Source organism: Helianthus annuus, chromosome 13 (assembly GCF_002127325.2).
Source record: "Helianthus annuus cultivar XRQ/B chromosome 13, HanXRQr2.0-SUNRISE, whole genome shotgun sequence".
Taxonomy (NCBI): domain Eukaryota; kingdom Viridiplantae; phylum Streptophyta; class Magnoliopsida; order Asterales; family Asteraceae; genus Helianthus; species Helianthus annuus.
Genome location: NC_035445.2, coordinates 11,838,561 through 12,126,918, shown reverse-complemented (window position 1 = coordinate 12,126,918; position 288,358 = coordinate 11,838,561). Strand labels below are relative to the sequence as shown.

Sequence of the window (288,358 nt, the reverse complement as noted above, 5' to 3'; positions counted from 1 at the left end):
AATACCTCAGGATAGTCGCGTACAACGGGAAAATCTTCTAACTTCTTCTCCTTTTCTGTGGTATCAGTAACTAAAGCCAAAATCGCAGCGTGGCCCTTTCGTAAGCATTTCTGAGCCTTAAGAAGAGAGATAATGTTCTCAACAGCACTTCTCTTGTCGCCACGAATCATGAGAGGTTCACTACCTAGACCAGGAATACGAACGATCTTCTCGTTGCAAAGAATCTCTGCTCGGTGTTGGGATAACCAATCCATCCCAATGACAACGACGAAACTACCCAAGACAATAGGAATAAGATCAATAGAGAAGGTCTGGTTATCGAGAATAAGCTGGCAACCCTTGACTACGTGTGAGGCTTCCAAACTCTTACCATTAGCTAGCTCTACAGTGTGCTTGTCGCTCAGGGGTGTAGGAATACGCTTAAGCATCTTACTAACTTCTAGTGACACATAGCTAGTATCGGCACCCGAATCAAATAAGACTGTAACATAAAAGTCGTCGAGAAGGAACTTACCCGTCACCACGTTGGGATCATTCCTCGCTTCACCTTGACCAATCACGAACACACGTCCCCTAGCACCATTGTTGTTGTTGTTCCCATTGTTACCATTCCCCTGATTGTTGTTGTTGTTCTGGTTCAGTTGGGGACAATCTTTCTTGAAGTGGCCCTCAGCTCCACACTGAAAGCATCCTTTGTTGTTACCCTGCTGCTGTCGCTGGTTCTGCTGAGGTTGCTGACGATTCTGATTGACGGGGTATGCGCTTCTGCAATCCTTTGCAACATGACCAGGCTTGTTGCATCGATGACAGTTGCCCCTGGTGCATGGCCCACTGTGGTGTAGGCTACAACGATTGCACTTGGGGTGATTTCCTTTGTATCCACCATGACTTTGACCACCAGACGACTGCTGACTGGGGCTCTTGTGATCATCTGTCTTTCTCTGCTGAGACTGAGTTTGCACTGAAGTTGAACCCCTGCTTGAAGTTCCATCCCATTTCCGTTTATCCCCACTAGAAGCACCAGAAGTAGTTGCAGCACCTATGCGCTTCGGTAACTTGTTCTGCTCCACCGCTTGGTCAGTGAGACGGTGAGCCAACTGTACAACCTGCTGGATAGTAGTCAAGTTCGCTGAAGTCACATGGCTTTGGATCTCTGGCACCAAGCCCTTGAGATAGAGTTCAATTCGCTTGTAGGGAGGATCCACCATAGTAGGACACAACAAGGCTAGCTCATGCGATCTCTTAGTGTATGCCTCAATCTCCGACCCCGACATCTTGAGATTGTAGAACTCATCTTCCAGTTTGTGAATGTCGTCACGACTGCAGTATTCTTCCCTGATCATTTCCTTGAAAGTTTCCCATGGGGTGGCGTTGGCAGCAACCAACCCTAACATCTGCACTTGAGCATTCCACCACGTGAGAGCCAAACCCTCGAGAGTACCAGTAGCATACTTCACCCTGCGCGCTTCAGGGCATTCGCACATTTCGAACACAGACTCCAGTTTCTCAAACCAGTGTAGGAGACCTACTGCTCCTTCAGTGCCGCTAAAAGTCGTGGGTCGACAGTCCATAAAGGTCTTAAAAGTGCACACCGGTGCCTGAGCATACTGACCTAAGGTAGGTGGAAGAAAAGACAGAGTTTAACACAAAGGTTGGTTCACGAGAGTAGGATCCAAACGATCCTAGAACAATTTCGGACTGCAGGATATACCTCCTGCGCGTGCAGCTGCGAGCGCTGCGTCAATTCGCTCGTTGATCAAAGCCGTCAACTGGGCTTGTGTCATGTTAACGCGTCCAGACATGGTTCTTCATAATAAGAGTAATACGTGTGAGAGAGGTTCGCGAAAGCACGATAGTAGGACAGAGTAAGCACACACGTGTTCAAACAACAGTAGTTATACTAATCAAGCATACCATGAGCAATGTACTACGCAACTAACAAGTAGGCAATATACGCACATCATATTACCTAGAACGTTGAGCCTTGCATGAGGAGCGAAGTGTCGTTGTGGACCGTTGAGCACTAAACCGGTTATAGTCTGGTTTTAACAAAAACGTTTCTCCTTTATTAAAACCAAGTTCACTATAACCAATGGCTCTGATACCAATCTGTCACACCCCCAAAATCCCACCTGCGGAGTACTACCGCATGGAGGCGTGACTGACCAGGATCCAGCCACCAATCATACTGAACAAGCATATAAGTAGTTATAAAAGTTTAACCATCACGATTGGTGTTCCAAAACAAATAAGTTTAAGTTGCAAGCGGAAGCATAAGTTTAAAGTTATAACATAAGTTCCCAAAAGTCTCAAGTTTGACATAGTCTTGTAGCAATCCCTGTCCCACAACGATCCTCCTCCATGCAAGCTCCCACTGAGTACCTATGGTCCTGCAAAGCATGTAGTAACGAGTCAACAACTAGTTGAGTGAGTTCACGGGTGGGCGTTCGTTTTAGTTGTTTCGAAAACAGTTTACTTTATCTGGCATCCTGCCGTGGGGGTTACCCCATAGTTTTAAAAACGTGACCAGTTCGTTCCCAGTTACTCCGGCACTCCGGCCGTGGGGGCTACCCCATGTAGTTATCAGGCATTTCGGCCGTGGGGGCTACCCCATGTACATCATCTGGCTCTCCAGCCGTGGGGGCTACCCCATGTGTATACTAGACTCGTTACCGTATCGATTGCTGACTGTAGTCATGTTTATGTGCCCTGAAAACATCAATGTCTATCATCATTGACGTGCCCCAGATCCATTAGTTCACGCCCGTCCTCTGCGGCACGGTGTGAGGCTTGTCAGACCTAAATAGCGCTATCTAACTAATGACCCGCTCGCCATTGGCCCGGCGATTAGTCGATACAAAAAGGAGGGACTTCGTGATAGAGTTTTAGTCTAGTACGTTTATCCGTCCATCCGGACGAGGAATCACATTCCTGAACCACTGACGTCCTACCCAATGGTAGACGAGGAACCCATGTTCCTGAATCCCATTCCCAACCCAGGGAATCCCATGCTTTGTAAAGGGTGTGAACTCACCTCGGTTTGCTCGGCAGTTAATCACAGAAAGTCAATCAAGTCGCAAGTAGTCAATAACGTCCTATCACGGTTATCACGTATAATCAGATTCGAACCAAGTAGTGCACAAATGTTCAACACGTATGGCAGACACGTTTAATCAGTAGCAGTTCATAGGTAACAGTTAATCACATGTTCAAAGTCCAAACAGTTGGGCTCGTGATAACAGGCCCAAATAACTCATCAACAGTAGCACAGAAGTTCATAAGTCCGGCCCACTAACTAAGGCCCAAAGTGTGGTCTCGAGTCGCAACCGGACTCGCAAGCATGGTCTCGAGTCATGCTGTGTGTTGATCATGGATGGTTGCGAGTCGCAACCGGTGTCGCAACCGTAGTCTCGGTTCATCATGCTAAGGTCTCGAGTCGCAACCGGACTCGTAACCTGTGGTTTCGGCTTGTCCTGATATGGTTGCGAGTCGCAACCGCGTGGTCTCGAGTCATCACGCTGTGGTTGCGAGTCGCAACTGGGTGATTGCGAGTCGGTAAGCTGTCATTTTCATGTTCACGTGTTGATGCAGATGTAGTCAGCCAAATTGTACAATATAATCAGGCCCTAAATCAGGAAATAACCAATAGAAATCCACTAACATTTTTCCTAATCAGGCCATTAGTCAAAGATGGATCAAAATCACAAGGGTTTTCAATCTTCAACTATCATTCAAAGTGTTCTTCATATGTTCAAACATATTCATCACATATTCAATCCTTTGTTCAAGCAAACTTATGAACCAAAATGAAACATACTTTAACATACTCATCAAAACATCTCAAAAATCATATCTACACCTATCCGATTAGCATGATACAATACATAAACAAACCGGTTTTTCATAATCATCAATAATCAAGGGTTTTGTGTATTGTTCATAAGATATCATGAGTTCTTTTAGCAACACATTCAACATTAAGGCTTTTTAACACACATAAACATCATCAAACATATCTTACACTAGTTGAATCATATTACCCATATTATCATGTAATCTCTAACCATAAACATCATCTCATTCATGCATCACAAAACACAACCAAAAATCAACCATAAACATAACAAGTACTAACCGGTTGGTGATGTGTGTGTGTGTGTCGATCCAAAGTCCAAATCCGAGAGTTCTTGTGCCAACCGAGTGGATCCGAGAGTCTTGGAGGTGTGTTTGTGTTCTTAAGGCTTAGAGAGAGGAGTAGGAGAGTGTGTGTGTGAAATGTTCAACAAATGGCAAAAACTAACTAAGGGTAGTTTATATAGGCTAGTTCAAGTTCCAAATGGTGCACCCTTATGGGTTTCGAGTGGGGGTTTACGGCCCAAAGGCCCAACCGGCCACAAGGTTCTCGGCCCAAAGGCCTATTCGGTCACTATTCACTCGAGACCTCTTGGTCTCGAGTCGGGTCCGTTGTTTCGTGTCGGGTTCTCGGTTCACATAAAACACGTACACATATATATACAAAAGCACTCACAACAAAGCACTTATCACATAAAAGGGTTCACGTTATCATTTTAACTAGTCACATAACGTACAAGCAAGTTACAACGAAAGGTTCTAGGTTTCGGGTTGTCACATCATCCCCAAGTTGAAAGAAATTTCGTCCCGAAATTTGACGGCACTCACTGAGGAAGCTAGTCAAGTTGTAAGGTTTTCCCGGTTTTCCTGGGGTGTCACAGCACACTTCCCGAGGTAATAAATCTATTGCCCCGGGTGCCCATAAGGTTGATGAAAGCGCTTCTTTACAAGCCCAAATCGAGGCCCTTTCTTCAAAAATCAAAAATCTAGAAATGGCAAAAACAGCCTCGGTCATGGCTTGTGAAGGGTGTGGTGGGCCACACGAAAATTGGAGTTGTATGAAAGAGTTAGATGATCAAACAGAGTCGGTAAACTACATTGATATTAGACCTAGGCCGTCGGGTCCTCCAACGGGTACCTACAACCAAGGATGGCGTAACCACCCTAACCTTGGTTGGAGAGAGCCCGGCAATGGTAGTAACCAACAAAATCTAAACCAATGAAGAAACTTTCAACAACCAAGAAACGAGTCACAAAATTTCTCTCAACAACAAGGTGGACGGGAAAGGCGTGAAGATACTGTATCTCGCCTCATCTCCGACACCGAAAAGAAAAACTCGGATCGATTTCAACAATTGGAATCAAATTTTAGAAATCAACAAGCTAGTATACAAAATATTGAAAAACAATTAAATCAAATAGCTCATAATTTATCCGAGAGACCACAAGGCGTGTTACCAAGTAATACCGAAACCAACTCGAAGGCACAAGTACATCTCATAACGTTGAGAAACTGTACCGTGGGTCCCGAAGAGGTGCCATTACCACCATCTGAAAGAAGCCAGACCAAAACTCCACCCATGCCCCAACAAGAGAAGGCTTCTCCATCAATTCAAGAGCCTACTAAGACTCCTCCGGTTCCATACCCCGGTCGGTTAATTCGTCAAAAGACCGATGAGCAATTCGCAAAGTTCGAAAATTTACTAAAACAATTGCATGTTAATATTCCATTTATCGAAGTCCTAACTCAAATGCCTAAATATTCAAAATTTATGAGGGACTTCCTCACTCATAAAAGGAAAATTGAATCATTGCAATTAGTTAATTTAGACGAAGAATGCTCCACCTTACTACTCAACAAACTCCCGCAAACGAAGCTTGACCCCGGAAGCTTCACAATTCCTTGCTCGATTGGGGAATCCCCCGTTCATAATGCACTAGCCCATCTCGGGGCAAGCATCAAACTCATGCCCTCATCAATGTTCAACCGTCTCGGCTTAGGGAAAACAAGCCCTACAAAAATAAGCATACAACTCGCCGATAGATCTGTCAAATATCCACAAGGTGTCGCTAAAAATCTACTTGTCAAAGTTGGCGAATTTGTCTTTCCGGCTGACTTTGTCATACTAGATATGGAGGAAGATGCAGAAGTACCACTCATCCTAGGGAGGCCATTCCTAGCTACGGCCCAAGCAGTGGTAGATATGAATGATGGAACACTAACATTGAGGATTGGGACGTGGAAATGAAGTTTGGAGTTGGAAAAAGAGTAGAACACGACGACCTGGTCAACTACATGAAGGTCATTGACTCAAGTTTGGATGATGCTCTCCGACGGTGTAGCATGGGATGCAAAACATCCCACTTGGGTTACATATGACCAGGCTTTGGGTCTAGCCAAGGACCCTTATAAACGTGGCGCACCACGAAGGCATTCCGCGGAACTATCCTTAGTTTAGCTTAGATTAATTTTTATGTTTTCTAGTTTTAATTTTCAGGAATAAAACACACTCGGGATGGTGAAGGATAACAAGGGAAAATTGCACCAGCACTCCATGCACGAAAACAGAGCCGTCCGACAAAATTTTCTTCATTACAGCAAGTTCAGCACGGGCCGTGCCCGCCCAACACGGCCCCGTGCTGCACAATCTGCAGAAAATGCCTAGTTCAGGTAACTGGAAACGGGGCGTGCTCACTAAACACGTCCCCGTGCCCAGGCTTCTGTGTAGGATCGTTTACTGACCCAAACCAGTCGTTCAGAGGTTGTCTCTTGCGTTTCAGATGCGGAATAATAAGAAACGTAAGTAGAAATAGCTTGTTCTTCCTCCTAACTGCTTGTTTTATTGATTTGAAACGTTTTACAGCTCGATCTTCAGACCGGCAGAGCTTCGGCGTGGAATACAGAATGAACGTTATGAGGTCCGCTCAAACAACCCCTATATATAGATGTTTAGGTCCGCTTATGTGTCACTATGCCATAAGAGCGGACCACAAAGTCCACATAAGCGGACCATGCTGACAAATGAGCGAACCTAGGATCTCATGACCCTATGAGCGGACCTAACTCATAAAACCTATACAGACTCCTGTTTTCTCGTATTTCGTGCCCTATGCTATACAATACGATGTAAGACCTGATCCTAGACACTCTAGACGAAATCAACAGATGTAGTGCACCAACAGACTCCCACTCAGATGTTGATGGAGTCGCCAATACACCCTGACTGCAAAACCGTGTCTTCACATCTTCAATCTAGATCAGTCTCTGGGCTTTCTCTTCTTTCAATCTTCAGACTCCCCCTCTTGATTTACTAGCATTCTTTTGTTCTTTAGTAACATCTTCAGGATTGTTGTCTGATCTTCACAGGCTTTCAGAATCGATCAACCTGGCTCTAACAGAGATCTTCAGGAATCGAAACTTGGCTACCTGCACAATCTTCTCCCAGAAATAAATTTTCTAATTTTATCACATATCAAATACCTGTGCACCAACACATGACTCCCTCTCATAAGCACCAATTAACATATAACTGTGCACCAACACAAACTTTCTCTCAACTATCTATGATGAACCACTTGAAGTAGGTTAGATTAACGAAAACAATTAGATTTACACAAACACTCCCCCTCAAATTCTGCTCATCATGTTTAGCACTCGGAATTTTGAAAATTAGTTTTCCAACGCCAGTTGTCGAAAAACTTTTTGACTTTTTCAAAATTTAACTAAAACACACAAAAAACTTTTTGGATTTTCTGAGAGATGTTACCTGCCATCACATGTAAACAGAAACATACCTAAACATAATATTTACAAACCATATTTTTGTGAGTTCGTGCGAGAGGATCATATTAGATTCTGAGACCAATCACTAACACCATTAAGCTTGATTACATTTTAAGTTAAAAACAATTTACCTAGATTGTCAGTATGTTTGTCCACTTAAATTCTCACACAGACTTCAATCGATTCGAGATACGATATTAATGTTTTTAAAGACTTAAACTCGATTGTGTATCATTCCACTTGAATATACTCCCGTATTCAGATCCCAAATATTCAGTCTTACAGGTGAGTATACCACAGCTGATATCTGTAAAGGGGTTAGGTGCGAAACCGTGAGAGCTCAGGTCAGAACTTCCGTTCAGCAGAGAGATGACGGCTTCGACTTTAGGTGGGTCCCCTTTGGAGGATCTTTTGAAATTCAACAGCAGCGGCTATCAATTTTATTGTTTCATCAGCATGCTGAGGGCGAAGCTTATGTTTCAAAGCTTTAGCAGAAAGCATTATCCGGGGACTAGGTCAGAACTTCCATTCAGCAGAAGTCCCGGGATAATACCCCAGATATCACTGAGCATAAAGACCTAGTATCTCAGAATACGAGACCTTTCAAACAAGATTTCGGGGGTTACCCATATATTCAAGACTAGTTACCCACGAACCAAGCAAGTTTGAATTTAGGTTTATATCTCGTTTCAATTTACTAAATGTGTGAAAATCTACTGACACATCCATAGTAAGATTGTTTATCACATTTTAACTTTACATTTCTTTAGCGTGCCGTGATAGTCCACTGATGTACTATCATTTCCTCTTTTTCACAACGAAACTCATTTTTGATTTTTATCATGTTTTTGGCTTTTTCAAATTTTCAAATGTTTTTGGATTTTCTAAAATTTCCCTACTCCCCTTAAAATGCAAACACATTTCAAAGAAAATTTGAAAACTTCTAGACTCTTGACCCACTAGAAACATGAAAAGTAAAACAAACTGTACAGAAACTTGACAACTGACATCGAATCACATCAAATCGCCATTCACTAGGCATAAACAATCAGAACTCCCCCTATCACAAACCATTTTCTCATTTAGATCTCAAAACACTTAAGTTTGTTTTAATCGAAATGATTTTTCCAGAAAATGAGTTTGTGTTTACCACTTTTAAGTTTACCAATTATGAAGCATGGGGATATGGTTCATCATCTTGTTTATCAATCTCATATGAATAATAAATCAAGTACAATTTAATGTCCCTGATTTATCATTTGCAGTTCAGAATCACTGTACCACTTGTAAATGTAAATTCTTCAAGGTATAACCACAAATACCACTTGTAGGTTTTACTGTAGGAATGAAACATCTACAGAAACCTCTTTACCACTTGTCAAATTATTCAGAAAGATGCCGATTCCTGCTTCTCAATTACCAACCAGGAAGCTCCGACGTAGTCCTTCAACCTGCAAAGATTCAAACATTATTCAAAAACTTTCAATCACATTTTCAAAGATAAGAAAAATGCCGATTCCTGATCCACGATATAAACTTGGGATCTCCGGCATAGTCCTTCGACTATCATGGAAAACAAACTTCCATCCAAGTCTTTTCAGACTTGATGGATTTCAACTCTTGCGCAGTGGGGTTGTATGTTGCCTTTTTAGTTGCGTAAAAGTCTTTAACCCCCTTCGCTTTCCCACTTAACATTTTCCCAAAAATCTTTTTAACATTCCCGTTGAATGTTTTCTCGACATCAAAATCTTTTTTCTCATTGTAAAACTGATTTGAAATCTCAGTTTTTCCAACTTTCTTTTTAACTTCCTCAAATTTCAGTGATGGAAACTCCTCATCATTCACTAAAATCTTCTTCTCAACTTGTGGCTCTTCTGGCTTTGTGGAACCAGATTCATCGCCGACATTCACCTCATCTTTCTTTGCAACCCACACCTGGTTGTCTTTTCCTTTCTTCTCATACCTATTCTTTGAACACTCACCAACCTCAAATTTTGAATTCTCAAAAACTCTAAGTTTTTTAGTTGGTGGTTCAACATCAACAACTTTCTCTTTCATTTTCTGAGAAACTCCCTGTTTTGTTTTGGCATTCCTTATACAATTCCATGCAATGTGACCGACTTCATTGCATCTGTAACAGGTTCGAGTCTCTCTTTGATAACACACATCAGCTCCATTTCTCCTCCTCTCAGCAAGAAACTCCTGAGTTGACTGTCTCCAGAACGGTTTCTTCTGTTCCTCCTCAGCACTTCCTCCTGACACAAATCCAATTTTTGTTTTAGAATTTTTCATATTTTTATCATTTTCTGGTAGAATGAAACCAAGACCTTTCTTTTTGTAGCTACGATTCTGGTTAGGTTTCTTTTGAAAATCAGGACCAGAATTGTTGCCCTTTTTCTTATTTAAACGTTGTTGAACTCTAGAAGTATATTTTTTAGGTTTTTCAAAACTTTTCAAAACTTTTAATTCTGGAATATTAATTTCTGTTAGTTTGAAAGTTTTGTTTATTAGTTCCGTTTTAATACTCATTATTGGAAACTCTTTATTGTAATATAATTTGTCAGAACCATTCAAAGTGTAAACGACTTCGAATGTTTCATCATTCAAATCTGCCTTTGATAATAAAAATTCTTTACTATAAAACCGTTTGACCGACGAATTTTCCCTGTTGACTGACTTTGACTTTCCAGACCCAGATTTCGACTCAGACTCCTCATCAGTATCCAACACCTGATCGACCACCTTTTTGATTAATTCAGACTCATGATCAGTATCGGACGAGGCATATGTGACATCAATGTTATCGGGTAAAACGTCAGTTGTGTCGGTTTTAAGCTTAATATTGACTGCTTTTTCCAATTGCTCCTCATTTGGTCTCCTAGGAGAATAACCATCCCAAATCGGAGGCGGACATTTGTTATAACTAACAGTCGATTTCTTACCACAGTCTTTCTTTTCTTTCAGCTTCTCATCTTTAAAAGCTTCCATACCTGCAACAGTTGGGTAAATACGGTCAATGAGATAATCAGAACTAGAATAACTTTGCAGTAAACGTCTAATTCTCTCATTTTCTATCTTTTCTGTCTCCAACTCTTGCTTCCACTTAGCACTCTCTTCGATGTAGAAATTTATTGCCTTCTGCTTTGTCATCATGACAGCATTCATCATCGTCAGTGCTTGTTCTCTCTCTGAGTTTGTCTTTTGGAGACCAGTTACTGTTTTGTTCAAAACATCGTAAGATTCTTTCACATAGTTGAGATTGAACAGTAACTGCTCCTTCTTCTTCTCATACTCAGCAATAATGTCGTCTTTTGCAGCACATTCTTTGCATGCTTCTAAACACTTATCGCAAGGCTTGACGACTTCAACAATCTTCTCAACTTCAATTGTTTTAACAACCTCAATCACCTTTTCTTCTTCTTTCTCAACCTCGGTAATCTTCTCAACAACACTTTCAGCATTCTGAACATCACCATCAGATTTAGTTTGTTGTTCTTTAGCAGCTCTTTTCTCCTTTAGTTTCTCTACTCGATCTGCAAAATAGAAATGAAAACTTTCAGGAGAAAGATGAAATTTAGCAACATTTATATGTTTCTCTTCCTCATCATCACTGCTACTATGATCTGGTGATTGATCAAATTTTACAGATTTATCAGAATCATCATCTGATTCACTAGAATCAGACGGTGTTTTATCAAAAACAACTGCTTTTTCTGAAACACTCTCATTCTTTACATCATCATTTGAACTCTGTAAACTTTCATCTGAACCTTCTGAAATTTCTCCAGATCTCTCTGAAAGTTTATCAGTACTATTTGAACCTTCATCAGATGACACAGACTTGTCATCTTCACTCTTCACTATCTCTCCAATAGATTTCATCCAAGTAGCAAACAAATCTGGCTCTCGGACGATCTTAGCAATGAAGGCTTTGAATTCTCCCTTCTCATCAACAAACATATCCTAGCTGAAACCTTCTGGTAGTTTCTCATCATCTTGATCGATAATGCGTGCTGCTGTGGCTTCAGATGATATGTAATTACTCCAGCTGAAATCTACCAAACATGCTCTCTTGGGATCTTCAATCTTTCTCCCGTGAGCTGTCTGTGGTTCTTGGGATTGACCGACTTGCTGATAGATAGCTTTGCAGTAGTAGTCATCTTTTTCGAATGGATTCTGTGCTCCGCTAGCTTCTCTTCCTTTGCACTCCCGTTTGAAATGGCCTTTCTCCCTGCATCGAAAACAAGTAACTTTAGATTTATCAAAACCTAAAGTTGATACATGAGCATCTAGAAAGTCATTTCTCCCGGTAATGGTTTTGAATTTCTCAGCTCGTCGAAGAACACTTGCAAGACACCATTTAATATCCATGAGTTCCATCTCTTCGGCGTCTATCTGATCGTAATCCTCTTTGGTAAGCATAGGATTTCCGATCCGACCAGCAACAAGACCTTCATAGGATAACAGAACAGAACCCAATAGTGCTATATGATCTTTCGCAGTGTCTTCAGAGAAGCTTTGACCTTCTGGAAGGTTGAGAGCTATGTTGCATTGAATCACATATCCATTTCCAGTCTTTGTACCCTGAGACTGAAAGCTTGTGTTTGTCTCTTTTGGATTCACACTCGAAAACGATGAAAGCCCGCTGCTACTCTTGTTTGAACCCTGATCAGCTTTTTCAGATGAATCACCAGCACTGAATGCAGTTTGAATCTTCGGACTTCTTTCAGACTCAGTGACTGGAACACTACCCCGGTAGTACATCTTTACATCCTGTTGACCACTCGGACTATTCATTCTTGCGATCTTCTGCTGCTCAAGATCCTGACTTTCAATTTTCTCAATGAACTGTGAAATAGTCAGCCCGTCATACACACCAGTATTCTTTAAAATCATCAAATACGTTCCCCACTCTTTCTGAGGTAACGCATCCGCCAACTTATCTACCCACTCTTCACGACCTTTCTCAACTCCCAGCATTGATAGCGATCGCACCAAGTGACAGTATCTCTCGATTAGTTTCTTAGTATCCTCTCCCGGCAAACTACTAAACAAATCAAATTCTTTCTTTAACAATGCTTTCTTGCTTTTGATCATATTTTCGCTTCCCTCGAATTTTACCCTAAGAGCATCCCATATCGACTTGGCAGTTTTGTCGTGCTGTAGCAGAATGAATATATCTTCTTTAATTGCCTGCTGTAACAAACTGATCATCATTTTCTCAGCTCTATACATCGCTCGTTCTTGATCAGTAAATTCAGATATCTCTTTGATGACTTGCAAATCTGTTCGAGGCAATGTGTACTTCTTCAATATGCATTCCCACGATATGAGATGATTTGCCTGAACCCAGTTTTCAAACCGATCCTTCCATCCATAATACTCCTCAATGCTCATCAATCTAGGGGGCTTTTGAGTCGTTCCCGTCTCGTTTTCTAAATTCATTGCTTGAGCAATTGCGCCTGGAGTAGTCGATGATGCAAACGCGTTGTATAACTCGGAATCCATGTAGACTTAGCACGTTTTCCAAGGTATATGACAGAAAAGCGAACCAGGAAGATCCAAATAAGCGAATTAGATGTTCACAAAGGCGAACTGTATTTTTGAGCGAACCAGACTTGGTCTTTGGAGCGGACCAACACACAAGTGAACCAGAAAATTACTTTGGAGCGGACCAAAAAATTTCCTTGGAGCGAACCAGTGTTGACAGATAAGCGGATCTGTCTTGATTTTGGAGCGGACCTGTTTTTTGAGCGAACCAGAAACAAAATTGTACAATCGAGCGAACCAAACCACTAATCTGGAGCGAACCAGACTCAAAATTGTATCAATAAGCGAACCAACCACGACCAGAAAAGCGGACCTATTCAACGTATGTACGAGCGGATCACTTTTCGAACCTGATTTGACCCATCATAAAGCTGTATTTCGACCTGAAACTTTCAAGGGTTTGTCTTTGAACAATTTTGCACAATCTGTGAGCTTTTGAACGAAATTTGACCGTGAAATCTTTCCGAAATAAGAAAAGAAGGTGTAGAAGTGAGAAGAAACAATGAAAAACAGCTACAATCTGCAGAAAACCTCATCCCAAGCTCTGATACCACTTGTAGGATCGTTTACTGACCCGAACGAGTCGTTTAGAGGTTGTCTCTTGCGTTTCAGATGCGGAATAATAAGAAACGTAAGTAGAAATAGCTTGTTCTTCCTCCTAACTGCTTGTTTTATTGATTTGAAACGTTTTACAGCTCGATCTTCACACCGGCAGAGCTTCGGCGTGGAATATAGAATGAACGTTATGAGGTCCGCTCAAACAACCCCTATATATAGATGTTTAGGTCCGCTTATGTGTCACTATGCCATAAGAGCGGACCACAAAGTCCACATAAGCGGACCATGCTGACAAATGAGCGAACCTAGGATCTCATGACCCTATGAGCGGACCTAACTCATAAAACCTATACAGACTCCTGTTTTCTTGTATTTCGTGCCCTATGCTATACAATACGATGTAAGACCTGATCCTAGACACTCTAGACGAAATCAACAGATGTAGTGCACCAACATTCTGTTTCTTTTACAAACTTTTGTTACTGGCGATCTGAACACGGGGTCGTGCCCGGACACCACGGGGCCGTGTCCAGACGCCCAATAACAGAAAATTTTGCTTTTTCACACCTTTTTACATATTCAATCAACCTAAAAACTTATTTTTGGGACACACTGAGGACAATGTGTAATTTAAGTGTGGGGGGATGCTAAAACCTTGAATCTTGCAAGTCCTAAATACAAGCCTTAAACAAAACTCTATTGGAACCGCTAATCACCCCAAATTTTTTCAAATTTTTTTTTTCATTTTTTTACTTGTCTAGGTTTAAGTTGGGAAATTCAAGCTCTAAAAAAATTATATTTTTACAAATTTACAACCGATAGTGTCACACCCCGACCACGTAAAACTACAAAACGTGGCGGAAATGTCGGGGAGTGTTGTAACAGAATCATTGTTTCACAACCATGGATTAAACAAATTTCGTTTTATTGAATTAAATGAGTTACAATGTCTTAACAATAAAGAAACATAACAAAAATTAACTAGTCTTGCATCTTTTAATGTCACTAAGGCCTCGTCCAATCTTATGTGAGCATGCATCAATATCATCATCAAACATCATCAACTATTATACCTGAAACACATGTGAAAATACATCAGCATAAAAATGCCGGCGAGTACATAGGTTTTATGAAAAATATGATTCATGACTTAGGTTTAAGAAAATGTTTAACCAAAAATTTGCCATGAATCCAGTTTAAGTGTTTGCTTTTATAAAATGTTTGAAAATCGAGGATAGATAGGTATAGTTAAAAAGAATGATGTAAGGTTAAGTGAATAACCAAGTAAAAAGGAGTTTGTATAAATCAAACTGTTTTGTAAAACAATGTCTTGTGAAAAATATGTTATTTGTGTAAAAATGTATAAATCCAAATGAATGATTTAAATAACGCTACGCCATGTAATATAATACAAGCACTTATATATAGGAAGTACCAGCGGCGTATCCACCATGCTTGTATCACATTACACACGTCTCGTTACCCAAATCACTTACCCACATAAACCACCAATGTAAGTTGCCCATGTCTAAACCGTTGTCGAATGTCAATCAAGTAACGTGTAAACAAAATGTCATGTATGGCAAGTGAAATATGTAATAACCAATCCATAGGTAAGAATGCACAAACAATGTACTAAGTATGCGACAGATGGACATACATAGCATGATACAAAGTATAAGATGTCTTGTAAAACGATGTACTAAGTATGCACACAATGGGCATACATAGCATGTGATGTGAAATGTACTAAGCATGATGAACATACTTAGCATGTGATGTCAAAATGTACTAAGTATGATGAACATACATAGCATGAAATGTTATGTAAAACGATGTACTAAGTATGCACACAATGGGCATACATAGCAAAAACATAATGAAATCATGTACTAATAGTGTACTAATGAACATAGCAAGTATATGATATAAAAGCATGAATTCATGAAAGTAACAAGTAGGCACATGTGTTTCACCCCAAAATTTTTAGAAAACAGTAAAAGAGGGGTCTATGTACTCACTTGAGGGTGCTTAGAAGTCTTGAACAACAACCAAGCAAAGCTAGAGGGATCACGGAAATCAAACGGCACCTATATAGGTATCTACATTAATAAGCGGACCTATCGGAGGATCAGGTAGTACGAGGGTTCGTAAACCAAATAAGTATGGGAACTTATGTAATATGGTTTAACAAAGCCTACGTACTAAAACTAAACCTATCCTAAGTGCTTTTGACCCATTACGACCCGTTTAGGTAGCTTACGCTAGTTTAACGCGTCGCACGCGTAAAACGCGTTCGGAAAGCCTAACTAGTCCTATGACAAGTATTATATGCCTTAACATGTCTAATATTGTTGCTAAATCAGTTTAGATGTCAAAAATTAAGTTACATATGCTTAAAATGAATTTATGCGTAAAAAGGGCATTTTGGTAATTTACCTAAGGCATATAAACTACCTATCATACCACTACTTAAACGACGTGACCATAAGGTATAACCTCGGAAGGTTATTCCCTATACAACTATGGTCATCTAAAGTGGTTGGTCGGATCCTAATGATCGACCAAATGGGTCGGGTTCGAAAGTATAAGCGATTGATTAGATCGCTTACCTTTACGACCCTAAACAAGCACAATTCTAAAAGCGACGAGCTAAACATGCTAGAACATGTTTAGTAAAGTTAGAAAACAGGTTTGGTATCAAAACAAACGGTTTTGATACACTAGAGTAGTTTGGTTACAAAATACGCGAGGAAACGCATTTTGGCCGAAACTACGACTCGTCACTGAGCCTAGATAACGTGGTAATCAGTGGGTATAGTCACTAGGGACAATAACCATCGTGATTACGCTCACGTTATGAAGTTCAAACGAACTTCGCGTTGACCACAAACTGGTCAATGCAGAAAGTCAAACGCAGTTTGACTTTAACGCTAAAACGAATGAAAAACGTGAAAGAGTACTTATAGAAGGTCCCTGCAAGCTCTTGATCCGATGTACTCTCAGGTATGAAGCATAAACTTCAACTTAGAGAGCCAAAATCAGATCAAGTGTAAGTTGGAGGAATGAATGAGGGTGGGTATTTATAGGAATTCAAGAGCCGTTAAGATCGTTTATCGAAGATTGAGCTTCGATCTAAGCCGTACAAGTGGGCACATGGTATTTGGATACCATGGGCACTTAAAAACCATCAAAAATAGCCCATAGATTGATGAAAAACCATTAGCAAAGGTGTGGAACAGCTGGAACAAGCTGGAAACCAATTCTTCTAATCTGAGACATGCTTACAAACCGTAAGCAAAGGTCCATATGAACCGTAAGGACCTTGCAGGTCAGCAACTTTCAAAATTGGCAGTTTTGGTCCCTGCAACCCCAAAACTTGGTATTTGACGCATTTTTGACACGTTTAAGCCCCGTTAACCCCATTTCAAAGCTCTAAAATGAAGTTAAAGTATAGGGAACTTAAAATGTGCTCAAAAATATCTTGGATGTCGGTTCGTTTGGTCGTACGGTTGCGTTGTTCGGTTAATTACGACGGAATGCGCATAAACGCGAAAAACGATCCAAATTGCGCGACGAATGGATTTTTCTTATGCCAAACACTAAAATAAAATATTTTAATGCTTAGATAAATGTTTGGAAGTCCGGAAGTATTCAGAATGTAAAATATGCGCGAAAATGCAAACTTATGCACTTTTTGACGCTTTTACTCCCTGAATGAGTATAAAGTTTATTTTTGCGCACCAAACACCTCAAAGCCTATTTCTAAGCTATTTAGAGGATATTTAGGGCATAATTAACTTATGATCAAGTTCCGGAAGGTCTGTTACAGTACAAATTGACATACTTTCGCAGTTTGTCGAATTTAGTCCCTGTAAGCGAATAAACTTGATTTTGGCATACCAGACCATCCAAAACTTATTTCTAAGTTATGTAAGGGTTATTTAAGGTATGTTAAGCCTATTTCACTATTCCGAAGTGTTTGTTGCATTGAACTGGTTATATTTACGCATCAGATCGCGTATAACCTTCCAGAAAGCGATTTAAGGCCCGAAATCGAACAAGAATCAATGTGCAAACGATACACATATTTTTTACAAATCCCAAGTATGAAATACAATATTTCATTGGTTTGGTATTTGTTTGACGGTTGAAGTGACACAGGTGTCATTGTCTCCCCTACTTCAGGAAATTTCGTCCCGAAATTTATTTAGAGGAAACTTGTGAGGGCTTGAAACATGAAGTTGAAAAGATCAAAACAATAATCCTGTGGTGATTTAACTAGACTTCAATAGAGTCTCTTTAACTAGGTCACCAAAGGATCTTTTTAACTAGATTAACAAACAATCTCTTGAACTAGACCACCCGAGGGCCTCTTTAACCATATCAACACATGATATCTTTAACTAGATTGCCGAACCAATCTCTTTAACTAGATCAACGAATGATCTCTTTAACTAGACCACCAGAGGGCCTCTTTAACTATATCAACGCATGATATCTTTAACTAGATTGCCGAACCAATCTCTTTAACTAGATCAACGAATGATCTCTTTAACTAGACCACCAAAGGGCCTCTTTAACTATATCAACGCATGATATCTTTAACTAGATTGCCGAATCAATCTCTTTAACTAGATCAAAAATGATCTCTTTAACTAAACTACCCAAGAGGAATCTTTAATGACATCAACAGAGGATGTCTTTAACTTTGGAATAGTACTTTACAATCCAAGGGTTTTAACTATAACGTTGAAGCCCATTAAGGATTTAAGGTAGTACGTTTTGATATCCTACTATGAATCCCTTATACGAAGATATGGAAGATTCTACGAGGATTTGGATAACAAAAAATTTGGATCACAAAAACACAAAAAGGGAGCACATAAGCACAAAATCACATAATTGTTTAATTTTGACTTTTAAGTTGTTATCTTTGGACGCGGATATTTAAAGTACACCAGGAATCCAATCCGTGGATTTCATTTGGCACTTTAATCATTATCAAGAATCTATCTATAAAGATAGAATGATCTACCAAAAATTCGATTTCGTTTTCAAGCAAACGCAATATTCGAATTAAGGTATATTAATATACGGAAATACCCTTGGGTACCCTATTAAGAATTTATAGTGGTATTTTGGGTATCCGTACAGAGTTGTAACTTGCGCCTTGTACTTCATTTTTTTGGGTGAAACGAGTACTTAGGGTTTTCGTGGGAAAACGCAAGAGATTATAAAATAGAAAGATTTTGGGGGTAGTATGTTCTTCAAGGAATACGGCTCCTTGATTGTCGGTATTTGAAGGGGATACGTTGTTTATACATGCCATCACATTTGTACATTGCAATGTAAAATAAAAAGATTTTATTTATAAACAACAACAATTGTTTCATGGACCTTGACAATAAAAGAAAATAATACATAATGCTTGATTATTTCTATACAATATTGTCTCCTAGTCGGTCTGATGCTCATCCTTGCGCTGGATTCGCATTAGCAATCTTTGGGCAATTTCTTCGGAAATGGCCCATTTCACCACAGTTGAAGCAAGAACCTGGGGGAAAACGAGCTTGAGAAGGATTTACTTGAGGTTGGTTTGGACCACATTGTCTTGGGGTAAATCGACAAGCATTTGCCAGGTGACCGAGTCGCCCACTTGATGCACACAAACGACACTGTAGGTGAGCTAAGTGGTGTGCATTACATTTGTTGCATATCGGTGCAGTACCGGCATAAGGTTTCCTTGCAGGAGGTGGAGCTGGTTGGTTAAGGGTATTTGGGTTGGGTTGTGCAGCAATTACATAATTTTGCGAAGCCTTATGCTTCTTAGAGGGTTCGGTTTTGCTTTCCTTGGTTTCCTCCTGAACATTAGCTGTTTGTTTCTTGTCACCTTTCCGGAAAAGTTTGCGCTTTCTGATCTGAGATTCGGTTAGGGTAGCAGATAATTCAATGGCCTGTCTAACTGTGGTAGGATTACTACCAGTAACAATGTCCTGAACTGAGTCAGGGAGACCATCAATGTATTTCTCGATTGCCTTATCCAAAGGCGTAACCATGGAAGGACACAACAAGCTCAGCTCCTCATATCGATCAGTGTAGGCTCGATGCTCACCGCTATCTTGCTTAAGATCGTCGAATTCCCTTTCCAGGGCCCTGATCTCATGATGAGGACAGAATTCCTTCATCATCAGAGCTCGATGCCCTTCCAATGTTTGAGCTAGTGCCACATCGGCACCCCTATCTCTCATTACACCATTCCACCATGTCAAAGCCCGCTTTTCGAAGACACTAGATGCGAAATCTACCTTTCGCTCGTTTGGGCATTGAACATGTCTGAAGGTGCTCTCTAGACTCTCGAACCATTGCAGAAGTGCAGTCGCTCCTTGAGACCCAGAAAACTTTGATGGCTTAGCTGAGTTGAACGTCTTGAAGTTGCAAGGGGCATTATTGTTGTTGAGAGCTTGATTGCATTGAGCAACGATGTTCGGGATTGCAGCAGTCATTTGCTGCGTAATGATAGCTGCCAGTTCTTCATTAGGTATCTGATTGTCGCGTCGTTAAGGCATTCTAAAAGGGAAACAAGAGATAGAAACAAGTGAAACGGCATTGGGTAAGAATAGGAAATTACCGACCAAAAGCATGGACGATGGTCATTTGTTTGAACCACGAAGCAAACAAACGACACACAAAGGTTGAATCAAAGTAAATAGGTCCTCATGATGTATCGCGAAGACATGCTCGCCTATAAGTGGACACTCACCCCAAGAGTTCCCAGGTAAGAGTGACTGGTCCGATACTGCGGATTTGTACGAACACTCTAGCCTTAGACAGAAAACTCAGGGTACAGGCACCCACTCTTCCAGTTTGCACGTGTTCACATTATTTAGACCCAAACTTTGACGGGATTTTGAAAACTTCGAGGGTTCGAAACCTTATAATAAATCATCCTAGAACAGATGATTAGTTTTCAAAGCAGATCAAATTTATGTTCTTGTTGTGGTTGTCACTTAAGGATAAGTGACGGTATTGTTTTATGACTAAACGCAAGTAAACTTGCGTTAGGGTCCTAGGAAGGTTATAGTCTAGGTTAAAGCATTACTAATAACCTAATTCTCTATAGCCATTGGCTCTGATACCAACTTTTCTGTCACACCCCGACCACGTAAAACAACAAAACGTGGCGGAAACGTCGGGGAGTGTTGTAACAGAATCATTGTTTCACAACCATGGATTAAACAAATTTTGTTTTATTGAATTAAATGAGTTACAATGTCTTAACAATAAAGAAACATAACAAAAATTAACTAGTCTTGCATCTTTTAATGTCACTAAGGCCTCGTCCAATCCTCTGTGAGCATGCATCAATATCATCATCAAACATCATCAACTATTATACCTGAAACACATGTGAAAATACATCAGCATAAAAATGCTGGCGAGTACATAGGTTTTACGAAAAATATGATTCATGACTTAGGTTTAAGAAAATGTTTAACCAAAAATTTGTCATGAATCCAGTTTAAGTGTTTGCTTTTATAAAATGTTTGAAAATCGAGGATAGATAGGTATAGTTAAAAAGAATGATGTAAGGTTAAGTGAATAACCAATTAAAAAGAAGTTTGTATAAAACAAACTGTTTTGTAAAACAATGTCTTGTGAAAAATATGTTATTTGTGTAAAAATGTATAAATACAAATGAATGATTTAAATAACGCTACGCCATGTAATATAATACAAGCACTTATATATAGGAAGTACCAGCGGCGTATCCACCATGCTTGTATCACATTACACACGTCTCGTTACCCAAATCACTTACCCACATAAACCACCAATGTAAGTTTCCCATGTCTAAACCGTTGTCGAATGTCAATCAAGTAATGTGTAAACAAAATGTCATGTATGGCAAGTGAAATATGTAATAACCAATCCATAGGTAAGAATGCACAAACAATGTACTAAGTATGCGACGGATGGACATACATAGCATGATACAAAGTATAAGATGTCTTGTAAAACGATGTACTAAGTATGCACAAAATGGGCATACATAGCATGTGATGTGAAATGTACTAAGCATGATGAACATACTTAGCATGTGATGTCAAAATGTACTAAGTATGATGAACATACATAGCATGAAATGTTATGTAAAACGATGTACTAAGTATGCACACAATGGGCATACATAGCAAAAACATAATGAAATCATGTACTAATAGTGTACTAATGAACATAGCAAGTATATGATATAAAAGCATGAAATCATGAAAGTAACAAGTAGGCACATGTGTTTCACCCCAAAATTTTTAGAAAATAGTAAAAGAGGGGTCTATGTACTCACTTGAGGGTGCTTAGAAGTCTTGAACAACAACCAAGCAAAGCTAGAGGGATCACGGACATCAAACGGCACCTATATATGTATCTACATTAATAAACGGACCTATCGGAGGATCGGGTAGTACGAGGGTTCGTAAACCAAATAAGTATGGGAACTTATGTAATATGGTTTAACAAAGCCTACGTACTAAAACGAAACCAATCCTAAGTGCTTTTGACCAATTACGACCCGTTTAGGTAGCTTACGCTACTTTAACGCGTCGCACGCGTAAAACGCGTTCGGAAAGCCTAACTAGTCCTATGACAAGTATTATATGCCTTAACATGTCTAATATTGTTGCTAAATCAGTTTAGATGTCAAAAATTAAGTTACATATGCTTAAAATGAATTTATGCGTAAAAAGGGCATTTTGGTAATTTACCTAAGGCATATAAACTACCTATCATACCACTACTTAAATGACGTGACCATAAGGTATAACCTCGGAAGGTTATTCCCTATACAACTATGGTCATCTAAAGTGGTTGGTCGGATCCTAATGATCGACCAAATGGGTCGGGTTCGAAAGTATAAGCGATTGATTAGATCGCTTACCTTTACGACCATAAACAAGCACAATTCTAAAAGCGACGAGCTAAACATGCTAGAACATGTTTAGTAAAGTTAAAAAACAGGTTTGGTATCAAAACAAATGGTTTTGATACCCTAGAGTAGTTTGGTTACAAAATACGCGAGGAAACGCATTTTGGCCGAAACTACGACTCGTCACTGAGCCTAGATAACGTGGTAATCAGTGGGTATAGTCACTAGGGACAATAACCATCGTGATTACGCTCACGTTATGAAGTTCAAACGAACTTCGCGTTGACCACAAACTGGTCAATGCAGAAAGTCAAACGCAATTTGACTTTAACACTAAAACGAATGAAAAATGCAAAAGAATACTTACAGAAGGTCCCCGCAAGATCTTGATCCGATTTACTCTCAGGTATGAAGCATAAACTTCAACTTAGAGAGCCAAAATCAGATCAAGTGTGAGTTGGAGGAATGAATGAGGGTGGGTATTTATAGGAATTCAAGAGCCGTTAAGATCGTTTCTCGAAGATTGAGCTTCGATCTAAACCGTACAACTGGGCACATGGTATTTGGATACCATGGGCACTTAAAAACCATCAAAAATAGCCCATAGATTGATGAAAAACCATTAGCAAAGGTGTGGAACAGCTGGAACAAGCTGGAAACCAATTCTGCTGATCTGGGACATGCTTACGGACCGTAAGCAAAGGTCCATACGGACCGTAAGGACCTTGCAGGTCAGCAACTTTCAAAATTGGCAGTTTTGGTCCCTGCAGCCCCAAAACTTGGTATTTGATGCATTTTTGACACGTTTAAGCCCCGTTAACCCCATTTCAAAGCTCTAAAATGAAGTTAAAGTATAGGGAACTTAAAATGTGCTCAAAAATATATTGGATGTCGGTTCGTTTGGTCGTACGATTGCGTTGTTCGGTTAATTACGACGGAATGCGCATAAACGCGAAAAACGATCCAAATTGCGCGACGAATGGATTTTTCTTATGCCAAACACTAAAATAAAATATTTTAATGCTTAGATAAATGTTTGGAAGTCCGGAAGTATTCAGAATGTAAAATATGCGCGAAAATGCAAACTTATGCACTTTTTGACGCTTTTAGTCCCTGAATGAGTATAAAGATTATTTTTGCGCACCAAACACCTCAAAGCCTATTTCTAAGCTATGTAGAGGATATTTAGGGCATATTTAATTTATGATCAAGTTCCGGAAGGTCTGTTACAGTACAAATTGACATACTTTCACAGTTTGTCGAATTTAGTCCCTGTAAGCGAATAAACTTGATTTCGGCATACCAAACCATCCAAAACTTATTTCTAAGTTATGTAAGGGTTATTTAAGGTATGTTAAGCCTATTTCACTATTCCGAAGTGTTTGTTGCATTGAACTGGTTATATTTACGCATCAGATCGCGTATAACCTTCTAGAAAGCGATTTAAGGCCCGAAATCGAACAAGAATCAATATGTGCAAACGATACACATATTTATACAAATACCAAGTATGAAATACAATATTTCATTGGTTTGGTATTTGTTTGACGGTTGAAGTGACACAGGTGTCACAGATAGCGTCGTGATAAAAAGAACAAACATAAGAAAATTATGAAACGGCATGACAAGCTTAGTTAAAATTTGATTATATATACTTGATCACATAAAAACCCATTCCCACAAAAAGTGAGTTTTGAGCCTTTATTGAGCATACAAATACATATCTCTAAACTAAATGCTCGTTTTTCGTTTCTTTGTGAATAGCCGCTTGGTTCTTACGACTCTAGAACTTGCCACGACGATACATTCCCGGTCCTTACCAACTTAAACCCGAGTAAGTAAATGATGGAGGCATTAGGACTAACCCTTTTTATTTCTACACCATTATTTTTCTTTTTTTACCACCTACCCAAAATCCCCCTAGTTAACCCCTTTGAGTCTAAACCTTTTCATTTCTTAACCCAAAACAAACACCCTTTTACCCACCAAAACCCTTTTTCATTTTAAACCCTTTATTTTAGTAATAAGGCTCAGTTTTCCTTATGACTTGTTTAAAAAAAATGAGGATGAAGCCAAAGGAAATAAACAAACAAGTTTTTAAAAAAGAACTTTGTTTGAAAGAAATGCTTCATCAAAATAAAAAGTTACTAACCACTAACCCAACCACCCACCTTTAGCCCAAGCCTAACCCTTCACCCAAAAGTCCTCTTGATATTTACGAAGGTATATAGTTAAAAAGGAGGAGGATTGATTGCTTGGTAAGCTTACGGTAGGAGTAAGTTCCATGCCGCTCTCGAGAGATTCACAAAAAATACCTCTTCGGCCAAGTGTTGAGTGATCCCCTGTGAGGTATGTGAACTTGTATATAAATGGAATTTTAAAAAGGCATGTTATGCCCTAATAAGTAATTTATCTTATGTAATGTTTTTAATAAATCATGATGAATAGGATTGTAAATAAATAAAAATAAAACTTAATAAAGAATCTTGGAAATCCCGACACTCTATGACAAGCCCAAAAACCTTCTCTTCTACCCATTCCATTTGGGAGTGTAAAGCCACATTATAAAGATTTTTGCTTGAGGACAATCAAAGATTCAAGTGTGGGGGTATTTGATGTGCATAAAATGCAACAAATAAACTACATCAATTGTGGCATAAAACTAACCCTTTTTTAGTACTATTGTTGGAAAAAGTGTGTTTTTGTCTTCCTTTTGTATTTTCAGGATTAAATGAGCTCAAATGAACTAAAGAAGCAAAAAGGCAGCTAAATCTAACATAAATACAAGAAAAGGAACAAACGTGGCATGCCCAACCTCCCCGATCGCATCTTCCCAAGCAAAACAAGAGAACAGAAGGCTGAACACGCCCCGTGCTCAATGAGCATGGGGGCGTGCCCAAGTGTCTACAGAAAAGACAAAGTTGTAGAAGCTTCTATCGCCCACCACGGGTCGTGCTCAGCGGACACGGGGCCGTGGTCAACTCTAAGATTCACAGAATCTAGGGAAATCTTGATAGTACAGATACGCTTCTACACACGGGGTCGTGCTTAGCGGCCACGGGAGCGTGGTCAACTAATGCAGACAAACTGCAATTAATGAAGAAAGAGAAGGAGGATGGACACGGGGCCGTGCCCATTGGACACAGGGCCGTGCCCGAGCTTCTGTTCAGCCTATAAATAGGAGTGCTTGGATCACTTGCAACTCATCCTTTGGCACACCACCTCTCTCACACTTCACCCACCACCATCACAACACCATCATCCACCACCATCATCCATTGTCCATCATAGAGTGTGTGAGTCGTCTCGGGATCCAAGATTGATCATAAGCGTTCTTGACAATCAAAGGCCATGTTTGCCTAAGACTCTTACATCACTTGGTGAAGACAAGTTTTTAGTGTAATACTTTTTGTTTTTAATCTATTTGCACTTTTTATTTGGTTATGTATTAATGACTTTAATAACTAGTTTCTTATGTTGAAGGTGATTCTTCCTTATCGCTTGTCCGTGGTGTCTTGCCATTATTTTACTCGCTATATTAAATAAAAGATTTTCGCCATTCATATCTCCACGGTCTATATGGAGATATGTTGGCCACCTGGTCAGGGGTTAAGGGAACAGTTTGGTAAGAGTCTTGCCATTGTTCAGTGTATAGATCCTGCAAAGGACCTGGGTCAAATTTAGTAGGACCTCCTTCAATACCCACTCGTATTGGATGGCGGGGGTCCAAACTCCTTGATCCCCTCATAAGTAAGCTACTATTAAAACTTTAACCCGACTACTTAGGACTGTATCCCTGCTGAATCAGACTACTTAGCCGAGGGTAACGTCACCTTCAAAAGAGGGGCCTACCACATTATGCATTAATAACTTAATTAATTATCTTTCAATAATCCGACCCTTTAGGATTGTATCCTTGCTGACTCAAACTACTGGGTTGAGGGTAACGACACCTTCAAAAGAGGGGCCTACTACAATAACTAGGATAATCTCTTGAAAAGTGCAAAAGTGTGGAAATGATCAAAGGTTACACTACACACGAGTCGGATCCAAGTGATTCATCTTGTCTATCTGTTTTTACTTCTATTTTATTTTTCAGTATTTTAGTTAGTTTTATATTTCTAGTTTAAAAACATTTTTCTAACTTTTGATTTGATTAGACGTTGAGGATAAACCGGTACTAAAAGCTCTTGTGTCCTTGGACGACCTCGGTATCTTACCAACACTATACTACGTCCACGATGGGTGCCCATATGTGTGTTTAGTGTTAGTAAATATCATGATTTATAAATTTAAAACTTGACTAAAAAGTGTAAAAGGAAATAAAATATATATAAAAACCTATAACACACGACACACATCACAACCCCAGACATCAAAAGTCTGCCTATGAAACTCTGTCCAAGATCAAACCATTGATCTCATACTTCGAAATCTTTGGTTGCCCATGCTTCATTTTAAATCTAAAAGATTCTATTTCAAAATTTGCAGTCAAAGGGGATTGTGATTATTTTCGAGGATACTTAACCAACAAATCCTGCCAAGGCCTATAAAGTGTTTAACACAAGGACTAGGTGTGTGGAAGAGACACTGAATGTAAAGTTCAATGAACTTTCTTCATTAAAAATCCCAACAAATCCTGCTGAACTGTTTAAACTTGATAAATTAACATTTAAAGATGTGTCTGTCAAGATTAACCCTGCAGGTACACCACAATCTTTCCTACAAGATCAAGGAATTGACATTGTGATTCCACAATACAAAGTCACTTCCACCACCACAGAAGTAGATGTTCAAAACAGCTGTCAAAACTCTGCCACTGCTACATTAACAGTTGTTGATCAAACCTCTGCCATTTCATCATGTCCAACCTCTGTTAACAAAAGTCCATCATCTGTGGATAAAACTCAAAACAGTTTCACCCCCATTCGTCCTATTCATCCACATCCATCTCCAACAGATGTTGGCTCTTCAAAATTTCTAACATATGTTAGCTCAGATGATTCACATCTGCAGCCTTCACCTCTCAATGTCATTGTTCCATACTAGGGGGATCTAATCTTCCTTAAATCTCATCCACCAGATCAAGTTGTTGGCAACATTAGTGAAGGGGTTCTCATAAGAAGTCAATCCCAAAACATCTGTCTTTTTGCTGGCTTTCTATCTCTCATTCAACCTGACAAGTACCAAGAGGCACTAAAAGACAGCAGTTGGGTAGAAGCTATGCAAGAAGAGCTCCAATAGATCAAAAGACAACAAGTATAGGAACTTGTACCATGACAAAGTATGTATATCCAATTTGCACAAAGTGGGTCTTCAAAAACAAAGCTGATGAAAGGGGCATTGTTGGTAAAAACAAAGTCGAGCTTGCGGTTCAAGGTTTTAGACAAGAAGAAGGCATAGATTATGATGAAACATTTGTTCCTGTAGCAAGACTTGAACCCATCAGATTGTTCTTAGCCTTTGCTTTCAACTACAACATCAAGGTGTACCAAGTGGATATCAAATGTGCATTCCTATATGGTAGGACTCAGGAAGAGGTATATGTGTGCCAACCTTTTGGTTTTGAAGATGCCATTTATCCTAATCATGTCTACAAGCTCAACAAAGCTTTGTATGGCTTAAAACAAGCACCTAGAGCCTGGTATGAAACTCTTTCCACTTTTCTTATTTCCATAGGTTTTACAAGAGGTAAAACTGATAAAACACTGCTTTTAAAATGGAAAGGAAAAGATTTGATGATTATCCAAATTTATGTTGATGACATCATCTTTGAATCTACAAGTACCTCCATGAGTAAGGAGTTTAGAAAACTCATGACAACTGAGTTTGAGATGACTGCCATGGGTGAACTTCAATGCTTTCTTCGTCTCTAAGTTAAGAAGTTGCAAAATGGAACATTCATTCATCAAAGAAAATATGTAAAAGAATTTAACAAAATTTGAGATGAATGATTGTAAACCATGTAGTACACCCATGGCAACCACAAAGCTTGTCACTATCGATGAAAAAGATGACTTGGTTGATCAAACATTGTATAGAAGCATGATTGGGTATTTATTGTACCTAACTGCATCTAGGCCAGACTTCATGTTTGCAACATGTGTTTGTGCAAGATCACCGTCAGCACCTAGGAAGTCTAATCTCATTGCTGTAAAAAGAATATTCAGATACATAAAAGATGCCCCCACACTTGGTATCTGGTATCCTGTTAATGGGAATATTAAGCGTTCAAGTTTTTCAGATAGTGATTTTGTTGGTTGTAACAACATAAGGAAGTCCACATCAGGAGGGTGTCAATTTCTAAGCAATTTCTTAGTATCTTGGCAAAGCAAAAACTTGTGACAACCGGTAATTAACGTCTTTTAATTACGCGATTAACAAACGTTTAAGGCGATAATAAATAGTTTTTAAGGCACAAATTAGCTTAATTAGGCTTTTGGAAGGCCTAGGAACGCCTATCTGACATTATGGTGCGCGTATGGTGATTTTCGGGAAATTTGCTGAGCATTAAGCGAATACGAACTGACACAGTACAAAATATTGACAACGTCGGCAAATACAGTACATATATTTTATATATATGAATTTGGTTTTGCGAATATGTTGTATTTTCAAATGACACAAGACGCAAACGTGAACGAAAAACACGATAGCAATATTGCACCGACAACGAAATGGAAACACCAGACACGCGTATTACCTACAAAATTGAAATTTTGTGATATATTTAGCTTCGTTTTCAAATTTTTTTATCCATAGTTGAAAACAGATCGCAAAACGGACATGAAACGACGAACGACACGTTTTACGCGTTATGACGCAATCTACGAAATACGTGTCAAAATATCGATTTTCGATGTGATTTTGAGTGCTTTGACTTAACATTATAATTTACGACGTTTTACAAAGTTTGGGTTCGAGAAATGGGCTTCGGAATTTTTATCGGGCCGCTTAAAACACGGTAACAGGCCCTGGGCCCAAGCCTACTTAAAACCTAGGTATAAATAGAATGTAAAACCCTAATACCCTCATACCTTAAACACGCACACTAGACCTCTACTACCACTTTCTCTCTCGCTCTCTTCCTAGATAAGTCCGGTCAGCGGAATTCCGGTTTCCGACGCTGATTAACGGCGGGTTTTTCTCCTCCGACGACATCAACCACGTCACCAACACCCTCCTTTCACTATAACACCCCTGCCCCATCTGTTTATACTCGAGCAAACGGCAGGACACACCAACCGGTGGTGGCGTACGGTGGCACAAACGCAGAAGAAAGAGACAGAGCAGAGAAGATGAGAAGGGAGAGAGAAATCAGAGGAAGGGGGCGGCAGCGGCGGTGACGGAACCGGTGACAGTGGTTCTTGATGGTAGCAGACCAGTGGCTCCGGTAAGCACCTAAAACTCATCTTCTTCATCTCCTTCTTTTGAATTTGTTTATTTCTCGGTCAAACCTGATGTTTCAGGTGCGAGTGTAGTAGTTCCGACAGAGGAACGACTGTTGGTAGTTGATGATGATAATGTTTTGCCAGGGATGTTATGATGATTAAGATGGCAGTCGGCCGACGGTTTCAGTCTAACCGGCAAGTGGAGACAGTGGTGGTGATTATACCGTTCAACTTTTGATGTCAGGTTCCTGGTTCGAACCCGGGCAGCCATAACAACTTTTGAACCCTTTGGTTATCAGTTGGACAGTGGTTACATTATTAAGATTCCCTTGAAGGCAATCACCGTTGAGGCTACAATTGTAACCTCTACTCCATTGGGAAGTCCCCAGAACCAAGAAAAAGGGTTATTTGTTTATGATGATTTAGAGTCTTCTCCTATTATTAAAACAAATACAACTACCACAGGTAGGAATTCAGATGTTCCTATTAAATTAGGTGGTGAATTAAGATATAAAGAATTGACGGATAGAATGACTTCAATGGAAATATCTGTTGCTGACATGAAAGAAATGATGAAGAGAGATGATGGAGCTTTCTAAAAGTCAACCTAGCACTCAGCAAATTGTCAATGAGCTGTAGAATTCTGTGCAACCCATCCTCCAAGCTCAAAGGAATTTGGCTGAAATCAACCACAACACTCATATGGAACTTATAAGGAATATGGTTGATGCTAGGTACAAGGATACACAAGCAGACATTAAGGCCATTAAGGAACATTTGGTCAAAATTACTGGCTCTGCCCCTACAACAGTCATTTATGATGATGAAGAGGATGATGCCAAAAATGGGGAGAAAGATTCGCTGAGAAAGTTGCAGCCTGATTCAAAAGCAAAACCAAAACCAAAACCAAAGGTGCAACAAAAGCCAGAGTCTATTCAACCAAAAACTTCTTTTAAAGCTTTAAAGGCTGGAAAAGAAAAAGGGATATATGATACCATTAACAAGAAAGCTGAAGAGATAGCTTTGGAAAAAGAGAAGAAACAAGATACAAAGGAAAGTAAAGCTTCCAGTTTTATTAAGTTAGAACAGGCAGAGCAAAGGAAAAAGGAAGATATTGGTACTTCAAAAAGAAGAAACTCTACTAGAAAAGTCAGACCACTAATTGCCACCCCTCCTAAAACCACTGCTACTCCTATAAAGACTGTATCCTCTGCTAAACCTAAAACCACTGATCCTAAAGCTAAACCTTCAACACAAAAACCCTCACCACAACAACCACCACAGAAGAAGTAAAAGAAAGCTTCACCACTATCATCACCAATTCACCTAACAGATGCTGATACAACAAATGTATCAATAGATGTTAGCCAAACAGTTGCTGAGACACCAGTTGTTTCAGCAGATGTTAGTCAAACCTCTGCCATAATCATTCTCACTACACCACCAACAACTCAACCACCTCCAACACCACAAAGATTTCCTACACATCCACCTTCACCACCAAAACGTCTTCCATCACCAAAAATCAAGTCCACACTCAAGAGAAAAACTCATGTTGTGTTAGAAGATAATGAGGAAATTAAATCACCAATCCCCTTATCATCTACCCCCATTCATACCATACCACCCTCATCATGTCCACCCAAAAAACCCACTTCATCCCTTCCATTTGCTACACAACCATTAATCATTCCCCTGACAGCTCAGTATCCTCTGGAGTTGCTCACTATTAAAGGTGAAATTGAATCATTCTTCACAACAGAGGATCCATTACAAAGATCCTTCCCATCTCTTTGTGGCTATAGGCAGCCTAAAAACTTAGATGACTATCTGAAATTAAAAGCAAGATAAGCTGAGCTTATAGAAAAAGAGAATAGCAAAGGGATGGATGATAGGAAGTATCAGGGCCTCTTATCACATGAGCTTAGAAAAGTTAGAAAACTTAAAGACTTTGCTAAGGACCTGAGCAAATCCATGTCTGAGAAGCCAATTAATGCTTAGCTTGACAAGGAATTAATGGATGACTATGTTGAACACAATATGAAGCACAAACCATACAAGGCAACCAGAGCTCAATTCAAAGACTGGTCATCAGATGCTCTCAGGAAAGAAATTGAAAGAATAAAAAAAATGCTCAATGATCTTTTGGTAAAACCAACTCAACCTAATTCAAAGAAAGGAAAACAAGTGGATCCATATAAGGCATTGAAGCTTAAAAGAATAAGAGCAGAGCTTGTGGCTGCTAGATCCATTGCCAGATGGTCTGAATCCAACACAGCTGAGACCTACAAAAATCTGGAACAACTCTGAGCTAAAGATCCCAAAGTTCCTCAAAGGCCAGTTTATCCTACAACAGCTGCCATCCCTCAACAGACCTATACTCCCAAAAAGCTTCTCTCAGCATCTGCTTTATCCGCAAATGCCTTAAGATAAATAAAAAGGCAAAAGCAGACTGATAAGGAAGATGAGCAGAAGTATGAAGAAATTCGAACAGAGGGAATAAGGTGTCAGCTTGATTACCACATTAACCCTGCTGCTGACTTACTTGCTGCTCAACTCAGAGAAACACTTGCAAAGTTAGTCAGCACACCACAATCACCAAACTCATCTTTAATAAGTCTTGTCCCAAGAAAACCAACTGATCCAAAAATACTAAAGTGGAAGTCATCCTCTGACACCTACAAATTGACTTTGCTCAGATCAGATGGTAGTGTTGAGAAGCTTAATATGGAGAGTGCATATGGTCTGGATGCATGGATCTCCTAGATCTTTTGAACCTCGACTTAGAAAGGGATATTAATGACATGATCTCCTTGGACTTTGAACTTCAATTCAAAGGGCAAATCATGGAGATGTTAATTAGAAATAAAGATCACTAATAAAGAAGGGTTTTGGCATCTTCTGTTCAAGGGGGAGATTGTTGGCTCATGTGGACCCCGCCAAAAGAACAGATGATTGAAAGCCAAAATAGTCTACAATCAATTGATCCATAATAACAGTGCTTGAAGTCATTCTCCTCCCAATGGCAAAGGCATCAAACAACTACTACAACCAAAGGTATGCTACAGCTAAAGTCTGCTGAAGAACAAAGTCTGCTAATACACAAAGTTGGCCAAAGTAAACCTCTGATGAAGACTAAAGTCTACTGAAAACAAAGGTCTTATCACCCTCTGATTGAAGAACACAAAGTCTGATGAAGAAGGTCTGTTGAGGCTCAACAAAGGATAGGGCTCATCAGATGTTGAATCAATAGATGATGTATATCGGTGTTTTCAATGTAATAGTGTATTAGTTATAGCAGATGTTAGAAGTTGTTACATGTTGTTAGATGTCACTGTCTAGGTGACGTCAGCCTAGATTCCTCAGAGGTTTGATTTGTATGATAAATAGAATAGTGCATGTACTATTCTATTCATCATTTCATGTAACACCCGTTTTACTTTATCAAGAATATTAATAAACTATGGATTTTCCATGAAAATGCGACCTTTCAAAATTTTCCATAAGTTATCATTCGTACATGACTAACCATTTAAAAGTTAGTAATAATTGTTACATAAGTTGTTTGAAATAATAACAAAACGACATCATTGCGGAAGCTTCAAAAGATGAGTGTTCGGTTCTTGACAATTGGCTTGATCATCATCCGGGTGCAACCTATGATCACCTAAATTCAAAACCAACATGAAAGTTAGTTTTGATAAGTTAAAAACATGTTAAATCAAGTTCCATGAGTTAAATAAACAAAATTCAAACATTTTGCAGCTGTCAGGGCCCTCGCGGGCCGCGACCAATGTTACTCAAATCTGTCACGGGCTGCGACCATGGTCGCGCTACGCCACGGTGAACCTGAGTTGGTGTCGCGCGACGCGAAACCTTGTCTACGACAGTAGCTTGGCTGGGTTGTTGCTGCATGTTCCCAACTCCTATTTTTTTTTACCAAATTCAACTTAATTCATTCATAACTTTCATTCTACAAGTCCAATTTTCGTGATTCTTTTTCCTACGTATCCGAAGTTTAATTTCGGACCCGTTTATTATCATTACTTGCAATAAAATCTTGTTTAAAGGCTGATCGCCTAAAAATCCCTTTTTATTTATTTGACCCATTTGATTATGTGTCAAACCTTACATAATTACTTCTTAACGGTTTCTAAACACAATCACTCATTCCCCGGGCTTGTCAACATTGGCATTTCACTACCATTCTCAATATTTGCGCACACGATATGTCGTGCTTGCTAAGAACGATTTCACTTATGATTATTGTTACTAAATCAACAATTGTGTTTCATGTCTTTTGACCCTTATCATGGGTTCTTTCTAAGAGAAACTAAGCTTTTGGCGAGTCCGTCCAACGGACTATGCTTCCATTATTCACCATCAATGAGTGACTATCAAAGTCACTTCAAACACTACTAATTTACCCATTATTTGACCCGTTTGGCTGTCTAATGGAAACCACCATTTTACGACATACCAAACTTATTTCAACCAATTATTTGACTCGTTTGTATATCTAGTTAACTTCGTCACTTCAACTAAATACCAAGTTTACATAATATGCTAATACAAAGTCGACCAACAAAATACATGATCAAGCATAATGTAACGAATCGTAGTTACGTACCTTTAATGCACTCCTTTCAAACGCGTATCCCCTCCGGCTTGTCCACTTGACGATCCGGATTCCTTGCCTATAGAGTTCAACCAAGTATTGTTTAGAACTCTTTTCACCATATATCACGCATAATTTGCCGTATCGTACAAACATGCGTTTTTATCTCAAATTCACTATGTTAGCTTTCTTTTAAGCATTTTAACAAACACTTTAAGAGCATGGTTTTTAAATAACCATTACCAAGTTCATGTCTCAACTATTTAGCCGAATGTTTATACTTTTTGCAAGTTCTTTGCTTCTAGCATGTATATCAACATCAAATTCGCTTCATGCAAACCGTTTAACATCAATTTCCTGATTACTTATTTGGTTTCCTTTTTATTCACAAAACCTAATTAACATTTAGATAGGTAAACATGAATATGCATAGTTTGGACATCAATTTCACAAATTATTGGCTAGGGTTTTACATCTAGACATGTTTCCAACCCTAATTTCATCTAAACATCAATATATCAAGCTCAAATTTTGATTTCACACCTTATCAAGAATCTGAGATGGGACTAAAATGATGGAATTTAGCATACCTTATGATCACTTTGCTGAGATGATCACTAATCTATGCTTGGAATTTGATTTGGAACACTTTAGAGCCTTCAATTTGATCAAAAAGTTGAAACTAGGGTTTGACGGTGAGCTTGGTCACCCCGTGCGTTCTTGATCGTTCCAGACACACTCAAATGTGTGTTTGGATTTTATTTTTATTTGTTTTATAAAAACCAAGTTTTCAACTTAACACTTTTGGCCCTCCAACTAATATCAAGTTAGATTTTCCATGTTTCCAACCAAGTTTCCTGTTATAGCTAGACTTATGACTAACTAGGTTATTTTGTGACAACCCTCAACAAATCAGGTATTCGTACGAATTAATTAATATTTAATTAATGCTTAATTACTGTGTTTTACTTACAATTGTGGTTAAACTGCTATATGATTTTGGATACATACTTATACACGCATCATACTTTATTAACTGTCACTACATTATCTACACAAAACTTTAGTGACAAACTTGATGCACAAAAGCACAGTAGCACAATGAACGGATAACCCATTAAACATGCTGATATAGCCAGCATCAGACAGACACTGTCTCTAAGGCCAGTATGAGCCGGGAATAGTTTACTACACTAGTAGGAAGTGTAGGGAAGTGAGGATTGTAGAACTGCGTCACTAGGTGATAGTTATAGTGACCGGATGTGCCAAAAATATGATTTAAACACAAAATTCTGCACTTTATTCACAAAATTCAGCATTGTATTTAACTAGTAAAGTACACAAACATGGGAAAATAACACATGACACTTTCCAAAGTGTCGGTAATTCTTTGTGTCACTAAAAATAATATAAAAGACACTTTAAATGCTTATTAAGCACTTTAACGGATCAGTATCCAACCGAACAACCGGACCTTACAAGGAACATAAAAATAATGACAATAACATTGTTTTTCTTTTTCTGAGCCAGTTAGGGTCCCCGAATACCCTAACACCCGTTATAAATTACTACACACTAATAATTAAATTAATCACCTAACTAGTTACCAACTAAATTCTAACTAACTAGTTAAACCCAAACCAAATACGCACCCCCATTACAACCGATCGGTTCCCCCAAGGGGACACCACCATACAATTGTTGAATATTTTATTTTGGGTTGGCAAAAATCTTGATGACATATGATCTAGTGGATAATAAGGTTAAATGTTTTATAAAGAGGACCAAGAGATTGCACCCTTCATTCCCACCAACACTTAAACAAAAATTTTCTCATCTCTCCCTCCCTTGATACCTACGGCCGAGAATTCCCACACAACCACACCCATTTTCCAATTTTGATCAAGGCATTTTACATACAACCAAAGGTGAAGGATCACATACGAGGAGACCCGGTGCTTACGGAATCACAAGGACCTCTCTACAACGCTATTATCCACCTATTTTTCGCCTAGATTCTTCCCTAGCCTTAAGCTAGTTGTAAGTGATTCTAAACACCCTCTCGATCTTGTTTGAAGTGGTTAATAAGAGATTTAACGGGTTAAAATTATAAACACTAAAGATCAAAGCTTAAAGTCTTGTTAGAATGATGAATATGGTGGATAAAAAGAAACTAATGGTGTAAAACTCATGAATCTTGTTTTGTTATGGTTTTTTATCTTGTTTGATTCTAGTAGTAGAGCGGATCGTCATCTAACCAGGCTAGGTCTTGTTCATGAAACATGAACTAGTGTTATGTAAAGTGTGAAAATGGTAAGATGATGAACTCTACAACATAAACATGAACTTGTGTAAAAATAGTTTTTCTTGTAAAATGGAGTTCTAAACTAGTAGATCTAAGGATCTACCATTGGTATTTTCGAAGAACCAAGCGTAAAATGAAACCATGTTTAAAAGTTGGATCTTTCTTGCAACAAAGACATTTTTATGAACAAACAAGTGTGTAGACAATTGTGTGACAAAAAGTTTTAACAAAGAAATATTTTCGTAATCCTTGGACTAGAAGTTGTGAACTTGCATTTTCTTAAAAAATGAGATGTCCGAGAAACCGATTTCATTCTTAAAGGTAAAAAGATCTACTAAAAATACTCGAAAGATTACTACATACTTTTACATAACCTACAAGTTCATGTGGTTGCGATTTATGTATATTTTTTACTAGTTTAATGTTTGAATATTGTTTGTTGATGTTGGGGAAAGTTGTTGATTGAATTTTGGAAAGAAAATGATTCGCTAGAAAGCGTGGCCACCTCCAGTTACAGAGGAAACTCTGGCGAAATTTTTCCAAAAAATAACACTTAGAACTATTTTCATGACAAGTGCTTAAAAATATCTTTTTAACTTGTTTTTCCAAATAAATTTCGTCATGATTTTTATTACAAAATAACCAAGTGTCGGAGGTGGGATTGTCATAAATAAGACTTGTTAAATATATATTTAGCATATATTTTTCATAGTAACACTTGTGTGAATTTCATGATCATTTTCTGAACTACGTAAATATTATTTTTAGAGTAAAAATAATATTACTGGAACATACTGAATAATAATGACTTCAAAATAATACTAACGCCTTCACAATAAATATTTAAGTTACACCGGTAATATTATTACCACCCGAACTTCAAATGTAACTTACGTATTTTCAGAAAAATACTCTTACATGCATATTTTGACAAAAGTATTATTTTGGGTAAAAAAATATGGAATAAAATATAATATTTTTGGGAAAAATATTTATATTTTGGAGATAGAATTGAAATATATTTTAAGTGTGACTTAATAATACATTTTTGGAATTACAAGAAAACGCACATGTATTAAAGCCCCCCTCCTTGGGAAGGAATATAATTAATACATAATTACGAATTGTAAACACGAAATAGTTGTCTAACTATTTCCCAAAAACTTAAACCTTAAGCTAAGGCACGGCCATCCGTCTAATAGAAGTTAGTACGTGTAGGTCGTCGCACAGCAGGTTGACTGGGAGATTACTAGTTAGAGACGCACTACGGTGAGTTCATGTCCCCTTTTTCTCTTAACTATTTTCAGTTTTTTAAACTGTGGGCGTGAAATACATGTTACTGTGATTACGAATACTTTACACATGGTATGATTAGCATAAGGAGGGTTACTACTTAGATCATGTGAGTGAGTAGGTGGGAACTGAAGGCCATTAATCCTCAGTGTAGGACCGAGGGACAATAGCGGTAGATCTATCTCGGTGTAGCGAGCCCAGGCCCAGGCCCAACAGTACGGACCTCAGGGTGACTTGGTGCCCGACGCAAAAATCTACTAGGTTTGAGTCTTCCTACAGCACTTCACATGTATTTCAGGGTATTAAGGATCTGGCACGGTATGCTACGTTTTCACGTTGCGTATGAGTTATGAGGTCATCCAAGTTTAGGGGATGAGACTTTTACCTGGACGAGTCACAGTCCTTAAACTGCGTTTATTTCATGTTGGTGTTTGTGTCTTATGAACAATGTTTTTATTTTGTAGTGTTGTAATTTCCGTTGGTTGTGTCAACGCTTTAAGACAATGTTGTGGTACTTTTATTTTAAAACTTAAATCAATGGATGATCTGCATGGTTTTACTTTCATATAGCTTGTTGTGATTAAGTTTTGGTATTAAGAAGTTACACCAAATTAACCCACGCTTCCGCAAAGCCAGGGTGTGACAGCTTGGTATCAGAGCTCTGATCATAGCAAACTAGGATTCTTTCTCGAGTCTAGACTATGATCACTAGGGCTCTCACGAAAACATTTTTACATTGCATACCACTTAAGTCCAGATCCAGGCCACAAAACGTTTTTACAAACAAAAGTTGAGCACATTTTATTTGTTAGTTGTGGCTCAGTCTGGGAGGCTGAGGGAGAGGTCTAGTAGGACTAGGGAGTCAGTCTGGGAGGCTGGGAGAATTGTCTAGTGGGACTAGGGAGTCAGTCTGGGAGGCTGGGAAAGTTGACTAGTGGGACTAGGGAGTCAGTCTGGGAGGCTGGGAGGCTAGTGGGACTAGGAGGACTATTTGATTGCTTATTGTTGATTAACGTGCTTATATGACTATATGATTGATTATTTGTGCATATGTGTGTTTGTATTACAGACGACATGCCTTCATCTGGCACTGGAGAGTCAGACACCACAGACCCCATGCCCATAGTATCAGACGACATAGTCTCATCAGAGCACGAGGTGTATACCTCAGATACTACCAGCACGGACGATGATGATTTCCAGCCATTTACGCTGCCCGATGTTGTTGCTGAGCCCGCTGATGGCCCTATCGCTGGGGATTTGCCGCTCGCGGTGATCCCTGCCCCTGTACCCCTTGCCGCTTACCCTATTGTCGATATGCCCCTCGACGTAGTCGCTGACGACGATGTCGACTTGTTTGACGAGGACCCACTCGAGGATGATTTTGAGGGCGAGGCCCACATTGCTGCTTGTGATCTCCTACTTCTTGCTGATGCTCCTGCTGAGGAGGCACCCGTTCATTCACCAGTCCCAGACTCCTTTGAGTCTGTGGCATCTGCACCTTCACATGCGCAGGGAGTGCAGCACCATTCGCATGACACAGACCCTGATATGGCATCATCCGCTGCACCTGCACCTACCCCTAGCTTTGAGTTTGGTCATGACATTGATGACAATTCGGATCCTGTTTTCCCACCGGGCTTTGATCCCCATCATGACATTGAGTTTATTTATTTAGATCAGCCCATGGAGGATCCCGTAGCCCCTGTTGACCCTATGTTTGCTGATCCCGCTGATTTCAAGATGGAGTTTGATGATCTGGAGCCTGCTGTGGCCCCTGAGCTAGTTGATGCTCCTGTCCTCGCATTAGAGCATGACCTTGATCATGCCGATGCACCAGCTGTTGCTCCCTTGGTTGATGACGTACCTGTTGATGATCATCCTGTTGTTGTTCCACAGTTGGTGGATGATCATGTTGCTATTGATGCTCATGTTGATGCTCCTCATGTTGCTGATATTCCTGCTGATCCTGTTGTTGCCCCTCTTCCTGATCTCGTGCCTGTGCAGCCCGATCATGCACCTTTCACGACCCATGTTGATCCTCGGTATGCGCACACTCGAAATGGGTGGATAGACGATGATGATGACTACCCGCCTTTTGTGGTACCAGTTACACCTGTTTCAGCACCTGCTTCAGTTCCCATTGATGCACCTTTGCTTCCTGCACACGTCACTGATGCGCATCGCACAGACCTTCGTGTCACATTTCTCCAGGCATCCCTCCGCCACGTCCTGGAGAGGGTTCATCCCGTCAGCCTTTTGGTCATATACCTTTCATGACAGGAGGAGATCAGTTCGTACCTCCGATTTCTCATCATACTTTTGTTACCCCTGTTGCATCAGCTGCTATACCATCCTTTGCTCCATCTAGTGAGCCGTTTCTCTGGACTTCGCCACCCATTATGCCACCATCTGATCCTTATCATCCTTATCACATGGGTTATTCTACAGAGGATGTTCTCAGATCATTCATGATACAGCAGGAGGCGCTGACCCGTCGCGTGCACGAGCTTAAGAGAGCTCAGCGACCGCCGTGCCAGTGCCAGTGCCCTACCCACCCTGCGATATCACACCCTCCTCGTCCGTTATCTCCTGATTCTGCTGCTCGTTTTTGGACTCCGGAGCAGCAGATCACATATCTGTTGCGTTCTCATCGCACTATGGAGGAGGATTGGCTTCGTATGCGTCGTTTGCTCTTTTCTCATTTTCCCCCTCCTCCACCGCCATCAGCGTAGGGCCATTTTGTATGACACGGGTAGACTTTTGTTGAGAAGACGGCGATTGCACAGATTGCATAGCTTTTGGGAGACTGCATTTTGATTATGACTTTTGTTGCTATGTATATTGGATGTATTGACACTGATTTAATAGTTTTGGACTAGGGCGATGTGGCCCTTAGTCATGGATGTTCTATGATACAGTTATGTACTTGTAAACCTTACATTGTGGTCTCGATTTATGACAGTGCAATCGCAGTATTCTCATCATATGTGATGTTTAATTTATTGTTTATGTTCTATAACATGAGATGTTATGTGTTTGATTTGTTTATAACAGGAGATGTTATGTGTTTGATTTGTTTATAACATGAGATGTTATGTGTGATATTGTTGCTATATACGTATGATCCTTCTATTTATTACAACCTGACCAACGTAAACACATCTTTTAGAAGATGCCACCAAGACGCCAGACACGCATGCCTACCAACGAGGCAGAACTCCAACAAGTCATTACTGCCGCCATTGCGCAATATGCTGCTTCGCAGGCGGAAACCAATGGGAATATCTCCCAAAACAACGGCAATAACAATCTGCCTCATGGAAATGTTAAGTCATTGAGAGATATAACGATACATTTGGATATCTTTAGCACGATTGCTAATGCCATTTGTATATTATAACGTATGTGCAGGGTGCACTTACAAGCAGTTCCTAGACTGCAAACCTATAAACTTTGACGGCACCGGAGGTGCTGTTGCTTTTGTCCGATGGGCCAAAAAGACAAAGTCTGTTCTCCGGATGAGCAAGTGCGCTCCAGACCAACAAGTTACTTACATTTCTGGGATATTCTTGGACGGAGCCCTGTCCTGGTGGAATTTACAAGTACAAACTCTTGGTGAAACCGCAACTTACGCGATGACTTGGAATGAGCTGAAAGATCTCATGTGAAGGAAGTATTGTTCACGCACTGAAATTCAAAAGTTGGAAACTGAGTTTTGGCATCTGAAGATGGAAGGTCCGAAAATCGCGGAATATGTTCAGAGGTTTCACGACTTGTCTCATGTGGTACCTTATATGGTTACATCGGAATTCAAGCGAATCAAGCGCTTCATTTGGGGTTTAGCTCCTCAAATCATGAGTATGGTGACCTCTTCAAAGCCGGCAACAATCACCGAGGAAATGGATCTGAGCGTAGCTCTTACTGAGGAAGCCGTCCGCTTAAACAAGTTTTCTGATGTTGAACAAAAGAAGAAGGAGACTCACGTAGAGTCGTCCGGGGGTAATAAAAGGAATTTCTCGAATTTCAAACAAGGAACAAGCGGGGTTGTTAAGAAAGGAGAGTCAAGCACGTCGGTTCAAGCTACAACCAGTGCTTGGAAGAAAGGAAAAGGTTATATGGGTACACACCCCAAGTGTAACACTTGCCAGCGTTACCATTCTGGCCGGTGTGGGTCAAGAGTATGCGAAGCTTGTGGAAAAACTGGACACTTGAAAGATAACTGCTGGGCTAATGCTGGCCGGGGTGGCCAAGGTGGTTTTGGAAATAGAAACAATAATCGTGGAGGTAATGGAAATCGTCCACAAGGAAATAATGGAGGAAATGGAAACCGAGGCAACGACGCGAATCAAGTTGGTAATGCGAACCGAAACAACAATGCACAAGCTAGGAATGGAGCAGGAAATGGTCAAAGAATGGGTTGTTTTAACTGTGGTGACATTGGGCATTTTAAGAAGAACTGCCCGGAATTGAACCAAGCACGGGGAAGGGTCTTTAATATCGAAGCGAGGGAAGCGCGCCAGGATCCCAATGTTGTTACTGGTACGTTCCCTATAAACCAACGCTTTGCATCCGTTTTATTTAATACTGGTGCCAATTATAGCTTCGTGTCGTTAGAGTTTAAGAATATGCTTGGTTAGCCGCTAGTAAATTAGATATCCCGTACTAGATTGAATTGGCTAATGGAAAGCTGGTTGAAGCTAATGAAGTTGTCAGAGGTTGTGTAATCGAGTTGGGAGAGCGTGAGTTTGCTTTGGATCTACTACCAGTCAAGTTTGGATCGACGTGGTAGTAGGGATGGATTGGTTATCGAGAAACAAGGCAGAGATTGTCTGTCACGAAAAGGTCGTATGCATCCCAACCGAGGATGGTGAAATGATTGTGGTTCATGGGGAGAAACTTGATACACCTTTGAGAATCATCAGCTGCCTGTAAGCCCGTAAGTGTCTATGAAAGGGATGTGCTGCCTTCCTAGCACACATCGTGGATAAGAAAGATGCTGAGCCGAAAATCGAAGACATCCGTGTCGTAAGGGAGTATCTTGAAGTCTTTCCAGAGGACTTGCCAGGATTGCCACCCCAGAGGCAAGTGGAGTTCCGCATCGACTTAGTTCCAAGCGCCGCGCCTGGCTAAGGCACCTTATCGACTTGCCCCGTCAGAGATGCAGGAATTATCGACACAACTTCAAGAGTTGTTAGACAAGGGATTCATCAGACCAAGCTTCTCACCTTGGGGAGCTCCGGTCCTGTTTGTCAAGAATAAGGACGGTAGTTTTCGAATGTGTATCGACTACCGGGAGCTGAATAAGTTGACGATCAAGAATAGGTATCCTCTGCCAAGGATTGATGATCTATTTGACAAGCTGCAAGGTTCAAGTTTTTACTCGAAGATCGACTTGCGATCTGGTTACCATCAGCTAAGGATACAAGAGGAAAGTATCCCGAAGACAGCCTTCAGGACTCGTTATGGACATTACGAGTTCCTAGTTATGCCGTTTGGGTTGACAAACGCACCTGTTGTTTTTATGGACCTAATGAACAGAGTTTGTAAGCCGTACTTGGATAAGTTCGTGATTGTGTTTATCAACGACATTTTGATTTATTCAAAGACGAAGGTTGAACACGAACAACACTTAAGAGCCATTCTAGAGTTGCTGAAAAAGGAACAGTTGTATGCCAAATTCACAAAGTGTGAATTTTGGTTGCGTGAAGTCCAATTCCTTGGACATGTGGTAAATGGGGATGGAATTCATGTGGACCCCACAAAGATTGAAGCGATAAAGAATTGGGAGACCCCAAAGACGCCAACCGAGATTCGATAATTCTTAGGTTTGGCTGGGTACTATCGAAGATTTATTGAGGATTTTTCAAAGATCGCTCAACCACTGACACTCCTCACGCAGAAAGATAAGAAGTTTGATTGGGGAATCAAACAGGAAGAAGCATTTCAGCTGTTAAAAGACAAGCTCTGCAATGCGCCAATCTTAGCACTACCAAAGGGTACAGAAGATTTCGTGGTATATTGTGACGCTTCACGCCAAGGATTGGGTTGCGTGTTGATGCAACGCCAGAAAGTTATAGCTTACGCGTCCCGCCAATTGAAAGTACATAAAAAGAACTATACCACGCATGACTTGGAATTAGGCGCAGTGATATTTGCATTGAAGATCTGGAGACACTATCTATATGGTACGAAATGTACAATCTTAACAGATCATAAGAGCCTACAACACATATTCGACCAGAAGGAGCTGAACATGAGACAAAGGCGTTGGGTCGAGTTGCTGAACGATTAAGAATGCGAGATAAAGTACCATCCAGGGAAGGCGAATGTGGTCGCCGATGCCCTAAGTCGAAAGGAGAGAATCAAGCCCGTAAGGGTTAGGGCTTTGGAGATGATTATTCAAACAGATCTCTCTCTGCGCATTCGTACCGCGCAGAAAGAGGCGTTGAAAGAGGGAAACATTGAAGCAGAATATCTCTGTGGGATGGAGAAGCAGTTAATACCAAACGAGAAAGGAACGTTATGTTTTATGAAAAGGATTTGGGTTCCTCTGTTTGGTGGTTTGAGAAAGGTTATCTTTGATGAGGCACACAAATCACGGTACTCTATCCATCCAGGAGCGGATAAGATGTACCAGGATCTTAAAGATTACTATTGGTGGCCTTGGATGAAAGGTGACGTTGCTGTATATGTGAGCAAGTGTTTGACGTGTGCTAAGGTGAAAGCGGAATACAAGAAGCCTTCGGTACTTCTGCAACAACCTGAGATTCCCTAGTGGAAATGGGAACAGATTTCCTTGGATTTTATAACAAAGTTGCCAAGAACGCCAAGAGGTCATGACACTATTTGGGTAACAGTGGACCGGTTAACGAAGTCTGCGCACTTCTTACCTATCAGGGAGAAAGATAACACGAGCAAATTAGATGAAATTTACATGAGAGAAATCGTTGCACGTCATGGAGTGCCACGCTCGATCATCTCTGATAGAGACGGAAGGTTTATGTCAAGGATTTGGCAGTCCTTCCAAGAAGCTTTTGGCTCACAATTGAATCTGAGCACTGCATTTCACCCACAGACCGATGGACAAAGCGAGCGAACGATTCAAACATTGGAGGATATGTTGAGAGCATGTGTTATGGATTTGGGCGGTAGCTGGGATAAACATTTGCCATTGGTCGAATTTTCATACAACAACAGCTACCACACCAGTATTGGTGCCATGCCATTTGAAGCCCTATATGGCCACAAATGCAGATCACTGCTTTGTTGGTCTGATGCAGGTGATAAACAATTGGTTGGTCCTGATGTGGTCCAGGAAACTACAGATAAGATTGCACAGATCCGAGATCACATCAAGGCGGCCCGCGATCGTCAGAAATGTTATGCAGACCGAAGAAGGAAACCTCTAGAGTTTGAGGTAGGTGATATGGTTTTGTTGAAAGTATCACCCTGGAAGGGTGTGGCACGCTTCGGAAAGCGTGGAAAGTTGAATCCACGGTATATTGGTCCATTCAGAATTCTAGAAAGGATTGGGTTAGTAGGGTACAAACTGGACTTACCTGCCGAACTGAATGGTGTCCACGATACATTTCATGTATCAAACCTGAAAAAGAGTCCAACGCAAGATACTGTTATCATTCCTGCAGACGAGATTCATATTGACGACACGCTCCATTTTGTCGAAGAACCAGTTGAGTTTACAGATTGGAAGGTAAACAAAACCCGCCGGAGCAGTGTCAAGCTCGTCAAGGTTCGATGGAATGCAAGGCATGGTCCTGAATACACCTGGAAGCGTGAGGACCGAATGAAAGAAAAAAACCCCGCCTTATTTCCCAAGACCCCTGCATCTAGAGGCATAACCTAAAATTTCGGGACGAAAATTTTCTAATGGGGGGAGAATGTGACAACCCTCACTAAATCAGGTATCCGTACGAATTAATTAATATTTAATTAATGCTTAATTACTGTGCTTACTTACAATTGTGGTTAAACTGCTACATGATTTCAGATACATACTTATACACGCATCATACTTTATTAACTGTCACTACATTATCTACACAAAACTTTAGTGACAAACTTGATGCACAAAAGCACAGTAGCACAATAAACGGATAACCCATTAAACATGCTGATATATCCAGCATCAGGCAGACATTGTCTTTAAGGCCAGTATGAGTCGGGAATAGTTTACTACATTAGTAGGAAGTGTAGGGAAGTGAGGATTGTAGAACTGCGTCACTAGGTGATAGTTATAGTGACCGGATGTGCCAAAAATATGATTTAAACACAAAATTCTGCACTTTATTCACAAAATTCAGCATTTAATTTAACTATTAAAGTGCACAAACATGGGAAAATAACACTAGACACTTTCCAAAGTGTCGGGAATTCTTTGTGTCACTAAAAATAATATTAAAGACACTTTAAATGCTTATTAAGCACTTTAACAGATCAGTATCCAACCGAACAACCGGACCTTACCCGGAACATAAAAATAATGACAATAACATTGTTTTTCTTTTTCTGAGCCGGTTAGGGTCCCCGAATACCCTAACACCCGTTATAAATTACTACACACTAATAATTAAATTAATCACCTAACTAGTTACCATCTAAACTCTAACTAACTAGTTAAACCCAAACCAAATACCCCCCCATTACAATCGATCGGTTCCCCCAAGGGGACACCACCATACAATTGTTGAATATTTTATTTTGGGTTGTCAAAAATCTTGATGACATATGATCTAGTGGATAATAAGGTTAAATGTTTTATAAAGAGGACCAAGAGATTGCACCCTTCATTCCCACCAACACTTAAACAAAAAATTTCTCATCTCTCCCTCCCTTGATACCTACGGCCGAGAATTCCCACACAACCACACCCATTTTCCAATTTGGATCAAGGAATTTTACATACAACCAAAGGTGAAGGATCGCATACGAAGAGACCCAGTGCTTACGGAATCACAAGGACCTCTCTACAACGCTATTATCCACCTATTTTTCGCCTAGATTCTTCCCTAGCCTTGAGCTAGTTGTAAGTGATTCTAAACACCCTCTCGATCTTGTTTGAAGTGGTTAATAAGAGATTTAATGGGTAAAAATTATAAACACTAAAGATCAAAGCTTAAAGTCTTGCTAGAATGATGAATATGGTGGATAAAAAGAAACTAATGGTGTAAAACTCATGAATCTTGTTTTGTTATGGTTATTTTATGTTGTTTGATGCTAGTAGTAGAGCGGATCGTCATCTAACCAGGCTAGGTCATGTTCATGAAACATGAACTAATGTTATGTAAAGTGTGAAAATGGTAAGATGATGAACTCTACAACATAAACATGAACTTGTGTAAAAATAGTTTTTCTTGTAAAAGGGAGTTCTAAACTAGTAGATCTAAGGATCTACAAGTGGTATTTTCGAAGAACCAAGCGTAAAATGACCATGTTTAAAAGTTGGATCTTTCTTGCAACAAAGACATTTTAATGAACAAACAAGTGTGTAGACACTTGTGTGACAAACAGTTTTAACAAAGAAATATTTTTGTAATCCTTGGACTAGAAGTTGTAAACTTGCATTTTCTTTAAAAATGAGATGTCCGAGAAACCGATTTCATTCTTAACGGAAAAAAGATCTACTAAAAATATTGGAAAGATTACTACACACTTTTACATAACCTACAAGTTCATGTGGTTGCGATTTATGTATATTTTTGACTAGTTTAATGTTTGAATATTGTTTGTTGATGTTGGGGAAAGTTGTTGATTGAATTTTGAAAAGAAAATGATACGCTAGAAAGCGTGGCCACCTCCAGTTACAGAGTAAACTCTGGCGAAATTTTTCCAGAAAATAACACTTAGAACTATTTTCATGACAAGTGCTTAAAAATATCTTTTTAACTTGTTTTTCCAAATAAATTTCGTCATGATTTTTATTACAAAATAACCAAGTGTCGGAGGTGGGATTTTCATAAATAAGACTTGTTAAATATATATTTAGTATATATTTTTCATAGTAACACTTGTGTGAATTTCATGATTATTTTCTAAACTACGTAAATATTATTTTTAGAGTAAAAATAATATTATTGGAACATACTGAATAATAATGACTTCAAAATAATACTAACGCCTTCACAATAAATATTTAAGTTACACCGGTATTATTATTATCACCCGAACTTCAAATGAAACTTACGTATTTTCAGAAAAATACTCTTACATGCATATTTTGACAAAAGTATTATTTTGGGTAAAATTATATAGAATAAAATATAATATTTTTGGGAAAATATTTATATTTTGGAGATAGAATTAAAATATATTTTAAGTGTGACTTAATAATACATTTTTGGAATTACAAGAAAACACACATGTATTAAAGCCCCATCCTTGGGAAAGAATATAATTAATACATAATTACGAAGTGTAAAAACGAAATAGTTGTCTAACTATTTCCCAAAAACTTAAACCTTAAGCTAAGGCACGGCCGTCCGTCTAATAGAAGTTAATACGTGTAGGTCGTCGCACAGCAGGTTGACTGAGAGATTACTAGTTAGAGACGCACTACGGTGAGTTCATGTCCCCCTTTTTTCTTAACTGTTTTCAGTTTTTAAACTATGGGGGTGAAATACATGTTACTGTGATTACGAATACTTTACACATGGTATGATTAGCGTAAGGAGGGTTTTTTTTTGGGTAAAGGGTTACCCCGGTAAATTTTATAAAAAACCAATAAGAACAAAGCATGTGCCTGACATAGCACACGCAACTAGACTTGGCATACCAAGACTAGGACAGCAAGAAAAACAAGACCAGCAACAAACGTTCAACCAACAAGACACAAAGCCCAAACACTACCAAAACAAACAATTACTACAAACGATAAACACTAAGCATCTTCCTTAGCCTGGGTCTTCATCCGATGCCCTACATAGGATCTGCCACTTTGTAAGAGTCCGTCGATAATCCACATCACCCCTATGTTCGAAGCCCATTAGCCGAAGTCGGACAATGCTTTTGATTTTCTCGGTCACCTGTTTAGCCGTACACTCCGTAGACGTGAAAAGCCGATTATTCCGCTCTTGCCATATGTAGTAAGATGACGCCGCTATCACTAGTTTACACATGATGTGCTTCAAACTTTTGGATTCCGAGTTGTGTTCCATCTAATCCGCAATAGAGATCCACGAGTCGTTAACGTTATCCATATCTACCAGCATCTTTATGTTTGACCAGACTTGTGAAGCAAAACTACACACGAAAAATAAATGATCTCTAGAATCCGTACCATGCTTACAAAGGGGACAACACATGAGTCTTCGGTTTGTTTCGCTGCCCGCTTCCCAAACCGCCAACCGATCTTGTGTCTTGAGCTTGTTTTTTATCACCAACCATAGATGGAATGAGTGTCTCGGGATACATTGACTAAACCAAATCATGCTAGCCCACTTAACTGGAATGTCACGTGTCCGTAAGGTGTGCCACACTTCCAATGAGCTAAAGTGCTGATCATGACCCTCCAAGTCCTTCCAAACCATTCGATCCGCTAACTGGGAGTTCTGTTGGTTAACAGTTAACCCAATCAGAATCGGGTAAATATCATACCATGCTTGGGGCCATTTCCATTGCCCATTCTCATCAAGTAACTTTGCCACTGTAGATTGAAGATTAAAACCCGCGTTCGCAATATGTCTTGGTGTTATAAAAGACCTAAGAGGACTCAAATGACACCAATTATCACTCCACGCATTTGTTTGCATACCACTCCGAATAATGCTCCAAAAGAACGGCCGAACCACATTCCGAATAGATAAAATCTTCCTCCAACCCCACATCATACTACCTTTACACTGGACTTCCCAAAAATTCTGATTCTTCAGTTTATGAGTATAGATCCACTGCACCCATAGAGAGTTTCTTTTCGAGAGAATACTCCAAATATGCTTAGTAATTAGGGCCCTATTGACATCCGTAATTCGTCTAATACCCAATCCACCTTCCGCTTTTGGCAGGCATATATCGTTCCACGCCACCTTCGCTTTAACTCTCCCATTATTACCCGCATTCCAAAGAAAACGACGCATACGCTTTTCTAACTCATTGGTTACACGGGCCGGAATCATCAAAACCGACGCCCAATATAAATGCATGGCTGAAAGAACAGAGTTTACGAGTTGCAACCTGCCCGCAAAAGAAAGAGTCTTTGTCATCCAGTTATCGATTTTCTTCTCCATTCTATCCACCAACAACTTATAATCCTTGGCCGCTAACCTCGTGGTAATCAGCGGCACACCAAGATACCGAACAGGCAAGATGCCTTCCTGAAATGGCATAATGTTGAGAATGTGCTGCCTTACCTGCTGACTAACATTACAGAAAAAAACCGTACTCTTTGCAGGGCTCAGAACCAGTCCTGAAACATTAGTGCACAACTCTAACGCCTCCTTTATTTTGCTTACTGAAGAGACACTCCCATGAACAAAAATAAACAAATCATCAGCGAAAGAGACGTTAATAATTTTCTGCTTCACACAATTTGCATGATACTTAAAAGATGTGCTTGAGCGAGCATTATGTTGAAGTAGTAAGGTGAGCACCTCCATGACAAGAGTGAACAAATAAGGAGACATCGGATCTCCTTGACGAAGCCCCCTTCTCCCCTTAAAAAAACCATGAAGATTACCGTTTATACTCAATGAATAGGTAGCCGTGGTAACACACGCCATAATCCAGTTCACCATCTTTCTATGCAATCCAAACTAACAAAGAATCTTTTCCAGAAACGACCAACTAACAGTGTCATACGCCTTTTGAATGTCAATTTTGAAAGCACACCTTGGCGGGCCTTTATTCAAATGATAATTATGCATCAGTTCTTGTGTTAAGAGGATATTATCCGAAATCCTCCTACCAGGCACAAACGCAGATTGATTAATGCTAACCAGAGTCTCCAAACACCCCTTTAATCTCTCCGTTATAATTTTACTTATACACTTGTAGAGAACATTGCAACAAGAGATTGGACGGTAGTCCAAGACCGAATCCGGGGTCTCAACTTTGGGAATCAGAGCCAAAATTGTATGATTTAACTGTTTCAGAATTTTACCGTTATCAAAGAAATCCAGAATCCATTTTGTAACCTCGGTCCCCACAATATCCCATGCATGCTTGAAAAAGGCAGATGTGTATCCATCCGGACCAGGAGCTTTGTTCTCACCAATGCTGAACATAGCTTTTTTAATTTCTTCAGGAGTAACTTGTCTGACCATATTACTCGCCACTTGTGGACTAAGAGTATTAATACATATGTCCGTCAAGTCCATGCTAGAGACTTGATCCTCCGTGCCTAGAAAACCCGCGTAGTGATTAACTAACGCGTCCGTAGCCTCATCCCCTTCATATCGGGTTCCAGCCAAATCCCGAATACAATGAATTTTGTTTCTAGCGTTTCTGCATTTCAGGCTATTATGTAAAAATGCCGTATTCGAATCCCCAGCACAAAGCCACTCAACCTTTGATTTTTGTTTCAAGAAACACTCCTCATCATACGCCGCAATCTGGAACTCCTTTAGGCAATCAGACTCGTTATTACGAAGCACCACATCAAGAGGGTTCTTGTCTAGCAATCTAAGGAGGGTTACTGCTTAGATCATGTGAGTGAGTAGGCGGGAACTGAAGGCCATTAATCCTTAGTGTAGGACTGAGGGACAATAGCAGTAGATCTATCTGGGTGTAGCGAGCCCAGCCCCAGGCGCAACAGTACGGACCTCGGGGTGACTTGGTGCCCGACGCAAAAATCTGCTAGGTTTGAGTCTTCCTACTACACTTCACACATATCAATGGCCTTGCAAACCATTGGTGATCTCTTTATTTCCTTATTTGCTACATACCAGGGTTTTTATACTTACAAAGGTTTTACATACTCACTACACATGAACTCGCTCAATATTTTTGCTGATTTTTCCAACTTACATGTATTTCAGGGAATTAAGGATCTGGCACGGTATGCTACGTTTTCACGCTGCGTAAGAGTTATGAGGTCTTCCAAGTTCAGGGGATGTGACTTTTACCTGGACGAGTCACAGTCCTTAAACTGCGTTTATTTCATGTTGGTGTTTGTGTCTTATGAACAATGTTTTTATTTTGTAGTGTTGTAATTTCCATTGCATGTGTCAACGCTTTAAGACAATGTTGTGGTACTTTTATTTTAAAACTTAAATCAATGGATGATCTGCATGGTTTTACTTTCATATAGCTTGTTGTGATTAAGCTATGGTATTAAGAAGTCACACCAACTTAACCCACGCTTTCGCGAAGCCAGGGTGTGACATATTTATTCCTAGTTAGTTTATTTTTTGTTTATTTATACTTTATAATTTCAATATAAAGTTTTATATTTTCGGGGTGTTACATTTCACCTGGCCCGCTCGTCTTTCCACTTCTAAGGAGTAACCTTTGGTACCATTTTGGATCTAATTAAATAGTTGTGAATTTACTCACAATGCAAATCTTGAAATTTGATGAGCTTGTAAGCTCATTGGGATCATCAAACCGGATCATATTCCCTTTACCCACTAGCTTTGATGGATCCACATATACCAACTTTGGCTAGTTAGTCGGAATAAATTGGTACTTTTTTACTCGATAGTTTCTGCAGTTCTTGAAAATTGAGATTATAAGAATAGACTCACCCGCCTCCAAAAATTGTTGCCTGTTGAGAAGTTAAAAACTCTGGTCGCCAGTCAAACAGAACAACATTTATTGTCCAAACCACAAAATTTCTCATTCTTGCAAAGTTTATTTTATATTTTTTCTTGCAACATAAAATACGAGTGTGATGGTATAAAACATCAACCAACAGAAACAATGGAATATATATAAAGAACTATATATAGATTTTTAGGAATCTAAAGTTTTAACAAACTTATTTACCATTTCGAATCGAAGGAATCCATTGAAGCAAGTTTAGTTATATGGCCTACATCGGAGGAAGAAGTGACATTAGAAATGCTATTTCTTGTCCCAGTGACATCGCCAATATGTGTCGGATTCCAGGATGAATCTGAAGTGTTATCACCTCCACTTGAGCGACTATTGGTGGGACCCTGTAGAAAGTTGGACGATAATATGTATTATGCATCAAGGTACAATTACTTCTTTGGCCATTAGAAATACCTTCTCCATACTAGCCTAGGCTGACACTTTGACCTTATATCATGCCAATCAACTCGTTAAAAGAACAAAGATTCTTTAGCGACTCATAACCATCAGGTCCTGCACCCGGTGTTTAAGTAGGATCTGTTGGTGCATACATCTGTCGACTTCGTCTTGTATCGAGTCTTGTTTGTAGATAGACAAATCAGGGCACGTAGTTCGAGGTTTAAGGTAATATCGCATGAAATGCTAATTCCGCATGAAATGTATTTGATGTAATTCCGCACGGAATTAAGTTCCGCATGGAACTTAATTTCATTTGGAACATGTTCATACGGAATTAGTTGCCTATATAAAGGCTTGTTCCATGCGAAATTAGATATAGAATTCCGGTCAGTGTAACGAAGTGCTGCCGAAGTACCGACTCGCTGTTTTCTGTTATTATATCAATCAGAAAGGCAGTTGATTAGTGTATCTTGCTGAATTGACCTTGTTTCGTCTGTTTCCGCCTTTCGTTACAAGGATAAGCTCTCCTGATCGACTCGTTCGGGTCTGAAAACGATCCTACAACTGGTATCAGAGCTCAGGAGGAAGAGTTCATACCAATTCAGCTGCAAATTCTGATTTCTACACCTTCTTTTCTTCATTAAACAAGTTTCTACGATTAAAATGATCTGAATTTCACATATCATATGCAAGACAGTGTTTTAGCAAGGCCTTGAGAAATTGAACCCTAATTCAATCAAAATCAGATAAAATTTGTAATTTCGTATGAAAATGTGTTCGAACAAAATGACATCAGCATGATTTCGCTTGAAAGTGTTCTTTAATTCCGCACGAAATTACAGAGTTTTGCTAATCTCGTTTGAAAGGAAGCTAATTCCACACGGAATTAGTGATTCCGCTCAAAGGTGTTATTTCCGTTTGAAATACAAACTAATTCCACACGGAATTAGTAATTCCGTTTGAAACCAATTTCAGTTCAAACAAAATTAGTTAGTTTCGCTTGAAAATCTAATATCGTTTGAAATTTAATCTCATATGAAGTTTGTGTACAGGTAATTTCGTTTGAACTTGGTAATTCCGCACCAAGTGATTTCGTTTGAAGTAATTTCGTTTGAAAAGAACAGATTTGTGAATTTTGAAAATTCGAAACATGGAAGAGGATTTTTATAATGCCTTTGCTACGCCGATCATAGTTGCTCAGCAGACAATGTTGGAAAACGAAATGGGCACTATGCAGATGTGACAACTCAACCTTTTGACTCGTATTTAATGCACGTTGACTTTGACCATTGACCTTGACTGTTTGACTTGCTTGACTTGTAATATGGATAATGTGCACTTGATGTAATATGAATGGTATTGGTATGAACTTGTTTAGAAAACCTAGACTTAAACTGTTAGAACCCATTAAGGATCCATATGTGTTTTGCCGTACAACACCCCGACGAATCAGATTATGATTCGCCAAGAACCATTCGACGAAACAGGTAACCTGTTTCGCCAATCCTGTTTCGCCGGCCCAATCAGTTTCGCCAGGGCCCAGTTTGGCCCAGTAGGGTGAAACACGTATATACACACGCACAGACCTATGTTCGATACTTTTTGGCAAAACAGAAACCCTAGAACTCCTGTGCGCAGACGGCAATTGTGTGTGTGTTCCCGAAACCCGCTAGCGATTTACTCATCGTTCCCGCTACTCGGTTAGTTATCTATGTGTTCATGATTCCTTGATTCATGTTACATCTATGCTTGATTTCCTGGATTTCTCTATACATATTGTGTATGCTTGATTTACAATCGGATGTGAGTACATGTACTAGATAATCTTGCTTCGTATGCATGACTAGTCGGTTACGTATTTCTATGCGAATTATGATGTTGATTTAGGAATACTATTAACTGATCGGATTGATATGATTACGTGATGGGTAGATCTAGAACTAACGATGTTCATGCCGGTTTAATGTCGTTAAACTTTGTTGATTATGATTTCTGGGTTACGATAATTGTACGTTTATCTGATGATAGTATGATGATTGCTCTTGAAGGTGTTCTAGGTGGCTGCTAGAATGATTAGGGTTTCCATGATTGATTGCATGATTTTCTGTAACTGACATGTTGACGTAATTACTGCTTAACGAATCTGAATGTTTGACGAATCTGAATGTTTGACGAATCTGAATGTTTGACGAATCTGAATGTTGGCGAATTAGGATGTTGACGTAACTGGCATATTGACGAATGTGATTTGTTTGACGAATTGGAAGTCTTGGCGAAACGGAATTAGTTTCGCCAAAGATGATTGACGAATTTGAAAATGTGTTTCGCCAAAGGAGGTTTGACGAAACAGAATATGTTTCGCCAAACCTGTGTTTCGCCAATTGATGTGTTTCGCCGAACTGGATAATCTGCACAGTAATCTGATGTAATTCTGATGTAATTCTGTTAAGTGTTAACTGAGTTAACTAACTGATGTTAAACGCTATGCATGACTGGTGTAATGTTGAATAGTGATGTGTACTACTCGATGATCATTGTTGATGCTTATACGTGAACCATGTGAAATCAAACTGATTTGAATACGTGCATACTCTAGGACGTGATTGACTTTCTTTGAGCACATACTTAGCATACCGAGCAAATCCAAGGTGAGTTCACACAGCCAAGGCATGGGTTCCCGGGTGGGGAATGGGATTTGATAGATTGTTATGCACACTCAGATGGTAGAACTTAACGAATACGAACCTACTAGACTAGTAACACTCATTGAACTGATCTTCGCACACCTGCCACGGGTTGGCCGCGATACTATGACATCTTCGCACACCTGCCTTTGGAAGGCCGCGAACTAAACTTACTAACCTTCGCACACCTGCCTGGGAGGCCGCGATACAAATAAATCTAGTCTAGAATACTTGGGAAGAACATCCCCTAATATCTTCGCACACCTGCCTGGGAGGCTGCGATGGAAATATGAAACATGATATAAACAAACGAACTTACTATTATTCATACCATATTATTACTGAACTGTTAACTGTGAACTCGCTCAACTAGTTGTTGACTCTCTGCTGCATGCCTTGCAGGACCTTAGGTACTTATGGAGCTTGCACTGGGGAAGCGGGTCGTTGTGGGCAAGGATCGTGGTTTCTACGTTGAACTATTATGACATTTAAAACTATTAACTAGTGTTGGATTATTTACTATGCTTCCGCTACACTTTGAAACTATGGTTATGTTTTGAACACCTATCGTATTGGATGTATGGTTTACATTTATTTTACTTGATATTAATTACATGTTCAATATGATTGGTGGCTTGATCCTGGTCAGTCACGCTCCCAAGCGGTGGTACTCCGCGTGTGGATTTTGGGGGTGTGACAGATTGGTATCAGAGCCATTGGTTATAGAGAACTTGGTTTTAATATGGGAAAACGTTTTTATTAAAACCAGACTATAACCAGAACAGTGCTCTCAACGATCCACAACGACGGTTCGCTCCACGTGCAAGACTCGACATCCTAGGTAATAAGGTTTATGTTTATTACCTGCTTGCTAGAACTGCTTAGAACTTTGCTCGTAGTATGCTTACCCTACTATTGCTCGCTATCTGTTACTGCTTGAGAACACTTATGTGCTTACACTCTTCTGTCATCGCACTATTCGCGAACCTTTCTCACTTATGTTGCCTTTGATGTGAAGATCAATGGCCGCACGAATTAACATGACTCAAGCCCAGCTAGAGGCTCTCGTTGCTGCGGCAGTTGCAGCCGCTCAAGCAGGTAGTATACCCTGCAGTATAGACTCATACTAGGGTCTTTAGATCCTACATTAACTCCCGTATTTAACTTCGTCCTATTCGTACAATAGGTCAACACGCGCAGCAGCCTGTCTGCACATTCAAGAACTTCATGGACTGTTGTCCAAATTCTTTCAGTGGCACCGAGGGGGCAGTGGGACTCCTCCATTGGTTTGAAAAGCTAGAGTCAGTATTCGAAATGTGCGAGTGCCCTGAGGCTCGCAAGGTCAAGTATGCAACTGGCACCTTGGAGGGAATAGCGCTAACCTGGTGGAACGCGCAGGTGCAAATTCTGGGGTTGGCAGCTGCTAACGCCACACCCTGGAACGATTTTAAGGAACTTATCAAGAGAGAGTATTACACGCGTGAAGATATTCACAAACTGGAAGACGAGCTGTATAACCTGAAAATGGTTGGATCAGAGATTGAAGCGTATACTAAACGGTCAAATGAGCTTGCCGTGCTGTGCCCAACTATGGTAGACCCTCCATACAAGCGTATTGAGTTGTATCTCAAAGGTTTGGCGCCAGAGATCCAGAGCCACGTAACATCGGCTAATCTCGACAACATCCAGGCTATTCAACGCCTCGCTCATCGCATCACCGACCAGGTAGTGGACCAGAATAAACTGCCTAAGCGTGTCAACGCTACTGCTACAGTTACTACTTCAGCCACTCCAGCTGCTACTACTTCTGCCACAACCAGCGAGAACAAAAGAAAGTGGGATGGGGATTCCAGCAAGGGATCAGTTTCGGTTCAGTCCCAAACTCAGCAACGTCGCACCAACGATTACCAGAGTCCGAGTCAGCAATCATCGGGCAACCAGGGGCAGAGTGGTTATAGGGGAACTCACCCATGGTGTAACAGGTGCAACAAACACCACAGTGGAAGATGTCGCAGGGAACGTTGTCAAAGATGCCACAAGCCGGGCCATGTGGCTAAAGATTGTAGAAGCTCGCGACCAGCAAACCAAAACCAGCAACTCCCACCGCCAGCTCCACAGAACCAGCAGCAGCAGCCACAGCGTGGAAACCGGGGATGTTTCCAGTGTGGGGCTGAAGGCCACTACAAACGCGATTGCCCACAGTTGAACCAGAATCGCAACAACAACAACAACCAGGGCAACGGGAATAACAACAATAACAACAACGGGGGAAACAACAACAACAATGGCAACGAAGCTCGGGGTCGTGCTTTTGTGCTAGGTCGGGGTGACGCAGTGAATGATCCCAACGTGGTTATGGGTAAGTTTCTTCTCGACGATATTTACGTTACTGTCTTATTTGATTCGGGTGCTGATACAAGTTATATGTCATTGAAAATGAGTAAATTGTTAAAACGTACAACAACACCCCTAAACACTAAACACGTCGTAGAACTGGAAAATGGTAAAAGTGTAGAAGCGGCACATGTAATCAAGGGCTGTAACATCGTTCTAGCTGGTCAGACTTTCTCGATTGATCTTATACCCATAGTTTTGGGTAGTTTCGACGTCGTCATCGATATGGATTGGTTATCCCAACATCGCGCAGAGATTTTATGCAAGGAGAAGGTTATTCGTATTCCTCGCTCTAGTCAGGAACCTCTCGAAGTTCAAGGTGACAAGAGTGGTGCTGTGGTTGGCATCATCTCTTTCTTAAAGGCGCAGAAATGTTTACGAAAGGGACACACTGCCATTCTGGCACTTGTCACTGACGCATCAGCAAGGGAAAAGAAGCTGGAGGATATCCCAGTTGTATGTGACTTTCCTCATGTGTTTCCTGAAGATTTACCTGGTTTACCTCCTCATCGCCAAGTCGAGTTTCAGATTGAGTTAGCTCCTGGAGCAGCACCCATAGCTCGCGCACCGTATCATCTAGCTCCATCAGAGTTGGAAGAACTGTCGAAACAGCTGCAAGAGCTCTTAGAAAAGGGTTTTATTCGTCCAAGCTCATCGCCTTGGGGAGCTCCAGTGTTATTTGTGAAGAAGAAAGACGGTACGTTCAGGATGTGCATCGACTACCGTGAACTCAACAAGGTGACGGTGAAGAACCGTTATCCTCTCCCGCGTATAGACGACTTATTCGACCAGTTGCAGGGGTCGAGTTACTACTCCAAGATAGACTTGAGGTCGGGGTATCATCAGCTGAGAGTCCGGGATGAGGACGTCTCCAAAACCGCATTCAGAACTCGCTACGGTCACTACGAGTTTCTTGTCATGCCATTCGGGTTAACGAACGCGCCTGCCGTATTTATGGATCTGATGAACAGGGTGTGCAAGCCGTACTTAGACAAGTTCGTCATTGTTTTCATCGACGACATTCTGATCTACTCCAAGAGTCAGGAGGAGCACGAGCAGCACTTACGTCTTATTTTGGAACTCCTTCGAAAGGAGCAATTGTACGCCAAGTTTTCCAAATGCGACTTCTGGCTTCGTGAAGTCCACTTTTTAGGCCATGTGGTGAACAGGGATGGGATTCATGTCGATCCATCCAAAGTAGATTCGATCAGGAACTGGCCTGCACCGCGTACACCAACGGAAATACGCCAATTCTTGGGTTTGGCGGGTTACTACAGACGGTTTATCAAAGACTTTTCAAAGATCGCTCAACCGCTTACACTGCTGACACAGAAGGGTGTCACCTATCGCTGGGGAGAGTCCAGGAAACCGCTTTTCAATACTTAAAGGATAGGCTTTGCAGTGCGCCTATTCTCTCGTTGCCAGAGGGCACGGAAGATTTCGTGGTTTACTGTGACGCATCAATACAGGGTCTTGGTTGCGTATTGATGCAGCGGGATAAAGTGATTGCCTACGCCTCTCGTCAACTCAAGATTCACGAACGGAACTACACGACGCACGATTTAGAGCTGGGAGCTGTTGTTTTCGCGCTTAAGATATGGCGACACTACCTGTACGGTACCAGGTGCACGATTTACACCGATCACAGGAGTCTCGAGCATATCCTTAAGCAAAAGGACTTGAACATGCGTCAACGAAGATGGGTCGAACTACTGAACGATTACGAATGCGCTATCAAGTACCATCCAGGCAAGGCCAATGTTGTGGCTGACGCCCTCAGTCGGAAAGACACCCTACCTAGACGCGTACGAGCCTTGCAGCTCACTATTCAGTCCAGTCTTCCTGCACAGATACGAACTGCTCAGATAGAAGCTCTAAAGCCCGAAAACGTCAAGGCTGAAGCCTTACGTGGCTCAAGGCAACGAATGGAACTAGAGGAAGACGGCGCCTACTATGTAACGGGGCGTATTTGGGTCCCACTTTTTGGCGGATTACGCGAGCTGGTAATGGATGAAGCTCACAAGTCCCGCTACTCGGTACACCCAGGGTCGGATAAAATGTACCACGACATCAGAACTACATACTGGTGGCCTAGTATGAAGGCCCACATCGCTACTTACGTCGGCAAGTGTTTGACATGCGCAAGGGTCAAGGTTGAATATCAGAAACCCGCAGGTCTACTACAACAGCCCAGGATACCACAGTGGAAATGGGAAGAAATTTCCATGGATTTCGTTACGGGCTTACCTAGATCCCAGCGTGGGAACGATACGATATGGGTGATCGTGGATCGACTCACCAAGTCTGCGCACTTCCTAGCGATAAAGGAAACGGATAAGTTCTCCACTCTCGCAGACATCTACCTTAAAGAAGTCGTTTCGAGGCACGGGGTGCCCATCTCCATCATTTCGGATCGCGATGCACGATTCACGTCAGAGCTATGGCAAGCGATGCACAGATCTTTCGGCTCAAAGTTAGATATGAGCACGGCATATCACCCTCAGACGGACGGGCAGTCTGAGCGAACGATCCAAACTCTTGAAGACATGCTCCGGGCATGTGTTATCGATTTCGGCAACGGCTGGGAAAAGCACCTCCCTTTGGTGGAGTTCTCATACAATAACAGTTATCACACCAGCATTCAAGCCGCTCCATTCGAGGCATTGTACGGGCGTAAGTGCCGGTCACCTCTCTGTTGGGCAGAGGTGGGGGATAGTCAGATTACGGGTCCAGAGATTGTAGTGGACGCCACAGAAAAGATTGCACAGATACGACAACGCATGGCGGCAGCACGCGACCGTCAGAAAGCCTACGCGGACAAGCGTAGGAAGCCATTGGAATTTCAGGTCGGGGACCGGGTTTTACTTAAAGTTTCACCCTGGAAGGGTGTGGTTCGTTTTGGCAAACGGGGCAAACTAAACCCGCGGTACGTTGGACCGTTCGAAATCATAGAAAAGATTGGCAAAGTAGCCTACAAGTTGAACCTACCAGCTGAACTCGGTGCAGTTCACAATGTCTTTCACGTGTCGAATCTGAAGAAGTGCCTGTCAGATGAGACCCTCATAGTTCCTTTTAAGGAACTCCCTATTGACGAGCGGTTGCAGTTCGTCGAGGAACCCGTTGAAATCACGGACCGGGATGTTAAGGTCCTTAAAAACAAGAGAATCCCTCTTGTTCGAGTTCGCTGGAACTCCCGTCGTGGCCCAGAGTACACCTGGGAACGCGAAGACCAGATGACAGAAAAGTATCCCCAGTTATTCGGAACCAATACAACTACTGCTGAGGCTGAAGCTACTACCACGGAATTTCGGGGCGAAATTCCAGATTAACGGGGGGAGGATGTGACACCCCAGGAAAACCAGTGAACGATGCAACCTATCTAGCTTCCTCAGTAGGTACGTACCAAATTTCGGGACGAAATTTCTTTCAAGTTGGGGATAATGTGACAACTCAACCTTTTGACTCGTATTTAATGCACGTTGACTTTGACCATTGACCTTGACTGTTTGACTTGCTTGACTTGTAATATGGATAATGTGCACTTGATGTAATATGAATGGTATTGGTATGAACTTGTTTAGAAAACCTAGACTTAAACTGTTAGAACCCATTAAGGATCCATATGTGTTTTGCCGTACAACACCCCGACGAATCAGATTATGATTCGCCAAGAACCATTCGACGAAACAGGTAACCTGTTTCGCCAATCCTGTTTCGCCGGCCCAATCAGTTTCGCCAGGGCCCAGTTCGGCCCAGTAGGGTGAAACACGTATATACACATGCACAGACCTATGTTCGATACTTTTTGGCAAAACAGAAACCCTAGAACTCCTGTGCGCAGACGGCAATTGTGTGTGTGTTCCCGAAACCCGCTAGCGATTTACTCATCGTTCCCGCTACTCGGTTAGTTATCTATGTGTTCATGATTCCTTGATTCATGTTACATCTATGCTTGATTTCCTGGATTTCTCTATACATATTGTGTATGCTTGATTTACAATCGGATGTGAGTACATGTACTAGATAATCTTGCTTCGTATGCATGACTAGTCGGTTACGTATTTCTATGCGAATTATGATGTTGATTTAGGAATACTATTAACTGATCGGATTGATATGATTACGTGATGGGTAGATCTAGAACTAACGATGTTCATGCCGGTTTAATGTCGTTAAACTTTGTTGATTATGATTTCTGGGTTACGATAATTGTACGTTTATCTGATGATAGTATGATGATTGCTCTTGAAGGCGTTCTAGGTGGCTGCTAGAATGATTAGGGTTTCCATGATTGATTGCATGATTTTCTGTAACTGACATGTTGACGTAATTACTGCTTAACGAATCTGAATGTTTGACGAATCTGAATGTTTGACGAATCTGAATGTTTGACGAATCTGAATGTTGGCGAATTAGGATGTTGACGTAACTGGCATATTGACGAATGTGATTTGTTTGACGAATTGGAAGTCTTGGCGAAACAGAATTAGTTTCGCCAAAGATGATTGACGAATTTGAAAATGTGTTTCGCCAAAGGAGGTTTGACGAAACAGAATATGTTTCGCCAAACCTATGTTTCGCCAATTGATGTGTTTCGCCGAACTGGATAATCTGCACAGTAATCTGATGTAATTCTGATGTAATTCTGTTAAGTGTTAACTGAGTTAACTAACTGATGTTAAACGATATGCATGACTGGTGTAATGTTAAATAGTGATGTGTACTACTCGATGATCATTGTTGATGCTTATACGTGAACCATGTGAAATCAAACTGATTTGAATACGTGCATACTCTAGGACGTGATTGACTTTCTTTGAGCACATACTTAGCATACCGAGCAAACCCAAGGTGAGTTCACACAGCCAAGGCATGGGTTCCCGGGTGGGGAATGGGATTTGATAGATTGTTATGCACACTCAGATGGTAGAACTTAACGAATACGAACCTACTAGACTAGTAACACTCATTGAACTGATCTTCGCACACCTGCCACGGGTTGGCCGCGATACTATGACATCTTCGCACACCTGCCTTTGGAAGGCCGCGAACTAAACTTACTAACCTTCGCACACCTGCCTGGGAGGCCGCGATATAAATAAATCTAGTCTAGAATACTTGGGAAGAACATCCCCTAATATCTTCGCACACCTGCCTGGGAGGCCGCGATGGAAATATGAAACATGATATAAACAAACGAACTTACTATTATTCATACCATATTATTACTGAACTGTTAACTGTGAACTCGCTCAACTAGTTGTTGACTCTCTGCTGCATGCCTTGCAGGACCTTAGGTACTTATGGAGCTTGCACTGGGGAAGCGGGTCGTTGTGGGCAAGGATCGTGGTTTCTACGTTGAACCATTATGACATTTAAAACTATTAACTAGTGTTGGATTATTTACTATGCTTCCGCTACACTTTGAAACTATGGTTATGTTTTGAACACCTATCGTATTGGATGTATGGTTTACATTTATTTTACTTGATATTAATTACATGTTCAATATGATTGGTGGCTTGATCCTGGTCAGTAACGCTCCCAAGCGGTGGTACTCCGCGTGTGGATTTTGGGGGTGTGACAGCAGAAACCGCCCAAACTCATGAACATCAAGGAGTATAAGGGTTGGGAAGAACGTTTTGAGAACAGGGTGCAAGCTAATTACTTGGATGCTTGGGAATGCATTGAGACGAAATACGTTAGACCAGCGAATGATGACGAAGAGGTGATTGCTATCAAAGATCTTAGTGCCGAGGAGAAAAAGAAATACAAAAACAAAAAGATGATGATCAGTCTATTGCAACAGGCAGTCAAAGAGGATATCTTGGTCTTACTACAACACACTGGGAGTGCATATTCGATTTGAAAAGCATTATGATCTAAGTTTGTTGGAAGCCAAGAGATGATCAAGAACAAGAAATCACTTCTGAAAAAAGAGTTTGAGTTATTCTGTGGTTTGAAAAATGAAAGCACAAAGCAGATAATTGAAAGATACTGCAATCTGCTGGTAAACATAAAAAGAGTGAGTATCAACAAAGACAATGAGGAGTTGATTGAGAAATTAGCAGATGCATTGCCACACGAGACTTGGGGTACATACTTGATGATGCTGAGAAACAAGAAAGCTTTCAACAATCTAACACTGAGCAAGTTTATTGAGAAGCTTGAAGCACAGGAAATGGAACAAATTAAGATTTCAAGAATGAAAGTGTTTGATGGTGAACAAGACATCAGTCTGTATTACAAAGCTGGGTTGAATGAAAAGACAAACGTGTCACTGAAAGTTGAAACTGCTTTTAATGCAAAGAATTCATCAGGTGGTTCATCCAAAGGATCAAGCAGCAAAACGATTTTTTCGTCATATCCATCATTTGATCTGAATTTATCAACAACAAAGAATGGCAGGAAATTACAGTGTAATATTGTTTTGAATCTTGACGATGATCAAGATTATACAGAAGAAGTTGCAAAAAGCCACATGTCTTTGTTGGGAACTGTTTTAGAATCATATGGTAGTTTTGTTGCAGGTCGGATCGGGAATCAAATGCTGACTAAGGAGGATTACGATCAGATCGATGCTGAAGAGATGGAACTAATGGATATAAAGTGGTGTTTGGCTAGTGTGTTGAGGAGAGCTGAGAAATTCAAGCAGATCACAGGAAGAGATGATCTCCGTGAGGCTAATGTTTCTACTTTAGGTTTTGATAAATCTAAAGCTACTTGTTTTCGTTGCAGGGAAAAAGAACACTTCAAGAGAGAGTGCACTAATCGTGAAGCAAGTGGAGCTCAAAACCCATTCAACAACAATGATTACTATCAGAAGGCCATTTACCATCAAGTTGCTCAACAACCAAATCAACAACAGGCACAAACGACACATGGAAGGAATGTAATTGAAGAATCTTCAAAGAGAGCTTGTATGGTGAATCAAGATGAGGAGAAACCATCAACAACATTCAACTGGGATAAATATATACCAACTGATGGTAAAGCTTGTGTGATAGACCAAGACGATGAAAAGTTACCTGAAGGGTTTAACTGGGAAAATTTCAGTTGGGATGATTATGATCCTAACAAAACTCAAGTTCACACAGTCTTTGTTGCTCAAATTGAAGAAGATAGTGATGATGATACTGAGTATTATGCAAAAAGAATGAGTGATCATTTGAAAATGATGGCAGAAAGTGATAGTGAAGATGAAAAAGCTAAACAGAAAAAGAAAAAAGTAAAAACACCGGTCAGTAGTGATGATGAAGATGTTCCGGTGGTCAGAAGGAAAGTTAAAGAAATTCCAAAGTTCAAAATTGATGAAGAAGCTGATGCATGAAAGATTCCAGCAAATTGTGAAACCTGTGAGATTTTGAAGAAGAAAAACAGTGAACTGATTAATAACATGAACAGGTTGAAGGAATCTTATGATGTGCTGAACAAAGCCATGAACATGTACAATGACACAAGTGAAAAACAGGCAACAGCAATGAAGACACTTCAAGGAGCGTTCATGATAAAGCAAAAAGTTGTGAACAATTATATTGAGAAGTGTGCTGTTTTAGAACAGAAACTGGAAGCTCAAAGGATTGAAACTGAAAGAGTTAATCATTTGTTGAAAAGTTACTCATGTACTTCTTATGTCATTGACAGGATTTATCCAACTGTTGAAGGCATGAAGGCATTTGAGGATGATGAAGTAACTGAAGAACAAAAAGTTTCTGAAGAAAAGACTCCTGAAAAGATTGCGGAAAAGAAGAGGGACACAAAGAAAAAGACTGACAAGAAGACTTCTGGTAAGAAACAAGGTGTCAGTTATAACAAGTGTCCACCCCCGCTGGAAAATGGATATTTGCCCAGAAATCCAAATTCTGAAAGAGTCCAAAAGGCAACAAACTTACAGTGGGAGTCAGAGTCATCAATCAATTTACCAGAAAACATTGATGTCACATTTACATCGTCTGACACTGATCAACAATCTCAATTAATGAAGAAAGTGGTGGATCATGTGTTAGATAACGATGAAACAGAGGAGTCAAAGTCGGAGTCTATGTCGGAGTCAAAGTCTAAGTCAGACATTCCAAGTCAAACAGAAAAACAGGGCAAAAAAGTTTATGATAAAGAATTCCTGTTATCAAAATCTAATTTGGATGACGAAATGTTTAAAGTTGCATATACTTTAAATGATTCTGACAAATTATATTCTGATGAGGAATTTCCAATAAGAGGTGTCAAACCTGAAATGATCAAAAAGGTTTTCAAATTAACAGAAATTAATATTTCTAAAATAAAAGATGTAAATCTTACTGATAAACCTAAGAAATACACCTCAAGAGCACAACAAAGGTTAAACAAGAAAAAAGGTTACTATTCTGGTTCTAGTTATCGAAAGAAACCAAACCATAATGGTAATTTCAAAAAGAAAGGTCTTGGATTTATTCCACCAGAAAATCAGAAAAATGAAAAATATGTTCGAGATTTTAAATAAAAAATGGCGTTTGTTTCAGGTACATCTTCTGAGGAAGAGAAAGAAAAGTTGTTCATAAAGCAATCGAACAGAGAATTCCTTGCAAAGAAGCAAGAAGAGATGCAGACTGTGTATCAGAAGAAGGAAACTCGAACATTTTTCAAGTGTGGAAAAAGTGGTCATATTGCCATAAAGTGTTCACAGGCAATTCAAAACAAATAGGGAGTTTCTAAAATGAAAGGGAAAGTGATTGAGTTTGAACCACCAATTGATAGAACCAAACTTTTCAAAAATTCAACATTTGAAATTGGTGAATGTTCAAACAGGTTTTACAAGAAAAGAGCTAAATCTGACAAACAGAAATGGGTTGTTAAGAAATCTGGTGATAGTTCTAGCAATGATTCTGATTCTGCAAAATCAGAGGAGCTATCTTCTGGCGATGAATCTGATTCCACAAAATCAGATGAGCCACAAGTTGAAGAAAAAGGTGAAAAATCAGTTCTGACTGTGGATGATGTGAATTTTCCATCACTTAAGGCTGAAAATTTAAAGAAGAAAATTGGTAAAATTGAGATTTCAAATCAATTTTATTCTGATAAAAAGGTTTTTGATGTTGAAAAGGCCTTTAACCCCAAAGTAAAACATATTTTTGGTAAAATGATTGACAGAAAAGTCAAAGGGGTTAAAGAGTTCTATGAAAAGAAGTTGGAAGGTAAGAAACCGAGTATTGGTAACTCGGTAACACCCAAGGCTGGTCAGGCTTGGGTGGATATATTCTTTGACTAAATACCTGACTTGTCGGAGTTCCCAGGTTGGTAAGAGTGGAACATAAATCGGCATCATTCTTTGTATTTAGTTGATAAATTTCAAGTGGTACAGAGGTTTGATTTGACAATGTGATTAATCGAGGTCATTAATTCGAACTTGATGTAATCTATATTCAAGTGGTTGAATAGCAATGTGATGAAATGAACCCCATTCCTTACAAGTGGTAAAATCAACTAAACCTATTTTCCGGAAAAACATTGTGATTAAAACAAACTTAAGTGTTTTGAAATCATAATGTGAAAATAGTTTGTTGAGAGGGGGAGTTCTGATTGTTTGTGCCAAGTGGATGGCGAATTGAAGCTATTCACAATAGTTGTCAATTTACTTGTACAGTTTGTTTTCAAATTTCTTTAAATGTGTTTGCATTTTAGGGGGAGTAAAAATTTTAGAAAACCCAAAAACATTAGAAAATTTGAAAAAGCCAAAAACATGATAAAATTCAAAAATGAGTTTTATTGAGAAAAGAGGAAATGATAGTATATCAGCGGACTATCACAACACGCTAAAGAAATGGAAAGTCAAAATGTGATAAATAATCTCACTATGGATGTGCCAGTAGGTTTTTACACATTCAGTAGATTGTATTCGAGATATAAACCTAAATTTCAAACTTGCTTAAATCGTGGGTAACATTTATTGGATATATGGGTAACCCCCGAAATCTTGTTTGAAGGGTCCCTCTTTCTGAGATACTAGGTCTTTATACTCAGTGATATCTGGGGTATTATCCCGGGACTTCTGATTTTGCGGAAGCGATGGCCTAGTCCCCGTATAATACTTTGCAAATTGCTTGAAATATAGCGCAACCCTTAGTAAAAAAATGATGAAACATTGAAAAATGCTAATCATGTGCTTTTGAAGAAAAGATTCTCTAAAGGGAACACACCAAAAGTCGAGCCGTCATCTCTCTGCTGAACGGAAGTTCTAATCTGAGCTCTCACGGTTTCGCATTTAACCCTTTACAGATATCATCTAGGTATACTCACCTGTAAGACTGAATATTGGGATCTGGATATGGGAGTATATTCAAGTGGTGGGACACGCGAATAAGTTTAAGTTCTTAAGACATTAATCTCGTATCTCGAAGCAGTTGAACTTTGTGTGAAAATTTAAGTGGATGAGTATACACTGACAATCTAGGTGAATTGTTTAGAACTTAAAATGTTTAAAGCTTAATGGTGTTGGTGATTTGTCTCAAAAGCTGATATGATCCTCTTACACAAACTCACAAAAAGATTGTATGTAAATATTTCTTTATTGCATTTCATATCTTTCAAAAATTCAAAAAGATTTTCAGTATGTTTTAGCATAATTTTTTTTTTTTGAAAAATCTAAAAAGATTTTCAACAACTGTTGTTGGAAAGCTGATTTTCAAAATTCCAAGTGTTAAACATGATGAATATTATTTTGAGTGGAAGATTGTGAGTAAATGGTTTTAAAATCTCTCTTGCAAGTAGTTCATCAGAGATCTGCAAATGGTGTATATGATTGCAAAGTTCTTATGGTATAAAACTTACGTTTGTGGTAGAGGATGTACAGGTTTGAGTTAGAGTTGGGTTAATCGATCCTGAGAAGCTTGTGATTAGAGAGCCAGGTTTCGATTCTGAGCAGCGTGTGAGCCAGGCAACGATCTTGAACCTGTGAAAGTCAGACTGCAATCCCAGCTTATCGAAAGGAGGAGTCTAAAAATGCTAAGAGCCAGAGCCAGTGTTGATCCGGGATCTGTGGTCATGTAAGAAAGAATAGATTCAACATCAAGGGAAGTTTATATGATCAAGGGAGTCTGATGGTGCTGATAGAGAAGAGAGGAAAGAGAATTGAGGATGCTTTACAGTGTAAGATATTTCAAAGAGAAGCCCGAAGACTGATAAAGACTGAAGATGCGAAGACTCGACACTGAAGACTCGTCAACATCTAGGGGGAGTCTGTTGGTGCATACATCTGTCGACTTCGTCTTGTATCGAGTCTTGTTTGTAGATAGACAGATCAGGGTACGTAGTTCGAGGTTTAAGGTAATATCGCATGAAATGCTAATTTCGCATGAAATGTATTTGATGTAATTCCGCACGGAATTAAGTTCCGCATGGAACTTATTTTCGTTTGGAACATGTTCATACATAATTAGTTGCCTATATAAAGGCCTGTTCCATGCGAAATTAGATATAAAATTATGGTCAGTGTAACGAAGTGCTGCCGAAGTGCCGACTCGCTGTTTTCTGTTATTATATCAATCAAAAAGGCAGTTGATTAGTGTATCTTGCTGAATTGACCTTGTTTCGTCTGTTTCCGCCTTTCGTTACAAGGATAAACTCTTCTGATCGACTCGTTCGGGTCTGAAAACGATCCTACAAGATCAATATTCTACATCATAATTTTTCACAATTTAAGTTAGTCTGAACTTAGCTAAAAGGAGAATGGGTCAAATTTATCAAACAGATTGCAAGTCGCCCAATGTCTATACTTACTGCGTGAACCTCTCCTAAATTATTTTATTCAAATACTTGTATTAACATTGTTATAATCTTGTTTTTTAATCATAAATAACCCACTCATTATTTATAAAGAAACTGAACATGGGTAGAAAAATGTTACTGGGTAACTCCATCCTGGGCCGTAAAACCTATACTAAAATTTGTCATGTTTCAAACCCAAACTGCCAATCTGACCACCTCATAAAACAATCAAATTTAGTGTCAACTACATAAGATAGATAGAAGAAAGAAATGGAACTCACGTGCTCAAAAGGATATAACGTAGGCTATAAATCTGCTTACCAATATTTTTTCAATAAGTTCTCTAAAACCATTGGAAAAGTAATCAGGAATAAATCTAATTCTACACAATGTACAATGAAAGTTTTACAATCACGAATAAATCTAATTTTACAACAAAAGTTGGTCATCTTCATTTAAGTATGGTATAAGTAGAATACTTTGATGGCAGCTTCTTAGAATAAAACTAATTTTACATTAATAGAGTTAAAAAGGCTACACAACAAAGTCGTCTTTTTCAAAAGTAAGGACATAATAAAAGATAATGGGAACACAATAAAGAAGCGTGCCAATGAGATTATACGTGTAACAATATAAGGATGAAAAAAAGGTTATGAAACAATAACATTGATATGGTAGTAAATAACAAAGAAGACCATTTAATCAATGGAACCAAACAAATGAGTCCTTGTACTAACATTTGGTCATATAAAGATAAGAAATACGTTATATAATATTTGGTATAATGATAATGGTTGTACCTGAAACAAATGAGTCCTTGTACTAACATTTGTTAATGACCTCCTCATGTGCTTACACTTATGGATTGAGGAGTGTTCTATTTTGCTAGGTTAGCCAGTGAGCACATTTTTCCAATTACAAATTCATAAAGACACAAAAATATTAAAACCAATGGAAGGACCTTCTACAATCGCTTTTCCATGTCATAACATATGCAGTTGTTGCTAAAAACCTTGTCTGAACCAATATAAGAATCATTATAGCCATCGACAATCACCAAAGAATATATAAAATTCAAATGAGCAGTTTTCCCACTATTGTTGGAACTAAAATACAATATCCAGACATTAATCCAAGGGAATTCACATGATTAAATATGTAACCTAATCTCTACATGAACTTACAAAGCATCAGAACCGATAAAAAAGTAGAATCTCTATATAAACCCTGATTTACTGAAACAAAAAAATAACTTCCCTAGAATGTACCTTGATTTGTTGTTAACCTCATGTCTTATTTTTGATTCATTTATTAGTATCTTCCTCCTCACAAAAGACCACTTCCTAGAAGGTGTGAATCATCAGAACCATATTTAATCGTTTGTTACTAGTATGTTAAGTTAATCGACAAAAACATGGATAATCAAAAAGAGGTTTACGCAACTTTATAGTCAACAATCATCTACAATAAAACATTATCCAATGGAATAAAAAGTTAGGGATAAAAATATCAAATGGAATGAAAAACATTGGGAAATAGTATTTTTTGATGATAAAATATTAGATAGAATGAAAAGTCAGGATAAACTCAAATTCGATTGAACACATGGTTAATCAAATCGGGATAAACTCAAATCCGATTGAACACATGGTAAATCAAATAAGGATAAACTCAAAGGGTTGAACACATGGTTAATCAAAATGGCTACCCAAATCTTAAGCACGTCTTCAATGATCTGGGTTTTTTTTTTCTTAAATCTGGTTTTTTGAAAAACCCTAATTGATAAAGAAAGTAATGTTAAATAAAAAAAATATGCAACTAAAAACACGAATCATGAAAGAAAGCATACAATTTAGAGATGGAAAATCACGAATAGAAAAGGGTAGATCTGACCTTCTTGTTTGCGATGAAGAATAAGTTGAAATAATGAAATGCAAGAGAAAAATCCAGTCCATTATTTTGTTGATTGTAGATGATGACGCATAACATTTAGGGTTTTTTAATAGAAATACGTTTGAGAAAGGAAACGATTGCATAACTTTGGCAATAATCAGTTGATTAAAGAGAGAGTTATGTTTTGAGAAGGTGTGTGAATAAACGAAGGAGATATGTGTTAGGGATAGAATTTTGTAGCATGTGGATCACGGATCCTGAAGTGTAGCCTGGATCATGGATCTTCAGTTTAGTATGGATCGAGGATCCTCAAGAGATGATACCGGACGGCTACGGATCCAGGATCCTCTTTATTATTCTGAAGTAACAATTGTTTCCATCATCTTTGCACTTGTTTTGCAGGTGTATTCGAATGAGACTTAGTCCTACTGAGATTCCAGGGGAATATGCTTGACATTTGTGCACGTGCAATAGCTCCATGACCGTTGTGGTGATCCTGGGAGAGCTAGCACCAAATTCAGATAGTTTGTTACTTAAATATTTTCTAATTTTAAAGGGGATAGCAAGCTTTATTTAGCAAGTTAGTTACACACATACACATATCTCGAACTCTCTTCAAACTCTTAACTATTACACACACTAACACTCTAGCAATCATTGTATCAAGCTTGTTATCATCCAAAGTTGTAAACTTTATTTGTTCAATATAGTTGATAGTGATAGTTTTCACTATCCGAGGTTTTTTATGCCGGAGATCATTCATTGATCAAGGGCTTTTTCCTCGTATAAATCCTTGTGTTCATCATTCATTTCATTCATTTGTTGTTAATACATTTGTTCAATTAACCAAGCATCTAACCTCACAAAAATCAGATTTGGTTACATTATCCTTGTGTGATTTTTGACCAAAATAGTTTGGCGCCCACCGTGGGGCAATCGGTGCTTCATTCTTGAAAATCTTGTTCATTTCACTCATTTTTATTCATTACCTTCAACCACATGGCTTCTCAAGGGAGGAACACTTCAAGCTCCATGCCGCCGATCACTTCTTCACAGGGCATTCCCCCTTTGCCTCCTGTTCCTTCTGGATCCCAGAAGAATGCTGAGAATGCTGCGAAGAAGACAACCCCCGTTTTCACAAAAGCAACTAGTGTTGTTTCTTCTGGTCCTACTAACAATGATCTTTATTCTTTGATTTTGCAGATGAAGGATTACATGCAACAGCAGGACAAAACTAATGATAGGATCCTTCACGAGATTGATGAAATCAAGAAATTAAAGAGATTAATGGAGGATCACTCTCCATTGGTGCCTAGATCACTAGATTTCGGTACTCCAGCAACAACTGCCCAACATTCCACGGCATCAGGTGACCAGTACCATGGAGGATCATCAAGTATACACTTTGGATCATCGGCAATGACACAGGCTCAAGGACCCTACTTCCAGCCTTCAGGATCCTCTCTGCAGCCTCAAGGATCCTCCTTCCAGCATCAAGGATTGGGAGGATACATGGGGACTCTATCGGCTCAAAGATCCTACCCTCAGCATCCAGGATCCTCATCACAGGTTCAAGGATCCTCTTCGTAAGTTCACGGATCCACGGAGTATCCTCCAAGACCTTCGGCTCTGATGTATACTGGATCCAATATCTTTCAGGATCAATTATCCTTAAGGAGTCAACAACCCAGAAGTTCAGAGATTCACGTAGGAGACTTCATCCCCATGTAGCATATTGCTTCATCTGGTCCCCCAATCGTTCTAGAGTCACATTAGTTTGGATTCACATCAGGAATCCCGGCCTCGAATCAATCAGGAGGTAACACTTTAAATACAACTTATAATAGTAACCATGGCTTTGTGTAGGAACCAGGGATCAACCAAGCTATGGCAAGAGAGTTGCAAAAGCTCAAGGATATGATATCCAGTGTCCCGGGAATGATTAAGCCCATTCCTGAGATTCCAGATGGCACTCACAGAGTGTCACGCTTTGCACCACCTATATGTGATGCAAAGATACCAAAGAGGTATCAAACACCAAACATGAAGCTCTATGATGGTACAACTGATCCAGAAGAGCATGTAGCTCAATACAGGGAAAGAATGGAGATTAGCCCCATTCTTGAAAGGTTAAAAGAAGCATGTCTTTGCAAGGGTTTCGGATCCACACTGACAAGATCAGCTCTTAAATGTGCATGCTGTGGAGCAAGAGGAAGATGATGAAGATTATCCTCCTATTTCTGAATATTGATTTGCGGTTGATAATAGTGAACTAATCTTGGCTATGCAGAATCTAGGTGATAAAGCTTGATGGCCTAGAAAGAATGACAAGCCAGCTGCTAGAAAAGACAAATCGAAATGGTGTGCCTATCATGAAGATTTTGGTCATCTCACCGATGAATGTATAGCACTCAGGAAAGAGATCGGTTACCTCTTAAGCAAACGATACTTGAAGGATCTATTTGGAAGAAAGAAATCAAGGATCCAGGATCCTGAAAAAAATTCCAGAAAGGGCTCCTACTCCTCCAGCTGATGCCTCGATTATCAACTTTATCTCTGGTGGATCAGATATATGTGGCACTTCCTTTTCAGTAGCTAAGAGGCATGCGAAAGAGACAAAGACGGAGAATGGGGATAGGCCTATTCGAACTTCTATCTTTACAGAGGAAAAAGTCATATCCGTTGATGAGGATGACCGTGTGGATATTCAGGATCCTCATCATGATGATCTTGTTATTACATTGTTTATTTCTAACCGTTTTGTTCGCAGGATTCTCATAGATGGGGGAAGCTCAGTGAACATTATCCAACTAGATGTCCTCAAGAGAATGAATATCCCTGAATCAGAAATTATCCCAAGATCATCAGTTCTTGTGGGATTCAGTGGGGAAACCAAGAACACATTGGGGGACATTAAACTTCCTATTTACATAGAGGGAGTAAAATCTATTCAAAAATTTTGTGTCATAGATTGCTTATCTTGTTGTAATGTTATCCTTGGCGACCATGGATACATGATAGGAAAGCAGTCCCATCTACGTATCATTAGTGTGTGAAACTCCCAACTCCATGGGGCGTGGTAAAGATAGAAAGTGATCAGCAAGAAGCCAAGAATTGTTACGCTTCATCAATGAAGCCAGACTCAAGACCTAGGGAGGCATAGCAATTAAAGTATCCTCCAAGGGATGTCCTAGAGGCAAGAGAACAAGAGGTCAAAGACATTCTGATGGACCTTGAGGATCCTGAATCCAAGGTCTTTATAGGATCCGGGATCCTTGACAACATTGAACATGATTTAGTATCCGTAGGATCGTGTTCTCGACCTAATGAGTCGTTCAGAGGTGTTCTTCTCGGTTTCAGGTGTGGAATAACAAGAAACAGAGATAGAAATAGCTTGTTCTTCACTTAATCTACTGTTTGTATTGAATTATCAACGTTTACAGCTCAATCTTCACACCGGCAGCACTTCGGTATGGAATACAAGATCACTAACTAAGTTTCGCTTGAAGGGCAGCCTATTTATAGTTACATGGTTTCGCTTATGTGTACATGACACATACGCGGAACCTTTCACTTTGACATTCAAGCGGAACCTTCACTTGACATTCAAACAGAACCTTCCTAATGTCCCTTTAAGCGAAACCTTTTTCTAACACACATACACTCGCCTATTTTCTCGTATATTGAGCCTTAATCTATACAATGCAAAGTAAGACTTGATCTAAGACGAAATCAACAGATGTAGTGCACCAACAGTATCCTTCTTAAAAAGGAGAAAATCTACCTTTGTTTAAACATGAAGAAATGACAGGTATTTCTAAAGATATTATTACTCATAAACTTGGCATTGATAGGTCCTTCAAACCCATACATCAGAAAAGGAGAAAGTTTGCACCTGAAAGAAATGCCATCATCCAAGAGGAGGTAGATAAACTGCTCAGGGCAGGTATGATTAGAGAGGTAAAGTATCCAAGTTGGTTAGCCAATGTGGTTGTTGTTCAAAAAAATAATGGAAAATGGAGAGTATGTGTCGAATTTACTGATTTAAATAAGGCATGTCCCAAGGATCCTTTCCCATTACCCCACATTGACTCCATGGTGGATGCTACAGCGGGTCATGAGTTGTTAACTTTTATGGATGCTTCATCTGGATTCCAACAAATTCAGATGGAACCATCTGATCAAGAGGATACGGCCTTTATGACCCCTACTTGTATATATTGTTATATTGCTATGTCCTTTGGACTAAGAAATGCAGGTGCTACATACCAAAGGCTAGTAAATATGATGTTTAAAGAACAAATTGGACACACAATTGAAGTCTATATTGATGACATGGTGGTTAAGTCCAAGAAAGCTGAGGATCACCTTAGAGATTTGGAGGATGTATTTGATCACAACATGAAATTGAATCCTTCCAAATGCCACTTTGGAGTAAAAGCTGGCAAATTCTTAGGTTACATGGTGACAAAAAGAGGGATAGAGGCAAGTACAGAGCAAATCAAGGCTATTGAGAACATCAAGTCTCCTGCCAATGCCAAGGATGTGCAAAGATTGACAGGAAGGATCGCAGCATTGAACAGATTCATCTCAAAGTTATCCGAGAAATGCAAAGAATTCTATGACATCTTGAGAAAGAATAAAATATTTGAGTGGACTGAAAAGCATGAGAATGCCCTCAAGGCCCTTAAGGATTACCTATCCTCAGCTCCAGCTTTAATGAAACCAGAAAATGGGGAGATATTGTCCTTATATCTAGCAGTTTCTACTAAGGCAGTAAGTGCGGTCCTTGTTAAGGATCATGAAGGTACTCAACATCTAGTATACTATGTAAGTAAAAGTCTACTTGATGCTGAGTCCAGGTATTCTAATTTAGAGAAACTTATTCTTGCTCTAATCGAGGCATCTACTAAATTACATCATTAGTTTGAGACTCATCCTATTATTGTTAAGACTAACTTTCCTATCAAGAATGTTCTCAGGAAACCTGAAATGTCAGGAAGGATGGCAAAGTGGGCAGTCAAGCTTAGTGCATATGATATCAAATATGAACCAAGAACTGCCATTAAATCTCAAGCCTTGGCTAACTTTGAGGCTGATTTCAGTAGTGATCTACAAAGGAAAACTGAATTGGAAGTTCAACAACTTGAAGAGACTAAGGATCCTTGGATACTCTTCATAGATGGGGCTTCAAATGTCAAAGGAACTGTGTTGGTGCACAAATGTCTGTTAACTTCGTCTTTATCGAGTCGTGTGTCTAGATAGGTTAAAACCAGAGCTCAGTATACGGAAAAGTAGGATTTGTATGTGAAGAGGTCATTTCGCACGAAATAGCTTAAGCCATTTAATACGAAATGGGAAAGAACCATTTCGCACGAAATGAGTAATGCTTGTTTCGTACGAAATGAACACTCTATAAATAGCTGAGCATGGTTGTCATTCGTAACGATCCGGATTTCAGAGCCGAGGTGCTGCCGATTTGTCAAACGATCTGTAAAGCTTTGAAATCAATAAAATCAAGTGAATTAAGGAGAATCAAGCTGTAATCAAGTTTATATCATTGATTCCGCCTTTGATATGGACTAAAAACTCTTCTGATCGACTCATTCGGGTCACACATCGATCCAACAAGTGGTATCAGAGCTCAGGAAGAAGAGTTCATACCGATTCAGCTTGTTTTCATCAAAATCTCTGTCTTCTACTCATTCTTTTCAAAATTAATTAAGATTTAACGGTCAAAATGGATTGAATTTTGTTGGACCGTATCCGACCCTAAACAGTCAGTTAAGGCAGTTCATCTTCGTGTACAAAGGCGGAATCAATGTAAACAAAGTCACAACAGCTTTTCCTTTCAATTTCCTTCTCTATTAATGCTTTCTGAGTAAATTTTGACAGCGTTTCGACACTTAGCACATGACCTGATTTCGCTCCAAAAGTTACAAATGAGATCACATCAAAGGTATTTATACTAAGTCTGATTTCGCTCCAAATGACAGGAGCGAAACCCCATGTGATCACCAGAAGCGAAATCACCAGCATAACTTGGAGCGAAATCACCTAGTTTACTCTAGGAGCGAAATCAACTAAAACACTTAAGAGCGAAATTACATGACATTCTGATTTCGCTTCAAATGACATGAGTGTCATTAGGAGCGAAATCTCTCATTAAAACCCTAACTTGATTTCCGTGCTCCATTCTAACCTATCTAGATCTAAGACTCGATACAGACGCAGTTAACAGACATTCAGTGCACCAACAGACTCCCCCTTGGATGTTGACGAAGTCTTCGGCGTTGAGTCTTCAGCCTTGGCCTTTTCTCCAACTTTGTCTTCACAGGTTCAAGAACTCATTCTAGCTCCATCTAGACTCCCCCTTTCACAGACTCCCCCTCTCGGTATGCTGGGATTTAAGGTCTTTGATCTGGTTCAAGCTCTGACTTTTTGATCCTCGGAGATGATAGACTCTATAACCTGATACTCAACCAATAACATTACAAACTATTGATTTTAACAATAAATCACAATATCTATCAGCTTAGAAATCCACTCAAGTATTCAGGTCCAAGTTAATGACCCTGATTACTCAATTAATCTACCAAGTCCAACTTAATGACCTTGGTTGATTTCAGACAAAACAAACTGATTTAGATCATTATTTTCAAACATTTTTTTGAAAATAACAAGCATCAAGTTAATGAACTTGTTTTTGACTTTTCAAAACTTTAAACTTCATCAAGATAAGCTCTCCTCATTCTCCAGTCCAGAACTTCTCCTGCATCTGCTTCAACTTTCGAGAATCCAACGATCAACTCTCCACTTTGATTTCTCGGAAAATAAATCAGAAAAGTAAAATCTTTTTGGATTTTATAAAGTTTCTAAACTAGGAAATGAAATACAGAAACTTAAATTGTAGAAAGTAACCTATTTACAAACATATTTTTGGTGAGCGTGTCAGGGAATCATATCAGCTATCAGACAAGTTACAAGTACCGTTAAGCTTAAATTCATACTCAGAATTAAACAATTCACGTAGATTGTCGATATACTGATCCATTTTAAATTTTCACACAAATTTCAATTAATTCAGGATACGATTTAGATGTATTAGGAACTTAACTCTTTCATGTGTCCCACCTCTTGAATATACTCCCGTATCCAGAATCCCAAATATTCAGTCTTACAGGTTGTGACAACTCGAGTTTCTGACTTTTGCTTTCGCATTAAATGCGCGTTGACTTTGACTGTTTAGTAGTTGACTTGTTGGACTTGTAATTGTACGCGTTGTGTTTTAATGAAACGTGTTGTCATTGTGCATACATGTAACTACTTGTGGTTGTAAAAGATAATATTAGAATTATTATTTAATACACTTAGTCTAGATCACGAAACATGGCATACAGTTCGAAGGATTCGAAGGACCACGAAACATATCCTTCGATTCGAAGGATCGACTTTCGGTCCGAAGGATCTCGAAACATATCCTTCGACCAAGGACCTTATCCTTCGACATCTTTCGGCCCAGCCTTTCTAATGGGCTTGGCCCATTTCTGTGATACGTTTAAATACGTGAGTGCATGTAGTCGGCAGTCACTTTCAACCCTAGAGCCTTTCTGTGAGTGACGGCAATTTGGAATTCTCGAAGCTTGCTTTAGTTTTCGATTCACCTCGGTTAGTATCCAAGCTTTGCATGATTATTTAATTGTTATCCTTGTTAACTGTTAACCGAATACATGATTCATTAATATATATATATAATGCCTGATCTCATGTTTGAATCCTTGCTTATTGATGATGTTGGTTATGGTAAACGAAAACGAAACAAGTGAACACGGTTTGGTTAGTTTAAACACAAAGATCAAAACCTGCTATCGATTAGGGTTTTTGGTATTCTGTTTGGATTGTTAATCAATATTATAGATCGATTGTAGTGAGGAATCGTGCTCGTATGATACTCGTTATGTAGATGTACTGTTAAGTTTTGGTACCTGTTGTGATTTGTTTGGACATGCATGATCGATGATGATTGTTAATGATGATGACGGCTGTAGATGATTAGGGTTTCTGTTTCTGTAATTGACTGCGTGATATCCGTAACTGATTGTGATCAAACGTAACTGATATGTATCGAAAGATACTTGCTACTCGAAACATAGTTGTTGTCGAAAGATGCTTGTTAGTCGAACCATAGTATTGTTGACCGAAGGATAGTTTTGACCGAACCATAGTAGCATTGACCGAAGGATAGCATTGACCGAAACATAATTAGGTTGACCGAAAGATGACAGTTGGTCGAAAGATGGCATTGGTTCGGAACATAACATTCGGTCCGAAGGATAACTGTGATAACTGTTTGACGAAAGATCATTAATATACCGAAAGATAAGGGTGGACCGAAAGATATATAATTATGAACATATTTGGAATGTTGGAATGTATGTTTGATTTATTTGGCATGCCATGCTTAGTGATGAATGTTAACATTTGTATTCGTGCGCACTAGCTGATGATTTAATGTGAAATAATACGTGTTGTGCCGATATGCAAACTGACTGTTATGTGAACATTAAATTGCATGCGTATCACTGTGAACATGAACTGATTTGTTATACGTGCATACAATAGGACTTGATTAATTACTTGTGAGTGCATAACCTAGCATACCGAGCAAACCAAGGTGAGTTCACACGAGCCAAGGCATGGGTTCCCAGGGTGGGAATGGGTTGGATGATTACTTGTGCATACTTTGATATTATAACGAACGATTAAACTGTTGATGCTTACGAACTGCCTTCGCACACACCCTGGTCGGTAAAGACTATGGTCGCGAACAAACTACTCAACTGCCTTCGCACACACCCTGGTCGGTAAAGACTATGGTCGCGAATTGATTAACCGCCTTCGCACACACCCTGGTCGGTAAAGACTATGGTCGCGAACTATTCGAACCTAATCTTCGCACACCTGCCTGGGAGGCCGCGATGGAACTAATCATATGGAACGTAACGATTAAACCATTACTCACACTATACGATATTGAACTTTAAACTGTGAACTCGCTCAACTAGTTTGTTGATTATCTGCTGCATGCCTTGCAGGACCTTAGGTACTTATGGAGCTTGCACTGGAGGAGCGGGACGTTGTGGGCAGTGGATTATGAACGCTATGTTTAAACATTTCGAATAATTGAACTTATGGTTTACTTGGGTTATTTACCTATGCTTCCGCTACTGATACTATGCTTGTTTTGAAACATCAATTGTATTGAATGAGGTTTTACGAACTACTTTATTTATGTTATGCTATGTTCAATATGATTGATGGCTTGATCCTGGTCAGTCACGCTCCCAAGCGGCGGTGTTCCGCGTGGTGAATTTTGGGGGTGTGACAGATTGGTATCAGAGCCATTGGTTATAGAGAACTTGGTTTTAATATGGAAAAACGTTTTTATTAAAACCAGACTATAACCAGAACAGTGCTCTCAACGATCCACAACGACGCTTCGCTCCACGTGCAAGACTCAACTTCCTAGGTAATAAGGTTTATGTTTATTGCCTACATGCTAGAATTTGCATAGAACTTTGCTCGTAGTATGCTTACATTACCTTGCTCACAACTTGACATTGCATGAGAATACTTATGTGCTTACACTCTTCTGTCATCGCACTATTTGCGAACCTTTCTCACTTATGTTGCCTTTGATGTGAAGATCAATGGCCGCACGAATTACCATGACTCAAGCCCAGCTAGAGGCTCTCGTTGCTGCGGCAGTTGCAGCCGCCCAAGCAGGTAGTATACCCTGCAGTATAGACACTAGGACCTTTAGATCCTACATTAATTCTCGTACTTAACTTTGCCCTATTCGTACACAATAGGTCAACCCGCTCAGCAACAACCTGGGTGCACCTTCAAGAATTTCATGGATTGTCGTCCTAGTTCGTTCAGTGGCACGGAGGGAGCAGTTGGACTCCTCCACTGGTTTGAAAAGCTCGAGTCGGTTTTCGAAATGTGTGAATGCCCTGAGGCTCGCAGGGTGAGGTTCGCCACTGGCACACTTGAAGGGATTGCGCTCACTTGGTGGAACGCACAAGTGCAGATCTTAGGGTTGGCAGCTGCTAACGCCACACCCTGGAATGATTTCAAAGAACTGATCAAGAGGGAATACTGCACTAGAGAAGACATTCACAAGTTGGAGGACGAGTTGTATAACTTAAAAATGGTGGGTTCGGAAATCGAAGCTTACACCAAGAGATCGAATGAGTTGGCTGTGTTATGTCCAACTATGGTGGACCCTCCATACAAGCGTATTGAGTTGTATCTCAAAGGGTTGGCGCCAGAAATACAGAGCCACGTTACCTCGGCTAACCTCAACAATATCCAGGAAATACAGCGTCTCGCTCATCGCATCACCGATCAGGCAGTGGATCAGAATAAACTGCCAAAGCGTGTCGGCGCTACTGCTACAGCTGCTACTTCAGTCACTCCAACTGCTGCTACTTCTGCCACACCCAGCGAGAATAAAAGAAAGTGGGACGGGGATTCCAGCAGGGGATCAGCGTCTGTTCAGTCCCAAACTCAGCAACGTCGCACCAACGATTACCAGAGTCCGAGTCAGCAATCATCGGGCAGTCAGGGACATAGTGGTTATAAGGGAAATCACCCGTGGTGTAACAGGTGCAACAAACACCACAGTGGAAGATGTCGCAGGAGTCAATGTCAAAGATGTCACAAGCCGGGTCATGAGGCTAAAGATTGTAGAAGCTCGCGTCCAGCAAACCAGCACCAGCAACTTCCACCGCCAGCTCCACAGAATCAGCAGCAGCAGCCACAGCGTGGAAACCGGGGGTGTTTCCAGTGTGGGGCTGAAGGTCACTACAAACACGATTGCCCTCAGTTGAACCAGAATCGCAATAACAACAACAACCAGGGCAACGGGAATAACAACAATAATCAGAACAACGGGGGAAACAACAACAACAACGGCAATGAAGCTCGTGGTCGTGCTTTTGTGTTGGGTCGAGGAGACGCAGTGAATGATCCCAATGTGGTTATGGGTAAGTTTCTTCTCGACGATATTTATGTTACTGTCTTATTTGATTCGGGTGCTGATACAAGTTATATGTCCTTGAAAATGGGTAAATTATTAAAACGTACACCAACACCCCTAGACACCAAACACGTCGTAGAACTAGCCAATGGTAAAAGTGTAGAAGCCACACAGGTAGTCAAGGGTTGTAGTATTGTTCTAGCGGGTCAGACTTTCTCGATTGATCTCATACCCATAGTTTTGGGTAGTTTCGACGTCGTCATCGGTATGGATTGGTTATCCCAATATCATGCGGAGATCTTATGCAAAGAAAAAGTTATTCGTATTCCTCGCTCCAGTCAAGAACCTCTCGAAGTACAAGGTGACAAGAGTGGTGCTGTGGTTGGCATCATCTCTTACTTAAAGGCGCAGAAATGTTTACGAAAGGGACATACTGCCATTCTGGCACTTGTCACTGACGCATCAACAAAGGAAAAGAAGCTGGAGGATATACCAGTTGTGCGTGATTTTCCTCAAGTGTTTCCTGAAGATTTACCTGGTTTACCTCCTCATCGTCAAGTCGAGTTTCAGATTGAATTAGCTCCAGGAGCAGCACCAATAGCCCGCGCACCGTATCGTTTAGCTCCAACCGAACTGGAAGAACTGTCGAAGCAGCTACAAGAGCTCTTGGAAAAGGGCTTTATTCGTCCAAGCTCTTCGCCTTGGGGAGCTCCAGTGTTATTTGTGAAGAAGAAAGACGGTACGTTCAGAATGTGTATAGACTACCGGGAACTCAACAAGGTGACGGTGAAGAACCGTTATCCTCTTCCGCGCATCGACGACTTATTCGACCAGTTGCAAGGGTCGTGTTACTATTCCAAGATTGATTTAAGGTCAGGTTATCATCAGCTGAGAGTCCGGGATGAGGACGTCTCCAAAACCGCTTTCAGAACTCGCTACGGTCATTACGAGTTTCTTGTCATGCCATTCGGGCTTACAAACGCGCCTGCAGTCTTCATGGATCTTATGAACAGGGTGTGCAAACCCTATCTCGACAAGTTTGTTATCGTTTTCATCGACGACATCCTGATTTACTCCAAGAGTCAGGAGGAGCACGAGCAGCACTTACGCCTTATCTTGGAACTTCTTCGAAAGGAGCAACTGTACGCAAAGTTTTCAAAATGCGACTTCTGGCTTCGTGAAGTCCACTTCTTAGGCCATGTGGTGAACAAGGATGGGATTCATGTCGATCCATCCAAGGTTGATTCGATCAGAAACTGGCCAGCACCACGTACACCGACAGAAATACGCCAATTCTTGGGTTTGGCGGGTTACTACAGGCGATTTATTAAAGACTTCTCAAAGATCGCGCAACCACTTACTATGCTAACACAGAAAGGTGTCGTTTACAGATGGGGTAATACGCAAGAGACCGCTTTTCAGTACTTAAAAGATAGGCTTTGCAGCGCACCTATTCTCTCATTGCCAGAGGGCACGGATGACTTCGTGGTTTATTGTGACGCATCGATACAGGGGCTTGGATGTGTATTGATGCAACGTGATAAAGTGATAGCCTACGCTTCTCGGCAACTCAAGGTTCATGAACGGAACTACACGACGCACGATTTAGAGCTGGGAGCTGTTGTTTTCGCGCTTAAGATATGGCGACACTACCTGTACGGTACCAGGTGCACGATTTACACCGATCACAGGAGTCTCGAGCATATTCTTAAGCAAAAGGATTTGAATATGCGTCAACGGAGATGGGTTGAACTTCTAAACGACTATGAATGCGCCATCAAGTATCATCCAGGCAAGGCCAATGTTGTGGCTGATGCCCTCAGTCGGAAAGACACTCTACCTAAGCGCGTGCGAGCGCTACAGCTTACTATTCAGTCCAGTCTTCCTGCACAGATACGAGCTGCTCAGATAGAGGCACTAAAACCCGAAAACGTCAAGGCTGAAGCCTTGCGCGGTTCAAGGTAACAAATGGAACAAAAGGAAGACGGCGCCTACTATGTAACGGGGCGTATTTGGGTCCCACTTTATGGCGGCTTACGCGAACTTGTGATGGATGAAGCGCACAAGTCTCGCTACTCGGTACATCCAGGGTCGGATAAGATGTACCACGATATCAGAACAACTTATTGGTGGCCAAACATGAAAGCTCTTATCGCAACTTACGTCGGCAAGTGTTTAACTTGTGCAAGGGTTAAAATCGAGTACCAGAGACCATCAGGCCTACTTCAGCAACCAGAAATACCACAATGGAAATGGGAGCAAATTTCCATGGATTTTGTTACTGGCCTACCTAGATCCCAGCGTGGGAATGACACTATTTGGGTAATCGTTGATCGACTCACAAAGTATGCTCACTTCTTGGCTATCAAAGAAACGGATAAGTTTTCTACCCTAGCAGACATCTACTTAAAAGAAGTTGTTTCGAGGCACGGAGTGCCCACCTCTATTATTTCGGATCGCGATGCACGATTCACGTCAGAGCTTTGGCAAGCGATGCACAAATCTTTCGGCTCACGTTTAGACATGAGCACTGCATATCATCCTCAGACGGATGGGCAGTCTGAGCGAACTATCCAAACTCTAGAAGACATGCTTCGAGCGTGCGTTATCGATTTCGGCAACGGCTGGGAAAAGCACCTCCCCTTAGTGGAGTTTTCGTACAATAACAGTTACCATACCAGCATTCAAGCCGCTCCATTCGAGGCATTGTACGGACGTAAATGCCGGTCACCTCTCTGTTGGGCAGAGGTGGGGGATAGTCAAATTACGGGTCCAGAGATTGTAGTGGACGCCACAGAAAAGATAGCACAGATACGACAACGCATGGCGGCAGCACGCGACCGTCAGAAAGCCTACGCGGACAAGCGTAGAAAGCCATTGGAATTTGAGGTCGGGGACCGGGTTTTATTGAAAGTTTCACCCTGGAAGGGTGTGGTTCGATTTGGTAAACGAGGCAAACTAAATCCGCGGTACGTCGGACCATTCGAAATCTTGGAAAAGATTGGCAAAGTAGCCTACAGATTAAAACTACCAGCTGAACTCGGTGCAGTTCACAATGTATTTCACGTGTCGAATCTGAAGAAATGCCTATCAGATGAGACCCTTATAGTTCCTTTTAAGGAACTCACTATCGACGAGCGGTTGCAGTTCGTCGAGGAACCTGTTGAAATCACGGACCGGGATGTTAAGGTCCTCAAACACAAGAGAATCCCTCTTGTTCGAGTTCGTTGGAACTCCCAGCGTGGTCCAGAGTATACCTGGGAACGCGAAGATCAGATGAAAGAAAAGTATCCCCAGTTATTCGAAACCAATGCATCCACTTCTGAGGCTGAAGCTACTACTACTGAATTTCGGGACGAAATTCCAAATCAACGGGGGGATGATGTGACACCCCAGGAAAACCAGTGAACGATGTAACTTACCTAGCTCCCTCAGTGAGTGCGTACCAAATTTCGGGACGAAATTTCTTTTAAGTTGGGGATAATGTGACAACTCGAGTTTCTGACTTTTGCTTTCGCATTAAATGCGCGTTGACTTTGACTGTTTAGTAGTTGACTTATTGGACTTGTAATTGTACGCGTTGTGTTTTAATGAAACGTGTTGTCATTGTGCATACATGTAACTACTTGTGGTTGTAAAAGATAATATTAGAATTATTATTTAATACACTTAGTCTAGATCACGAAACATGGCATACAGTTCGAAGGATTCGAAGGACCACGAAACATATCCTTCGATTCGAAGGATCGACTTTCGGTCCGAAGGATCTCGAAACATATCCTTCGACCAAGGACCTTATCCTTCGACATCTTTCGGCCCAGCCTTTCTAATGGGCTTGGCCCATTTCTGTGATACGTTTAAATACGTGAGTGCATGTAGTCGGCAGTCACTTTCAACCCTAGAGCCTTTCTGTGAGTGACGGCAATTTGGAATTCTCGAAGCTTGCTTTAGTTTTCGATTCACCTCGGTTAGTATCCAAGCTTTGCATGATTATTTAATTGTTATCCTTGTTAACTGTTAACCGAATACATGATTCATTAATATATATATATAATGCCTGATCTCATGTTTGAATCCTTGCTTATTGATGATGTTGGTTATGGTAAACGAAAACGAAACAAGTGAACACGGTTTGGTTAGTTTAAACACAAAGATCAAAACCTGCTATCGATTAGGGTTTTTGGTATTCTGTTTGGATTGTTAATCAATATTATAGATCGATTGTAGTGAGGAATCGTGCTCGTATGATACTCGTTATGTAGATGTACTGTTAAGTTTTGGTACCTGTTGTGATTTGTTTGGACATGCATGATCGATGATGATTGTTAATGATGATGACGGCTGTAGATGATTAGGGTTTCTGTTTCTGTAATTGACTGCGTGATATCCGTAACTGATTGTGATCAAACGTAACTGATATGTATCGAAAGATACTTGCTACTCGAAACATAGTTGTTGTCGAAAGATGCTTGTTAGTCGAACCATAGTATTGTTGACCGAAGGATAGTTTTGACCGAACCATAGTAGCATTGACCGAAGGATAGCATTGACCGAAACATAATTAGGTTGACCGAAAGATGACAGTTGGTCGAAAGATGGCATTGGTTCGGAACATAACATTCGGTCCGAAGGATAACTGTGATAACTGTTTGACGAAAGATCATTAATATACCGAAAGATAAGGGTGGACCGAAAGATATATAATTATGAACATATTTGGAATGTTGGAATGTATGTTTGATTTATTTGGCATGCCATGCTTAGTGATGAATGTTAACATTTGTATTCGTGCGCACTAGCTGATGATTTAATGTGAAATAATACGTGTTGTGCCGATATGCAAACTGACTGTTATGTGAACATTAAATTGCATGCGTATCACTGTGAACATGAACTGATTTGTTATACGTGCATACAATAGGACTTGATTAATTACTTGTGAGTGCATAACCTAGCATACCGAGCAAACCAAGGTGAGTTCACACGAGCCAAGGCATGGGTTCCCAGGGTGGGAATGGGTTGGATGATTACTTGTGCATACTTTGATATTATAACGAACGATTAAACTGTTGATGCTTACGAACTGCCTTCGCACACACCCTGGTCGGTAAAGACTATGGTCGCGAACAAACTACTCAACTGCCTTCGCACACACCCTGGTCGGTAAAGACTATGGTCGCGAATTGATTAACCGCCTTCGCACACACCCTGGTCGGTAAAGACTATGGTCGCGAACTATTCGAACCTAATCTTCGCACACCTGCCTGGGAGGCCGCGATGGAACTAATCATATGGAACGTAACGATTAAACCATTACTCACACTATACGATATTGAACTTTAAACTGTGAACTCGCTCAACTAGTTTGTTGATTATCTGCTGCATGCCTTGCAGGACCTTAGGTACTTATGGAGCTTGCACTGGAGGAGCGGGACGTTGTGGGCAGTGGATTATGAACGCTATGTTTAAACATTTCGAATAATTGAACTTATGGTTTACTTGGGTTATTTACCTATGCTTCCGCTACTGATACTATGCTTGTTTTGAAACATCAATTGTATTGAATGAGGTTTTACGAACTACTTTATTTATGTTATGCTATGTTCAATATGATTGATGGCTTGATCCTGGTCAGTCACGCTCCCAAGCGGCGGTGTTCCGCGTGGTGAATTTTGGGGGTGTGACACAGGTGAGTATACCACAGCTAATATTTGTAAGGGGTTAAATGCAAGGGCCGTGAGAGCTCAGGTCGATACTTCCGTATACGCAGAGAGATGACGGCTTCGACTTTTCGGTATGTCCCCTTTTAGAGGATCTTTTGTTTCAACAGCATTGATTATCAATTTTATTGTTTAATCAAGTTGCTGAGGGCGATGCTATGTTTCAAGCATTTGCGAAAAGTATTATTCGGGGACTAGGTCAGAACTTCCATTCAGCAGAAGTCCCGAAATAATACCCCAGATATCACCACTGAGTATAAAGACCTAGTATCTCAGAATAAGGGACCTTTCAAACGAGATTTCAGGGGTTACCTATATATCCAAGTAGTGTTCCCCACGAATTTCGCAAGTTTGAAATTTTAGGTTTATATCCCGAATAAATCTACTAAATGTGCGAAAACCTATCGACACATCATCAGTGAGACTGTTTAACGCATTTAATTCTTTACAAATCTTTAGCGTATAGTAACTGTCAAACTAATGTACTATCATTTTCCCTTTTTACACAAGCTCTTTTTCAGATTTTATATTGTTTTGGATTTTGAAATTTTATCATGTTTTTGTCTTTTTGAATTTTTACTGTTTTTGTATTTATCTGAAAATCTATCTACATCTACTCCCCCTAAATACCAAAACAGGTAAAAAATCGACAAACCATTGCAGATTGTTTCTCATCTTCATCCGCAACAGTATCCTCATCAACGCCAATAATGCCATCCGACACCGAAAGAAGCTTCATACCATTCAGTTTTAAAAGATATTTAAAACGTGTTCTATCAAAAGCTTTGGTATGTAAATCAGCAATCGCGAATAAAGTGATGACGAATTTCTATATGTTTAGTTTTAGCGTGATGTACTGTATTCTTTGTTATATTTATTGTGGCCTCATTATCAACAAAAAGAGGTGTGTTAAGAAACTGCAAACCGTAGTCGCGCATCTGTTGCTGTATCCATAGGATCTGAGAGCAGCAACTGCTAGCAGATACATACTCCGCTTCACATGTAGATAGCGCTACAGATGTTTGTTTCTTACACTGCCAGGTAACCAAGCGAGGTCCAAAGAACTGGCATCCTGCAGTTGTTGATTTTGAGTTGACTTTGCAGCATCCGAAATCCGAGTTGGAATACCCTTCGAGCGTAAAGTCGCCTTTTCTAGTATACCACAACCCCAATGAAGGAGTTCCTTTCAGGTAGCGTAATATCCTCTTCACAATAATCATGTGCGAAGCTCTCGGGTTAGATTGATATCTTGCTACGAGGCACATTGGGTACATGATATCAGGACGTGAAGCAGTTAAGTACATCAATGAACCTATCATGGAACGATAGAACGTCTCATCAGCCCTGTCTCCGGTGAGATCTGGGTGAATCCCATGATTTGTTGCAAGTGGGGTAGCAGCTGGAGTAGAACTTGACATCCCCAATTTCTCTAGAATATCATGTACGTACTTCGTCTGGTGAATGAAGATTCCCGCAGGTAGTTGTTCAACTTGTAGACCCAAAAAGAATTTCATCTCCCCCATTGATGACATTTCGAATTTCTGCTTCATCACTGATTCAAAATCTTTGCATAGATTCTCATTTGTTGACCCAAAAATCATATCATCCACATAAATTTGTACTATCAGAAGATGTCCGTCGACCTCTTTATTGAAGAGAGTGGCATCCACTTTTCCACGAATGAAGCTGTTGGCTAGTAGGTGTTGAGACAAAGTCTCATACCAAGCTCTTGGGGCCTGGTGTAAACCATACAACGCTTTGTCCAATAAGTAGACCTTGTTTTTGTGGATTGGGTCGGTGAAGCCCGGCGGCTGTCCGACATAAACCTCCTCTTTAACCTTCCCATAAAGAAACGCCAATTTTACATCTAGCTGATATACTTTGAAGTTCTTCCAAGATGCAAATGCCAGGAAAATTCTGATTGCTTCTAGTCGTGCCACAAGAGCGTATACTTCTGTAAAATCAATCCCCTCCTATTGACTAAAGCCCTAGACTATGAGTCGAGCCTTGTTTTGTACAACAACTCCTCTGTCGTCTCTCTTACATATAAATACCCATTTTGTATTGATTTTCCTGTGACCATATGGCAAATCCACTAGCTTCCACACTCCCAATATTTCAAACTGACTTAACTCTTCTTGCATCACAATGACCCAAGAGTCTTCAGTAAGCGCCTCTTTGTAAGTTCGTTGTTCGATCTGCAAAATAAAACAACTCAATGAAAATTCATTTTTTAAAGGTGCTACTATAGAGTAAAAACATGTAAGGCCCTGGTCAATTTGACGTCTCGTGCGAACGCCCGTTTGTTACTCTTCAATTATCAACTCCACTGGATGATATGAAAGAGTTCTTGGCATTGCTTCGCTTGGAACATCTACATTGCCTTCCAGATTAGTAACATTCTGATATTCATCTTGTTCACCAATTTGGTTTGTTTGACTTGAAATCTGGATCTGCTCCCCCTCAGAATCTGAATCTGAATCACCATGATCAAATACTGGCATGTTCTCAGCTTCTTGATCATCATTCTCAACCAACTGATTACCAGGAGCAACTTCATCTTGTTGGACATCATCATGTTCACCAGCATTACTAGGACCTGCTTCATCATCATTTGAAGTTTCCTGAGGTCTTCTAGAATACTCAGCTGGAACCTGTGCTGCGACTCGTACTCTCGCAAAATATCCAGCTCATCAAAGAAATCTTCTTCTTCCTCCGATTCTTCTCTCATGTCAAACGAATCCCACAACTTGTCATAATGATAACACCATGAATCTCCAGGATTCTGTGGCGGCATTGTATAACCTTGACATTCAACATTTGCAGCTTCAATAATTCGCTTCTCACTTGGAACGAAGACACGTCGCATAGGACTTCCATAACCAACAAATATACCCTCAATGCACTTCGGACCAAACTTTCCATGAGGCTCTATAACAGTACAGGGTGACCCGAACGGTTCTAGATACTTCAAATTCGGTTTGCGGTTATTGATTAGCTCAAAACATGTTTTGTTGAACTTTTTGACAGTGAGAACTCTGTTGAGCGTATAGCATGCGGTGGAAACAGTTTCAGCCCAAAAATTTATCGGTAACTTTGAATCTGCGAGCATTGTTCTAGCCGACTCCATTCTGCTGCGGAGTATACGTAGCACTAAACTCATGCAATATACCTCTTTCATCACAAAATTCTTCCATCTTGCTATTCTTGAATTCAGTACCATTATCACTACGAATTCTTTTGATACGCCTTTGGTACAAATTCTCAATCTTCTTGAACAACGCTCAAACTATCAAATGTTTCATCTTTCGTCTTCAAGAAAGAAACCCACGAAAATCTGGAATAATCATTAGTAACGACTAAACAGTAGTAATCTCCTGTAATACTTTTGACATTCACAGGACCAAACAAATCCATGTGAAGTCTTTCCAGAGGTCTTGAAACTGAATTGACTTGCTTTGTAGGGTGTGACTTTTTCTTCTGCTTGCCTTTAACACAACTAATGCACTCCCCTTCCAGATGAAAACCTTTGACGTGAACTCCGGTAACCAAATCGTTGTGCACCAAGTGATTCATTTTTATTAGATGAATATGCCCCATCTTACGGTGCCACAATCTCGATTCTTTCTCAGTTGCTCTAGACACAAAACAATGAGCCTGACCCGTGGTTGTAGTAGCTACGCTCATGTCCAACACGTACAGATCATTAACTCTTGGTGCGCTAATGATAGTCCATTCCTCAGGGATTACAAATCCTAGCTTCAAGATCAAACATTCTTTATCAGTGAAGTGAGTAGTATACATCCTGTCACAGATCTGGGAGATACTCAGCAGATTATTCTCCAGCTCAACAATGTAATTAACTCTTTCAAACGTCACAATCCCATTGGATAATGTTCCTTCACCTACAATCATACCACCTTGATTACCCACGAATCCTACGTAACCTCCATTCATATTCCTCACATCATACAACAATGCAGTTTTCCCTGTCATATGTCTGGAAGCTCCACTATCCATGATCCATCTCGAAATGAGTTTTGGAAGATCCTGCATACAACATAAATTGACTTCAAAACTTCAATAAAGATGCCGATTCATGCTTCGCGATCAAGGAAGCTCCGGCAATTACTGCTTAGTCAAACATTGTGTCCACCCAAGCCTCATCAGTCTTGGGTGTAACCTTGGTACTTTTGACTTTCGCAATTTGAATTTTAAAGTTTTCAGCCTTAAGAGGTGGAAAATTTGCATCATACACAATCGGAATTGAATCCTCAACCCTTTTCTCCTCAGAAGTTGAAATTTTTGTCTTTGTTTTAGGATTCCAAACTTGTTGAGATAATGCTACCCGTTTGTAAAACTTGTCATTTTTAGTTACCACTTTCTTTACGGGTTCATTTTTTACTTTGGTGTTGTCATTTTTCAAACTCTTTTTCTCAACAACCAATGGGCTTTACCCTTAGAATCAACTTTCCTTTTCTGAAACTTCACAACTTCAGTCTTAGGCTTCAAGTTGGTACACTTTCGTGCAATATGCCCAATTTGATTGCATCTGAAGCATGTTCGGGTGTCAGTGACCCGACTGGTGCCTTCAGACTGAGGTTGTGAAGCTTTTTTCTCGAAAAATTCTTCATTTGATTTTGAAAAAATCTTTTTCTCTTAATCAGACAATGAACTCGAACTGTTCACAAACATTTTCTTTTCAACAAACTTCTTGTTTTGAACATTCTTCTTCTGATAAGACTTACCCCCGTGATATCCACCCGACCAATTGTTTCGTTTGTTATTATAAAAACGCGGTGGAACAACAGGTTTCTTGTAATAAGCTTTATCTTTCTCAAAATTCATTTGTCTCTTTGTTTGACTCAAACTGTTCACTTCTGACAATTCAACTTCAACCAATTTGACCACATTTGTTAACTTGGAAACATTAACATTCTCAATGGGAAACTCCGAATCCGAAAACAACTTATCAGATCCCGACATCTTGTACATGACAAGAGTAGGTTCGTCATTTAAGTTGCTTTTGGACTATTGTTTCGGAATGTAATTGTCCAAGAAACATCCATCATCTTCAGCTGAATCAGACAACAACACACTTTCAGCTGTGCTTTTAACAATCTCTGTCAGAACACTATCATCAGATGATGAAGAAGAAAATGTAACATCAATTGAATCAGGAAGTTTCACTTCTTTTTCTTCTTCAATTTCAACCAACCCAGATTGTTTTTTCGAATAATTGTCCAAAATTGGTGGTGGAACTTGATGAAAACCCACCCCGGTTCCATCAGAGTAAACATCCTCGCCTGCTTTGTTTTTCCCTATGGGTTTGGGAACAATATGTTGCAAAACAAAGCTTGCGGAGTTGTAGCTCTTAAGCTTCAACTGGATTCGCTCATTTTCAATTTCAGCTTCTTGAACTTCAAGCTTTAATTTTGCGATTTCATCCAGTTGTTGGTTGATTGATTCTTCTTTTAACCTAAGCACTGTTTTTAGTTGAACATTTTCTTTATAAGTTTTACCATTTCTGTCATCATTATCTTTCATTGTGCTTTTAATTTTTTCAAACTTTTCAGTGATCTGACGATTTTCAAGAACGAACTTTTCATTTTCTTGCCTAATCCTTTCATGATCAATTTTATCATTTTCAATTTTGTTAGTTAATTCTTTTAACCGTTCAGTTGAAGCTTTAACCCTTTTATCACGATCAAGGATTTGATCCTCAACGATTCTGACTCTCGCAGTCAAATCTTCAACCTTCTTACCGTTGCGATAAGTGACGGTGTTACAAACTTTGCATTCCTTGATGCAATTTTTGTAAACAACATCACCGTTGACTTTTTTACCTGACTCGGTCGTTGACAAGTTTGAACTGACCTGGCCTTTAGACTCAGAGACGGATTTAGAATCTACCTCAAGCGCCTTAGCTGCCAGCACCTTGTCAGCCATTTTTCCAAGATTTTCAGCATTCAACTCCTGCGTCGTGTCAATGATCCTAGTGTCAATCTTCTTTGACTTCTCTACTTCTATCTCTTTCTTCTCTTTCTCCTTCTCTTCTTTCTCTATCTCATCTCCGCTTCCGCACCATTTTTTCTGCCAATACTCATCTTCGTCTTTAAACTCTTTGATTATAGTTTCCACATCAAGAGTTTTATGGTCAACAGCAATGTTTCCATATGGGTCAAGATAACATTCCCTATCTGGATCCCATCTCTTAGCTCTTACTGCTTCATAAAAATACCAGCTAATCTAATCAATTTGTTTGAAGCCAACGACCTTCTGTAAATGTACTTTTGTTCTTCAGTTCTGTTGTCTTTCCAAGGAATAGGTTCTGTTTTTGCCATGAATGCATATCCAACCGCATCTTCCTCAGGTAACAACTCACTCCAGTCGTAGCCTTCAACGTCGTGAATTACTGCAAGAGCTCTAGACTTCTCTTTGTTCTCCTCAACCTGCTTCAATCTTGGCGGCTCAGATTTATTCTGATGATAAATCGCCTTCTTGTAGTAATCTTCTCTGAACGGGTTCTCAGATTCATCAACATACGCGTTTCTGCATTCACGTTTAAAATGACCTTTCTACATGCACTTGAAGCACGTCACCTTGCTTTTGTCAAAACCCAACTTGGTAGATGGTCCACCAATTGACTTCCTCCCCGTGATCTCCATGAAACGCTGTGCCCGACGAACAGCACTGGCCATACACCACCGTATGTCGATTAGTTCCATTTCTTCAGGATCTATTTGGTCATAATCTTCTTTCGTCAGGTTGGTGTTGCCAATCTTCCCTGCTACAAGACCTTCATAAGATTCTAACACCGACGCCAAGAAAACCATCTGTTGTTTAGCAGACTCCTCGCTGAAATTCTGAGCATTCTTTAAGTCTATAGCGATGTTGCATTGAAATAAGTTCTTTGCATCAGACTGGTTTGAATTTGATGAAGATCCACTGTGATAACCACTATGATATCCACTGCTTTGACTTTCTTTGTTTGTTGTGGAGACATTCTCAGCAGAAAAAGCAGTCTTGGGAGATGTGTTCTTTAGCATCATGTTCTTTGGATAATACAAATCCAATTTCTGCTGATACGATGAGTGATTGACTTTGTGTGTCTTCTTTAGCTCCAGCTCGTGACTTTCAAGTCTCTCAATCAACAGATCAACAGTAAGGTCTGCAGGCTTAATCGTATTCTTCAGCATCAACGCATAATACTGCCAATCCATCTCATCTGGCAACGAATCAAACAGCTTGTCGACTAGCTCTTCTTGAGAATAGAAAATTCCATTTCTCACTAGTTCCAGCTTTAGATGTCCAAACCTCTCAATCATTTTACAAACAGACTCATTCTTTAAACACCCAAACAAATCAAACTCTTTTCTAAGTAGTTTCTTTTTGTTTTTCATAATTTCTGTACTTCCTAAACATTTTGTTTTCAACTTATCCCAGAGATCTTTAGCAGTAGAGTACTCGATCAAAGATATTATATCTTCTCGAACGAATTGAAACAGCAACGCAATACACTTCTGCTCAGCAACAAACGATTCTATCTCCTCAGGTGAAGTTAAACTTTCCCCACTTTTGCCTCCATCCTGGTATCCATTTTTTAGATTCTTCCAGCTGGGAAAGGCAAAGGCTTTCAACCAATTTTCGAACTTCTTGGCCCACCGGCTATATTCCTCGATAGCCATCAACTTCAGTGGTTTGTTGTAAGTTCCGAAAGCACTTTCAACTTCCAAAGCATCCGATTGCTTTTTCTTTGTATTCGGAGGATTCTCATTCGTGTTGTTTGAAGAAGTATCGTCTCTAGAATTTCCAGCAAACGCATACATATCGCTAAACGGGTTCATGAAAAGATCATCCATCTTGAAAGTACCTGAAAAATCAGCAAACACTTAGAAAATTTTCAAAGTTTTGAAAAGTAGCAATTTCGAGCGAAAACAACTTTCGAGCGAAATCAACAGAATGTGTTCGAGTGAAATCAGAAAGTAATCTGATTTCGAGCGGAATCAGATAGTATGTTTCGAGCGAAATCAAAAGAATTCGATTTCGAGCGAAATCAGAATTGTCTCAAGAGCGAAAACAGAAACTTATGTTCCTACGAGCGAAATCAGAACTTCTCTTCGAGCGAAATCAGGTTTCGCTTCAAATGACCAGGTGAATTTCGAGCGAAATTAGCCTTTTTAGCGACGAACTGTTTCGAGCGAAATCAGGTTTTTAAGCCATTTTAATCATTTTTACTTTGAATTTTAACCTGATTCTTTCTAGGGTTTGTTAATTCTATGTTTTATACAATATACTCGAAATTCAGGCCATTTCAACCGTTGGAACTAGTCCAAATCAGAAAAATATAAGAAAAAGTGAGTAGAAGTGAGAGAATCTGGTAGAATAAAGCTGTAATGGTATGAACTCCTCGTCCTGAGCTCTGATACCACTTGTTGGACCGTGTCCGACCCTAAACAGTCAGTTAAGGCAGTTCATCTTCGTGTACAAAGGCGGAATCAATGTAAACAAAGTCACAACAGCTTTTCCTTTCAATTTCCTTCTCTATTAATGCTTTCTGAGTAAATTTTGACAGCGTTTCGACACTTAGCACATGACCTGATTTCGCTCCAAAAGTTACAAATGAGATCACATCAAAGGTATTTATACTAAGTCTGATTTCGCTCCAAATGACAGGAGCGAAACCCCATGTGATCACCAGAAACGAAATCACCAGCATAACTTGGAGTGAAATCACCTAGTTTACTCTAGGAGCGAAATCAACTAAAACACTTAAGAGCGAAATTACATGACATTCTGATTTCGCTTCAAATGATATGAGTGTCATTAGGAGCGAAGTCTCTCATTAAAACCCTAACTTGATTTCCGTGCTCCATTCTAACCTATCTAGACCTAAGACTCGATACAGACGCAGTTAACAGACTTTCAGTGCACCAACAAATTTCACATATATCACGTAAAATACAGTTTTAACGAATCCTTGAAAGAATTGGACCTAAAATCGAACTAAAAACAGATCAATTTGACAAAATTGTCACACCCCCAAAATCCACCTGCGGAGTATCACCGCTTGGGAGCGTGACATGACCAGGATCAAACCACCAATCATATTGAACATGAAATTAAATAGTAAAAGTTATCCATCGATACGAAAGGTGTTTATCAAAACCAACATAAGTAAATGTAGCGGAAGCATTAATGTAAAAACCCAATCATAAGTATTAATGTATGAAATGACATGAGTAATCACGATCCATTTGCCCACAACGACCTGCTCCTCCTTGTGCAAGCTCCGTTAGTACCTAAGGTCCTACAAGGCATGCAGCAGAGAGTCAACAACTAGTTGAGCGAGTTCACAGAAAGTAAATGCGTAACAGTAAGTTCATGAGTATCAAGTGGCTCTACTGGGCCAATATAGGTTTCTATTGGTGGGGGCTTCCCATGTTATTAATCCACTAGACTATGCGTAACCATAAGTGTTCTTCACAACCGAGAACAGTAATACGTACAAGTTTACGCAGGATTTACGTAGGTATCCTTCACAACCGAGGATAGGGTACGTGGGGGTTTACGTAGGTTTTACGTTAGTGCCTGACACAACCGAGGCAGTAGTAAGTATCTGTTCACGCAGGCTTTACGTGAGTATCCTTCACAACCGAGGATAGCGAGTAACTTAGTTATACGTAGGTTTTACGTATGTGTCCTGCACAACCGAGGACGATGATTTGGTAGTCTAGTAACAGTGTCCGTATGAATCTATTCAACCTTATCCTTATCAATCCCATTCCCAACACCCCGGGAATCCCATGCCTTGGTAAGAGTGTGAACTCACCTTGGTTTGCTCGGCAGATACACCAAGAAGAGGGTTCTTGAACTAACAGTGGTCAACCACGTCCTAACAGGGTTACTACACAAGTCAGGTTTTGACTTCACGTAATGCACGTATAAAACATACAAGTTAACACGTTACTAACACGTATTGATCATGGCAACATCTTGGCAGTCAAGTAATATCAAGAAGCCCAATAATATTTGGCCCAACATGTTGTGCGATCCACAACATGTTGTGCGATCCAATACCCCGGCCCATACACATGAGCATTCCACTAACATACTCGGCCCAAAACAATTAAACAACATAACAGTCGTGTGCGATCCAAGCTGATTTGTGCGATCAGCGTGGGTTGTGTGATGTATTAACTACCCGGCCCACAGCTTAGAAGCCCAACAGAACAATATATAGCCCAAATAACAACAATCCGGAGTGGTCCAGTTCGTCTTGTGCGACCGGACAACTCTTGTGCGATCAGTGTGGGCTTGTACGGCCCAGTCGCCTTGTGCGATCCGTACCAGCCCAGTCCAACATGCACGTCCGGCCCAACATATATCAGCTTGTGCGACTGAGGACTGTTTGTACGCTCGGGTCCTCTTGTGCGAAGAGGCCCCTTGTGCAACCAAGGGCCTTGTGTGATTCGTTTAACAATTTCCGGAAATTATGCATATTAGTTACATTTATCCAAGTTTCCAAGTTTACCAACTAATTAACAAAATCAATCAACATCATTCTAACAAATCTGATAGTCACAAAATCGATCAAATATGCATAATTCCAATGTTTTCTCAAGAACCCTAACCGAATCAAACATGAACACAACTTGTAAACATGTAATCGAGTTAAACCTGATCACCTATCCGAGTTCTATTATATCACAGCCAATTTCCATGTGTTCGGTTCTAATACTAGATCATGTATTCCAAACCGTATAAACACTATCGAACATGCAAATCAAGTGTACACGGGATCCGATTATCAAGAACACTATCATTCAACCCAAACAATCATATTAAATCAGAAATCCTAGATCATCATGCAAAGCTATTATAACAAAACATCAAAACATCAAGCACAAATAATTAATCATACTAACCGAATGGGGAAGGAACAAGAATTGATCCGAACAAGATGATGATTCGATGGGATGGATGCTTTGGGTGCCTTCGGTTCGTGAGAGAGAGAGAGGAGAGCTAGGGTTGTGTTGTGTTAAGTGTTTTTGTAAAAAGTGAGAGATAGTTGCCCTCACCCTAAGTGTGTACGTGTAGAGGATGGGCCGAACTCAACCATGGGCCGCCCTATAGTCTGATTACAAGCAATGCGGCCCAAAAGGGCTTGTGCGATCGAGTAGGTGTGTGTGTTGTGCGATCGGATCAAGTTGTGCGTTTAATACAAACATGCAATACATACACACAATACATATTGCACACGACATACATACACGTAACACATAAGGCACATAACATTACAAGACAAGTCTAAAGTACGAGTTGTCACAAAAATGGTGGCTGATATGATGATGTCAGCATCATTTCGCACGAAAGAGTCATCATCATTTCGCACAAAATCAACCTGTTGAAGTTCATTTCGCACAAAATCAACTTTCTGGAACTTCATTTCGCACGGAATCAACCTTGGAACATCATTTCGTACGAAATAGATATCCATTTCGTACCAAAGTTGCTATTTCACACCAAAATTGCTATTTCGTGTGAAAGACCATTCCGCGTGAAATTCATTTCGTGTGAAGATCATTTCGTTTGAGGATTCTGAGTCCATTTCGCTTGAAGTCATTTCGTTTGAATACTATTCATTTCGCTTGAGATTCATTTCGCTTGAATCCATTTCGTTTGAAATTGTTTTAAAATCCAAAAATTTTTCTAAGTGTTTGTTGATTGTTTCAGGTACGTGAAGATGGATGATTTTCTAAATCCGTTCAGTGACGCTTTTGCTTTCACGGGAAGCACAGGAGATGATACATTAAGTAACACAAATGAAAATGCTCCAAATCCGAGTGCGAAGAAAACCATTGCTGATTCTTTGAGTGTTGATAGTGCATATGGCACCTACAACAAACCGCCCAAGCTAATGGCAATAGAGGAATACAATAGATGGGCTAGTAGGGTTGAAGAATGGCTGAAAGCTTTTGCATATCTGAGTTGGAAGAGCATGAATAATGGTTTTGATATGGGAAGAACGGATTATGAAAATATAGAAGAGAATGAAGTAGAAAGATTCGTCGCAGAACAGAAATGCATTGCCTTACTTCATCAGTATGTGAGAGATGACATTATATCATTGATCGAATACAAAAATTCCAGAGATCTATTGGAGAAACTGAAAATAAAATGTGTGGGTAGTGCCGAAATTGTTAAAAACAAAAAGAAATTGTTAAGAAAAGAATTCGATTTGTTTGGGTGTTTGAAAAATGAATCTGTGACAAAGATGATTGAAAGATTCGGTCATTTAAAGATGGAAGTTGCAAGACACGGAATTGTGTATACTAAGGAAGAGTTGGTTGACAAACTGTTTGACTCACTGCCTAATGAGAAAGAATGGCAGTATTTTTCTTTGATGCTGAAGAACACAGTAAAGCCGGATGATCTGATAGTTGATCTGTTAATAGAAAGATTGGAGAGTCATGAATTGGAGATCAGGAAAATGAACAAAGTCAACAATTCCTCGTATCAGCAGAATGTAGAGTTATATTATCGAGGAAGTATGATCCCGAAAACAGTGTCTCCAAAGACAGCTTTCTCTGCAGGAAGTTCAAACATGTCAAATCAAGAAAGTCCGAGCAACTGTTATCATGGAGGATCATCATCAACTGCTCCAAGTCAACAACAACAGTCAACTTCAAAGAACTTGTTTCAGTGCAATATAGCAGTAGACCTCAAAAATGCTCAAAATTTCAATGAAGAATCCGCCAAGCAGCAAATGGTGTTTTTGGCGTCTGTTTTAGAATCTTATGAAAGCCTTGTTGCAGGAAAAATCGAAAACACCAATCTAACCAAGGAGGATTATGATCAAATCGACCCAGAAGAAATGGAGTTGATAGATATCAGGTGGTGTATGGCGAGTGCGGTCAGAAGGGCTCAAAGATTCATGAAGATAACAGGCAGACACTCCATTGGTAGACCTTCAACAAAGCTTGGTTTCGATAAATCGAAGGTCACATGCTTTAAATGTAAATTAAAGGGACATTTTAAACGTGAATGTCAAAACGCATCTGCTGATGATACGGTAAATCCATTCAGAGAGGATTATTATAAAAGAGCAATTTACCATCAGAACGAATCAGAACCCCCCAGAATGAAGCAATTAGAAGATGCTCCCAAAGAAAAGTCGAGAGCACTTGCTGTTATCCATGATGATGAGGGATTTGATTAGAGTGAGTTGTTACCAGAAGAAGACGCAGTGGGTTATGCGTTTATGACAAAAATTGTTCCTTTCAAAGATACCAGAACAGAAGAAGTGAAATACATCAACAGAAAGGTGTCAGCTCAATTTATGAAAAGTAGAATCTATCAAACATGGAAAGAAGCAAAAAAGGAAAATAGATGGGATGCTGATCGAGAATGCTATCTAGATCCTAAAGGAAACATAGCAGTTGATCCAAATTCTGTTAGTGTTGAAACTCTCACCAAGCAAATTGCAGAAGAAGAAGAAGAAGCAAGACAGAGAATATGGTGGGGAGGAGGAGAAGCTGAAGAAAAAGAAAAGGAGAAAGAGTCGCAGCCAAAGAAAGTTGACGACGGAATAATTGACACGTCAAAAGAATTCACTGCAGAAAATTTGAAGAAAATGGCTAACAAAGTGCTTGTAGCGAAAGAGTTAGAGGTAGTTTCTGAGTCTGGAACTGAGTCTAAAAGCAAGGTCAGTCCAAATGATTCAACCAAAGAGTCAGGTAAGAAAGCCAAAATTGAGAGCGACTGCAAAAATTGCATGAAAGACTGCAAGGTTTGTAGTACACTTGCTTACCTCAGCGGTAAAAAGACTGAAGAACTGACAGAAAGAGTCAGAAATGTTGAAAATCACATCTTGAGTCGTGACAAAATGTTGAAAGCTTCAAATGATCGACTAAAAGATCTAACTAAGAAAATTGAAAATGATAAAATTGACGTAGAACGAATCAGGAAAGAAAACGAAAAGTTAATTCATGAAAACCGTCAAATTTTAGAAAATTGTGAGAAGTTAAAAGGAACGGTAAAAGATTCTGATGAAAGAAATGGTAAAACAAGCAAAGAAAACTTGCAATTGACCGGAGTTCTTAGGACAAAAGAAGAGCAAATCAACCAACAGTTGGATGAGATTGCTAAGTTGAAGCTTCAGTTTCAGGAAGTTAAGATTGAAAATGAACACATCAATCTGAAACTCAACAGTTACAACTCCGCAAGTTTTGTTCTTCAACATATCGTTCCTAAACCAATTGGGAAGAACAAAGCAGGCGAAGATGTATACTCGGATGGAACTGGGGTTGGGTATCATCAGGTTCCACCGCCAGTTCTGAATAATTTTTCCAAGAAAAAGTCCGGGTTGGTTAATGATGAAGAAATAAATGAAATAAAACTTCCAGAAACAATTGATGTCACATTCACTTCATCAACGATAAAGACAGTGTCCAGTCCGAAATTGTTAAAAGCATGGCTGAAAATGTTTTGAAATCTGAAAGTGACACAACTGAGGATGAAGAATGTTTTTTTGACAAATATATTCCGAAATCAACATCCAAAAACAACCTAAATGAAGAACCTAATCTTGTGATGTATAAGATGTCAGGATCGGATAAGTTGTATTCGGATCTTGAATTTCCGTTGGAGAATGTGAGTGTGGACAAATTGAGAAATGTGTTCAAGTTGGTCGAAATTGATGTGTCTGAAATTGAAGGTTTGAGATGTGCTAAAAGATAATTGAACTTTGAAAAAGATAAATCTTACTATAAAAAACTTGTTGTACCTCCACGTTTTTCTTATAACAACCAAAACAATTGGTTGGGTGGTTATCAGGGTGGTAAGAATAATCAAAGAAGGAACTTTCAAAACAAAAAGTTTGTCGAGAAAAAGGTTTTTGTGAAAAGTTCAGGTTCAAGTTCAAGCTCACTGACCGAGCAAGAATCTAAATTTTTTCAAAAACAAATGAAGAATTCTTTGAGAAGAAGGCCTCACAGCTTCAAACTGAAGGTACAAATCGGGTAGTTGATACTCGTACATGCTTCAAGTGCTACAGAGTTGGACACATTGCACGAAAGTGCACCAACTTAAAGCCTAAGTCTGAAGTTGTTGAGAGTCAGAAAAAGAAAGTTGATGCTAAAGGCAAAACTCCAATGGTTGTTGAGAAGAAAGTTTTGAAAAATGAAAACACTAAAATCAAAACTGAACCCGTAAAGAATTTGGTAACTAAAAATGACAAGTTTTACAAAAGGGTTGTGTCATCTCAACAAATATGGAAGCCAAAAGTTGTTGAAAAGAAAACAAGTTCTCCAAAACCAAAGGTTTCAGAGTCGGAAAAACAATAATTTTCTACCACACCGGTAAAGATGAATGTTCCTTTGGATTTCTATGAGAAACTTGAAAAACAAATGCTCACTTCTGAAAAGAAGGATGTTCCAACGAAAGACCAACCATCTGTTCAACCTCAGAAAGTCGAATTTTTCTTATACAAAGAGGTTGAGGTTGGATCTGAAGAGAGCTTAAAGATGAATGACAAGAATTTTCTGCCACTTTATACCACAAGAACTTATCTCAATGTCCAGCTACCTGAGTCAAAAGAGGCTTGGGTGGCATCAAAATCTAACTAAGTGTTTATGACATGTGCAGGAGCTTCCAAGATCCGTTTCACGTTGGATTATGGATATTGGAGCTTCTCGGCACATGACGGGGAAGAAAACCCTTTTGTACGATGTTCGAGGTTTTAATGGAGGATATGTGGGATTTTCAGGTAATCAAGTTGGTCGAATAGTTGGTGAAGGAACTCTATCTAATGGTATTGTCACGTTTGAAAGAGTAAACTACATCGCCGAGCTTGAAAACAATCTTTTGAGCATCTCTCAGATCTGTGATCGTATGTATACAACGCACTTTACATATAAGGAATGTTTGATTTTGAAACCAGGGCTTGTTGTTCCTGAAGAATGGGTTAAGCCAGGGTTTGTTTGATTTTGAAACCAAGAGTCAATAATCTGTACCTGTTGGATATGAGCAACGGAAAAAGAATTGAAATTGTGGCATCGAAAGATGGGCCACATTCACCTGCGAAAAATGAATCACCTGGTGCACAATGACTTAGTAACTGGTGTTTATTTGAAAAGTTTCCATCTGGAAGGGGAGTGCATAAGCGGCATCAAAGGCAAGTAAAAGAAGAAATCACATCCTCAAAAGAAAGTCAACTCAGTTTCAAGACCGTTAGAGAGACTTCATATGGATCTTTTTGGTCCAGTGAACGTCAAAAGCATAACTGGTGATCTCTCTTGTCTAGTAGTAACTGACGATTACTCCAGATTTTTGAGGGTATCATTTCTGAACAAAAGATGAGACATTCGAAAGTTTGATGGCGTTGTTCAGAAAAATTGAAAACTTGTACCAAACTTGAATCAGAAGAAATAGGAGTGACAACGGTACAGAGTTTAAGAACAACAAAATGGAAGAGTATTATGATGAGAGGGGTATATTGCAAGAATTTAGTGCTCCTTACACTCCATAGCAAAATGGAGTAGCAGAAAGAAAGAACAGGACGCTAATTGAAACAGCCAGGACGATGCTTGCTGATTCAAAATTACCTGTAAATTTTTGGGCAGAAGTAGTGTCAGCCACTTGCTATACACGCAACCGGGTTCTCACAGTAAAGAAATTCAACAAAATGTGTTTCGAGCTTATCAACAACCGCAAACCAAACCTGAAGTATCTGGAACCGTTTGGGTCTCCCTGCACAGTTCTAGAACCTTTCGGAAAAATTGGTCCAAAGAGCATTGTGTCACACCCCGACAACGTAAAACATCAAATCGTGGCGGAAACGTCAGGGAGTTTTGTAACAGAATTATTGTTCCACAACCATGGTAATTAAAATAACATTTTATTCATAACCAAAGGTGGAGTTACATTGTCTCAAAACAAGAACCAAAAGTACATAACATAATTAAACTAAGTCTATCTTCATTTTATGTTACTAAGGCCCAAGTCCACCCTAGAGTGTCACGAACGTCCTATGCATTAGCTCCTGAAACACATGTGAAAATAGGTACGTCATCAAAAAAATGCCTATGAGATACATAGGTCTTGTGAATATAAGATTCATGACTTAAGTTTAAGAAAATGTTTAATAAAATTCAATCATGAACCTTGTAAGTTTTTTTGTTTTGTAAATCATTTGAAAAGCTATAAAATCAGTTGATATGTATAAATAAAAGAATAATGTATGGTTAAATAAATAACCAAATAAAATAAGTTGTATAAAACAAATTGCTTTTGTAAAACAAAGTCTTTTGAAAAAATATGTTATTTGCTTAAAATGTATAAGTCCAAACTAAATGATTTAAGTAACGCTACGACATGTAATATAATACAAGCACTTATATATAGGAAGTACCAGCGGCGTATCCACCATGCTTGTATCATATTACACGCGTCTCGTTACTTAAGTCACTAAAACAAACCACCAATGTATAATGTTTATGTTTAAACCAACCATCAAATGTCCTTGTGTAAACCAATGTCAAATGTTTAAAAGTCCAGAATGTAGTCAAGTAGTCATGTATGTGTAACAAATGTTATGTGTGGTAAGTAAAGTGTAATTACCTTAAACCAAATGTAAAATGTACAAAACAAAGTATTTTGAATATATCAAAAAGTTATGTTTTGCAAAGTAAATGCATGTTTTAAATGATACAAACATTTATGTGGTAAGTTAACGCATACATTCAAGCCTTGAGACAGACGGATAACCCTAAGTCAAGGTTATCAAAAGAAATGTTATCGGATTCAGTCATTCCTTTCATCCAAACAAACCTAGGATGTTAGGAACGAGATTTGTTAAGTCCTATGGTACCATTACTTGCTACCGAGCGGCGTAGCTAATGTTAATGAATGTATATAGGTCCCGTTTGTGCAAACCAAATGTTATATCAAATGTAAACATGTTATATGAAAACAATGTACTAAGTATGCTAAGTTAACATACAAAGCAGAAAAGTCATGTAAATTTATGTGCTAGCATGCTCAGTCAACATACATAGAAGAAAATGCAATGTAAAACAATGCGCTAATACGCCAAGTAAACATATATAGCAAAATTATGTAATATAAATCAATGTGCTAGCATGCCAAGTAAACATACATAGCAAACCATAATGAAATCATGTACTAATAGTGTACTAATGAACATAGCAAGCATATGATGTGAAAACATAGAAAGCACGAAAGAATACTTACAGAAGGTCCCCGCAAGATTTGACCCGATTCACTCTCAGGTAGGAAGCATATACTTCCACTTAGAGAGTGTAGAATCAGATTCAAATGTGAGGAAATAAGTGAAATGGGTGGGGGGTATTTATAGGTGTAGTAGAGCCGTTAAGATCGTTCCTCAAAACCCGAGATTCAATCTCATCCGTACACCTCGAGCCCATTGTTTTAGAAAACCAAGGGAGCCTCTAAACCAGCCCATAGATACCCAAAAACCATGTGCACAAGTGAGGAACAGCTGGATCAAGCTGGTTTGCATTTCTACTGATCTGGGCAGGCTTTACGGACCGTATGTGGTCCCTTACGGTCCGTAAGGACCCTGCAGACCAGGAAAGTTTCAGTTTTGGCAGTTTTGGTCCCTGGGCGCGTATGGTCGTGTTTTGGCACTTCTAACACCCGTCAAACCCATTTTTAAGGCTCAAATATGAAGTTAAAGTGTAGGGAACTTAAAAGGTGCTAAAAAATATGTCGGATGTCAGTTCGTTTGGCCGTACGATTGCGTTGTTCGGTTAATTACCAAGGAAGTCGTAACGGACACAAAAACGGTCCAAATTGCGCGACAAATTGATTTTTGACAAGCCAATCACTAAAACATAATATTTTAATGATTACATAAATTTTTGGATGTCCGGATGTATTCAGAACGTAAGTTATGCGCGAAAATGCAAACTTATGCACTTTTTGACGCTTTTAGTCACTGAATGAGCATAAAGTTTCTTTTAGCACATCGAACCCCTCAAAGCCTATTTCTAAGCTATGTAAAGGATGTTTAAGGTGTGTTTAACTTATGGCCATGTTCTGGAATGTTCGTTACAGTTCAAATTGGCATACTTTCGCAGTTTGTCAAGTTTAATCCCTGTAAGCGAATAAACATGATTTTGCCATACCAAAGCCTTCAAAACTTATTTATAAGTTATGTAAAGGTTATTTAAGGTATGTTAAGCATAAGTTGATGTTCCGGAGTATTTGTCGCGTTTAACTGATTATGTTTTCGCTCCAGTTTGCGTATAAGTCTCTAGAAAGCCATATAGAGTTTGAAATTGGATAAAAGTCAAAACATGAAAAACATCAAACACAAACAAACAAACATTGGGATCAAATAACTTTATTTCATTGATAACTGAATTGTTTACAATGATTACAAGCATAGATGTCACACATTGAAGGAATATTCGTGGGTTACTCAAGTCCACAAAAACGAGTCTTTGTTCCAAGCTTGAAGCGGATCATTGAAGCTCATAATGTTGAATGCCAAGGTTACACTGAATCCTGGCGACTCATGGTGTTTAAATTATGATACTCTGTGGGATTAGTTTGACATGGAAGAAGAACCAGAGTTCTTTGATGAGTTGGATATTCTAAGAGAGTATGGGTCATCACAAGAAAGGTTTCCAGCAGAATCTTCTAGGCGCCAACGGCAAACTTCAAATGATGATGAAGCCGGTCCAAGCAATGCTGGAGAACATGATGATATTCTGCAATCTTCAGAATGTGAACATGCTCCTGACAATCAGACGACAGTCAACGATAATCTAGAATCTGATAATAGACCAATATTCGCTCGTGGTGATTCAGATTCTGAGGGGGAGCAAATCCATATTTCAAGTCAAACATTTCCAGTTAGTGAACAAGGTGCAAATCAGAATGTCACAAATTTGGAAGGTGAGGTAGATGTTCCAGGCGAGGTGATGTCGAGAACTCTTTCATACCATCCAGAGGGGTTGATTATTGGAGAGTTGCAATCAGGCGTTCGCACAAGACGTCAAATTGACCAAGGCCTTACTTGTTTTTATTCTATAGTTGCTCCATTACAAACTGAGTTTTCACTTAGTTGTTTTATTTCGCAGATTGAACCAAGAACTTATAAGGAAGCACTAACCGAAGATTCTAGGGTCAACGCGATGCTGGAGGAGCTGAGTCAGTTTAAGAAGTTGGGAGTGTGGAAATTGGTAGACTTGCCTGATGGTCAAAGGAAGATAAACACCAAGTGGGTGTTTAAGTGTAAAAGAGACGATCGAGGGGTTATTATTCGCAACAAAGCTCGACTCGTAGTCCAGGGCTTTAGTCAGCAGGAGGGTATAGATTTCAGAGAGGTGTATGCTCCCGTTCTTAGACTTGAAGCGATTAGAATCTTCCTAGCGTTTGCATCTTCTTAGTTTATTTCATTGATAACTGAATTATTTACAATGATTACAAGCACAGATGTCACAGTCTCCCCTACTTGTGGAAATTTTGTCTCGAAATTTGTTTATAGGAAACTCGTGAGAATAGATGCAGATACTTCGCCTTCATTTGATCTTCACGTTCCCAAGTAAACTCAGGTCCACGTTTAGACTCCCAGCGAACTTTAACCAAAGGAATGCGCTTGCGTTTAAGCCATTTGACTTCACGATCCATAATTTCCACAGGTTCCTCAACAAAATGTAGTGTTTTATCAACACGGATTTCGTCAAGCGGTATGTGGAGGTTCTCATCAGCTAAGCACTTCTTGAGATTGGATACGTGGAAGGTTGGATGAACATTACCAAGTTCAGGAGGCAATTCAAGTCTGTAGGCTACCTTACCGATTCTTTCGACGATCTTGAATAGTCCAACGTATCTAGGTGCAAGTTTTCCTTTCTTTCCAAATCTGATCACACCTTTCCAAGGTGAGACCTTAAGTAATACACGATCACCGACCTGGAATTCCAAGGGCTTGCGTCGTCAGTCCGCGTAACTCTTTTGACGGCTTCGAGCTGTCTGAAGGTTTTCACGAACTTTCTTAACCTTGTCAGTTGTCTCTAGAATAAGGTAAGGTCCAGTAAGCTGAGCCTCACCTATCTCATTCCAGCAGACTGGTGAACGACATTTTCTACCATAGAGAGCCTTGAAAGGAGCCATGTTGATGCTGGGGTGATAACTGTTGTTGTAGGAGAATTCAATCAATGGAAGATGTGAGTCCCAACTACCACCAAAGTCGATCACACAAGCTCTAAGCATATCCTCCAAAGTCTGGATTGTTCTTTCAGTTTGGCCATCTGTTTGGGGATGATAAGTTGTGCTCAGATTAAGTTGGGTCCCCATAGCAGATTGCATGGTTCTCCAAAAACGAGAAGAGAAGCGAGCATCTCTGTCAGAAATAATGTTCAAAGGAACACCATGTCGAGATATGATTTCATCCACATAGATTTTAGCCAGCCTTTCAACAGAAAAATCCTCACGGATTGGCAAGAAATGCGTTGTCTTGGTAAGACGATCAACAATTACCCAGATGGCATCATGACCTTTCTTAGTGTGCGGAAGTTTAGTAATGAGATCCATAGCGATGTTTTCCCATTTCAAAACTGGAATTTCTGGTTGCTCCAAAAGACCAGAAGGATGTTGGTGTTTAGCCTTAACCTTGAGACAAGTAAGGCATTTTGAAACGTACAAGGCTATGTCTTTCTTCATACCATGCCACCAATAATGAGTACAAAGATCCTTATACATCTTATCTGAGCCAGGATGAACAGAATAATGAGACTTATGGGCTTCATCCATAAGCAAAGTGCGAAGATCATCTTGGCTTGGGACCCACAAACGGTCCATGGAATAATACGATCCATCTTCCTTCAGCACAAGATTAGGCTTAATGTGATAGGGTAATTCCTTACCCATCAAATCTTGTGAAACACAAGCATGTTGAGCCTGAGAAATGCGGGCTTGGATATAAGATCGAGCTTGAATATCAGATTGAACGCGAACACAATGAAGCTTAGTACGTTCCTTACGACTCAATGCGTCAGCCACAACATTCGCTTTACCAGGGTGGTAGCGAATTTCGCAATCATAGTCATTTAGGAGTTCGACCCAACGTCTTTGCCTCATGTTGAGTTCTTTCTGATTGAAGATATGCTGAAGACTTTTGTGGTCAGTGAAAACCACGCATTTTGTGCCATACAAATAGTGTCTCCAGATTTTGAGAGCGAAGACAACTACACCCAACTCAAGATCATGAGTGGTGTAGTTTCTCTCATGCACCTTCAATTGCCTTGATGCGTAGGCAATGACTTTATTCCTTTGCATCAGAACACAGCCAAGACCTAATTTAGATGCATCGCAATAAACGACAAAATCATCATTGCCCTCAGGAAAAGTCAGAACAGGTGCGTCACAAAGCTTCTGCTTCAAGGTTAGAAACGCTTCTTCTTGTTGAGAACCCCATTCAAAGGGTTTGTTCTTCTGAGTTAAAGCAGTTAGAGGAACTGCAATCTTTGAGAAGTTTTCAATGAAGCGGCGGTAATAACCCCAAGACCAAGAAAAGAACGAACCTCAGTAGGAGCAGTAGGCGTATCCCAATCCTTAATCGCGCTGATCTTGGAGGGATCTCCATGAATACCTTGTTCGTTGACAATATGTCCCAAAAATTGAACTTCCTTAAGCGAGAATTTGCACTTGGAGAACTTGGCAAAAAGTTGTTCTTTCTTTCGGAGCTCCAGAGTAAGACGAAGATGTTGCTCGTGATAAGCTCGCGTCTTAGACTAAATCAAGATATCATCAATAAAAACGATGATGAACTTATCCAAATAAGGCTTGCAGACCCTATTCATTAGGTCCATGAAAACAGCAGGAGCATTTGTCAAACCGAATGGCATGACTATGAACTCATAGTGCCCATAACGAGTGCGGAATGCTGTCTTGGGAATATCTTCTTCATGCACACGAAGTTGATGATACCCAGAACGAAGATCGATCTTCGAAAAGCAAGTAGCACCCTGCAACTGGTCAAAGAGATCATCAATGCAAGGTAGGGGATATCGATTCTTGATGGTGAGCTTGTTCAGCTCACGATAATCGATAAACATTCTGAAGGATCCATCCTTCTTCTTGACAAAAAGAACGGGAGCACCCCAAGGTGAAAAGCTAGGACGGATAAAACCTTTGTCAGAAAGCTCCTGAAGTAGCTTGGACAGCTCTTGCATCTCAGACGGTGCAAGACGATATGGAGCTCTGGCAATGGGATTTGCACCAGGTACAAGATCAATACGGAACTCGACTTGGCGTGCTGGGGGTAGACCAGGTAACTCTTCAGGGAACAATTCTGGATAATCCCGAACAATAGGGATATCTTGAATAGACTTACCTTGGCCCTTATCTGCTGTAACATGTGCCAAGAGGGCCACATAATTCTTTCGCAGATACTTCCGAGCTTGAAAACAAGACATAAGCTTGAGGCTACTGGCAGGTTTCTCACCACGAACCTGTAGAATCTCACCTGACGAAAGTGGCACATGAACGATCTTTTCAAAACAAACTACCTCTGCGCGATGCTTGGCTAACCAATCCATACCCACAATAATGTCGAAGCTTCCAAGTTGCATAGGCGTGAGGTCAATAGGAAAAAGATGGTCGTTAAGGTTCAACTGGCAGTTGCGAAGAACAGAATCAAGAACAACGGGTTCACCACTCGCAACTTCAACTGTCAAAGGCTTACCTAGTTTCGTTTTAGACACGCGAAGCAATGGCTCAAAGACATTGACACAAAACTCTTATCGGCCCCTGAATCAAAAAGAACAGACGCAGGTTGATTATTAACAAAGAACGTACCGTTCACTACATCATTGTCTGCTTGCGCCTCTTGTGCATTCATGTTGAAAGCTCGTCCACGAGCCTGAGCCAGAACTGGATTTGCATTTACCAATCTTGGACACTGGTTACGGTAGTGGGTCAGATCCCCACAGTTATAATAAGATCCTGGTGGGTAGTGAGGTCGTGCAGCTTAACCTTGTTGCTGAGCAGGAAGCTGAGCAACTTGTTGAGCTTGGTTCTGAACTGCCTGATTCTGGTTGACCGGAATGCGGCATGTAGCAGCAAGATGACCATTTCTCCCACAGTTGGTGCAATGACGACACTGGAGGTGTGGTAGGTGATGGCCGTTACACCTGTTGCATAAAGGTGCATTGCCAAGATAAGGCCTCTTGGCAGGTTGTTGCGCAGGCTGATTTTGTGCAGCTTAAGCCTGTGCAGTAACGACATAGTTTTGGGAAGCCTTTCGCTTCCTAGAACCCTTTAAGGAACCCGCATCCTTACCTTGCTTGTTTTTACCTTTCTTGCTATCCTTTTTGTCAGACTTCTGCTTCTTACCCTTCTTGTCACCCTTTCTGTGCAACTTACCCTTTCGAATCTGTGACTCAGTCAACGTCGCAGATAACTCGATCGCCTGACGGACAATGGTAGGATTACTACCAGTAACGATGTCTTGCATGGAGTCAGGTAGACCATCGATGTACCTCTCGATAGCCTTCTCGAGTGGGGTAACCATTGTTGGGCAAAGTAAGCTTAATTCCTCATACCTGTCAGTATATGCCCGGTGCTCACCACTTACGTGCTTCAGATCATCAAACTCCCTTTCCAAAGCTCGCAGTTCATGACGAGGACAAAACTCCCTCATCATAAGAGTCCTAAGTTCAGCCCATGTTTGTGCCAAAGCAACTTCAGCACCACGGTCTCTCATAACCCCATTCCACCATGTCAAAGCCCTCTTCTGAAATACGCTAGAAGCAAACTCGACCTTCCGTTCTCAGGACACAGAACGTGGCGGAAAGTACTCTCAATGCTCTCGAACCATTGAAGGAGCCAAGTTGCCCCTTCGGTACCACTGAACTTGAGTGGTTTAGCCGAATTGAAACTCTTAAAGTTACAAGGAGCATTCGGATTATTATTGGCTTGGTTCACTTGAGCTATAATGTTTGGGAGTGCAGCAGCCATGTGCTATGCCAGAATATCTGCCATTTCGGCATTTGTTAACGGGTTTTCACGTCGAGGAGGCATGCTAAAAAGAAGAAACATGAGAGGAAGCGAGTGAGATGATTAGATGAAAAGAACGAGAGGAAACAAAATCACCAAAGGCAAAGATGGTGGTCATTCATTTGTATCACAAAGCAAACAAACGACACACAGTGACTAATCAAAGTAAATGGGTCCAAAAATAATGCTTAGCGAAGACATGCTCGCCTATAAGTGAACACTCACCCCAGGAGTTCCCAGGTAAGAGTGACTGGTCCGATTATGTGGATTTGTACGAACACTCTAGCCTTAGACAGAAAACCCAGGGTACAAGCATTCACCCTTCCAGTTTGCATGTGTTCACACTATTTAGAACCCAAAACTTTGACGGGATTTTGAAAACTTGGAAGGCGCAAGGCCAAAAAGATCATTAAAAAACAAATGATAAAATTTTAAAATCAATTTGAAAAATCAAAAAGGGTTCAAAGCCATATAATAAATCATTTAAAAACAGAAGATTGTTTTTCAAAAATCGTTTTAGAAAACTAGGTTCACGTTTTGGTGATCACCTAAGGATAGGTGAAGTGCATATTTTAAAATCTAAACACCAGACATCTTGTGTTGGGGTCCTAGAAAGGTTATAGTCTAGGTCAAAGAATTACTAATAACCTAATTCCCTATAACCATTGGCTCTGATACCAACTCTTCTGTCACTCCCCGACCACGTAAAACATCAAATCATGGCGGAAACGTCAGGGAGTGTTGTAACAGAATTATTGTTCCACAACCATGGTAATTAAAATAACATTTTATTCATAACCAAAGGTGGAGTTACATTGTCTCAAAACAAGAACCAAAAGTACATAACATAATTAAACTAAGTCTGTCTTCATTTTATGTTACTAAGGCCCAAGTCCACCCTAGCGTGTCACGAACGTCCTATGCATTAGCTCCTGAAACACATGTGAAAATAGGTACGTCAGCATAAAAATGCCCGTGAGATACATAGGTTTTGTGAAAATAAGATTCATGACTTAAGTTTAAGAAAATGTTTAAGAAAATTCAGTCATGAACCTTGTAAGTTGTTTTGTTTTGTAAATCATTTGAAAAGCTATAAAATCAGTTGATATGTATAAATAAAAGAATAATGTATGGTTAAATAAATAACCAAGTAAAATAAGTTGTATAAAACAAATTGTTTTTGTAAAACAAAGTCTTGTGAAAAAATATGTTATTTGCTTAAAATGTATAAGTCCAAACAAAACGATTTAAGTAACGCTACGACATGTAATATAATACAAGCACTTATATATAGGAAGTACCAGCGGCGTATCCACCATGCTTGTATCATACTACACGCGTCTCGTTACTTAAGTCACTAAAACAAACCACCAATGTATAATGTTCATGTTTAAACCAACCATCAAATGTCCTTGTGTAAACCAATGTCAAATGTTTAAAAGTCCAGAATGTAGTCAAGTAGTCATGTATGTGTAACAAATGTTATGTGTGGTAAGTAAAGTGTAATTACCTTAAACCAAATGTAAAATGTACAAAACAAAGTATTTTGAATGTATCAAAAAGTTATGTTTTGCAAAGTAAATGCATGTTTTAAATTATACAAACATTTATGTGGTAAGTTAACGCATACATTCAAGCCTTGAGACAGACGGATAACCCTAAGTCAACGTTATCAAAAGAAATGTTATCGGATTCAGTCATTCCTTTCATCCAAACAAACCTAGGATGTCAGGAATGGGATTTGTCAAGTCCTATGGTACCATTACTTACTACCGAGTGGCGTAGCTAATGTTAATGAATGTATATAAGTCCCGTTGGTGCAAACCAAATGTTATACCAAATGTAAACATGTTATATGAAAACAATGTACTAAGTATGCTAAGTTAACATACAAAGCAGAAAAGTCATGTAAATCAATGTGCTAGCATGCTTAGTCAACATACATAGCAGAAAATGCAATGTAAAACAGTGCGCTAATATGCCAAGTAAACATATATAGCAAAATTATGTAATGTAAATCAATGTGCTAGCATACCAAGTAAACATACATAGCAAAACATAATGAAATCATGTACTAATAGTGTACTAATGAACATAGCAAGCATATGATGTGAAAACATAGAAAGCACGAAAGAATACTTACAGAAGGTCCCCGCAAGATTTGACCCGATTCACTCTCAGGTAGGAAGCATATACTTCCACTTAGAGAGTGTAGAATCAGATTCAAATGTGAGGAAATAAGTGAAATGGGTGGGGGGTATTTATAGGTGTAGTAGAACCGTTAAGATCGTTCCTCAAAACCCGAGATTCAATCTCATCCATACACCTCGAGCCCATTGTTTTAGAAAACAAGGGGAGCCTCTAAACCAGCCCATAGATACCCAAAAACCATGTGCACAAGTGAGGAGCAGCTGGATCAAGCTGGTTTGCATTTCTGCTGATCTGGGCAGGCTTTACGGACCGTATGTGGTCCCTTATGGTCCGTAAGGACCCTGCAGACCAGCAAAGTTTCAGTTTTGGCAGTTTTGGTCCCTGTGCGCGTATGGTCGTGTTTTGGCACTTCTAACACCCGTTAAACCCATTTTTAAGGCTCAAATATGAAGTTAAAGTGTAGGGAACTTAAAATGTGCTCAAAAATATGTCGGATGTCAGTTCGTTTGGCCGTGCGATCGCATTGTTCGGTTAATTACGACGGAAGTCGTAACAGACACAAAAACGGTCCAAATTGCGCGACGAATGGATTTTTTACAAGCCAATCACTAAAACATAATATTTTAATGATTACATAAATTTTTGGATGTCCGGATGTATTCAGAACGTAAGTTATGCGCGAAAATGCAAACTTATGCACTTTTTGACTCTTTTAGTCCCTGAATGAGCATAAAGTTTATTTTAGCACACCGAACCCCTCAAAGCCTATTTCTAAGCTATGTAAAGGATGTTTAATCTGTGTTTAACTTATGGCCATGTTCCGGAATGTTCGTTACAGTTCAAATTGGCATACTTTCGCAGTTTGTCAGTTTTAGTCCCTGTAAGCGAATAAACTTGATTTTGCCACACCAAAGCCTTTAAAACTTATTTATAAGTTATGTATAGGTTATTTAAGGTATGTTAAGCATAAGTTGATGTTTCGGAGTATTTGTCACGTTTAACTGATTATGTTTTCGCACTAGTTTGCGTATAATTCTCCAGAAAGCGATATAGAGTTTGAAATTGGATAAAAGTCAAAACATGAAAAACATAAAACACAAACAAACAAACATTGGGATCAAATAACTTTATTTCATTGATAACTGAATTATTTACAATGATTACAAGCACAGATGTCACACATTGAAGGAATATTCGTGGGTTACTCAAGTCCACAAAAACGAGTCTTTGTTCCAAGCTTGAAGCGGATCATTGAAGCTCATAATGTTGAATGCCAAGGTTACACAATGCCACCGCAGAATCCTGGCGACTCATGGCGTTTCAATTATGATACTCTATGGGATTCGTTTGACATGGAAGAAGAACCAGAGTTCTTTGATGAGTTGGATATTCTAAGAGAGTATGGGTCATCACAAGAAAGGTTTCCAACAGAATCTTCTAGGCGTCAACGGCAAACTTCAAATGATGATGAAGCCGGTCCAAGCAATGCTGGAGAACATGATGATATTCTGCAATCTTCAGAACGTGAACATGCTCCTGACAATCAGACGACAGTCAACGATAATCTAGAATCTGATAGTAGACCAATATTCGATCGTGGTGCTTCAGATTCTGACGGGGAGCAAATCCATATTTCAAGTCAAACATTTCCAGTTAGTGAACAAGGTGCAAATCAGAATGTCACAAATTTGGAAGGTGAGGTAGATGTTCCAGGCGAGGTGATGCCGAGAACTCTTTCATACCATCCAGAGGGGTTGATTATTGGAGTGTTGCAATCAGGCGTTCGCACAAGACGTCAAATTGACCAAGGCCTTACTTGTTTTTATTCTACAGTTGCTCCATTACAAACTGAGTTTTCATTTAGTTGTTTTATTTCGCAGATTGAACCAAGAACTTATAAGGAAACACTAACCGAAGATTCTTGGGTCAACGCGATGCAGGAGGAGCTGAGTCAGTTTAAGAAGTTGGGAGTGTGGAAATTGGTAGACTTGCCTGATGGTCACAGGAAGATAAACACCAAGTGGGTGTTTAAGTGTAAAAGAAACGATCGAGGGGTTATTATTCGCAACAAAGCTCGACTCATAGTCCAGTGCTTTAATCAGCAGGAGGGTATAGATTTCACGGAGGTGTATGCTCCTGTTGCTAGACTTGAAGCGATTAGAATCTTCCTAGCGTTTGCATCTTGGAAAGGATTTAAAGTTTTTCAGTTAGATGTTAAATCGGCTTTTCTCTATGGGAAGGTAAAAGAGGTGGTATATGTCGGACAGCCACCGGGCTTCACCGAACCAATCCACAAAGACAAGGTCTATTTACTGGATAAAGTGTGACAACTGTGTTCTGTAGTCGTGGTTCAATAAAACAATGTTGGTTATCAATAAAGCAATGTGCTTTGGTGTTATTATATGTGTTTTGATGTTATTATGTGTGTATTTGTGTTTGGTGATTTTTACAATTCGTTTCGATTCCAATTTCAAGCTTTAAATCGCTTTCTAGAAAGTTATACGCAAACTGGTGCGTAAACGCAGTTAGTATAACGCGAAAAACATTCTGGAATAGTGACATAGGCTTAACATACCTTATATAACCTCCACATAACTTAGAAATAAGTTTTGAATGGTTTGGTGTGTTGAAATCAACTTTGTTCGATCGCAGGGACTATTTGTGTCAAACTGCGAAACTATACCGATTTTTGTAGTAACAAACATTCCGGAACTTGATCATAAGTTAAACATACCCTAAATATCCTTTACATAGCATAGAAATAGGCTTTGAGGGGTTCGGTATGCTAAAATAAACTTTATTGATCAATAGGGACTAAAAGCGTCAAAAAGTGCACAAGTTTGCATTTTCACGCATATTTTACGTTCTGAATATATCCGGACATCCAAAAATTCATGTAATCATTAAAATATTATGTTTTAGTATTTGGCATGATAAAATTCCATTCGTCGCTTAATTTGGATCGTTTTTACGTTCATTACGACTCCCGTCGTAATTAACCGAACAACGTGATCGTACGACCAAACAAACCGACATCCGAGATATTTTTGAGCATGTTTTGAGTTCCCTATACTTTAACATCATTTTAGAACCTTGAAATGAGGCTAACGGGGCTTAAACGTGTCAAAAATGAGCCGAAATGCAAGTTTCTGATGTGCAGAGACCTGTTTTGACAATCTGCCAAACTTGGCCAGGCGGCCTGCATAAGCCAAGCTTAATTCTTACGCGGGGCGCGAGAGCCTGTCAGACAGAAACTTCAGATTTTGCAATCTGGGTCGAATTCAGGGGTTTTAATGCAATTTTTGCAATACCATGGGCTAAATTTGATGGTACCATGGGCCCAAGTGGAGGGTCTAGATCGAAGCTCGTTTCCCGATAAACGATTCTAACGGTTCTAGCTCTCCTATAAATACCCACCTTCATTTCATTCATTCCTCACTTGAATTCTGAGATTTTCTCTAAGTTGGAGTGATTATCACTTCATACCTGAGAAATACTTGGAATTCAATCTTGCGGGGACCCTCTGTAAGTATTCTTTCACGTTTTTCGTTCGTTTCTATCGTTAAAGTCAAACTGCATTTGACTTTCTGCATTAACAAGTTTATGGTCAATGCGAAGTTCGTTTGAACTTCATAACGTGAGCGTAATCACGATGGTCATAGTCCCTAGTGACTATACCTACTAATTACTGTAGGATCGTGAATCGACCTGTTGAGTCAATCAGAAGAGCGCTCAGACCGAATCAGAGGCGGAATTCATTGATTTGGTCTTCGTTCAGCTTGTAGTCACTATTAATTGTCTCTTGTATTGATTATAAAGCAAATACAGTCACGGAGACACTTCGACGGAGCTTCGCCTTCGGAAATTACATACACACACTTATGTCCGTTTGAAAGGGTATTTATACTTGATACCTGACCATTTGAAGATAACATGCTTCAAACGGTCTCCCTTCAAACGGAAGGGTTTCAAACGGATGATACATTCAAACGACCACTTGTTCAAACGGTCAGCATCATTTCAAACGGACAGACTTCAAATCTCTTGATTTCTTGCTCAATTTGACCTGCAACGAACCCGAGACTCGACGTAAGACGAAGACGACAGATGACTGCACCAACAGACTCCCCCTCAGATGTTGACGAGTCTTAAGTGTCGAGTCTTCATAAACTTCTGTCTTGATCTGTCTCTAGGCTTCACTATCCGTCTTTTCTTTCAAAACTTCAGACTCCCCCTTGCGATATGCTGGTATTTCTTCAGATCATCAGCATCATCAGCTTTAGGATCGTTGTCTGTCTTTTCATTTTATCCAGGATCTTCTTCTCTTTGGCTCTAGCTTCGTCAGACTCTCCCTTTCATCATGATGGGATCGCTATCTGGAATTTGCTATTACCCGGAGATCAAATCCTAGCTTTATCTCTGTTAAGCTCATTTCCTGCACACTTCTCACCGAAACATAAGTTTTTACTTAAATCAATAAGAAAAACTTACTAAAAATAGTTACACCAAGTTCAAATTAATGGCCCTGATTAACTAATCAAACTTTTCTTTCTCAAAACAAATTTCTTTTGTTAAACTCACACTCCCAAACCTGTTCATCATGTTCAGCACCTGAAATTTTGAATATCAGCTCTTCATCACCAGTTGTCGAAAATCTTTTTGGATTTTAAAAATATGAAACATAAATGCAAAAATTAAATGCAGAAATGAAATATGTACAAACATATTTTTGTGAGTTTGCGAAAGAGGATCATATCAGTTTTTAGACACATCACATGCACCGTTAAGCTTTTAATCGTTTTAAGCTCTAAACGATTCACGTAGATTGACGATATTGTTATCCACTTAAACTCAATCTAAAAACTTTCGAAATGCTTACCGATACGTTAAGGTATATTAATTTTGCACTAAATTCTTATGGACCCCACGACCTCAGCATATCCCCTCATCATGTAATACACTAACTCAAGTAATGCCTTTAAACTTTCATCAACTGTGAATTGTGCGAAAACAAAGCAGAATGTTTAAACATTAACAATCAGGTCGATACTTCCGTATACGCAGAGAAAGTCCAATGTTTAAACAAAATATGAAAATAAAAACAAGTTGAAGTTGTTTAGGCTTTAACCACCAGGTCGATACTCCCGTATACGCAGAGGTGATCCAAAGCTTAAACGAAACACCAAAGAAAATAAAGCAAAACGTTTAGGCAACAACATCCAGGTCGATACTCACGTATACGCAGAGGATGTCCGATGCTTAAACAAAATAAAGAAATAAGACAAGTTTAAATCTTTGCAAAATGAAATGCACAATCACAGCGACTTTTTAGCAAAGTTGTAAAAGTTCACAAACTTAACCAGTTTTATGTCTTTTGACAATCAGCGATTACTGAGTAGGCACACAATCAAGAAGGACAAAACTAAGTACTATGCTTTCAATCATGTTTCCCACTAGAACTAGGCTTTTTCATTTAAGTTTGTATCGTTATCGCAAATCTACTAGTCTAGCTGAGCCTATCGTCACATCTTTAATGAGATCGGTTATCACATTTTATCTCTCCAATTCTTTAGCATGCTGTGACAGTCCAACTGATCTACTATCATTTCCTCTTGTTTCAGCAAAACTCATTTTGAATTTTTCAATGTTTTTGACATTTTCAAATTTTCTAATTTTTTAAAAATTTTACTCCCCCTAAAATCAAAATATGTTTCAATTATGATTTTCTGGGAAAATTTGAAACAAACTGTACAAACTTGACAACTTGATGAGAATCGCATCAATTCTCCATCCACCTGGCATAAACAATCAGAACTCCCCCTCACAACAAACTATTTTCCCATTATGATTTCAAAACACTTAAGTTTGTTTTAATCAGAATGTTTTTTCCGAAAAAAAAAATTAGTTTGTTTACCAATCATTTATAGGTTCGGGGTTACTTCATCACCTTGTTTTCTTCATACACATGAAAGGTTTTACAAATTCAGTTTTAGATCTCAAACACCACTTGTAGAAAATCAAGTACAACTTAATGTCCTTGATTTACCACATGTAAAACGAAAAATCACCAGAGTGAAATTTCTCAAGAAATATGCCGATTCATATTCCACGCTTACCAACCTGGGAACTCCGGCAAGTCAGGTTTTTCTATTTAAACAAATTCACCCAAGCCTGACGATCCTTGGGTGATTTCGAATTCTTGTTCAACAATGGTGGAAAATTTGCATCATCCATTGTTAAACCCGAATTCTCCTTTTTTACCTCAAAACCAGGCTCTTCTAGCTTTAACGAACAAGAATCATTGCCTGCACGTGGCTTGTCTGACTTTGATCTGTCAGATTCATCGCCTGAAGGTGGCTTGTCTGACTTCGACACGTCAGATTCATCGCTGACCATTTTATTCTTCTTCTTTTCTTCTTTCGTCCTCAGATTTGTATCTGATGAATTCGTCTTGCTTGACTTTGCATTGGCGGAAATTAATTCATCAGAACTCTTATTCAATCTGTTCGGTGAACCCGAGGACAAAATCTTCTCCAAATACTCTCGAGCTTTCTTCCTCTTCTTCCTCAGTCGGTCTTTCTGCCCTTGTGAAAGCTTCACTTTCATCTCTTGAACTTTTTGCTCTTGAACTTTTGGTTCTTGAACTTTCGGATCTTGAACTTTCAGTTCTTTGGGCTTGACCTTGACTGGAATTCTTGCCATTTTCTGAGAATTAACCCTCAATCTGTCATTCGATTTCCTTGGGCATTCTCTGGCAATGTGACCTTTGATTTGGCAATTGTAGCATCTTCTGGTCTCATGACTCCAATTCCGGCAGTTAACAGCAATATGTCCTTGATAACCGCATCGGTAACATACTCTGTTATCATACCGTATACCACCTTTACACCAAACACTCAGATCATAGCATTGTCTGGCTTGGTGATATTCTTTCCTCAAATTTGCTGATTTTGGCTTTTGAGCACTGTGGTCCAACCTGCACCACTTATTACCAACATTTTTTGAGTTTTCGTTTTTTACTTTTTGTGGTTTTTTCTTTTGATTGGATGAACGATCTGATGAACTTTTATTATCTTTTTGTTTCTGTTCGACTTTCTTCTTCAAAAGTTTCTGCTTAGAGCATTCACCTTTTTCAGTCGATTGTAGAACAGTTTTCTGAAATTTTTCTTTTAAATTTAAAAACAATTTTTGTTTTTCAATTTTAACGTTTTCATCATCAGATTTTTCATCACAATCTTCAACTTTGACATTATCAAAGTTTGTGACATTGTCACTTATTGGAACTGAATTGATTGGTTTTGGACAAGGAAAATTCAACTTGTTAGATGAAGTCACAAAACCTTTCAACTTCTTTTCAAGTTCATCAATCTTGATTCTTGAATTCTCAGCTTCTTTTTCAAGCTGAGAAATTCGTTCAAGATGAGACTTGATTGCTTTTTCATTCTCATTCTTCATGTTTTCAAGAACAGATTTTTCATGTTCCAAAACTTTTAACTGTTCTTGAAATTTTGTCTCATTAGCTTTCAGATTCTTGTTCTCAAGTTTTATCCAGAAATCGTCATTTTCTGATGATTTCTGTTTGGTTTCAAAAACCTTAACATTTTCTTTCAAACTTTTGTTTTCAAATGTCAAACTGTTCAACCCATCCAACAGTTTGTCATTTTCAGCTTTCAATTTCTCACAATTTTCCTGCAAATTCAGAATCTGTTTAATATCAGCTTGCTTCTCGTCTTCCAACTTCTTGACTTTCGATGTCAAACTTTCCGCATCCTTCAAGAGTTTGTCATTCTCAGTCTTGAAGTTGTCACATTTGAAGCACACTGAAGCAACTATGAGGAAGCAACCGTGGAAGATGACTCCGTTAGTTCATTTTCGTTTCTGAAGATTATCCGTTGAGGAAATGAATATCCGTTGTGTAATACTTCATTTCCAACTCTGAGGAAGCAACCGTTGAAGATGACCCCGTTTGTTCATTTTCGTTTCTGAAGAATATCCGTTGAGGAAATGAATATCCGTTGTGTAATCCTTCATTTCCAATTCTGATGAAGCAACCATTGAAAATGACCCGTCTGTTCATTTTCGTTTCGGAAGAATGACCGTTAAGGAAATGACAAGATATTGCCTTACATATCATTGGTGGTTATTTGGCAAATTCACAAATAGACTCCTACGAATAAATTTCGGGACGAAATTTCCTAAAGTAGGGGAGACTGTGACACCTGTGTCACCGCGACCATCAAACAAATACCAAGCCGATGAAATATTGTATTTCATACTTGGGATCTTGTACAAATATGTGTATGTTTTGCACATATCAATTATTGTTCAATTTCAAACTCTACATTGCTTTCTAGAGCATTATACGCAAACTGGTGCGTAAACGTACTCAGTTTAATGCGAAAAATACTCCGGAACATCAACATATACTCAACATACCTTAAATAACCTTTACATAACTTAGAAATAAGTTTTGAAGGCTTGGGTATAGCAAAAACAAGTTAATTCGCTTACAGGGACTAAACTTAACAAACTGCGAAAGTATGCCAATTTGAACTGTAACGAACATTCCGAAACATGTTCATAAGTTAAACATACCCTAAATATCCTCTACATAGCTTAGAAATAGGCTTTGAGGTGTTTGGTATGCTAAAACAAACTTTTGGATCATTCAGGGACTAAAAGTGTCAAAAAGTGCACAAGTATGCACTTTCGCGTATAACTTACGTTCTGAATACATCCAGACATCCAAAAATTTATGTAAGCATCCTTATATTATGCCTTAGTGTTGGGCATGAGAAAAATCCATTCGTCGCGTCATTTGGATCGTCTTTCGCGCTTATGCGCATTCCGTCTTAATTAAGCGAACGTCGCAATCGTACGGCCAAACGAACCGACATCCGGAATATTTTTGAGCATATTTCATGTCCCCTACACTTTAACTTCATCTTAGAGCCTTGAAATGAGGTTAACGGGGCTTAAACGTGCCAAAAATGGGCCAAAATACGTGTTTCTGAAGTGCAGGGACCAAAATTGTAAATTCTGATCTGGGAACCTTAGGCGGGGCGCGTAAGGATTTACCAAATCCTTACGCGGGGCGCGTGAGACTGTCAGACAGAAAAATATTTGCATTTAATGCAGTTTGGCCTTTCGTTCGATCAAGGGGCAATGCCCTTTCACCCAATCAGGAGCCAAGGGCCAAGTTCTGACTTACCACAAGAATTTGACAAGTGTACGCTCGAGATCGCGGCACGATATTCGATAAACGATCCTAACGGTTCCACTTTTCCTATAAATACCCTCCCTTTGTTCCAAAAACCCACAAAATCTGATCTTAAGGCTCTAAGTTGGAACCATTGTTCCATACCTGAGCTATTTGATCTAGATTAGCACTCGGGGACCTTCCGTAAGTCTTCTTTCGCTCTTTTATCGCTTTTCGAGTCCGAAAGTCAACATTTTGTTGACTTTCTGCATTGACCAGCTTATGGTCGATGCGAAGTTCATGGAACTTCATAACGTGAGCGTGATCACGATGGTTATAGTCCGTAGTGACTATACCTACTGATCACCACGTTAACTAGGCTCAGTGACGGGTCGTAGTTTCGGCCAAAATGTGCATTCTTGCATATTTTGTAGCCAAACTACTCGTGAGCATCAAAGCCGTTTGTTTTGATGTCAAACCTGTTTTCTAAACTTAGTTAAGCATGTTCTAACATGCTTAGCTCGTCACTTTTAGTTTAGTGCTTATACAGGGTCGTAAGGTAAGCGATCTAAACCATCGCTTATACTTTCGAACCCGACCCATTTGGTCGATCTTTAGGATCCGACCAAACACATTAGGTGACCATAGCTATAACCTTCCGAGGTTATACCTTGTGGTCACGATGTTAGGCGTTCCAGACGCGTTCTACGCGAACGACGCGTTAGGGTAGCCTAAGCTACCTAAACGGGTCATGATGGGGCGTAAGCACTTAGGTTAGGTTTCATTTTAGTATGTAGGCTTTGTTAAACCATATTACACGAGTCTCCATACTCGTTTGGTTTACGAACCCGCATACTATCCGACCCTCCGATTTTGGTCTGGTATATTAATATAGCTACCTATTAGGTGCCGTTTGGTATCCCGTGACCTCTAGCATTATCTGGTTATTATACAAGGAATTCAAAGCAATCTCAGGTGAGTACATTGAACGCCTCTTTTACTGTTTTCCAAACTGTTTTGGGGTGAAACACATGTGCCTACTTGCTACTTTCATGCTTTCCGGTTTTCACATCATATACTGCTATGTTCGATAGTACATATATAGTACATGATTTCATTGTGTTTATGCTATGTATGCCCATTGTGTGCGTACTTAGTACATTGCTTTACATCACATTTATGCTACGTACGCCCATCGTGTGCATACGTAGTACATTGTTTCACATTGCATATCTGTTGCATATGCTCATCCAGCATATGAACACATTATTCTACATTTTGAACCGTCGTACTCTACAATACATTTCATGCTACGTACGCCCATTGTGTGCATATGTAGTACATTGTTTCACATTGCATTTCTGATGCATATGCTCATCCAGCATATGAACACATTACCCTACATTTTGAACCGTTGTAACCATTTGACTATGTGAACCGTCTTACCCTTTTGATTTCATGAACCGTCTGTAACCATTGAACCGTGTAAACCAGTTGTATCCGTTGACATGAATTACATTTGAAAATAGACATTTAACTATACATGAACATTTCTACCGTTGTTAAACATTTCATTCTGATGGTTTGGTTTGAGTAAGGGATTAAGTAACGAGGCGTGTGTAATATGATACAAGCATGGTGGATACGCCGCTGGTACTTCCTATATATAAGTGTTTGTATGGTATTAACATATCGTAGCGTTATTTGAATCATTTCAATTTGAGACATATGACATTTTATACAAATAACACACTTTTCACGAGACATTGCTTTACAAACGACTTATCTTATACAAATGCATTTTTCATGGTTATCCGTTTAACCATACAGTGTCTTCTTATTTATACATATCATTTGATCTTACCGTTTTTCAAATGATTTACAAGACAAAGCAAAATACGAGGTTCATGACTAAACATTTTCTCAAACATAAGTCATGAATTCCGTTTTCACAAAACCAATGTATCTCACAGGCATTTTTATGCTGACGTACCTATTTTCACATGTGTTTTCAGGAGATGATGCATAGGACTTATCAAGACATACTTAGGCGGACCTGTGCCTTAGTGACTTAAAACGAGACAAGAACTAGTTAATTTATGTTATGTACGCTTTGATTCATGTTTAGACAATGTAAACTTTCATGTTTGACTTATAAAACGAAACTTCATTTGCCATGGATTTGAAACAATTGATTCTGTTACAACACTCCCCGACGTTTCCGCCACGTTTTGTATGTTCTACGTGGTCGGGGTGTGACAGAAAAGATGGTATCAGAGCCAATGGTTATAGGGAATTAGGTTAGTAGTAATGCTTTGACCTAGTCTATAACCTTCCTAGGAACCTAACGCGAGTTTACTTGCGTTTAGTCACAAAACAATACCGTCACCTACCCTTAGGCGACGACCACAACAAGAACATAAATTTCAAAACCGCCTTGAAAGCTAATCATCTGTTCTAGGATGATTGATTACTAGGTTTTGAACCCTCTATTGTAAGGTTTTGAACCCTTTGTTATAAGGTTTTGAACCCCTTTGAATTTTCATAACTCCCGTCAAAGTTTTGGGTCCTAAATAGTGTGAACACGTGCGAACTGGAAGGGTGAATGCCTGTACCCTGGGTTTTCTGTCTAAGGTTAGAGTGTTCGTACAAATCCGCATAATCGGACCAGTCACTCTTACCTGGGAACTCTTGGGGTGAGTGTCCACTTATAGGCGAGCATGTCTTCGCGATACACTATGAGGATCTATTTGCTTTGATTCAGCCCTGGTGTTGTTTGTTTGCTTCATGATTCAAACAAGTGACCATCAACCGTGATTATGGTCAGTGATTGTAACATCCTATTCTTACCGAATACCATTTTATTTGTTTCCTTTCATGTTTTCCTCTTTTAGAATGCCTCCTCGACGCGAACACCAGATAGCAACTGCCGAGCTGGCAGAAATTATTGCGCAGCAGATGGCTGCTCAATTCCCAAATCTCTTTGCTCAATGGAACCAAGCCAACAACAACAACAATGGTACATGCAATTTCAAGAACTTTAACTCGGCTAAACCACTCAAGTTTAGTGGTTCTGAGGGAGCAACTGGGCTTCTCCAATGGTTCGAGAGCATCGAGAATACCTTTCGCCACGTGCAGTGTCCGGAAAATCGCAAGGTCGAGTTTTCTTCGAGTGTGTTTCAGAAGAGGGCTCTTACATGGTGGAACGGCGTAATGAGAGACCGTGGTGCAGATGTTGCTCTAGCACAAACTTGGGCTGAACTGAGAGCACTTATGATGAGAGAGTTTTGTCCTCTTCATGAACAACGAGCGTTGGAGAAGGAGTTTGATGATTTGAAACAAGATAGTGGCGAACACAGGGCATATACTGATAGGTTTGAGGAGTTGAGTCTACTTTGCCCGACTATGGTCGCCCCACTCGACAAGGCTATCGAAAGGTACATCGACGGCCTGCCTGACTCGGTACAAGACATTGTCACTGGTAGCAACCCTACCACACTCCGTCAGGCCATTGAGCTATCTGCAACCTTGACTGAATCGCAGATCAGAAAGCATAAACTTTTTCGAAAAGGTGACAAGAAATCAGCCGGGGAATCGAACCCAATCGAGGAATCAAAGACCATGGATGAACAGACTGAATCTCCTAAGAAGTCAAGGAAGCGAAAGGCTTCTCAGAACTTCGCCGTGGTCGCTCACAATGGTCAAGCCGTCCCCAACCAACCAGCTCAACCACCATACAATGGAACTGCACCCTTGTGCAACCAATGTAGCCTCCATCATCACGCCAATGTACAGTGCCGCAAATGCCAAACTTGTGGACTCATAGGCCATACAACAAGAATCTGCCCAGCTGCAGCTGCACCAAACCAAGCTGGCAACAATCCCGCTCAAGGTCGTTTCCTACCAGGTTCTTGTTTCAACTGTGGCGAGATGGGTCATTTCCGAAGAAATTGCCCAAAGCTTGCTAATGCAAATCCAGCACAAGGATGATCACCCGACTGACTAGAAGACAACATCGTTTAGAAATAATCATATGTATTAAGTTTCTTTTGTTGTCAAGATCCAAGGAACAGTTGATATCGTTGTTTATAAATAAATCTTTCATTTACATTGCAATGTATTTCGATGGTTGCATGTATAAACGACATATCCCTTGCAATACCGACAATCAAGGAACCGTATTCCTTGAAGAACAAACTACCCCCAAAATTCTCCCATTCTATAATCGCTTGCGTCTTCCACGGAATTCCTAAGTACCCGTTTATTCTAAGGAAACGAAGTACAAGGCGCAGGTTACAACACAAGACGAATACCCAAGGTACCACTATAAATCCTTAATAGGGTACCTAGGAATTTCCCGTAAGTCTTTAATTGTTGTATACCTTCATTCGAATGTGGTGATTCCTTGTAATCAAAAATCGAATTTTAGGAGATCTTTCTATCTTCTCAGGTAGATTCCAGTGAACATTGAGATCCGTCGACAGGTTTCCATATCCGTATTCAATCGATAACAAGTTAATAACAAATTATGATCAAATTAAACAATTATGTGACTATGTGCTTATGTGTTTCCTTATGTATTGTTGTGTGATCCAAAGTATGTTATCCAAATCTTCGTAGAATCTTACATATCCGTGTACAAGAGATTCATAGTAGGATGCCCAAAGGTATTACTTAAAATCCTCAATGGACTTCTATGTTATAGTTAAGTCCCTCGGATTATAAAGTACTACTTCATAATTAGACCCCTTGAGTGGTCTAGCTAAACAGATTCATCCAAAAATCTAGTTAGGGATATCATGTGATGATATAGCTGAAAGGACTCCTTGGTGGCCTAACCAAGAGGATCCCCTGTCGATCTAATTAAAAGGAACCGATGGAAGTCTAGTCACCCTCGTCACAAGTTTGATATCCTTCCCCAAAACATTACAAAACAAACTGTGCGGACTGTGCAAGGGATTACGTAATTATGGATGCATACATAATTATGGAATTTAGTGCACAGAAATCAAGCAAGTTCTGTCATGTGTCTAGAGTTAACCCTATTCATTTCCAATTCTGATGAAGCATCCGTTGAGGAAAAATGAACTAGCTATTCATTTTTCACTTCTGAAGAATATCCGTTGAGGAAATGAATATCCGTTTATCCTTCATTTCCAAATCTGAAGAATACCCGTCGAGGAAAATGACTCCGTTTCTTCATTTTCGTTCTGAAGATTTATCCGTTGAGGAAATGAATATCCGTTTATCCTTCATTTCCAAATCTGAAGAATACCCGTTGAAGATGACCCCGTTTGCTCATTTTCATTTATGAAGATTTATCCGTTGAGGAAATGAATATCCGTTGTGTAATCCTTCATTTCCAACTCTGAGGAAGCAACCGTTGAAGATGACTCCGTTAGTTCATTTTCGTTTCTGAAGATTATCCGTTGAGGAAATGAATATCCGTTGTGTAATACTTCATTTCCAACTCTGAGGAAGCAACCGTTGAAGATGACCCCGTTTGTTCATTTTCGTTTCTGAAGATTATCCGTTGAGGAAATGAATATCCGTTGTGTAATCCTTCATTTCCAACTCTGAGGAAGCAACCGTGGAAGATGACTCCGTTAGTTCATTTTCGTTTCTGAAGATTATCCGTTGAGGAAATGAATATCCTTTGTGTAATACTTCATTTCCAACTCTGAGGAAGCAACCGTTGAAGATGACCCCGTTTGTTCATTTTCGTTTCTGAAGATTATCCGTTGAGGAAATGAATATCCGTTGTGTAATCCTTCATTTCCAATTCTGATGAAGCAACCATTGAAAATGACCCGTCTGTTCATTTTCGTTTCGGAAGAATGACCGTTAAGGAAATGACAAGATATTGCCTTACATATCATTGGTGGTTATTTGGCAAATTCACAAATAGACTCCTACGAATAAATTTCGGGACGAAATTTCCTAAAGTAGGGGAGACTGTGACACCTGTGTCACCGCGACCATCAAACAAATACCAAGCCGATGAAATATTGTATTTCATACTTGGGATCTTGTACAAATATGTGTATGTTTTGCACATATCAATTATTGTTCAATTTCAAACTCTACATTGCTTTCTAGAGCATTATACGCAAACTGGTGCGTAAACGTACTCAGTTTAATGCGACAAATACTCCGGAACATCAACATATACTCAACATACCTTAAATAACCTTTACATAACTTAGAAATAAGTTTTGAAGGCTTGGGTATAGCAAAAACAAGTTAATTCGCTTACAGGGACTAAACTTGACAAACTGCGAAAGTATGCCAATTTGAATTGTAACGAACATTCCGGAACATGTTCATAAGTTAAACATACCCTAAATATCCTCTACATAGCTTAGAAATAGGCTTTGAGGTGTTTGGTATGCTAAAACAAACTTTTGGATCATTCAGGGACTAAAAGTGTCAAAAAGTGCACAAGTTTGCACTTTCGCGCATAACTTACGTTCTGAATACATCCAGACATCCAAAAATTTATGTAAGCATCCTTATATTATGCCTTAGTGTTGGGCATGAGAAAAATCCATTCGTCGCGTCATTTGGATCGTCTTTCGCGCTTATGCGCATTCCGTCGTAATTAAGCGAACGTCGCAATCGTACGGCCAAACGAACCGACATCCAGAATATTTTTGAGCATATTTCATGTCCCCTACACTTTAACTTCATCTTAGAGCCTTGAAATGAGGTTAACGGGGCTTAAACGTGCCAAAAATGGGCCAAAATACGTGTTTCTGAAGTGCAGGGACCAAAATTGTAAATTCTGATCTGGGAACCTTAGGCGGGGCGCGTAAGGATTTACCAAATCCTTACGCGGGGCGCGTGAGACTGTCAGACAGAAAAATCTTTGCATTTAATGCAGTTTGGCCTTTCGTTCGATCAAAGGGCAATGCCCTTTCACCCAATCAGGAGCCAAGGGCCAAGTTCTGACTTACCACAAGAATTTGACAAGTGTACGCTCGAGATCGCGGCACAATATTCGATAAACGATCCTAACGGTTCCACTTTTCCTATAAATACCCCCCCTTTGTTCCAAAAACCCACAAAATCTGATCTTAAGGCTCTAAGTTGGAACCATTGTTCCATACCTGAGCTATTTGATCTAGATTAGCACTCGGGGACCTTCCGTAAGTCTTCTTTCGCTCTTTTATCGCTTTTCGAGACCAAAAGTCAACATTTTGTTGACTTTCTGCATTGACCAGCTTATGGTCGATGCGAAGTTCATGGAACTTCATAACGTGAGCGTGATCACGATGGTTATAGTCCGTAGTGACTATACCTACTGATCACCACGTTAACTAGGCTTAGTGACGGGTCGTAGTTTCGGCCAAAATGTGCATTCTTGCATATTTTGTAACCAAACTACTCGTGAGCATCAAAGCCGTTTGTTTTGATGTCAAACCTGTTTTCTAAACTTAGTTAAGCATGTTCTAACATGCTTAGCTCGTCACTTTTAGTTTAGTGCTTATACAGGGTCGTAAGGTAAGCGATCTAAACCATCGCTTATACTTTCGAACCCGACCCATTTGGTCGATCTTTAGGATCCGACCAAACACATTAGGTGACCATAGCTATAACCTTCTGAGGTTATACCTTGTGGTCACGATGTTAGGCGTTCCAGACGCGTTCTACGCGAACGACGCGTAAGGGTAGCCTAAGCTACCTAAACGGGTCATGATGGGGCGTAAGCACTTAGGTTAGGTTTCATTTTAGTATGTAGGCTTTGTTAAACCATATTACACGAGTCTCCATACTCGTTTGGTTTACGAACCCGCATACTATCCGACCCTCCGATTTTGGTCCGGTATATTAATATAGCTACCTATTAGGTGCCGTTTGATATCCCGTGACCTCTAGCATTATCTGGTTATTATACAAGGAATTCATGTCACACCCCCAAAATCCACACGCGGAGTACCATCGCTTGGAGGCGTGACATGACCAGGATCAAGCCATCAATCATATCAAACATAGCATTTAATAATAATAAAAGTAGTTAAGGTAGTTCATCAAGACATGATTGATGTTTCAAAACCAAACATTGTCTAAGTAGCGGAAGCATAGTAATGTAAACTCAAAATAGTTATAAGTTCAAATATCGTTCATGACCCGCATCCCACAACGACCTGCTCCTCCCTGTGCAAGCTCCATAATGTACCTAAGGTCCTGCAAGGCATGCAGCAAATAATCAACAACTAGTTGAGCAAGTTCACAGAAAGTACGTTCATAACAGTAAAGCGTAAGTTTATCTAGTGGGGGCTTCCCATTCATGTATATACTACTGGTGAGGGATTCTCACGTTTATCCTTTATAATGGGGGTTTCCCATTATGGTACTTACTAGACTAGTGCAACCATGTGTTCTTCTTAAACCGAGAACAGGAATACGTACTGGGTCACGTAGGCTTTACGTGACGTGCCCTTCCCCGAGGACAGTGGTACGCGTGGGTGGCTACGTAGGCTTTATGCAGCGTGTCCTTCCGACCCGGAAGACAGTAGAAGGTATTGGGTTACGTAGGCTTTACGTAACGTGTCCTCTCGACCCGGGAGACAAATGGCAAATACTGGGTTACGTAGGCTTTACGTAACGTGTCCTGACTATCCTGAGGACAATGGTCTATAGTCTAGTGAATGCGTAAGTACGAGTAACTCTTTCAATATTAACATATCCAACCCAATTCCCAACCCGGGAATCCCATGCCTTGGCTGTGTGAACTCACCTTGGTTTGCTCGGCAGATACACAAAGAGTACAGGTAAGCTAGTAAATGGTCAACCACGTCCTATCATGGTTATAATACAAGTCAGGTTTTGACTTCACGTATAAAACATACAAGTTAACATGTTTCGAGCACTTATAGAACATGATAACACTTAGCAGTCAAGAGCATACTTGTGCGTTCTAATCTTGGCCCAACATAACCCGGCCCAATATATATACCGCATATTAAACTTGTGCGATCCAATGTCTAACCCCGAAAGACAATCAGCCCAAATAACATTTAACCAAATAACATATCGGCCCAATGAAAGTCCAATGGTATACACAGCCCAAAAACATAACGCATGACAGTCAAATGCATAAGTCCAAAATGTTTAGCCCAGAATGATTGGGCCCGTGACAGTGCAGGCCCAAAACAGTGTACGTGCAATACTGGTCTCGAGTCGCAACCGGCGATCTCGAGTCGCAACAGGGGGTTACGAGTCGCAACAGCTGGTTACGAGTCGCAATAGGTGGTCTCGGCTCGTCATGGTCCGGTTACGAGTCGCAACGGGACTCGCAACCATGGTTTCGGCTTGTGCTGTTGTGGTCTCGAGTCGTGATTGTGAGGTTCCCGACTCGCAATCTGGGTCGCAACCAAGTGTGTAACTGATTTCCATAATTCATGCAATGATTTATCCGTGATTCTAGCAAACATCTAAGGCAGTTTCGGAAATCAGATCAAACATCAGTTTCAAACAATTCAAAGTATATTCATATCATCATCATCAAGAACAGCAATCATCAATTAATCAAGCATAGAATCAGATCATCATTCAAACCAAATCGACTCCTTTATCTAACATGCAACCTAATCCTTTAATCACAGCCGGTTATCAAGCAATATCCGAACCAATTTAACATGTTACCAACACCAATTTGCATGAACATGAGCAATACTACATATGAAGCATAACATCAATCAATCATGAACACAACCATAAACACACTAACCGATTACTGGTAGTAAGAGGGTGATCCGAATAAGAGAATGATCTTCGGTTGCCTTGCTTTGTGCCGTCGAGTTTTAGCGAGAGAGAGAGAGAAAGAGAGTAGGGTTTCTTGTTGTGATAGTGTTTTGTAACAAATGAGAAGAACAAGTCCCTAAGGGTGTTTGTTTGCGTAAAAGGGGAGTGGGCCGAGCCCAACTCGGCTGCCCTATGATGTCCGATTTCAAAGTGTGGCCCAAATGGGCTTGTGTGACCGGTTAGCCTTGTGCGATCGGGTTTTAGTGTGTGGTTTGGGCTCGTGCAACACATAACATACATACACACATAATGCACATAAACATAACATACCAAGTATTCATTCAATTAATAACGTTCTCGTAAACACGTATCGTTACACAAAGTAAGTCTAAGGTTCGAGTTGTCACATTATCCCCAACTAATTGGAAATTTCGTCCCGAAATTTGGTATGCACTCACTGAGGAAGCTAGGTAAGTTATAACGTTCACTGGTTTTCCTGGGGTGTCACAATTCAAAGCAATCTCAGGTGAGTACATTGAACCCCTCTTTTACTGTTTTCCAAACTGTTTTGGGGTGAAACACATGTGCCTACTTGCTACTTTCATGCTTTCCGGTTTTCACATCATATACTGCTATGTTCGATAGTACATATATAGTACATGATTTCATTGTGTTTATGCTATGTATGCCCATTGTGTGCGTACTTAGTACATTGCTTTACATCACATTTATGCTACGTACGCCCATCGTGTGCATACGTAGTACATTATTTCACATTGCATATCTGTTGCATATGCTCATCCAGCATATGAACACATTATTCTACATTTTGATCCGTTGTACTCTACAATACATTTCATGCTACGTACGCCCATTGTGTGCATACGTAGTACATTGTTTCACATTGCATTTCTGATGCATATGCTCATCCAGCATATGAACACATTACCCTACATTTTGAACCGTTGTAACCATTTGACTATGTGAACCGTCTTACCCTTTTGATTTCATGAACCGTCTGTAACCATTGAACCGTGTAAACCAGTTGTATCCGTTGACATGAATTACATTTGACAATAGACATTTAACTATACATGAACATTTCTACCGTTGTTAAACATTTCATTCTGATGGTTTGGTTTGAGTAAGGGATTAAGTAACGAGGCGTGTGTAATATGATACAAGCATGGTGGATACGCCGCTGGTACTTCCTATATATAAGTGTTTGTATGGTATTAACATATCGTAGCGTTATTTGAATCATTTCAATTTGAGACATATGACATTTTATACAAATAACACACTTTTCACGAGACATTGCTTTACAAACGACTTATCTTATACAAATGCATTTTTCATGGTTATCCGTTTAACCATACAGTGTCTTCTTATTTATACATATCATTTGATCTTACCGTTTTTCAAATGATTTACAAGACAAATCAAAATACGAGGTTCATGACTAAACATTTTCTCAAACATAAGTCATGAATTCCGTTTTCACAAAACCAATGTATCTCACAGGCATTTTTATGCTGACGTACCTATTTTCACATGTGTTTTCAGGAGATGATGCATAGGACTTATCAAGACATACTTAGGCGGACCTGTGCCTTAGTGACTTAAAACGAGACAAGAACTAGTTAATTTATGTTATGTACGCTTTGATTCTTGTTTAGACAATGTAAACTTTCATGTTTGACTTATAAAACGAAACTTCATTTGCCATGGATTTGAAACAATTGATTCTGTTACAACACTCCCCGACGTTTCCGCCACGTTTTGTATGTTCTACGTGGTCGGGGTGTGACATTAGTGCTTATGTAGAGTCGTAAGTCGAGCGGACTAAACACCCGCCTAGACTTTCGAACACGACCCGTTTGATCGATCTTTAGGATCCGACCAAACATGTTTAGTGACCATAGTATCATAGGGAATATCCTTTCGAGGTTATACCTTATGGTCACCTAGTTTAGGTAGTCGCATGATAAGTAGTTTATATGCCTTTGGTAAATTACCAAAATGCCCTTTTCATACATAATTGGTAACTAAGCATATGTAACCTAAACTTTTGTCACGTAGCTGATTATGTAACATAATTAAACATTTCTTGGCATATAATACTTGTCATAGGGCTAGTTAGACGTCTCGAATGCGCTTTTGCGCACACGACGCGTTAAAGTAGCGTGGGCTACCTTAATGGGTCGCAATGGGTCGAAAGCACTTTGGTTAGGTTTCAATTTTAGGATGTAAGCTTTGTTAAACCATATCACATGAGTTCCATGTCACACCCCGACCACGATAAAACAACAAAACGTGGCGGAAACATCGGGGAGTGTTGTAACAGAATCATTGTTTCAAAACACACGGAAATTTGAAGTTTCGTCTTATTAAACATTAAACATTTACATCGTCTTGAAATCTAACAAACCAGTTAAACATAGTCTATCATTGTTATTAAGTCACTAAGGCTTCGTCCCGTCCTATGTGAGTATGCATCCTATCAATCAACATCATTCAACAATACCTGAAACATATGTGAAAACAAAGTCAGCAAAGAAATGATGGCGAGTATATAGGTTTTTATGAGAGTGTCGGATTCATGGCTAGTTTATATGTTGTAGTACCTCGTTAGACTCCAAGAGTCAAAATACATACCTTGTTTTGAAAAGTGTATTACAACATAAATAACCAACTCAAATCAAATTGGTTATAGTTTGTTATAAAATCTCGTAGCCATGATTCTTAACCCAAAACATTTAGTTAAATCAATTTTGTAAAAATCTCGTAAAAACTCGTTAACAAAACTCGTATGGTTTATATCATTTCAAAAACCTCGTTGTGTGACATCGTTTTAAAATCGTTTCCCCTAGTGAACTAAATAATGACTCAAAATGTAATATGATAAGAGCATTTATATATAAGATGTACCAGCGGCGTATCTACCATGCTTTTATCATGCTACACCTGTCCCATTATCTAATCACATCCCAAAACCAATCGTTTAACCAAATCGTTTATCTCGTTTAAATTGTTTCAAATCGTGTAACTCATCCCAAAATCGTTTGGCTCGTTTTAATAGTGAAACTACTTTTGGTCGCCTCGCTAATAACATTCAAACCTTTGTGACTCGCCTATCGCCAATCTTGCATTAACTAACCACCAAAGGGTAAGTTAACAATCTCGCATTAACTAACCACCAAAGGGTAAGTTAACAATTACAGATTCGGTCGCTACCCACCTAACCCACACATAACCATGGGTGCAGTCTGATAGCGGGATTTGTCAGATCCTATGGTACCATAACCTAATACTGGTCGGTTTGGCCAAAATTAATGAATGTCATTCGTTATGTAATTTCAACCAACAAGTTTGTTCACTTTATCAAAATCGTTATTAATTTAATATAAACCATTTCAATCGTTTAAAAAAAACCATCGTTTAAACATTGAAATCATTTAACACATATGGATCACCCCAAAACAATTGAAAACAGTAAAATAGGGGAACTATGTACTCGCCTGAGAATGCTTAGCGGTCTTTGAATAACAACCAAGCAAAGCTAGAGGGAGCACGGAATCAATCGGCAACCTAATAACTATATAAATAAACCGGACCTAAGTCGGAGGATCGGATAGGATGAGGTCTTGTAAACCAAATGAGTTATTGGAACTCATATGACATGGTTTAACAATGCCTACATACTAAATTGAAACCTAACCTAAGTGCTTTCGACCCGTTACGACCCGTTTAGGTAGCTTACGCTGCTTTAACGCGTCGTTCGCGCAAACGCGCGTTTGAGACGTCTAACTAGTCCTATGACAAGTATTATATGCCTAAACATGTTTAAATATGTTGCATAATCATTTAAGTGACAAAAGTTTAGGTTACATATGCTTAAAATCCAATTATTCATAAAAAGGGCATTTTGGTAATTTACCTAAGGCATATAAACTACCTATCATACAACTACATAAACTAGGTGACCATAAGGTATAACCTCAGAAGGTTATTCCCTATACAACTATGGTCACTACACATGCTTGGTCGGATCCTAAAGATCGACCAAACGGGTCGAGTTCGAAAGTCTAAGCGGTGGTTTAGACCGCTTGACTTACGACTCTAAACAAGCACTAAACTAAAAGTGATGAGCTAAGCATGTTAAAACATGCTTAACTAAGTTAGAAAACAAGTTTTGATATCAAAACAAAGTGTTTTGATACCTAGAGTAGTTTGGTTGCAAAATACGCTTAAATGCGCATTTTGACCGAAACTACGACTCGTCACTATGCCTAGTCAACGTGGTAATCAGTAGGTATAGTCACTAAGGACTATAACCATCGTGATTACGCTGACGTTGCAAAGTTCTAACGAACTTCTCATTGACCATATCGTGGTCAAAGTTGAAAGTCAAACAAAGTTTGACTTTCGAGCTAGGAAAGCGATAAAAGAATGAAGGAGGACTTACAAAGGGTCCAAAGAGATTTAGTTCCAAGTATTCTCAGGTAGGAAGTGAATAGTCACAACCACTTAGAGAAATCTCAGACCAAATGCAAGGAGAAAGGAATGAAAGCATGGCCTATATATAGTTTTCGTAAACCGTTAAGATCATTTCTTAGAGAATAGGGAATGATCTAGGCCATACACTTGCTATAGACTGATTGGGGGACTTGGAGAACACACAAACCAGCCCATAGCATGAAGAACCACCCATCAAAACCATCAAAATCGAGCTAAATGACCAGATTCAATGTTTCTGTCTGATAGGCTCACGCGCCCCGCGTAAGGTTTTACTAAGGCTTACGCGCCCCGCCTGAGGAAGTTTGGCAGATTGTCAGTTTTAGTCCCTGCAGCTTAGAAACATGCATTTCGGCCCATTTTTGACACGTTTAAGCCCCGTTAACCTCATTTCAAGGCTCTAAAATGAAGTTAAAGTATTGGGAACTCAAAACATGCTCAAAAATATCTCGGATGTCGGTTCTTTTGGTCGTACGGTTGCGTAGTTCGATTAATTACGACGGAAGTCGTAACGAACGCAAAAACGATCCAAATTGAGCGACAAATGGAATTTTATCATGCCAATCACTAAAATATAATATTTCAATGATTACATAAATTTTTGGATGTCCGGATATATTCAGAACGTAAGATATGCGCGAAAATGCAAACTTGTGCACTTTTTGACGCTTTTAGTCCCTGAATGACCAATAAGTTTATTTTTTTGCACACCAAACACCTCAAAGCCTATTTCTAAGCTATGTAAAGGATATTTAGGGCATGTTTAACTTTGATCAAGTTCCGGAATGTTCGTTATAGTACAAATCGGCATACTTTCGCAGTTTGTCGAAATTAGTCCCTGTAAGCGAATAAACTTGATTTCGACACACCAAACCCTCCAAAACTTATTTCTAAGTTATGTAAAGGTTATTTAAGGTATGTTAAGCCTATGTCACTATTCCGGAGTGATTGTCGCGCTAAACTGATTACGTTTACGCATCAGTTCGCGTATAACTTTCCAGAAAGCGATTTAGAGCTTGAGATCGAACGAGAATTGATATGTGCAAATGATACACATATTTATACAAATCCCAAGTATGAAATACAATATTTCATTGATTTGGTATTTGTTTGATGGCCGTGGAGGCACAAAGGTTACAGTCCCCCCTACTTCAGGAAATTTCGTCCCGAAATTTTAACTCGAGGAAACTTGTGAGAACAATTGAGCATCATGATTAGATATGATGTCCAAAGAAACACCATGTCGAGATACAATCTCATCAACATAAATCTTTGCAAGATTATCAGCAGATAGATCTTCACGAGTTAGAGTAAAATGAGTTGTCTTCGTTAATCGATCGATAACAACCCATATAGCATCGTGACCTTTAGATGTACGCGGTAATTTAGTGATGAGATCCATAGCAACGTTCTCTCACTTCCAAACCGGTATCTCTGGTTGTATAAGCAAACCAGAAGGTCGTTGTTGTTCAGCCTTGACTTTGAGATAAGTTAGGCATTTCAAAACATAAAGTCGAAAAGATAAGACAGCACCGGTTAGGGTTCTGAACTTCTAGTAACTTTAATAACATTATGCTTACAATATAAGAGGGACACTTATATACAAGTATACGAAGTGTCATTGGTGCGTCCACCGTACCTCCATTACATTGTTCACGTTCCGTTATTGTTGTCACTATCGGTTCTTACACATGATAAATCTTACTGTGGTTTCTGTGCACTAAATTTCATAATTATGTATGCATCCATAATTACGCAATTCCTTGCATAGTCCACACAGTGCATTCTATAATGTGTAGGGGAAAACCCGATAAACAAACCTGTGATGAGTGTGACTAGACCACCATAGAGTCCTCTAGATCAATAAATGATCTTTTAAAACAGACCACCTAGGAGTCTTTCCAACTATATCATCACATGTCATTCCTAACCAGATTTGAATCAATCTTTTTACTAGACCACCCAAAGGGTCTCTTTTTCAAATTAAGGAATGGTACTATAAAATCCAAGGGTCTTAACTACCACGTAGAAGCCCATTAAGGATTTAAGGTAGTACCTTTGGATATCCTACTATGAATCCCTCATATGAAGATATGGAAGGTTCTACGAGGATTTGGATGACGAATAACTCGGATTACACAAAAACATAAAGGAAACACATAATCACATAATCATTTAACTTGACATTTAATTTGTTATCTTTGGACACGGGTATTTAAAGCATACCAGGAATCCAATCTGTTGATTTCATTTGGCGCTTTAAACATCTTCAAAAATCTAACTATGAAGATAGAGAGATCTTGATAGGAATTCGGCTTGTCCTTATTGAATTGTAATGTACGTATTAAGGCGTACAAAGAATCCAATCAAGGGTTCCGATTTGAGCGATAATCATCCACAAGGATCTAATTGTGAAGATAATAAGATCCTATATGGATTTCAAAATTCGAATAGCAGGGGATGCTTCGAAACCTTGCACTAGACGTGCTTAAGTCGACACACGAGGTAGAATCCTCACGAAGTTGAGGTGTTAGCTATGCCAAGGCGACATATGAAGCAGAATTTGGAGGTTGGGTATAAGATCGAAAAATACTCTTAGTTATCTAACCAAGGATTTAAAGTGATTACTCAAGATGTCACTTATATTTGGTACTTCGTTTTCTTGAAACGAGTACTTAAAATTTTTCGAGGAAATCATGAGCGATCGTCGATGGAACAACTTACAAGAGTAGTTTATAAAGAACATAGTTCTTTGGTGTAGGTATTATAGGGGTATGCCATACACACATGTAACTACACTTGTACATCAGGTTGTTTCAGAGTTCAACAAAAGAAACAAAAGCATAAGTTTCCAAATATTTCAAGCAGCAGCTTCTTCTAATAAGCCCAATGCTCATCCGTGGGTTAGATTTGCATTGACAAACTTTGGGTATTCGTCCCTGAAATGACTCGTCTCGTCATAGAAGTAGCAAGTTCCAAGAGGAAAACGAGCTTGTGCTGGATTTGCTTGAAGTTGAACAGGGTTCTGAATAGTTTGGTTTAACATAGCGACTGAACGACAGTCTCTTGCCAAATGACCAACGAGTCCACACTTGAAGCATATTTGGCATTTGACACTAGCATGGTGATGGAGGTTACATTGATGGCACAAAGGGGCTGTTCCTTCGTATGGTGCTCGAGCAACAGTAGGACCTACAACAGCTTTGTTTTGGATGACAAAGCGGCACATGTTAACCAAATATCCACATCGCCCGCAGTAGGTACATTTGAAACAAGGTGCTTGATTCGGATGATGGCCATTGCATCGATTGCAGAAAGGAGTAGTTCCCAAGTACCGCTTCTTGGCTGGTGGTGTTGCCACCTGACCAGGTCCTGCTTGATTTGGTGCAACGGCTGGAGGATTCTTTGAGGTTTTACGCTTCTTTGATCTTTTTGAAGACTTGGCTTCTGCTTCCTTTGATGCTTCTCGGGTGGTTTCATCCTGGAGACGGGACATGGCAACAGCTAATTCAGCAGTCTTCAGGATTACTTCGCCTATTCGCTGGGCAACTTTAGTAGCCTGTTCGGACATCTGAGCGTCGTTGCAATGAAGTGACATTCCAGAGGAAATGGAAGACATAGAAAGAAACGAATGAAAGGATATCGGGTAATCAAAACAGAATGGCAATGCATAAAAATTGCGATCATTTGTTTGTTACCTAAGGCAAACAAATGAAACGGTGACTAATCAAAGTAAATGGGTGATATTAATGTATCACCGAAGACATGCTCGCCTATAAGTGAACACTCACCCCAAGAGTTCCCAGGTAAGAGTAACTGGTCCGATACTGCGGATTTGTACGAACACTCTAGCCTTAGACAGAAAACTCAGGGTACAGGCATTCACTCTTCCAGTTTGCACGTGTTCACATTATTTAGACCCAAACTTTGACGAGATTTTGAAGACTCGGAAAGCACAAAGCCAATGATGAATCAAATTAGAAGGGTTCAAAACCATATAACAGAGGGTTCAAAACCTAGTAATCAATCATCCTAGAACAGATGATTAATTTTCGAAGCGGATTCGAAATTTATGTTCTTATTGTGGTTGTCACCTAAGGATAGGTGACGGTATTGTTTTAAGATCTAAACACCAGAATCTTGTGTTAGGGTCCTAGGAAGGTTATAGACTAGGTTAAAGCATTACTAATAACCTAATTCCCTATAACCATGAGCTCTGATACCAACTTTTCTGTCACACCCCGACCACGATAAAACAACAAAACGTGGCAGAAACATCGGGGAGTGTTGTAACAGAACCATTGTTTCAAAACACATGGAAATTTGAAGTTTCGTTTTATTAAACATTAAACATTTACATCGTCTTGAAATCTAACAAACCAGTTAAACATAGTCTATCATTGTTATTAAGTCACTAAGGCCTCGTCCCATCCTATGTGAGTATGCATCCTATCAATCAACATCATTCAACAATACCTGAAACATATGTGAAAACAAAGTCAGCAAAGAAATGCTGGCGAGTATATAGGTTTTTATGAGAGTGTCGGATTCATGGCTAGTTTATATGTTGTAGTACCTCGTTAGACTCCAAGAGTCAAAATACATACCTTGTTTTGAAAAATGTATTACAACATAAATAACCAACTCAAATCAAATTGGTTATAGTTTGTTATAAAATCTCGTAGCCATGATTCTTAACCCAAAACATTTAGTTAAATCAATTTTGTAAAAATCTCGTAAAAACTAGTTAACAAAACTCGTATGGTTTATATCATTTCAAAAACCTCGTTGTGTGACATCGTTTTAAAATCGTTTCCCCCAGTGAACTAAATAATGACTCAAAATGTAATATGATAAGAGCATTTATATATAAGATGTACCAGCGGCGTATCTACCATGCTTTTATCATGCTACACCTGTCCCATTATCTAATCACATCCCAAAACCAATCGTTTAACCAAATCGTTTATCTCGTTTAAATTGTTTCAAATCGTGTAACTCATCGCAAAATCGTTTGACTCATTTTAATAGTGAAACTAGTTTTGGTCGCCTCGCTAATAACATTCAAACCTTTGTGACTCGCCTATCGCCAATCTCGCGTTAACTAACCACCAAAGGGTAAGTTAACAATCTCGCATTAACTAACCACCAAAGGGTAAGTTAACAATTAAAGATTCGGTCGCTACCCACCTAACCCACACATAACCATGGGTGCAGTCTGATAGCGGGATTTGTCAGATCCTATGGTACCATAACCTAATACTGGTCGGTTTGGCCAAAATTAATGAATGTCATTCGTTATGTAATTTCAACCAACAAGTTTGTTCACTTTATCAAAATCGTTATTAATTTAGTATAAACCATTTCAACCGTTTTCAAAAAAAACCATCGTTTAAACATTGAAATCATTTAACACATATGGATCACCCCAAAACAATTGAAAACAGTAAAATAGGGGAACTATGTACTCGCCTGAGAATGCTTAGCGGTCTTTGAATAACAACCAAGCAAAGCTAGAGGGAGCACGGAATCAATCGGCAACCTAATAACTATATAAATAAACCGGACCTAAGTCGGAGGATCAGATAGGATGAGGTCTTGTAAACCAAATGAGTTATTGGAACTCACATGACATGGTTTAACAATGCCTACATACTAAATTGAAACCTAACCTAAGTGCTTTCGACCCGTTTAGGTAGCTTACGCTACTTTAACGCGTCGTTCGCGCAAACGCGCGTTTGAGACGTCTAACTAGTCCTATGACAAGTATTATATGCCTAAATATGTTTAAATATGTTGCATAATCATTTAAGTGACAAAAGTTTAGGTTACATATGCTTAAAATCCAATTATGCATAAAAAGGGCATTTTGGTAATTTACCTAAGGCATATAAACTACCTATCATACAACTACTTAAACTAGGTGACCATAAGGTATGACCTCGGAAGGTTATTCCCTATACAACTATGGTCACTACACATGCTTGGTCGGATCCTAAAGATCGACCAAACGGGTCGAGTTCGAAAGTCTAAGCGGTGGTTTAGACCGCTTGACTTACGACTCTAAACAAGCACTAAACTAAAAGTGACGAGCTAAGCATGTTAAAACATGCTTAACTAAGTTAGAAAACAAGTTTTGATATCAAAACAAAGTGTTTTGATACCTAGAGTAGTTTGGTTGCAAAATACGCTTAAATGCGCATTTTGACCGAAACTACGACTCGTCACTATGCCTAGTCAACGTGGTAATCAGTAGGTATAGTCACTAAGGACTATAACCATCGTGATTACGCTCACGTTGCAAAGTTCTAACGAACTTCTCATTGACCATCTCGTGGTCAAAGCTGAAAGTCAAACAAAGTTTGACTTTCGAGCTAGGAAAGCGATAAAAGAATGAAGGAGGACTTACAAACGGTCCAAATTGATTTAGTTCCAAGTATTCTCAGGTAGGAAGTGAATAGTCACAACCACTTAGAGAAATCTCAGACTAAATGCAAGGAGAAAGGAGTGAAAGCATGGCCTATATATAGTTTTTGTAAAACCGTTAAGATCATTTCTTGGAGAATAGGGAATGATCTAGGCCATACACTTGCTATAGACTGATTGGGGGACTTGGAGAACACACAAACCAGCCCATAGCATGAAAAATCACCCATCAAAACCATCAAAATCGAGCTAAATGACCAGATTCAATGTTTCTGTCTGATAGGCTCACGCGCCCCGCGTAAGGTTTTACTAAGGCTTACGCGCCCCGCCTGAGGAAGTTTGGCAGATTGTCAGTTTTAGTCCCTGCAGCTTAGAAACATGCATTTCGGCCCATTTTTGACACGTTTAAGCCCCGTTAACCTCATTTCAAGGCTCTAAGATGAAGTTAAACTATTGGGAACTCAAAACATGCTCAAAAATATCTCGGATGTCGGTTCGTTTGGTCGTACGGTTGCGTTGTTCGGTTAATTACGACGAAGTCGTAACGAACGCAAAAACGATCCAAATTGTGCGACGAATGGAATTATCATGCCAATCACTAAAATATAATATTTCAATGATTACATAAATTTTTGGATGTCCGGATATATTCAGAACGTAAGATATACGCGAAAATGCAAACTTGTGCACTTTTTGACGCTTTTAGTCCCTGAATGACCAATAAGTTTATTTTTTTGCACACCAAACACCTCAAAGCCTATTTCTAAGCTATGTAAAGGATATTTAGGGCATGTTTTACTTATGATCAAGTTCCGGAATGTTCGTTACAGTACGAATCGGCATACTTTCGCAGTTTGTCGAAATTAGTCCCTGTAAGCGAATAAACTTGATTTCGACACACCAAACCCTCCAAAACTTATTTCTAAGTTATGTAAAGGTTATTTAAGGTATGTTAAGCCTATTTCACTATTCCGGAGTGTTTGTCGCGCTAAACTGATTACGTTTACGCATCAGTTCGCGTATAACTTTCCAGAAAGCGATTTAGAGCTTGAGATCGAACGAGAATTGATATGTGCAAATGATACACATATTTTTACAAATCCCAAGTATGAAATACAATATTTCATTGATTTGGTATTTGTTTGATGGCCGTGGAGGCACAGAGGTTACATTCCAACACTCATTTGGTTTACAAGACTTCATTCTATCCGATCTTCCGATTTAGGTATCTATTGTTTGACTAGTGGTTCGATTACTAGGTGCTGTTTGATTGCTCTGGTTTACTTGAGTTTGCTTGAGTTCTATTGATTGAAGATACTTTGCACTCCATGTGAGTACATAGTTCCCCTATTTTACTGTTTTCAATTGTTTTGGGGTGATTCATATGTACGAAATGTTTTCAAGGTTTAAACGATGATTTCAAAAACGATTAAAATGATTTTTACTAAACTAATAATGATTTCAATAATGTGAACGAAACTTGATGGTTGTAGTTTCATAACAAATGACATTCATTAGTGTTGGACCGGTTTTGACTCCGAAACGATTGCGAAACGTACGTATAACGTGCGGAATCCGTACACGAACGCGACCTAAAACACGTGATGTAATATAAATGTGATTCTATTACTCAAATCAGTAAACGTACAAAACCTTGAATCACGATGTCACTTTCTCTCTCTAGTTTCTCTCTCTAGCTCTAGAAACCTCCAAGTGACAAATGAAGCAAAAGTTGTAAACTAAACATAAAGCTCCCTATTTTTAGTCTAAGGCATTTAATGAGATTTCTCATTATTACAATTATACCACCTTGCCTTTTGTCTAGTTATCACTAATTATAACAATATTAATCTCGCTTTCTTCTGTTTCTCGCTACGGCTCTGATTGACGAAGGCTATAGACATGAATGTACTAACAGACTCCCCCTTGGATATTGCCGCAGTCAATCTCGTAGTGTCTTGTCTTTCTCTCTTTGAGTCTTCTTGAAACTTTAACACGTCTTCATCAACGTAGACTCTCTTTTGTTTGAACAGAATCCCCGTGGATCTGTTTTCAACTTCAGCTCCCCTTTCGGTAAACTCTTCAGTGTGACAACTCGAATTTCCAAGATTTCTATTTCGCATTTATTGCACGTTCAAGTATTGTTTAGCTGTTTATTTGCACAATTGATTGCTATAGAATTGTATACGTTTTGATACAATGAAGTGTATTGTGTGATTGTGCATGACTATGTGTTAATTGTGATAAACTTGTCAAATGTATAAACTTGGTGGTGAAACTGTGAAATTAATTGAGATAGTGCACTCTTGTAAAATAGAATAATGGAGGGTGTAAAGAGTTATTAGTGAAACCTAAATCATACTTAACCCTAATCCCATTTCACTAATCACTTTCACAAAAACCAAAGCACGTACATTCACTTTCTCTAGCAATCATCATCACCAAATCATTGGCAAGACATCACAAGTTTGATTCCTCTCTTTCTTTAGGATCAACACAAGGTAAATGATTATTGTCTATTGATTTCTTGATTGTTATCAATTCTTGATTCCTGATTATTGATTATGTGCTCATAGAAACCCTAGTTCCTCATATAATGATCTGTGATTTTGATTCAATTCTGGATAATTGTGATGATGATGATGATGATTAGTTGTATACTTGGTTGATTATACTTGTAATGATTGTTGTTTTTTTTAAGCAATGATGGAATTGTTAAGAGTCTGTTATCGATATGAAAGAAACTAGGGTTGCTTGAACAATAGAAAACGTAACTGATGTGATGCAAAGAACGAACGATTGAATTGTTTCTCTGAGTTATGTGAAGCCATGTAATGGTCTGAGTTTCATATAAATTATAGTCCGAGGTTTTGGAAGTTGTAGTGGTCCGAGTATATTCATGTGTCCGAGTTTTGTAATTTGATTGTGAGGTCCGAGTATTATACTTATATCTTGTCCGAGTTTTATGAGAATGAATAAAGTCCGAGTTTATGTGAATGGATCTATTCGAGTTTTTTTGATTAACCTAGCATGACCGACCTTAAATGTTGTAAGGGGTTCGAATGTTGTGAGGGGACCATTAGTCCGAGTTTCATGTAGGTCCGAGAATCATGTAGGTCCGAGAATCATTGGCAGCTTCAAGTCCGACTTTGTTTGGGCCCTTGGTGGTCCGAGTTTGTGTGTTCATGGTATGTCCGACCTCTGGTGATCATGGGGTCCGAAGTTCTTTGCCATACCCTTTGTCCGAGCTAAATGAAAGGGAAACCCTCCCCCCACATGGTCCGAGTTTGGGGAGGCATCCCCATAGTCCGAATTTCTAACCCCAAACCCCCATGAATTGGTCCGAGTTTCATCCATGAAACTCTTGTCCGATTTTTGGTGACATATCATGTGCTATCCGAGTTTGAACAGGGGAGACCCCCCCATACTTGTCTGAGTTTTTGTGAGGTGCATGACCTTGTGAATATTCATATGAAGCTTTGAGTTGTAAGATAAATGTTGTGGAATCTGTTAAGCCTTGAATGATGTATATGTGCTCAAATTTCATACGCATGATGTGTTGTTCGAACTTTAAATATATGCTCTCATAATTCGCTGTTGTAATGGTTGAAAAGACTGTGTTATGTTGATACCAAGTTCAGAACTTCGTGTGAGGAACAACCTGCTACTGCATGCTACTGTTTACTACTGTATACGACTATGTGATATTGTCTGATTATGATGATACGTGTTACTGAATGATACTGCATGTTACTGTGCGATACGTTACCGTATGTTACTGTTTGAACACTAAAGAGTTGTAAACGTAATTGAACGTGAAATACTTACATTGAATCATGTGCAATACATCCTAGGTCGTGTGTAACGGACTTAGACGATTAGCAAACCCTAGAAGCAATAACATACCGAGCAAACCAAGGTGAGTTCACACAGCCAAGGCATGGGGTTCCCAGGGTGGGAATGGGATTGGATTACTTTATTGTACATACTCAGTTGATAGAACTTAACGATAAGAACACGACTAGACTAGTAACACTTATTGAACTGATCTTCGCACACCTGCCAAGGGTTGGCCGCGATATTATGACTGACTTCGCACACCTGCCTTTGGAAGGCCGTGAACTGTAATCTACTAATCTTCGCACACCTGCCTGGTAGGCCGCGATACAGGTAAACCTAGTCTAGAATACACGGGATGACCATCCCCCCTAATATCTTCGCATACCTGCCTGGGAGGCCGCGATGGAAACTGATACGATGCATGACAAAACGAACAAACATACTACTACTCTCACTGCACTATTACTGATCTGTTAACTGTGAACTCGCTCAACTAGTTGTTGATCCACTGTTACATGCCTTGCAGGTCGTTAGATACTTATGGAGCTTGCACAGGGAGGAGCAGGTCGTTGTGGAGCATGGATCATGTTTTGAAACTTATTGACTCATGTTACACTTTTGGGTTTTCGTACTTATGCTTCCGCTATACTTTGAAACTATGATTATATTAGAACACCTATCGTATTGAATGATTGGTTTACATTTATTATATTTGATATTAATTACATGTTCGATATGATTGGTGGCTTGATCCTGGTCAGTCACGCTCCCAAGCGGTGGTACTCCGCGTGTGGATTTTGGGGGTGTGACAGATTGGTATCAGAGCCATTGGTTATAGAGAACTTGGTTTTAATATGGGGAAAACGTTTTTATTAAAACCGGACTATAACCAGAACAGTGCTCTCAACGATCCACAACGACGCTTCGCTCCACGTGCAAGACTCGACATCCTAGGTAATAAGGTTTATGTTTATTGCCTACATGCTAGAATTGCATAGAACTTTGCTCGTAGTATGCTTACATTACTTTGCTCACTACTTGTTATTGCTTGAGAACACCTATGTACTTACACTCTTCTGTTGCCTTTGATGTGAAGATCAATGGCCGGACGAATCAACATGACTCAAGCCCAGCTAGAGGCTCTCGTTCAAGCTCAAGTTGCTGCGGCACTTGCAGCTGCTCAAGCAGGTAGTATACCCTGCAGTATAGACTCACACTAGGATCCTTAGATCCTACATTAACTCTCGTATTTAACCTTGTCCTATTCGTACACAATAGGTCAACACGCGCAGCAGCCTGTCTGCACATTCAAGAACTTCATGGACTGTCGTCCAAGCTCATTCAGTGGCACCGAGGGGGCAGTGGGACTCCTCCATTGGTTTGAGAAGCTAGAATCTGTGTTCGAAATGTGTGAATGCCCTGAGGCTCGCAGGGTCAAGTACGCCACTGGCACTTTGGAAGGAATCGCGTTGACTTGGTGGAACGCGCAAGTACAGATCCTAGGGTTGGCAGCTGCTAACGCCACCCCTTGGAATGATTTCAAAGAATTGATCAAAAGGGAATACTGCACTCGTGAAGACATTCACAAGCTGGAAGATGAACTGTATCACTTGAAAATGACTGGGTCAGAAATCGAGGCTTATACCAAGAGGTCGAACGAGTTGGCTGTGTTGTGTCCAACTATGGTGGACCCTCCATACAAGCGCATTGAGTTGTATCTCAAGGGGTTAGCGCCAGAGATCCAGAGCCATGTGACATCGGCTAATCTTGATAATATCCAGGCCATTCAGCGCCTTGCTCATCGTATTACAGATCAGGCAGTGGATCAGAACAGGCTGCCAAAACGTATCAAGGCTACCACTACCACTACTGCTGTCACTACTTCTGCTACTCCCAGTGACAACAAGAGAAAATGGGAGGGGGATTCCAGCAAGGGATCAGTTTCTGTTCAGTCTCAGCAGCGCAAGACAAATGACTACCAGAATTCGAGTCAGCAATCATCTGGCAGTCAGGGGAAGGGTGGATATCGGGGAATTCACCCACTGTGTAATAAGTGCAACAGACACCACAGCGGAAGATGTCGCAGGGAACGTTGTCAAAGATGCCTCAAGATGGGTCATGAGGCTAAGGATTGTAGAAGCTCTCGACCTGCAAACCAGGATCAGCAACTTCCGCCACCAGTTCCTCAAAACCCACAGCAGCAGCAACCACAGCGTGGAAACCGGGGATGTTTCCAGTGTGGGGCAGAAGGTAATTACAAACGCGATTGTCCTCAGTTGAACCAGAATCAGAACCACGACAATAACCAGGGCAACGGGAACAACAACAACAACAACGGGGGAAACAACAACAACAATGGCAATGAGGCAAGAGGTCGAGTTTTCGTGTTAGGACAAGGAGACGCAATGAACGATATTTGAACTTATAACTTATTTTGGGTTTCCATTATTATGTTTCCGCTACTCAAACAAAGTTTGGTTTGAACATCAATTGTAATGGGTTTTATGAATTATTTTAACTACTATACTTTATGTTTGATATGATGGATGGTTTGATATTATTGAGCGCACCTGCCGTATTTATGGACCTTATGAACAGGGTGTGCAAACCCTATCTTGACAAGTTCGTCATTGTCTTCATCGACGACATTCTGATCTACTCCAAGAGTCAGGAGGAACACGAGCAGCGCTTACGTCTTATCTTGGAACTTCTTCGAAAGGAGCAACTGTACGCAAAGTTTTCAAAATGCGACTTCTGGCTTCGTGAAGTCCATTTCCTAGGCCATGTGGTGAACAGGGATGGGATTCATGTCGATCCATCCAAGGTAGATTCGATCAGGAACTGGCCAGCACCGCGTACACCGACAGAAATACGCCAATTCTTGGGTTTGGCGGGTTACTGCAGGCGATTCATCAAAGACTTCTCGAAGATCGCTCAGCCGCTCACAATGTTGACACAGAAAGGTGTCACCTACCGTTGGGGAGATTCCCAAGAGACCACTTTTCAGTACCTTAAGGATAGGCTTTGCAGCGCACCTATCCTCTCACTGCCGGAGGGCACAGATGACTTCGTGGTTTATTGTGACGCATGGATACAGGGTCTTGGTTGCGTATTGATGCAACGGGATAAGTTTATTGCTTACGCTTCTCGTCAACTCAAGGTTCATGAACGGAACTACACGACGCACGATTTAGAGCTGGGAGCTGTTGTTTTCGCGCTCAAGATATGGCGACACTACCTGTACGGTACCAAGTGCACTATTTACACCGATCACAGGAGTCTCGAGCATATCTTCAAGCAGAAGGAATTGAGCATGCGTCAACGACGATGGGTCGAGTTGCTTAATGATTACGAATGCGCTATCAAGTACCATCCAGGCAAAGCCATTGTTGTGGCTGACGCCCTTAGTCGGAAAGACACCTTACCGGAGCGCGTGCAAGCGCTACAGCTTACTATTCAGTCTAGTCTTCCTGCTCAGATACGAGCTGCTCAGATAGAAGCATTGAAACCCGAAAACGTCATGGCTGAAGCCTTACGCGGTTCAAGGTAACGAATGGAAAGAAAGGAAGACGGCGCCTACTATGTAACGGGGCGTATTTGGGTCCCACTTTATGGCGGCTTACGAGAGCTTGTGATGGACGAAGCACACAAGTCTCGCTACTCGGTACATCCAGGGTCGGACAAAATGTACCACGACATCAGAACTACATATTGGTGGCCTAGCATGAAAGCCCACATCGCTACTTACGTCGGCAAGTGTTTGACATGTGCAAAGGTCAAAGTGGAGTATCAGAAACCAGCGGGCCTACTTCAACAACCCAGGATACCACAGTGGAAATGGGAAGAAATTTCCATGGATTTTGTTACAGGCCTACCCAGATCCCAGCGTGGGAATGATACTATATGGGTGATCGTGGATCGACTCACCAAGTCTGCACACTTCCTGGCTATAAAGGAAACGGATAAGTTCTCCACTCTCGCAGACATCTATCTTAAAGAAGTTGTTTCGAGGCACGGGGTGCCCACCTCCATCATTTCGGATCGGGATGCACGATTCACGTCAGAGCTATGGCAAGCGATGCACAAATCCTTCGGCTCACGATTAGACATGAGCACAGCGTACCATCCTCAGACCGATGGGCAGTCTGAGCGAACAATCCAAACTCTTGAAGACATGCTTCGAGCATGTGTTATCGATTTCGGCAACGGCTGGGAAAAGCACCTCCCTTTGGTGGAGTTTTCTTAAAATAATAGTTATCACACCAGCATACAAGCCGCTCCATTCAAGGCATTGTACGGACGTAAATTCCGGTCACCTCTCGGTTGGGCAGAGGTGGGGGATAGTTAGATTACAGGCCCAGAAATGGTAGTTGACGCTACTGAACGAATTGCACAAATACGACAACGCATGGCGGCAGCACGCGACCGTCAAAAAGCATACGCGGATAAGCGTAGGAAACCGTTGGAATTTCAGGTCGGGGACCGGGTTTTACTAAAAGTCTCACCCTGGAAGGGTGTGGTTCGATTTGGTAAACGAGGCAAGCTCAATCCACGGTATGTTGGACCGTTCGAGATCGTTGAGAAAGTAGGCAAAGTGGCCTACAAGCTAAACCTACCAGCTGAACTCGGTGCAGTTCACAATGTATTTCACGTGTCGAATCTGAAGAAGTGCCTATCAGATGAGACCCTCATAGTTCCTTTTAAGGAACTCACTATCGACGAGCGGTTGCAGTTCGTCGAGGAACCAGTTGAAATCACGGACCGGGTTGTTAAGGTCCTCAAAAGCAAGAGAATCCCTCTTGTTCGAGTTTGTTGGAACTCCCGACGTGGCCCAGAGTACACCTGGGAACGCGAAGATCAAATGAAAGAAAAGTACCCCCAGCTATTCGGAACCAATGCATCCACTATTGAGACTGAAGCTACTACTGCGGAATTTCGGGACGAAATTCCAAATCAACGGGGGGATGATGTGACACCCCAGGAAAACCAGTGAACGATATAACTTACCTAGCTTCCTCAGTGAGTGCGTACCAAATTTCGGGACGAAATTTCTTTTAAGTTGGGGATAATGTGACAACTCGAATTTCCAAGATTTCTATTTCGCATTTATTGCACGTTCAAGTATTGTTTAGCTGTTTATTTGCACAATTGATTGCTATAGAATTGTATACGTTTTGATACAATGAAGTGTATTGTGTGATTGTGCATGACTATGTGTTAATTGTGATAAACTTGTCAAATGTATAAACTTGGTGGTGAAACTGTGAAATTAATTGAGATAGTTCACTCTTGTAAAATAGAATAATGGAGGGTGTAATGAGTTATTGGTGAAACCTAAATCATACTTAACCCTAATCCCATTTCACTAATCACTTTCACAAAAACCAAAGCACGTACATTCACTTTCTCTAGCAATCATCATCACCAAATCATTGGCAAGACATCACAAGTTTGATTCCTCTCTTTCTTTAGGATCAACACAAGGTAAATGATTATTGTCTATTGATTTCTTGATTGTTATCAATTCTTGATTCCTGATTATTGATTATGTGCTCATAGAAACCCTAGTTCCTCATATAATGATTTGTGGTTTTGATTCAATTCTGGATAATTGTGATGATGATGATGATTAGTTGTATACTTGGTTGATTATACTTGTAATGATTGTTGTTTTTTTTAAGCAATGGTGGAATTGTTAAGAGTCTGTTATCGATATGAAAGAAACTAGGGTTGCTTGAACAATAGAAAACGTAACTGATGTGATGCAAAGAACGAACGATTGAATTGTTTCTCTGAGTTATGTGAAGCCATGTAATGGTCTGAGTTTCATATAAATTATAGTCCGAGGTTTTGGAAGTTGTAGTGGTCCGAGTATATTCATGTGTCCGAGTTTTGTAATTTGATTGTGAGGTCCGAGTATTATACTTGTATCTTGTCCGAGTTTTATGAGAATGAATAAAGTCCGAGTTTATGTGAATGGATCTATCCGAGTTTTTTTGATTAACCTAGCATGACCGACCTTAAATGTTGTAAGGTGTCCGAATGTTGTGAGGGGACCATTAGTCCGAGTTTCATGTAGGTCCGAGAATCATGTAGGTCCGAGAATCATTGGCAGCTTCAAGTCCGACTTTGTTTGGGCCCTTGGTGGTCCGAGTTTGTGTGTTCATGGTATGTCCGACCTCTGGTGATCATGGGGTCCGAAGTTCTTTGCCATACCCTTTGTCCGAGCTAAATGAAAGGGAAACCCTCCCCCCACATGGTCCGAGTTTGGGGAGGCATCCCCATAGTCCGAATTTCTAACCCCAAACCCCCATGAATTGGTCCGAGTTTCATCCATGAAACTCTTGTCCGATTTTTGGTGACATATCATGTGCTATCCGAGTTTGAACAGGGGAGACCCCCCCCCCATACTTGTCTGAGTTTTTGTGAGGTGCATGACCTTGTGAATATTCATATGAAGCTTTGAGTTGTAAGATAAATGTTGTGGAATCTGTTAAGCCTTGAATGATGTATATGTGCTCAAATTTCATACGCATGATGTGTTGTTCGAACTTTAAATATATGCTCTCATAATTCGCTGTTGTAATGGTTGAAAAGACTGTGTTATGTTGATACCAAGTTCAGAACTTCGTGTGAGGAACAACCTGCTACTGCATGCTACTGTTTACTACTGTATACGACTATGTGATATTGTCTGATTATGATGATACGTGTTACTGAATGATACTGCATGTTACTGTGCGATACATTACCGTATGTTACTGTTTGAACACTAAAGAGTTGTAAACGTAATTGAACGTGAAATACTTACATCGAATCATGTGCAATACATCCTAGGTCGTGTGTAACGGACTTAGACGATTAGCAATGTGACAACTCGTACTTTACCGTCTCGTACATTACGTGTAACCATTGAACTAGTGTGATTATGTGATTATATTGATTGATTGAATGATACGTGTTACGTGAATTATGTGATTAAGTGTTGAAGTTGTCGAACCGAATAGTATTTCAATCACATCAACCCACTCGGTCCATACAATTGGACTCGAGACCATGAGATAGCCCAAGTGGGGTTTCGGCCCACTTCCTTTCCATACGTACATGTATCTCATTAGGGTTTTTGTTTTCACAATCTTGGCAATCAAGAACACACACAAACACCAAGCTCTCTCTCTCTCTCGGCTCGGAACCGAAGACTGCCGAACACCCTTCGAAGCTTTTGAATCTGAATCCCTCTCTTCCCATCTCGGTTAGTATGATGTTCATGATGACGTGTTTATATGATTTTGTTAGTAACCGGATCACATGCTAGTTGGATCGATTGATGATATTTTGTATTTGATTATATGTTGTATGAATGCATGATAACCGAATGGTATGTTTCTAATTGTTCTTGTTGTAACCCTGGATCGGTTTGTATACTTGTGCTTGTAATCGGCTGTGATGATTCTAATGTGCAAACATGTTTAGGGGAAGGCATGGTTGATCTAGAATCCGGTTATATAATTAGATTACGGGTTATGTTTATGTAATTATTGTGAACTGAGGTTGAATATATGAACTGATGATATGAACATGCTTGAAGATGTTATGAAATTGTTAAAAACTGTTAATTGATCTGAATTGTGAAACTGCCTAGTTGTTTGCTAGAATCACGGATGAGTCAATGCAGGAATTATGGAAACCAGTTACACACACGGTTGCGACTCGGTATCACTCGTTGCGAGTCGGAACCCCACTCGAGACCACAACAGCATGAACCGTAACCACGGTTGCGAGTCCCGTTGCGACTCGTAACCAGACCATGATGAACCGAGATCACCATTGCGACTCGCAACCAGCTGTTGCGACTCGTAATCTCCGGTTGCGACTCGAGATCTCCGTTGCGACTCAAGACCATCATTTACACGCACATTGTTTGGGCCTCCACTGTCACGGGCCCAATGATTTGATTTGTGGACTGTTTGCTATTGGACCTTTACTATTACAGGCCCAACTGATTGGGCCGGACACTTGGCTATTTGTTTGACTGTCTGCTTTGGGCTGCTATTGGAATACGTGTTCATTGCCATGATTAATACGTGTTAGTAACCTATGTGTTTATACGAACCTGACTTGTGTGGTAACCCTATTAGGACGTGGTTGACCACCCTTAGTTCAAGAATCTTTTATTTGTGTATCTGCCGAGCAAACCAAGGTGAGTTCACACAGCCAAGGCATGGGATTCCCGGGTTGGGAATTGGGTTGGATATGTTGGAATGATTACTCGTACTTACGCATATACCAGACTATAGACCATCGTCCTCAGGTTAGTCAGGACACGTTACGTAAAGCCTACGTAACCCAGTATATTTGCCATATGTCTCCCGGGTCGGGAGGACACGTTACGTAAAGCCTACGTAACCCAATACCATCTACTGGCTTCCAGGTCGGAAGGCCACGCTGCGTAAAGCCTACGTAGCCCCCACGCGTACCACTGTCCTCGGGGAAGGGCACGTCACGTAAAGCCTACGTGACCCTGTACGTTTTCCTGTTCTCGGTAAAGAAGAACACATGGTCGGAAGTTAGTCTAGTAAGTACCGTTAATGAGAAGCCCTCATTAGCCAGGATAAACATGGGAAGCCCCCACCATTAATATGAACACAAGGTTTGGGAAGCCCCCACCTTTAGTACACACTAGTATGGGAAGCCCCCACTAGTTATACTTATGCACTATGTTATGAACTTACTTTCTGTGAACTCGCTCAACTAGTTTGTTGATTATTTGCTGCATGCCTTGCAGGACCTTAGGTACTTTATGGAGCTTGCACAGGGAGGAGCAGGTCGTTGTGGGATACGGATCATGAACGTTATCTGAACTTATAATTATTTTGAGATACATTACTATGCTTCCGCTACTTAAACGATGTTGGTTTTGAAACATCAATCATGTCATGATGATTTACATTAATTACTTTTATTATTGAATGCTATGTTTGATATGATTGATGGCTTGATCCTGGTCAGTCACGCTCCTAAGCGGTGGTACTCCGCGGGTGGATTTTGGGGGTGTGACAGATTGGTATCAGAGCCATTGGTTATAGAGAACTTGGTTTTAATATGGGAAAACGTTTTTATTAAAACCGGACTATAACCAGAACAGTGCTCTCAACGATCCACAACGACGCTTCGCTCCACGTGCAAGACTCGACATCCTAGGTAATAAGGTTTATATTTATTGCCTGTTTGCTAGAACTGCTTAGAACTTTGCTCGCATTACGCTTAGATACACATGATACTATAGCATGAGAATCCCTACGTGCTTACACTTTTCTGTCATCGCCCTACTCGCGAACCATTCTTACGTATGCTACTTGTTACTATGAAGATCATGTCTGGACGAATCAACATGACACAAGCCCAGCTAGAGGCTCTCGTTCAAGCTCAAGTTGCTGCGGCAGTTGCAGCAGCTCAAGCAGGTAGTATATCCTGCAGTATAGGCACACACTAGGATCTTTAGATCCTACATTAACTCTCGTATTTAACTTCGTCCTATTCGTACACAATAGGTCAACACGCGCAGCAGCCTGTCTGCACATTCAAGAACTTCATGGACTGTCGTCCAAATTCTTTCAGTGGCACAGAGGGGGCAGTGGGACTCCTCCATTGGTTTGAAAAGCTAGAATCAGTATTCGAAATGTGCGAGTGCCCTGAGGCTCGCAAGGTCAAGTTTGCCACCGGCACTTTGGAAGGGATAGCACTGACTTGGTGGAACGCCCAGGTCCAGATCTTAGGGTTGGCAGCTGCTAACGCCACCCCATGGAACGATTTTAAGGAACTCATCAAGCGTGAGTATTGCACGCGTGAAGATATTCACAAGCTGGAAGACGAACTGTACAATCTGAAGATGGTTGGGTCAGAGATCGAAGCGTATACTAAACGGTCGAATGAGCTGGCCGTTCTGTGTCCTACTATGGTGGACCCTCCATACAAGTGCATTGAGTTGTATCTCAAGGGATTGGCGCCAGAAATTCAGAGCCACGTGACGTCGGCTAACCTCGAAAACATCCAGGAAATCCAGCGCCTCGCTCATCGCATCACCGATCAGGCAGTGGATCAGAATAAACTGCCCAAGCGTGTTAATGCTACTGCTAACGTCACCACCTCAGTTACTCCTGCTACATCTGGTGACAGTAAAAGAAAGTGGGATGGGGATTCCAGCAAAGGTTCAGCATCTGTTCAGCCACAATCTCAACAGCAGAAGATTGACCACTATCAGAGTCCCAGTCAGCAATCCTCTAGTGGTCACAGGCAGAGGAGATATCAGGGTAGTCAACCTAGGTGCCACAACTGCAACAGGCATCACCACGGCCCATGTAACAAGGGTCGTTGTCAAAGGTGTCTTAAGATGGGTCACGAGGCCAAAGACTGTAGGAGTCCACGGCCTGCGAATCAGAATCAGCAGCCTCAACAACCCGCTCCACAGAACCAGCAGCAGCAGCTGCAGCCACAGCGTGGAAACCGGGGATGTTTCCAGTGTGGGGCTGAAGGTCACTTCAAACGTGATTGCCCTCAGTTGAACCAGAATCGCAACAACAATAATCAGGGCAACGGGAATAACAACAACGGTGGAAACAACAACAACAACAACGGCAATGAAGCTCGTGGTCGTGCATTCGTGCTAGGTCGAGGTGACGCAGTGAACGATCCCAACGTTGTTATGGGTAAGTTTCTCCTCGACAATATTTACGTTACTGTTTTATTTGATTCGGGTGCGGATACAAGCTATATGTCTGTGAAAATGTGCCAACTGCTAAAACGTGCACCAACACTTTTACCCACCAAACATGTAGTAGAGTTAGCTAACGGTAAAAGTCTAGAAGCCACGCACGTAGTTCAGGGTTGTAATCTTATCCTAGCTGGCCAAGCCTTCTCTATTGATCTCATTCCCATAGTTTTGGGTAGTTTCGACGTCGTGATTGGGATGGATTGGTTATCCCAACACCAGGCAGAAATTTTATGCAGCGAGAAGATAATTCGCATTCCTCGTTCGGGTCAAGAACCTCTCGAAGTTCAAGGCGACAAGAGTGGTGCTGTGGTCGGCATCATCTCTTTCTTGAAGGCTCAGAAATGCTTACGTAAGGGTCACACTGCCATTCTGGCACTAGTTTCAGATGCATCAGCAAAGGAAAAGAAATTGGAGGATATTCCAATTGTACGTGATTACCCTCAGGTGTTTCCTGAAGACTTGCCTGGCTTACCGCCTCATCGTCAGGTCGAATTCCAAATCGAGCTCGCTCCAGGAGCCGCACCCATAGCTCGCGCACCATATCGTCTAGCTCCATCAGAATTGGAGGAATTGTCGAAGCAACTACAGGAACTCTTGGAAAAGGGTTTCATTCGTCCAAGCTCTTCGCCTTGGGGAGCTCCAGTACTTTTCGTGAAAAAGAAAGACGGTACGTTCAGGATGTGTATCGACTACCGTGAACTCAACAAGGTGACGGTGAAGAACCGTTATCCTCTACCACGCATAGACGACTTATTCGACCAGTTACAAGGGTCGTGTTACTATTCGAAGATAGACTTGAGGTCTGGTTACCATCAGCTGAGAGTCCGGGATGAGGACGTCTCCAAGACAGCCTTCAGAACTCGTTACGGTCACTACGAGTTTCTTGTCATGCCATTCGGGTTAACGAACGCGCCTGCTGTATTTATGGATCTTATGAACAGGGTGTGCAAACCCTATCTAGACAAGTTCGTCATAGTATTCATCGACGACATTCTGATTTACTCCAAGAGTCAGGAGGAACACGAGCAGCATCTTCGCCTTATTTTGGAACTCCTTCGGAAGGAATAGTTGTACGCCAAGCTTTCTAAATGCGACTTCTGGCTACGTGAAGTCCATTTCTTAGGCCACGTTGTAAACAAGGATGGGATCCATGTCGATCCATCAAAGGTAGATTCGATCAGAAACTGGCCTGCACCGCGTACACCAACAGAAATACGCCAGTTCTTGGGTCTGGCAGGTTACTACAGACGGTTTATTAGAGACTTTTCGAAGATTGCTCAGCCGCTTACGCTACTGACACAGAAGGGTGTTACCTATCGCTGGGGAGAGCCCCAGGAGACTGCTTTTCAGCACCTAAAGGATAGACTTTGCAGTGCACCTATCCTCTCATTGCCAGAGGGCACAGATGACTTCGTGGTTTATTGTGATGCATCCATTCGGGGATTGGGATGTGTATTAATGTAGCGCGACAAGGTTATCGCTTACGCCTCTCGTCAACTCAAGGTTCATGAACGCAACTACACGACGCACGATTTAGAGCTGGGAGCTGTTGTTTTCGCGCTTAAGATATGGCGACACTACCTGTACGGTACCAGGTGCACGATTTACACCGATCACAGGAGTCTCGAGCACATTCTTAAGCAGAAGGATTTGAATATGCGTCAACGACGATGGGTCGAGTTACTTAACGATTACGAATGCGCCATCAAGTATCATCCAGGCAAAGCCAATGTTGTGGCTGACGCCCTCAGTCGGAAAGACACTTTACCGAAGCGCGTGCGAGCGCTACAACTTACGATTCAGTCTAGCCTTCCTGCACAGATACGAAATGCTCAGGTAGAAGCACTGAAACCCGAAAACGTCAAGGCTGAAGCCTTACGCGGCTCACGACAGCAGATGGAACAGAAGGCAGATGGCGCCTACTATGTAACGGGCCGGGTTTGGGTCCCACTTTATGGCGGTTTACGCGAACTTGTAATGGATGAAGCTCACAAGTCTCGCTACTCAGTACATCCAGGGTCGGATAAAATGTACCACGATATCAGCACTACTTATTGGTGGCCTAGTATGAAGGCCCACATCGCTACGTACGTTGGAAAGTGCTTGACCTGTGCGAGAGTCAAGGTCGAATATCAGAAACCAGCTGGCCTACTTCAGCAGCCTAAGATACCTCAATGGAAATGGGAAGAAATTTCCATGGATTTCGTTACAGGCCTACCTAGATCCCAGCGTGGGAACGATACAATATGGGTTATAGTTGATCGACTCACCAAGTCTGCACACTTCCTGCCGATTAAGGAAACGGACAAGTTCTCCACTCTCGTAGACGTCTATCTTAAAGAAATTGTCTCGAGGCACGGGGTGCCCACGTCTATCATTTCGGATCGCGATGCACGATTCACGTCAGAACTTTGGCAAGCGATGCATAAATCTTTCGGCTCACGGTTAGACATGAGCACAACATATCATCCTCAGACGGATGGGCAGTCTGAGCGAACAATCCAAACGCTTGAAGACATGCTTCGGGCATGCGTTATCGATTTCGGCAACGGCTGGGAAAAGCATCTCCCTTTGGTGGAGTTCTCGTATAATAATAGTTATCACACCAGCATTCAAGCCGCTCCATTTGAGGCGTTGTACGGGCGTAAATGCCGGTCACCTCTCTGTTGGGCAGAGGTGGGGGATAGTCAGATCACGGGTCCAGAGATTGTTGTGGACGCCACAGAAAAGATTGCACAGATACGACAACGCATGGCGGCAGCACGCGACCGTCAGAAAGCCTACGCGGACAAGCGTAGAAAGCCATTGGAATTTGAGGTCGGGGACCGGGTTTTATTGAAAGTTTCACCCTGGAAGGGTGTGGTTCGTTTTGGCAAACGGGGCAAACTGAATCCGCGATACGTCGGACCATTCGAAATTATAGAAAAGATTGGCAGAGTAGCCTACAAGTTGAACCTACCAGCTGAACTCGGGGCAGTTCACAATGTCTTTCATGTATCAAACTTAAAGAAGTGCCTATCAGATGAAAACCTCATCATTCCTTTTAAGGAACTCACTATCGACGAGCGGTTGCAGTTCGTCGAGGAACCAGTTGAAATCACGGACCGGGATGTGAAGGTCCTCAAACACAAGAGAATCCCTCTTGTCCGAGTTCGTTGGAACTCCAAACGTGGCCCAGAGTACACCTGGGAACGGGAAGACAGGATGACAGAAAAGTACCCCCAGTTATTCGAAACCAATGCTACCACTACTGAGGCTGAAGCTACTACTTCGGAATTTCGGGACGAAATTCCAGATCAACGGGGGGAGGATGTGACACCCCAGGAAAATCAGTGAACAATACAGTTTACCTAGCTTCCTCAGTGAGTGCATACCAAATTTCGGGACGAAATTTCCAATTAGTTGGGGATAATGTGACAACTCGTACTTTACCGTCTCGTACATTACGTGTAACCATTGAACTAGTGTGATTATGTGATTATATTGATTGATTGAATGATACGTGTTACGTGAATTATGTGATTAAGTGTTGAAGTTATCAAACCGAATAGTATTTCAATCACATCAACCCACTCGGTCCATACAATTGGACTCGAGACCATGAGATAGCCCAAGTGGGGTTTCGGCCCACTTCCTTTCCATACGTACATGTATCTCATTAGGGTTTTTGTTTTCACAATCTTGGCAATCAAGAACACACACAAACACCAAGCTCTCTCTCTCTCTCGGCTCGGAACCGAAGACTGACGAACACCCTTCGAAGCTTTTGAATCTGAATCCCTCTCTTCCCATCTCGGTTAGTATGATGTTCATGATGACGTGTTTATATGATTTTGTTAGTAACCGGATCACATGCTAGTTGGATCGATTGATGATATTTTGTATTTGATTATATGTTGTATGAATGCATGATAACCGAATGGTATGTTTCTAATTGTTCTTGTTGTAACCCTGGATCGATTTGTATACTTGTGCTTGTAATCGGCTGTGATGATTCTAATGTGCAAACATGTTTAGGGGAAGGCATGGTTGATCTAGAATCCGGTTATATAATTAGATTACGGGTTATGTTTATGTAATTATTGTGAACTGAGGTTGAATATATGAACTGATGATATGAACATGCTTGAAGATGTTATGAAATTGTTAAAAACTGTTAATTGATCTGAATTGTGAAACTGCCTAGTTGTTTGCTAGAATCACGGATGAGTCAATGCAGGAATTATGGAAACCAGTTACACACACGGTTGCGACTCGGTATCACTCGTTGCGAGTCGGAACCCCACTCGAGACCACAACAGCATGAACCGTAACCACGGTTGCGAGTCCCGTTGCGACTCGTAACCAGACCATGATGAACCGAGATCACCATTGCGACTCGCAACCAGCTGTTGCGACTCGTAATCTCCGGTTGCGACTCGAGATCTCCGTTGCGACTCAAGACCATCATTTACACGCACATTGTTTGGGCCTCCACTGTCACGGGCCCAATGATTTGATTTGTGGACTGTTTGCTATTGGACCTTTACTATTACAGGCCCAACTGATTGGGCCGGACACTTGGCTATTTGTTTGACTGTCTGCTTTGGGCTGCTATTGGAATACGTGTTCATTGCCATGATTAATACGTGTTAGTAACCTATGTGTTTATACGAACCTGACTTGTGTGGTAACCCTATTAGGACGTGGTTGACCACCCTTAGTTCAAGAATCTTTTATTTGTGTATCTGCCGAGCAAACCAAGGTGAGTTCACACAGCCAAGGCATGGGATTCCCGGGTTGGGAATTGGGTTGGATATGTTGGAATGATTACTCGTACTTACGCATATACCAGACTATAGACCATCGTCCTCAGGTTAGTCAGGACACGTTACGTAAAGCCTACGTAACCCAGTATATTTGCCATATGTCTCCCGGGTCGGGAGGACACGTTACGTAAAGCCTACGTAACCCAATACCATCTACTGGCTTCCAGGTCGGAAGGCCACGCTGCGTAAAGCCTACGTAGCCCCCACGCGTACCACTGTCCTCGGGGAAGGGCACGTCACGTAAAGCCTACGTGACCCTGTACGTTTTCCTGTTCTCGGTAAAGAAGAACACATGGTCGGAAGTTAGTCTAGTAAGTACCGTTAATGAGAAGCCCTCATTAGCCAGGATAAACATGGGAAGCCCCCACCATTAATATGAACACAAGGTTTGGGAAGCCCCCACCTTTAGTACACACTAGTATGGGAAGCCCCCACTAGTTATACTTATGCACTATGTTATGAACTTACTTTCTGTGAACTCGCTCAACTAGTTTGTTGATTATTTGCTGCATGCCTTGCAGGACCTTAGGTACTTTATGGAGCTTGCACAGGGAGGAGCAGGTCGTTGTGGGATACGGATCATGAACGTTATCTGAACTTATAATTATTTTGAGATACATTACTATGCTTCCGCTACTTAAACGATGTTGGTTTTGAAACATCAATCATGTCATGATGATTTACATTAATTACTTTTATTATTGAATGCTATGTTTGATATGATTGATGGCTTGATCCTGGTCAGTCACGCTCCCAAGCGGTGGTACTCCGCGGGTGGATTTTGGGGGTGTGACAAGCAAACCCTAGAAGCAATAACATACCAAGCAAACCAAGGTGAGTTCACACAGCCAAGGCATGGGGTTCCCAGGGTGGGAATGGGATTGGATTACTTTATTGTACATACTCAGTTGATAGAACTTAACGATAAGAACACGACTAGACTAGTAACACTTATTGAACTGATTTTCGCACACCTGCCAAGGGTTGGCCGCGATATTATGACTGACTTCGCACACCTGCCTTTGGAAGGCCGCGAACTATAATCTACTAATCTTCGCACACCTGCCTGGTAGGCCGCGATACAGGTAAACCTAGTCTAGAATACACGGGATGACCATCCCCCCTAATATCTTGGCATACCTGCCTGGGAGGCCGCGATGGAAACTGATACGATGCATGACAAAACGAACAAACATACTACTACTCTCACTACACTATTACTGATCTGTTAACTGTGAACTCGCTCAACTAGTTGTTGATCCACTGTTACATGCCTTGCAGGTCGTTAGATACTTATGGAGCTTGCACAGGGAGGAGCAGGTCGTTGTGGAGCATGGATCATGTTTTGAAACTTATTGACTCATGTTACACTTTTGGGTTTTCGTACTTATGCTTCCGCTATACTTTGAAACTATGATTATATTAGAACACCTATCGTATTGAATGATTGGTTTACATTTATTATATTTGATATTAATTACATGTTCGATATGATTGGTGGCTTGATCCTGGTCAGTCACGCTCCCAAGCGGTGGTACTCCGCGTGTGGATTTTGGGGGTGTGACATTCAGGCTCCCCCTTTCGTCAAGCTTCCGTGCTTTGGGATCGACACCTGGCTTTCCAGTTACAAGCTCTTCCAGAAACGATACCTGGCTCTTTGCACGCTTCCATTTGCGTTGAGCTCGTCTTCAGACTCCCCCTTAGACTCGGCTTTCGGGATCGTAGTCTGGTATAACATCTGCAACACTCAGACATTTATAAGTAACAACGTTTTAAAAAACCATCAATCAAATTCTCTAATACACTCCCCCTATCAACTAACTCAACAGATATGGCAGCGTTAAAGAATCCAACTCCCTCATAGTTTATCATCCAAGTTCAAGTTAATGACCTCGGAGATATCACACACTGTTTTTTGAAATTTTTGATTTTAAATCAAGTATCAAATTAATGAACTTGTTTTATTTTCAGAAACACAATCAGCTTTCTTAGATTTTGAAACTCAGCATGTCAGACATCGGTTGTCGAAAATAACGCAGAAATCAAAATCTTTTTGTATTTTCTGAAAATATAAAGCAGTAAAGAAATATGTACAAACATATTTACAGATAATATTTTTGTTTGAGTATGCGTCAGAGGATCATATCAGTTTTTGACAAATTACAAGTACCGTTGAGCTTAATTTCACTTTAAGAATTAAACAATTCACTTAGATTGTCGATATACTGATCCACTTAAATTTTCACACAAATTTCAACTGATTCAGGATACGAATTAGATGTTTTAAGAAACTTAACTCAATCATGTGTCCCACCTCTTGAATATACTCCCGTATCCAGAATCTCAATATTCAGTCTTACAGGTAATTATACTATAATGATATCTGTACATAAATTAGGTATGCGAGGACTGAGGGATCTCAGGTCGATACTTCCGTATGCGCAGAGAGATATCAGTTTCGACTTTTCAGTATGTCCCCTTTAGAGGATCTTTTAGTTACAACAGCAGCGACTATCAATTTTATTGTTTCATCTGCATGCTGAGGGTTTATGCTATGTTTCAAGCATTCGGTGAAAGTATTATCCAAGGACTAGGTCAGAACTTTCGTTCAGCAGAAGTCCCGGAATAATACCCCAGACATCATTGAGTATGAAAACCTAGTATATCAGAATACGAGACCTTTCAACCGAGATTTCAGGGGTTACCTATATATCCAAGTAGTGTTCCCCACGAAATAAGCAAGTGTTTGAATTTAGGTTTATATCCCGAAAAAGTTTACTAAGTGTATAAAAACCTATCAACATATCATCAGTGAGACTGTTTAACACTATTCAATCATTACAATTCTTTAGCATACTGTAACTGTCTACTGATGTACTATCATTTCCTCTTTTTACACAACAACTCAAATTTTTGAATTTTATCATGTTTTTGTATTTTTCAAAATTTTCTAATGTTTTTGTATTTTCTGACAATATTTCTCCCCCTAAAATGCAAAACCATTAAAGAAATTTGACAAACCGATACTGATAGCTTTGTCTCGCCATCCATGTTCTGCTAATCATGCACTAAATTACACTAAAACAGTAATTACCCCCATGATTTACAACACATTGATTTTTTACAGTTTGAAAACCGTTTTTCAATCTGATGAATGTAATCATGTTTGTTCAGTCGTGAGGGTTTCGGCGTATTCAATCAACACATATTTTTGTAATTTCCTATTTTTGACAAAAATTAAAAACAAACATATTTTTGGTTTTTCAAATTTAACAAACTAAAACATATTTTTGGTTTTTAATTTTTCAAATTTTTAGAGTTTTTGAAATATTGTTTATTTATGTACAGAAAACACAATAAACTCCCTGTTCAACCAAACCAGGGTTCTACAACCTCTTCCTGTGCCAGGTTGCTCCAATCATCAGTCTCACAATCTTCAACTCCATTGAGCACCTGCACATTCAAATTTTATCAAATACTACACAAAAATTTTCATTCACTAAAGATGCCGATTCATGCTTCGCGATAAAGGAAGCTCCGGCAATTCAAATTGTTTAATCAAACATTGTGTCCACCCAAGCCTCATCAGCCTTGGGTGTAACCTTGACTCTAGCAACTTGAATCTTAAAGTTTTCAGCCTTGAGTGGTGGAAAATTTGCATCATAGGCAATCGAAATTGAATCCTCAGAAGTCGAACTTATTGTTTCAGTTTTTAGTTTCCAAATTTGTTTTTGTTTCTCAGTTTTCATTCCAACATTCTCATCTTTTATCAAATCAACACATTTCTTAACAGACCATGTCTGACCTTTTGGTGCTCCTCGTTTGTAAAAATGTGAATCTTTTTGAACACTTTGGTTTTGAACAACAACTTTTGGTTTCCAAACCTCTTGGGGTTTTGTCATATCAACTGATGTTTTCCAACTTTGTGTTGTTCTGAACCTGGGTGTGTGAGAATTCCAAGTCTGTCTTGAATTAAACCTGTTCAGATTTAATTTCCAATTTTGATTAGAAGCAAACTGGTTTGTGTTGTACCTCCAAGTTTGTTTCGAATCAAATTTGGTTGACCTTTGTCTCACAGTCTCAGATTTTTGTTTCTCAGCATCAATCTTCTTTTGATCAACATCCACAGGTTTTAGATTTGGACACTTGCGTGCAAGATGTCCTTTTTGATCACATTTGAAACATGTTCTCATGGACACATCTTTGACCTGTGATTGTTGCTTTTTCTTTTGTGCCTCAAACTCAGCATTAGACTGCCTCATTTTGTGTTCTTTCTCTTCAGCTAAATTGTTTCCTTGAACGAAACTCATTTTTTCTTGATAATTTGGCATCACATTTTTCTTCCAGTTTTGTTTCCTTTTATAACCCAACCCAGCCTTCATGTTCTTCTTTTTGACACCCGGTTTGTTATAAAAAGTTTTGTGACCTTTACCAGCAAATTTTGAAATCTCAGATTTTTCAATCTCAACCATTTTGAAAACCTGATCAACCTTTTCTGAAATCACATTCTGAATCGGGAAAACAACATCTAAGAATAATTTGTCCGATCCAATCATGGTATAAACCAATCCCTTTGAATCATCATTCAAATTTTTCTTGGATTTTGTGTTTTTCAGATATTCATCATGAAAGTTTCCTTCATTTTCATCTTGTGATTCAGTTTTACCTGTATCAACCGACTCTTCTTGAAAAACGCTTTCAACAACCTTACCTACCACCTCTGAATCACTGATATCATCAGATTTGGTATAAGTCACATCGATGTTATCGGGTAACTGGTCAACCATGTTGATTACTTTTTCCACTTTTTCGCCATCATAGAATGTATAATTATTCTCCAACGGTGGTGGAACTTGATGGTATTCAGACCCTATTCCCTTTTTGTTCTTTTCAGACTCTTTCTCATCGGGTGTGATGTTGAAAATACGTTCCAGAATATATGAAGATGAATGATAGCTTTGCAATTTATTGACCAACTTTTCTTTGTCTGCCAATTCCTGTTTAAGCTTAGCAACATCATCAATATATTGGTTTAACACTCTTTGTTTATCTTCAAACCTAGCTTCAAGAAATTTAGTGTTTCTTTGACAAGCACACAATCTATCATCTAGACTTTTGACTTTACTTTTTAAAGTTTCATAAGCTTCTTTTACAGTTTCATATGACAATTTTATTACATCATATTCTTTTTGCAACTCTTGAATTTTGATGTCTTTTGGAACACATTCGTTGCAATCAGCTGAACACTTTTCTTTTAATTTCTTGTTTTCTGTTTCAAGATCATCACATTTTTGTTTCAATTTTTCATTTTCTTGTTTCAAAAACTTTTCATTTTCAATCATCTCATGACATTTTTCTTTGAAAATCTTTTCTGTTTTAGTAAATTCAATGTCTCTGTTGTTGAGTTTTTCATCTTTCTCAATACAAGAACTGCAATTTTGCATGCATTTCTTGCATTGTTGTTCAGCTTCATTATCAGTTTTAACAGAAGTATCAGTTTGAATAATTACCTCAGTGACTGGCACTGTGGTTTCCTCTGCTTTCTGAATCTGATCTTCTTCAGTCACTTGCATTTTCTCTTCAACAACTTCCTCGACTTTCTCTTCAACCTTCTTCACTTCATCCACCATCTTCTCACTTTCAGTCACAATTTCTTCAACTGTTTTCTTTTTCTTCTTCTCCAAGCTAGCAAATATCACCTTCCGAATACCTTCTTCAACCTGCTCTTTGTACCTCGGAATCTCCCTAAGGCCTTTGCACCAAACACTCACAGTAGGTATAGCCGCAACTAATGCATCAAGGTCAATCGTCTTCGGATCAACCGTCGGGTTTCCTTGAGGATCAACATAGCATTCTTTTTCTTTGCTCCACCTGCCTGCTCGTGTTGCTTCTTTGTAAGCATCATAAACATCATCTAATCTCAGACGTGCATGTCTTTCTTCACGAGTGAGTGTTACTTCAGTAGTCATTGCTTTAGTCTTCAAACCTTGAATATCTCGAATTACAAAAACCAAACAAACAAACAAGATTAGTTCAATCACTAGCAATCAACTGAATTGGATAGATATCCGATCAAGCGAGTCAACAAAAATCAACAGAATGAATATGTGACAATGGATCGAGTGAGAATCTGCTTTAGCAAGTATGCAATGCTTTGACCTGAATCACAACAACAAGTGAAATGATTAGAGTCGGGTGGTAATCCGTTCGGATTTCCACTCGATTTGTTGCACTTTGAACTTGAACAAACACAATGCTTTGAATCGAATTGTGATAACTTTTGAACAATGTGGTAATCCAATCAACCCACCACTTGATTAATGACACAATCCGAAAAACATTTAGATCACTACACGACAAAAAAATGATTTGTTTGGGTATTAATATCTTGATTTGGCCTCAACTATCACACTCACACAGTTGAATCGCACATGGGTCGGCAAACAGTGGACGGCATTTATGAAGGTGCAATTAATATGAAGCACATAGAAAAAAAAATTCACGTGCAATGTAAAAGCTGATTGGGCCGAAAAGTTCAATGAAACGGACAATTAATACCACTTGATGATTGGGCCGCCCAATTTTTAGTATAATTCGCTGATTGGGTCAACATGTGCCATTAATCTTTAATGCAATTCTTTGATTGGGCCTCATTTTACTTGTGACTTGTAGAAAGTGACCGATATATTATTTTTTTTTAATCAACTCACATTAAATGATTTTGATTGGGCCACAGTTATCACACTTATACAATTTCTTCAATTCAAAAGCACATAGGTCAAAGAACTTCACGTGATAACCGTCAAACACATGCAATCCTTAATGATGATTGGACCTAACATACCACTTAATTCACAACTTTCAATCACTTTTAATTGGGCCGTAAAATATATTCTCACATGGGCTGAACATTAACGTGGACGTGATTGGTCCTTTTGGACGGTACTGACTCACTTTTAGGCTGCCAATACTTTGCATCACATGAACAACATAACCAATTTCAAACGGACTGACTTTTCAAACGGTCATCATTTCAAACGAGAGAACTTATTTTCAAACGATCAGTCAAACGGAAGTAACCTTTCAAACGACAGAACCAGTTTTTCAAACGATAGGACAGTGTTTTCAAACGGTCAGACAATTTTCAAGCGATAGAATATCAATTTCAAACGGACACGTTCAAACGGGAACTAATTTTCAAACGATAGATCACTTTTGAAACCGACTAGTGCTGTTTCAAACGGCCAGATGCTGGTTTCAAACGAACTGCGGACCGAAAAACTCGAATATTTCCTAAACGGCTTGGAATTTCGATCTGAAACTTGGTAGGGTTTTAGATCGGATGTTTTCGCACCACATATCAAAAAATCAGCTGAAACGGACCATGGAAACCTGTTCAATTTGACAAAAAAACAGTAAAAATGTGAAGAATATGAAAAGATGAAGAAATCTATGAAATTCAGCTCTGAAGTTGATGTAATCCTGTGCGAAATCGTGTGATAGATCAGTGCAATCGAGCTCCTGCTCTGATACCACTTGTTGGACCGGTTTTGACTCCGAAACGATTGCGAAACGTACGTATAACGTGCGGAATCCGTACACGAACGCGACCTAAAACACGTGATGTAATATAAACGTGATTCTATTACTCAAATCTGAAAACGTACAAAACCTTGAATCACGATGTCACTTTCTCTCTCTAGTTTCTCTCTCTAGCTCTAGAAACCTCCAAGTGACAAATGAAGCAAAAGTTGTAAACTAAACATAAAGCTCCCTATTTATAGTCTAAGGCATTTAATGAGATTTCTCATTATTACAATTATGCCACCTTGCCTTTTGTCTAGTTATCACTAATTATAACAATATTAATCTCGCTTTCTTCTGTTTCTCGCTACGGCTCGGATTGACGAAGGCTATAGACATGAATGTACTAACAATTAGCATTGATCAAGCCGACCAGTATTAGGTTATGGTACCATAGGATCTGACAAATCCCGTTATTGCACTGCACCCATGGTTATGTGTGGGGGTTGTGGGTAGCGACTGAATCTGATGTTTGTTAACTTACCCATTGGTGGTTTGTTAACTCGAGAAGCGAGAAGCGAGGTGATCGAGTCACGAAGGTTTGAATGTTTTTGGGTGAGCGAGAAGCGAGGTGAGCGAGAAGCGAGGTGATCGAGTCCTCGTTTCACAAATTAAAACGAGGATGATTTAAACGATTTAAACGAGTAACGATTTGGGAACGATTTGAAAACGATTTGGAAACGATGTTAAATGATTTGGGTAAACGATTGGTTTTTGGTTAAGTGTTTAGATAACGGGACGGGTGTAATGTGATGAAAGCATGGTGGATACGCCGCTGGTACTTCCTATATATAAGTGTTTTCATCATATTACATATCGTGGCGTTATTTAGTTCACTTGGGTAAACGATTTTGAAACAATATCATACAACGATGTTTTACTAAGAGACATAAACTATACGAGTTTTAACAAGTTTTTACAAGATGTTTTACAAGTTGGCTTTCTAAAACAAATGTTTTTTGGGTTAAGAAGCATGGCTATGTGATTTTATAAACAATAATCAACTTGATTTGAGTTGGTTAACTATGTTTCAATACATTTTTCAAAACAAGGTTTGTATTTTGACTCTTGTAGTCTGATAAAGTACTGCAACATATAAACGAGCCATGATTCCGATACTCTTATAAAACCTATGTACTCGCCAGCATTTCTTTGCTCACTAAGTTTTTACATATGTTTCAGGTGTTGATGCTTGATTGATTTCTAGGATGCATGCGTCACGTAGGATCTGGACAAGGCCTTAGTGACATAATAACTATGATAGACGATATAAAACTTGTTTGTTCTTTGTGTTAAGACAATGTAATGTTCAATTTTATCAATAAACAAAACTATTTTGTATGGTGGATACGCCGCTGGTACTTCCTATATATAAGTGTTTTCATCATATTACATATCGTGGCGTTATTTAGTTCACTTGGGTAAACGATTTTGAAACAATATCATACAACGATGTTTTACTAAGAGACATATACTATACGAGTTTTTAACAAGTTTTTACAAGATGTTTTACAAGTTGGCTTTCTAAAACAAATGTTTTTGGGTTAAGAAGCATGGCTATGGGATTTTATAAACTATAATCAACTTGATTTGAGTTGGTTAACTATGTTGCAATACATTTTTCAAAACAAGGTTTGTATTTTGACTCTTGTAGTATGATAAAGTACTGCAACATATAAACGAGCCATGATTCCGATACTCTTATAAAACCTATGTACTCGCCAGCATTTCTTTGCTCACTAAGTTTTTACATATGTTTCAGGTGTTGATGCTTGATTGATTTCTAGGATGCATGCGTCACGTAGGATCTGGACAAGGCCTTAGTGACATAATAACTATGATAGATGATATAAAACTTGTTTGTTCTTTGTGTTAAGACAATGTAATGTTCAATTTTATCAATAAAACAAAACTATTTTGTATCCATGGTTGTGAAACAATAGCTTCTGTTGCAACACTTCCCGACGTTTCCGCCACGGTTTGTTGTCCTACGTGGTCGGGGTGTGACAGAAGAAGTTGGTATCAGAGCCAATGGTTATAGGGAATTAGGTTATTAGTAATGCTTTGACCTAGACTATAACTTTTAGGACCCCAACGCAAGTTTACTTGCGTTTAGATTTTAAAACAATACCGTCACCTATCCTTAGGTGATAACCACAATGAGAACGCTAAGTTCGAATCCGCTTTGAAAACTAATCATCTGTTCTAGGATGATTGATTACTAGGTTTTGAACCCTTTGTTATAAGGTTTTGAACCCTTTAAGTTTTCAAATCTCGTCAGAGTTTGGGTCTAAATAGTGTGAACACGTGTAAACTGGAAGAGTGGGTGCCTGTACTCTGAGTTTTCTGTCTAAGGCTAGAGTGTTCGTACAAATCCGCAGTATCGGACCAGTCACTCTTACCTGGGAACTCTTGGGGTGAGTGTCCACTTATAGGCGAGCATGTCTTCGGCGATACATTATTTTTGATCCATTTACTTTGATTAGTCTCTCCGTGTCATTTGTTTGTTCGAGGTAACGAACAAATGATCGCCTTTCTGGTGTTTTGACGGTATTTTCAATACCTCTTTTGCTTTTCAACCTCACTCGTTTCTCTTAAGTCCTTATTAGACAATGCCTCCTCGACGTGAAGCACAATCTTTCACTATTGATGAAATCGCAGCCTTGGTTTCTCAGCAAGTGGCTGCTGTGCTTCCCGGTGTTGTGACTCAAGTCCACGAGATATACAACAACAACAATAATAACAACAACAATGCGCCGTGTAATTTCAAGAACTTCAATTCTGCCAAGCCTCTAAAGTTTTTTGGGTCGCAAGGAGCAACTGCGCTCCTGCAGTGGTTTGAGAGTATCGAGAGCACATTCAGGCATGTGCAGTGTCCGAATGCGCGTAAGGTTGAATTTGCTTCGAGCGTGTTTGAGAAGCGAGCGCTTACCTGGTGGAATGGTATTATGCGCGATAGGGGTGCCGAGGTGGCATTGGCACAAACATGGGAAGAGGTTCGAGCTCTCATGATGAAAGAGTTTTGTCCCCGTCACGAGATTCGAGCTTTGGAATGAGAGTTTGACGATCTAAAGTAAGATGGGGCTGAACACTGTGCGTACACGGATCGCTTTGAGGAACTCAGTCTATTGTGTCCCACCATGGTTACCCCACCAAACAAGGCAATCGAGAGATATATCGATGCTCTACCCGATTCTATGCTGGATATTGTAACCGGTGATAATCCTACTACCCTTTGTCAAGCGATCAAGTTGTCTGCTACCTTGACTGAGTCTCAAGTCGGCAAGGGTAAACTCACCCGAAAGGGTGATAAAAAAGGCGACTGATTCTGGGAAAGACAAGAAAAAGGGTAAAGGTAAAGAAGGTGAGTCGTCGAGGAAATCGAGGAAGCAAGAGGGTGCCCAGAATTTTGCTGTTACGACACAGACTGATCAGAACCCACTGGCTCAACCTCCTGCGAAAAAGGCGTAAGCTGGTACCGCACCCCATTGTGCTCGCTGCAACGGTCATCATGTTGCACAACAAGCTTGTAAGAAATGCACAACGTGTGGAAAACTTGAGCATTTGGCTAATATTTGTCGTCTGGGACAAAATCAGGTTGCTCAGGTTCAAGCTCCAGTTCAAGGGAATGCTGCAAGATTTCCACCGGATTCATGTTTCAACTGTGGAGAGTTTGGTCACTTCCGCAACAACTGCCCAAGACTGGTGAATGCAAACGCGAATGCTAATGCAAACCCGAATGCGAACGTCAATGTCAATGTGAATCCAGCACGTGGACGAGTGTATAACATCAATGAGGCAATCATTGATGCAGCTGTGAACGATTAGTATTTTGTATTTCCTCTAGTTGTTATCTTTTAACATTTAAAGACAATGCGGTTGGTATATAAATAAAAATTTATGGTTTTTATTTTTTGTGAACCAATGCAATTGTATGAATGTTTGATGCAACCTTATGATGTCAATACAAAGTCAAACCACTCGTGTGATTCTGTCATTTTTATGATCACTTGTGATCTCCCCTAGAACCTTAAACGCCCGTTTCTTTTAAGAAACAAAAGCTGAAAGCTATCTACGAAAAAGATATGTTGCTTTCCTAGCACATGTCACCGAGGAGCAAGTCAAGAGCAAGAGTATTTAGGATATTCCGACTGTTCGGGATTATCCAGAGGTGTTTCCTGATCGAACTGCCTGGTTTGCCTCCAGTTCGTCAAGTCCTGTTTCATTTTAACCTTATACCCAATGCCAACCCAATTGCAAAAGTGCCTTATCGTCTTGCACCATCAGAGATGCAAGAGTTATCGAAGCAGCTTCAAGAGTTATCTGATAAAGGATCCATCCGTCCGAGCTTTTCACCTTGGGGAGCCCCTGTCCTCTTCGTGAAAAAGAAAGATGGGTCTTTTTGAATGTGTATCGATTATCGTGAGCTTAATAAGCTTACCATCAAGAATTGATATCCCCTACCTCGAATTGATGATCTCTTTGATCAGCTGCAAGGTGCTTCATGCTTTTCCAAAATCGACCTGCGTTCTGGGTATCATCAACTTCGTATTCTCGAAGAAGATATTCCCAAAACTGCTTTCCGCTCATGGTATGGGCATTACGAGTTCACAGTCATGCCTTTGGTTTGACAAATGCTCCAGCCATCTTTATGGACTTAATGAATAGGGTCTATAAACCTTATTTAGACAAGTTCATCATTGTGTTCTTCGACAATATTCTGGTCTATTCAAAGTCTCGAGCCGAGCACGAGCAACACCTTTGCTTAACATTGGAACTCCTGAAGAAGGAACAACTTTTCGCTAAATTCTCCAAGTGTGAATTCTGGCTTAAAGAAGTTCAATTCTTGGGTCATATAGTCAATGAGCAGGGTATTCATGTGGATCCATCTAAGATTGTTGCTATTAAAGACTAGAATACACCAACAACACCAACAGAGATTCAATCTTCTCTTGGTCTTGCTGGATATTATCATCGAATCATTTCAACTTCTCAAAAATCACAGTTCCACTCACTGCTTTGACTCAAAAGAATAAGCCTTTTGAGTGGAGACCCAAACAAGAAGAAGCGCTCCAAACGCTATTAAATCTTCAAACTCGTGTTCTTCAAGCTCAGCAATTCTGTGTTTCACAAAATTTGATGGGTACGAAATTACCACATCAGCTTGAGCTTAAACTCGAAACGAAGGACGATGGGTTACTCTATTTCAAGGATCGTTTGTGGATTCCAAAACAAGACGACCTTCGCACCTTGGTAATGGACGAATCTCGCAAGTCTCGATATTCTATCCATCCTGGTGCTGATAAAGTGTACAAGGATCTTCGTACTCAGTGCTAGTGGCCTGGTATGAAAAAGGATGTTGCCTTGTATGTATCAAAATGCCTAACTTGTCTTAAAGTGAAGGCTGAACATCAACGACCTTCTGGTTTGCTTGTACAACCAGAGATACCGGTTTGGAAGTGGGAGAGCCTTGCGATGGATCTCATCACTAAGTTACCGCGAATATCTAAAGGTCACGATGCCATTTGGGTTGTTATCGATCGATTAACGAAATCAGCTCATTTTATTCCAATTCGCGAGGATCTATCTGCTGATAAACTTGCAAAGATTTATGTTGATGAGATTGTATCACGACATGGTGTTCCTTTGGATATCATTTCTGATCATGATGCTCGATTTTCATCTCATTTCTGGAAGACCATGCAATCTGCTTTGGGAACCCAACTGAATCTAAGCACTGCTTATCATCCTCAAACAGATAGCCAATCTAAGAGAACGATTCAAACTTTGGAGGATATGATTAGAGCTTGGGATTTTTACCCGACTTTTTACGTGTCCAAATTGCGAAAGTGTTTAGCCGACGCTGATCTTCACATTCCTCTCGACGAGATTCGAATCGATAAAATGATGCACTTTATCGAGAAACCCGTGGAGATCATAGACCATACTTTCAAAGAGTTGAAGAACAAGCGGATTCGATTGGTAAAAAAATTCGCTGGGAATCCAAACGTGGCCCAGAGTTTACTTGGGAACGTGAGGACCAGATGAAGGCGAAATATCCGCATTTGTTTTCACAAGCTTCCTCTAGTTAAAATTTCGGGACGAAATTTCCTGAAGTAGGGGAGACTGTGACAACTGTGTTCTGTAGTCGTGGTTCAATAAAACAATGTTGGTTATCAATAAAGCAATGTGCTTTGGTGTTATTATATGTGTTTTGATGTTATTATGCGTGTATTTGTGTTTGGTGATTTTTACAAATCGATTCGATTCCAATTTCAAGCTTTAAATCGCTTTCTGGAAAGTTATACGCGAACTGGTGCGTAAACGCAGTCAGTATAACGCGACAAACATTCCGGAATAGTGACATATTCTTAACATACCTTATATAACCTCCACATAACTTAGAAATAAGTTTTGAATGGTTTGGTGTGTTGAAATCAACTTTGTTCGATCGCAGGGACTATTTGTGTCAAACTGCGAAACTATACCGATTTGTGTAGTAACAAACATTCCGGAAGTTGATCATAAGCTAAACATACCCTAAATATCCTTTACATAGCTTAGAAATAGGCTTTGAGGGGTTCGATATGCTAAAATAAACTTTATTGATCAATAGGGACTAAAAGCGTCAAAAAGTGCACAAGTTTGCATTTTCGCGCATATTTTACGTTCTGAATATATCCGGACATCCAAAAATTCATGTAATCATTAAAATATTATGTTTTAGTGTTTGGCATGATAAAATTCCATTCGTCGCTTAATTTGGATCGTTTTTGCGTTCGTTACGACTCCCGTCGTAATTAACCGAACAACGCGATCGTACGACCAAACAAACCGAGATCCGAGATATTTTTGAGCATGTTTTGAGTTCCTTATACTTTAACATCATTTTAGAACCTTGAAATGAGGTTAACGGTGCTTAAACTTGTCAAAAATGAGCCGAAATGCAAGTTTCTGATGTGCAGGGACCTGTTTTGACAATCTGCTAAAGTCGGCCAGGCGGCCCGCGTAAGCGAAGCTTAATTCTTACGCGGGGCGTGAGAGCCTGTCAGACAGAAACTTCAGATTCTGCAATCTGGGTCGAATTCAGGGGTTTTAATGCAATTTTTGCAATACCATGGGCTAAATTTGATGGTTTTCTTGTGCCCCATTGTTTAGCAATACCATGGGTGGAGAGTCTAGATCAAAGCTCGTTTTCCGATAAACGATCCTAACGGTTCTAGCTCTCCTATAAATACCCACCTTCATTTCATTCATTCCTCACTTGAATTCTGAGATTTTCTCTAAGTTGGAGTGATTATCACTTCATACCTGAGAAATACTTGGAATTCAATCTTGCGGGGACCCTCTGTAAGTATTCTTTCGCGTTTTTCGTTCGTTTCTATCGTTAAAGTCAAACTGCGTTTGACTTTCTGCATTAACCAGTTTATGGTCAATGCGAAGTTCGTTTGAACTTCATAACGTGAGCGTAATCACGATGGTCATAGTCCCTAGTGACTATACCTACTGATTACCACGTTATCTAGACTCAGTGACGAGTCGTAGTGTGACACCTGTGTCACCGCGACCATCAAACAAATACCAAGCCGATGAAATATTGTATTTCATACTTGGGATCTTGTATAAATATGTGTATCTTTTGCACATATCAATCCTTGTTCAATTTCAAACTCTACATTGCTTTCTAGAGCATTATACGTAAACTGGTGCGTAAACGTACTCAGTTTAATACGACAAATACTCCGGAACATCAACATATACTCAACATACCTTAAATAACCTTTACATAACTTAGAAATAAGTTTGAAGGCTTTGGTATAGCAAAAACAAGTTAATTCGCTTACAGGGACTAAACTTGACAAACTGCGAAAGTATGCCAATTTGAACTGTAACGAACATTCCGGAACATGTCCATAAGTTAAACATACCCTAAATATCCTTTACATAGCTTAGAAATAGGCTTTGAGGTGTTTGGTATGCTAAAACAAACTTTTGGATCATTCAGGGACTAAAAGTGTCAAAAAGTGCACAAGTTTGCACATTCGCGCATAACTTACGTTCTGAATACACCCGGACATCCAAAAATTTATGTAAGCATCCTTATATTATGCCTTAGTGTTTGGCATGAGAAAAATCCGTTCGTCGCGTCATTTGGATCGTTTTTCGCGCTTATGCGCATTCCGTCGTAATTAACCGAACATCGCGATCGTACGGCCAAACGAACCAACATCCGGAACATTTTTGAGCATGTTTCATGTCCACAATGTTTAGGCATCATTTTAGGTCCTTAGAGTTGACTTTACGGGCCTTAGAAGTGTCGGAAATGGCTTAAATACGCAACAGGGACCAAAACTGTCATTGTTTAAAGTATATGCAGATCAGACGGGCTCAGGCGGCCCGCCTGAGTTTTTGCATATCCTGACGCGGGCCGCGTGGGACTATCAGACAGATTCAATGTATGCATTTAATGCAGTTGGCCTTTCGTTCGATCAAGGGGCGATGCCCTTTCACCCAATCAAGAGCCAAGGGGCATTTTCTGACTTACCACAACATTTCGACAAGTGTACACACGAGATCGCGACACGATATTCGATAAACGATCCTAACGGTTCCACTTTTCCTATAAATACACCCCCCCTTTGTTCCAAAACCCACACAATCTGATCTTAAGGCTCTAAGTTGGAACCATTGTTTCATACCTGAGCTATTTGATCTAGATTAGCACTCGGGGACCCTCCGTAAGTCTTCTTTCGCTCTTTTATTCGCTTTTCGAGTCCGAAAGTCAACATTTTGTTGACTTTCTGCATTGACCAGCTTATGGTCGATGCGAAGTTCATGGAACTTCATAACGTGAGCGTGATCACGATGGTTATAGTCCGTAGTGACTATACCTACTGATCACCACGTTATCTAGGCTCAGTGACGAGTCGTAGTTTCGGCCAAAATGTGCATTCTTGCATATTTTATAACCAAACTACTCGTGGGCATCAAAGCCGTTTGTTTTGATGCCAAACCTGTTTTCTAAACTTAGTTAAGCATGTTCTAACATGCTTAGCTCGTCACTTTTAGTTTAATGCTTATATAGGGTCGTAAGGTAAGCGATCTAAACCATCGCTTATACTTTCGAACCTGACCCATTTGGTCGATCATTAGGATCTGACCAAACACATTAGGTGACCATAGCTATAACCTCCCGAGGTTATACCTTGTGGTCACGATGTTAGGCGTTCCAGACGCGTTCTACGCGAACGACGCGTAAGGTAGCATAAGCTACCTAAACGGGTCGTGATGGACCGTAAGCACTTAGGATAAGTTTCATTTTAGTATGTAGGCTTTGTTAAACCATATTACACGAGTCTCCATACTCATTTGGTTTACGAACCCGCATACTATCCGTTCCTCCGATTTTAGGTCCGGTATATTAACATAGCTACCTATTAGGTGCCGTTTGATATTCCGTGATCTAGCATTGTTTGGTTATTAAACAAGAACTCCGAAGCAATCTCAGGTGAGTACATTGAACCCCTCTTTTACTGTTTTCCAAACTGTTTTGGGGTGAAACACATGTGCCTATCTGTTACTTTCATGCTTTCCTGTTTTCACATCATATACTACTATGTTCGATAGTACATATATAGTACATGATTTCATTGTGTTTATGCTATGTATGCCCATTGTGTGCGTACTTAGTACATTGCTTTACATTTCATGCTACGTACGCCCACTGTGTGCATACGTAGTACATTGTTTCACATTGCATTACTGTTCCATATGCTCATCCAGCATATGAACACAGTACACTACATTTTGAACCGCTGTACTCTACAATACATTTCATGCTACGTACGCCCATTGTGTGCATACGTAGTACATTGTTTCACATTGCATTACGTTGCATATGCTCATCCAGCATATGAACACATTACACTACATTTTGAACCGTTGTACTCTACAATACATTTCATGCTACGTACGCCCATTGTGTGCATACGTAGTACATTGTTTTCACATTGCATTTCTGTTGCATATGCTCATCCAGCATATGAACACATTATAGTACATTTTGAACCGTTGTACTCTACAATACATTTCATGCTACGTACGCCCCTTTGTGTGCATACGTAGTACATTGTTTCACATTGCATTTCTGTTGCATATGCTCATCCAGCATATGAACACATTACACTACATTTTGAACCGTTGTAACCATTTGACTATGTGAACCGTCTTACCCCTTTGATTTCATGAACCGTCTGTAACCATTGAGCCGTGTAAACCAGTTGTATTCGTTGACATGGATTACATTTGACAATAGACATTTGACTATACATGAACATTTCTACCGTTGTTAAACATTTCATCTTGATGGTTTGGTTTGAGTAAGTGATTAAGTAACGAGGCGTGTGTAATATGATACAAGCATGGTGGATACGCCGTTGGTACTTCCTATATATAAGTGTTTGTATGGTATTACATATCGTAGCGTTATTTGAATCATTTCAATTTGAGACATATGACACTTTATACAAATAACACACTTTTCACGAGACATTGTTTTACAAACAACTTATCTTATGCAAACACATTTTACATGGTTATCCGTTTAACCATACAGTGTCTTCTTATTTATACATATCATTTGATCTTACCGTTTTTCAAATGATTTACAAGACAAAGCAAAATACGAGGTTCATGACTAAACATTTTCTCAAGCATAAGTCATGAATTCCGTTTTCACAAAACCAATGTATCTCACAGGCATTTTTATGCTGACTTACCTATTTTCACATGTGTTTTCAGGAGATGATGCATAGGACTTATCAAGACATACTTAGGCGGACCTGTGCCTTAGTGACTTAAAACGAGACAAGAACTAGTTAATTTATGTTATGTGTTCTTTGATTCTTGTTTAAAGCAATGTAAACTTTCATGTTTGATTAATAAAATGACACTTCAATTGCCATGGATTTGAAACAATTGATTCTGTTACAACACTCCCCGACGTTTCCGCCACGTTTTGTATGTTCTACGTGGTCGGGGTGTGACAAAAAAGATGGTATCAGAGCCAATGGTTATAGGGAATTAGGTTATTAGTAATGCTTTGACCTAGTCTATAACCTTCCTAGGACCCTAACGCGAGTTTACTTGCTTTAGTCATAAAACAATACCGTCGCCTATCCTTAGGCGACGACCACAACAAGAACATAAATTTCAAAACCGCTTTGAAAACTAATCATCTGTTCTAGGATGATTGATTACTAGGTTTGGAACCCTCTGTTATAAGGTTTTGAACCCCTTTGAAATTTTCAAAACTCCCGTCAAAGTTTTGGGTCCTAAATAGTGTGAACACGTCTGAACTGGAAGAGTGAATGCCTGTACCCTGGGTTTTCTGTCTAAGGTTAGAGTGTTCGTACAAATCCACATAATCGGACCAGTCACTCTTACCTGGGAACTCTTGGGGTGAGTGTCCACTTATAGGTGAGCATGTCTTCGCGATACATTATGAGGATCTATTTGCTTTCATTCAGCCTTGGTGTTGTTTGTTTGCTTCATGATTCAAACAAATGACCATCAACCGTGATTATGGTCGGTGATTGTAACATCCTATTCCTACCCAATACCATTTTATTTGTTTCCTTTCATGTTTTCCTCTTTTAGAATGCCTCCTCGACGCGAACACCAGATAGCAACTGCCGAGCTGGCAGAAATTATTGCGCAGCAGATGGCTGCTCAATTCCCAAATCTCTTTGCTCAATGGAACCAAGCCAACAACAACAATGGTACATGCAATTTCAAGAACTTTAACTCGGCTAAACCACTCAAGTTTAGTGGTTCTGAGGGAGCAACTGGGCTTCTTCAATGGTTCGAGAGCATCGAGAATACCTTTCGCCACGTGCAGTGTCCGGAAAATCGCAAGGTCGAGTTTTCTTCGAGTGTGTTTCAGAAGAGGGCTCTTACATGGTGGAACGGGGTAATGAGAGACCGTGGTGCAGATGTTGCTCTAGCACAAACATGGGCTGAACTGAGAGCTCTTATGATGAGAGAGTTTTGTCCTCGTCATGAACAACGAGCGTTGGAGAAGGAGTTTGATGATTTGAAACAAGATAGTGGCGAACACAGGGCATATACTGATAGGTTTGAGGAGTTGAGTCTACTTTGCCCGACTATGGTCGCCCCACTCGACAAGGCTATCGAAAGGTACATCGACGGCCTGCCTGACTCGGTACAAGACATTGTCACTGGTAGCAACCCTACCACACTCCGTCAGGCCATTGAGCTATCTGCAACGTTGACTGAATCGCAGATCAGAAAGCATAAACTTTTTCGAAAGGGTGACAAGAAGCCAATCGAGGAATCAAAGACCATGGATGAACAGACTGAATCTCCTAAGAAGTCAAAGAAGCGAAAGGCTTCTCAGAACTTCGCCGTGGTCGCTCACAATGGTCAAGCCGTCCCCAACCAACCAGCTCAACCCCCTGCTAGAAAACCATACAATGGAACTGCACCTTTGTGCAACCAATGTGGCCTCCATCATCACGCCAATGTACAATGCCACAAATGCCAAACTTGTGGACTTATAGGCCACACAGCAAGAGTCTGCCCAGCTGCAGCTGCGCCAAACCAAGCTGGCAACAATCCTGCTCAAGGTCGTTTTCTACCAGGCTCTTGTTTCAACTGTGGCGAGATGGGTCATTTCCGAAGAAATTGCCCAAAGCTTGCTAATGCAAATCCAGCACAGGGATAAGCATCTGACTGACAAGAAGACAACATCGTTTAGAAATAATCACGTCTTATGTATTATTTTCTTTTGTTGTCAAGGTCCAAGAAACCATTGTTATCGTTGTTTATAAATAAATTTTTATTTACATTGCAATGTATTTCTGTGGTTGCATGTATAAACGACATATCCCTTACAATACCGACAATCAAGGGACCGTATTCCTTAAAGAACAAACTACCCCCAAAATTCTCCCATTCTATAATCGCTTGCGTCTTCTACAAAATTCCTAAGTACCCGTTTATTCTAAGGAAATGAAGTACAAAGCGCAGGTTACAACACAAGACGAATACCCAAAGTACCACTATAAATCCTTAATAGGGTACCTAAGGACTTCCCGTAAGTCTTTAATTGTTGTATACCTTAATTCGAATGTGGTGATTCCTTGTAATCAAAAAAATCGAATTTTGGGAGATCTTTCTATCTTCTCAGACAGATCCCAGTGAACATTGAGACCCGTCGATTGGTTTCCATATCTGTATTCAATCAATAACAAGTTAATAACAAATTATAATCAAGTTAAACAATTATGTGACTTTGTGCTTATGTGTTCCCTTATGTGTTGTTGTGAGATCCAAATTATGTTATCCAAATCCTCGTAGAATCTTACATATCCTTGTACAAGAGATTCATAGTAGGATACCCAAAGGTATTACTTAAAATCCTCAATGGACTTCTATGTTATAGTTAAATCCTTTGGATTATAAAGTACTACTTCATAATTAGACCCCTTGAGTGGTCTAGATAAACAGACTGATCCAAAAAAAAAATCTGGCTAGGGATATCATGTGATGATATAGCTGAAAGGACTCCTTGGTGGCCTAACTAAGAAGATCCCCTGTCGATCTAATTAAAAAGGAACCGATGGAAGTCTAGTCACCCTCATCACAAGTTTGATATCCTTCCACGAAACATTACAAAACAAACTGTGCGGACTGTGCAAGGGATTACGTAATTATGGATGCATACATAATTATGGAATTTAGTGCACAGAAATCACAGCAAGTTCTGTCATGTGTCTAGAGTTAACCCTATTCATTTCCAACTCTGATGAAGCAACCGTTGAAAATGACTCCGTTAGTTCATTTTCGTTTCTGACGATTTATCCGTTGGGGAAATGAATATCCGTTGTGTAATCCTTCATTTCCAACTCTGATGAAGCAACCGTTGAAAATGACTCCGTTGGTTCATTTTCGTTTCTGACGATTTATCCGTTGGGGAAATGAATATCCGTTGTGTAACCCTTCATTTCCAACTCTGAGGAAGCAACCGTTGAAAATGACTCCGTCCGTTCATTTTCGTTTCTAAAGATTTATCCGTTGAGGAAATGAACATCCGTTGTGTAATCTTTCATTTCCAACTCTGAGGAAGCAACCGTTGAAGATGACTCCGTCTGTTCATTTTCGTTTCTAAAGATTATCCCTTGAGGAAATGAACATCCATTGTGTAATCTTTCATTTCCAACTCTGAGGAAGCAACCGTTGAAGATGACTCCGTCCGTTCATTTTCGTTTCTGAAGATTTATCCGTTGAGGAAATGAACATCCGTTGTGTAATCTTTCATTTCCAACTCTGAGGAAGCAACCGTTGAAGATGACTCCGTCTGTTCATTTTCGTTTCTGAAGATTTATCCATTGAGGAAATGAACATCCGTTGTGTAATCTTTCATTTCCAACTCTGAGGAAGCAACCGTTGAAGATGACTCCGTCTGTTCATTTTTTCGTTTCTGAAGATTTATCCGTTGAGGAAATGAACATCTGTTGTGTAATCTTTCATTTCCAACTCTGAGGAAGCAACCGTTGAAGATGACTCCGTCTGTTCATTTTTCGTTTCTGAAGATTTGACCGTTAAGGAAATGACAGGACATTACTTTGCATATCATTGGTGGTTATTTGGCAGATTCACAAATTGACTCCTACGAATAAATTTCGGGACGAAATTTCCTAAAGTAGGGGAGACTGTGACACCTGTGTCACCGCGACCATCAAACAAATACCAAGCCGATGAAATATTGTATTTCATACTTGGGATCTTGTATAAATATGTGTATCTTTTGCACATATCAATCCTTGTTCAATTTCAAACTCTACATTGCTTTCTAGAGCATTATACGCAAACTGGTGCGTAAACGTACTCAGTTTAATACGACAAATACTCCAGAACATCAACATATACTCAACATACCTTAAATAACCTTTACATAACTTAGAAATAAGTTTTGAAGGCTTTGGTATAGCAAAAACAAGTTAATTCGCTTACAGGGACTAAACTTGACAAACTGCGAAAGTATGCCAATTTGAACTGTAACGAACATTCCGGAACATGTCCATAAGTTAAACATACCCTAAATATCCTTTACATAGCTTAGAAATAGGCTTTGAGGTGTTTGGTATGCTAAAACAAACTTTTGGATCATTCAGGGACTAAAAGTGTCAAAAAGTGCACAAGTTTGCACTTTCGCGCATAACTTACGTTCTGAATACACCCGGACATCCAAAAATTTATCTAAGCATCCTTATATTATGCCTTAGTGTTTGGCATGAGAAAAATCCGTTCGTCGCGTCATTTGGATCGTTTTTCGCGCTTATGCGCATTCCGTCGTAATTAACCGAACATCGCGATCGTACGGCCAAACGAACCAACATCCGGAACATTTTTGAGCATGTTTCATGTCCACAATGTTTAGGCATCATTTTAGGTCCTTAAAGTTGACTTTACGGGCCTTAGAAGTGTCGGAAATGGCTTAAATACGCAACAGGGACCAAAACTATCATTGTTTAAAGTATATGCAGATCAGACGGGCTCAGGCGGCCCGCCTGAGTTTTTGCATATCCTGACGCGGGCCGCGTGGGACTATCAGACAGATTCAATGTATGCATTTAATGCAGTTGGCCTTTCGTTCGATCAAGGGGCGATGCCCTTTCACCCAATCAAGAGCCAAGGGGCATTTTCTGACTTACCACAACATTTCGACAAGTGTACACACGAGATCGCGACACGATATTCGATAAACGATCCTAACGGTTCCACTTTTCCTATAAATACCCCCCCCCTTTGTTCCAAAACCCACACAATCTGATCTTAAGGCTCTAAGTTGGAACCATTGTTTCATACCTGAGCTATTTGATCTAGATTAGCACTCGGGGCCCTCCGTAAGTCTTCTTTCGCTCTTTTATTCGCTTTTCGAGTCCGAAAGTCAACGTTTTGTTGACTTTCTGCATTGACCAGCTTATGGTCGATGCGAAGTTCATGGAACTTCATAACGTGAGCGTGATCACGATGGTTATAGTCCGTAGTGACTATACCTACTGATCACCACGTTATCTAGGCTCAGTGACGAGTCGTAGTTTCGGCCAAAATGTGCATTCTTGCATATTTTGTAACCAAACTACTCGTGGGCATCAAAGCCGTTTGTTTTGATGCCAAACCTGTTTTCTAAACTTAGTTAAGCATGTTCTAACATGCTTAGCTCATCACTTTTAGTTTAATGCTTATATAGGGTCGTAAGGTAAGCGATCTAAACCATCGCTTATACTTTCGAACCTGACCCATTTGGTCGATCATTAGGATCAGACCAAACACATTAGGTGACCATAGCTATAACCTCCCGAGGTTATACCTTGTGGTCACGATGTTAGGCGTTCCAGACGCGTTCTACGCGAACGACGCGTAAGGTAGCATAAGCTACCTAAACGGGTCGTGATGGACCGTAAGCACTTAGGATAAGTTTCATTTTAGTATGTAGGCTTTGTTAAACCATATTACACGAGTCTCCATACTCATTTGGTTTACGAACCCGCATACTATCCGTTCCTCCGATTTTAGGTCCGGTATATTAACATAGCTACCTATTAGGTGTCGTTTGATATTCCGTGATCTAGCATTGTTTGGTTATTAAACAAGAACTCCGAAGCAATCTCAGGTGAGTACATTGAACCCCTCTTTTACTGTTTTCCAAACTGTTTTGGGGTGAAACACATGTGCCTATCTGTTACTTTTATGCTTTCCTGTTTTCACATCATATACTACTATGTTCGATAGTACATATATAGTACATGATTTCATTGTGTTTATGCTATGTATGCCCATTGTGTGCGTACTTAGTACATTGCTTTACATTTCATGCTACGTACGCCCACTGTGTGCATACGTAGTACATTGTTTCACATTGCATTACTGTTCCATATGCTCATCCAGCATATGAACACAGTACACTACATTTTGAACCGCTGTACTCTACAATACATTTCATGCTACGTACGCCCATTGTGTGCATACGTAGTACATTGTTTCACATTGCATTACGTTGCATATGCTCATCCAGCATATGAACACATTACACTACATTTTGAACCGTTGTACTCTACAATACATTTCATGCTACGTACGCCCATTGTGTGCATACGTAGTACATTGTTTTCACATTGCATTTCTGTTGCATATGCTCATCCAGCATATGAACACATTATAGTACATTTTGAACCGTTGTACTCTACAATACATTTCATGCTACGTACGCCCCTTTGTGTGCATACGTAGTACATTGTTTCACATTGCATTTCTGTTGCATATGCTCATCCAGCATATGAACACATTACACTACATTTTGAACCGTTGTAACCATTTGACTATGTGAACCGTCTTACCTCTTTGATTTCGTGAACCGTCTGTAACCATTGAGCCGTGTAAACCAGTTGTATTCGTTGACATGGATTACATTTGACAATAGACATTTGACTATACATGAACATTTCTACCGTTGTTAAACATTTCATCTTGATGGTTTGGTTTGAGTAAGTGATTAAGTAACGAGGCATGTGTAATATGATACAAGCATGGTGGATACGCCGTTGGTACTTCCTATATATAAGTGTTTGTATGGTATTACATATCGTAGCGTTATTTGAATCATTTCAATTTGAGACATATGACACTTTATACAAATAACACACTTTTCACGAGACATTGTTTTACAAACAACTTATCTTATGCAAACACATTTTACATGGTTATCCGTTTAACCATACAGTGTCTTCTTATTTATACATATCATTTGATCTTACCGTTTTTCAAATGATTTACAAGACAAAGCAAAATACGAGGTTCATGACTAAACATTTTCTCAAGCATAAGTCATGAATTCCGTTTTCACAAAACCAATGTATCTCACAGGCATTTTTATGCTGACGTACCTATTTTCACATGTGTTTTCAGGAGATGATGCATAGGACTTATCAAGACATACTTAGGCGGACCTGTGCCTTAGTGACTTAAAACGAGACAAGAACTAGTTAATTTATGTTATGTGTTCTTTGATTCTTGTTTAAAGCAATGTAAACTTTCATGTTTGATTAATAAAATGACACTTCAATTGCCATGGATTTGAAACAATTGATTCTGTTACAACACTCCCCGACGTTTCCGCCACGTTTTGTATGTTCTACGTGGTCGGGGTGTGACAAGTAGTTTCGGCCAAAATGCGTTTTCTCGCGTATTTTGTGACCAAACTACTCTAGGATATCAAAACCGTTTGTTTTGATATCAAATCCTGTTTTCTAACTTAACTAAACATGTTCTAGCATGTTTAGCTCGTCACTTTTTAGATTAGTGCTTATGTAGAGTCGTAAGTCGAGCGGACTAAACACCCGCCAAGACTTTCGAACACGACCCGTTTGATCGATCTTTAGGATCCGAGCAAACATGTTTAGTGACCATAGTATCATAGGGAATAACCTTCCGAGGTTATACCTTATGGTCACCTAGTTTAGGTAGTCGCATGATAAGTAGTTTATATGCCTTAGGTAAATTACCAAAATGCCCTTTTCATACATAATTGGTAATTAAGCATATGTAACCTAAACTTTTGTCACGTAACTAATTATGTAACATAATTAAACATTTCTTGGCATATAATACTTGTCATAGGACTAGTTAGACGTCCCGAATGCGCTTTTGCGCACACGACGCATTAACGTAGCGTGAGCTACCTTAATGGGTCGCAATGGGTCGAAAGCACTTAGGTTAGGTTTCAATTTTAGGATGTAAGCTTTGTTAAACCATATCACATGAGTTCCAACACTCATTTGGTTTACAAGACTTCATTCTATCCGATCTTCCGATTTAGGCATCTATTGTTTGACTAGTGGTTCGATTACTAGGTGCTGTTTGATTGCTCTGGTTTACTTGAGTTTGCTTGAGTTCTATTGATTGAAGATACTTTGCACTCCATGTGAGTACATAGTTCCCCTATTTTACTGTTTTCAATTGTTTTGGGGTGATTCATATGTACGAAATGTTTTCAAGGTTTAAACGATGATTTCAAAAACGATTAAAACGAATTTTACTAAACTAATAACGATTTCAATAATGTGAACGAAACTTGATGGTTGTAGTTACATAACAAATGACATTCATTAGCATTGATCAAGCCGACCAGTATTAGGTTATGGTACCATAGGATCTGACAAATCCCGTTATTGCACTGCACCCATGGTTATGTGTGGGAGTTATGGGTAGCGAATGAATTTGATGTTTGTTAACTTACCCTTTGGTGGTTTGTTAACTCGAGAAGCGAGAAGCGAGGTGATCGAGTCACGAAGGTTTGAATGTTGTTAACGAGACGACCATAAATAGTTTTTCACAAATTAAAACGAGGATGATTTAAACGATTTAAACGAGTAACGATTTGGGAACGATTTGAAAACGATTTGGAAACGATGTTAAACGATTTGGGTAAACGATTAGTTTTTGGTTAAGTGTTTAGATAACGGGACGGGTGTAATGTGATGAAAGCATGGTGGATACGCCGCTGGTACTTCCTATATATAAGTATTTTCATCATATTACATATCGTGGCGTTATTTAGTTCACTTGGGTAAACGATTTTGAAATAATATCATACAACGATGTTTTACTAAGAGATATAAACTATATGAGTTTTTAACAAGTTTTTACAAGATGTTTTACAAGTTGGTTTTCTAAAACAAATGTTTTTGGGTTAAGAAGCATGGCTATGGGATTTTATAAACTATAATCAACTTGATTTGAGTTGGTTAACTATGTTGCAATACATTTTTCAAAACAAGGTTTGTATTTTAACTCTTGTAGTCTGATAAAGTACTGCAACATATAAACGAGCCATGATTCCGATACTCTTATAAAACCTATGTACTCGCCAGCATTTCTTTGCTGACTAAGTTTTTACATATGTTTCAGGTGTTGATGCTTGATTGATTTCTAGGATGCATGCGTCACGTAGGATCTGGACAAGGCCTTAGTGACATAATAACTATGATAGACGATATAAAACTTGTTTGTTCTTTGTGTTAAGACAATGTAATATTCAATTTTATCAATAAAACAAAACTATTTTGTATCCATGGTTGTAAAACAATAGCTTCTGTTGCAACACTCCCCGACGTTTCCGCCACGGTTTGTTGTCCTACGTGGTCGGGGTGTGACATAAAGCGCTTTATGGTTTACACCAGGCCCCGAGAACTTGGTACGAGACATTGTCTCAACACCTGCTAGCTAACAACTTCATCCGTGGAAAAGTGGATGCCACTCTCTTCACCAAAGAAGTCGACGGACATCTTCTGATAGTTAAGATATCTGTAGATGATATCATATTTGGGTCAACAAATGAAGATCTGTGCAAAGAGTTTGAAAAAGTTATGAAGCAAAAATTTGAAATGTCATCGATGGGTGAGATGAAATTCTTCTTGGGACTTCAGGTTGATCAACTGCCCGAGGGAATATTCATACATCAGACGAAGTATGTTCATGATATCTTGGAGAAATTTGGGATGTCCGGGACTACTCCAGCTTCCACCCCGTTAGCGACGAACCATGGTATAAACCCTGATCTCACAAGAGAGAAGGTAGATGAAACGATGTATCGTTCCATGATCGGATCGCTGATGTATTTGACAGCTTCAAGACCCGATATCATGTATCCAACCTGCCTCGCAGCAAGGTTTTAGTCAAACCCCAGAGCTTCGCATATGCTAATTGTGAAACGGATATTGCGTTACCTGAAGGGAACTCCATCATTGGGGTTGTGGTATCCAAAAGAAGGCGATTTCATGCTCGAAGGGTATTCCGATTCCAATTTCGGATGCTGGAAAGTTAACGCTAAATCAACAACAGTGGGATGTCAGTTTTTCGGACCACGATTGGTCACCTGGCAATGTAAGAAGCAAACCTCTATAGCTTTATCCATATGTGAAGCCGAGTATGTATCTGCTAGCAGCTGCTGCTCTCAGATCTTGTTGATCCAGCAACGGATGCGTGACCACGGTTTGCAATTTCTTAACACCCCTATCTTTGTTGATAATGAGGCAGCGATAAGCATAACAAAAAATCCTGTTCATCACGCGAAAACTAAACACATCGAAATTCGTCATCACTTCATTCGAGATTGTTTCGAGAAGAAGTTGATTCGAATTGAGAAAATCCACACTAACGAACAAAAAGCTGATTTACATACCAAAGCATATGATAAAACTCATTTTAAATATCTTTTAAAACTAAACGGTATGAAGCTTTTATCGGTGTCAGATGGAATTCTTGGCGTAGACGAAGGTACCACTGTAGATGATGTTGAAAACCAATCTACAATGGTTTGTCGATTTTTTACTTGTTTTGGTATTTAGGGGGAGGTAGGGTTATATTTCCAGAAAATACGAAAACAATAAAAAATCCAAAAACTTGAAATAATTCAAAAATTCAAAAACAATAGAAAATTGAAAAAGAGCCGGTGTAAAAAGGGAAAATGATAGTACATCAGCTAGACAGTTACTGTGACACCTGTGTCACTCCAACCATCAAACAAATACCAAACCAATGAAATATTGTGTTTCATACTTGAGATTTGTATAAATATGTGTATCGTTTGCACATATTAATTCTTGTTCGATTTCGGGCTTTAAATCGCTTTCTGGAAGGTTATACGCGATCTGATGCGTAAAAATAACCAGTTTAATGCAACAAACACTCCAGAACAGTGAAATAGGCTTAACATACCTTAAATAACCCTTACATAACTTAGAAATAAGTTTTGGATGGTTTGGTATGCCGAAATCAAGTTTATTCGCTTACAGGGACTAAATTCGACAAACTGCGAAAGTATGTCAATTTGTACTGTAACAGACCTTCCGGAACTTGATCATAAGCTAAATATGCCCTAAATATCCTTTACATAGCTTAGAAATAGGCTTTGAGGTGTTTGGTGCGCAAAAATAAACTTTATGCTCATTCAGGGACTAAAAGCATCAAAAAGTACATAAGTTTGCATTTTTGCGCATATTTTACGTTCTGAATACTTCCGGACTTCCAAAAATTTATGTAAGCATTAAAATATTTTACTTTAGTGTTTGGCATGATAAAATTCCATTCGTCACTTAATTTGGATGGTTTTTGCGTTCGTTACGACTTCCGTCGTAATTAAGCAAATAACGCGATCGTACGACCAAACGAACCGACAACCTAGATGTTTTTGAGCATATTTTAAGTTCCCTATACTTTAACATCATTTTAAAGCTTTGAAATGGGGTTAACGGGACTTAAAAGTGCAAAAAAAAAAATCAAGTTTTACAAGTGTAGGGGCCATTTTTGAAATTTCTGACTAGATTCAATGAGCCTAGTCCATTTTTGAAGGGTTGATGGTTTTAACCCATAGTTTTGCAAAACCATGGGCTGGTATTTAATAGTTTATAAAATATTATGGGCCATTCTAGGGGTGCCCATGGTATTACAAAACCATGGGCACATGTGTACGGTTGAGATTAAATCACGTTTTTCGACGAACGATCTTAACGGTTCAAGGAAATCTATAAATACCCACCCTCACTTTCTTCCCAAAGCACACTTGAATCTGATTTTGGCTCTCTAAGTTGAAGTTTATGCTTCATACCTGAGAGTAAATCGGATCAAGAGCTTGCGGGGACCTTTTGTAAGTATTCTTTCGTTCTTTTCATTCGTTTTTATCGTTAAAGTCAAACTGCGTTTGACTTTCAGCTTTGACCAGTTTAAGGTCAACGCGAAGTTCATTTGAACTTCATAACGTGAGCGTAATCACGATGGTTATAGTCCCTAATGACTATACCTACTGATTTCCACGTTATCTAGGCTCAGTGACGAGTCGTAGTTTCGGCCAAAATGCGTTTCCTCGCGTATTTTGTAACCAAACTACTCTAGGGTATTAAAACCGTTTGTTTTAATACCAAACCTGTTTTCTAACTTTACTAAACATGTTCTAGCATGTTTAGCTCGTCGCTTTTAGATTTATGCTTGTCTAGGGTCGTAAAGGTAAGCGATCTAAACAATCGCTTATACTTTCGAACCCGGCCCATTTGGTCGACCATTAGGGTCCGACCAAACACTTTAGGTGACCATAGTTGTATAGGGAATAACCTTCCTAGGTTATACCTTATGGTCACGTCGTTTAAGTAGTTGTATGATAAGTAGTTCTTATGCCTTAGGTAAATTACCAAAATGCCCTTTTTGTGCTAAAATTCATTTTAAGCCTATGTAACGTAACTTTTGACATATAAACTGTTTTGGCAACCATATTAAACATGTTAAGGCATATCTTGCTTGTCATAGGACTAGTTAGGCATTCCGAACGCGTTTTACGTGAACGACGCGTTAAAGTAGCATAAGCTACCTAAACGGGTCGTAATGGGTCGTAAGCACTTAGGTTAGGTTTCATTTTAGTATGTAGGCTTTGTTAGACCATATCATATGAGCTCCAATACTCATTTGGTTTACGAAACCTCATACTATCCGATCTTCCGAGTTAGGTCCGGTTGTTAATGTAGTTATCTATATAGGGTGCCGTTTGATTCCGTGATCCCTCTAGCTTTGCTTGGTTGTTGTTCAAGACTTCTAAGCACCCTCAAGTGAGTACATAGTCCCCTCTTTTACTGTTTTCCAAACATTTTGGTGTGAAACACATGTGCCTACTTGTTACTTTCATGTTTTTCGTGTTTTCACATCGTATACTTGCTATGTTCATTAGTACATTATTAGTACATGATTTCATTATGTTTTTTTTTTTGCTATGTATGTCCATTGTGTGTATACATAGTACATCGTTTTACATAACATTTCACGCTATGTATGTTCATCATACTTAGTACATTTTACATCACATGCTATGTATGCCCATTGTGTGCATACTTAGTACATCGTTTTACAAGACATTTTATTCTTGGTATCATGCTATGTATGTCCATCTGTCGCATACTTAGTACATTGTTTGTACATTCTTACCTATGGCTTGGTTGTTACATATTTCACTTGCCATACATGACATTATGTTTACACATTACTTGATTAACATTTGACAACGGTTTAGACATGGGCAATTTACATTGGTAGTTTATGTGGGTAAGTGATTTGAGTAACGAGACGTGTGTAATGTGATACAAGCATGGTGGATACGCCGCTGGTACTTCCTATATATAAGTGCTTGTATTATATTACATGGCGTAGCGTTATTTAAATCATTCATTTGGATTTATACATTTTTACACAAATAACATATTTTCCACAAGACATTGTTTTACAAAACAGTTTGTTTTATACAAACTCATTTTTACTTGGTTATTCATTTAACCTTACATCATTCTTTTTAACTATACATATCTATCATCGATTTTCAAACATTTTATAAAAGCAAACACTTAAACTGGATTCATGACAAGTTTTCATTAAACATTTTCGTAAACCTAAGTCATGAATCCTATTTTCACAAAACCTATGTCCTGGCCGGCATTTTTATGCTGATGTATTTTCACATGTGTTTCAGGTACGATAGTAGATGATATTTGATGATGATATTGATGCATGCTCACATAGGATTGGACGAGGCCTTAGTGACATTAAAAGATGCAAGACTAGTTAATTATGTTGTGTTTCCTTGTTGTTAAGACATTGTAACTCATTTAATTCAATAAAACGAAATTTGTTTAATCCATGGTTGTGAAACAATGATTCTGTTACAACACTCCCCGACGTTTCCGCCACGTTTTGTTGTTTTACGTGGTGGGGGTGTGACAGAAAAGTTGGTATCAGAGCCAATGGTTATAGGGAATTAGGTTATTAGTAATGCTTTGACCTAGACTATAACCTTCCTAGGACCCTAACGCGAATTTACTTGCATTTAGTCATAAAACAATACCGTCACTTATCCTTAAGTGACAACCACAACGAGAACATAAATTTAAATCTGCCTTGAAAACTAATCATCTGTTCTTGGATGATTGATTACTAGGTTTTGAACCCTTTGTTATAAGGTTTCGAACCCTTTAAGTTTTCAAAATTCCGTCAAAGTTTGGGTCTAAATAATGTGAACACGTGCAAACTGGAAGAGTGGGTGCCCGTACCCTGAGTTTTCTGTCTAAGGCTAGAGTGTTCGTACAAATCCGCAGTATCGGACCAGTCACTCTTACCTGGGAACTCTTGGGGTGAGTGTCCACTTATAGGCGAGCATGTCTTCGCGATACATTATGGGGACCTATTTACTTTGATTCAGCCTTTGTGTGTCGTTTGTTTGCTTCGTGGTTCAAACAAATGACCATCACCCATGCTTTTGGTCGGTAATTTCCTATTCTTACCCAATGCCATATCACTTGTTTCTCTCTCTTGTTTCCCTTTTAGAATGCCACACGACGCGACAATCAGATACCTAATGAAGAACTGGCAGCTATTATTACACAGCAAATGACTGCTGCAATCCCGAACATCGTTGCTCAATGCAATCAAGCTCTCAACAACAATAATGCCCCTTGCAACTTCAAGACGCTCAACTCAGCTAAGCCATCAAAGTTTTCTGGGTCTCAAGGAGCGACTGCACTTCTGCAATGGTTCGAGAGTCTAGAGAGCACCTTCAGACATGTTCAATGCCCAAACGAGCGAAAGGTAGATTTCGCATCTAGTGTCTTCGAAAAGCGGGCTTTGACATGGTGGAATGGTGTAATGAGAGATAGGGGTGCCGATGTGGCACTAGCTCAAACATGGGAAGAGCTTCGAGCTCTGATGATGAAGGAATTCTGTCCTCATCATGAGATCAGGGCCTTGGAAAGGGAATTCGACGATCTTAAGCAAGACAGCGGTGAACATCGAGCCTACACTGATCGATATGAGGAGCTGAGCCTGTTGTGTCCTTCCATGGTTACGCCTTTGGATAAGGCAATCGAGAAATACATTGATGGCCTCCCTGACTCAGTTCAGGACATTGTTACTGGTAGTAATCCTACCACAGTTAGACAGGCCATTGAATTATCTGCTACCCTAACCAAATCTCAGATCAGAAGGCGCAAACTTTTCCGAAAAGGCGACAAGAAACAAGCAGCAAATGTTCAGGAGGAAACCAAGGAAAGCGAAACTGAACCCTCTAAGAAGTGTAAGGCTTCGCAAAATTGTGCAATTGCTGCACAACCCAACCAAAACACCCTCAACCAACCAGCTCAACCTCCTGCAAGGAAACCTTATGCCGGTACTGCACCGATATGCAACAAATGTAATGCACACCACTTAGCTCACCTACAGTGTCGTTTGTGTGCATCATGTGGGCGATTCGGTCACCTAGCAAATGCTTGTCGATTTACCCCAAAGAAAGGTGGTCCAAACCAACCTCAAGTAAATCCTGCTCAAGCTTGTTTTCCCCCAGGTTCTTGCTTCAACTATGGCGAAATGGGCCATTTCCGAAGAAATTGCCCAAAGCTTGCTAATGGTAATCCAGCGCAGGGATGAGCATCAGACCGACTAGAAGACAACGTTGTTTAGAAATAATCAAGCCTTATTTATTATTTTCTTTTGTTGTCAAGGTCCATGAAACAGTTGATTGTTGTTTATAAATAAATCTTTTTATTTTACATTGCAATGTACAAATGTGATGGCATGTATAAACAACGTATCCCCTTCAATACCGACAATCAAGGAGCCGTATTCCTTGAAGAACATACTACCCCCAAAATCTTTCTATTTTATAATCTCTTACGTTTTCCCACAAAAATCATAAGTACTCGTTTCTCCCAAGGAAATGAAGTACAAGGCGCAAGTTACAACTCTGTACGAATACCCAAAGTACCACTATAAATTCTTAATAGGGTACCCATGGGTATTTCCGTATATCCTAAAATTATTATACCTTAATTTGAATATTGCGTTTGCTTGAAAACGAAATCGAATTTTTGGTAGATCATTCTATCTTCATAGATAGATTCTTGAAAATGATTAAAGTGCCAAATGAAATCCACGGATTGGATTCCTGGTGTACTTTAAGTATCCATGTCCAAAGGTAACAAATTAAAAGTCAAACTAAACAATTATGTGATTTTATGCTTATGTGCTCCCTTTTTGTGTTTTTGTGATCCAAATTTTTTGTTATCCAAATCCTCGTAGAATCTTCCATATCTTCATATAAGGGATTCATAGTACGATATCAAAAGGTACTACCTTAAATCCTTAATGGGCTTCAACGTTATAGTTAAAACCCTTGGATTGTAAAGTACTATTCCAAAGTTAAAGACATCCCCCGTTGATGTAGTTAAAGATTCCTATTGGGTAGTTTAGTTAAAGAGGCCCTCTGGTGGTCTAGTTAAAGAGATCATTCGTTGATCTAGTTAAAGAGATTGGTTCGGCAATCTAGTTAAAGATATCATGCGTTGATATAGTTAAAGAGGCCCTCTGGTGGTCTAGTTAAAGAGATCATTCGTGGATCTAGTTAAAGAGATTGGTTCGGCAATCTAGTTAAAGATATCATGCGTTGATATAGTTAAAGAGGCCCTCTGGTGGTCTAGTTAAAGAGATCATTCGTTGATCTAGTTAAAGAGATTGGTTTGGCAATCTAGTTAAAGATATCATGTGTTGATATAGTTAAAGAGGCCCTCGGGTGATCTAGTTCAAGAGATTGTTTGTTAATCTAGTTAAAAAGATCCTTTGGTTACCTAGTTAAAGAGACTCTATTGAAGTCTAGTTAAATCACCGCAGGATTATTCGTTTGATCTTTTCAACTTCATGTTTCAAGCCCTCACAAGTTTCCTCTAAATAAATTTCGGGACGAAATTTCCTGAAGTAGGGGAGACTGTGACACCTGTGTCACTCCAACCATCAAACAAATACCAAACCAATGAAATATTGTGTTTCATACTTGGGATTTGTATAAATATGTGTATCGTTTGCACATATTAATTCTTGTTCGATTTCGGGCTTTAAATCGCTTTCTGGAAGGTTATACGCGATCTGATGCGTAAAAATATCCAGTTTAATGCAACAAACACTCCGGAACAGTGAAATAGGCTTAACATACCATAAATAACCCTTACATAACTTAGAAATAAGTTTTGGATGGTTTGGTATGCCGAAATCAAGTTTATTCGCTTACAGGGACTAAATTCGACAAACTGCGAAGGTATGTCAATTTGTACTGTAACAGACCTTCCGGAACTTGATCATAAGTTAAATATGCCCTAAATATCCTTTACATAGCTTAGAAATAGGCTTTGAGGTGTTTGGTGCGCAAAAATAAACTTTATGCTCATTCAGGGACTAAAAGCATCAAAAAGTGCATAAGTTTGCATTTTCGCGCATATTTTACGTTCTGAATACTTCCGGACTTCCAAAAATTTATGTAAGCATTAAAATATTTTATTTTAGTGTTTGGCATGATAAAATTCCATTCGTCACTTAATTTGGATCGTTTTTGCGTTCGTTACGACTTCCGTCGTAATTAAGCAAATAACGCGATCGTACGACCAAACGAACCGACAACCTAGATGTTTTTGAGCATATTTTAAGTTCCCTATACTTTAACATCATTTTAAAGCTTTGAAATGGGGTTAACGGGACTTAAAAGTGCAAAAAAAAAATCAAGTTTTACAAGTGTAGGGGCCATTTTTGAGATTTCTGACTAGATTCAATGAACCTAGTCCAATTTTGAAGGGTTGATGGTTTTAACCCATGGTTTTGAAAAACCATGGGCTGGTATTTAATAGTTTATAAAATATTATGGGCCATTCTAGGGGTGCCCATGGTATTACAAAACCATGGGCACATGTGTACGGTTGAGATTAAATCACGTTTTTCGACGAACGATCTTAACGGTTCAAGGAAATCTATAAATACCCACCCTCACTTTCTTCCCAAAGCACACTTGAATCTGATTTTGGCTCTCTAAGTTGAAGTTTATGCTTCATACCTGAGAGTAAATCGGATCAAGAGCTTGCGGGGACCTTTTGTAAGTATTCTTTCGTTCTTTTCATTCGTTTTTATCGTTAAAGTCAAACTGCGTTTGACTTTCTGCTTTGACCAGTTTAAGGTCAACGCGAAGTTCATTTGAACTTCATAACGTGAGCGTAATCACGATGGTTATAGTCCCTAATGACTATACCTACTGATTTCCACGTTATCTAGGCTCAGTGACGAGTCGTAGTTTCGGCCAAAATGCGTTTCCTCGCGTATTTTGTAACCAAACTACTCTAGGGTATTAAAACCGTTTGTTTTAATACCAAACCTGTTTTCTAACTTTACTAAACATGTTCTAGCATGTTTAGCTCGTCGCTTTTAGATTTATGCTTGTCTAGGGTCGTAAAGGTAAGCGATCTAAACAATCGCTTATACTTTCGAACCCGGCCCATTTGGTCGACCATTAGGGTCCGACCAAACACTTTAGGTGACCATAGTTGTATAGGGAATAACCTTCCTAGGTTATACCTTATGGTCACGTCGTTTAAGTAGTTGTATGATAAGTAGTTCTTATGCCTTAGGTAAATTACCAAAATGCCCTTTTTGCGCTAAAATTCATTTTAAGCCTACGTAACGTAACTTTTGACATATAAACTGTTTTGGCAACCATATTAAACATGTTAAGGCATATCTTCCTTGTCATAGGACTAGTTAGGCATTCCGAATGCGTTTTACGCGAACGACGCGTTAAAGTAGCATAAGCTACCTAAACGGGTCGTAATGGGTCGTAAGGACTTAGGTTAGGTTTCATTTTAGTATGTAGGCTTTGTTAGACCATATCACATGAGCTCCAATACTCATTTGGTTTACGAAACCTCATACTATCCGATCTTCCGAGTTAGGTCCGGTTGTTAATGTAGTTATCTATATAGGGTGCCGTTTGATTCCGTGATCCCTCTAGCTTTGCTTGGTTGTTGTTCAAGACTTCTAAGCACCCTCAAGTGAGTACATAGTCCCCTCTTTTACTGTTTTTCAAACATTTTGGGGTGAAACACATGTGCCTACTTGTTACTTTCATGTTTTTCGTGTTTTCACATCGTATACTTGCTATGTTCATTAGTACATTATTAGTACATGATTTCATTATGTTTTTTTTTTTGCTATGTATGTCCATTGTGTGCATACTTAGTACAGCGTTTTACATAACATTTCATGCTATGTATGTTCATCATACTTAGTACATTTTACATCACATGCTATGTATGCCCATTGTGTGCATACTTAGTACATCGTTTTACAAGACATTTTATGCTTGGTATCATGCTATGTATGTCCATCCGTCGCATACTTAGTACATTGTTTGTGCATTCTTACCTATGGCTTGGTTGTTACATATTTCACTTGCCATACATGACATTATGTTTACACATTACTTGATTAACATTTGACAACGGTTTAGACATGGGCAATTTACATTGGTAGTTTATGTGGGTAAGTGATTTGAGTAACGAGACGTGTGTAATGTGATACAAGCATGGTGGATACGCCGCTGGTACTTCCTATATATAAGTGCTTGTATTATATTACATGGCGTAGCGTTATTTAAATCATTCATTTGGATTTATACATTTTTACACAAATAACATATTTTCCACATGACATTGTTTTACAAAACAGTTTGTTTTATACAAACTCATTTTTACTTGGTTATTCATTTAACCTTACATCATTCTTTTTAACTATACATATCTATCATCGATTTTTAAACATTTTATAAAAGCAAACACTTAAACTGGATTCTTGACAAGTTTTCATTAAACATTTTCGTAAACCTAAGTCATGAATCCTATTTTCACAAAACCTATGTCCTCGCCGGCATTTTTATGCTGATGTATTTTCACATGTGTTTCAGGTACGATAGTTGATGATATTTGATGATGATATTGATGCATGCTCACATAGGATTGGACGAGGCCTTAGTGACATTAAAAGATGCAAGACTAGTTAATTATGTTGTGTTTCCTTGTTGTTAAGACATTGTAACTCATTTAATTCAATAAAACGAAATTTGTTTAATCCATGGTTGTGAAACAATGATTCTGTTACAACACTCCCCGACGTTTCCGCCACGTTTTGTTGTTTTACGTGGTCGGGGTGTGACAGTTACAGTATGCTAAAGAAATGTAAAGTTTTAAAGCATTAAGCAATCTCGCTGATGATGTGCCGATAGGTTTTTACACACTTAGTAAGTTTGTTCGGGATATAAATCTAAAATCATCACTTGCTTATTTCGTGGGGAACATCTCTCGGATATATAGGTAACCCCTGAAATCCTGTTTGAAAGACGCTATTTCTGACATACTAGGTCTTTGTACGTGATGATATCTGGGGTATTATACCAGGACTTCTGATTTTGCGGAAGCAATAGCCTAGTCCTCGTATAATGCTTTGCATTTGCTTTATTCTTAAAGCTCACCCTCAGCATAAAAAATGATGAAACATTGCAAAATGCTAATCATGTGCTGTTGAAAGAAAAGATTATCAAAGGGAACCCACCTAAAGTCGAGCCATCATCTCTCTGTATGAACGGAAGTTCTAGCCTGAGCTCTCATGGCCTCGCATTTACCCCTTTACAGATATCATTAGTGTGCGCTCACCTGTAAGACTGAATATGGTGGTTTGGATACGGGAGTATATTCTGAGATGGTACACGCGTATAAGCTAAGTATCTAAAACACTAATTCGTATCCTGAGCAGATTGAAGTTTGTGTGAAAATTTAAAGTGGATCAGTATATCGACAATCTAAGCGAATTGTTTAATTCTTAGTATGAAATCGAAGCTTAACGGTACTAGTAACTTGTCTATAGTTGAAATGATTCCCTAACACGTTCACCAAAAATTTTGTTTGCAAACAATTTTCATTTACTGCATTTCATTTTTGTTTAACATTCAAAACTCAAAAAGATTTTATAGCTTTCTAGTTTAGAAATTTTATTCAAAATCCAAAAAGATTTTACATTTCTGCTTTATTTTCCGACAAACCAAAGTGGAAAGCTGATCTTCAGATTCACAGTCTGATGAAGATGTAGGAAGTTTCTAAGCTGGAAGATGAGTTGGGAGCTGATCATGTTAAAATCTGAAATTGAAAAGTCAAAACAAGTTCATTAAGTTGAAACTTGTAATTCTCAAAATATTGTTTTTGAAATTGATTGATCAAAAGTCAGTTTTGTTTTTGTCTCAGGTCAAACAAGGTCATTAAGTTGGACTTGGTAGGCAAATTAAGTACCCAGGGTCATTAAATTGGATCTGGATACTTAAGTGGATTATTAAAACTAATGAAAAATAAAAGAAGTTAAAATGTGAATAGATTATAATGTCAGATTTCTGAGTAGCAGGAAATAGTTTTTGAACCTGCGAAAGCAGCAAAGCAGAGATTCCCATGGCTATGGTTGAACGAAGTTTGAAGACGTGATCTGGATCAACATTCAAGGGGGAGTTTGAAGATTGTTAAAGCCAAGTTCGAGTGCTAGCTACTGATGCTGTAAAATCAAAGAATGAAGAGATCTGATCAAGAGAATTAGAAGATAAAGAGATTGATGTATGCTTACAGTGTCAAACAATTCGGAAAGAAAGAAAAGAATGATCACGACTGAAGACTCGATGCCAAAGACTTTGTCAACATCCAAGGGGGAGTCTGTTGGTGCACAAATGTCTGTTAACTTCGTCTTTATCGAGTCGTGTGTCTAGATCGGTTAAACAAGAGCTCAGTATACGGAAAAGTAAGATTTGTATGTGAAGAGGTCATTTCGCACGAAATAGCTTAAGCCATTTCGTACGAAATAGGAAAGACCCATTTCGCACGAAATGAGCAATGCTTGTTTCGTACGAAATGAACACTCTATAAATAGCTGAGCATGGTTGTCATTCGTAACGATCCAGATTTCGGAGCCGAGGTGCTGCCGATTTGTCAAACGATCTGTAAATAAAATCAAGTGAATTAAGGAGAATCAAGCTGTAATCAAGTTTGTATCATTGATTCCGCCTTTGATATGGACTAAAAACTCTTTCGATCGACTCATTCGGGTCACACATCGATCCAACAAACTGGACTAGGCATACTACTAAAATCTCCACAGGGGGACATTATACCCCACTCAATTGCTTGTGAGTTTCAAACTACTAATAATGAGGCTGAATATGAGGCCTTAATAGCTGGTTTGCAAATAGCCAAGCACATGAGGATCAGGTATCTTGAGGTACATGTAGATTCTTTGCTAATTACTAACCACTTTAATGGTTCTTATGCTGTTAAAGGAGAAAGGTTAATCAAATATATAGAGATAGTCAAGAAATTGGCAGACTCTTTTGCTTCTTTTAGTTTGACACAGGTACCCAGGGAAGAAAACGCAGAAGCTGATGATTTAACCAACCTTGGATCATCATTTAAGGTTCTAGAGGATGTTAAGATTCCCATTATCCACATCTTAGATCCTGCTATAGAGGATCACACAGCTATGGAGATAGTGGAGGATTCTGCAATCATACCTAGTGATGGCTCACAATCAAAATCCGGATCATGGATCCTTCCAATCATGAGATACATACAACATGGAGAGATTACTACTACAGAAAATCCTAGAGCTTTCAAAGTCAAGGTATCTCAATTTATAATACTAAATAACATATTATATAAACGATCTCTTGCAGGTCCATATCTAAGGTGCATCGAGGATCCAGAAATAAGTTATGAAGGATTTTCATGAAGGAGATTGTGGAAACCACACTGGGGGCAGAGCACTATTCTCAAGAATCCTTAGAACAAGATATTATTGGCCCACCATGAAGAAGGATGCTGTGGATTATGCAAAGAAATGTGATGCTTGTCAAAGACATAGCAATATCCTTCATCAACCAGCGGAGCTCCTGCATCCTATATCCTCTTCCTGGCCATTCATGAGATGGGGAATGGATATAGTTGGCAAACTTCCCAAGGCACCAGGAGGAAAAGTGTTTTATGCTTGCTATGACTGATTACTTTTCCAAATGGATAGAAGCTGAAGCCTTTGCACAAGTCAGAGAAAAGGAAGTGATATCCTTTACTAGAAGAAATATCATTACTAGATTTGGCATACCTTCTGAAATTGTTTATGATAATGGATCCCAATTTATTGGGAGTAGACCTACTAACTTTTGTGACAGCTGGGGGATTAGGATGATAACATCAATACCAGTCCACCCACGAGCTAATGGTCAAGCAGAATCATCTAACAAGATCATTATCAACAACTTGAAGAAGAAGCTTGGATCCAAGAAAGGGAAATGGGCCGAAGAGCTACCTTATGTGTTATAGGCTGATAGAACAACTCCCAAGAATGCTACTGGTCAAACTCCATTTTCTTTGGTGTTTGGAGCTGAATTTGTGATCCCTACAGAGGTGGTAGTCCCCACTACAAGAACAAGCATTCGTGATCCTGAAGGAAATGCTGAAAACTTGGTTCAAGATTTGGATACCATAGAAGAACTCAAGGATTTAGCAAGGATAAGATTGGCTAGCTATCAACAAAGAATGGTTGGAGCTTATAACAAGAATGTCAGGATCAGGAAATTTCAAGTTGGTGACATGGTGTTGAGGAAAGCATTCCAAAATACCACAAATCCTTCTGATGGCAAGTTAGCACCAAAGTGGGAAGGCCCCTACCTAACTGAAGCTGAGGCAGGAAAGGGGGCATATTATTTGTTAATTATGGAAGGTGATCTAGTACCAAGGGCTTGGAATGTTGTCCATTTGAAGAAATACTTCATGTAAGAAGGATCCAGGATCCTTAGATATCCTTATACTCGGTTCATGTTAAGGATCCTCAGAGGATATATGATCCTCATTCTGGTAATGATTTCATTATTATTTCTCTAATTCTTTAATTCGTTTGGTTATAAGGAGTGGGTATTAGCATCCTTTATCCTTTTTCATCAAGTTCAGAGTTTTGCAGAAGTAGGTGTGTTTTTGACAAAGGATTTAGTATTCAGTGAAATCTCCAAAGTCTTTGGGTGGGCTTGTCCCCAGTTTAAGGTATCTATTACCTTCTACGAATCAGGTTCTTGCACCTTAGCCAATTGCACACGATTATCCTAGTGCAGTTTAAGGCAATGGGACCAGTACCCGCTTTAGGGGCTGACAATTTCATTGTACTAGTTGTATTTAGGATCCTAAGTATAATGGTAGATGTACCATACATCCGTTCCTAAGGTTTCTAATGTTTTCATGTTAGCTATGGTTTTGGCATTTTCATGTCACTAAGTTTGGATAGTCGCCAGTTTGGGCCAAACTCCAGTTTACACAAGATTCTTTGGGCTTGCCCCCAGTTTTTGGGCTTGTCCCTAGTTTTTGGGCTTGTCCCCTGCTTATTGGGCTTGTCCCCAGATTGTTGGGCTTGTCCCCAGATGCTAATATTTGCTTTGGCAGTTGGCTTAGTCCCAAGTGATATGTTATTGCAGGTTTACAAAGCTAAACAGTTAAGGATCCAGGATCCTAACTTTCTACCAGATTTTATCTTTTGTTGGAACAGTTGTAAGTGTTAAGGATATAGAATCCTAACTTGGGTTCTCTGGTATGATCCTTATTTACTTTAACTTTATTCTTGGTTTATTAATTATATACCCTTATTCTTTGACAACAGGATATGTGATCCTTGATCATATAATGTTTTTTCTTTTGACTTGGTTTATTAATTATATACCCTTATTCTTTTGATATTCTAACAGTTATAAATGCTAAGATTTTAGAATGGAAATTGACATATAGATGTATATGAAATAACACCAGAAGACAAAATCAACAACACAAGAGATAGCCAAAAGTTAAAGTTTTATTTATTTATCAGATTAACCCTTTTAAAGATTGTCAAAATTGCCAACCCAAGCTTGTACCAGCAAAACGTGGCCCGTCCACTTGGGTTGGCAAAGGATATCCATACTAAAGGTTCTAAGTCATGCAGGAAATCAAAAGATGAGGGGCATCAAAGGCTTCATCCTTCACAAGCAGAAGGACCGATCCACCTTGGCTACCCCCTATTGTCCTAAGGATCAGTGATCCTTAACCCTAACAACTATTGTTCAAAGTAATTACAGACCCATTGTTCAAAATACCATAACCATAAAACAAAATACCAAACCATAAAAAATGGGCTCCGGCCACGTCTAGAAATATCCATCATCGCCCATTTGTGTAGCTCACACCTTCACTGCCTCATCCACCTTCTCTTCACCACCTTTGCCACTGCCACCAGCCGCTGCCTCTTCAGGATCCTTGACATACCTGCCTCCGGCTTCAAGAGCTAGCACATCCTCAGGTTCATACTCATCTCCAAGTTCAGCTAGCCTCTTTGCCCAAGCCTCCAAGCCCCATTCAGACCTGTCAAAAGAAGGATCAGCAGCTTCTTTGGCCATTTAGATCTTGATCTTCAGCATGGCGATAGCAGCGGACAGCTTGGCTCCATCCATGAACTCCGCATTCTCCCTGTTGGCTGTGATCTCGGCAAGAATCAACTCCTTGTGCAAGGTGTTGTTGTCCTTCTCTAGGGAGGAGATCTTCTTGTCCTTGGCAAGAGCAATCTTTTGGAGGTCTAGGATCTTTTCATCAGCTTCAGCCAGGCGTTGGTCCAGGAGGATCTGGACTTTAGCAAATTTCTGCACAAGAAAAATTCAACAATCAGGATCCTTAATCCTCAGAAGAGGGTACAATTTCAGGATATAATATCCTTACCTCGGAGACATAGTCATGAAGCTGACGTTTCATCAGAGGCAGCCCTTCAGAGGATTCAGTGGGCTTCTTCCTTTTGGTTCCCTTACCCTTGGTGCTCACACCCTTAGGCTCAGAGTTGCTTTGGCTTGCAGCCAGCTCTTTCTTAAGGGACCGTGGGGATGCAATGTCTTGAAGATCAGCCACGCTGAACCTCGAAGTAGACTTGGAAGATTTACCAGCACCTACAAACATGATACACAGATAAGTATTCATATTCTAATTTTATTAAATAATTGTATATGTACATATATGGATACTTACTTGATATGGTGTAGGAAGTGGATGAAATTTCTTCTGGATCCTTTGACTTTGACTTCCAGAAAGCTTCTACTCTCTCTTTGGTGACAGGTGATTCTTGAATATGCGACAGGGTGATAGCTGTATAGACAAAAAGAAAGGATCAGTTATCCTCAACAGAAAAGAAGGATTTTTACCATTTTCCTAATCTAAGGATCCTATATCCTACCATCTGTATTCCATTTCTTGGGAAGATGACTTCTGTCTGGAATGGAATCCCTTCTCACAAAGAAGAATTGATTCCTCCAGTTGGTGTCATTCTTGGTGGTTTTTAAGATCGGGTGAGGCTGCTGGGGTTTGGATTTGAAGAGATATCAGTGAGAACCATAGCTTACAAGATTGTACAGTTGGCTCAACTCGGACATGCCTATATCTATACCCTCATGCTCTACAATGTGTTCAAGTGTGTACAAGACCCTCCACACCATCGGCATAGCTTGGATGTAGCATAAACCGGTCAGTGTGAAGAAGGCTAGTGTGAGAACAGGAAAAGGATATGTGAACCCTATTTGAAAAGGGGCTGCAGGGAAGGTGATCCATGTGTCCGACACACAGTCGCTTTTGGTTGAGGAATCAAAAGGCCGGAAAATGGTACCCTTAGGAAAACAGGGGCGTAACTGATCAACCTCAGGATCAGTGAATCAGCAAAGCTCATTGAAGGGTTTTTTTGGTTAGACCCTGACTCTTTAATGGGCTATTATGATCAGGATTCTTGGCGGGAGAAGAACGGGTACTCATTTTCACCATGTATATTTGAAGAACAAAGGATCAGATAGTAGAAGATTAGAGAGAAGGAAGAAGGAAATACCTAATGAGATCTTCTAATGAGGATTTAAAGGGGAGGATCTCATATATAAATGCAGATTTCAATCCTTATCTCTAACCTATTTATAATGATTATTGTTGCAGGAGATGACTATTGCTGACATCAGCACTGTAACGGCTATATCCACTTGCAACGGCTAGTCTGCAAATTGTTGAAACATGACTAATGAATCAGATATCAACTAGTCATGTTTGGGGGCAATTGTTAGGGATAGAATTTTGTAGCATGTGGATCACGGATCCTAAAGTGTAGCCTGGATCATGGATCTTCAGTTTAGTATGGATCGAGAATCCTCAGGAGATGATACAGGAAGGCTAAGGATCCAGGATCCTCTTTATTATTCTGAACTAACAATTGTTTTCGTCATCTTTGAACTTGTTTTGCAGGTGTATTCGAATGAGACTTGGTCCTACCGAGCTTCCAGGGAATATGCTTAACATATGTGCACGTGCAATAGCTCAATGACCGTTGTGGTGATCGTGGGAGAGCTAGCACCAAATTCGGATAGTTTGTTACTTAGATATTTTCTAATTTTAAAGGGGATAACAAGCTTTATTTAGCAAGTTAGTTACACACATACACACATCTCGAACTCTCTGTAAACTCTTGGTGATTACACACACTAACACTCTAGTAATCATTGTATCAAGCTTGTTATCATCCAAAGTTGTAAACTTTATTTGTTCAATATAGTTGATAGTGATAGTTTTCACTATCCGAGGTTTTTTATGCCGGATATCATTCATTGATCAAGGGCTTTTTCCTCATACAAATCCTTGTGTTCATCTTTCATTTCATTCATTTGTTATTAATACATTTGTTCAATTAACCAAGCATCTAACCTCACAAAAATCAGATTTGGTTACATTATCCTTGTGTGATTTTTGACCAAAACAATATGGTATTGGCGCTCAAAACCAATTATAGAAAGATTGAAACTGTTTGAGAGAAATTTGTGATTTCCTAAAATATAAAACCGCGGTTTCAAAGAGAAGGAGGAGCAAGATAATTGAAATCCTGCCTATTTTGTGAATTATCTTGATTAAGAGCCGTGCCACATCAACAAGTGAGGTGACAAAGTTATTTTGCTTTAGTATAGGATATATGCATGTATATATATATAGGAATAGGTTCAAGAGTGAACACTAGTGTACCTTGCGAACTGAGTGAACTAATCCTAGCCATACACGTGTGTAGATCAATGGTCAGGATATGATGTTGAAATACACTAGTGTATTTTACGATTTGATGATAAGATCCTGGCCATACACGTGTGTAGATCAATGGCCAGGATTTGTTCACTCAGTTCGCAAATACACTAGTGTTCACTCTAGAACCCCACCATATGTACATATATATATACTAGTCGTTTACCCGCGTGATGCGGCGGGAAACATATCAGTTAGGTTGGTGACTTTAAGGCTATGTACGGGACAGTTCGGTTTTGAGCCATAACCAAAACCAAAAATCTTTAATACAAGACAACAAAGCACAACAAAAAAAAGTTTAAATTAACGAAAAAGGATTACCACAGTGGCCACAAAAACTAAAAGGTCTCTTGCACGCATCATGCCCATATGGGATTGGAGAATTGCAGCCAAGACTTGCAGAGATTTTAGTCCTTTCTTTTGCCTACTTTTTTTTAATAAGACATCCAACTCCATGTCATCTGTTGGTCCATTGCTATGACCAATTCCATTGGGTCATCAAACGCCGCTCAAAGATTGCATATATGCTACAGTCCCACCGGCAAAAGTAGTGTCACTTGGCAACAATAGTGTTTTCTTAAACCATGATAATACATTCAATTAATTTTTATACACATAGGTTATGAAAAACTTATCACTCTACAACTTATTTTTTTATGTCTAGGTTATACAAATTTTATCACTTTGCAATTTTATTTTGGTAAATCAGCAGTTATATTTTTTCCATTATATATAGATTGTTAGATTTGTTTTGAACTGTTTTTGACCCGAATCAGTTCTGATCCAAATCATAATGACTACTTTTGAAAATGACCCATTCTGACTCAAACCCATTCTAACCCGAACCTGTCTTGACCTGTCACCCTATCCGATCCGACCACCAATTTTACCATATATAACCAACACAGTGCTTCACAATGGACATTTTTATTTACTTAAACCTTTCTTAAACTCACCATAGTAGATACTCTAAAATATAATGATAAATTGTGATATAGACATCCATTTTTCTTAATCATATTTTGCCAAAGCCTAAAGAATGTTGGAATAATAATTTAGCTAAAAACTGGTAAATTATGTGTACCAACTATATATAAACATTATTAACATACAAATGGTAAATCCCCTGTCTCATCTCTCCTAACTAATCCAAAGAGTCAAATACAATCAAAAAATTCGAAAACAAAAGCAATAAATTTACATGTGAGCGGAGGGAAACACGCTACAACCTCACTCCGTTATTATTAGCCTTTGGTGCAAGAACAGGGGAACTTTCGTCTTCAATCTACTCATAACAAAAACAAAATAAACAAAAATCACATTCCAACAATAAAAAATGCAACTGTTGAACTCTTTTGAATATAAAAAATGACATTACATCATCGTCATCATCCTCTTGCTCTGGCTCGGATTCATTGACCCCACTATTTTTCCCGAGCAACTTCCTCAACTATTTTCCAGATTGGCTCAGTCCTCCTTCCTCTTCTTCATTATCCTCCTGATCTTCTTCATATCCCTTTAGAATTAACATACTCGATTCTTGTTATCTGAAAAGAAAAAAGAGATTAGCCACTTAACCTACTGTAATAAACAAGTAAGTATTAAAGTAGCACTAACTTATACTCCAATTGTGAATGAAAGGAAATAAAGAGATTTCTTCCGAATATTGAACTGATCAAACATCAGACGACTCAACAGAAACTAAGAGATCTAAATTGTGAAAAACCATAAATCCACCTGGAAGGTGACATTTATATAAAAGAGGTACAACATTCAAATATGGTGTATACACATACTTACCATTTGATCAGCCAACATCAAGACCGTTTTCAATTAAAATTCCTCCCACAATACACAAAGAGGTCCTCAAGACTCGGTCCTAGCAAATCAATAACTAAAACGTTATCCTCTCAGCAAAGTACGGTCCTTATTATCACCTGATTTGCTTTTTGACCAAGACCCATGAGAAAATTATCAGGCTTAATATCTCGATGCAGAAACCCTTTAGAATGAACATACTCGATTCTTGTTATCTGAAAAGAAAAAAGAGATTAGCCACTTAACCTGTTGTAATAAACAAGGAAGTAAGTATTACAGTAGCACTAAATTATACTCCAATTATGAATGAAAGGAAATAAACAGATTTCTTAAGAATATAGAACTTATCAAACATCAGACGACTCAACAGAAACTATGAGATCTAAATTGTGAAAAACCATAAATCCACTTGGAAGGTGAGATCCATATAAAAGAGGTATAATGTTCAAATACGGTGTATACACAACTTACCATTTAATCAGCCAACATCAAGACTGTTTTCAATTGAAAGTTCCTCCCACAATACACAAACAGGTCCTCAAGACTCGGTCCTAGCAAATCAATAATTAAAACATTATCCTCTCTATCTACACCGGACCATTTTATGGAAGGTATACGACCTACAAGTGAAAATAAAACATTACAAATCATATCATTCAGAGTGAAATAAAAGATAAACATATAAATCTGCATTGTTATATTACTATCAAACCACAGATACTTCCTCCCTGAAGAAGATTGTACAACTTAGCTTCATACAAAAGTTGTGGATGTTTAGTCTTATTATACTCCTGCAATATCAAAAAACCAACATTAGCTCTAAACTCAGAATAAAACCAGTTCAAACCCTAATTCACATCCTAAACCCTAAATCCCCAACCCTACCCAAACAATCTCACATCAATCACAAATAAAAAAAAAACAATTTCTAAGCATAAACAAATTACAATAAAAATACTAACAAAAGCAGCCCAATTAATCAAACTCGTACCTGGTATGCTGCAGTTTTGAAAAGAAAGAAAGTTGCTGATTCTGGGATGATGATGTAATCCCTTCTTTGGCCATCCCTTAACACAGCAAGCCCTAAATGGGCAACAATAACTGATTTAAATGTTAAAAGCAATGGAAGAACATACATCTGTTGTTTTCTGCATTATCGGACCGTCAATATCTGCTTATGTGCTGAACTTAGGTGATGACCTGCTTTATCGTCGTCGGAGGTCATAGCCCGGAACGTTCTCTTTATATTTCTCTTCTCTTTTCAAGATCTGCAAATCCCTAAACGTTTTTAGCATAACCAGAGGAAATCGGTGATTGGGGTCGACTTGAAAGTGGATCCGGAGATGAGATTATTCTAGGTATAGAATCGCAAGAGAGAGAGAGAGAGAGAGAGCAAATGGAGGGTTTGTGTTTTAGGGTTTCATAGGAACAGATCTGGCGATTAAAGTGTATTGGGATGAGTAAAGGGATTCAAAATTTGAATACACATCTGGCTGCCCAAAATTTGTTTGGCCGCCCAAAATTTTGTTGCTTTACCAGTTTCAACATTTATGCTTTAAATATATATATATATATACATATATATATACATATATATATATACATAGATATATATATATATACATATATATATATATATATACATAGATATATATATATATATATAGGGGATCGATCGTGAGAAAACTAGTTTAAATGGGAAAACCAAAAAAATAACTAAAAAATACCAAAATTTTTTTTTTCAATTTTTTATTAAAAAATTGCGATTTTTATGTATGAAAATAAAACTTAAAAAAAATTGTATTGCACATGTGCACTAATAAGGAAAGCCTAAACCACTTAACCCACCCCCCACCGACACCCCCCAAAAACCTAACCCCCCACCCCCCCCCCAAAAAAAAACCTAAATTCACCCCCCCCTCGCCAAAAGCCCAACCCCACCCCATTCCCGAAAACCTAAAACTAAACACTAAACATAAACTCGAAAAAAACCTAAACCCCCCCACCACCACCCCCACCCCCGTGCCCAAAAAAAACCTAAACCTCCCTCCCTCCCACACCCAAAAACCAAATCCTAATTCTAAACCTCCAAAAAACCTAACCCTAAAAGGTAAACTAGAATCAAAAGCAAATTTTAAGCATGTAATGCACATGTGTAGTACACATATAATGCACATGTACAGTACAATTTTTTTTTAAATTTTTTGCATACATAAAAATAGCGATTTTTTGATAAAAAAAGTTGAAAAAAAATTTTGGTATGTTTTTTAGCCTTTTTTAGGTTTTTTTAGTTAGTTTTCTAATTTTCTCATTTATATGTAGTTTTCTCATAATCCTCTCCCTATATATATATATATATATATATATATATATATATATATGTATATATATATATATAAATATGAGAATGATCCCTTAGGAACCACCCTTTATTGCGAGAACCGCGAGAACCAATGTGAACACAACCAAAAATACCTAAAAATAGCTAAAAAACACACAAATTTTTTCTTTAGTATTTTTTAAATTAAGATCGCTATATTTCGTTATTAATTTTTTTAAATAATTTTTAGAAATATATATATATATATACATACATATATATATATACATATATATATATACATATATATATATACATACATATATATATATATATATATATATATATATATATATATATATAGAAAGGTTAACATACTTCACGGCTTATCATACTTCACGTAGGAGACATTTGTAACCGTTGGATCAGGGGTATAATCACGCATGGAACATATAATCACGCATGGGACCACATAATCACGCATGGGACCACATAATCTCGCATGGGATCCAAAATCACGCACATTATTTTGGTAAAAAAAATAATTACGCATGTTATATATTTCGTGAAGTACGTTAATGTACGTTAAGGCGTGAAGTACATTATACTTTCTATATATATATGGCTACTAAAATTAGCGATTTTTACATAAAAAACTATTTAAAAAAAATTTGTGTGTTTCTTTAGATTTTTTTAGGTTTTTTGGGTGTTTAGTTTTTCGCATTTTAGCTTGGGTGGGGGTGGGGGTTAGGTTTTTTTTTTATGGGGAGTGTGGGGGTGGGGGTTAGGTTTTTTTTTTGGGGGATTATTTTTTAGCATTTAGCTTGGGGGGTAGGTTTTTTTTTGGGGGGGGGGTGGGGGTTAGGTTTTTTTTGGTGTGTTCACATTGGTTCTCATGGTTCTCACAATAAATGTGGTTCTCAAATGAACCTTATCCTATATATATATATATAGGTGAGGTTCCTTTACAAAGTGTGTTTTTCCTACAAAGTGTAGGAAGTTATCTGTGACAACCCTCACTAAACCAGGTATCCGTACGATTTAATTAATAACTAATTGCTGCTTAATTACTGTGCTTAACTGAAATTGCTGACGGACTGCTACTTGATTTCTAGTACTTGTATATTCCTGCATCATATTTTGATTTCCGTCACTACATTATTTACACGTTGAACCTTAGTGACAAACATGATGCACTAAAGCACAGTAGCATTAGAACGGATAACCTATTGAACATGCTGATAAAGCCAGCATCAGGCAGACACTGCCTCTAAGGGCCTGTATGAGCCAGAAATATTTTACTACACCCATAGTGAGTGTAGGGATACAAGGGTTGTAGAACTGCGTCTCTAGGAATAAGATATAATGATTGGATGTGCCTAAAACGTACTCTAAGCACGAAACACAGCACTTTTATTAACATACTAGCTTATGGCTAACTAATAAAGTGCCAAAACATGAGGAAAATATTCCTGACACTTTGCAGAATGAGTTGTGTCACTAAAAATATTATTAACGACGCTTAAAAGCTTACTTAAGCACTTTAACGAATTTCTATCCAACCAAACAACCGGATTATACCCGGAACATAAAAATATTGATAATAATATTATTGGTCTTTTTCTGAGCCAGTTAGGGTCCCTGAATACCCTAACACCCGCATTATACACATCACACCACTAACCGAGTTAACCCCTAAACCTAACTTGGTTTAACATAACTAAACACTAACTATTTACTTGAAATCAAACTAGTAACCCCCCCTTGGGCCGAATTCGGTCACTATGTGACCAAGGCTTGTACCCATTTCATTATTTTAATAGCCCTTGTCTCATATCAAGGGGACATGTAATCCATTGGTCGATGAACTTGAATTTTGTCTATAAAACCTTGCCTAAACACTAGGGATTATCACATCCAACATTTCACCAAAACTCTCTCTCCCTTGCTCTCTTTGGTTCTCGGCCGAACACCCCACCCCCTACACACCCATTTTCGAATTTTGATCCATCCATTCCAAGCACATACAAGCCTTTCGGGTCACGCATTAGGAGTCTTGGAGCAAACGGAAGTGGAAGGACCTCGTTATCTTGCTTTTATCCACCACCTTTTCGCCTAGATTCTTCCCTAGCCTCGAGCTAGAGGTATAACACTTAAAACTCATTCTCGAACTAATCTAAGGTGGTTAATAAGATTTGTAACGGTTAAAATGCGGAAACTTGCTTTTTGAATCTTTAAAGTCTACTAAAACATGAATATAGTTGGTTAAAAGCTTAATACTTGTGTAAAAGTTGTAGTACTTGAAAGATGTGATTATTTAGGCCCGATCTACGTTGTGGTAGCTCGGATCATCGTTTAACCCGACTTTGTTAAAATCATAGATCTTGACATAAGCTTGTTTCTATCGGTACAAGGGTTAAAAGGTGAAACTCTACCACACGAGAAACATGAACTTGTGTAAAAGTATTTCTACTTGCAAAATAGTGTTTAAAACTAGCGGATCTACGTATCTGCAAGTGGTATTTTCAAAGGACCAAGTGTCGAGAAAATCATGTTTTCTAAAAGACGGATAACACACTAACAAGTGTGATTTTTTTTACAAACCACAAGTGTATAAACACTTGTGAAATGAAAAGTTTCGACAAAATAACGATCTTTGTAAAAATTGACAAGAAGATGTAAACATAGATTTATCCTAAAAACGTGGTTTTTACGATAATAAGTTATTTTACACATAGATCCACAAACTATAACGGGATCTACACTATAGTTTTCGGAAAAACTACAAGTTCATGTGATTATGCGATTTACATACTTGTTGACTAGTTTGATGTGTCGGAAGTTGATTGATTAATTAAAGAAGTGTTGAAATGATTTTGTAAAAGAAAATGATACGCTTGAAAGCGTGGCCACCTCCAGTTACAGGGGAAACTCTGGCGAAATTTTTCTAAAAATATAATACTTAGAAATATTTACAAGTGTTAGAATTATTTTTGATATGTTTTCAAAATATATTTCGCCACGACTTTATTTACAAATATTTGGAGGTGGGATTTTCACAAAACTAAACGTGACAAATATATATTTGGTAAATATATTTTTCACAACACTGTATATGATTATTTTGTAAAAATACACAAATGTTATTTTTAGAGTAAAAATAATATTTACAAACGTTATCGAATCCAAAATAATACAAACGCTTCCACGATAAACATATAAGTTACAACGGTAATTATTATTACCACACGATTACTAAAACGTAACTTACGCAGTATACGGAAATGATTATGAACGTATTATTTTTGGGGAAAATTTATGTGAAATGGAAATATAATATTTTTGAGAAAAATATTTATATTTGGAATGAAGATATATTAAGTGAGACTTAATATTATAAATTGAACGCACATGTATTAAATCCCCCATCCTTGGGAAGGAGATTAACTACCAAGTACATGCAAAATATAAACATGAAATAGTTGTCTAACTATTTCCCAAAAACCTAAACTATAAAGCTAAGGCACGACCATCCGTCTAATAGAATTAGTACATGTAGGTCGTCGCACAGCTGACATTCGGAGTACTTGGTAGAGACGCACTGACTGTGAGTTCATGTCCCCCTTTTCTCTTAACTGTTTTCAGTTTTCTAAACTGCGGGGGTGAAATACATGTTACAATGTTTATGATTACTTTATACATGGTATGGTTAGCGTAAGGAGGGTTACTTTTTAGATCATGTAAATGGGTAGGCGGAAACTTGAGGTCATTAATCCTCAGGGTAGGACCGAGGGGCAGGAGCGATAGATCTATTTGGGTGTAGTGAGCCCAGTCCCAGGCCCAGCATAACGGACCTTGGGATGACTTTGTACCCGACGCATAAATCTGCTAGGTTTGAGCCTTCCTACTTGCATTTCACACATATCAATGGCCTTGCAAACCATTGGTGATCTCTTTTTCCTTATTTGCTACATACCAGGATTTTTGATAAATACAAAGGTTTACTTACTCACTTACACATGAACTCGCTCAACATTATTGTTGATTTTTCAACTTACATGTATTTCAGGGAATTAAAAGATCTGGCACGGTATGGCATGTTTTCCCGCTGCACTAGTTTCCAAGATCATCCGGGGTTTAGGGAATGTGACTCTTTCCTGGACAAGTCACAGTCCTTAAACTGTGTTTATGTTATGTTTAAGTTGTTTTGTTTGGGAAACAATGTTATGGTTATTAGAGTGTTGTTCCGTTTAAACAATGATACTATGTTTGGTTTTAAAATTTAATGGATGATTCTTGCATGTTTTAAATTCATATAGCTTTGTTATGATTAAGCTATGGTATTAAGAAGTCACACCAAATTAACCACGCTTCCGCAAAGCCAGGGTGTGACAGCTTGGTATCAGAGCTCTGATCATAGCGAACTAGGATTCCTTCTCGAGTCTAGACTATGATCACTAGGGCTCTCACGAAAACATTTTTACTGCATACCACTTAAGTCCAGATCCAAAACATTTTTATAAACAAATGTTGAGCGCATTTTATTTATTATTTTTAGGCTCATTCTGGGAGGCTGAGGCTCGGTCTGGGAGGCCGAGGCTCGATCCAATGGATCGAGGTAGTTGTCTAGTGGGACTAGGGAGTCAGTCTGGGAGGCTGGGAGAATTGACTAGTGGGACTAGGGAGTCAGTCTGGGAGGCTGGGAGAATTGACTAGTGGGACTAGGGAGTCAGTCTGAGAGACTGGGAGGCTAGTGGGACTAGGAAGAGCAGTCTGGGAGGCTGGAAGAATTGGCTTGTGGGACTAGGAAAAGCAGTCTGGGAGGCTGGGAGGCTAGTGGGACTAGGAGAATTATGTGATATCTTACTTGGTAGCTTATGTGATTATTCGATTGTATGACTGATTATTTGTGCATACTTGTGTTTACAGACACATGGACTCACCAGGCACAGGTGACTCAGACACCACCGGACCCCTACCTATCGTATCTGATGACCTCCCATCTTCGGAGCATGAGGTGCATACATCTGATTCCACCAGCACGGACGACGACGATTTCCAGCCCTTCGCACTACCCGAGGGTGCTGATGAGCCTGCGGATGGCCCCCCTGCTGAGTACCTACCTCTAGTTGTGATTCCGGCTCCTATACCTTTAGCTGTTTATCCCGCATATGACTTACTACTTGACGCCGAGGCTGACGGCGATATCGATCTGTTTGAGGATGAGCCTATAGAAGATGAGATCCCGGACGCAGCCCTACTTCCTGCTGGCGATCTTCTGATGATCGCTGATGCCCCTGCCGAGGACTCACCCGCACATTCACCGATCCCAGACTCCTTTGAGTCTGTGGCTTCCGCACCTTCTCACGAGGTGAGCGCACATCACTTTGCACACGATTCGAATCATGACCAGGCATCCTCTGCTGCACCTATTCCGAGCTTTGCATTTGAGCATGACGACATAGAGGATTCTGATCCCATTTTTCCTCTGGGATTCGACCCAGATCATGATATTGAGTTTATCCCGATGGACCAGCCCATGGAGGATCCCGCTGATCCAGTTGATCCTATTGATCCCGATTTTGATTTCGAGATGGCTTTTGATGACCCTGAGCCTGCCTTGGCTCCTGAGCAGGCAGCTGCTCTAGATCCTATGCCCGAGCATGACCCTGTACATGCTGGCATCCCAGTTGAGCCCGTTCTAGCTGACCCGCCCATTGATGATCATCTGGAGGATGATCATATTATTGCTGTCGATCCTGTTGTTCCTCCACCTTTTGTTGCTGATATACCTGTTGAGCACATTGCACCAGTTGATCCTATTGTTGCTCCCCCATTTGATCACGTTCCACTTGAGCCTGAGCACGCACTGTTTGCAGACCACATGGATCCACCGGATGAGCATGCACAGCACGGTTGGATACCTGCTGATGAGGACGTTCCACCTTTGCCCCCTCAGATCCCTGTTGCACGACCTGTTGATTTCACTTTTCAGGTTCCTCAGTTCGTACCTCCAGCGAGGCCTGGAGAGGGCTCTTCAGCCCATCCTTTTGGGCACGTACCGATGTCTATTCCCTTCATGCCCCAGATGTCATCTGTTCCACACTCTGCTTCACCATTTCATGTGGCACCATTTGACCCCACCAGTGAGCCTTTGCTTTGGTCGACACCACCAGTCATGCCACCTACTGATCCTTACCATCCATTTCATGTGGGACACACTATAGAGGACGTTTTGATGTCCTTCGTTCATCAGCACGAGTCACACACGCAGCGTCTCCAGGAGCTCGAGAGAGCTCAGCTGCCACCATGTTCATGCCATGGTCAGATACACTCTCCTCTTCAGCCATGTCGATCATTACCCCCAGATTATGCTGCTCGTCTCTTTACACTAGAGTAGCAGGTTGCTTCTGTCATCCGTACTCAGCAAGCTATGGAGGAGGACTGGCTCCAGTTACGTCGCTTGCTTTACACTTACTTTCCCTCTCCTCCACCGCCATCTGTATAGAGCTCATCAGTACTGCTTGTGTAGACGTTGGTGAGAGGACCGCGATTGCTTTTGGTTGCATAGCATTTTGGAGACTACATGATGATACTGACTTCTGACACATACTTAATGTATTTGATGTATTTGACACTGATTTGATATAGCTTTTGGACAGGGGTGATGTAGCCCCTAGTTGATTGATGATTGTATGACACAGCGATGTACTGATACACTTACGTTGTGGTCTCGATATATATGGCAATCGTAGTATTCTCATCATATTTGATTCGCTTGATTGCTTATTTACATTTTTATGACATGGGATGTTGTGTGTATATTTTTATGACATGGGATGTTGTGTGTATATTTTTATGACATGGGATGTTGTGTGTATAATATTTGTGACATGGGATGTTGTGTGATTAGTATTTGTGAAGTATTGATAACATGAGATGTTATGTGCTATTACTATTACTATATACGTACGCGTTATTATGGTCTGACCAACGTAAAAACATCTTTAGAAGATGCCGCCAAGACGTCAACAACAGCAGATGCCTACGACTCAGGCCGAACTACAGCAAGTCATTGCTGCTGCTATTGCTCAATATGCTGCCTCTCAAGGAGGAATGAGTGGAAGCAACTCTGGCAACACTGGCAACAACAACAATCCACCTCATGGTAACCCTAAGTCATTAAGACATACCATGACCTAAATTGATCCCCTTAGCAAGAGTGCTAATGCCAATCATGCGTTGTAATGTATGTGCAGGGTGCACCTACAAACAGTTCTTGGACTGCAAGCCCGTAAACTTTGATGGCACAGGAGGTGCTGTCGCTTTTGTCCGCTGGGTTGAGAAAACAGAATCCGTTCTTCGCATGAGCAAATGCGCATTGGATCAGCAAGTCACTTACATCTCTGGGCTATTTTTGGATGGAGCCCTATCATGGTGGAATCTACAAGTACAGACACTTGGCGAAGCTGCTGCTTACGCGCTGACTTGGGCTGAATTGAAGGAACTCATGCGCAAGAAGTACTGTTCCCGCGCCGAAATTCAGAGATTGGAGACCGAATTCTGGCATTTGAAAATGGAAGGTCCTAAGATAGCAGAGTATGTTCAGAGGTTCCACGACTTGTCGCATGTGGTACCCTACATGGTCACTCCTGAGTTCAAAAGAATCGAACGCTTCATTTGGGGATTAGCTCCTCAAATCATAAGCATGGTGACCTCCTCCAAACCTGCGACTATCACTGAAGCCATTGATTTGAGCGTGGCTCTTACGGAGGAGGCAATTCGTTTGAACAAGTTTGATGAAGCGGAGCCAAAGAAGAAGGAGACTCATGTGGAGTCATCTGGAGGGAACAAGCGGAAGTTTTCAAACTTCAAGCAGGGCACCGGGGTGGTGGTTAAGAAAGGGGAATCAAATGCGCCAGCGCAAGATACAACTGGTAGTAGGAAGAAAGGAAAGGGATACATGGGCGCCCAGCCCAAGTGTAATAGCTGCCAGCGCCATCATTCTGGCCGTTGTGGGTTGAAGGTTTGTGAAGCATGTGGAAAGACTGGCCACCTGAAGGAGACTTGTTGGGCTACTGCTGGCCAGGGAGGCCAGAGAGGATGTGGGAATAGAAATAACCGTGGTGGTACTGGGAACCGCCCCCAAGGGAACAATGGAGGTGATGGAAACCGAGTCAACAACGCAAACCAAGCGGGCGCCATGAATCGTAATCAGAGAAACAACCAAGCGGGAAACAATGGTGGGAACGGGCAGAGGCCCGGATGTTTCAACTGCGGTGATGTTGGGCATTACAAGAGGAATTTCCTAGAATTGAACCAAGCCCGCGGGAGGGTTTTCAACATAGAAGCAAGGGAAGCGCGCCAGGATCCCAATGTTGTCACTGGTACGTTCCCTGTAAACCAACGCTATGCATCCGTTTTATTTGATACTGGCGCCGATTATAGCTTCGTATCGTTAGAATTTAAGAATATGCTTGGTTTAGCCGCTAGTAAGTTAGATACTCCGTACTCGATCGAATTAGCGAATGGGAAGTTAGTAGAAGCTAATGAGGTGATTCGAGGTTGCGTAATCGAGTTGGGAGAGCGCGAGTTCGCTCTAGATCTACTACTAGTCCAGTTGGGAAGCTTCGACGTGGTAGTAGGGATGGATTGGTTATCGAGTAACAAGGCCGAGATAGTTTGTCATGAGAAGGTCGTTCGTATCCCGACCGATGATGGTGAGACCATTATTGTTCACGGAGAGAAGCGTGAGACGCCGTTGAGGATTATTAGCTGCCTGAAGGCAAGAAAGTGTTTGCAGAAGGGATGTGCTGCCTTTCTGGCACACATTGTAGATAAGAAGGCTGCTGAGCCAAAGATCGAAGACATCCCTGTCGTGAGGGAATACCCAGAAGTCTTCCCAGAAGATTTGCCTGGCTTGCCGCCACAAAGGCAAGTGGAGTTTCGCATTGACTTAGTTCCAGGCGCCGCGCCTGTGGCTAAGGCACCTTACAGACTTGCTCCGTCTGAGATGCAAGAACTGTCGACACAACTTCAAGAGTTGTTAGACAAGGGATTTATCCGACCAAGCTTCTCGCCTTGGGGAGCTCCAGTTTTGTTTGTCAAGAAGAAGGACGGTAGTTTCCGTATGTGCATTGACTACAGAGAGTTGAACAAGCTGACGATCAAGAATAGGTATCCCCTGCCCAGAATCGATGATCTGTTTGACCAACTACAAGGTTCAAGCTTTTATTCAAAGATCGATCTTCGATCTGGATACCATCAGCTACGGATACAGGAGGAGAGTATCCCAAAGACAGCCTTCCAAACTCGATATGGACACTACGAGTTTCTCGTTATGCCGTTTGGTTTGACAAATGCACATGCAGTGTTCATGGATTTGATGAATCGAGTTTGTAAGCCGTACTTGGATAAGTTCGTGATTGTGTTCATCGATGATATTTTGATTTATTCAAAGACGAAGGCTGAGCACGAGCAGCATTTAAGAGCCATTCTGGAGCTGCTAAAGAAGGAACAGTTGTACGCCAAGTTCTCTAAGTGCGAGTTTTGGCTAAGAGAAGTGCAATTCCTTGGGCACGTGGTAAACGGAGATGGAATCCACGTGGATCCCACCAAGATCGAGGCGATCAAGGATTGGGAAACGCCAAAGACGCCAACCGAGATTCGGCAGTTCTTGGGTTTGGCTGGCTATTACCGAAGATTCATTGAGAATTTTTCAAAGATCGCTCAACCATTGACGCTCCTCACGCAGAAGACAAGAAGTTTGATTGGGGAATCAAACAGGAGGAAGCATTTCAGATATTGAAAGATAAGCTTTGCAACGCGCCAATCTTAGCCCTACCGGAAGGTACAGATGATTTTGTGGTATACTGCGACGCATCGCGTCAAGGATTGGGTTGTGTGTTGATGCAACGTCAAAAGGTTATTGCCTACGCGTCACGCCAACTGAAGGTACACGAAAAGAACTATACCACACACGATTTGGAGCTAGGCGCAGTAGTTTTTGCTTTAAAGATCTGGAGACACTACCTTTATGGTACGAAGTGCACAATCTTCACAGATCACAAGAGCCTCCAACATATATTCAACCAGAAGGAGTTGAACATGAGGCAAAGACGATGGGTAGAACTGTTGAATGACTACGACTGCGAGATAAAGTATCATCCAGGGAAGGCGAATGTGGTCGCCGATGCCCTAAGTCGAAAGGAGAGTGTCACACCCCCAAAATCCACCTGCGGATAACACCCGCTTCGAGGGCGTGACTGACCAGGATCCAGCCACCAATTATACTGAATATTTAAGTTGATAACAAAAGCAATACTTACTAATCAAAAGCTTAGCAAATATTAAGTTCAGAGTTTAAAGTTTTAAGTTCAAAACAGTAATAAGTAGCGGAAGCTTAAATAGAGAATTTTAAACATAGTTCATGTTTCAAAATAAGGTAACACCCAGCACAAGGGTGAACAGACACTACACGTTCCCAAGCTGCAAGCTCCTTCGTCACTGGTTACCTGCAAAGCATGCAGTAAGGGGTCAACAATAATGCTGAGTGAGTTCACTAGTTGTCCAGTTTTAATTACCAAAAACTTTGTTTCACCGGTTAATTTATCCGTTTATACATGCCCTGGGGAGCTACCCCAAAAGTTAGCGACTAAACTGTTTTCCAATACCGAACACTAGGTAACCGTTGCGTATCCGCAGGATGCCCCAATGTCAATGTTCTATCATCATTGACGGATTTCTGAGTACATTAGTTCACGACCGTCCCAAACCAGGGCACGGTGTGAGGCTGGTAAACACCTAAATAGCGCTATCAACTAATAACCCGTTCGCCTAACCCGGCGACTAATCGGTATTTGTAGTAGGGACTTGAGTGATAGAGTTTCGTTTAGTGCCGTTAGTTGCAATCCGTATAAACAGTAATTAACCAAAAGGTTTCCCAATACCTGGGAAGAAAAAGTAGGTTTTGTTCCCAATAACTAGGGAAGGTATGTAAATGGTATCCCCTTTTACCAGGGGATAGGGTTGTTAGTCTCGTGTCCCAAACCACCGGGACGCATGCTTTTAAGTTGTGAACTCACCTTGGGTTGCTCGGTAGGTTTAGGTTACTTGTCAATCGCGTTGGTCACCACGTCCTAACATGGTTACCGGTATAGGTCAGGTTCGGTGTACAAGTAATCACGCAAGAACACATATACCGGCACATAACATACATACAAGTAAATAGTCATGGGTTATTGGGCCGGCCTAAACAATTAAGCAGTCAACAGCAACACAGCAACACAGAATTCAGTCAACAGATAGCCCAAGTTAAACTCATATATGGCCCAATAACCAAAATGAACAGCCCAGTCGCAACCAGCTGGTCTCGAGTCGCAACCAGGTGGTTGCGGCTTGTCACGTTATGGTTGCGAGTCGTAACCGTGGTCTCGAGTTGTCACGTGTTGGTTGCGAGTCGCAACCGCCGTAGTCTCGAGTCGTAATCACGTGGTTTCGACTTGTCATGCTTTGGTTGCGAGTCGCAACGGTGTGGTTTCGAGTCGTAATGCCGTGGTTGCGAGTCGTAATCTGTCACTTTCATACGCACGTGATGATGCAGGTATGACAGACCAAATTGTACACATAAAATCAGACCCAGATTAGGAAACTACCAATAAGGTTTCACTAACACTTTGCCAAATCTGAATACTAGTAAAGATAGATCAAACTTTGCCATTTTTACATCTTCAAGCCATATTCAAACAAGTTCATGTAGTGTTCATAGTTTTCTAGGGTTTTTATATCCAACAAATCCATATATTCATGAACCAAAAATCACATATTTTTAACAAGATCATGATGCACAAACAAGAAAACATACATTTTATAATCTTGAACATAGTTTTGGTTGGCATAATCATTCCTAAATCACTATACTTTAGCCATCTTTAAACATGTTATATGAGGGTTTTCACATATGACCAAACTTCACAAATCCTCCTAAAAATCATGCAAAATACTACTAACCAAGCATTTTTCTAGTTCATAAACATATCATTCAAGCAAGAATACAAGGCATTTCTAGTTCATAATATTTCACAAATCTTATACACCAAGAAGATGACACAAAAGATGGCACTAACCGGTTATGAAAGGAGGAGCCGAAAACAAAGAAAAGAGAACCGAGAAGATGGAATGTCCGAGTGATCCGAGCTTGACCGAGTCCTTGTCCGAGATCCTTGCTTGAACCGAAAAGGGGAGAAGAGTGGTGTTGTTGTGTGGGGTTTCTTGTTGAGGGAAAAATAAGAGAAGTGTGTTGGTGTAACAAATGAGGGGAAATGAGGGAAGTGGGGAAGGTGAGGTATATATACAAGGGGTGTTTCGGGTTGGGCTTGGGGGTTTCGGCCCAAACCGGTTTCGGCTCAACGGCCCACTCGAGACCGAGTGGCCCACTCGCAACCGCCCGGTTGCGAGTCATGGTCTCGGGTCGTGGTTCCGGCTCTCATACATATATATATATAATACATACATACATCACATATCATGCAAAAATCACGTTTCCATTTAATGTTTCCATTTAATAATATTTATATACACACGAAATATTACAAGGTGATCGTTCGGAAAAACCTCGAGTGTCACATTATCCCCAAGTTTTAAGAACTTTCGTCCCGAAAGTTGAAGCAGCCACTGCCAAGCTAGCGTGTTTCAACGGGGTGTCACATCATCCCCCCGTTAGTTTGGAATTTCGTCCCGAAATTCGGTTGTAGCTTCAGTGCTGGGGTTTTCGTTTGGGAATAACTGGGGATACTTGGACTTCATCTGGTCCTCCCGCTCCCAGGTAAACTCTGGGCCGCGCCGTGAGTTCCAACGAACTCGCACAAGGGGTATCTGGCTACGTTTGAGGGTTTTGATCTCTCGATCCGTGATCTCAATCGGTTCCTCAGTAAAATGTAGCTGTTCATCAATCGTCAGTTCCTTAAAAGGAATCACAAGTGTTTCATCCGACAAACACTTCTTCAGGTTAGATATGTGAAAAACGTTGTGCACTGCACTCAGCTCTGCAGGCAGGTTCAATCTATAAGCAACCTTACCGATCTTCTCGGTAATTTCGAATGGTCCAACATACCGTGGATTCAGCTTGCCTCGTTTACCAAAACGAACCACACCCTTCCAGGGTGAGACTTTAAGTAGAACCCGGTCCCCGACCTGGAATTCTAACGGTTTCCTACGCTTGTCAGCGTAGCTTTTCTGACGGTCACGAGCTGCCGCCATGCGTTGCCTGATCTGTGAAATCTTTTCCGTTGTATCCACCACTAGTTCTGGGCCTGTGAGTTGACTATCACCGACTTCCGCCCAGCAGAGAGGTGATCGGCATTTACGACCGTACAATGCCTCAAAAGGTGCCGCCTGAATACTAGTGTGATAGCTGTTATTGTATGAGAACTCTACTAACGGTAGATGTTTCTCCCAGTTCTTTCCAAAATCGATCACACATGCCCTAAGCATGTCTTCCAGGGTTTGGATGGTGCGTTCAGACTGCCCATCCGTTTGCGGGTGATAAGCGGTGCTCATGTCCAAACGTGAGCCAAAGGATTTGTGCATAGCTTGCCACAACTCGGAAGTAAAACGAGCGTCTCGGTCAGAAATAATAGAAGTTGGCACCCCATGCCTGGAGACTACTTCCTTCAAATAGATTTCTGCCAAGGTTGAGAACTTATCGGTTTCCTTAATGGCCAGAAAGTGTGCAGACTTAGTCAATCGATCTACTATCACCCAAATAGCGTCATTCCCGCGTTGGGATCTAGGTAGCCCTGTAACAAAATCCATGGAAATCTGTTCCCATTTCCACTTCGGGATTTCCGGTTGCTGCAGTAGACCTGCTGGTTTCTGGTACTCGATCTTGACTCTTGCGCAGGTCAAACATTTGCCAACGTAGGCTGCTATGTGGGCCTTCATGCCAGGCCACCAGTATGTGGTCCTTAAGTCGTGGTACATCTTATCTGCACCAGGATGTACCGAATAACGGGACTTATGGGCTTCGTCCATCACAAGTTCTCGTATATCTCCGTAAAGTGGGACCCAAATGCGCCCTGCCACATAGTAGGCGCCGTCTGCTTTCTGTTCTAGTTGTTGTCTCGATCCTCGCAGGGATTCAGCCCTGATGTTTTCCGGTTTCAAAGCTTCAATCTGAGCATTTCGGATCTGGGTAGGAAGACTAGACTGGATGGTAAGTTGTAATGCTCGCACGCGCTTTGGTATAGTGTCTTTCCGGCTGAGGGCGTCTGCCACAACATTGGCCTTGCCCGGATGATACTTAATGGCGCATTCATAATCATTCAGAAGTTCGACCCAACGGCGTTGTCGCATGTTTAATTCCTTCTGCTTAAAGATATGCTCGAGACTCCTGTGATCGGTGTAAATGGTGCACTTGGTACCGTACAGGTAATGTCTCCATATCTTAAGCGCAAATATCACTGCTCCCAGTTCCAAATCATGTGTTGTGTAGTTCCTCTCGTGTGTCTTAAGTTGTCGAGAGGCGTAAGCAATAACTTTCTCGCGTTGCATTAACACGCAACCGAGCCCATGAATAGACGCATCGCAGTAAACCACAAAGTCGTCCGTTCCTTCAGGTAACGAGAGAATAGGAGCACTGCAGAGGTTATCCTTAAGCCTCTGAAAAGCAGATTCCTGTGCTTCATTCCACTTGTAGGTGACGCCTTTCTGAGTGAGCGTAGTGAGGGGTTGTGCAATCTTTGAGAATCCCTGAATAAATCTGCGGTAGTAACCTGCTAATCCCAAGAATTGGCGAACTTCAGTGGGAGTCTTAGGGGTAGGCCAATTCTTTATAGAGTCGATCTTTGCAGGGTCGACGTGGATTCCATCCTTGTTAACCACGTGCCCAAGGAAATGGACTTCTCGTAGCCAGAAGTCGCATTTCGAGAACTTGGCATACAGTTGCTCATTGCGAAGGAGTTCGAGGATAAGGCGTAGATGCTGTTCATGCTCTTCTTGACTTTTCGAGTAGATCAAGATGTCGTCTATAAACACGATCACAAATTTGTCGAGGTAGGGTTTGCATACCCGGTTCATGAGATCCATGAACACTGCAGGGGCGTTGGTCATTCCGAAGGGCATAACGAGGAATTCATAATGACCATAACGAGTTCTGAATGCAGTTTTGGAGACGTCTTCATTACGGACCCTTAACTGATGGTAGCCTGATCGCAGGTCAATCTTGGAATAGTAGCTTGATCCTTGCAGTTGATCGAATAGGTCGTCGATTCGAGGGAGAGGGTAGCGATTCTTGATGGTAACCTTGTTCAACTCACGATAGTCAATACACATTCGGAACGTGCCATCCTTCTTCTTAACAAAGAGTACCGGTGCTCCCCAGGGTGACGAACTAGGGCGGATAAACCCTTTATCCAAAAGTTCCTGTAGTTGAGTAGAGAGTTCCTTCAATTCTGCGGGGGCTAGTCGATAAGGTGCACGAGCTATAGGCGCTGCTCCGGGAGCTAGCTCGATCTGGAATTCGACCTGACGATGGGGAGGGAGTCCAGGTAATTCCTCAGGAAATACCTCGGGGTAGTCACGCACTACTGGAAAGTCTTCAATCCTCTTTTCCTTTTCCTGCGTGTTGGTGACGAGTGCTAAGATAGCGGTGTGCCCTTTTCGTAAACACTTCTGGGCCTTCAAGAACGAGATAATGCCGGAGATTTCTCCACTTTTGCCACCTTGTACCATGAGGGGTTTGCCAGAACGGCGAGGAATACGAACTGCTTTCTCTTGACAGAGGATCTCAGCGCGATGCTTGGATAACCAATCCATACCAATAACGACGTCGAAGCTTCCAAGAGTAACAGGGAAAAGGTCGATACTAAATGTCTGACCAGACAACTCTAGTTTGCAGCCCTTGACAACATGTGAGGCCTCGATGTTTCTACCATTTGCTAACTCGACGATATGAGGAGAACTTAGTAACGAAAGCGGACGCTTAAGCTTCTTACTAATACGTAGGGATACATAACTAGCATCGGCACCGGAATCAAATAACACAGAAACATAACGATCATCGAGTAGGAACTTACCCGCCACGACATTGGGGTCATTCCTTGCTTCACCAGCTCCAATCACGAAAGCCCTTCCTCTAGCACCATTCCCAGCATTGTTGTTCTGATTGTTGTTCCCAGCTCCCTGATTGTTGTTGCGGTTCTGATTCAGTTCAGGGCAATCCTTCTTAAAGTGCCCCTCAGCTCCACACTTAAAACATGCCCGGTTGTTTCCCTGCTGCTGTTGCTGTTGGGGTTGTTGCTGATTCTGCCTTGTTGGGAACTGGCTTCTACAATCCTTGGCTTCGTGCCCCATCTTGTGGCATCGCTGACACTGGCCCTTGTTACATGCCCCATTATGGTGTCTGTTACACTTGTTGCACTTTGGGTAGCTTCCCCGGTAGCCACCCTGTTGCTGAGTGCCCTTGTTGCTTTCAGTTTTCCTTTGTTGTGCTGGGGCCTGAGTGGGGTTAGCATCCTTGCTTTGACTTCCTTCCCACTTACGCTTGCTGTCACTAGAAGTTCCGACAGTGGCACTGATCCTTTTGGGCAACCGGCCCTCTTCTACGGCCTGATCAGTAAGTTTGTGAGCAAGTCGAACGATCGGCTGAATGGTAGTGTGGTTGGCTGAAGTTACATGGCTTCGAATTTCTGGAGCCAAACCCTTGATGTACAGCTCGATTCTTCGGTACATGGGTCGAGACATGTTTGGACAAAGAGCAGCATAGTCATTAGACAGCTTGGTGTAAGTTTCGATCTCTGACCCAACCATCTTGAGCTCATAGTACTCGTTCTCAAGCTTGTGGATGTCATCCCGGTGACAGTATTCGTCCTTAATCATATCCTTGAAATCCTCCCATGCAGTAGCATTTGCAGTTTCCAATCCAAACATCTGAATCTGCGCCTTCCACCAAGAAAGCGCGCTCCCTTCAAGCGTAGCAGTAGCAAATTTCACCCAATTTGCAGGGGGACATTCACAAACAGCAAAGACAGCTTCAATTTTCTCAATCCAATGCAGAAGACCTATGGCACCCTCAGTGCCGTTGAAAGGGAGAGGCTTGCAATCCATGAAAGTTTTGAAAGTACACACGGGTGGTTGCGCAGGTGCATGCTGACCTATAGGGTGAAAAGCGAAACGTATAGGTTTAGAGGCGAAAAGTCGATGTGGCGGTAGGATCTAAACATCCTAAACCAACGAGCTTACCTATAGGGTGGGCTGCGAAAGCTGCAGCCACTGTGTTGAGCAGGTTAGTGAACTGAGCCTGCGTCATGTTGATGTTTCCTCTTCCGCGTCCACTCATTGTCTTCATATCCAGAAAACACAGTATGAGTGCGATGTCGTAATGTAGCGAGAATGAGATAGAAGAGAGAGGTGTATCTATCTAGTCTAGGCACACTAATATGTATAGCAAAACAGGAAACATAAAGCAAACAAGTAAACACTAGTCCGAGCTATGAGGTCAAATGCGTCGAGCCTTGCACTTGGAGTGTAGTGTCGTTACGAGTCACGGGTTATAGTCTGGTTTTCTCCAAAAAGATTTTCCCCTTTTTAAAACCAAGTTCACTATAACCAATGGCTCTGATACCAATCTGTCACACCCCCAAAATCCACCTGCGGATAACACCCGCTTCGAGGGCGTGACTGACCAGGATCCAGCCACCAATTATACTGAATATTTAAGTTGATAACAAAAGCAATACTTACTAATCAAAAGCTTAGCAAATATTAAGTTCAGAGTTTAAAGTTTTAAGTTCAAAACAGTAATAAGTAGCGGAAGCTTAAATAGAGAATTTTAAACATAGTTCATGTTTCAAAATAAGGTAACACCCAGCACAAGGGTGAACAGACACTACACGTTCCCAAGCTGCAAGCTCCTTCGTCACTGGTTACCTGCAAAGCATGCAGTAAGGGGTCAACAATAATGCTGAGTGAGTTCACTAGTTGTCCAGTTTTAATTACCAAAAACTTTGTTTCACCGGTTAATTTATCCGTTTATACATGCCCTGGGGAGCTACCCCAAAAGTTAGCGACTAAACTGTTTTCCAATACCGAACACTAGGTAACCGTTGCGTATCCGCAGGATGCCCCAATGTCAATGTTCTATCATCATTGACGGATTTCTGAGTACATTAGTTCACGACCGTCCCAAACCAGGGCACGGTGTGAGGCTGGTAAACACCTAAATAGCGCTATCAACTAATAACCCGTTCGCCTAACCCGGCGACTAATCGGTATTTGTAGTAGGGACTTGAGTGATAGAGTTTCGTTTAGTGCCGTTAGTTGCAATCCGTATAAACAGTAATTAACCAAAAGGTTTCCCAATACCTGGGAAGAAAAAGTAGGTTTTGTTCCCAATAACTAGGGAAGGTATGTAAATGGTATCCCCTTTTACCAGGGGATAGGGTTGTTAGTCTCGTGTCCCAAACCACCGGGACGCATGCTTTTAAGTTGTGAACTCACCTTGGGTTGCTCGGTAGGTTTAGGTTACTTGTCAATCGCGTTGGTCACCACGTCCTAACATGGTTACCGGTATAGGTCAGGTTCGGTGTACAAGTAATCACGCAAGAACACATATACCGGCACATAACATACATACAAGTAAATAGTCATGGGTTATTGGGCCGGCCTAAACAATTAAGCAGTCAACAGCAACACAGCAACACAGAATTCAGTCAACAGATAGCCCAAGTTAAACTCATATATGGCCCAATAACCAAAATGAACAGCCCAGTCGCAACCAGCTGGTCTCGAGTCGCAACCAGGTGGTTGCGGCTTGTCACGTTATGGTTGCGAGTCGTAACCGTGGTCTCGAGTTGTCACGTGTTGGTTGCGAGTCGCAACCGCCGTAGTCTCGAGTCGTAATCACGTGGTTTCGACTTGTCATGCTTTGGTTGCGAGTCGCAACGGTGTGGTTTCGAGTCGTAATGCCGTGGTTGCGAGTCGTAATCTGTCACTTTCATACGCACGTGATGATGCAGGTATGACAGACCAAATTGTACACATAAAATCAGACCCAGATTAGGAAACTACCAATAAGGTTTCACTAACACTTTGCCAAATCTGAATACTAGTAAAGATAGATCAAACTTTGCCATTTTTACATCTTCAAGCCATATTCAAACAAGTTCATGTAGTGTTCATAGTTTTCTAGGGTTTTTATATCCAACAAATCCATATATTCATGAACCAAAAATCACATATTTTTAACAAGATCATGATGCACAAACAAGAAAACATACATTTTATAATCTTGAACATAGTTTTGGTTGGCATAATCATTCCTAAATCACTATACTTTAGCCATCTTTAAACATGTTATATGAGGGTTTTCACATATGACCAAACTTCACAAATCCTCCTAAAAATCATGCAAAATACTACTAACCAAGCATTTTTCTAGTTCATAAACATATCATTCAAGCAAGAATACAAGGCATTTCTAGTTCATAATATTTCACAAATCTTATACACCAAGAAGATGACACAAAAGATGGCACTAACCGGTTATGAAAGGAGGAGCCGAAAACAAAGAAAAGAGAACCGAGAAGATGGAATGTCCGAGTGATCCGAGCTTGACCGAGTCCTTGTCCGAGATCCTTGCTTGAACCGAAAAGGGGAGAAGAGTGGTGTTGTTGTGTGGGGTTTCTTGTTGAGGGAAAAATAAGAGAAGTGTGTTGGTGTAACAAATGAGGGGAAATGAGGGAAGTGGGGAAGGTGAGGTATATATACAAGGGGTGTTTCGGGTTGGGCTTGGGGGTTTCGGCCCAAACCGGTTTCGGCTCAACGGCCCACTCGAGACCGAGTGGCCCACTCGCAACCGCCCGGTTGCGAGTCATGGTCTCGGGTCGTGGTTCCGGCTCTCATACATATATATATATAATACATACATACATCACATATCATGCAAAAATCACGTTTCCATTTAATGTTTCCATTTAATAATATTTATATACACACGAAATATTACAAGGTGATCGTTCGGAAAAACCTCGAGTGTCACAGAGAGAATCAAGCCCATAAGGGTTAGGGCTTTGGAGATGATTATTGGGACCGATCTTTCCTTACGCATTCGTACAGCACAGAAGGAAGCTCTCAAAGAAAGAAACCTTGAAGAAGAGTATCTCCGTGGGATGGAGAAGTTATTGGTACCAAACAGGGAAGGAACGTTGTGTTTTGAGAAAAGGATTTGGGTTCCTCTGTTTGGTGGTTTAAGGAAGGTTATTTTCGATGAAGCTCACAAATCGCGGTACTCTATCCACCCTAGAGCGGATAAGATGTACCAGGATCTTAAAGATTATTATTGGTGGCCTAGGATGAAAGGCGATGTGGCTGTTTATGTGAGCAAATGTTTAACATGCGCCAAGGTTAAGGCGGAATACCAGAAGCCTTCGGGACTTCTGCAGCAACCAGAGATTCCCAAGTGGAAATGGGAACAAATCTCTATGGATTTTATTACGAAGTTGCCAAGAACGCCAAGAGGCCATGACACTATTTGGGTAATAGTGGACCGCTTAACGAAGTCAGCACACTTCCTACCTATCCGAGAGAAGGATAATACGAGCAAATTGGCCGAAATTTACATGAGAGAGATTGTTACACGCCATGGAGTACCTCTCTCAATCATCTCCGATAGAGACGGAAGGTTCGTATCGAGGATATGGCAATCCTTCCAGGAAGCTTTTGGCTCAAAGTTGAATCTGAGCACTCCTTTTCACCCGCAGACCGACGACCAAAGCGAGCGGACGATTCAGACATTGGAGGACATGCTGAGAGCATGTGTTATGGATTTGGGCGGTAGCTGGGATAAACATTTGCCTCTGGTTGAGTTTTCATACAACAACAGCTACCACACCAGTATTGGTGCCGCGCCATTCGAAGCTTTATATGGGCGCAAGTGCAGATCACCGCTTTGTTGGGCTGACGCAGGTGATAGACAATTGGTTGGTCCTGAAGTAGTCCAGGAAACCACCGACAAGATCGCACAAATCCGAGATCGCATCAGTGCGGCTCGTGACAGGCAGAAAGCCTACGCGGATCGAAGCAGGAAACCTCTAGAGTTTGAGGTTGGTGAGATGGTTTTGTTGAAGGTATCACCCTGGAAGGGTGTGGCACGCTTTGGGAAACGTGGAAAATTGAACCCGAGGTATATTGGACCGTTCAAGATCTTGGAAAGAATCGGGTTAGTAGCATACAAGTTGGATTTACCTGCTGAACTGAATGGTGTTCACGATACATTCCATGTATCCAATCTGAAGAGAAGTCCAATAAAAGATACCATTGTCATTCCTACCGACGAAATTCATGTTGACGACACGCTCCATTTCGTTGAAGAACCTGTTGAGGTCACGGATTGGAAAGTAAACAAGACCCGCCGGAGCAGTGTCAAGCTCGTCAAAGTTCGTTGGAATGCTAGACATGGTCCTGAATTCACCTGGGAGCGTGACGACCGAATGAAAGAGAGATACCCCCACCTATTTCCTGAGAACCCTACTTCTACAAGCAGAACTTAAAATTTCGGGACGAAATTTCTTTAACGGGGGGAGAATGTGACAACCCTCACTAAACCAGGTATCCGTACGATTTAATTAATAATTAATTGCTGCTTAATTATTGTGCTTAACTGAAATTGCTGACGAACTGCTACTTGATTTCTAGTACTTGTATATTCCTGCATCATATTTTGATTTCCGTCACTACATTATTTACACGTTGAACCTTAGTGACAAACATGATGCACTAAAGCACAATAGCATTAGAACAGATAACCTATTGAACATGCTGATAAAGCCAGCATCAGGCAGACACTGCCTCTAAGGGCCTGTATGAGCCAGAAATATTTTACTACACCCATAGTGAGTGTAGGGATACAAGGGTTGTAGAACTGCGTCTCTAGGAATAAGATATAATGATTGGATGTGCCTAAAACGTACTCTAAGCACGAAACACAGCACTTTTATTAACATACTAGCTTATGGCTAACTAATAAAGTGCCAAAACATGAGGAAACTATTCCTGACACTTTGCAGAATGAGTTGTGTCACTAAAAATATTATTAACGACGCTTAAAAGCTTACTTAAGCACTTTAACGGATTTCTATCCAACCAAACAACCGGATTATACCCGGAACATAAAAATATTGATAATAATATTATGGGTCTTTTTCTGAGCCAGTTAGGGTCCCTGAATACCCTAACACCCGCATTATAACACATCACACCACTAACCGAGTTAACCCCTAAACCTAACTTGGTTTAACATAACTAAACACTAACTATTTACTTGAAATCAAACTAGTAACCCCCCCCCCCTTGGGCCGAATTCGGTCACTATGTGACCAAGGCTTGTACCCATTTCATTATTTTAATAGCCCTTGTCTAATATCAAGGGGACATGTAATCCATTGGTCGATGAACTTGAATTTTGTCTATAAAACCTTGCCTAAACACTAGAGATTATCACATCCAACATTTCACCAAAACTCTCTCTCCCTTGCTCTCTTTGGTTCTCGGCCGAACACCCCACCCCCTACACACCCATTTTCGAGTTTTGATCCATCCATTCCAAGCACATACAAGCCTTTCGGGTCACGCATTAGGAGTCTTGGAGCAAACGGAAGTGGAAGGACCTCGTTATCTTGCTTTTATCCACCACCTTTTCGCCTAGATTCTTCCCTAGCCTCGAGCTAGAGGTATAACACTTAAAACTCATTCTTGAACTAATCTAAGGTGGTTAATAAGATTTGTAACGGTTAAAATGCGGAAACTTGCTTTTTGAATCTTTAAAGTCTACTAAAACATGAATATAGTTGGTTAAAAGCTTAATACTTGTGTAAAAGTTGTAGTACTTGAAAGATGTGATTATTTAGGCCCGATCTACGTTGTGGTAGCTCGGATCATCGTTTAACCCGACTTTGTTAAAATCATAGATCTTGACATAAGCTTGTTTCTATCGGTACAAGGGTTAAAAGGTGAAACTCTACCACACGAGAAACATGAACTTGTGTAAAAGTATTTCTACTTGCAAAATAGTGTTTAAAACTAGCGGATCTACGTATCTGCAAGTGGTATTTTCAAAGGACCAAGTGTCGAGAAAATCATGTTTTCTAAAAGACGGATAACACACTAACAAGTGTGATTTTTTTTACAAACCACAAGTGTATAAACACTTGTGAAATGAAAAGTTTCGACAAAATAACGATCTTTGTAAAAATTGACAAGAAGATGTAAAGATAGATTTATCCTAAAAACGTGGTTTTTACGATAATAAGTTATTTTACACATAGATCCACAAACTATAACGGGATCTACACTATAGTTTTCGGAAAAACTACAAGTTCATGTGATTATGCGATTTACATACTTGTTGACTAGTTTGATGTGTCGGAAGTTGATTGATTGATTAAAGAAGTGTTGAAATGATTTTGTAAAAGAAAATGATACGCTTGAAAGCGTGGCCACCTCCAGTTACAGGGGAAACTCTGGCGAAATTTTTCTAAAAATATAACACTTAGAATTATTTACAAGTGTTAGAATTATTTTTGATATGTTTTCAAAATATATTTCGCCACGACTTTATTTACAAATATTCGGAGGTGGGATTTTAACAAAACTAAACGTGACAAATATATATTTGGTAAATATATTTTTCACAACACTGTTTATGATTATTTTGTGAAAATACACAAATGTTATTTTTAGAGTAAAAATAATATTTACAAACGTTATCGAATCCAAAATAATACAAACGCTTCCACGATAAACATATAAGTTACAACGGTAATTATTATTACCACACGATTACTAAAACGTAACTTACGCAGTATACGGAAATGATTATGAACGTATTATTTTTGGGGAAAATTTATGTGAAATGGAAATATAATATTTTTGAGAAAAATATTTTTATTTGGAATGAAGATATATTAAGTGAGACTTAATATTATAAATTGAACGCACATGTATTAAATCCCCCATCCTTGGGAAGGAGATTAACTACCAAGTACATGCAAAATATAAACACGAAATAGTTGTCTAACTATTTCCCAAAAACCTAAACTATAAAGCTAAGGCACGGCCATCCGTCTAATAGAATTAGTACATGTAGGTCGTCGCACAGCTGACATTCGGAGTACTTGGTAGAGACGCACTGACTGTGAGTTCATGTCCCCCTTTTCTCTTAACTGTTTTCAGTTTTCTAAACTGCGGGGGTGAAATACATGTTACAATGTTTATGATTACTTTATACATGGTATGGTTAGCGTAAGGAGGGTTACTTTTTAGATCATGTGAATGGGTAGGCGGAAACTTGAGGTCATTAATCCTCAGGGTAGGACCGAGGGGCAGGAGCGATAGATCTATTTTGGTGTAGCGAGCCCAGTCCCAGGCCCAGCATAACAGACCTTGGGATGACTTTGTACCCGACGCATAAATCTGCTAGGTTTGAGCCTTCCTACTTGCATTTCACACATATCAATGGCCTTGCAAACCATTGGTGATCTCTTTTTCCTTATTTGCTACATACCAGGATTTTTGTTAAATACAAAGGTTTACTTACTCACTTACACATGAACTCGCTCAACATTATTGTTGATTTTTCAACTTACATGTATTTCAGGGAATTAAAAGATCTGGCACGGTATGGCATGTTTTCCCGCTGCACTAGTTTCCAAGATCATCCGGGGTTTAGGGAATGTGACTCTTTCCTGGACAAGTCACAGTCCTTAAACTGTGTTTATGTTATGTTTAAGTTGTTTTGTTTGGGAAACAATGTTATGGTTATTAGAGTGTTGTTCCGTTTAAACAATGATACTATGTTTGGTTTTAAAATTTAATGGATGATTCTTGCATGTTTTAAATTCATATAGCTTTGTTATGATTAAGCTATGGTATTAAGAAGTCACACCAAATTAACCACGCTTCCGCAAAGCCAGGGTGTGACATTATCTTGACCATTGGATGAGTGTGTTTGATTGTTGAGATCATCTTGGTGGCTATTTGGTAATATGTGTGTCCTAAAAATAGGATTATTTAATTAATTAGGGGTAGATGTGTCATTTAGCTTGTTTTAAGGATGGAAATAACGGTCATCCCATAAACCACTCCACATTTCTCGCGATTCTCTCTCCCTCTCTCTCTCTCTCTCTCTCTCTTTCTTCCTTCCCTCCTTCGTGAAGACACACAACGTCAAGAAAACACATCGTGAATCATACAATATCATACATCGTGAAGAACCAAAAAACTATAAAACACAACGTCAAGAAACCATAAAAGACATGTCATTTGTGAATCATAACTGGTATAACACGTTGTGAATTAATTTGTAACTGGTAAAACACTTCGTCAAGAAATTACAAATACGTCTCCTTCTAAACACAATAATAGTTACAATATACATCTCCTTCCTAAAACATGTGAATTAACTTGTAATTGGTAAAACACATTTTCAATAAATTATTCATGAAGGATTGCAGCTGGTAAAACACATCGTCAAGGAATTGTTCATGAAGGATTGCAGCTGGTAAAACACATGTTACACTGTGAATATTTAAAACACAACGACAAAAAATCCTCTAATTAATCCAATGATAAACTGATAAAACACAACAGTATTAGTGTGCCTGCTACTAAAACACAACGGTATTAGTCTGCTTGCTGTTAAAACACAATTTCAAAAAATCCTCCAGCATTAATTCAATATCGTAATCCTTGTTGGATAAATCATACAATTGCCACAACACATCAAACAAAAGTTCAAGTTTATGCAATATCATAAAACTTTACCATCACCACAATCAACCATAACATTTGACACCATGATTTTGATCAGTAAAGATGTTATGAAGAACCAAATTTAATACGAATGCTCTGGGGATATGTTGTATCGATTGTATAATTTAAATGAAACCGTCGATTTGATTTTAATGAGATATTTAGTTTCCTTATTTATCTAGTTAGTTAATTACTCTATTAATATAATCCATAATTAAAATAATAATCAAATTACCTTAATACCCTTTTGATTAAAAACTCTAATTGCCACATGTCACATCTAGGAGGCTTCCTACACTTTCTAGGAAAAAATGGCTTTGTAGCCAACTCCTACTCATATGTATATATATATATATATATAAATATATATATATATAGGGAGCCGCTAGAATGAGAACCACCTCGAGTTGTAAGAACCGCGAGAACTACACCCCACGGAGCGCCGTTCGCCATGATTTTTTTTACAAGTAGATGTGTATATTATAAACACAGCCATAAAAAATCATGGCGAACGGCGCTCCGTGGGGTGTAGTTTTTTACACCACAAGTTTGGTGAAAAAAAAAAGAAAAACGAAAAAAAATTAAAAAACACCAAACTTGTGGTGTAAAAAACTACACCCCACGGAGCGCCGTTCGCCATGATTTTTTACGGCTGTGTTTATAATACACACATCAACTTGTAAAAAAAATCATGGCGAACGACGCTCCGTGGGATGTAGTTCTCGCGGTTCTTACAACTCGGGGTGGTTCTCATTCTAGCAGCCCCCTATATATATATATATATATAGGAGAAGGATCCGTTAGGAACTACCCTTTATTGCGAGAACCAAGTGTGAACACAACCAAAAAATACTTAAAAAAAATAAAAAAACACTCAAATATTTTTTTAAAAAAAAAATCGCTATATTTCTTCACAAAAAAAAGGAAAAAAAAAATTGAGTAATAATTATCCATGCACATGTGCATATGTATCATTTCTTTGATAAATTCCATAATACATTACTAATATCAGACAATTGCACTTTCATTTACACTACCATTCATAATACACTACTTTTTACATTAACAATATTAGAAATGCACATGTGCATCTATATGTTATAACGTGTTTGGTACACCACTTTGAATACACATTCCCTTTCATCTATCATACCATCCATAAATCCATAATACACTACCATTACCTCCTACCATTCGTAATACAATACCATTGTCTCCTACCATCCATAATACAATACTATTACCAATATTTCACTTTATTACATGTACATTAACACCATTTATACCATCCAAACAACATATTACATTATAAAGTGACAAATATAATCAAACCATCAACCACATATATAACTAACCAAAACACATGTATATGGGCCTACTTCATCATTTAAAATCACAAACTTTTTGTACCAAAACACGTTATATAATGGTTATACATAATGATGCACATATGCATTTTTAATATTGGTAATGTAAAAAGTAGTGTATTGAGGATAGTTATGTAAAAGAAAGTGCATTTTTCTACTGTTGGTAAAATATTATAGAATTTGTCCAATAAATGATACATATGCACATGTGCATCCAGAACTGTTACTCGAAAAAAAAAAGTTTTTTTGTAACGAAATATAGTGAGTTTTTTAGAAAAATGTAACACCCTGACTGCGTAATACAACAAACCGCGGCGGAAACATCGGGGAGTCATGTCACAGTATCATTGTTTCACAACACATGGTAGTTAAAGTTTTTTTTTATTTCATTAATAGACTCATTGTTTTGATACAAACCAAATAAGTACAACAATTGTCTTTCAGGTTTTAAGTCACTAAAGCCTGCGTCCATCCTATGTGAAGCAAACAATCAACAATTGTCACATAATAGAACCTGAAACATATGTGAAAACAGTCAGCATAAAAATGCCGGCGAGTACATAGGTTTTGTATGTCAAATTCATGGCTTTGAATTCATATTGCAATACCTCGACCAATTACGAGAGTTGTCGAGTATGTGCCTTGAAATCAAAAAGTGTCTGATATTGAAATATGTTTTATCAACTTTACAAGATGATATAAGTAAACCAAAACTATTGTAGCCATGAATCTTGACCGAAAACATTTGTCTTTGTAAAACCAAGTAGTAAATCGTCTTGAAAGTAAACATGGTATGGTTTATATCTTTAAGTAAACCTCGTTGTGTAACATCATTTGAAGTCATTCGTCCAAGTGATCTAGATAACGATACGACATGTAATGTGATAAAAGCACTTATATATAGGAAGTACTAGCAGCTTATCCACCATACTTTTATCACATTACACTGTCCCGTTATCTAATCACTTACCATGAACTAATCGTCAAAAAATCTTTCAAATCTTTCATGTTATAAACCATCGTTCAAATCGTTCGTGTTATAAACCATCGTTCAATCGTCCGTGTTTTGATTGTAATAAAACTTTTGGTCGTTCTTTAATGAATACATTCAAACCTGTGTGACTCGAATATATTACCCATGGGGTATCTTTAATATACCCTGAAAGACTTCTTTAACAAGAATAACAAATCAACACATGATTTGTTAATCAGAATATAGTTTCTGTCGTTACCCACATTATCCACCAAATCCATGGGGATAGTCCGATAACATACTACTGGTCAGCTTGATCAAAGCTAAAGAATGTCATTCGTCTTTCGACTAACGCGCCAACAAGTTCGTTCACATTATTGAAATCTCAAGTTTTATATAAACCATAGTCTTTATTTTCGAAAACTTGCAAAGCATTTAGCACATATGAGTCACCCCAAAACAATGGAAAGCATAAAAGAGGGGAGCTATGTACTCACTTGGGATTGCTATGTATCCTTGAATCAAGTGAAGTATCAAGCTTCAAATGTGTCCTAATGTGTCCTAACATCGGTAACTATGTTATAGCATCGGTACATAATCGGAGGAATGGATAGAAAGAGGTCTTGTAAACCAAATGAGTGTTGGAACTCATATATAATGGTTTAACAAAGTCTACATTCTGATTTGGAATGAACCCTAAGTGCTTTCGACCCATTATGACCCGTTAATGTAGTTTACACTACTTTAACGTGTCATATGCGCAAATGCGCGTTCGGATGGTTTGACTAGTCCTAAGTCTTATATGCCAAAACATGTTTAATAATGTTGCACAAACAGTTTAAGTGTCAAAATTTAGGTTACATATGCTTAAATTGAATTTATGTGCAAAAAGGGCATTTTGGTCATTTCCTAAAGGCATATAAACTACCTATCATACGACTAACCAAACGAAGTGACCATAAGGTTTAACCTCGGAAGGTTATTCCCTATAGAACTATGGTAACAAAATATGTTTAGTCGGATCTTAATGATCGACCAAACGGGTCAGCTTCGAAAGTCTAAGCGGTTGTCGAGACCGCTTGACTTACAACCCTAAACAAGCACTAAACTAGAAGTGACGAGTTAAACATGTTAAAACATGTTTAACTAAGTTAGAAAACTGATTTGGTATCAAAAAAAAGTGTTTTGATACCCGAAAATAGTTCAATCGCAAAATGCACATAATCGTGCATTTTGACCGAAACTTTGACTCGTCACTTCGACTAGTCAACGTGGTAATCAATAGGCATAGTCACAAGGGACTATAACCATCGTGATTATGATCACGTTGCAAAGTTCAATTGAACTTTGTCTTGACTAATTCATGGTCAAAGCCGAAAGTCAAACACTGTTTGACTTTTATCTTGAAATAAATAAGCAAGACTAGGAAGAATACTTACAAGTGTTCTAGGATGAAAAGATGACTAAGAAAACTCAAGTAAGAAGCCTCCAACAATGTGGTAGCCTCTACTTAGAGTTTATAGAGAAGAAGAAGTGAAATGAACAATGAATGAAACAAATGAAGGAGGTATTTATAGTGTTACATGAATCTCTAGGATCATTACATGTGTTAATGTGTTCTCCAAGGCATGATCTCCACCATACAAGTGTTTAGACCTGATTAGGGGGCTTGGAAAACACTTTACTTGGTCCTCAAACAAAGAAACTAGCAGCCAAAACCATCAAATTCAGCTGATTTTAAGCAAAACAGGTTTCTGCCCAGCTACTGCTCTTGCTCCCCATGACCCAGATAGGTAATTCTCTCGCTGGCCGCCAGAGAGTGCAGGTCTGATCTTTCTAAAGTTGGCAAAAATGGTCCCTGCAGCTCCAAAACTTGTTTTTCGACGCGTTTAACCCTGTTAACCCATATTTCAAGGCTTTTTAAGGATGTTAAAGCATAGGGGACTTGAAATATGCTTGGAAATATCATGGATGTTGGTTCGTTTGGTCGTACGATCTCGTTTTTCGGTTAATTAGGACGAAACTCGAACGGATGCGAAAACGATCCAAATTACGCCACGAATGGTATTTTTGCATTCCCATCACTAAAATACAATATTTTAGTGATTACAAAAATTTTTGGATGTCCAGATATGGGCAGAACGCAAGATATGCACGCATTTGCATACTTTCGCAGTTTTGACGCTTTTAGCCCCTGTGATCAAATAAGCGTATTTTCACATATCGAACCCCTCAAAACTTATTTCTAAGCTATGTAAAGGGTATTTAAGGTATGTTTAGCTTATGAACTTTTTCCAGAGTGTATGTTGCTACGCGAATTGACAGACTTTTGCAGTTTGTGACAAATATTCCATATGATCGAATAAACTTGTTTTTGCCATACCGAACCCTTCAAAACTTATTTATGATTATGTAAAGGATATTTAGGTTATGTTTAGCTTATGTCACTATTCCAGAGTGTACGTTGCATTAAACTGATTACGTTTGCCTAATAGTTTACGTAAAACTTCCACAAAAGTTTCTCGAGAGTTTGAAATCATACGAGATTTGATATGTGTAAATGTCATATGTAATTGTACAAATCCCGAGAATGACACACAAGATTTCATTGGATTCAAATTTGTATAATGGTTGTAAAGGCACGAATGTCACAGTCTCCCCTACTTTAGGAAATTTCTTCCCGAAATTTAATTAGAGGAAACTTGTAGGAATAGATGTGGATGATTCGCTTTCATATAAATCCTCCGTTCCCTAAGTAAAACTCTGGGCCACGTCTGGATTTCCAGCGAACTTTGTTATTAGTACTCTTCTGTTGTTTATAGGGAAGAGTTCAGATCCGAAGATTTAAACTCCATTCCAATAGGTTTGTGTATGATTGTACCGAACCTCAAGAATGCCATGTAATTGTCAAAATGATGTCCTTGTTCTAGTAAAATATGAAGAGCTGTAATTGTCAAACTGATTACTAGGAGAAATGATTTTCTTGATGCACATGTTTCAACTTTGGGTTTTGATAAATCTAAAGTTACTTGTTTTCGATGCAGGGAGAAAGGTCATCACAAGAGGGAATGCAAGAATAGAGAAGCGAATGATGCAAAGAATCCATTCAGAAAAGATGACTACTACCGGAAAGCCATATACCAACAAGTTGGTCAGCAACAACAACAAGAACCACAAGTGGCTCATGGTAGAAAAGTGATAGAGGATTCAAAGAGAGCATGTTTGGGGAATCAAGAAAGTTTTAACTGGAACAAATACGTTTCATCCGACAGCAAAGCATGCCTAATCAATCAAGATGATGAAAGGCTACCTGAAGGATTTAGCTGGGATATGTTTGTTGATGAAAAAGGAGAGTTTAAAGCTTTTATTGCTAAGATTGTGAAAGAACCAGATATGTTTCCTGAGTGGATGAAATCTATTGGAGTTAGTGTGAAGAATGATGATGAAAAATCTGTTTCATCAGAAGAATGCTCATAGAGTTCAGATGAAAGTTTACAAAGTGATGAAAGTTCAGAAAGAGAAGCGGTTTTTGATCAAACACCATCTGATTCTGGTTCTTCGGATGACAGTTCTAACAAATCAGTAAATTTTGATCAATCACCAACTGATGACAGTAGTGATGATGAGGAAGAAAAACATATAAATGTTGCAAAATCTCATCTCTCTCCTGAAAGTTTTCATTTTTATTTTGCAGATCGTCTGGAAAAGCTGAAGGAGAGACGTGCAGCAAAAGATCAAAAGCAAATGAAGATTGAAGAAGCTGTTCAAAATGAAGAAGTTAAAAGTGTTGCTGAGGAAATTGTTGAAACTGAGCAGGTAACTGAAGCAGAAAAGGTGGTTGAGGTAGTAAAAACAATTGAAGTTGAAAAGATTGTAGAAGTCATTAAGCCGTGTGAAAAGTGTCTTGAATCTTGCAAAGATTGTGCAGCTAAAGATGAAAAGTTGGCTGAATTTGAGAAGATCAAAGATCAATTACTGTTCAATCTTAACTATGTGAAAGAGTCTTATGACGTCTTGAACAGAACAGTAACAGGTCTTCAAAAGACAAATTCTGAGAGAGAAGACGCTTTAACTATGATGAACGCTACGATGATGACAAAACAAAAGGCAATCAATCATTACATTGAAGAAAATGCTAAGTTAAAGCAAGAGTTGTAGTCTGAGAAAATTGAGAATGAGAGGATCAGACGTTTATTACAAAGTTATTCTAGTTCTGATTATCTTATTGATTGAATTTATCCGACTGTTGCAGGTTTCGAAGCATTCAAAGACGACAAGCCAAAGAAGAAAGATACTGGTAAGAAACCGACTGTTAGCTATAACAAGTGTCCGCCTCAGATCTGGGAAGGTTATTCTCCCAGAAAACCAAATGAGGAGCAAGTCGAAAAGGCAGTCAATATACAGTTAAAAACCGATACAACTGATGAATTACCAGAAAACATTGACATCACTTTTACATCGTCTGACACTGATCATGAGTCTGAGTTAATAAAAAAGGTGGTCGATCAGGTGTTGGATACTGATGAGGAGTCTGAGTCAAAGTCTGAGTCTGGAGGGTCAAGTTCGTCAGTCAACAGTTCAAAACCAATGGTTAAAAGGACTTACAGTAAAGGGTTTTTATTATCAAAATCAAATTTGGATGACGAAACATTTGAAGTAGCATATACTTTAAATGATTCTGACAAATTATATTCTGACAAAGAGTTTCCAATAAGAAGTGTTCGTTTTGAAATGATCAAAAAGGTTTTCAAAATGACAGAAATTAATATTTCTGAAATAAAAGATTTAAATCTTACTGGAAAACCTAAAAAATACACTTCAAGAGTTCAACAGCGTTTAAACAAGAAAAAGGGTTACAATTTTGGTTCTGGTTTTCAAAAGAAACCAAACCATATTGGTAGCTACAAAAAGAAAGGATTAGGTTTTATTCCACCAGAAAATTCTAAAAATGAGAAAAATTCTAAAACAAAAACAGAATTTGTTTCAGGTGGAAGTGCAGAAGAAGAACAGAAGAAACCGTTCTGGAGGCAATCAAACCAGGAGTTTCTTGCTGAGATGAAAAGAAAAGGAACTGGAGTCTTTCATCGAAAAGATACTCGAACCTGTTTTAAATGCAATGAAGCTGGTCACATTGCATCTGTTTGTTCTCAAATGGCAAAACCAAAATAGGGAGTATCTAAAAAACTGAAAGAAAAAGTTGTTGATGTTGAACCACCAACTGAAAAATTCAAAACTTTTGAAAATTCTACTTATGAAGTTGGTGAGTGTTCAAAGAAAAATTTTTGCAAAAAGAAAGCCAAGGACAATCAAATGTGGGTTGTCAAGAAGGGTGATGAGAAGGTCGGCAATGAATCTGATTCCACACAATCAGTGGAGCCACAAGTTGAGGTTAAAGTAGAAAAATATGTGCCTTCAGAAGATGATGTTGAAATTCCATCTTTGAAGTTTGAAAATATTAAGAAAAAAGTTGGTAAGGTTGAGATCTCAAATCAATTCTTTTCTGATCAGAAGGAATTTGATATTGAGAAAGTATTCAATGGGAATGTTAAGAAAATTTTTGGGAAAGTAAAAGGGGTTAGAGATTTTTATGCGACAAAGAAAGAAACCTATAACCCTACTGAGCAAGAATTAAAAACACCCAAGGATGGTAAGACGTGGGTGGAAATTCTTTTCCCTTGAAATCTCAGGACTATGCCGGAGATCCCAAGTTTGTAATCGTGGATCAGGAATTGGCATCATTCTTGTTATGATAGATTTTGTGAAAGATTTTAAAATTGTTCAATTTTACAGGTAAAGTGTGACTTGCCAGAGCTTCCAGGTTGGTAAGTGTGAAGCCGGAATCGGCATCTTGATTGGTAGATGTTTATTCCTACAAGTGGATAAATGTTTTGGATATTTTTTACAAGTGGTAAGAGGTTGGATTTTACAAGTGATTCGTCAAGGTCATTAGTTTGAACTTGATGTAATCCTCATTTTTGTAGATTAAAATGGACAAAATGATGAACCCCGAACCTATAAGTGGTAAAAACAAACATATTTTCCGGAAAAATCATTTTGGTTAAAACAAACTTAAGTGTTTTGAAATCTTAATGAGAAAATAGTTTCTTTGAAAGGGGGAGTTCTGATTGTTTATGCCAAGTGGATGGCGAATTAAGGCGATTTGATATCGGTTGTCAATTTTCTGTACAGTTTGTTCAAATTTCTTTAAATGTGTTTGCATTTTAGGGGGAGTAAAAATTTCAGAAAATCCAAAAACATTAGAAAATTTGAAAAATCCAAAAACATGATAAAATGAAAACAAGTTTTGTTGTCAAAAAGAGGAAATGATAGTACATCAGTGGACGATCACATCCTGCTAAAGATATGTAAAGTTAAAAAAATGTGATAAACAATCTCACTGATGATATGCCAGTAGGTTTTTGCACATTTAGTAAATTGTGATGAGATATAAACCTAAATTTCAAACTTGCTTATTTCATGGGTAACAATTCTTGGATATATAGGTAACCCCTGAAATCTTGTTTGAAAGGTCCCTCTTTCTGAGATACTAGGTCTTTATACTCAGTGATATCTGTGGTATTTTCCCGGGATTTCTGCTGAATAGAAATTCTGGCCTAGTCCCTGTATAATACTTTCTGAAAATGCTTGAAATATAGCCCCGCCCTAAGCAAAATGATGAAACAATAAAATTGATAATCATTGCTGTTGAAGAAAAGATCCTCTAAAGGGGACACACCTAAAGTCGAACCGTCATCTCTCTGCTGAACGGAAGTTCTGACCAGAGCTCTCACGGTTTCGCACCTAACCCCTTTACAGATATCATCTGTGGTATACTCACCTGTAAGACTGAATATTGGGATATGGATACGGGAGTATATTCAAGTCGTGGGACACGCGAATAACTTTAAGTTCTTAAGTCATTAATATCGTATCTCGAAACAGTAGAACTTTGTGTGAAAATTTAGGTGGACCAATATACTGGCAATCTAGGTGAATTGTTTAGAACTTAAAATGAAATGAAGCTTAACGGTGTTGGTGATTTATCTCAAAAACTGATATGATCCTCTTACACAAACTCGCAAAAATAGTGTCTGTAAATATTTCTTTACTGCATTTCATTATATTCAAAAATCCAAAAAGATTTTAGTGTGTTTTAGTATAAATTTTGAAAAATTCAAAAAGATTTTTGACAACTGGTGTTGAAGAGCTGATTTTCAAAGTTCCAAGTGCTAAACATGATGACATTTTTGTGAGGGGGAGTCTGTGTTTGAAAACAAATGTGTTTTGATCAAATCTACAAATGGTTCATCAAGATCATAGTTCAATTTGAGAGGGAGTTTGAATATCTTAACTTGAAATGTTTAAATTTGAGAGGCTTACTTTGAGGTAGAGATTGTGCAGGTGTAAATTTGAGCCAGGTGATGATTCTGAGCTGAATGAGAGCCAGGACACGATCTTGGAACAACAGTAGTAAAGCCAGGCTGATCGATCCTGAGAATCTTGTGTCTAAAAGAGCCAGGGTTTTTATACCTGAAGACTCTGATCTGAAGAATAGAGTTAGGTGATCTTGGGAAATGAGCCAGATTACGATCCTGAAGTAGATGATGCTGATGAACTTAAGGAATGCTAGCACGTCGTTAGGGAGAGTCTGAAGATTTTCGAGAGAAGATAGAAAGAGGGAAGCCCAGAGACTGATAAAGACTGAAGTTGCAAAGACTCGACACCGTAAGACTCGTCAACATCTAAGGGGGAGTCTGTTAGTGCATGCATCTGTCGACTTTGTCTTGTATCAAGTCTTAGACTAGATATGTTAGATCAGGGCATGTTGTACGAGAAAATAGCAGAATTAGGTGTCAATTAGGCTAATTCCGCTTGAAATGACACTTGGACATTTCAAGCGAAATCACATGTTCTTATTCCGCTTGAGTTGTAAAGTAGAGATTTCGCTTGAGTGTTTGATTCCGCTTGAGCATGTTCAAGCGGAATCAAAAGGCTATGTATATGCATGTTCGAGCGAAATCAAGGTAGTTGTACGTATGATCTTGTATAGGATACCGAAGTGCTGCCGGTTTATCCTGCGGATGTATTAGATGTTAAATCAATCAGAAAGAGTATTAAAGTGATATTCAAGCTATGTCTACCTTTGTTTCTTGGTTTCCACCTTTAAAACAAAGTAAAACTTCTCTGAATGACTCGTTTGGGTGAAAACACGATCCTACAGAGAGAATGATCGGTGAATGCGGTCTAGGATCGGCACCAAGGCATGTAATAAGACGAATTGACCTCAGGTACGTAAAGTTAACATGTGGGTGTGTGTAATGACAAAATCTATCAAGTGAAGGAAAATTATAAATGAAATATAATAATAGGATGGTAATGAAGTTTTGAAAATGTTACACGTGCCGAAACCTAATTCTTCAGACATAAGGTGACGATTACACAAAACTAGTATGTGGATTGTGTACCTGGCCAGAACACAAGCAACGTATGACGTTTGTGAGACCGTGATAATTGTTACAGGTATGTCCGTAAGAATTAGGTAGTAGGTGGACGTGAGGATGAAGAGAAATGTAAGACTTTCAGGGAATTGAAAGTACCAAATACACATGGGAAGTATGAATGATATGTTTGAATCCGCGAGACAGATTCAAAATATGAAAGGAGTGAAAGTATGAATGATATGTTAGAATCCGCGAGACGGATTCAAAAAATGAAAGGAATGAAAGTATGAATGATATGTTAGAATTCACGAGACGGATTCAAAACATGAAAGGAATGAAAGTATGAATGATATGTTAGAAACCGCGTGACGGATTCGAAACTTTGAAGGAAACGAATGATAAGAATAAAAATTCCGAATGTGTAAGTAATTACAGACTAAGCAAGTAAATATTCTTTAAAAAGCGGATATTATCCAAGTTATGTCTTAAACTTATATATATGTGAATATATATCTATACAAATATGTTTGTATGCAAGAATGGTTAAAGGGACGAATGAGTCATGCGGGTTAAATGGTAATCGCCATTTAAACCTTGTATTTAATGTTTTGTTTTGACAAGTTTTATGCTTATAGGTAAGCATAATGAATGAGCATGCATTGTCACAATTGGAAAGTGTTGGACCGTTGTTTCGACCCTGAAAAGTCAGTCAAGGCAGTTCATCTTCACGTACGAAGGCGAAATCAACATAAATGAAGTTACAACAGCTATTCCTTTCTAATTTCTTCTCTTTTATTGTTTTCTGATTACAATTTGACAGAGTTCCGTTCCACAAGCAATGGTCTAGGTCCGCCTTAATGAACACAAGTGAACAGGTATATATAGGAGTGAGTGGTTCGCTCATATGGACTGCCATATGAGCGGACCTACTACAATATCACATAAGCGAACCTTACCTGTTGACACTATAAGCGAACCTATTCAAGACCCTATGAGCGGACCTACTATAAACATGTACATAAAAGCGAACCTATCAACATAAAACCTAATTTTGACATTCCAGACCCTATGTTGACCTATAGACCTAAGACTTGATGTAGACGAAGTCAACAGACATTCCGTGCACTAACAGACTCCCCCTTGGATGTTGACATAGTCTTCAGCAGTCTTCAGCTCCTGAGTCTTCAGTCTTAGTTTTTTTTTCAACTCTTTGTCTTCTTATCTTAAGCATACTTCACAGGTTTTAGGATCACAACCTAACTCTGACTTCCATCTTCCCTTTTGACTGTTGATTCAGACTCCCCCTTTCATTATACTAGAATCTGAGATATCTGGTTCAAACTTTGACAATTAGCTTCCGTTGGGACGGATGAAGTTCAAACCTGTTTAACCTGCACATTCTCTACCGTAACATAAGTTTTACAAATTTATGACAATTGAATTTAGTAAACTTTCTGGTAGACATCATTTTCAACAAACACATTAGTTACATCAAGTTCAAATGAATGACCTTGATTAACTAAACACACACAATCTTTCAAACAAATTTATATATGACATTCAAAGAATTTTCAACAAAATTTCCCAATCCTGTTCATCATGTTTAGCACTCGAATTTTGAATATCAACTCTTCAACATCAGTTGGTCGAAAATCTTTTTGGATTTTTGTTTATGAATGAAATGCAGTAAACAAATATATACAGATAATATTTTTGTGAGTTCACGCAAGAGGATCATATCAGCTATCGACTAGACACTAGCACCGTTAAGCTGTTATTTCATTTTAAGCTTTTAACCAGTTCGCGTTGATTGTCGATATATTGATCCACTTAAATTCTCACAAAATGTTCAACCTGTTCGGGATACAGATTTAGTGTTTTAGAACTTAAACATCTACATGTGTCCCACCTCAGTATATACTCCCGTATCCAGACCACAGTATTCAGTCTTACAGGTGAGTATACCACAGCTGATATCTGTTAAGGGGTTATGTGCGAGGGCCGTGAGAGCTCAGGTCGATACTTCCGTATACGCAGAGAGATGACGGCTTCGACTTTAAGTGTGTCCCCTTTAGAGGATCTTTTAGTTACAACAGCAGCGACTATCAATTTTATTGTTTCATCAACTTGCTGAGGGCGATGCTGTGTTTCAAGCATTTGCAGAAAGTATTATTCGGGGACTAGGTCAGTACTTCCATACAGCAGAAGTCCCGGAATAATACCCCAGATATCACTGAGTATAAAGACCTAGTATCTCAGAATATGGGACCCTTCAAACAGGATTTCAGGGGTTACCTATATATACTGGAGGTGTTCCCCACGTAGACGCAAGTGAAATTTATGTTTATATCCCAAACTGATCTACTAATTCTGTGAAAACCTATCGACACATCTTTAGCGAGACTGCTTAATTGCATTTATACATTACAAATCTTTAGCGTACTATGTCAGTCTAGCTGATGTACTATCATTTCCTCTTTTATCAACAAAACTCATTTTTAATTTTTCAATGTTTTTGATATTTTCAAATTTTCTAATTTTTGAAATTTTTCTCCCCCTAAAATCAAAATATGTTTCAATTTTGATTTTCAAGGAAAATTTGAAAACTGTACAAATAAAATGACAAACTGATATCGAATCACTTCAATTCGCCATTCATTTGGCATAAACAATCAAAACTCCCCCTGACAACAAACTATTTTCCCATTTAGATTTCAAAACACTTAAGTTTGTTTTAATCAAAATGGTTTTTCCGGAAATTAGTTTTGTGTGTCATTTCACAAATTCGGGGTTATTTCATCACATTGTTTTCCTTTAATCACTTGTCGGAAAGATAAATCAAGTACAATTTAATGTCCTTGATTAGTCTTCTGTAATTCGAAATATCACAGTTACCAACCTGTGAATTTCTCAAGAAAGATGCCGATACCTGTTCCACACTTACCAACCTGGGAACTCCGGCAAGTCAGGGTTTTTCATTTGAAAAGATCCACCCAAGCCTGACCAGCGTTGGGTTTGACAGTTTTTACCTCAACAAAAGGCTCTTCTGGTTTTGACACACCAGAATCATTGCCTGAGTGTGGCTTGTCTGACCTGTCAGATTCATCGCCGACACTTTTCTTTTTCTCTTTTTTTCTCTTTTGTCCTCAAATTTGTATCTGATGAAACCGTCTTGCTTGACTTTGCAATCGAGTGAATCATTTCATCAGAACTTTTATTTGTACCAACTGGTAAACCCGAGGACAAAATCCTTTCTAGATATTCTCTGGCCTTCTTCCTCTTCTTTCGCAGTCTGTCTTTTTGCCCCTGAGAAAGTTTTACTTTTGTTTCCTGAACTTTAGGTTCTTGAACCTTCCGTTCTTTGGGCTTGACGTTGACTGGTTTCTTTGCCGTTCTTTGAGATTCAACCCTCGATCTTCCCATCGATCTCCTTGGGCAATCTCTTGCAATGTGGCCTCTGATTTGACAGTTAAAGCATCTTCTCGTTTCATAATTCCATCTTTGGCAGTTAACAGCGATGTGTCCTTGATAACCACAGTTGTAACACACCCTGTTATCATACCATGTACCACCTTTGTTGGATCTGAGTTTGATTTTGATTGTATTTTATGTTTGAAAATAAGATGAAGATGGATGAGTGTGCAGCGGAAATTATAATGAAAACAAACTTTGCATACAATCAAACGAGAGTAATACTTTTATCAAACATCTTTACACAGAGAACCAAAAGATTGAATTTATTTCAACTACGATTACAATGATTGATGTAAGAATGCAAACTCCCCCTCAGCCAGAGCTCAGTAGTTTGTTCGTGCAAAGAAGACGAATGATGCAAAGAGCTAATAGAACAGTACAAAATACTGAACTATTTATAGGCACTTGCAAACTACTGAGCATCTTTGCTGACGTCACCATAAAAATGACATCTAACCTCCTAACAAACTCTAACCTCTGATCTATACAGACACTGCTTGTGTTAACTACTGCTAATACATTCTATTACAAAACAGACTTTAGAACAACTGCTGCAACCTTCTACTGCTGTGAACCCAAGGCAGTAGATTGAATCAGCAGGACTTTAGTCTTCCATCAGATCTTTAGTTGAGCAGCAGTTATGGGTCAGTAGTTTAGCAAGATCAGCAGATAGGAGGTCATCAGCAGTTGTAATCACTTTCAAGGGGAGAGATTTGTATATCAGCATCTACTTATTCAGAATCCACTTCTCTGATCCAGTTTTGGCTTTAATTATCTGTTCCTCTGATAGGGTTCAATCCCAACAATCTCCCCCTGGAACAGATAATGCCAAAACCCTTCATTATTTATTGATATTTTATTGCCTCATTAACAGCTCCCTTATCTGACCTATAAATTGTAATTCAAAGTCAAGGGCATCTGTATCTTCATCATCCCTGCTAAGTGAAAGATCAAGGAGATCCTGCAAATCTTCTAGACTCAGGCCAAGAGCCTGTTCCCTTGATATTTTCTCCACTTCTCCACCAGACCTGAGCAAAGTCAATATGCAGGTCTGTTTGTCAGTTGCCCACTTTTGTATTTTTGAGCCTGGTGGGTTTCTTGGAAGATGCTTATTTGCAGAAGTATTTGGTGAGGCTGGTCTGTTCATCACTGGCTGAGCAGTGGTAGCAGAGTTTTCCTGTTGAAGTTCTTCTTTTAACGTTCTTAACAAGCCTTCTTTTACAACAACATTTCCAGTAAGAATTTCTTGAACAGTTTCAGCTCCTAACTGGCTTTGTTTCCTTCTTTTGTAGATGGCATTACCAGCTGGAGCAGTGGCTCTCCTGATTTGCAGCTTTGATGGTCCTTTTGAAACCGCTGCTTCAGGGTAGTCAGGTTTTTGAGGAATTTTTGGATCTTTCTTTCTTAATTCCTCCAACCTTTTGTAGGTTGACCTAACCACATCTTCTTTCCATCTAGCAATTTGTCTTTTTGTACCAAAATCAGCAACAACCAGTTCTTCTTTCATTCTCTTTAGTTCCATTTGCTTATCAGGTACATTCTTTCTGAACTTTGCCCAATCAGGAGGAGTGTGAGTGACTTTCCTTTTTATCATGTCTTGAATTCTTGCAGCTTCAACTTCAAGTTCAGGAACAGTCCACTCTTTGTAGATGTGTCTCTCTCCTTTGTATCTTTTGTGAAACATAATGCTTTCAATGTAGTCTTTCTTCAGAGTTTCAGCTGCTCTTTCTGAAATTTGTTGACTGACATTCTTTGCAAAACGTTCTAGGGAACTGACTTATGTGAGCAGATATTGGTAGTATCTTGATACTTCTTTGTCAGATTTCCCTTGTGTGTTTCTTTTCGAGATATCCTCTGCTTGCTTGGCCTTTATCTTCAAATATTCTTCAATGTTTTTGGGCCAGGGATATCCTTTGATTGAAGGCAAACTCCTTTTGGCAGGGTCATCCTCAGTATAGAAAGATTTTATTTCTTCTCTAACAGCTTCTAGTTCAAGAGGAAATTGAACACCTGCAGGAGGTAAGGGCTTGTGCATTGGAACAGAAGAGCTAAAGGTTTTGAAGATGTTTGGGATGGTGCAGTGACATCATCTTTAGGAATTAGCCTTCTCCTCTTTATTTGAGGAGGGACTGATGATGTTTTGGATGGAAAGGTGGTTGTAGTGGCAGTGGTTTGTGATAGACTAACAGTTGTTGAAACAACTGATGTTCCAACCACTGTTGTCTTTACAGCAGAAGTTATAACAACTGTTGTCTTCTGCCTTTTGACAGGAGGTGATTTTGATTTTGGTGGTGATGGTGGTAAAGCAGTGGATGTAGTGTGTGTTGAGATGGTGTGTGTTGAAATGGGAGCAGATGATGAAACTACTGAAGTACCAACAGCAGCTGATACACCAGGAGTTACAACAGCTGTTTTAGGTGGTGGTTTTTGCGCAGACTTTGAATGTCTGACCCGAATGGATTTGGGTAGCCTTACTTTTCTAGTAGGCTTCTTCTTTTCATCAATAAGATTTTCATCATCTCTTGACCCTGAAGTACCCTGATCCGGATAATCCACCCTGGCTTTCTTTTTGGCCTCTCTATCCCTTTTCACACATGCAAGTGCTTCTGCAAGTGCATTTGTGGTCACATCAATTTTCTTACTCCCATCTGGCAAAGGAATCTTTTTGGTCATATTTGAATTTTCTGGTGCAAGGTAGAGACCATCTGTTATTCCTTTCCTCCTCCACTCCTGAATTTTCTCCCCCTTTTTGGCATTATCTTCGGGGAGTTGATCAATGAAGAATACTGGTGGAGGAGCAGTGCCAGAGTTGTGCAGGATCTGAGTTTTGAGAGCCTTTAGATCAGCCTGAGTGTCTTTGAACCTAGACTCCATAGCATTTCTCAGCTCTTGAACATGTTTTTCATGTTGCTGATCTGCTACTTGTGCTTGATGATGGAGAAAAGGTTGAAAAAGATTCCAGAGCTCATTTGTAGCAGGTGCCTGTTGGAGAGCAGGTGCTTGAAGTGGAACAATAGTGGATTGTACCTTTTGTACCTGTAACAACTGTTGGAGCATATCTTTGAGCTCTGCAACAGAGTTATGAAGTTTTTCAACATGAGCCGTCAATTTCTGGTACTTTAAATCATCACCCAATTTAATGGGATCATCTGATTTCCTACTAACAGTGGTTTTATCAGTGGTTGAAGTAGGGAGTTTACTCCAAACATTAACCACTGATGCCCCTTTTTCTTGGTACTGGGGTCTTCTTCCTTCAACACTTGACAACCTTTTGATGTTGCCAGTAGGATAAATAAATCCACTGGTGGTTGGCAGAGGTGCTATAAAAGGAATTGCCTCCAAGGAAGTCTTATTGATGTAACCACTGTCCAACTGTAACCCAGTGGGTTCAACAGTTGTAGTGGCTGCTTCACTTGGATTACCACAAAGAGTTACTTGTTACTCAATGGGTGTAACCTCCTCAGGTTGTGTTGGCGGGTTAGCAAAGAATGATACAACAGGCTCAGTCCTTAGTTGAGGTATATTCTCATTGACAGGTGATTGAGAAGGACTGAGTAATGCCTGGTTCAAATCAATTGCATCCAACAGTAATTGTGTCTTTGGTGGAATTGTGGATGTGATGGTGGGTGTAGAAAGTGGATTTGCTTCGGGCATTGAGCTGTGGATGATGGAAACGAGTGTATCCAGAGCATCACAATGTGGTGGCCCTTTGTGTACAACCTGTTCTTTTTGTGAAGAAGCAGGAGGAGTTATGGTTATGGGTTGAGATATTTGTACCAACTGCTGTGAGGAAGAAGCAGCAGTGGTTTCTTGTGACATTTGTGTTGTCACAGGCATTAACTCTGGTATCTCATCCTCCAGAGTTGCCGTTTTGATTGGTTTGGGGGGTTTTTGATTTTTCTTTTTGTAAAGCTTTTTGGGTTTTGTAGGTGTGGGTTTCAAAACAGTTGGTCTGCTGCTTTGATCACCTAGAGCAGTAGGCTCAGCAGCAGATACCTGAGGAGCAGTGGTAGCGGCTAAATTCTGCTCAGGTACCCCTGCTTGTGTTTTGCAAGGCGCTAACATTCGTGAAAAAGTTTCAGATGTTAGGCAGTTTATTACAGTTATTTCACCTTGGTTTATTAAAGCTAAATCATCCTTACTGAATTTCTTTTCAAAATAGTAACTTAAAAACCTTGGAAACAGTAAGAATGGTTTGGTTTCAACATTATTAACCAAATCTTTAAAGATTTCCCGAGAATAGTTATAATTTTCTTCTTGAAGAATTGCATATCCCAGATTTTGAATCTTTATAGGGATCTCATTAAAAGAAGTGGTTTTGTTTGAAACACACAGTAGGAGGGTATGAAATAGGAATCTGGGTGCAGGAGGAAAATAACCTTTTTCTAAGGCCAGTTTCTTCATCATGGTGGCTTCATACCCTCTTTCAATGAAGTCAATGTGCAACTCGTTTTTAGTGAAGGAAGTTTTACCCGCCTGGTCATCGAGTTGAAAGACTTCGGAGATGGATTGTGGCGTGATTTGGACAGTTTTATCCTTTATAGAAGAGTGAATGGCGGTTGCAATGTCTCCTTGTTTTTCAAGGGTTGCATTCTTCCAAAACTCCCTTTGGATCGCCAAATAGATTGGTGCATCGGCAGTGAGCAAAGTTTTGTACTTTGATTTTGCCATGATGGTAATAATGGAATCGAAAACATCTGTGGTTCCTGGTTTTGTGAGAAGACCCAGGAGATTGTGAGTTTTTTTGAATGGAATTTCAGTGGAAGTTGCCTTTTGAGAGGCTGTTTTCGATGATTTTGATGTGGGTTTTGCAGATGACTTCGATTTTGTCATTTTTGAAACGAACGATCGAAGGAATTTTGTGAGAGATGAGAAGAAAAATTGCTTTGAGAAGAGAATTTTTAAGAATTCAATTCGACAGTAAAACCCTGTTTTGGTGGAGAGTGGGGAATTTTATAGGAAAGAGAATGAATGCTGACGTGGCAGCCGATACAAAAGGTCTGACTGCTATGTACTGCCCACGTGACAACCACTGGTGAAAATGAAGGACAGTACTTTTGGTGAAAGCAACTGATGAAAGCAGTGGAAAGGGGGCAGTGGATGATTTTCACTATCAGTGGATAGCATATCAGTGGATAAGACACTGCTTTTGAACAACAGAGGTTATCAAGAATTGAGAGAACAGAGGTTGCCTTTCAGCAGTGGGCAGACTTTTTGAAGTAGAGCAGACTTTTGAACAATCAGTGGTTATGGCAGACTTTTAAGGATTTTAATGAAATTTTCATTTTTAAGCTATTTTTAAGGATGGATTTTTGATTTTCTGAAAACATTTTGTTGCTTTTATTCATAGAAAAACAAGATGTTGCTTGTTATTCCATGTTTAGCATCCCAATCCTAGAGACCAAGCTTTCAAAAGTGGTTGTATCAAGTGCTTTTGTGAGCACATCTGCCAGCTGGTCTTTAGTTGGGACATGATGCAGAGAAATCAAACCTTTTTCATAGCAATCCCTCACAAAGTGATGTCTGATGTCGATGTGCTTTGTGGTAGAGTGGGAAACTGGATTTTTTATGATATTTTCTACTGCCTGGCTGTCCAACATGAGTGGTGTCTTTAAGGCAGTGATACCAAAATCCAGCAACTGATTTTGAAGCCACAGGAGTTGGGCTGTACAGCTCGCAGCAGCAATGTATTCAGCCTCAGCAGTGGATGTTGAAACTGCTACTTGCTTTTTGCTTTGCCAAGAGACTAAGCAATCACCTAGAAACTGGCACCCTCCTGAAGTGGACTTCCTTGTGGTGTGACATCCAGCAAAGTCATTGTCTGAAAAACCTGAAAGCTTGATATTCCCATTAGCTGGATACCAGATACCAAGTGTGGGAGCACCTTTTATGTATCTGAGAATCCTTTTTACAGCAATGAGATTTCATTTTCTGGGAGCTGATTGACTTCTTGCACAGACACATGTTGCAAACATGATGTCTGGTCTAGATGCAGTTAGGTACAATAAGGACCCAATCATGCATCTGTAAAGTGTTTGGTCAATCAGCTCATCCTTTTCATCAGACATGGCCAGCTTATTTGTGGCCATGGGTGTGCTGCATGGTTTACAATCATTCATATCAAATTTGGTTAAAAGTTCTTTAGCATATTTGCTTTGATGAATGAAAGTTCCATTTTGCAATTGCTGTACTTGGAGACCAAGAAAGCATTGCAGCTCACCTATTGCACTCATTTCAAACTCAGCTGTCATGAGTTCTCTAAACTCTTCACACATTTTGGTACATGTGCTTCCAAAAATAATGTCATCCACATAAATTTGGACAATCATTAAATCTTTCCCTCTCCATTTAAGAAACAGTGTTTTATCAATGGTACCTCTTTTGAAACCATTTGAGAGTAGAAAGTTGGAAAGAGTTTCATACCAGGCTCTAGGTGCTTGTTTCAGGCCATACAAGGCTTTGTTTAGCCTGTAGACATGATCAGGATAAAATGGATCCTCAAAGCCTGGAGGTTGACATACATACACCTCTTCTTGCAATGTACCATAGAGGAAAGCACTTTTGATATCCATCTGAAACACCTTCATGTTGTGGTTGACAGCAGAGGCCAGGAACAGTCTGATAGCTTCCAATCTTGCAACAGGAGCGAATGTTTCATCATAATCAATCCCCTCTTCCTGTCTGTAACCTTGAACCACAAGCCTGGCTTTGTTCTTGACAACAATGCCCCTTTCATCTGTTTTGTTCTTAAAGACCCACTTTGTGCCAATGGGACTAACCTCTTTTGGCAGTGGTACAAGCTCCCATACTTGTTGTCTCTTAAACTGTTGGAGCTCCTCTTGCATGGCTTCTACCCAGCTGTTGTCTTTTAGTGCCTCTTGGTACTTGACTGGCTGATGGAGTGATAGAAATCCAGCAAAAAGCCAAATGTTTTGGGTTTGGCTACTTGTGAGCACCCCGTCATTGATGTTGCCAATGATTATCAGGTGGATGAGATCTCAAGAAGATTAAATCTCCTTGGTATGGTATGATGGCATTTGTTGGTGAAGGCTGCAAATGTGTATCATCTGAGCTAACCACTGCTGGAGACTTTGATGACCCAGCAGTGGCTTCAAAAGGTGGTGGAATGGGTGGTAATGGAGTGGACCACTGCTGACTTTTATCCACTGTTTGAGGACTTTTTTCAGCAGTGTTTGAGGATGTGGAAGCAGTGGTAGATGGGCTACTTTGATCAACAACTGTTGAGGTAGCAGTGGTTGAGCTTTGACAGCTGTTTTGAACAACTGATGCTTTTCCATTTGTGGCAGACCTTTGAGGGATGATGATTTCATACCCATAGTCCGGTGTTGTATCCTCTGTTGGACCTGCACTGTTAGTCTTGACAGCAGTATTTTCAAAAGTGAATTTTTCAAGATCAAACAGATCAGCAGGATTTGCTGGGATTTTCATTGATGAAAGTTCATTGAACTTTACATCCAAAGTCTCCTCCACTACCTTGGTCCGTGCATTGAACACTTTGTAGGCCTTGGCAGTGGTTGAGTATCCCAGAAAATAACCACAATCAATTTTGGCTGCAAATTTTGAAATGGAATCTTTTAAGTTCAAAATAAAGCATGGGCAGCCAAACACCTTGAAGTATGAGATCAGTGGTTTGATTTTATACAGAATTTCATAGGCAGTCTTTTTGTGCCTGGGGTTTGTCAAGACTCTGTTCTGGACATAGCAAGCAGTGTTTACTGCCTCTGCCCAGAAAGTTAGTGGCAAACCTGAATCTGCAAGCATGGTTCTGGCAGCCTCAATCAAAGTTCTGTTCTTTCTTTCAACAACCCCATTTTGCTCTGGTGTTCTAGGGATGCTGTACTGCCTTACAATCCCTTTCTTCACACAGAAGGCATCCAACTCCTTATTTTTAAATTCTGTGCCATTGTCACTTCTAAAGATTTTCACTGGACGGTCAAATTGCTTTTCAATCTGTGTCACAAAGTCTTGCAAAATGCCTGCAGTTTCATCTTTAGAGTGCAAAAAGAAAGTCCATGTAAACCTAGAAAAGTCATCAACTATAACCAAACAATATCTTTTCTTTTTAAGGCTCATGACTTGAACTGGGCCAAACAAATCCATGTGTAGCATTTGCAAACACTGGGTTGTTTTGGACTCTTCAATGGACTTGTAAGAACTTTTATGTTGTTTTCCTTTTAAATAGGAAATGCAATGTTCAGGACATGAAAACAATTTTTGTGGTAGGCCTCTTACCAAACCATTTTTTTGAAATTTCTGTTATTGTCTTAAGATTTGTGTGCCCCAGTCTTCTGTGCCAAAGTTCTCTCTCTTTGTTAGAGGCAGCTGAGAAGAGACAGGCATCAGCTCTGGGACACTCTTTAGACATGTCAACAACATAAACATTGCCACTTCTTTGAGCAACAAGTTTAGTTTGACCATTTTTTATTATTGCTTCAATCTTTTTGACCATTTCTGGTCCAACAATCCTACAACAATCTTTTGTGAAGAATGACCCAAACCCTTTGTCACTCATTTGAGATACACTCAGAAGGTTGAATTTCAGATTGTCAATTAGATTGACATTTTCAAATTTTACATTTCCAGATTGCACTGTTCCAGACCCCAGAACTTTCCCTTTACTATTATTTCCAAAGGATATATCACCCCCTCCATGGATTTTAAAGTCTTTGAGGAGGGCTTTACATCCTGTCATGTGCCTGGAGCCTCCACTATCTAGATACCACAGACTATCAAAGCATGCAGAAGCTCCCTGCACATGAAGTAAAAGGATTAGTTCATTAAGGACTCCAAAGCCAACAGGCTTTGGATGGGGATTCAGCAGTGTCTTGCGAACCACTGTTGAGGGTCTTGCCCAATCACCTGCTGATACCCAAAAGGATGCCTATTCACTCTGGGTTTAGAGGGCTTTTTGTAGACCTCATAAACGTGTGGAATCCTTTGGTAAGACTGTTTTTCCTTGCCTTTTCTGAACTGATTAGCAGGAGGTGCATCAGTAACCTGAACATCTCTTTTGACAGATGTTTGGTTCAGCTGTTTTGTGACAGCTGTTTGAACTGGCACAAACAGTAGTTGTTTCTTTGTGAATTTGACCGATGGTGATGCTGATGGACTCAAGGATGTTTTAGCAAGGTACTCATTCTTTTTGATATCAAAGTTTTTGAGATACACACATGCTTGAGTTTTGTGGTTTGTTTTACCACAAACAATGCAGCTTTCAGCTGAAACTATGACACTTGTTTTGTTTATATCATAAGCTTTTAAGTGGAAACAATCTTTTGTTAGATGGTTCCTTTTCTCTCAGAATTCACAGAACAAGTTATCAATTTTTTCTTTCTTCTTCCTCTTTTCAGACTCCTTTGCAGCAGAGGTTTTAACCACTGCTGGGATGTCCTTAAGAGGAATGACTTTAGCTTTTGGAGCTTTAACACCATCAGTTGATGTAAAGTCCATTGGCTTGAAATTTTCAAGAATATCACACTCATCAGACCATTTTGGTTTAAATTGATGATTTTCAATCTCCTCAAAAGCGGAGGGACCCATTGGTCTGTCAAGTGTGATTTTGTTACCAAGTTTGTCAGTGATTTTCACTTCTTGGCCATTCTTGTTTGTGGGGATGAACTCAGTAGTTACATCAGTGGTTGAAACAGATTTTTCAAAAGCAGTGTTTTCATCATCATATTTTCTATAACCAACCCCAAATTTCACATTGCTTTTTATCTGTTTCTCAAGCATAACCTCATACCCTTTGCATGATTCCACCCGTCTCTCACATGTGATCTGGGTGGGCTCTAACTCCTTTTTGCATCCTTGGTATTTTTCTATCAAGGTTTGGAGTTGGGTTTTGGTTATGCTTTGCTCTTCTTTCATGCTGCAAATCTCTTTCTCTTTTTCAGCCAATTTGTTTTTAAGTTCTTTTATAGACCTTTCAAATATGACTTCATCAGATAAGATTTTATCACGAAGGTTTTCATTCACCTCTTTGATGTTAGCAAAAGCAATAATGCAATTGTCAGAACACAGTTTTTCAAGAACTTGAGGTGATACCTTTGCAGCAGCCATCATTGCACAATCACATTTAGGATTTTCCTCATCTTCAGCTCTCTCTTCTATCTCACCTGTCTTTTCTTCTTCGGACCATGGATCTGTCAGTGGTTCAATCAGGGTGCCTGAACTTTCTTCCACCAGTACTTCATTTTCCACAGCAGTGACCACTTCTTCAATCACCTCATCCACTATTTCAGAGGTCAGCTGTTCCTCTTCATATTCAACCTCCTCCTGAATTGACTTTATTGCCATCAAACAAAATTTATCATGAGAAGAAACATTAGAAGCATAGAGTGCAAAATTTTCATCACTAAGGTCCTCAGGCATACTGCTCCAGTCAACAAATTCTTGAGTAAAGAAACTTTGTTGATCTGGTTGTTTTGCAACTGGAGCAGTGGTTTGTGGTGCAGGTTGCACTTGTGCCTGGGGAGCAGGGGTTTGAACATATTGGATCTGTGGAGCAGCTGTTTGGACATAATGCACTGGCACAGGAGCAACAGCATAGTAAGCAGCGTTCACATGTGCTGCTGGGGCATATTGGGCATAGTGCACAGTGTTTTGATTTTGAGGTCTAGGATTTGAACTAGGGTGAGTGATTATGGGACCAGTTGTTTGACTCATACACTCTCTAGCAAAATGTCCTAACCTGTTACACTTATAACACTTGATTTTCGATTTATCCAACCCAACCCTTAGATTCCCATGCAACCCTGGGAATTTTCGCCCTGTTCTTTTATAAAACTTGCTAGTTCTAACACTTAGCAAGGCCAGTTGGTGCAAGATGTCCATTTCCTCTAGATCAGTGGGGTCGAAATGTTGTAGATCATTGAGTTCAAAGCTCAAATTGTCTGACATTTGGTTTTCATTAGCAGTGAATGCATAACCTGTAGAGTGAGGATCAGGGTTGTTAAAATTTGCACCAGAAGTTATGTCAATGAAGTGATCATAACCCTGATCCTTACCACTACCACCAGATTCTTCTTGACCCAGAAGAGCAGTGTTACCGAATGAATAATCATCAATGGTTTTCCCTGACTCTTGTAACTTCCTTTTCTGGTGCAACTCCCTTTCGTAGGTCAGGAGTCGACCATGGAGTTGGGTCAAGGTCAGATCCTTGAACTTAGGTGAATTTCGGGTGACAAAAGCTATTGTGTCCCATTTGTCTGGCAGTGACCTGAGGAACCTGCTGTTTTGAGTTGAGTTTGTAAAAGTGGTTTTAACAAGCCTCAGTTCACTGATGAGACAACTAAAATGCTCAAATTGTTGTGTCAGTGATTCACCTTTAACATGACAAAATGTTTCATACTGTTGGTTCAGTATTTCCCTATTGTTTTCTATGACTTCTTCGGTACCTCCAAACTGTTCCTTAAGCGCGTCCCACAACTCTTTGGCATTGTCACAATGTAACAATCCAGCATATATTTCATTGGGCAGCGCTGATGCTATGATACTAAACGCTTTAGCATCTAGTTCAAATTTTTGATAATCCGTTTCAGTATAATTTTCAACAGGTTTTGGAACTTGTTTCTTAGCATCTTCAGCGCTTGGCACTGTAGGAACATGAGCACCAAAGATGACAGACTTCCAACAACCTGTGCTTTGTTGAGCGAGGATGTGACCCATCCTCCTCTGCCAGATGTTGTACTCATTTCTTTTTAGCATAGGTGGTTTAAAAAGAGAACCAATGTTGTTTTTATCGTCCTGAGATTGTGACGTCATTCTTGTTGTTTTACAGGTATTGAGAAATCAACTTTAATGGTGATTAATCCTTACTCTGTTTTTCAACGACGAACAAACGATCAGTATCAACTGTTTTAAGCTGAACTATTTACGTCAAAATGATTGTTAAATCAAATTTGATTGTCCAAGCTCTGATACTAATTGTTGGATCTGAGTTTGATTTTGATTGTATTTTATGTTTGAAAATAAGATGAAGATGGATGGGTGTGCAGCGGAAATTATAATGAAAACAAACGTTGCATACAATCAAACGAGAGTAATACTTTTATCAAACATCTTTACACAGAGAACCGAAAGATTGAATTTATTTCAACTACGATTACAATGATTGATGTAAGGATGCAAACTCCCCCTCAGCCAGAGCTCAGTAGTTTGTTCGTGCAAAGAAGACGAATGATGCAAAGAGCTAATAGAACAGTACAAAATACTGAACTATTTATAGGCACTTGCAAACTACTGAGCATCTTTGCTGACGTTACCATGAAAATGACATCTAACCTCCTAACAAACTCTAACCTCTGATCTATACAGACACTGCTTGTGTTAACTACTGCTAATACATTCTATTACAAAACAGACTTTAGAACAGCTGCTGCAACCTTCTACTGCTGTGAACCCAGCAGCACTTGTCCGGATCAGCAGTGCTTGACTCAAGGCAGTAGATTGAATCAGCAGGACTTTAGTCTTCCATCAGATCTTTAGTTGAGCAGCAGTTATGGGTCAGTAGTTTAGCAAGATCAGCAGATAGGAGGTCATCAGCAGTTGTAATCACTTTCAAGGGGAGAGATTTGTATATAAGCATCTGCTTATTCAGAATCCACTACTCTGATCCAGTTTTGGCATTAATTATCTGTTCCTCTGATAGGGTTCAATCCCAACAACCTTCACCCCAAACGCTCAGATCATAGCATTGTCTGGCTTTGTGGTAATCATCACTCCTTCTAAAAGCTGGATTTGACTTTGAGGCACTATGGTCAAACCTGCACCACTTATTACCAACATTTTGTGAATTTTCATTTTTAAATTTTGTAATTTTTTATAATGATTGGATGACTTATCTGATGAGCTTTTATTTTCATTTTTAGGATTTTTCAAATTTTTATCTTTTTGTTTCTGTTCTGCATTCTTCTTAACATGTTTTTGCTTTGAGCATTCACCTATTTCAGTAGATTGCAAAACAGTCTTTTGAAATTTTTCTTGTAAATCTAAAAATATTTTTCTTTTCTTTTCTTTTTCATCATCAGATTTGTCATCACAATCTTCAATTTTGACTTTGTCAAAACTTGTGACCTTGTCACTTATTGGAACTGAGTTGATTGGTTTTGGACAGGGAAAATTCAACCTATCTGATGAAGTCACAAAACCTTTCAACTTCTTTTCAAGTTCATCAATCTTGATTCTTGAATTCTCAGCTTCATTTTCAAGCTGAGATATTCTTTCAAGATGAGACTTGATTGATTTTTCATTTTCAATTTTAAGATTTTCAAGAACAGATTTTTCATTTTCCAAGACTTTTAACTGTTCTTGAAATCTTGTTTCATTCTCTTTTAGATTTTTGTTTTCCAGTTTTATCCAAAAATCTTCATCTTCTGAAGATTTTCTTTTGTTTTCAAAAACTTTTTCATTTTCTTTCAAAGTTTTGTTTTCTGATGTCAAACTGTTTAAATCATTCAACAGTTTATCATTCTTAGATTTTAGCTTTTCATAGTTCAAGCATAACTCCAAAATCCGTTCATTATCAGCCTTCTTTTTGATCTTCAAAGTATCGTTTTCCAATGTCAAACTCTCCACCTTCTTCAAGAGTTTCACACTGTCTGCTTCTGATTTTTCGCATTCAGAGCATTTTCCTTTCATCTTTTCACCTTCAGCTTCTTTCTTTGTTTCCATTTTGTATGTACCTGCGCAAAAAATTTTAACAAAATCAAGAGGATTCGAACTTTCATCAATATAACAACCCCTCTTAATATCGTATCTCATATTATTTTTTGTTGCAAGACACACATCGATTCGTTTTCTCATTTCAATGATTACATTCAAATCTATCTTTCCTGATTCTTCTTTTATTTCATCCAATAATTTCCTTTTATTTGAATTTTCATGAAGCCTATGATTTGTTATTGTATTAATGAAACTTCTTAAATCATAGCGTGATAAACTAGAATCCCGTTTCAGTCCATTCACGAATTTATCCCACTCCAAAGGTAAAGCATCAACAAATTTTAAAATGCGTTCATCATTTGAATGCCAAACCTTATGTTTTTCTAATTTGATGATTAACTCATAAAACCTTTCTTTCAACATCTCCATCGATTCATTCTTCATACACAAGAAATTTTCGTATCTTTTTACATAAACATCCTTACCATATTTCATCTCATACCAAGCTTCCTTAGTCCAGTTATTCAAATTTTCAAGATTCTTGTTTTCTTGTTCATCAAACATTTTTGCCAAATTTTGAATAATCAAACAAGATCACTCAAAATAATAATCACAATGAACACTCGAGCGAAATCAAAACTATCAGCTATTGTGACAAATAAGCGGACCAGGTTATGTCCAAATAGGCGGACCTGGTAAGTATCAGTTCGAGCGAACCTACACTTGTTCAAATGAGCGAACTGAATTATGTTCGGATGAGCGAGTCTACAAGGTTCGTTCGAGCGGATCAGGTTATGTACTAATGAGCGAATCAGGTAATATCCGTTCGAGCGGACCTGATGAGCGAATCTATTACTTGAACAGATGAGCGAACTTGAAAATTATGTTCGAGCGGACCAGAATATGTCCGTTCAAGCGAACCTAACAACAAAGTTGTCTGAAAAAGCGGACCAGATTGATTATTACAAGCGAACCTGTTGTGTCTTTCGAGCGAATCTCTCGAAGTCCGTAAAAGCGAACCTCACAATTTACCCAATTTTAACCATTTTTAAGCCGAGTTTTAACCTAAAACTTTCTAGGGTTTGTTAATTGTATGTTTCGCACGTAATACTCAAAAATCAGACAATTTCAACGGTAGGAACCATTTCAAATCGAAAAAGTATGAAAGAAAGAGAGTAGAAATCAGAGAATTTGGTAGAATCAAGCTGTAGTAGTATGAACTCCTCGTCCTGAGCTCTGATACCACTTGTTGGACCGTTGTTTCGACCCTGAAAAGTCAGTCAAGGCAGTTCATCTTCACGTATGAAGGCAGAATCAACATAAATGAAGTTACAACAGCTATTCCTTTCTAATTTCTTCTCTTTTATTGCTTTCTGATTACAATTTGACAGAGTTCCGTTCCACAAGCAATGGTCTAGGTCCGCCCTAATGAACACAAGTGAACAGGTATATATAGGAGTGAGTGGTTCGCTCATATGGACTGCCATATGAGCGGACCTACTACAATATCACATAAGCGAACCTTACCTGTTGACACGATAAGCGAACCTATTCAAGACCCTATGAGCGGACCTACTATAAACATGTACATAAAAGCGAACCTATCAACATAAAACCTAATTTTGACATTCCAGACCCTATGTTGACCTATCTTGACCTAAGACTTGATGTAGACGAAGTCAACAGACATTCCGTGCACTAACAGAAAGAAATAACCAACGTAAGTTATGGATAACGAGTCAAAGATTTTGATTCGCGTAAGGTATGTGCAAAGGTTATGTTTTCTTTTAAGTAGGGGCTTATAGCTCGGCTAGAGAGGGATATGCCAGAAATGGGTAGTTGGTAGACATATGGACAACATGTATTTTACAATTGAAATTCTGAACAGTTAAACAAAGTAAGTGATAGTTATTAAGTAAGTAATAGTAAAATTAGCATGAAGTATTTGATTTACTATGTAGATAAAACCGTTGAAAGCTATTGTAGTAGTAAGAAACCTTAGTTGAAAGAAATAAGCTTTGAGCAAGTTACGTGATAGATATGTTACAAAGTGACTCTTGCGGGTCAAAATGAATGACGGGCTACGACCCGAACAATAACTTAAGTATGGACGGGAAGGGTAAATTTTGCAAGAAGTACTGAAAGGATGTATTAAAGTCCTTGTATGTAAGCATAAATGGAAAGAAGTACAATAAAGGACCGATGAAATAATTAACAAAATGAAAGAATTGTGGGTGTTTAAAACACTATACATAATAAATTGGAAAGAATGTAATAATGACAAGTACCGATGGAAAATGCTACCTTTGATGCTAGGCTTGTTGGCCATGTTCATTTAAACAAGATATTGTTAGAAGGATGCCCATGAGCGGAAGCCCATTCATGAAAGGAAGGGATCGAACCGGCCTTGACACGGACTCATTCAGAAGCGGGCGAATCCGGTTTGCAGATCATTAATTTATGGAATGAAGGCGAGGTTAGTAAAATGATTAAATTCTAGATTGAACGGTAAGAATCTGTAAATTATTTGTACATATGAATGAAATGAAAGGTAGGACTGTTAGTGCAATATGTCTATTGACTTCGTCTTGTATCGAGTCATGTAATAGGATTGGATAGGATAATCAGTGCTCGAGGTGCGAGAAATAGATTTTAGTGGAAATGTAGGTGATTCCGCTTGAAACAGCCAAAAGCCATTTAAAGCGGAACCTCACCGTCTACATATAGAGTTGTTCCGTTCATTTGGAGCAGAATCACAGAGTTAGTCATTGTTTCGATAACGAAGTGTTGCCGAATTGTCTCCAGGTGCTGTAAAGATTATTAGATCAATATACGAGACATTTATATTGAATTGAGCATCTGTGTCATTGATTCCGCCTTTGATTCGGATTAACAACTCTTCTGATCGACTCAATCGGGTCATACAACGATCCTACAAGTGGTATCAGAGCACAGGAAGAAGAGTTTAGCTCAATTGCATCAGTTTTCTGACATCTACACCTTCTTTTTCAAACTGGACAAGATTTCATGGTCAAAATGGATTGAATTTTTCACCGAACATGCAAAACAGTATTTTAACAAAGCCTTGAGAATTTGAGACCGAAATACAGATTAAAAATGACAAAAACTGGACAAAAAGCTTATTCCGCTTGAACGAACAAACAGATTTCGCTTGAAAAATTCAGCTGATTCCGCTTCAAGTGGTTATTCCGCTCGAAAATAGAACTTGATTCCGCTTCAAATCTGCTATTTCGCTTGAAAGTCAATCAGATTCCGCTTCAAGTAGTATTTCGCTTGAAGTTGTCATTCTGATCTCGCTTGAATTAGTATTCCGCTTGAAGAATAGCTGTGATTTCGCTTGAAGTGTCATCCAAGTGATTTCGCTTCAAAAGTGTTTCCGCTTGAATTTCCTATTTCGCTTGAAAGAGGATTTTTCGTGTCGAGATCATTTCACGTCAATCGAGTGTCAGTTTGTTTCAGATTGTTTAATATTGTTTGTACTGATTGTGTTTGTTTGACTGTGTATCTCCAGGATATTCAAGAATTTCAAATCATGGCTGAAGAATTCTACAATACATCTTTCAATGCGTTTACATCCGAATCTTCCGAGATTACAACCGTTACACCAAAAACCATCACAAAAGCAATTAATGAGAACATCAAGCATGATAATTTATATGGAACACACTCAAAGCCACCAACTCTAGAAAGCATTGAGGATTATACTTGGTGGAAATAACGGTTTCTCAACTGGGCAAAAGCGTATGCACATGAGAGCTGGTTTTGTATGGAATTTGGATATGAAAGACCAAAAGATGATAAAGGCGAAGATCTTCCATTCAAGAAATTAACCAAAGAAGATAGATCGGAATTTGAAGCTGAACAGAGAATGATTGCTTTGATCCAGTCGGCAATTAGAAATGATATTTTTGCATTGCTTAATCATGATGGGTCATCGAAATCTGTTTGGGAAGCTTTACGAGTTAAAGCTGAGGGGGGTAAACAGATTAAAAAGAACAAAATTGCTTTATTAAAGAAAGAATTCGATCTATTTGATAGCATTAAAGGAGAGACAGTGAGGCAAATGATTGAGAGGTTTTGCCATTTAAAAATTGAACTTGAGAGATTTGAGATTGTGAAAACAAGAGAAGAAATTATTGACAAAGTGATTGAAGCGTTACCACGAGCTGATCAGTGGAAAACGTTTGTTTTTATCTTAAAAAATGATGCTTTGTATGATACAATTTCTCTTGATACATTATTTGAAAAGATTGAAACTCATGAGCTTGAATTGCAGAAACAGAACAAGATGAGCAGTTCTTCACATCAACAGAATGTTGGCCTGTACTACAAAGGAAGTTTACCTTCGGTGAAAGCTGATAGTTCACCAAAGACAGCATTCAGTGGTGAGAGGATAAAAGAGCCACAGAATAGCTCATCAAGTTATGATACAGGTTATCATTCATCAGCTTCAAAATCAAGTTCTGATGAAGCAGAGGAGATTCTGTGCAACATTGCTCTCAAACTGAAGAATTCTCCGTCGATGAGCATCAATGCAGCTAAACAACAAATGAGTTTTCTTGCATCTGTTCTGGAATCGTATGAAGGTCTTGTAGCTGGCAAAATTGCAAACTCAGAGTTAACCAAAGAAGACTACGACCAGATTGATCCGGAAGAGATGGAGCTCAGTGACATCCGCTGGTGTTTAGCCAGTTGTATTCGCAGAGCTCAGAGATATTTGGAAATTACTGGGAAACAATCTCTTGGAGGTGCATCAACAAAACTTGGATTTGACAAATCCAAAGTGACCTGCTTCAAATGCAAGCAGAAAGGTCATTTCAAGAGAGAATGCACTAATTCTGCAGTTGGTGGAAATGAACATCCGTTCAATGATGATTACTACCGAAAGGTGATCTACCACCGTAGCAGAGAAGAGCCAAAGATGATTGAAGATAAACCAGAGAAAAATCAAGAGCTTGTTTTGTAATTCAAGATGATGAAGGTTTTGACTGGAGCGAGATTTGTCCAGAAGAATATCGTTTGGAGAATGTTCGAAAAACAGCTCATGGCAGAGCTATGACAGAGAAAAGACAGTTTGTTTTAGTTGCTAAAATTAAAGAAGAAAACAAAGAAGAAAAACGCACAACTGAGACAAAAGAGAAAACCAGAGAAGAAATTCAAAGCAAGAAAACTTATCGAGAAAGAAACATTGCTTTGAACAGAATGGATGAGATGCAAGAAGAATATGAAAGTGCTGTCAGTAACAAGAGATGGGATAAGAAGAGAGAGTGCTACATCAACAGAGAAGGAGAACCAGTTGTTCCGAAGAAAGACATAATCTTTGAAGATGTTCTTCTCATAATTCCTTCAAGAGCCGAATACTATAGAAATGTGTTGAAAGATGACACATATGCAAAAAGGCATGAAAAGGAAATCAGATATGCCATGACATCGTGTCTGAGAAAAAGAGATGAAGAGAGAATGAAGAGAGAATGAAGTGAGAATGAAGAAGAGTGTTGAAGAGATGGTAAACAATCTGAAGAAAACTGCTGAAGAGGTTAAAGCTGAAGCTGTTGAAGTTGAGGTTGTGAAGGAAATCAAAGTTGTGAAAGTTGAAGATTTGAAAGTTGTTGAGACAGAAAAGATTGAAGAAAAAGTTGAGGTGAATGAAGAAGTTGAGAAAGCTGTTACTGAAAAACAGCAAGTTGGAGAAGATGAGAAGAAAACTGGAAGTTTGACTGAGGTAAAGATTGAGAATTTGAAGTTTGCTAGTGATGAAGGTGCTGGTGATGAGAAGAAGGAAGAGCTAAAGCAGACAGAGGCAGCTGAAAACACTGAAATGCCAATCACTGAGGTAAATTCTCATTCTGAAATCTTAAAACCGATTGAACAGTGCAAGAAATGCATGGAAACATGCAGAGCTTGTACTGAAAAAGATGACAAGTTTGGAACAAGAGATCTTGAATTCACAAAAATCGAAAACATTTTCAAAGAAAAATGCAAAGAAATGCTAGAAAATGAAAAGGTTTTAAAAGAAAATGATGAAAAACTTTCAGAAAAATATAAAAAATTAGAAAAAGAAAATGTAATTTTATAGGAAAATGTTTTGAAAAAGACAGAAGAATGTGATCAAAAAGAAAATGTTTGTCAAGAAATGAAGAAAGAATATGACTCAATGAAATTGGCATATCACATTACAAAAGAGTCATATGAAAAAGTGAAAGATGAAATGAAATTTGCTCAATCAAGAATGAATTACCTTTCTGAAACAACTAAAGAGCTTAAACGAATGTATGAAATAAAACAAGGTGTTGTTAATTCCTATATTGAGGATGTTTCTAAGCTAAAGCGACAAATTGCTGATTTAGAAAAGGACAACAACAAGTTAAAAAGTTATCACGTGTCGTCATATGTGCTTGAGCGAATTTTCAATATAAAACTGGGAGATGGTGAGTCTGAGCAAAACAAGAAAGGCATTGGCTCAGAGTTTCATCAAGTTCCACCACCGGAAAAGTTTGCATTTTATGATGAAGAAAAGGTTGAAAAAGCTTTCAACCTGGTAGATCAATTGCCAGATAACATTGACATAACCTATTCCAAATCTGATGATTCTAGTGATTCAGAGGTGGTAGGTAAAGTCGTTGAAAGTTTTTTGAAAGAAGAGTCAGTTGAATCAGGTAAGTCTGAATCACAAGATGAAAATGAAGGTAATTTTCATGATGGTTATCTGAAAAACACAAAATCTGAGAAAAATCTGAATGATGATTCAAAAGGATTGGTTTATACCATGATTGGATCGGACAAATTATTCTTAGATGTTGTATTCCCGATTCAGAATGTGATTTCAGAAAAGATTGACAAAGTTTTCAAGATGGTTGAGATTGAAAAATCTGAAATTCCAAAGTTTGCTGGAAAATGTCACAAAACTTTTTATAACAAACCTGGTTTCAAAAAGAAAAACATGAAGGCTGGGTTGGGTTATAAAAAGAAACAAAATTGGAAGAAAAATGAAGTGCCAAATTATCAGGCAAAGATGAGTTTTGTTCATGGAGCAACGTCAGAAGAAGAAAAAGAACTAAAATTTAGACGACAGTCTAATGACGAGTTCTTAGCTCAAAAGAAAAAGCAACAACCACAGCTCAAAGATGTGTCCAAGAGAACATGTTTCAAATGTGATCAAATAGGCCATCGTGCACGAAAGTGTCCAAATTTGAAACCTGTTGATGTTGAGATGAAAAAGTCTGATGGTGTTCAAAAACAAAAATCTGAGAATGTAAGACAAAGGTCAACCAGATTTGATTCAAAATAAACTTAGAGGTACAACACAAACAAGTTTGCTTCGAATCAAAATTGGAAATCAAACCAGAATAGGTTCGATTCAAGACAGACCTGCAATTCTCACACACCCAGATTCAGAACAAGGCAAAGTTGGAAAACATCAGTTGATATGACAAAACCCCAAGAGTTTTGGAAACCAAAAATTGCTGTTCTAAAACAAAGTGTTCAAAAAGATTCACATTTTTACAAACGAGGTACTCCGAAAGCTCAAACATGGTCTGTTAAGAAGCAAGTGACTTTGGTAAAAGATGAGAAATTGCATGATGCATATTGTGTTGAAATGCCTAAGGTCAAACAGACCTGGGCCAAATTGTTCAAGTATATGAATGCTTTGAATGTGCAGGTGCTCAACAAAAGCAAAGACTGTGAGAATGCAAACTGGAGCAGCCTGGCACATGGAGAGAAAGAAGAGGCTGCTGGATCCTGTGTTGGTTGAAACAGGGAGTTTATTTGTTTTTCTGGACATAAATAAACAATATTTTCAAAAACCCTAAAAATTTGAAAAATTAAAAACAAAAAATATGTTTTAGTTTGTTAAAAACTTGAAAAACCAAAAATATGTTTGTTTTTAATTTTTGTCAAAAACAAAAAATTAAAAAAATATGTGTTGATTGAATATGCCGAAACCCTCACGGCGGAACAAACATGATTACTTTCACAAGATTGAAAAACGTTTTCAAACTGTCGAAAATCAATGGGTTGTAAATCATGGGGGTACTTTATGTTAAATTTTCTGCAAAACAGAGCATACTTACCAGAAAATGGATGTCGAAACAAAGCCATCAGTATCGGTTTGTCAAAATTTTTGTATGCTTTTGCATTTTAGGGGGAGAAAAATTGTCATAAAATACAAAAACATTATAAAATTTGAAAAAGCCAAAAACATGATAAAATCCAAAATTTGAGTTTTTGTGTATAAAGAGGAAATGATAGTACACCAGTAGACAGTTACAGTATGCTAAAGAAATGTAATGATTAAATAGTATTAAACAGTCTCACTGATGATATGTCGATAGGTTTTTATACATTTAGTAATTTTTTTTGGGATATAAACCTAAGCAAGTTTGAATCTTGCTTATTTCGTGGGGAACACTACTTGGATATATAGGTAACCCCTGAAATCTTGTTTGAAAGACCCCTCTTTCTGAGATACTAGGTCTTTATGCTTAGTGATATCTGGGGTATTATTCCGGGACTTCTGCTGAATGGAAGTTCTGACCTAGTTCCCGAATAATACTTTTCGCATTGCTTGAAATACAGCGTCGCCTTCAGCAAAAATGATGAAACAATAAACTGATAATCATTGCTGTGAAGAAAAGATCCTCTAAAGGGGACACACCTAAAGTCGAACCATCATCTCTCTGCTGAACGAAAGTTCTGACCTGAGCTCTCACGGTTTCGCACCTAACCCCTTACAAATATCATCTAGGTATATTCACCTGTAAGACTGAATATTGGGATCTGGATACGGGAGTATATTCAAGAGGTGGGACACATGAATGAGTTTAAGTTCTTAAAACACCTAATTCGTATCCTGAATCAGTTGAAATTTGTGTGAAAATTTAAGTGGATCAGTATATTGACAATCTAAGTGAATTGTTTAATTCTTAATGTGTAACTAAGCTCAACGGTACTTGTGACTTGTCAAAAACTGATATGATCCTCTGACGCATACTCAAACAAAAATATTGTCTGTAAATATGTTTGTATATATTTCTTTACTGCTTTATATTTTCAGAAAAATACAAAAAGATTTTTGATTCACTTTATTTTCGACAACTGATGTCTGAGATGCTGAGTTTCAAAATCTAAGTAAGCTGATTGTGTTTCTGAAAATAAAACAAGTTCATTAATTTGAATCTTGAATCAAAATTCAAAAATCAAAAACAGTTTGTGATATCTCCAAGGTCATTAGTTTGGACTTGGATGATTAATTGTGAGGATTTTGGATATTTAACACTGCTAAATCTGAAGATTGTTGATAGGGGGAGTGACTTAGAGGAAATTGAATTGCCAGATTATGATTTCTAGAAATTTAAAATGTTGTTACTTACAAATGTATGAGTGTTGTAGATGTTGTACCAGACTACGATCCTGACAGCATAGTCTAAGGGGGAGTCTAAAGACGAGCTCAAAGCAAGGGGGAGCTTGTAACCGGAAAGCTAGGTGTCGATCCCTAAAGCACGGAAGCTTGATAAAAGGGGGAGCCTGAAGAAGCTGAAGAAAATATGAAGATTGATGGATGCTTGCAGTATTAGACAATTTGGGAAAAGCATGAAGACTGATCAAGACTGAAGATGTGTCATGATAGAGACTCGACACTGAAGACTTCGTCAATATCCAAGGGGGAGTCTGTTAGTGCAATATGTCTATTGACTTCGTCTTGTATCGAGTCATGTAATAGGATTGGATAGGATAATCAGTGCTCGAGGTGCGAGAAACAGATTTTAGTGGAAATGTAGGTGATTCCGCTTGAAACTGCCAAAAGCCATTTCAAGCGAAATCACATTAATAGTGATTCCGCTTGAAAATTTCTTGGTCATTTCAAGCGGAACCTCACCGTCTACATATAGAGCTGTTCCGTTCATTTGGAGCGGAATCAAAGAGTTAGTCATTGTTTCGGTAACAAAGTGTTGCCGAATTATCTCCAGGTGCTGTAAACATTATTAGATCAATATACGAGACATTTATATTGAATTGAGCATCCGTGTCATTGATTCCGCCTTTGATTCGGATTAACAACTCTTATGATCGACTCAATCGGGTCATACAACGATCCTACAAGGACAAATGTGGTATGGTATGAAATAACCGACTACCAATGGTCATCTTTAGAAAGTATTTATGTTATTAAGAGGATGATTTAAGGACCTTGAATGAAAACTTGGAACTAGTTGATTAATGCTCGTATTGTGCTCTTGCACGACATGCCGGGTTAATATAATGAAGTAGTGTGAAAGATTAAATACAAGGTTACACATAAGGTTGTAAGTAGTCCAAGTAGCGATAGAAATGTAGATTAATGATTAATCCTCATGACAAGTACGAACAATGAGATATAAAAATGATAGTTATGTTGGAATATTGATACTTGGATATTTGCGGTAATGCGTACTATTATATGCTCACTTCACATAGGGACATGAAAGAAATTAAGAGCAACGTTAGTAACAGAATGTAGCGTTTTGCTCTAGATAAGCGGAATGAAATAATAATTATCCAGCGATAACTTTTAAATCCAAATGAATGTTAGTAAAATTGAGTATGTAAATGGCCTAAATTTTTGTGTGTTAGCGAAAGAACGTAGAAAGGGAGCTAGTTTCAAATTATGGAATATGGGATGTGTGACAAACATCAATTTCTCACAACATACTCATGTAAGTCGGTCAATGTAATCTGAATAAATGAGCGAACGAAGGGACGGATTATAGAAGTAATGAAAGAGGTTTCGAGGACGAAACCTTCTTTAATGAGGGGTAGATTTGTAACACCCCAAAAACTCGAATTTTTCAGTTATTAGTATGGTACCACATTTAAAAGAAAGAAATGAAATAACTATGTTATTAAACCCAGTTTAATTTCTAACAAAACAACCAAAGGAAGGAATTTGCTATAATTGTGATCAAGTAATAACTAGAGGGACTAAGGTTGTCAAAAAGGGGAAAGGTTATGTTTAATTAAAGAAAATAAAACTAAAACCCAAAAACACAGACTGAGTGTGTTTTGGGCGTCGATGTGCGACCAGGAGAGGAGAAGAAAGGGGGTCAAACCCTAGATCACAAAATCCATCAAACCGAAAGGGAATTTAAGGGCTAAACGAATGCATGAACAAAGAAAGTCGATTACCTAAGTGTTTCTAACATCAAGTAAGTCGAATTTGGTGTTTTGATGATGTTTGATTAAGTAGGTTTTGTGTAATCCGAAAATATAGTGTAAGATTGAACATGAATGTTTGTTATAATGAATGTGTAGATGCTAAAATATGTTTAATTTTGACTATGATGATGATTTGGGAAAAACCCACTTGTAGTAGTAGTGAAGATGATGATAAAGATGATCATTCATGTTCAATAGATGTGTATTGTTGATGAATGATGATGTATTTTATGTTAATTTGATGATACTTGTTGTTTATGACAATGGATGTTATAGGTTATTGATTTAAATCTAAATTAAAGTGAAAGTTATGTGAAGAATTAGTAGGAACAATACTTTAAAAGCTTGTAAATAATGTCTTACAAATGCGAAACCCGCCAAGTGTTTGATTAAATGCCTAAACCAAAATTAAAGTGAGATTTTGAAAGATTTGCCATGTGTAACACCTCGTAAAATCACGTCCAATGATATGTTGACACGTGTACTAAACCTTAGTAAAGTCAAACATTGAATTTGAAGGGCTGTTTTTGCGAAAAATCGAAAACTTTGATTATGGAAGGACTAAAAGTCAACATGCTTAATCTAAGCCTCTGAATGACATTACACGGTGTTCCTATTCACATATGAGCCACTTGTTGATCGAGAGTAGTCGTTTTCTTAATTAATTGAAAGTTTGCGCGATGAGGGGTTAAAAGCGTCAACATGATAATTCTTACCTCTGAGTGACATTTTAACAAACCGGGAGCTTCATGATGTTTGATTATACTCTCGGGAATGCCAAATATTGGCCGTCTAAGGCTTTTATGCCTATAAGTGACGTTACGCGCAACTTTGCAAGTTAGAGGGACTAAAAGCCTCAATATGTTTAATTATACCTCATAATAACCTTTTTACGAACCCGAAGCATCTTGATGTGTAATAATACTCTCAAGAATGCCTAATATGGATTAGATAAGGCTTCGATGCTATTAAACGTTGATATGCACAAGTTTGCGCATTAGAGGGACCAAAAGCATCAACTTTTGAATCTACGCCTTTTGGTGACCAGTTAAGCGAACGAGAGCATTGTAATATTTAAGTATATGTTCGGGAATACTCAGTATGGGCCACGGGAGGCTTGGATATCATTGAGCGACATTTCGCGCTACTTTGTGTGATTATAGGACTAAAAGCAACGTCAAGCGAAACTACTCCTTTGAAAGGCCTCTGGAGCGAACCGGGAACTTCGTGACGTTCTGTCATCCTTTCGTGTATGCCGCAGTGGGCCGCTAACATTTTAAACTCATATTATCAGATATATTATAGTTATGTGCTAATTACGTCAACTTCGGAAAGTTGTTTTTGCATAAAAACTCATAAGGGCCTTTCATGGCATAACCTCAAAATACATTCGATGTGAGCCTAGAATCGAGAGTCCACTGGGCTGTCCCTTTTTCGGGTCAATTACAGCAGCAAACACAACTTATATAGCTGTTTCATGGGAAGAATAAAACTCAGGGACAGATTCTACACATTCTGCCAAACTTTGAGTCTAGGCCGGATGCTTTGGCGGGCCGCGTAAGCCCACCTATGCTTCCAACGCGGGCCCCGAAGACAGAACAGCAGCAGTATATTGTTTCTTGTTGCTGGTTTTTGATAAATCTGGGTTCCTACTCTCATAAAAACCATTTTAGTGAAACATGGGACTTATTAACTGATTTGGAAAACCAGATTACACCTGGAATTATCTTGTTATCCCTTCCAACACTTGGCATTCATCCGTGGCTTCCTGAAAACTATAAATAGGGGTTGTTTTCATTAAGCAACTCACACTTCATTCCATTCAATCTATTATATCTCTAATTTTAAGAGGATCCTGGTCAACTTGGGAACCTGCTTCTGTCCTAAGGACCACTCGTAAGTGTTCCTTTCGTGCTTAGTTATTTTGTTTGGCTCTTAATGCTGAAAACTCAAGTGTTTACGATAAACGCTTTGACTTTTAAAAGGTCAAGCCACTGTTCGCAACGAACATGGCTACATGATCGTAATTAGGTAGGTATTAAACCCTAAAAAGGGCACCTCCTAATTACCACGTTTGCTTAGTTAATTCGGGTCAAAGTAATTAAAATAAAAGTCAAACGAGTCGGTTTTTAATTAAAATTCATAACTAATGATATAAAAGCAATAAAATCAGTTTTTTCACTTTAATAACTTGGTAAGTATTAATTGAACATGTTTAGGCATGTTCAACCCGACAATTCTGAGTTTAGGCTCGGTTCGCAACCGAAAGTTGCAAAAGTTGACTTTTGCTTTGACTTTCAGTTTTGACCCGATTTAGCTTAGTTTAGTTATGCCTTAGGATTCCTTAAGGACCATATTATATGTTAGTATAACCCTCTAAGGTTATACAACACGGTTCCATAAAAATCTTAGTTCATTGCATGTTTCCGTTAAATGCTTAAAAGTTGACCGTTATGCCCTTTTACTATTAAAACGAGATTTTTAAAAATGTGAGAGAACAAAAACCTTTATTACTGATATTTAAATACCTCCTAAAAATTTGACATTATTTTATGGTCTAAAATAGAAGTTATGCGCGATATCGTAAAATGAAAGCTTTTTATTAATTAAACGGCATTTTTGGCAGAAAACCTATTTAAACCCAAATTTTTGTTGGTGCAGTTGTCTGTCGACTACATCTTAGTTCGAGTCTTAGGATAGGGCTGATTGTATAGTAAACGATAAACGAGAAATCATGTATTAGATGTAGAACCGCTTATAGGGTAGTTGAGCTGGACCGCTTTTGTGGCATTCATAGTGGACCGCTCATCTGTCACTTGGTTGGATCGCTCATATGGACTTGTCCATATGAGCGGCCCAAGACTCCTATATATAGGTGTCATATGGGCGGTTCCAAAGAGCTGGTGTGTGTGTTTTCGAAGGTGAAAAGGCGAAGTCCTGTCCGATTGTCTCCACGTGCTTGTAAACTGATATATAATCAATAAAGGAGACGTTAAAGTGTGAAATCAAGCTTTACGAAGACTAATTCAATGAATTCCGCCTCTGGATTAGTCTAAGTGCTCTTCTGAACGACTCATCGGGTCAGCAAACGATCCTACATGTGGTATCAGAGCTCAGGAGGAAGAGTTCTTGCTGTTTAGCTCGATTTTCGCTCGAAATTCTCACTTCTACACCTTCTTTTTCTGATTCGGAGAGTTTTCACGGTCGAAATTTACTGAAAATCTCAGGGATTGTGCGCAATAGTACCGTGACAAACCCTGGAAAGTTTCAGATCGAAATTCGAAGTTTTAGTGGATCAAATTGATATTTGAAATGGGATCGCGTTTCTGAACATTGTTGGACCGCTCGAAACCAATTGTTTGGAACCGCTTATCTGTACATTTGAGAACCGCTCATAAGGTCGATTAACTTGAATCGCTCGAACAGACATAGTGTTTGGACCGCTCCAAGTTAAATTGCTTGAACCGCTTATCTGATCAGTGTGTGAATCTCTCGTTCGAACATAGCTTGAACCGCTCATCCGAACAAATTCCCGAACCGCTTATCCAGACAAGGTCTTGGATCGCTCATTTGGACGGATAATTTTTTGGCTCGCTCGAACGAACTATTTCTGGACCGCTTATCTGGATTGGTTCTGAACCGCTTATTTGGAATAGTTTGGATCACTTGTCTGGACCGCTTATTCAAACAAAGTCTGGACTGCTTATACGTTTGACTGTGAATCGCTTATTTGGATATCCCTCGTCTGGTCCGCTTATCTGACAAATTGTTGATTCGCTTTTGTGATCACTAAAGATTTGTCGGAATTTTCGGTAAAATGACAATGAGGTTTGATGTGCAGGAAAACAATGATCTTGAGAGAATGAATAGTTGGTATCGAGGATATATTAGTAGTTCTTATCAGAAAATATCAAAAGAAATTTGGTATGAACGTTTCAAAGGCTTTTTGAGTAAGAAAGATGAAAAATTGGATGATTTGGAGAAACGTTTTGATCGTTTGATACACTATTTGAAAGAAAATCAAATAGTGATAAAAGAAGCTGAGTTGGTATCAAAGTTCGCTAATGGTTTATCAGTTGAATGGGATGATATTTTGAAAAATTTGAGAGAAAATTCTAATTTTTCAAAATTAACTCTGAATGAATTCATCGACGAACTTAAGAATCACGATTATGAAAATTATCAAAAGAAGAGAGAATTATTGGATAAGATAAAAATAAATTTGGAAGATTTGAGTTTAGAAGTGATAAAAGAAATAAACAAAAAAATCAATGTTTGTTTGGGAACAAAAAGAAAATCGGTGTATGATATGAAAAGAGGTTGTTATATTGATGATAATAGAAATCCTCTTGATCTTGTTACAATCTTTGGTGCAGGTACATATAAGATAGAGAAAGAACAAGTGCCGAAGGTTGAAGAATCTGTGAAGCATGAAACTTCAAGCTCTGCAACAGTTTGTTCAAAATGTGACCGCTTCAAGACTGAAAATGACAAACTCTTGAAGAATGCGGAAAGTTTGACATTGGAAGTCAAGAAGCTAGAAGATGTGAAGCAAACTGATGATAAGCAGATTCTTATAGTTCAGGAAAATTGTGAGAAGTTGAAAGTTGAAAATGACAAACTGTTAAGTAATTTGAACAGTTTGACATTTGAAAACAGGAAGTTGAAAGAAAATATAAAGGTTTTTGAAAACAAACAGAAATCGTCAGAAGATGAGGATTTCTGGATCAAGCTGGAAAACAAAAACTTGAAAGCCAGTGAATCAAAATTTCAGGAACAGATAAAAATTTTGGAAAATGAAAAGATTGTTCTTGAAAACTTGAAAAATGAAAATGAAAATTCAATCAAGTCTCATCTTGAAAGAATCTCTCAACTTGAAAGTGAAGCTGAGAATTCGAGGAACAGAATTGATGAACTTGAAAAGAAATTGATCGGTTTTGTGACTTCATCTGACAAGTTGAATATTCCTTGTCCAAAACCAATCAACTCTGTTCCAATGAGTGACAAAGTCACAAACTTTGACAAAGTCAAAGTTAAAGATTGTGATGAAAAATCTGGTGATAAAAAGGAAAAATTTCAGAAAACTGTTCTGCAATCAACTGAAAAGGGTGAATGCTCGAAGCAAAAACCTTTGAAGAAGAAAGCAGAACAGAATCAAAAGATTAAAAATGAGAAAATTGTTCAAAAAAATAGAAAAAATTCATCAGATCGTTCATTCAATCAAAAGAAAAAATTAAAAAAATATAAAAAATGAAAATTCTAAAATTGTTGGTAATAAGTGGTGCAGGTTGGACCACAGTGCCTCAAAGCCAAATCCAGCAAGTTTGAGAAAAGAATATCACCAAGCCAAACAATGCTTTGATCTGAGAGTTTGGACTAAAAATGGTGATAGGTACGATAACAGAATGTGCTACAGCTGTGGCTATCATGGACACATTGCTGTTAACTGCCAGTATTGGAGTTATGAGACCAGAAGGTGCTTTAATTGCAACATCAAAGGTCACATTGCCAGAGATTGCCCAAGGAAATCGAATGAAAGATTGAGGGCTAATTCTCAGAAATCGGCAAAGATTCCAGTCAAAGTCAAGCCCCAGGAACAGAAGGTTTTGAAACCTAAAGTTCAAGAACAGTCAACTCAAGAAAAGAAAGCAAAACTTTCACAGGGGCAGAAAGACAGACTGAGAAAAAAGAGGTAGAAGGCAAGAGAGTATCTTGAGAAGATTTTGTACTCGGGTTCACGGGATAAACAGAATAATAGTTCTGATGAATCTACTCCCTCAGTTGCAAAGACAAGCAAAAAGAATTCATCAGATACAAATCTGAGGACAGAAAAAAGAGAGAAAAAGAAGAAAATGGTCGGCGATGAATCTGACAAGTCAAAGTCAGACAAGCCACCTGTAGGCAATGATTCTGGTACGGTAAAACCAGAGGAGCTTTTGGTTGAGGTAAAAAAGGAGAATTCAGGTTTAGCAATGGATGATGCAAATTTTCCACCATTGTTAAACAAGAATTCGAAATCACCCAAGGACCGTCAGGCTTGGGTGAATCTGTTTAAATGAAAAACCTGACTTGCCGGAGATCCCAAGATGGTATCGTGGATCATGAATCGGCACATTTCTTGAGAAATTTCACTTAGGTGATTTTTCGCCTCATACGTGGTAAATCAGGGACATTAATTTGTACTTGATTTTCTACAGATGGTTTATGTTAAAACTGGAAATGATAAATCTTTAAAAGGTTTGAAGAAAACAAGATGAAGAGATAACCCTGAATCTACAAATGGTTTGAACACAAACTAATTTTTTCCGGAAAAATCATTTTGATTAAAACAAACTTAAGTGTTTTGAGATCACAATGGGAAATTAGTTTGTTGTGAGGGGGAGTTCTGATTGTTTATGCTATATGGATGGAGAATTGAAGTGATTCTCATCATGTTGTCATTTTTGTACAGTTTGTTTCAAATTTTCCCAGAAAATCAAAATTGAAACATATTTTGATTTTAGGGGGAGAAAAATTTTTAAAAAATTAGAAAATTTGAAAATGTCAAAAACATTGAAAAATTTAAAAATGAGTTTTGTTGTGAAAAGGAGGAAATGATAGTAAATCAGTGGACTATCACAGCATGCTAAAGAAATGTAATGTAAAATGTGATAAACGGTCTCACTGATGATGTGACGATAGGTTTTTGTACATTTAGTAGATTTATTCGGGATATAAACCTAAAATTTCAAACTTATGAAATTTGTGGGGAACACTACTTGGATATATAGGTAACCCCTGAAATCTCGTTTGAAAGGTCTCGTATTCTGATATACTAGGTGTTTATACTCTATGATGTCTGGGGTATTATTCTGGGACTTCTGCTGAACGGTAGTTCTGACCTAGTCCTTGGCTAATACTTTCCACAAAATGCTTGAAACATAGCATTATAGCCCTCAGAATGATTAGACAATAAAATTGATAATCTTCTGTTGTAGCTAAAAGATCCTCTAAAGGGGACACACTGCTAAGTCGAAGCTGATATCTCTCTGCTGAACGGAAGTTCTGACCTGAGATCCCTCAGTTCTCGCATCTTTCCCCTAATTTATGTACAAACATCATTGTAGTGTTCATACCTGTAAGACCGAATATTGGGATTCTGGATACGGGAGTAT

The 288,358-nt window shown here is 39.5% G+C and overlaps 2 protein-coding genes across 2 annotated transcripts; both read left to right on the top strand.

The window, feature by feature from the left end:
* Window positions 1–30,763: 30,763 nt before the first annotated feature.
* On the top strand, window positions 30,764–31,912 carry LOC110900614 (serine/arginine repetitive matrix protein 1-like). The gene is made up of 2 exons (XM_022147499.1): window positions 30,764–31,350; window positions 31,429–31,912. The coding sequence occupies exons 1-2, from the start codon at window positions 30,764–30,766 to the stop codon at window positions 31,910–31,912; spliced, it is 1,071 nt and encodes a 356-aa protein (XP_022003191.1).
* A 243,581-nt stretch (window positions 31,913–275,493) lies between these two features.
* On the top strand, window positions 275,494–277,764 carry LOC110900617. The gene is made up of 2 exons (XM_022147501.1): window positions 275,494–275,844; window positions 277,672–277,764. Exons 1-2 carry the CDS (start codon window positions 275,494–275,496, stop codon window positions 277,762–277,764), a joined length of 444 nt encoding a protein of 147 aa, XP_022003193.1.
* Window positions 277,765–288,358: the final 10,594 nt, after the last annotated feature.

What these genes read in the sequence shown, in the direction of transcription:
- LOC110900614 (XM_022147499.1), top strand. Translation starts at nt 30,764, where the DNA reads ATGGAACTTATAAGGAATATGGTTGATGCTAGGTACAAGGATACACAA. An exon ending in CAACAACCACCACAGAAGAA is followed by an intron (nt 31,351 to 31,428) that starts GTAAAAGAAAGC and finishes AATAGATGTTAG; the next exon opens with CCAAACAGTTGCTGAGACAC.
- LOC110900617 (XM_022147501.1), top strand. Translation starts at nt 275,494, where the DNA reads ATGAAGAAGAGTGTTGAAGAGATGGTAAACAATCTGAAGAAAACTGCT. An exon ending in CTGAAATGCCAATCACTGAG is followed by an intron (nt 275,845 to 277,671) that starts GTAAATTCTCAT and finishes TTGAATGTGCAG; the next exon opens with GTGCTCAACAAAAGCAAAGA.